Raw genomic sequence first — 288,358 nt, 5'->3', positions numbered from 1 at the left:
ACCTTAACCGTATTTTGTACAGTTTACAGGGAAACAAACAAAAAATTAAAGAGGTGAATGCAAAATAATTTGCAGTACAGGAGAATCTTTTTTGTTAATCTATCTAATTTTCTATTCTAAGCACTTGTCAAAAGCGTGCATGAGGAACAATTTTACAGTGCTGTAGCTCAAAAATAATTCTTTTTTGCATATCCAGAGGACAACGTAAGTCTGCTTCACACAGTTGTACTAATCCCTTTGAAGTGCTGAAAATGAAAGTGTTTGGTTTTGAATCAGAGTGAAAATTGTTATGACAGGTTAAAAGCAAGAGGACATTGAGATGCCCTAAATCAACGAGTTGGCAAGATTATCTGAAGACATTGGCCAGGGTCTTGTGTTTCATGGATCCTGATTCTCCTGTCCTTTCACATGAATTAAAAAGTGTTGATCATAAAGATAGGACTAAAATTCCAAACTATTAGTGCCTCAGAGATCTTAGTAAATGCAGATCATGTCACTGCTATAGATGATGGCATTCTCAAAATAATGACAACTTGTATTTATGTAGCAACTTTGAAATGATTAGATGTCCCAAGGTGCTTCACAGGAGCATTATAAAAACTAAATCATAGAATCCTTACAATGTGGAAACAGGCCCTTTGGCCCAACAAGTCCACACCATCCCTCCAAAACTTACCCCACCCAGACCCATTCCCCTACACTTCCCCCCTGACCTAACCTACACATCCCTGAACACTATGGGCAATTTAGAATGGCCAAATCACCCAACCTGCACATCTTTGGACTGTGGGAGAGTGTGCACGCTCTATACAGACAGTCGCCCGAGGCTGGGAAAGGAACCCGGGTCCCTGGCCCTGTGAGGTAGCAGTGCTAACCATTGAGCCACTGTGCCATTCTAAATATGGCACTGAGCCACAGGAAGAGGTATCTTACCCAAAATTTAGAAAGAAAACTACATTATAAGGATTGTATTAAAGAAGGGAAATATGGAAAATTGGAGTTTACACTCTTATGAGTAAACATTAACAGATTTTATGAACATTACCATTTACGAGCTGTGGTAACAGAGGACTTGTTACTGAAGACATATAGCCCCAGGTTCCTGTTCCATGTGATCTAATATCATTATGACATAGCTGCACATGCTTGTAGATATTCTTATGTATAGATTATAATTAACCCTTTGCTCTTAAATAAAGTTATTTTATGGTAGCAGCATTTAGCCATTATCATTTAACCAATAATATTTAACTCTTCACTCCCACAGATCTCTCCCACTGTCCCACTAAGTCTCTTTATCTTGAAGCATTCATTTACAACAGCATTTTCAGTTCTCTTAGACGACGTGTATAGCTGGACTCAGGTGGATGGGTTTGGGGAGGTGGAGCTGTGGTGAAAGGATAGAATAGGATAGCTGCATGTTTGCACTCAATAATGTTTCTGGGGATCGATCAGAAAGTAGGAATGCACCATCATTTGTGCAGGAATCTATTTCGGGATAAGGATCTATATGAGGTTCCTACATGGAGGAACTAAACTGGATGGGCAAATAAGTTGTAGAGATTAAAATTTGCAAGTAGATATGGATAGGCTAAGTGAATGGGCCAAAATTTAACAGATGGAATTTAATCTAAATATATATGAGGCTACCCATTTTAGTCAGAATAGAAAGGCAACTTATTATTTAAATGGAGAGAGTTCTGGGTCTTCTGAGCATTAATTGCAGAAAATAATATGCAAGTACAGCAGATAATAAGGAAGACAAATGGAATTTTGGCATTTATTGCACAAGGAATAGAGTATAAACATAGAGAAGTGTTGCTGCAATTATATAATGCATTACCTGGAATATTGTGCCCAGTTTTTGTCCCCTTACTAGAGGAGGAATATTAGTTGTATTGGAGCAGTTCAGACTAATTACAGAGATGTAGGGTTTGTTTAATGAGGTCAGATTGAGCAGTTTAAGCCTTTACTCTCTACAATCACAGAGTCAAAGAATCCCTACAGTGTGGAAACAGGCCCTTTGGCCCAACAAGTCCACACCGACCCTCCGAAGAGTAACCCACCCAGACCCATTTCCCTATACTTACCCCTGACTAATACACCTAACCTACATATCCCTGAACACTATGGACAATTTAGCCAATTCACCTAACCTGCACATCTTTGGATTGTGAGAGGAAATCAGAGCACCTGGAGGAAACCCAAGCAGACACAGGGAGAATGTGCAAACTTTACACAGACAGTAGCCTCAGGTTGGAATCAAACCCAGGTCACCGGCGCCGTGAGGCAGCAGTGCTAACCATTGAGCCACCATGCCACCCCAATAGCTTAACCGAATAAGAGAATATCTAATTGAGATATTAAAAATGTTCAATGGGATTGATAAAATAGATATAGAGCAGATGGTTTCCCTTATAGGACAACCAAGGTTGCACTTTTAAGATAAGGGGATGCTGTTTTAAAACACAGTTAAGAAATTACTTCTCTCGGGGGCATCGTAAATCTGTAGAATTCATGACCACAGTGTGTAGTAGATACTAGAACACCGAATAATTTTAAGGAGGAGATTGACAGATATTTAGTTAGTAATGGGTCGAAGGGTTACAGAGAGTGGGCAGGAAAGTGCAGTTGAGGCCAAGATGAGGTTAGCTTTGATTGTATTAAATGGTAAAGCGGGCTTGAGGAACTGAATTTCTGTCTCTTGCTCTTATATTCTTACGTTCTTATGGCACTGTGGTCTGCAGACTGGATGGATACTTGTGTTGCTAATTCATATGTGTTTAGAATATCATCTCCATGAACTTCATCGATAACAAAGGCTTAGATCTCCATGAGAGACCTCTGAAAAACTTAAAACAACGATTTCTGTTATTCTGTTCAAGATTTTCCCTTACCTCCATACAGCCACCATTCATTGATTGCAGCAAAAAGGTTTGCGCAGATAGTACTAAATTCACCTTCAAGTCATTAAAGACAAAATACCGTGGATGCTGGAAATCTGAAACCAAAACTGAGAATACTGGAAAATCAGCAGATCTGGCAGCATCTGTGTTGATAAAAAGAGAATTAACATTCTGAGTCTGGTATGTTTCATTCTCAGTTGAGTCTTCAGAACTGAAGAAGAGTCAGCTGGATTCGGTGCTGCAGGTGGCTCAGTGATTAGCACTGCTGCCTCACAGCGCCAGGGTCCCAGGTTCAATTCCAGCCTCGAGTGACTGTCATCTTGCACATTCTCCCTGTATTTGTGTGGGTTTCCTCCTACAGTCCAAAGATGTGCAGGTCAGGTGAATTGGCCATTTTAAAAATTGCCTGTTGTGTTAGGTGCATTAGTCAGAGGGAAATGGGACTGGGCGGGTTACTCTTCAGAGAGTTGGTATGGATTCGTTGGGCCGAAGGGCCTATTTCCACACTGTAGGAAGTCTAATCTAGTCATACACCTCTATGACTCAGTTGGGCCAAGTGCTGGAAAAGGGGATTAAAATAATTAGGTGCTTCTTTTTGACTGGCACAGGATTGATGGGCCAAAGGGTCTTTTTTTCTGTGCTGTAGACCTCTACGTTCCTGTGCTTTCAAACCTGCTGACTTTCTCCAGCATTCTTTGTGCTTGTTACCTTCAAGTCACTGTAACTTTTAACCTTTTACGTGAGCACCCTTTGCTGAGACATGCTAAGCTGTTCCAAGGCAGATTTTGGCTTTCAAAGCTTTGAATGATCAAGATTAATTTAATCCAGTCTGAAGTTAAGAACCTTCTTGTCCCTGTAGAGCTTTTGGCTAGTTGCTTGTAATGGTTGCATCTCCTCTTCACGGGCAGTTTCCAGCCTTTGGATTATTTTCTCTGAACATGCCCAGTTTCTGTTGATGCATATGATTATAAAGCCATACTGTATAGGCTTGGCTTCTGTGATGTGATCCTATTTAAAAGTTCCATATTCATAAATCTACACTGGAGCTGGGAGATGATAATTTTGGATAATCAGAGATCATTTTGTATTACCATAATAAGAGAGAGCTGTCGACTTTGTTAAAAAAATTTAAACAGCTTTAAAATTTTTAAAAATCAAAAATTATTTGAATCTTCACTTGCTTCGATTGGTGTTTGAACCTAATTTAGGTTTTGTTGCTGTCTCACTGTTGTGGCCTATCTTCTAGAAAAGGAATGAATTTCTTCATCTGACTGTGATTGTTGTTGCGACATCTGTACTTTATTTGATTCTTCTCAAAAGAGACAGCAGGTTGCTATAAATTGCTGCTGGAATGGAAGAGTACACGAAGGTCTGAAGTGACTCTGTCCTGGAAGAGCAAACCAAGTTGCAGAATACCCTTACAGCTGGTCACCTCCTTCTTTAACACCATTTTTTTCTATGATGTTTATAGCTCTTCTTTAGAGAAAAGTAGAAGGTCTGTATTAACAGGAAGCTGGCCTAGGGGACGGCGTAGCAAGGATATTTTAGAGCATATTTTAGGGCATTAAAGCTTGACCTGCAATAGTGGGAACAATTTCAAACAGCAATTCTCAGAATCAGAGGAGGACAGATTTCTGGGTGAGTTATGAGATTGGAGGAGATTAGAGAGAGGTTTAAAAGGAAGGACAATGCATTGTTCAAAGGGGTGATTCCCTGATCTTCGGTTGCACTATGTGTTGGGTCATCCTGTTGCAAGGACATGTTCTCCTCCAGAAGTGGAAAATCACTAAATAGCGTTTTAAATTCCATCCACAGTTGTTGGCCCTTCAACGGTGACCAGGGGCACTTTTATCAGATCATAGAGTCTCTACAGTGTGGAAGCCATTTGGCTCAGCAGGTCCATGACGACCTTTCAAAGAGCATCTCACCCAGACCCACTCCGGTAAATCCTGCATTGCCCATGCCTAATCCGCCTAGCCTGCACACCCCTGAATACTCTGGGCAATTTAGCATGGCCAATCCACCGAACCTGCACATTTTTAGACTGATTTGATTTAGATTGATTTGACTTATTGCTGAAACATGTACCTGAGTACAGTGAAATGTTGTGTTTTGTGAGCATTACAGGCAGATTGTAACATACAAGAACATATAGACCATAGAGTGTTGAGACAAAGAGCGGCATACAAGGTTACAGCTGCACAGGAGGTGAACAAAACAAGGTCAGCATTGGACTTGAAGTTATAGAGGTCCATTCAACAGTCCAATAACAGTGGGGAAGAAATTGTTCTTGAATCTGTTGGAAGAGGGTATTACATGGTAAGTGGGGTCTTTGATGGTGTTAGTAGCCTTTCTATTGCAATAAGAAGTGTAGATGAATTCCATGGATGGGAGGTCAGCTTTTGTGATGATCTGGGCTATGTACACAACTTTCTGTAGTTTCTTACAGTCCTGGGAAAAACAGTTGCTGTACCAGGCTGTTATGATTCCAGATAGAATGCTTTCTATGGTGGATCTGTAAAAGTTGGCAAGTGCCCTTATGGACATGCCAAATCTCCTAAGCCACCTGAGGAAGAAGACACATTATTGTGCCTTTGTATTTACACGGAAGGTCCAGGAGAAATTGTTGCCAACCTAGGAACTGTGGGAAGAAACTGGAGCACCTCAATGAGCCCACATAGAGTATGCAAACTTCACACAGACATTGCCCAAGGGTGGAATTGAACTGTGGTTCCTAATGCTGTAAGGCAGCAGTGTAGATCACTGAGCCACTATACCAGCCATGCTTTCAGATAAAATTAAATAAATATAAGAGAGAGGAAGGGATATAATGATCTGCTGATAGGATGAGAGGAGGTCTTTGTGAAACATAAACATCAGTGAGATATGTTGAGCCAAATGGAATATTTCAATGCTGCAATCCTATTCAACAAGTCTGCTGTCTAGGTGATTTCAGTAACAGGTCTCAAACTCCATTTAAATGTTCATTGACAGTCTTGAGCACCTGGGTACAGTTTTAAAATTGAACACCAAGCAGGAAGATTTTTTTTGCAACCAATTACTCCGCAATAGCAAAAAGAAAAATAATCTGTCCTTTTCATCTCCGTTGGAGCAACTCCAACTTGAAGACAGATTAGCTGAAATTTTAGTTCTTACAAAAACCAGGCAACACAAGAATTCTAACTGCAAATTGCATTATAAATAACGTTTAATATGTAAGAAAAAAAAACTTTCGTTGGAAGATTCATTATCTGCTGAGTACCTCTCATATTATTTGGCATTATTGGATTTCATCTCATTAGCAAATTTGCACAATTGACAAAGTTTAAATATCAACTTGCTCTGGCATAATCTTTGTGAAGTAAAGTCTTAATTTGTGTGAATTATTTGGGATTTTTTTGTGAATTTGGAATATGTTGTTAAGAGTTCTGAAAATACACAACTCTTTCAGTGGTAACTACAATGATGAAGCAAGAAGAAAACTGAAGTTATGTTCAGGAAGATAATTTAAAGACCAGGTTCCCAAGAACTCCTGTTTTGATACACGTTATACCTTAGCAGTTAGAAGGGAAGACAAGTCTGCATAGCTGGTCAGCTAAAAAAAAAAGATCTGTTTATGAAATATTTGAGTACCTCTTGTTAGGGACACAAAGTAAGGTTAAGTTGTTGCTAGGTAAGCATAAATGTCAAGAGATAGGATTAGGAATGCGCACTTGCTAGGGAGTCAGTATTTGTGTTGGACTTTGCCACGTCTTAATCACGGATTGAATGTTGTGGGAAGAATCCAGTCTACAGATCAGTGAATTCAGTATAGACAAGATTACCAGGGCTAAAATGAGTGCCTAGATAGTGCGTTAGTAAGGGAGATTACTGAGCAGCAAGGAATCGCGGTTAGGTAGACGGAAAGGTTGTGGTTTAGATGAACATTCTCAAGAGGTGAGATCTTAAAACTGCAAAGGGATCTGCATGTATGTTCGAATTAAGAGTGGCTAAGTTAAAATCTTATGAGTCAAGAGACCGGCTTTCAATGAAACAAGAGGAGAAGATTCCAGAAATCCAAAGACAACAGGCCAATACATTTGTAAAATTCATTTCTGGAATGCGGCCATTGCTGGCTTGACCAGCATTTACTAGGTAAAAACAATGACTGCAGATGCTGGAAACCAGATTCTGGATTAGTGGTGCTGAAAAAACACAACAGTTCAGGCAGTGTCCGAGGAGCAGCTCCTTGGATACTGCCTGAACTGCTGTGCTTTTCCAGCACGTCTAATCCTGACCAGCATTTACAGACCATTTTGAGGGCAATAAATTCCATGTCAATTACATTTAAGCCAAACCAGATAAAGACAGCAGATTTCTTTCCCCAAAGGACATTAGTGAACCAGGTGGGGCGCTACAATCGACATTCATTGCATGGTTGTCTTTAGACTGGTTCTTAATTCTTGATTTTATTGAACACAAATTTCACCATCTGTCATGGTGGATAGGGAGGAGCCAAATTGATGCTCCTAGAAAATTAGCCTCCGGTTCTGGATTTCCAGTTCAGTACGTCTTTGTTGACTGGTGAATTTATATATTATGCCATGCCCCAACATGTGGGTTGTGAAGCATCAATCTGTCTGGTCCAGTAAGCCTTGTGAGTATGTGTTCTAAAGTAGTGATTGTCCTTTTTGCCAATAAGATTATTCCTCAACAAAAATTTTCTTCCTCTGGAGTTTAGCATAGATTCCAAATACTGACAGCACACAGATTCCAAATATATCCCTATATTAACTTTCAATTTGCCTTTCCTTGAACCCAGGTCAAACCATAAGACTGTAGACAGATTCTGTTTACTGTTACAGTTCAAACAAAAGCAGAAAATGCTGGAAATGATCATAATTTGGAAGAGAAAGATGGCTTAATATTTTGGCTTGGATTGTGCAATCTGTTGAATATAGTTGCATAACTGCTGGAACTATGTCCAGGTACAGTCTACAAGAGAGTCAGGGTAAATCAATGTGGACTGCAACATATACAGATGTTTTCACTTCTGACAGCAGGTTTCCAAATCCTGGAGAATCTGAAACTGGAGGACTTTTCTTAATGAACAGACTTTTGACCCAGATCCTGCAGTGTTCTGTCACTTTTTCTCTTGTTAGAACGAGATCACTTCATAAATCTGTGACTCTGCACTGATGGGCTTTCTCTGTTTATGTCGGGTGTACAATTTTAAAAAGAAATGAATTTTGATTTGTATATTAATTCAGGTGAATCTAGGTCCCATATTTCAATGCATACTTAGTGTTATAAAGACGTGCTCTATTAATTATTAATTTTGAGTTTCATTGTTTAAATTCACATTTTAGACTTTTGCAACAAAAGGATATAACACTCAAACAAAAGTACACTGACTGATATTAAAATGGATGTCAATTAACATAATTCAATGAAAAGCATTAGAGGCAACAAGTTCCTGCAGAGGTGTAAACAGCTTCCTGCCTACTTTATCAAAGGGATAGATCCAAAGTATGGAACAGGACATTGAAATCTAATTACCTGGAGTTGTGAACCTAAATTCAAAATTAAAACTCACACAACACCAGGTTATAGTTCAACAGATTTAATTGGAAGCACTAGCTTTCAAAGCACTGCTCCTTCATCAGGTGGTTGTCACAACCACCTGATGAAGGAGCAATGCTCCGAAAGCTAGTGCTTCCAAATAAACCTGTTGGACTATAACCTGGTGTTGTGTGAGTTTTAGCTTTGTGCACCCCAGTCCAACACCAGCATCTCCAAATTATGTTCAAAATGCTTGTCAACATGACCTAATTCAATTTGAACTGTGTGTGTGTGTGTGTTTGTAAAACCATCAGCCTGGGAGAACGAATAGCTGCTAATAGGTTCTATTAGTGGCTGACAATGGATTGCATGGTGTAGCTGCCCATATGATAAGAAGCTGAAAATGTGTTGCTGGAAAAGCGCAGCAGGTCAGGCAGCTTCCAAGGAACAGGAGAATCGACGTTTCGGGCATAAAGGGCTTATGCCCGAAACGTCGATTCTCCTGTTCCTTGGATGCTGCCTGACCTGCTGCGCTTTTCCAGCAACACATTTTCAGCTCTGATCTCCAGCATCTGCAGTCCTCACTTTCTCCTTCCATATGATGAGAAGGCCTGGTGTGTGGGTGTTGGGATAAGGACAGGGGAGAAGGTGTTCAGGCCCTAAAATTGTTGAACTGGATATTGAGTCCTGAAGGCTGCAGAGCTCCCAAGCACCTCATTTTCTGCAATGTCTGTTTTTGTTTCTGATTTCTAGCATCCACAGATTTTTCTTGAGTATATTTAGACTTAGGCAGGCCCAAAGTACCAAAAGGCGTCAGGAGAAGCTTCTCTCTCTGAGAAAGAGTCACTGGACCTGAAACGTTAACTCTAAGCTCTCTCCACAGATGCTGTCAGATCTGCTGAGACTTTTTCCCAGCCATTTCTGTTTTAGGTTTTTGTTTCTTCTCTCTTTCTTTCTCATTTCTCTCACTGTAACAGCAGAATATTGAGCCGTATCTGCTGAATTGTGAACTGTGTCTACATTCCTGCAAGCAGACAAAGAAATCTGCAGTGAAAAGCCAACAAGTCCTGCAGCAGCATCTCCAGAAGAATAAGGGATGTTCAAGCCCCATCTTGAATGGTCATACTCGCTGTGAACCAAAAGCCAGTAAAATTCTACATTTGAACAGGGTTGGCAGCTATGAACTATGGATTCACCCTTTTATTTTTCATCATTTTGTATTTAGCCAAATCTGTCAATCACTACCTTTAAATCCTTATTCATGTGTATGAGTTTCAAGGCATGTGTTGTATTTTGAGAAGGAAATCAACCATTTTTTTAAAATCCAGCTCAGTTGCAAAGGATTTCACTCACCTCTCACTCCATTTAAACCCTAATCTTTTATCACCAGTCCATACACTGAATTGGCAAGTCCATCTTTCAAATTTTAAACAGACCTGTTGCAATCAAACGACGGGGATACAAACAGGAAATCTCTTCCTTCATTCCTCACCTGCTTGAAAAATTAGAAATCATCCCTTTCCTTTAACATCTGGGAAAACCTTCCTCAATCCAAGATTAGAATGACTGGAAAGAGCCCAGAGAAATTAAAGGTGCTCAAGTGCTTTCTGAATTTGTGTTGCTATGTCTAGGCTTTGCTCAGCTGAACCTGGCCTCACTATAAACCAGCATAACTTCAGCAAGTTAATCATTAAGTAGAAATAAAAGGGTGAACTCTATCTCGGGGTCAGTGTTCAATCATCAGACCTGAAAGTGGATATTGGCATGGTATGGCAACTATATCATTCAAGATCAGAGACAGTTACAGAGAGTGGTGAACTTGGCCCGGACAATCACAAAGGCCAACCTCCCATCTATAGAATCCATCTACCAGGCCCACTGTCAAGGAAAGGCCACCAGTATTCTTAAAGATCCATCCCACCCTGGCAATGTTTTTCTACAACCTCTATCACTGGGGAGAAGATGCAGAAGCCTGAACACACGTACCAGCCGGTTTCGCAACAGTTTCTACCCTATTGTTGTTAGAATGCTGAATGAACTCACAAATTCTTAACATTCACCTGTTCCTGTGTTTTGGTTTTTGCCGCTGTTTACCTATTATTTACAATCTATGCTAGTTAACTCTGTGATCTGCCTAAATTGTTTGCAAGACAAAGCTTTTCACTGTGCCTCAGTAACGTGACAATAAATTCAATTCAATTCAATTCACTTCATTAGGACGCTTGCCTCCATTATGTCTACAGTAAGCTGGCTGCTGTTCCTATTCGAGATGAAGGTCCTGTGCCCAAGAACTGCTGAAGGCTGGCACTGAAGCAACCTGACCAACAGCACTGTGACAGATAGACACTGTTAAGGCTAGTTAGAGACTGAGGAGAAACTGCCAAATGGATGCACCCTCAGACAGGTAACTTCAAGTTTAAAAAAAATTGTTGGTCAAGGATGGTAAGCCTTCTTCCCTGAGTTCCCCTTCAAGGGCTGTGGAGGCTCTCACTGCAATGGTGTCCCAGACAACCAGACAGAGGCCGGTTCTGAAGAGGAGTCATTGGACTCCAATTCTTCACTCTGATTGGAGTTTCACATCCTTGTATGGTATGGACAATAGCAAGGGATGTGGAAGAACATAGGGGAGGCAGCATCATCATGATAATGTCATTGGACTTGTAATCCAGAACCCTGAGCTAATGGCTTGGGTTTGAATCTCACTATGGCAGATGATGAAATTTGAATTCAATAAAAAGTTAGTCCCCATGGCAACCATGGTTGATTGTCAGGAAAACCTATCTGACTCACTAAGGTCCTTTAGGGAAGGAATTCTGCCATCCTTACCTGGCCTGGCCTACATGGTTCTCCAGACCCACAGAAATGTGGCTGATACTTAAGTGAATTCTAGGCTATGATTGCTGGCCTAGCCAGCGATACAAATGAATAAAGAAAAACATGAAAAAAAGTCAGAATCATAATGTCAAGAAAAACACTTGCAATTTTCCTTAATGTTTAGGTGAAAAGTTCAGAACGTTATGAATGAGTGTTAACTGTTTTATTTCCATGTGCTTACATGTTATTAGTTGCCCAATTTACCTCATTCCCACACAGCTTCCCAAAATTAAAAACCTGTGAAACCTGACTGGGCCAGTTCCTGCAATGAAAGTCAGACTGATACCCTGGTCGCAGCAGCTCACCAAGCTGCTTCTTTGAAACGTCATTCAACTCTGTCATCGCCACAACATACCTACACGGTGCACGGACACCGTCCTCCTCCGCCCTTCATCCAGGCAAGTCAGCATCGGCAACCAGCCAGCCTCACCACATCGTCATGCCTACTCTCTGGAAGACTCACACACCATATCAGCCTTTAAAGACTTCACTTTGAAGCTTCGGGAGATTTATGACTTGCATGCATATGCCTCATGGCTTTGTGTGAAGAGACACACACATTCATGTAAAACATACACAAACACACAAACAGACAGAAAAACACACACACACATGGCATTCTACACTTTTCGCCGTACTCGACTAATTGAGTACGCATGACAATAAAATCTAAATCTAATCTAATTCTAAACACACACAAATGCAAACAGAGATATATACAAACGCATGCATACAAAACACAAACACACACAGACATAAAAACGCATGCACACAAGCAACAGTATATACTTTTCACTATACTCCTGTGTGTGTATGTATATATATATATATATATTAAAAAATACGCGCACGCGCACACACACACACACACACACCACACACACACACAACCATTTACCACTCACTCACTTCTTGCTTACCTGGCAGCTGCCAGCCTCTGTATGTTGCAGAGCATTTCAGTGTTGAGGGAGAGGCAGCTTGGAAATATGGGCACTACTGAACAGTTGAAGGGTAGATATGTTACTGTGCAGCACTATGCTACATTGATGTCAGTCTCTGTTCTCCTTGTGTAGGAGCAGTATTTCTATGTCTGGACCAGTTAAGTTTCTGGTTAATGATAATCTCCGATATGTTATTGTGGAGGATTCACTGATGAATCCTCCACAATAACATGATGGTGACTCAGTGGTTAGCACTGCTGCCTCATAGCACCAGGGTCCCAGGTTCAATTCTAGCCTCAGGCAACTGTCTGTGTGGAGCTTGCATGTTCTCCTTGTGTCTGTGTGGGTTTCCTCCCACAGTCCAAAGATGCACAGGTCAGGTGAATTGGCCATGCTAAATTGCCCATAGTTTTAGGTGCATTAGTCAGAAGAAAATAGGTCTGGGTGGGTTACTCTTCGGAGGGTCGCTGTGTACTGGTTGGGCCTGTTTCCACACTGTAGGGAATCTAATCTAATCATGATCATACCGCTGGATGTCCAAGGGAGAAGGTTAGGTTCTTTCTTACTGGAGATGGTCATTGACTGAGCATATGCCAATAACTACATGACAGATTGCATGTGCTTCAAATGGCCATACCTGAAAGTCAAAGGGCATCAGTTCTTACTGGGGTCAAGGAGGACTATTCAGCAAGTGTCACAGACATTTAAGCAACTGTCCAATTACATGATCATGTTCAGTCAGTTGTATGTTCACACCGGGAGTGCAGTGATCCATCTCCTTGCAGTCAGGGTGGTATGGGCCAAATTGCCTGCAATGAGTCAAAGTGAAAAATTGAGTATGTTGGAAATGGATGGAAGAACAACTAATGGTAATGGAGGAGCTGCAGAAGAGATGAGGTATCCCCAGTGAATGAGAAGACAGTTTGGAGAACAGGAAAGTTAAGCAGTTTGGGAATATGAGGTAGGCAGTGAGCCATTGAGTGGGCAATACAGGGAGTTCATAGTCTGTGAGCCTTGGTGAGAAGCATGTGCAGTCAGGATCAGAATTAGTGCTGTCATTGTATGTGAGGTAGAAGAGAGAAGTTTGTGGTAATTAACCCTGCAGAGATTTGAAGATCATTAACCTTCATCCTGCATTGCTGTTCATTTGTTTCACTGGTGTTTTACATTGCTGACCCAGGCTGTTACCTCAGGTCAGGCTGCCTCAGTCTGGTGTCATGGCCTTCTTTGCTGGTCAGCAGGACAAAGCATAGGCCTCTAGTCCACCTTCTTGTCCACCAATACTTCCAGGTCCTGGTTGATGAGCTGAGAGGCTAATTTGCCCTCTTGCAACATGTCTCAGTAATAACAGTGAACAGCACATTGTCAGAGGCAGTTCCAGGTGCTGAGGAGATGGGGGCTTCAAAATGGCACCAGCAGCACGGACATCACAAATTCCCAGCGTTAGTGTGCTTCTCTTACAACACAATTCCATCAGGCAGGCATCATACAGATCAGTTGCATCATAAATGCAATGAAACACAGAAAACTGAGTGCTATAAGTTAGAATGAACCATGACTGACAGAATGTGAATGTCGCTCAAAAAAAACACTTTGCATAAAAATGAGAAAAATCAGTCCTCTGCTTCTATCTCCACAGAGGCTGCTGAGATCGTCCAGCATTTTCCATTTATATTGGAGGGTATAAAAACTTCATTGATAAATGACAAGTAGCATTCATACCACACAAGTGTCAATTCATAACCACTTCCAGTAAGAAAGAATCGAGATTAGATTCCCCACAGCATGAAAACAGGCCCTTTTGCCCAACAAGTCTACACTGACCCTCTGAAGAGTAACCCACCCTGATCCATTCCCCTATCCTATATTTACCCCTGACTAATGCACTTAACACTATAGGCAATTTAACATAGACAATTCACCTGGCCTGCACATCATTGAATTGTGGGAGGAAGCCCACACAAACATGGGGAGAAAGTGCCAATTCCACACAGTCACCCAAGGTAGGAATTGAACCCAGGTCCCTGGCATGATGAGCTACCATGCCACCCACCTTCTTTCTCCCCTTCTCCCCCTGACATTCAGCAGTATCATCATCACTGAATCCTCCACAATAACATACTGGGGATTATCACTGACCAGAAACTTAACTGGACCGACACATAAATACTGTTCTAACGTAAACAGAAAAAGACTGGAAAATTTGCAACAAGTAACTCATCTCCTGTTTACCCGGTGCCCATCTGCCACAAGTAAGGAGGGTGATGCAATGCTCAATTGTTTGGATTGTTACATCGCCACCAGTACTCAAGAAAATCAACACCATCCAGGGTGCAATAACCCACTTTATTGGCATCCCATTGACCTGCTTCAACTTTCACTTCCTCCACTATCAGCGTACAGAGGCAGCAACGTGTACCATTTATAAGATTCACTGCAACAATTCACCAAGGAAAATTTTATAGCATCTTCCAAAACCTCGACCATCTGGAAGGATAAGGGCTGTCAAATCATGGACACAGCACAACCTGCAGGTTTCCCTTAAAGTTAAATATTATCCTCACATGTGACAAGATCATTATTCATAGATTCACAAAGATGTACAGCATGGAAACAGACCCTTCGGTCCAACCCGTCCATGCCGACCAGATATCACAACCCAATCTCATCCCACCTGCCAGCACCCGACCCATATCTCTCCAAACCCTTTCTATTCATATACCCATCCAAATGCCTTTTAAATGTTGCAATTGTACCAGCCTCCACCACTTCCTCTGGCAGCTCATTCCATACCTGTACCACCCTCTGCATGAAAAAGTTCCCCTTTAGATCCCTCTTATATCTTTTCCCTCTCACCTGAAACCTATGCCATCTAGTTCTGGACTCCCCAACTCCAGGGAAAAGACTTTTGTCTATTTATCTTATCCATGCCCCTCATAATTTTGTAAACCTCTATAAGGTCACCACATTCACTGTTATTGGAGCAAAATCCTAGAACTCCCTTCCTAAAAGCCCATTGGGAGTAACTGCACCAAATAGGCAGCAGCAGTTCTACCTGGTGACTCACCACCAATTTCTGAAGGGTAGTTAAGGAGGACATCAAATGCAGATGTTAGTTATGAAATCATCTTTATAATTATTAATGATACTAAATCCAATTGCAAAATATCTCTAATAGGACCACATTCCTCCACCCATTCAAATTGCTCAAATTAGAATCAGATTATGATGCAACACAAAGGGAGCCCATCAAGACTGATGTGCCATTTATAACTTTAAGTGGCCAATTCATTTAGTATCATTCCTTATTCTTTCCTTGTAGCCTTGGACAGTTTTGTTTCTCAGCTATATACCTGCTTTGATTCGCAGAAGTTTGCACCTGGGCTGGGCAGCCACCTGAACTCTTTCACTGGAAATTCACCTTTCCAATAAATCTTTTTAATGGAGCCTATTGGAAAGAGACTGTTCTGAATCAGAGTTTCAATGAATCTTCTGTTTTGCTTGTAAGGTTTCTCACTTTCAGTAATCCTGATGAACTTGCTTTGCCACTGATGGTATTAAGTTACTTACATGAAGAACTATTTTGTTCAGAAATTGGTTAGTTTATACAATAATATTGAAATTCTAAACAGACCAAGTATTGTTCCTTTAATTGCTGTAGATGTAAGATATCTCTACATGGTGTCAGTTCTCATCACACTGTGTTGTGGCAAACATGGCAGCATTTTCATCTACATGTTCTATCGCGCATCTAATGCTCTGGACAAACCACAGAGATTGCTCACAGCAAGAATACTGCATGATTTATAATCACATCACAAACCATGTAGGTCAACTAAATGCTCTGATGTCATTATAAAATAGTCGGGATTGGATTATCGCCAGTTTGATGAAAGACCTTTACAGGAGAATGATTGTTTGATGTCGAGTGCAATTGTAGCTTAATGTAAAAACATTCCTACATTTATTGTTTGTGCATTTTCCTTTAACCTTTTGAAGACTGCATAGTGCACAGCACTGTATCATAGTTATTGTTTTATTGCTATTAACATTGACAAAGCAGGAAAGAAGAACATTACAATTCATATTCTGATACATTTTCAAGACTGAATATTTGAAATTTTGCCTCTTAAGTTTCTGAGCTTTGGAGTATATTCTGAGTTGCTCTGACTAACAGACATGGGGAGATAGTTTTGGTCATAATTGCTTTGGTGAACTCTTAATTTATTGGCAACACCTGTTCATATATTACCAAAGTTGGTGAGAGTTTCAGTCCGTGTAGATATCTATATCACCCAAGCAAGTCTGATTGGTGAACCTGGAGAGAGACAGGAATTTAATAAGAACTCAGAATTTCACCCAAAGTCTCGTTGCAAACAGGAAAAGTTTGAACCAATTATTTCAATTTTGACAATGCATTTGACAAAGACTTTGAAGGGCATCTCCATGGTGACATTCCACTGAGTAATACTTCTCGAACAACATGTCGACACAGAGCATTGGTGAAAAGGAAAATTACTGAGTGAACTTATTTCAGAGTTGGTAGCAGTGAGTCTCTACAAGATAGTACTGATTGACACACCTAGTGTAAAACAAAAGATTTGTTCTCAACAGAAAAAGCACAGGAAATGAAGGTTTTTTTTTGAGTCAAACACCTACCAAGTTCTGTCAGTTTGAGATATTCAATAGAGAAAACTAAACTCTAGAGTTTTTTTTTGTTTTGAACACTGATGTGCCATTCTTATAACAAGCACACAATGGGGAAAAAAAGTTATAAAATAATGAACAGTTTCATGATGTTTCAGACAGCATTGTCAAATTCCCACAAACCAAAGTGAGCTACTTCTTTAAGTACCTAATTCGGGAAAGGTCTTTGTTGAAATCTATCTTCTCATTATGACTAAAGGAATGAAGCAATCCTCTTTGGATTTGGACAGATGCCATTAAGACCTTGAACGGTGCTGCTCCTCAGTAAGCAGTTGGCGTCATTACTGCCAGCAATCCTGAAAAGAAAATGCATTGCACTCTGTTACTCAGTTGGCCTCTGGCCTGAAACTAGTGGCCCACACTTTTCAAAGCAGCTGCTCACAGTTAACCAGAAGCATTACATTCATCACAAGGTTGGGACTAGGTGCCTTGGAGCTTCTTGGCTTTCCTGTTGGACAGGAAAGATATGAAACACTTGCATTATATTTACTGGCAGATAGAGCTGTCCTCAAACGGAATAACAGAGATTAATGTCAATGGTGATATCTGGGCCACAAAAGTCCATCTGAATCTGGTGCTGCTTAGGTAAATGGCATAATTATCTGGTCAAACAGAAATTCAATTCAATAGACTCCATTAGCTTTTTTCGTCGGTTCCTGTGAAATGATTTCCTCATGGTCCAGAGTCACAAGGATCTGTCACAGGTGCAAAGGTCAGTTAAATTGTTAATGGCCATGAGTCTCTTGAGTACTGAAGCCTATGAGCTAGGTCTGGAAGACATGAGAAATTTATCACTTGCCTTTCAAACAAGGAGGATGAAAGGTAATACAGCAGGCATCCAGACTGCCCTTCTTCACAGGAGATCACATTCCTGTTAAGTCTAACATCAAATCTCTGGAGGTGCATCTGTAGTCATAAGCAAAACAAGGATTGGCAGGGTATTTCTTTTCCCCTGGTGTCATTAAACTGAGGAGAATCAACCAGATTTAAAACAGCATTAGGTTGCTGTAAATAAGCCCACTTGTCTCATGCCCAGATACGCACCTCAGCACCTACTCCCACAAGATGACCTGTTTGCGTCCTCCATCCTCACAAGGTATTTTATTCTTCAATGGGTTATGACATTGCCAACTCTTGCTTTCCATCTCTAGTAACTATGAGTAGATGGTAGGTGATTAAATTGAACCGAGATTAGTTAAAGATCACTTGCTTTCAAAGCCATGTCCTTTTCCTCAGTCACTGCCTCTGTCTCTGACTTATCCCATGTGGATTCCAACTAAATTTCCATCCTTTGTGTTTTAAATCCACACAGGATTAAAACTGTCTTCAACATATATTTCTCTGCTCAGACATCAGCTCTCGCCATATCCTAGGATCTACACTCATTGCTATGAACCATCGTATGCACACTGTCAATCTCTGTCTCCATCAGCATCACCTCACGCTATCTCATAACTATCCTGGTCTCCAGTTCCATTTCATTCTTTGTCTCATTCCAATCTTACTAATAAACATTTACACTTCCTTTTGGAATATAAACTCCAACAACTCAGAGATCCTCACACCTGTCTGCATCCTTCCTCCCCTCTCCCTCCTGACAGCATCAGGAACATGCATCATAGACCTTGACAATGCCCCTGGCCTGAGTTCTAAACTCGTGCCTGACCTGAGATTAGCAGAACCTTCCCTGGTCCAATCACAATGGCCTGTCCTCTCACTTCTGATCCAAACACAACTGCACCTTCTACAGCCCTATATCCTGCTTCTTGGTCCCTCACAGTCCTGTGTCCTGTCTCTCACCCCATTCCTTCTTCTCACCCCACCTCTTATCATGTATTCATCTTCTCCTGTGACCTTCTGCTCTCTGATGCTAATTATCTGTGCTCAACAAAGGACTCACTTTTTTTCTTTCTGTACCTCCTCCCCACCACCTCAATGAACTTGAACATTGCATGACATCAAAGCCCTCTTCTGTCACCCAAGCCCCTGTGCCCACTTGTTTAGTCATAGAGTCATACAGCATGGAAATAGACCCTTTGGTCCAACTTGTCCATGCTGACCATGTTTCTAAACTAAACTAGTCCCAATTACCTGCGTTTACCCATCCTACCTCTGCTGCACAGATCTTTTCATGGATCTCCAATACTCTTCCTCCACCTGGACCCCTCCTTTTGGCCTCTCATCTGCTTATCTCATCACTTCATCCAAGAACTGTCAATGTGACATTGGTCAATTTAATTCCTCTGCTCTTTTCATTCACTTTAACCTGCCTTCCTCTAAACCTGTTGCATTCTCTTTTCCCAGATCTAACCCAGACTTTGGGCTGAATCTTGCTGGTTAAGTGTGCGTTGCATTGAGTTTTTTCAGAGAGATTTATGCCACAAGATTTCTCTTACCAACCACCCCTCTATTATCGACCTACTCTGACCTATGGCACCCCTTACATCTGATTCCAGCACCATCTTGTTACATGCTGTTGCCAGAGCAGTTCAGCAGTCAATGACTATCTACCAATGATCCTTGTGTCTGTGTATTCTTTAAATGGCCACTGTTCGCTGGAATGAATACTGGCATTCTGAGGCTGTACTGCTCAATCAAGGGTATTTCCAGGAGACGTCAGAGAATGGGAAGACAGCACAACAATCCCCTGAAAGATCCTGGAAGCCCTGGTTGATGGTGTAGTATAAAGAAGACACATTCTTTTCCTGGAGGATGGCAGAGGAGGCTGCACAACCAGACCTTAACATCCTGCTCTGAGGTCACCACCCAGGTCAGCGATGTCTCCACAGTGCAGAGAAATGGCCAGCAGTACCATGAAAAAGATCAATTACCTTCCAGGGTGACAGCACCTCAGTGACTGGTGAAACAAATGTAGACTAGCTTTCGGAACAACTCCACTCTGTCCATTAAGAATGTTCCTGACCTTCTGTTTACTGGATATTTCAGCATGGAGAAAGTGAGGACTGTAGATGCCGGAGAGCAGAATCGAGATTGTGGTGCTGGAAAGGCACAGCCAATCAGGCAGCATCCGAGGAGTGGCAGAATCGACATTTCAAGCATAAGCCCTTCATCAGTAATGAGTTGCGCCCAAAATATCAACTCTCCTACTCCATGCTGCCTGACTGGATATTTCAGTATGCCATCCTACTCTTATGCTAACATTTCTGTCCTAGCTCAGCTGTACTCCAGTAAAACTCAATACAACCTGGAGGAACAGCTCCCCATTTTCCACTTAGCACTCTATAGCCATCATACTGGGAACAATTGCAGACCATGAATTCTGTCCTCCATGTCGATTGTCACCTCTTCCCCCTGCCCCCCCCCAACCCTCCCGCATTCAGTTTGCATGGATTTGCTCTTAGTAAAAACCAGTCCATGTTGTGCCAATAACACCAAATATCAACAGCTACATGACATCAATGTCACGTCTTTACAATCATCAGCACTCCTCTTGCCTTTTTCTCAGTGACACCTTCACTGTCTGGTCCTCTTCCTCCTTCTTCCCCCTAGAAAAGACCAATACTTTTTCAGCCCTCTTCAGTTTCTCAGGAGAATCATATTTGTAGCTTCCAAAGTACCTATTAATTCTGAGTCTTTTTGCAGCATTAAGTGAAAGCAAGTGGGGTAAGGCTGGCAAGCTACCCTGTTTGTGTAGTCCACGAAAAGGACATTTGGGAACCACAGGGCTAGAATGGGTAAAGTTGGCAGCTTTCTTCCCTGAAAGGATATCAGTTAAGATATTACATTTGTTTTAACAGTTTGACAACTTCACAGTCACTTTTACTGATGCCAGCTCTTTATTTTCAGATCTTGTAAACTGAACTCAAATGCATAAATGGTCACAATGGGCTGTGAACTCTTGAACTTAATAGTTGAACTGAGCATCCTAACCACCGCAGAACCAGAAATATTCAAATTTCTGCACAGTTTGTTGCAGTAGGCCTGCCCAAACCCGTTTCACACAGTGCAGTCTGCTCAAACTTACATCATCTTGTTCAACATGATTTTTAATTACCTGCACCCTGTGTCATAGCACGAAAATGGAAATTTATTGTTCACTTCAAAGGTCTGAATAAATATTCTGGATTCGTATTATAAGCCTGTACTTCTGGCAGGAAACAACACCTGCTGGGAACGTAGATTGGAAATTCAGGTTAATGATTGAAAAATCATGGCAATACATGTCTAATTTCTGCTATGAACTTCCAGCAGGTGAGGCTTCCTGCTGGGAACACTGACTCATAAAATTAACCCTGTGGAATTAATACACAGCTGCACTGGTATTGTTTGTCAACCTGTGAAATGTACAAAAGCTGACCAACAGAATGGTGAGTAAAAACCGAAAGAAACTGCAGATGCTGCAAATCAGAAACAAAAAACAGAAATTGCTGGAAAAACTCAGCAGGTCTGGCAGTTAACGTTTCTAAGGAAGGGTCATTTGACGCGAAACATTAAATCTGATTTCTCTCTGCAGATGCTCCCAGACCTGCTGAGTTTTTCCAGTGACTTCCGGTTTTGTAACTACCACCCTATGTTCCTTTCTTTGTAAATGCCTATGATGCATAGTTGCACTGAAGCTGCAGTGGGATAAGATCTTAAGCTCAAACTCCAAGTAGGCCTGCTTCTGCCTTAAAAATGGATGCATTCTTCTTGTCCCCTTCAAGCCCTGCTTCTCCAGGTTAAACTGTTGACAAACCACAGACTGCAATGCGTGTAATTAATATAGCACAGGAATAAGCAAACTAAGCAAACTTAGAATACTTAGGCTAGAGATTTTGCCATGGCAGAGAACATCTTCAGTTTTGTCAAAATGGTGTCAGAGCCTCAAATTCCAAAGCCTTGTGCCCCAGTCCAGCATGCACTGTTTTCAAAGAGCAGCATTGGGATAGGGTGATGTGAACAAGTCATGAATTGGACATGGACAGACACTTGGACATGCACAATGCATGCAGACAACAGAACTTACAAAACTGAGGTGCTACCTGACTTTTGAAAGGAAAGAGTAGGAAAGTTGGCTTTTGCATTTTCAACTCATTAGGAGAGGAAATAAAAATGGTCGAATTATTTGGATCGGGAGAGCACACTATAAGATAGGTCCAGAGCTATATTTGGAAGAATGATCTTTTGATTGTTAAAAGTAGATATGAATTTGTGTAAACTTGTTGATAAATTCATGAGAGCATTCAAACTGACTGAAGCTGTCAAGTTGTTGGGAGATTTAAATCTCCTGCTCTTTATATTTTTGAAAACACATTTGCTGAGTCAAAAAAATAATCAATGCTTTTTAATTTCACCCCTGAGTTGGAGTGATTTCACAAGTCTTGTTTTACAAGACTGATTTCACATCCTATCATTATAAATATAGGTCCCCTTTCAGTTCACCATCTGATTAATAGTTTCAAATACTCAGAAAGTTTTTGAAGTAGGGATAGAAATGCAGATGCTTTCTTTAATAAGAGATTAACTAGCTGAAGAAAGTAAAGCTTAGTGAGTGTTTTGTTTCCGAATTGGAGAAGTCTTTTTTAAAATGAAGTGACCTCATGAATAGACACCTAAGATCTTTATTTTATTTCACCACTCACCCCATCCGCATGCCTTCTCCTGAATACTGGCCCCACATCCCCACATCCCCACCTCCCATGGGATTTCTTCCCCTCCCACATCACTGGACATTACCCTTATTCTATGTCACTAGACATCATCTCCACAACCCTCACATACACTCCCCTGCAGTGACACCATCTCTGCCATTTGGGAATCGATATCCCTACACTGTGGACCCAACACCAGCCTCCTTCCTGCCCTCTATTGTATTTGACTCTCTATACGCCCTATTACCCACCAGCCTCATGAGCAACATAATCCTCTCTGCTTCCACGCAAACTCGACTAAAGAGATATGTGAGGCATATTTTTCACACAAAGGGTGGCGCTGCCATAGGAGGTGGTGGAAGCAGACACAATAGCAGCATTCAAGAAACGCCTGGACGAACACATGAATAGGAAGGAAATAGAAGGATACGGATTTTGTAAGTGAAGACAGTTTTAATATTGGAAGGCAAAATATGTCAGCACAGGCTCAGAGGGCCGAAGGGCCTATTCCTGTGCTGTATTAAACACTGTGTTAAACACTCCATCACTCACCTAACCCTCCTGTATCATTGACCCCTGCCACTCTACTCACCTGGTACCTGCCCACTTTGAGACTCACTCACCTGGCAACCAACAAACCTAGTACTCTACACACTGGCAGCTTATTTCCTTACCCAACTGGCAACCTGTCCTGGAGCCACCTGACATCTTATCTTCCCAGAACCCTAACCTCACACTTACATTAGGTACAGACCCATTGACAGTAACTGACTGCTGTAAAAAAAGTGGACGTGGTTTGTCCTCCCCTGATTGTTCTATCCTGTGTGGAACCTGTCAGAATGGAAGTATAGCTCGGCATTTCTGAATGTTTCCTGATCGGAATGGCCTGTAGGAAATACGGATTCTTTTGTTTCATCAGTAAAAAGAAATGAAAATGCAAGCTGTGTAAGATTGCCACTTCTTGAAAAATCCAAACCATAGACTTTTACCAAACTTTATAGTTTTGTGGTTGGGCAATCAAATTTCTTGCTTTAGTATGAATTCAGCAAAGCCTGTTCCTGACCCATTGTCATGTTGTCTCAAGACGTCAGAGACCATTAGAGCCAATGAAGTAATGTTCTTTTGAGTCTTATGCTGTAATGCAAGAAACCTGGATGGCAGCCTATTTATGCATAGCAATGTCCTGCAAGCATGCTTAAGATAATGGTTAAAGAGTCTGTTTCTTTGTATGTGAGCAAGGCAGAAGTGGGTACTGCAGATGCTGGAGTTTAGAGTCAAGATTAGAGTGGTGCTGGAAAAGTGCTAATGAAGGGCTTTTGCCCGAAATGTCGATTTTCCTGCTCCTCGAATGACGCCTGACCTGCTCTGCTATTCCAGTACCACTCTAATCTTGACTTTTTTGCATGTGATGTGAGTTGAAGGATAAATAGCAGGCAGGACACCATGGAGAATAATGGGTTGGAACCAGTTACTGAATCTGAGAGTGAAAATAGGATCTAATTTAATGTCTCATCCTAAAGATGGATTGAAAATTGAGTAAAATAACCTGACAGCTTGAATGTAGTTTGTACAAGACTAACTAGTAGTGCAGAAGATGACTGTGAAAAAGAAGGTAAAAGACTGTAGATAATAATTCACCACAGGCATCTCCAGAGATGAAGCTAAAGTATTCCAGAGTAGGTCAATATTCTTAAAGTGCAGCAAGAGAGATTTGCATTTAAATCATGCTTATAATATTGTAAAATATTCCAAGGCCCTTCATGGGATCATAAACAGAAAAACAAATCAACACAGAGTCAAAGACGGAGATAATATGCCAGCACGGTCAAAGGAGAGAGGATTTTCGATTTTATTTATAGTGGCACCAAGGGGTAATCTTAAAATGTGGGAGACAACAACTGATATGACGGTGAATTTAACCTTGGTAAGTCGATGCTGTAATCTTGGACATTGAACATAACTTTGTTGTAATGATACCAAGTGTAACACAGATATGGCTGAGATGTTGCTGTGTAGTACTTGTAAATACAATGCTATAGATTCTGTTCATTGACATTAAGAATCAGCTTACCTTTAGTGGCTACTTCTGCTCCCATTCCTTATATAAGGAGCAACATTAGACCTAATACAAATATTAGTTTTTAACGATAGACAGATTTGAACTATAAGGGAGTCAAGGGAACAGGCAAGAAAGTGGAGTTGAGGCCAAGATAAGATCAACCGTCATCTTAATGAATGGTGTACCAGGCTTGGGGTTGAATCTCCTAATCCGATTTTTTATGCTTTGTTCTAATCATATTATTCCAGATACAGTAAAATAAGCTTCTGCGCATAATGAATTCTTGTGTCTGACTCAGTCTTTGAAAAATCAGGCAGGTAAAAATGATGTCACTCTTTCACATGTCTTTGAAACTTACTGTACTCAACATTCTTCGTACTGGTTTTAAGGATGATAGATGAAAATGAGCTAATTTGCCTGGGTGGAACACAAGAAGGATTATCAGTTACAGAAAATTGCACACCCATATCTGGGTTCCACCCAGTTTTCTCTTCATCTAATTCAGTGGAAGAAATATTATGTGGACCCTGTTGAACAACTGCACCACCCAATTCTCATCCTTTTGTTTTACCCAGCTGGTGATTCATGCCAATGTGCTGCACATGGAATTCTACCTATCAAAAAATAAAACCAATGATTTAAAAGGAAATCACAAGCTGATTTTCTGATATTCATGTATTGATTCAAGAGGAAGATGTTTCCATACCAGGATTTGTTTTGAGATAACACACTGGCTTTTCAGCCTCCCTCTGAAAGCAAGTGAGAGCTAAAGACCTTCTGTTAGCCAGTGTGCCAGCTCCACAGTTCTGTCCCACCTCTGGTTCATTATTGCAGAGGTAAGATTGAGGAGGAGGTGGGGAGCAAACTATAAGCTGTGGGTGGCCAGCACAGCTCAGTAAATGAGCTGTAAAATGTGTTGCTGGAAAAGCGCAGTAGGTCAGGCAGCATCCAAGGAGCAGGAGAATCGATGTTTCGGGCATAAGCCCTTCTGCCTGAAGGAAGAAGGGCTTATGCCCGAAACATCGATTCTCCTGTTCCTTGGATGCTGCCTGACCTACTGCGCTTTTCCAGCAACACATTTTTCAGCTCTGATCTCCAGCATCTGCAGTCCTCACTTTCTCACAGCTCAGTAAATGTCAGATTTAGAACTAAAGGCCTCTTTTAGGCCCACACAGAAAGTGCCTTCATGCACGACTGAGCATTTTTTTCCCCATCACTTAACCTGCATAGCTTTCATGGTGCAGTCCTAATGTCCCTACCTCAGAGCCAGGAGATCTACCTGCTCCAGAGGTTGTGAAGAAGGTAAATTTGCCAAAGTCATACCAGATTATAAAGCTGCTGTCTCATTCGAGAGATGACTGGTGGTGACTTAACCTGTGGATCACCATATCTCAGGCAAGGGGTGAGGTTTAGAAGGAGAGTCCTTCATGGTATGCTCAGCCAATCCAAGCTGTTGACATCATTCTCCATTCTAACTAACCAATATCTAAGACAGGGCTCTGGACTCAAAATGTTTTCTCTTCACAGGTGCTGCCAGACCTGCTGAGTTTCTCAAGCAACTTCTGTGTTTGTATGTCACATGTTGATCAGAAAAGTAAAGAAACAGTGAGCACCACAAGAGTTGATGTTCTGTATATCCCATCAACTCTATTTTAATTTAACACCTCCCTCTTAATACAGATGCATAGATTTTGATGGCAGCAGGACAGGAAGATAAGTTGATTAAGACAGTAACCCCCTCAGAGGGGGTTATTGACAGGACTTACAGAGAGGTAGTCACTCCCCAGATAAAAGAAAAAGACAGATGGGTGAGAGTTAGGGAACAGAAAGGGAACCGGCAGGCAGTGCAGGGATCCCCTGTGGCCATTCCCCTCAACAATAAGTGTACCGTTTTGGATACTGTTGAGGGGGATGACTTACCAGGGGAAAGCAGTAGGGCACCTGCTGCTCAGAAGGGAAGGGAGAAGAGGAGCAGAGTGGTAGTCATTGGGCACTCAATAGTTAGGGAGACAGACAGGAAGTTCTGTGGGGACGAGAGAGACTTATGGTTGGTGTGTTGCCTCCCGCGTGCCAGGGTCCATGATGTCTCCAATCGTGTTTTTGGGATCCTTCGGGGGGAGGGAGAGCAGTCCCAAGTCATGGTCCACATTGGCACCAATGACATAGGTCAGAAGAGAGATGGGGACTTGAGGCAGAAATTCAGGGAGCTAGGATGGAAGCTTAGAGCTAAGACAAACAGAGTTGTTTTGTCTGGTTTGCTGCCCATGCCATGTGCTCGTGAGGTGAGGAATAGGGAAAGAGAGGAGTTGAACACGTGGCTACAGGGATGGTGCAGGAGGGAGGGTTTCGGGGTTTTGGATAATTGGAGGTCTTTCTGGGGTAGGTGGGACCTCTACAAGCAGGTGGTCTTCATCTAAACCAGAGGGGTACCAATATCCTGGGTGGGAAATTTGCTAAAGCGATTTAAACTAATACAGCAGGGGAATGGGAACCAAAATTGTAGGACAGATACAGAAGAGGATGTGAGTAGGGAGTTCCCAAATCAAGTATCTCACACTGGCAAGCGAGAACCTGGTTTGAAGTGTGTGTACTTCAATGCAAGGAGCATCCGAAATAAAGTGGGTGAACTGGCAGCGTGGGTTTGTACCTGGGACTTTGATGTTGTGGCCATTACGGAGACATGGATAGAGCAGGGACAGGAATGGTTGTTGCAGGTTCCGGGATTCAGATGTTTCAGTAAGAATAGAGAAGATGGTAAAAGAGGGAGAGGTGCGGCATTGTTGATCAGGGACAATATTACAGCTGTAGAAAGGATTTTTGGGGACTCGTTAACTGAGGTAGTATGGGCTGAGGTTAGAAACAGGAAAGGAGAAGTCACCCTGTTGGGAGATTTCTATAGGCCTCCGAATAGTCCCAGAGATGTAGAGGAAAGGATAGCAAATATGATTCTTGATAGGAGTGAGAGAGGCAGGGTAGTTGTCATGGGGGACTTCAACTATCCAAATATTGACTGGGATCACTCCAGTACGAGTCCTATAGATGGGTCAGTTTTTGTCAAGTGTGTGCAGGAGGGCTGCCTGACACAGTATGTAGACAGGCCAACAAGGGGCGAAGCCACTTTAGATTTAGTAATGGGTAATGAGCCTGGCCACGTGTTAGATTTGGATGTAGGTGAGCACTTTGGAGACAGCAATCATAATTCTGTCAGGTTTACTTTAGTGAGGGAAAGGGATAGGAGCAAGAGTTACAACTGGGGGAAGGGAAATTACGATGCAATTAGGAAAGATTTAGCAAGCATAGAATGGGGAAGGAAACTGCAGGGGGTGAGCACATTAAAATGTGGAGCTTATTCAAGGGAAAGCTCCTGTGTGTCCTAGATAAGTATGTACCTGCCAGGCAGGGAGGAAAATATAGAACGCGTGAGCCGTGGTTTACTAAGGAAGTGAAATCCCTGGCCAAGAAGAAGAAGAAGGCTTATGTTAGGACAAAATGTGAAAACTCAGGGTGCTTAAGGGTTACAAGGAAGTCAGGAAAGACCTAAAAGGAGAGCTCAGAAGAGCCAGGAGGGGACATGTGAAGTTGTTGGCGGATAGGATCAGGGTTAACCCTAAGGCTTTCCATAGGTATGTCAGGAATAAAAGAATGACGAGAGTTAAATTATGGCCAATCAAGGATAATAGTGGGAAGTTATGTGTGGAGTCAGAGGAGATAGGGGAGGCACCAAATAAATATTTTTCGACAGTGTTCACTATAGAAAATGAAAATGTTGGCGAGGAAGATACAGAGATACTTGCATCTAGACTAGAAGAGATTGAGGTCCACAAGGAAGAGCTATTAGAAATATTGCAGAGTGTAAAAAGAGAAAAGTCCCCTGGGCCAGATGGGATCTATCCTAGGATCCTCTGGGAAGGAAGGGAAGAGATTGCCGAGCCTTTGGCATTGATCTTCAAATCATCATTGTCTACAGGAATAGTGCCTGAGGACTGGAGGATAGCAAATGTGGTTCCCTTGTTCAAAAAGGGTAGTAGAGACAACAGACCAGTAGTAATTACAGACCAGTGAGTTTCACTTCAGTTGTTGGTAAAGTGTTGGAAAAGGTTATAAAAGTTAGGATTTATAACCATCTAGAAAAGAATAATCTGATCAGGGACAGTCAGCATGGTTTTGTGAAGGGTAGGTCATGCCTAACGAATCTTATTGAGTTTTTTGACAAAGTGACCAAACAGGTAGATGAGAGTAAACCAGTTGGTGTGGTGTATGTGGATTTTAGCAAGGCGTTTGATACGGTTCCCCACAGTAGGCTATTATACAAAATGTGGAGGAATGGGATTGTGGGAGACATAGCAGTTTGGATCAGTAATTGGCTTGCTGAAAGAAAACAGAGGGTTGTAGTTGATGGAACATGTTCATCTTGGTGTCCAGTTACTAGCGGCGTACCGCAAGGGTCAGTGTTGGGTCCACTGCTGTTTGTCATTTTTATAAATGACCTTGATGAGGGCTTAGAAGGGTGGGTTAGTAAATTTGCGGACGATACTAAGGTTAGTGGAGTTGTGGATAGTGACAAAGAATGTAGTAGTTTGCAGAGAGACATAGATAGGATGCAGAGCTGGGCTGAGAGATGGCAAATGGAGTTTAATGTGGACAAGTGTGAGGTGATACACTTTGACCGGAGTAATCGGAATGCAAAGTACTGGGCTAATGGTAGGATTCTTAGGAGTGCAGATGAGCAGAGAGATCTCGGTGTCCATGTACATAGATCCCTGAAAGTTTCCACCCAGATTGACAGGGTTGTTAAGAAGGCATACAGTGTTTTGGCCTTTATTAATAGAGGGGTTGAGTTCCGGAACCAGGAGGTTATGCTGCAGCTGTACAAAGCTCTGGTACGGCCACACTTGGAGTATTGTGTACAGTTCTGGGTGTCACCGCATTATAAGAAGGATGTGGAAGCTTTGGAAAGGGTGCAGAGGAGATTTACTAGGATGCTGCCTGGTATGGAAGGAATGTCTTACAAGGAGAGGCTGAGGGTCTTGAGGCTGTTCTCGTTAGAGAGAAGAAGGTTGAGAGGTGACTTAATAGAGACATACAAGATAATCAGAGGGTTAGATATGGTGGATAGGGAGAGCCTTTTTCCAAGTATGGGGATGGCAAACACGAGGGGACACAACTTTAAAGTGAGGGGAGATAGGTATGACAGATGTCAGGGCTAGTTTCTTTACTCAGAGAGTAGTAAGGGTATGGATTGCTTTGCCTGCATCGGTAGTAGATTCGCCAAGTTTAAGTGCATTTAAGTCGTCATTGGACAGGCAAATGGACGTATATGGAATAGTGTAGGTGGGATGGGCTTCAGATTAGTATGACAGGGCAGCGCAACATCGAGGGCCGAAGGGCCTGTACTGCACTGTAATGTTCTATGTTCTATGTATATGGGATATTTGCTGTTATTAGTGAAGGCATTGAATAACAAGCAAGAATATTATGATGGAACTTTTTGAGATCTCAGCTGGAGTACTGTGTGTGGTTCTGGTGCAGAGAAAACCAGGCAGGATCTGATTGATATGTACTACATTTTGAGGGACCTAGACAGGGTACATAAGAAGAAACATTTCCATTTTGTAAAGGAAGTAATAACCAAGAGTGTATATTCAAAGCTGAAGATAGGAGTTTGAAGAGGATTTGAAGTTTTTTTTTCTAAATGCAGAGGGTGGGGTTGGTGGCACAGTGGTTAGCACTGCTGCCTCTCAATATGGGGACCTGGGTTCAATTTCAGCCTCAGGTGACTGTCTGTATTGAGACAGCCCTTGTGTCTTCGTGGGTTTCCTCCTACAGTCCAAACATGTGCAGGTTAGGTGAAATTGCCCTGTAATGTGCAGCTAGTTGGGTTAAGGGGAAGAGTTTAAATGGGATGCATTTTTTGGCACTGGTACGGATTCAGTGGGCCAAATGATCTCCATCTGCACTATGGGGATCTTATGAAAAAGTCGTAGAGGCAGGAACTTTGACAACACAGACTCATATAGATATGTAGCACGCAAGCAGATCCTTTGGTCCAACTCGTCCATGCAGACCAGATATCCTAAATTAATCTAGTACCATTATCAGCTTTTGGCCCATATCCCTCTAATCCCTTCCTATTCATATAACCATCCAAATGCTTTTTACATGTTGTAATTGTACCAGCCTCCACCACTTCCTCTTGCAGCTCAGTCCATACACACACCACCCTTTATGTGAAAAGTTGCCCTTTATGTCCCTTTTAAGTCCTTCCCCTCTCACCCTAAACCTATGCCCTCTAGTATTGGACTCTCCCACTACAGGAAAAAGACCTGGCTATTTATCCTATCCATGTCCCTCATGATTTTATAAACCTCAATAAGGTCACCCCTCAGCCTCAGATGCTCCAGGGAATGTAGCCCTACCCTATTCAGCCTTTTCCTATAGCTCAAACCCTCCAACCGTGGCAACATCTTTGTCATTTTTTCTGAACTCTTTCAAGTTTCACAACATCCTTCCTATAGCAGGGAGACCAACATTTGGATATCTGGAGTACTATGTTCAGTTTTGGTCCCCTTACTTGAGGAAGCATGTGCTTTCATTAGATTAATTCCAGAGTTGAAATACTTACCTTGTGAGGAGAAATAAATAGAGTTTAGAATAGTGAAAAGAAATCTATTGAGTGAAATACGATGTTCAAGAGGATTGACAAAGACAAACAGAGAGTGGATGTTTTCCCCCACTGGGCAGATGAAAGGACATAGTTTTAAGCTGAGGGGTGGCAGATTTAAAACTAAGATGAGGAGGAAGGGTCATGAATCTACAGAAAACCAAACTTCTATAATTTAGGTTTGAACTGTATGTGCATGATGAGCTTTTTTTATTCAAACAGAGGGAAAAGTAGCAGGCCTCACGGCTGCGAAAACACAAAGTGGTTGTTTTGAGGATGGTTCACCGGACCCGAAACATTAATTCTGATTTCTCTCCACAGATGCTTCCAGATCTGATGAGCTTTTCCAGTCATTTCTGTTTTTGTTTTAGAAGTAGATTGCCAACTTGGCCAAACAGCAAGGGATGCTGGATATGGAATACATTGGCCAAGTAAGACTCAGACAATTGTAAACTCAAAAACTGGACAGCACAATATAGCACAGCAGCCAGATGTTAATGACATTAGCATAGTTAAAAGGGTACATATTGTGTCTGTTGTGCTTTGACCATTCTGGTGTTATGGGATACCTGGGTAACTCATTTATGACCAATTGGTCGAAGTGTCTGATGGGTCTTAAAGGGCTCGGACAACACTTCTTTTTTGTGAATCAATACTAGATTTGCGTTGGATTTTCATTATTATAGGGGAAGCAAGCAATTACATTAGAATCTCTCATTCCAAGGGGAGTTTTCCTTTATACGGTTTCATCATGAAACAAAGACTGAGTTTGTCCGACGATTAGCAGAGTTTTGTTACACGAGCTGGGACAGATGCTTGGTTGATATCAATAGGATTTGAAAAGAAAATGTTTCCATGAAGCAGAACATGTTTCAGATCAGTTTGAATTTTTTATGCCACTGACCTAAATTCCCTGCTTTTAATTGATGAATAATCACATCTCTGTATAGATAGAATAAAGGGAGAAGCTGGTTAAAAATATGACAACTTGAAAATATGGCAGATGTGCTCAATTCTCCACAGTTGTCTTCATGATGAAGTGACCCCGGATTCAGATGCCGTCAAATTGCCTCAGGAATTTGTGAACATGTGCCGCAAAGTAATCCATATGTTGTGAAGAAAGTCAAAGCATTAAGGACGCATGTGGCACTTGGTCCAGACGGACAGCGCCTTAAAATCCCCAAGGGAATAAAGCAGTAAGGGTGGCTGATATGGTTTTACCTAATGTACTCAACCGGAACTCTTTGGAGTATAGAAGGAAATCGGATTGGATTTTTGCAAGGCATTTAAAGGAGTTAACATTGGCTAATTTTGTCAAAGATAAAAGCATGCAGAACGACTGATAAACTACTCAGCTGGATTGAAAATTGGCTGCACGGGAGAAAGCAAATGCTGATTATAAATGAACAAGTCTGCATCTGGGGTGCAGCTTGGCAAGAGCTCACTCTGAGTTTGTGGCTGTTTTCACTGGTTGCTTTGATATGCAGGACAGTACCTCTGGTTTTAATATCAAATTTACTGATAACAAAGCAAGAATGTGACCAGTAAGGTGATTTATTACATTTAAAAGGGGCCTGGACAAATTAAGTAGATCTGCTAAAGAATGGGAAATGATGTTTGGTCTGGAAAAAATTATTGTAATACACGTTAATACAGAAAATACATGTAGACCATTAAGCAAAGAAAGACAACAAGAAGTGTTCAGATATGATTAATAATTGCTCTTTCAAACATTCCAGTCAATTTGAGGTTGTTTTTAGCAAAGCTCATCAAATAGATTTATATCACAAGATCATTAGATTATTAATCAAAGTAAGTTACTTTCAGGAAGTGGATTCTGCAGATGCTGGGAATCTGCAATAAAAGCAGATAATGCTGGAAATATTCAGCAGATCTGGCTGCATATGTGCAGGATAAAACAGATAAAGCTTTTGTTAAAACTGTTCAGATGATAGGCCATCATAAAATGTTAAACTCTGATCATCTCTCCAGAGATGCTGCAATGTTGAACATTTTCTACACAAGTTATTTTAAAGACCAGAAAAAACCCAGAAATGATCACAGGATATAATACCCCAAACCAGTAAAAACTCTTTCAAATCTAGGTAGTAAATGTCAAATTTAACTTTATTGACTATCATAAACCAGAAATACTAATTATTTTAATTGTTAATAATTCTTCAGAAAACCCACACTTGATATACTATTTTCACTCCAGGTCTTTTATCTTTGAAAAGACATGATTGCCAGAGAAGCTTTTGAAAGGTATTGCGTGAGGATGACCCAAAACAATAAATGCTGGCCTTCACTTTAGATTAAACAATGAATGGTGACATGATCCAAATCTTGAAAATGCTTATAGTTGTAGAGGTGATGATGGTGCAGTGGTAATTTCAGTGGGTTTAGTAAACTAGAGGCATAAGCTGGTACGTTGGGGACATGGGATCAAATTCCATCCAGCTGATGTTGGCTGAATTTAATTAATTCATATGGAACTGAAAGATATACACAGTCATGGTGATTATAACAATTTGATATCTAGTGTTGTTTTTAAAAAAATCATTGGGTACACTTAAATGCTTTAGGGAAGAAAATTTGCCTGCCTTACCTGGTCTGGCCTGTGTGTGACTCCAAACCCACATCAATGAGATTGCCACTTAATGGGAGATTTGTGGTGCAATGGTAGTGACTCTACTTCTGAGATAGAAGGTTCATGTCCCATTTGCCGTGGAGATGTGTCTGATTAGGTTGATTAAAAAACAATGAATGCTTGCCTTGCCAGTGATCTCCACGTCCTGTGAAAAAAATATTAAAAATAAATCATTATCTTGTATTAAAAGTAAATATAGTTCACGAAGAAAAATATGGCGATGAAAAATGAGGAAACTCTGACTTGAGATTGGAGACTTGTTACAATTCCAGTCAGGTTATCTAAAATCTGTAAGCTCCCACCTGAGGGAGAGTGAACTGATTCTATAAGCTCCTATCTGAAGGGCTGTGACTGGGCCTGTAAGATCCTATCTGAGGGGGTGTGACTGGGTCTGTAAGCTCCTATCTGAAGGGCTGTGACTGGGCCTGTAAGCTCCTATCTGAGGGGGTGTGACTGGGCCTGTAAGCTCCTATCTGAGGAGGTGTGACTGGGTCTGTAAGCTCCTATCTGAGGGGGTGTGACTGGGTCTGTAAGCTCCTATCTGAGGAGGTGTGAACTGGGTCTGTAACCCTAATAGTCAGAGGGAAATTGAGAAACAAACTTGTAAGGAGATCTCAGCTTTCTGTAAAAATAATAGGGTGATTATGGTAAGGGATTTTAACTTTCCAAACATAAACTGAGACTGCCATAGTGTTAAGGGTTTAGATGGAGAGAAAGTGCAAAGCTTAACCTATTCTTGGGAAATAAGGCAGGGCAGGTGACTGAGGTGTCAGTGGGTGAGCAAATTGGGGCCAGCGACCATAATTCTAGTAGATTTAAAATAATGATGGAAAAGGATAGACCAGATCTAAAAGTTGGAGTTCTAAATTGGAGAAAGACCCATTTTGATTGTATTAGGCAATAATTTTCAAAAGCTGATTGGGGGCAGATGTTCACAGGTGAAGGGACGGCTGGAAAATGGGAAGCCTTCAGAAATGAGATAATAAGAATTCAGAGAAAGTATATTCCTGTTAGGGTGAAAGGAAAGGCTGGTAGGTATAGGGAATGCTGGATGACTGAAGAAATTGAGAGTTTGGTTAAGAAAGGAAGGAAGCATATGTAAGGTACAGACAGGATAAATCAAGTGAATCCTTAGAAGAGTATAAAGTAGGAGTATACTTAAGAGGGAAATCAGGAGGGCAAAAAGGAAATATGAGATAGCTTTGGCAAATAGAATTAAGGAGAACCCAAAGAGTTTTTACAAATACATTAAGGACAAAAGGGTAACTAGGGAGAAAAATGGGCCCCTCAAAATCAGCAAGGTGGCCTTTGTGTGGAGTCGCAGAAAATGGGGGAGATACTAAATGATATTTTGCATCAGTATTTACTGTGGAAAGGATATGGAAGGTATAGACTGTAGGGAAATAGATGGTGACATCTTGCAAAATGTCCATATTACAGAGGAGTAAGTGCTGGGTGTCTTGAAACGGGTGAAAATGGATAAATTCCCAGGACCTGATGAGGTGTACCCTAGAACTCTGTGGGAAGCTAGAGAAGTGATTGCTGGGCCTCTTGCTGAGATATTTGTATCATCGATACATCAATAGAGGTTGGCAAACGTGATGCCCCTGTTTAAGAAGGGTTGTAAGGACAAGCCAGGGAACTATAGACCAGTGAGTCTGCCGTTGGTGGTTGGCAAGTTGTTGAAGGGAATCCTGAGGGACAGGATGTACATGTATTTGGAAAGGCAAGGACTGATTAGGGATAGTCAACATGGCTTTGTGCGTGGGAAATCATGTGTCACAAATTTGATTGAGTTTTTTGAGGAAGTAACAAAGAGGATTGATGAGGGCAGAGTGGTAGATGTGATCTATATGGACTTCAGTAAGACGTTCGACAAGGTTAGATCTCACCGAATACAGGGAGAACTCGTCATTTGGATACAGAGCTAGCTCAAACTACCCTCTATCCAAGCCAGTGTCTTGCCACTAACACCATGAGATTTTGTATTATTTAGCAGCCTCCTTTGCAGCACCTTGACAAAGGCCTTTTGGAAATTCAAATGAATCATGTCCACTTTCTCTCCATTGTCTAACTTGCTCGCTACCTCCTCAAAGAATTCTAACATATCTGTTTGTCATTACCTCCCCTTGCTGAGGTCATGCTGACTCTATTCTATTTTATTGTGTACTTCCAAGTACTCTGCAACTCTTTTTTAATAATGGACTCTAAAATCTTCAAGACCCAGTAACACGGTGTGGCATGGTGGCTCAGTGGTTAGCACTGCTGCCTCAAAGCACCAGGGTCCCAGGTTCAATTCCAGCCTCGGGTGACTGTCTGTGTGGAGTTTGCACATTCTCCCTGTGTCTGCATGGGTTTCCTCCCACAGTCCAAAGATGTGCAGGTCAGTTGAATTGGCCATGCTAAATTGCCCATAGTGTTAGGTTCATTAGTCAGAGGGAAATGGGTCTGGGTGGGTTACTCATCAGAGGGTCGGTGTGGTCTGGTTGGGCCGAAGGGCCTGTTTCCATGCTGTAGGGAATCTAATCTAATCTAAAAAACATCACACGTTAGCCTCCATGGGCATCAGCTGTGTGCATCACACATTCACGGTCACTGGCATCCAACATGTGCTAGTCTCTATGTGTCATCATTCCATGTCTTCTTACTGTATGCCTCTGCACTGCCATACTGACCTTCGGAGCGTACTGATCATTGCAATGCTGTTGGAAAAATACATTATGCCCATTGTCAGGGACTTACTTGACTCTAGCTGGATGTTCACCTTGCCTTGCCCTGCCTTATTACAGTATGCTCCCTGAATCAGAGCTACCTGGGTCACGGTCCTGCTGCATTGCCCCATTGTTTAGAGCAGACACAAGGTCAGGAAGCTGCTCATGGATGTCAGCAGTAGTCAGTCAAGCGAGAAAGTATTTCAGCCGAAGCTCCCAGCACAAGTCAAGAGTTTGCTTTTGATAACAGTCCAGGAGCTTGGATATAGTCAGTCAGCTGCTCCCAGTAGTCAGGGTCAGAGCCAAATGCCAATCATCCCTCCACCTGTCTGTCCTCTTTCTGCCCAATTGTGGGCTGGTTTTTTTCCTCCTGAAAAGGAGAAAGGGAGGCTTAATAACAATGTAAAGGGAGTTAACAGATTTCAATGTAACTGGAGGGCTTCTTTGTGCAGTATGAATAATTGCCCATTTCATTGACAGCTTTGTCTAGATTTTTGACATTTAAGCTTTTCAAGACCATTTCCATTCAGTGGCCCCTGAGCTCTGTACATAGTAGAGACTAATTGAGTGACCTCTGAGGAAACATTGAAAGCTTTGAGGGGACATGAGCTTATGAATGGGCTTGGAGAGGTCATGAAGACCTAAGCGGACAAGAGGAAAATGAGGATACATGCAAGTCTCAGGTAGGACAGGTTCATTGAAGGGGCATGGCATATATGAAGGGGCATTGAGACACAATGGTACATGGGACACAGAAAGAGCATAGCATGAAGGATCATTCATGATATGAGGGGACTTGAGAGTGAGTGGAGGTAGTGAGAGGGTGGGAGGTAAAAGTTGAGGCTAACCTTTTAATCAGCCCACCTTTGCATACACATTCCTCTGAGATTGCCTTGAGTCTGCCTAGGAAGTTTTCTGACATAGATCTTGCCTGCTCAAGTCTCCACGGAACATAGATTCAGTCAGTATGGGAAGGGGGTGATGCATTCATGTTGAAGATGTCAGGAATCCCATAGCTTGAGTCTCTTGAATATAAGCTGAAAACTAAGCTTTTAAACTGAATTTCATTTTTTAAGATGCTGTTTTTATTTCACATTTGTAGGAGCTGCAGTCGGCTGTTTTAGCTTCAGTTTTGGTTTAAGGTAGGGAATTAAAAGGTGTTCTTGTATTTGGCTTTCAAATCCATTATGCAAACATTCAGTGAAATTGTTAATTCTTTAAAATTCATTCACAGGATATGGGCATTGCTGGTTAGATCAGCATTTATTTTCCATCCCCAATGGCATAGAGACCAATTAAGTATCAAACAGATTGCTATGGGTTTGGAGTCACATGTAGGCCAGACCAAGTAAAGATGGCAGTTTCCTTCCTTGAAGGACATTAGTGAATCAGATGGGTTTTTCCTGACAATTGATAAATAGTTTCATGGTCATCATTAGACTCTTAATTACAGACCTTATTGAATTCCAATTCAAGTGGCAGTGAATTCTGGGCACATCAATGAATTTGGCATTTATATTTAAATGAAAGAGCTTGTATTGAGTGCAAAGGATAATATAGCAGGAGAGGAAAAATAATTTAAAATGAGATTCGTCAGCTGGATCATGACATGAAACCAGCTGATACTGACATGCTCCACCTTAACAGGCAATGATTTCCAAATAGTGTCAAGATTAGAGTGATGCTGGAAAAGCACAGCAGGTCAGGCAGCATCCAAGGAGCAGGATAATCGATGTTTGGGCAGGAGCCCTTCATCAGGAATGAGGCTGGAAGCCTCAGGGGTGGAGAGATAAATCAATGATTTCCAAATACTCTAATGAGTAGCGTTTTCAACCTGTGTTATTGGAACCTCCCTGAATCTCACAGGAAACCTGAAATAATTGTTCTGTAAAGTAGGAAAATGAATTGAGGGAGTCACAATGCAAGAACGTTGATCCTCATTTTAGTGATGAGGACAGCTTACCGTCAAGGTAATGGAGATTCTCCTTTATTTTCAACTTCCCTGTGAAGGTGGTATGGTGGCTCAGTTGTTAGTACTGCTGCCCACAGTGTCAGGCATCTGAGTTCGATTCTACCCTCAGGTGACTTTGTGGATTTTGCACATTCTCCCTGTGTCTGTGTGGGTTTCCTCTGGGTGCTCTGATTTCCACCAACTGTCTGAAGGTGTATAGTGTAGGTGGATTGGCCATACTAAATTACCCATCATGCTAAGGGATGTACAGGCTAGGTAGATTAGCCATGTGAAATACAGGGTTATAGGATAGGGAGGTGGGTCTGGGTGGGATGCTCTTTGGAAGGTTGCTGTGGACTGAATGGCCCCTTGCACACCATAGGGATTCTGAGCAATTACCAATTATACACTAAAAGTCTTTCTTTTCTCTCTGAGCATGTGCAGCAACAGATTCCTATCATTTGAACGTAATGCTGGGAACAACATGACTGATTTTCCTGTTAGCAAGTGAGGTACCTCACATCACTTTCTTATCCTGAGATGAAAATTGTAAAACCTTTAATTCTCTTGTTGTTCCCTTTGACCAAATGTTTTTATTCATAAAACCAAAATTAAGCTAATTAATTATGGTTCTTTTTTCTTTCAGGGGGAGTCAGTGCCAGAGTGGTAACACCACTGGGTGTGTAATCCAATATTCCTATCTAAAGTACTGGAAAAATAGGTTCAAACTCCACCATGGCAGCTTTTAAATGAATATGAAGCTAATCTCAATAATAATCTCAATAATCTTTTCAGATTGGAGGCCTGTGACCAGTGGAGTGCCACAAGGATTGGTGCTGGGCACACTACTTCTCATCATTTATATAGCTTAAGAGGATGTGAACTTAAGAGGCATAGTTAGTAGGTTTGTAGATGATACCAAAATTGGAGGTATTGTGGACAGCAAAGAAGGTTACCTCATCTTGATCAGATGGGCTAATGGCTGAGGAGGGGCAGATGGAGTTTAATTTAAATAAATGTGAGGTGCTGCATTTTGGGAAAGCAAACCTTAGCAGGACTTATACACTTAATGGTAAGGCCCTAGGGAGTATTGCTGAATAAAGGGACTTTGGAGTGCAAGTTCATGGCTCCTTGAAAGTAAAGTCGCAGGTAGATAAGATAGTGAAGAAGGCGTTTGGTTTGTTTTCCTTTATTGGTCAGAGTATTGAATACAGGAGTTGGGAGGTCATGTTGAGGCTGTGCAGGACATTAGTTGGGCCACTTTTAGAATATTGTGTGCAATTCTGGTCTCCTTCCTATCGGAAGGATGTTGTGAAACTTGAAAGGGTTCATAAAAGATTGACGAGGATGTTGCCAGGGTTGGAGGAGTAGGCTCAGTTTGTTTTCCCTGGAGTGCAGAGGCTGAGGAGTGACCTTATAGGGGTTTATAAAATCATGAGGGGCATGGATAGGATAAATAGATAAGGTCTTTTCCCTGGCGTGGGGGAGTCCAGAACTAGAGGGCATAGGTTGAGGGTGAGAGGGGAAAGATGTAGAAGAGACCTAAGGGGCAACTTTTTCCACGCAGAGGGTGGTGTGTGTATGGAATGAGCTGCCAGAGGAAATGGTGGAGGCTAGTACAACTGCAACATTTAAAAGACATCTGGATATGTATGTGAATAGGAAGAGTTTGGAGGGATATGGGCTGGCTGCTGACAGGTGGGACTAGATTGGGTTGGGATATCTGGTCGGCATGGACGGGTTGGACCAATGGGTCTGTTTCCATGCTGTACATCTCTATGACTCTATATTCGTGATTCTTCCTCAATCTTTGTGAAAAACCCATCTAGTTCATTCATATAATTCAGAGAAGGAAATCTGTCATTCTTTTCTGTTGTGGTCCACAGCAACGTGATTGACTCTTAATTGCCTTCTGAAGTGGCTGAGCAAACCACACAGTTCAAGGGCAATAAGGGACGAATAACAATTATTGGTCTTACCAAAATCATTCACATTCTTTGAAGGAATAATTAGAAGTATTAAAACCTCTTTCAGACTATGTCCAAATTTGAAGGTACCTTGTCCTGCAGGAAGTCCCCTTCATTTAGACAAAAAAATCTTCCAATGGAAGGCTTACTGGAGGTTGCAGGTGGGAATTTTTTTAACATTGTTATTTATTTGCTGATAGTTCTGCATTACCCTGCGAGCTTTTCTTAAAAAATAAGAACTGCACTTACTGTTTCCATTAATCTTGTCAATTCCACTATTTTTCTAATCATCGAAAATCTTCTCATTAAAAATATATTTTCTCAGAAAATATCTTCAAAGCCTTAAAAGAAAGCATGTGTCATAGCTTTGTACACCTGATAACCCTGACAGGACCTCCAGCAGCTTGAATCTTTAAAAGCTATTAAACATGTGTCACCATTGATTTAAACGAGCTCCACTTTCATTGGCATGATTAACGAGAGAAGAGGAGTTGGCAAAAGTATACAACCAAAAATTAAATACCCAACCAAACTGACAGACCATAAATTAAATCACTTCAGAGCGGTAAAAATCTGTCAGTGAAACTCAACTCCATCCGCTGGAGATGTATGTCAGTGGGCTGCGAAAGGATTCTGGATCACAAACCCAGCCTTTCCATTGCCCCTGAGGGGATCTTTTGTTGCATGACATTTAAAAACTCTCAGAACTTAGTCCTTTTTCTAACCTCTTGCCCAGGCCCTATTGATTCACTTTGTGGCAGTTGGCTCCTAATCTCTGCAATTCCCTCTTCAACTATTCATCTCTCTAACCTCATTCAGATGCTCCTTAAAATCTACCTTTCTGGGCAACTTGTCTGAGCAGCTTGTTATGTTCAGTGATTGAAAATGCTCCTGTGAAGACTGTTTGATGAAGGCGTTATATAAATGCAAATTGTTGCTGGATTCAGGGCTCCCTCTTAGTTCAAAAAATACTTCAGTTCTTGGTTTGTTTTGATGGGCACCTGTGCGATCACCGCATTGACTTCAATACTTTTAAGTTAATTAGAAGGCAAGTTACTGACAAGATTCCTGATCAATAATTAATGGCTAATCAAGAAAATGCACACTTGAAAGTAACTTGGAAATATTGCCTCCCAAGGTGGAAGAGTTTACCTACCCTCATATGTAATAGCAGGAAGTTGGGTTGCCAACACTCCAGGATTATTCTGGAACCAAACATTAATCTCAATAGTTAGCACTGCTGCTCACAGCACCAGGGACCCAGGTTTGATTCCCAGCTTGGGCGACCATTTGTGTGGAGTTTGTCCATTCTCCTCTTGTCAATGTGGGTTTTCTCTGGCTGCTCTGGTTTTCTCCCACAATCCAAAGATGTGCAGGTCAGGGTGAATTGGCCATGCTAAATTGCCCATAGTGTTAGGTGCATCAGTCAGGGGTAAATATAGGGTAGGGGAATGGGTCTGAGTAGGTTACTCTTTGGAGGGTCTGTGTGGACTTGTTTGGCCAAATGGCCTGTTCCCATACCGTAGGGAATCTAACCTAATCTAATCAAATACTGGACACATCTGTAGAAGAAAAGGTTCCTGCAAAACACGTACTTTTATCATTGACCACTTGCATTTATCCATTCCAAAAGTATTGGAGAAAGTAAGTAAGTTGTGTTGACTAATCAGAGTGGGGTTGGATGCTGCTGGTCATGTGATGGGAATTCCAGAAATATGGACGGAGTTGATGACCCTGAAGGCTGTACCCTGCGTGAATCACCAGTTTCAAGAAGGAAGACAATAAAAGGGGGGGGGGGGGGGGGGGAGTGGGGGATGCTGCAGGGAAAAATGAAATGGGGGCTTTGTGTTTGTTTTGTTGTTGTCTTGAGCCTCACAGCTCCAGTGCAGGAGCCACAGCAACACCCTAACACAGAATAAAACCTTCATTGCCAGAGCTTGGCTATGTGTTGTACCAGTTATCAAGCTAAGCATGACATTACAAGTAAGTAACATCGCACTGAGATTCTGATCTTTGAAGAAGTGTAAGCATTTCTTATATGTGGAAGGTTCTGCCTCAGTGTGGTGCACAGATTAAAATATTGAATAATTCTGAAATGACTTTCTTTAAGCTGAGTACTTTCAAAGCACAGCAAGTTAAATTGACCGAAAGTGTTTCATTCCTTCGTACATGGGTAGATTTGGAGAAGGGGCCCCAGCTAAATGTTCCTTGTGCTCTGCAGTTCTGACATTCTTGTAAAAATATTCCTTATTGTCCCAGTCTAACAGTGCTGAACCTTCCATTATTTAGCAGAGAGACTTCACAGGTCTTTTGTGCTCCCAGATGTTTTAATTACAGAGGAGAGACATAGAATGATTTTGACCATATGTCTCAATTCTACATAAATAAATACTGTCACCGGCTCGCTGTAATCTGCTGATGCTGTCATAGATCCCAGTGACACTAAAACTGTCAGCCTTAATAACCATCTTCAATCCTTCAATGAGCATGGTAATTCAGGAACTGCCAAGACTGATATTCCGTGAAAATATTCAATCCAGAAACAATTAAGTTCACATTGATATAAAATGGCTCCTGCAGGAATTAGAAACTCAATAGAATTAAGCGATGGCTCCAGATGAATGTAAATAGTTGAAGAGATAGGAATGGTACATTTTCCAACTGTGGCATTGAGCACAGTTACTCAGAGGAGGCTGAGTAATTAGCTTATGAGTTGTTTGTGCATGTTTTCTGATGTGGATAAAAGAGTTTGGACATCCAGTGCATATACTGGGGCCTAAAAGAGAGACTATGCCGAAGCTTGCTCAGAGCAGTCATAATTCACCAAAATGATACTTAATCTGACTTTACACACAAAAGGTCACATATATACATATATACACGCACATATTGTTTGAGGGGAAGATATTGTGTTTCACTCTCCTATTTTTCTTTTGATAGTTCCGTGAGGTTGCTATTATCCACCTGAGAGAGCAAATAAGGCGACAATTTGACATTGCATGTGTAAGAAAGCACCCCGATAGTGCTGCACTCCTTTCGGACTACACAAGATTGTCAGCCTTGAACTTTTGGCCTCAAGCCCTGGAGTGGGATTCGAACATACAATCTTCCGACTCAGGTGAAAGTACCACCAATTGATCCACAGCAGACACACGATGAGAGAAACATGAACTGGTCTCCCCCATTTGACTTACCTTTTCCTACACTGATTCCTAGTTTGCTTGTTTGTTCAGTTTAATCAGAACTGAGGAAAACCCAAGATAGATGTTATACCCTGAATGCAATAACGATAATCTAGCAACACCACATTAAACAAATAGCATTTCCAATAACTCACAGGAGGGGTTTTGTGTACCTGTTTGTAGTGATTGGAACCAGGTGGATCTTATTGACAATGAGATCCTTGAATGGGGTTGTTAGCCTGGGCCAATTAGGGAGCCCTGGCTGACAGATATAAACAGGAGATTCGGAGACTCTCCTTGTTCTAGGGACTGGCTCTGAGCTGGTCAGTCAGAGCCCATGTACTGTGCACATGTAAATAATGGGGTGACTTGGTGATAGGATACCAGCCTCTGTGCAGTTATTGCACTGATCAATAAATTTTTGACATATCTGCATATTCACAATTACTTAGGAATTGACAGGTTTATTTGGAAGCACTAGCTTTTGGAGCACTGCTCCTTCATCAGGTAGTTGTGGGGAACCACCTGAAGAAGGAGCAGCACTCAGAAGGCTAGTGCTTCCATTTTAACCTGTTGGACTATAACCTGGCATTGTGTAATTTTTAACTTTGTACACCCCAGTCCAATACCATCGCCCAAATTAGGAATTCACAGTGAAGAATTTCATCAGCCACCATGACAATTGGGTGCAAGAAACCTGTCTTAGAAACCTAATCCAACTGAATCCAGCAAGAGCAAGCAGATTGCCTCCATCTTTAAACCCATAGTGCCTCCCTAGTATGTCTGTATCTACATATTTCTTCCACATGCATTTTATAATCAAAATTTATAAGTCATAAAATATATATTTAATACATAAGGAGACATTGTCAACAGGGAGCTTTGCCTTCAGGGATGGTGAATGGAAAATTCTGGCACATAATGTAAATGATTTACTGGCTATTAATTGTAAATAGTTGGAAAAGTTTGTGCAGTGCATGTCCAAGTTCCCAGTATGCGATCCCAGAGGGTGAAACTCCCTGCTGTGAATGAGAAGACGAATAATTATGGCTTAAATTCTCAATAATTCATTCTGGAAATAAATGCAACAATTATAATGATGGGCTGCAGCACAGCGTATTGCATCCTGGAAATTGAAGCAAATAACTAAATGATCTAATTTCTGAGCGGATAACTCTTGCTAAATAGTTGAGAATGTGTAAGAGATAATTCTTTGCTCTAGGGATCACTGCAGAGCACCAGCTACATAAAGCTGATTTTTTTTCCGATGTATTTCTGATCTATTCTCTCCATGAGTAAAGCTGTCCACTGAGGATGTGGTGTATTTGGGGAGTTGCCTTTGCTCTGACATTGGCCAGCTGAATGGGCTTGGATACAGGACCCCGCTTTCTGCAGGGAATTCTCTGTGATCCTTACTCCTGCAGGACACTCCTTGTGTAACATTCCCTGCTGGACAGTGGACCCCACCATTCCTTGGATGAATGTCGGCTCTGTTAGGTAAAAAAATGCTGATTGATGGTGGGAACATTAGTGGACATAAGTTAAATAGAGTTTGTGTGCCTGAGGATTGAAAAGTGCTTCACTGGAATCATGGGGGTGATGGTAAGGCTATTGGGTGTAAAATGCATGAGGTAGACTAGTTCCAAACTGTTCATATCAGGGTATGAAGCCTTGTTTAAGTTTTTTGTATGCCTAATATAACGCTTTTCTTTGTATTTAGACTACTTTGTGCCAGTGGAATAAAAAGTCACTGAATTTCAATCTTCATGAATTCTGGTCATATTTACTTGAATTACAATGGGATTGTGGAATTACCTCTGAGTGCCTAATTGACCTTGCAGCTGAGGGCATATGAATGTTTGCGTAGCAAGGGAATGGTAGTATAGAGATAATGTTACTGGGCCAGGAATCCATTGGTAAGAGTAGTGTCCTGACTATGAGTTCAAATCCCACCATGACAGCAGGAAAAATTTACTTTGAAATTCAATTAACTAGTAAATCTTGAATTAAAATTCTAATTGATGGTAATAATGAATAATGATTACCATAGAGTCACTGAATAGTTGTAAAAACTTGGACTCTTGGAGTAAACAATGGGAATCAACCCCCTTGAGGGGAGAATATTTGTCAGGGGAATGCAGTGACTCAGTGGTTAGCTCTGGTGTCTTGTAGCATCAGGGACCTGGGATCAATTTCACCCTCGGGCAACTTTCTGTGTGGAGTTTGCACATTCTCCCCATGTCTGTTTCCTCCGAATGCTCAAGTTTTGTCCCACAGTCCAAAAATGTTTAGGTGAGGTGAATTGGCCATGGTAAATTACCCATAGTATCCAGGGACGTGTAGGTTAGGTGCATTAGTTCGAGGAAATGCAGGGTTAAAGGGATAGACTCGGGGGGGAGGTGGGGGGGGAGGTTGGGGGGGGTGTCTGGTTGGGATGCTCTTCGGAGGGGCAGTAGGAGTACAGTGGACTGATTGGCCTGCTTCCACACTGTAGGGATCCTATGATCTCTACCTGGTCTAGCCAATCAGATCGACAGTAAATGTGGTTGCCTCTTAAGTGCCCTCTGAATGGTCTATGAAACAAACAAAAAAAGCACTGCCACCATATTTACATTACACAGACTGCAGTGAATCAAGAAGGTAGCTCACTACTTATGCAAGGATGGCAGGTGAATTCACTCCTGAAATCCCCAAACCACCTGTAAAAATTCACTAAAATAAAACAAAGAACTGCAGATGCAGAAAACCTGGAATAAAAACCAAAATTACTGGAGAAATTCAGGTCTGGCAGCATCTATGGAGAGAAAGCAGAGTTAACACTTTATCCATGACTCATCATCGAAAAATTCACTCCCTGGGTAAACAATCAGAAAGAAAGACATCCCCATAAGTAGAATAGAAGGAAATATTGAGGAGCCATTTCTCCAATCCTATTGCTCACATAACTTGCACACATATCCATAAACAAATAGCCCTCGTCTCAAAACATAAGAGAGAGAGAGAGCCACCGTGGTCTTGAAAGAGCAACAAGCAGAGGATGTAAGTCATGGAATCCTGAGGGGGGCGCTGGGAGCCGAGAGATGGGAAGATCTGGGACTGAAAACCTAGGGTTAAGAGTGGGTGGTCTTGGGCAAAGGGCAGGGGCCAAAAGCCTGAGCAAAAAGCTAGGCATCACTTTGCTGAGAATATTCTGTCCAGTTCTGGTTGCCCTACTGTAGGAAATTTATAGAGGCTTTGGAGAGGGTGCAAAGAAGGTTTACCAGGATGCTGCCTGGACTAGAGGACTTGCCGTATGAAGAAAGGTTGAAAAAGCTCGGACTTTTCTCTCTGGAGAGAAGGAGGAAGAGAGGAGACCTGATCGAGGTGTACAAGATAATGAGAGGACTAGATAGAGTTAATAGCCAGAGACCTTTCCCCAGGGCAGGATTGATGGGTACCAAGGGTCATAGTTTTAAGATATTAGGTGAAAGGTATAGAGGAGACGTCAGAGGTAGGTTCTCTACACAGAGAGTTGCGAATGCATTGAATGCATTGTCAGCTGTGGTGGTGGAAGCACCACCACAGGACATTTAAGCGACTACTGGACATGCACATGGAGAGCACTGAGTTGAGGGGTGCGTAGGTTAAGTTATTATATTTTACATTAGGATTAAACCTCGGCACAACATTGTGGGCCAAAGGGTCTGTTCTGTGCTGTACCTTTCTATGTTCTATGTTCTGTTGGGAGTGGGTGGGATTGACCTTTCCACTGAGACAGCTGTCTGCCCACCAAGTCCAGGGGCATTGGTGGGTAGAAGAAAGACTGCAAGGTGTTGTGGGGTGTGACAGGGATGGCCATAAGGGGACTGTGAGAGAAAGGAGCCCTGGGGAGAGAGACAGAGGCTGGAAAAGAGTAGGGGTTGCAGGAGGTTGAAAATTGATGAGGAAGACAGAGTGAAGTGTGAAGTGGGAGAGAAAAGGAGATTGCTAAAAGGACAGGACAGTTTCAAAGCTGTCAACACAGGACCATTCAGCTAACCAATAGCAGACAACTAGAATTCCATTTAAACAAATGTGGGATTTATCAAAGCAGATAGTGAAAGCAATGTTCGAACCATCTAAAGAATGAGCCCGTCCTTCAAATTCAAAAGGAGTATGTAAGAGAAGTCATAAAAAATATTAGTTCTCTGCTCACCACTGCCACCAACATGGATTGGTAGAATGGGCAGTAGGTGCTGGATTTGCTGGTAATTCTCACATTCCAAGAAGAAATACTTTTTAAAATGCACTGTACATATAGCAACAGGATGAACTTGACAATATTTCAATTGATGTGGGAGGAAAGGCTGTTCTACGTGCACCTTCACTTGATGTATATATCATTCAGACAACTGCAGAGTATTTACATTGACTGAGCACTTTAGACAGCTATTTAGTATTGTAAGCTGAAAGGTTTACATGGATTTCTTTGTGCAGATGCAGAATCTTAATTCGCAGGTTCACTGTATGTAAATACATCGGACACCCTTCTCCACTCTGGGACCTTGGATGGTATCACTTATATGTTCCTCAGTCTTTGTTGGCTTTCTTTCGTACTGAAAATCCACCAACATTTCGATAGGTTCAGTTCAATTTCCATAGCTGCTTGGAAACTTCCCTCAAACATTTTTGTTATGGGTCAGGTTTCTGTAGGATCTGAATCAATGCCCTTCTGGATAGCAAGGGGCTTCTGCTAATGTCCCTCTTGTGAGGTTGCTGGAGTGTTAGTCACCCAATGCCACTGTGCAATCCTAATGCATATTCTTCCCATTATTGTACTTTTTATCTGAGGAAAGGATGGGATCTTAACCCAGAGCTATTCACAACCAGTGGACACTCACTAACAGAGCTGACTGTCTGGATTTCAGGATCGATGACATTGCTTGAAACTTTTATTCTAAAATCTAGAGATTTTCTTTTCCCAATGCACTTGTAGGACCAGTTAACTTTCTGGTCTGTATGTAGTGCAACCTCAGACAATTCTGTTCAGAATTTAAATGCGCAAACACAGAATACATTTCCTCACCCCCTACAACTGCCTCTAGTTCCATATCCTCAACAAAATGAAAATGGGGGCAGCAGAGAGGATTATCATCATCCCTCCCCTCCTGTCAGCCTTTATCCACAATCCACCACAAAAGTAACTCAGCACCTGCAGGGTTAATCCCTGAGATCTGCTTTATTATTTCAGTGCTACATGAAAACCATAATGAAACAGTTTTTCCAAGATTACTGTGAATTAAGGAAGCCTGTGAAACTCTACCTATTCTTCTGATTCTATCCTGTAGTCTTTAGCCTTTCAGTGAACGAAGCAAAAGCAGTCTTTACTTGAAAGGAAAGTCCAGTAACCACTGGAGGACCGAAGACATCCCTTAGTACTCACTTTACCATACGTCTTGCCAATTTTATTTAATGAACAGAAAGTGGTCACAGGTCCTCTGAATTCTGAAGAAATGCACCTACAACAACCAATTTCCGCCTCTGCTCTTTCTCTGGCAAAAGAGGGAAAGCACTGTGAACTAAATGAGAAGCAGATGTTTCTTCTGATGAAGGGCGTCCAGGTAATCACACGACTACTCTACTACAATGCTGTTAGTCAGAAAACAGCTGGTTACCCGAAGTGACAGATTCACATGTATCTGCTGCACCTCCTGTGGGAGCTGATTTCTGGGATATTTCCTATATTCCATCAAATGTAGCACATTACAGCTGCAACAATTACAGACTTTTACACTCAATTAATTGTGCCCAGTAAGTGTGTACCGGTAGAGACTGCCGCTGGAACCCCATGCACAATGTAATTGTGTGCAATGCTCCCATTAACTCCTGTAATTTGCCTTATTTTGCAGCTATTCCAAGAGTTAGACTGATTATTTGATTACAGTGTTTTTGTTTGATGAACTGTTTCTATGCCTAATTACATAAAACACAATTTAGCCCCATTTCCTGCAGCGTATCTTTAGAATTTCTCTGTTATTGTTTTTTTTTGCTTTTCTCATTTCCATCCTACAGTGATTCTCTGTTAGAGTCACATTTCTCTACATCATTCTTTCTTTGAGAAGGTGGAGACTGAGGGGAATGATCGTGTCTCAGACTCTATACTTTGTAAGGTGTGGTCCACCACTACCTTCTCATGAGTAATTAGGGATGGGCAATAAATGCTGGGCATTTCTAGCAATGCTCAAATATCTATCGCTGAAACCTGAGACTTTGTTGTTGAGGAAAGTTACTTGTTCATTATATATTTTGATGGACCTGTCTACTTAGTCCCATCATCCTGCTCTTTCCCCATTCTCTGCTTATTTTTAACTTTAGTAGTTATCCATTCCATTCAAATACGTTACTTGAACCTGATCCCACCCAGTGTGCTCTCAAGCAGTGTGTTCTGGATCACAACAACCCACTGCCTAAAACAAATGTTTTCACGTATCGCCCTGGTTCATTTTCCGCTACTCTGGTAAGAAGTCACTGATTCCACCTGCAAAATGGCAAGCCACAGAATTACTCCCATTTTTCTTGAAATTGCTGTGTCTGGACCAAAAAAGGTTAACTCTGCTTTTCACTCCCGACCTGCTGAGTTTCTCCAGCTATTTCTGCTTCTGGTTTCCAGCAGTTTTCTGTTGTTTTTCCCACAGAATGTTGCCCGGGCTAGAATGCTGGAGAGATTAGATAGACTTCTTTAGAGCAGAGAAGGCTGACGGGGAAACTGATTGAGGTGTACAAAATTAAGAGAAGCATTGGTGGGGTGGACAGGAAGGGATTTTTCCCCCTAGTAGAGGAATCAGTAATCAGAGAGCATTGATTTAAAGTAAGAGGTTACAAGGGGATTTGAGGAAAATACTTTCACCTAAAGAGTGGAACTTATATCCTGAAAGGGTAATGAAAGTGGGAGCCTTTACAATACTTTGATGCATTTAGATGAACATTTGAATGTCTTTTGTACTATAAAGTAAAGGTCAACACCCTACCCTACCCCCCAATAACTAAAACTAAAACACCTGGAGAGGCTTGCCTCACTTTACAATCTGTTAAAGAAGTGTGAATAATGGGATAACCCACCTCTCACACTCCAGTCTTTTAGAAAGAACATGGTACATAGAACAGTACAGCACACTACAGTCCCTTCGACCTTCGATGTTGTGCCGGCCTTTTATCCTACTCTAAGATTAGACTAACCTACATACCCTTCATTGTACTAACTTCTATCTAAGAGTTGTTTAATTGTCCTTAATATTATCTGACTGTACTACCACAGCTGGGACTGCATTCCACACACCCACCACTCTCTGAGGAAAGAACTGACCTCTAACATCTCTCTTAAACCTTCATCCAATTACTTTTAAATTATGCCCCTCATGATAGACATTTCTGTCATAGGAAAAAGTCTCTGGCTATCTACTCTATCTATGCCTCTCAACAACTTGTACACCTCTATCAAGTCGCCTCTCATCCTTCTTCACTCAGATGAGAAAACCCCTAAGTTCCCTCAACCTTTCTTCATAAGACATGCCCTCCAGTCCAGGCAGCATTTTGGTAAATCTCCTCTGCACCCTCTCTAAAACTTCCACATCTTTCCCATAATAAGGTGACCAGAATGGAACACAATATTCCAAGTGTGGTCGAAGCAGGACTCTATAGGGCTGCAGCATAACCTCATGGCTCTTAAACACAATCCTCCTGCTCATGAAAGTCAACATGCCATATGCCTTCTTAACAACCCTATCAACCTGAGTGGCAACTTTGAGGGATCTATGGACATGGACCCCAAGATCTCTCTGTTCCTCCACACTGCCAAGAATCCTGCCTTTAACCCTGTATTCTGCATTCAAATTTGACTTCCAAGGTGAATCACTTCACACTTTACCGGTTGAACTCCATCTGCCACTTATCAGCCCAGTTCTGCATCCGGTCAGTGTCCCATTGCAACCCACAACGGCCCTCCAAATTTCCATAAGTCCACCAACCTTCATGTCATCAATAAATTTACTAACACACTCTTCTGCTTCCTCATCCAAGTCATTTATAAAAATCACAAAGAACAGAGGTCCCAGAACGGATCACTGCAGAACACCACTGGTCACCGAGCTTCAGGCTGAATACTTTCCATCTACCATTACCCTCTATCTTCTGTGGGTCAGTCAATTCTGTATCCAGACAGACAGGTTGCCTTGTATCCCATGCCTCCTTACTTTCTGAATGAGCCTACCATAAGGAACCTTATCAAGCACCTTGCTAAAATACATGTACACACATCCACTGCTCTATGTGTTTTGTCACATCGTCAAAGAATTCAATAATGTTTGTGAGACATGACCTGCCCCTCACAAAGCCATGCTGATTATCTTTAATCAAACTATGATTTTTCAAGTAATCATAAATCCTGTCTCTCAGAATCCTCTGAGAGTGGTTAACTGAAATAAAAACCTTTCATTCAGTCTATAATCAACAAGTACCACTTTATTTACCGAACTCCAACAGTGAACAAATTAATAGAACCACAAACAAACTAAATAATTCCCCTCTAACGACTATTACTGAAAACACAATGGTACACTGTTACAATAAAACACAAGTATGACAAGACAGTTGAATTTAGCCTCTCAAAATCACAGCTAGGATACATTTTCAAGAATGCTTCTTGCCCTCTCCACTGATTTACTTTCAGGAAAGCCTTTTTCCTTTGAATTCTTGTGTCAGGAATGCCTCATTGCGTTGAATTCTTGTGTCAGTTCTTCTGTCAGGAATGTTCTCTCTCTGAATCCTGCTGTGCTGCTGTACCTTTATTAATTAGATAGTGCTTTCTCTGAGAGCTGAAAGTTTTTATTTCTTCAGATGGCATTTGCTCTCCTCTATTTTCCAAACGCCCTCATCTTTTATACCCTTGATGACCTATTAATTTATTTACAATCGGATTGGTTCTAGGTAGTGTAAATAATCAGATTTAAATTTAATTGTTTTTTGATATCGAAGGGTTTGATTCAAATTGATTGACTAAATTTGAAAAGACGTAATGTCTTGGTCAAAGTGCTGCTTGGCTGTTCGATATAAAATGTGTCAATTTGACCGCTCTCTGTGCACCTGCACTTTAAACTGTTATTCCGGCATCCATTTTAACTCTAAGCGCTGAAAAACAGCATATTTTAAAGGGGCCATGCAATGCTTTCCCCCATTTTACAATTTACAATTTTACACACACCATCTTCACAACAATAACACAATGGAAAATGGCACTAAAGCAGGTTAAGTGCATTGTGACTGGCTCAGGCATGATTGGCTGAAGGACCTCTTTTTCTGTGCTGCAAAACTCACTGACTCTAGATCTCTATGATGCAGGGATCTCTGGAAAAGACCACGGTGGATCATCTACTCGTCACTTCTGGCTGAAGATTATTGCAAATGGCTTCACAGTCACCACTTCAGTTCCAGGTTTTATTGAATGCATTGGGACTGGAACCAAGTCCCTAGAACATTAGCCGAATCTTTAGGTTTATAGTCCAATGACAATACAGCCATGCTAAATTTTATCACTTCACCAAATTTTACTTTCAGAAGAAGAAAGGGATAAAATAAAGAACTAAAAGAAAAGTTTCCATCATTCTTAGTGTTGGCTGAACCAGTCTCTCACACAAATCAGCTCATTAACATTCCTGTGCAACAGTCAATTGCATAGGAATAATTTCCTTCCAGCTTTCTGAATATAAACCAATTTAACAGCTATTAAAAATGATTGTAATGTAATTATTTTCTGTAAATTCATGGTGATGAATACTGTGAAGAAAATGCTCCATAAATGCATGCAACCACAGAACATTTAATTCCCGAATTAGAGGAAAACATGAATTCCTGTCACATATTTTATGCTTTTCAGCTCCTCAAAGGGACTGATCACTAGGTAACAGCTACGGGTGATGAAGCATCAAGCGGGAAAGAGAAAGTGGAAAGTATCAGCGTAATCCTCATTACTGCCATTTTGTTTTAAATTTGTTTCAGCTTGCTCTGGTGTTCCAAAAATAGTGAAAGAGAAAGGTACTGTAACTAAGCTGTGGCTGAGCTTTCTCACCCACACACGTTGCATCAGCCAGGAATGGAAATCTGAGCAGTCCACTGTTACTTTGGCAGGGATGAGCTAACTCATTACTAACCAAGTAAAGAGTAAAGGAAGAGAAGACACATCATCAAGAAGAAACCCATTGCTGTCAAGGAGCACTGTTGCAGCCTCAATCCTTGAGGAAGAATGGCAAAATGGGACACAGTGCACTTAACATTAAACGCACGCAGAAGGGAATTTTAAAACTCCTTCAGTCTCCAACCTTCTAAAGGTTAACCTAATGGAAGGTGCTCAAGTCATAAATAGTTCAGCAGCATTTCTGTTCCCAACTGCTTGATATTACTGCTGCATTTTATTCCTGTTCTTTGCATTTGTTTTTTTTTTCTTGCCGGTAGTGCGTTTTGAAGATAGTCAAAATTAACATATGTAAAGATTAAACTCTCTGCATGGAAATCTCATTGCTGGCTGAGTTTTTATGTGATTTCTCATTTCAGCTTCTGTGGTTTAATTAGAAAGAGATAATGTTTGACAAGATGTCCTGCAGGAGGGGAAATAAGTGATTCCGGAGATGGAGTAGAGCAAGCTTTGAACAATCCTCTTTTAACCTGTTCACACAAGATTGCCCATATACAATGCTGCCAGTCATTTTTTTTCTCTCTCTTCTCTGTTTTATATGGGCAATAAATTCTGGCTTAGCCACATCCCATAAATGAATAACAAAAAAAAATATTTAAAATGAGGATTGTCGTGAAATGAGTGAACAGAAAATGAAACTAAAACTCTGCAATTTGTCATTTAGAATGAATTGCTCATACTTGCATTGAAACCTGGTCTGTCTTTGATACTGAATTCAGGATGTCATACTTCAGTCTGTCTGGCAGCTCTGTCAGCCTATAATTCTCCAAACTGTGGTGGTACCATCATGGATTAAAGGTAGAATGGCCAGCAGCACTGTATCAAGCAGGTCTGTTTGTGTCTAACCTGTCTAATGTTTGCATGCAAGTAGTTGATTTAGACTGTGTCAGCTGTGCTCATCTTGTTCTGCCAAATAAGATGCTTTATGCTCTAACTCAGAACAAAACCTTCCACTGCACCTGGTGATTCTAACATTTGTGCTTCCCCAAAGAATGATAATTTTACCATTCTGGGTGGTTTTGCCAGTAAATATCAATTTGTAAAAGTCTCGTGATATTGGCTCATACTAATTCAGAAATAATTTATGGGAATGGAAACTTGTCTAAGCTAACACAATAGTAAACTACCTGACGCCAATAAGAGAAAATTGCTGCAGGTGCTGGAATCTGTACTGAAAACAACCAATGCTGGAGATCACAGGGTGCTGGAGAGCAAGCTTGCTCTCTCCCCGTGAATGCTGTCTGGCCCACTTTGACATCCAGTCTTGGTTGTTTTCAGGACCAAAACAGAATTTTGTTTTCTCTCAAAATTGTAGATTTAACTACGAAAAACAGAAGCATTTCAATTTCATTACCAAGCATGTTATTGTTGCATTCTATGGGATGTTAGAATGCAGTTGCAAAACAAAATTGTTCAAGGAAGATTTTAACGGCTGCAAAGACTGAAGGTTATCATTGTTTCTTAGTAGTATTGTCACTGACAATTGTTTTGCAATGTTATTGCCATAGTCTTCATCATGCATTTGGGTATTCACTCAATTCCAACAGTACCAGTCACTCCAGAAGAATATTCTATGGCTCCTCTGATCTAGAATACACCTCCATTTGACTCAATATCTCTTTAAGTCAAAGCCAGATCCAGGAATCATAACTAAGAATCTGCATTTGGAGTGCTGACTCCTTAATTATTGTACTTGCCACCACATGATTACTTCTCCTTTTCCACCACTAATATCTCAAAGGAACCTCAGGCTATCAACTTATTTCTTGAATTCAAATACTTAATAAAAATAAATAGAAAAAAGGAGCAGCAGTATGCTATTCAGCCCTTCAAGCCTGTCCCATTATTCAACATGATCGTGGCTGATCATCCAAATCCATAGATGAAAGTGAGGACTGCAGATGCTGGAGATCAGAGTCTAGATTAGAGTGGTGCTGGAAAAGCACAGTAGGTCAGGCAGTATCCGAGGAGCAGGAAAATTGACATTTCAGGGAAAAGCCCTTCATCCAAATCTATACCCTGTTCCCACTCTTACCCAATACCCTTTCATCCCTTTAGACCTAAGCACATCGAAAAACCTTTTGAAAATATTCAGTGTGTTGGCCTCAACCACTTTCTGCGACAGAGAATGTCACAGGTTCACAACTCTCTGGGTGAAGAAAATTCTCCTCATTTCAGTCTCAAATAGCCTACCCCATAGCTTTAGACTGTGACCCCACCCCCCCCCCCCCCCCCCCCCCGGTTCTGGTCTGCCAGAAATCAGGAAGGTCCTTCTCTGTGTTTATTCTGTCTCATTCTGTTTGAATCTTCTGGTTTCTAATGTACCATTTCCATACAGCATGGAAGCCAAACTCGTAGCCTGTGGCCCTCAGTTATATAAAAAAAACAATAACATAATCTACTGGCTGTCTTAAATGGGCTTATCCTTACCAGGTTAAACTTTTGATGGTGGTTCACATTTTAAAAAGATAGGAAATTTCATGATGCTTGACGCACACAGACCTTACTGTGTTTGGCAGAAAGAATTGAAAGGGGAGACTTGGATCTCTGAAGTGACAATTAGATTTACTGAGTTGAGAGCCTATCAATTCAGTGAATGATTCTACGCTTTTGCCTGGCTATGCACCACTCCCCCACAGCATGTGAACTCATTGAAACACAGATTTGGGAGATTACAACAAGGCTTTAGAGAAGGGAGAGTTATGTGTGTGGGCTTGCCTCAGCCATATCTGGTCAATCACATCATTGTATTGAAATTCCACATGTCTGTTTTCAGAGTAGATATTTTTAATCAACTTTTTCAGAAATGTTATTACATACCTCTGTACCTTTGGTACTTGGACTCAAACCTCCGGGCTCAGAGGTAGGGACATTAGCATCCGTATCTATTGTTCAGAATGGATTTTTATTATCGTCACTTGGTTTTGCACTTTCTTACTTAATGTAGCCCCAAATGGAAAGATCAAAAGAGGGAAAGAAAGGATAATACACCAACTGCACAGTTGCCAATGGAGCCATTTGTGACTTAATTTTGTCAGGGCCCTTTTTCTCAGTACCATTGAAACTTAATTAAAGATAATCATACACGGGATTGGCACGTTGTTGGAAATTGTTCAAAGATATACTTGCTGAACATTTCCAGGAACAGAGCACTTTCTCATCACACAGGTAGACACAGGGGCTGACATCTGAGAATATCGAATTGAATTGAATTGAATTGAATTTATTGTCATGTACCAAAGCACAGTGAAAAACTTTGTCTTATGAGCAATACAGACAGATCACAGAGTTAAGTAGCATGATTCATAAATAATAGGTAAACAGCAGCAAAAACAAAAACACAGGTACAGGCAAATCTAAAGAGTTTGTGAGTGCATTCAGTGTTCTAACAACGGTAGGGTAGAAACTGTTTCAAAACTAGTTGGTGCGTGTGTTCAGGCTTCTGTACCTTCTCCCTGATGGTAAATGTTGTAGAAAAATATTGCTAGGGTGGGATAGAACTTTGAGATTGCTGGCGGTCTTTCCTTGACAGCGGGCCTGGTAGATGGATTCTATAGATGGGAGGTTGGCCTTTGTGAATGTCTGGGCTGAGTTGACCACTCTCTGTAACCGTTTCTGAGCTTGCTATACCAGGTAGTGATACATCCAGACAAAATGCTCTTGATGGCACACCTATAAAGGTTGGCAAGGGTATTCGCCGTCATGCCAAATTTCCTCAGCTGCCTGAGGAAGAAGGGATGCTGTTGGGCCTTTGTAACCAGTGCATCCACATGAAGAGTCCAAGAAAGCTTGTTGTGGATGACCACTCCCAGAAGCTTGACACTCTCCCCTAGTTCCACCTCTGTGCTGTTAATGTATAGGGGGGCATGAGTAACATCCCGCCAAAAGTTAATAATGAGTTCCTTGGTTTTGCCGGCATTGAGAGCTAGGTTGTTCTCAACGCACCATTTTTCCACGTCTTCCACTTCCTGTCTGTAGTCTGTTTCATTGCCATCTGAGATTCGACCGACTATGGTGGTGTCATCAGCTAACTTGTAAATGGCATTAGCCTGGTATTTGGTGACGCAGTCATGCGTGTACAATGAGTACAGTAAGGGGCTGAGTACGCATCCCTGGGGGGCTCCAGTGTTAAGTGTTAGTGAGGATGAAATATTGTCCCCAATCTTCACTGGTTGTGGCCTGTGGGTCAGGAAACTGAGGATCCAGTTGCAGAGAGTGGGGTTTAGTCCGAGATCTAAGTTTAATAATCAGTCTCGAGGAGATAATAGTGTTGAAGGCTGAACTGTAGTCAATGAGTAGGATTCTTACATAGCTGTTCTTGGTGTCAAGATGTTCGAGGAAGAAGTGAATGGCAAGTGATATGGCATCTGACGTGAATCGGTTGGTCTGATAGGCAAACTGGAGTGGGTCAAGAGTAGTGGCGAGGCTGGAGTTGATTAAGCCATGATCATCCTTTCAAAGCACTTCATGACCACCAAAGTTAGGGCCACTGGGCAGTAGTCATTGAGACATGCTGCATGAGCCTTAGGCACAGGGATGATGTTGACCCTCTTGAAACAGGCAGGAACAGTGGCCTGCTGCAGGGATATGTTAGAGATGTCTGAGAAGACCTCTGCTAGTTGATCTGCATATGCTCTGAGTGCACGGCCTGGTACTCTGTCTGGTCCCATTGCTTTCTTTGGAGTCACACTAAGGAAAACTGATCTGACTTCTGATGCAGTGACTGTTGGGATAGGTTTGTCAGGACATAATGGAATAGATGTAATCTCTCCGCTGAAATTCTGCTCAAAGCGAGCATAGAAGGCGTTGAGACGATCTGGGAGGGATATGTCATCGTCTGCTATCTCGCCCTGTCTCTTTTTAGCAGAAATAGCAAATTTTCTCGTGATCCTGACAGAAGGGGGATTAACATTTCTGCATCCCATAAGCAAAGGGTAGAGGTTCAAACTAGCTGCCTTTCTCACTGACTCTCCAAATGAACTCATAAATATTATCAGGAAATAAATAGAAAAGTTAATGTGATACTGAAGAAAGGTCTCATATCTTTCCTCAAAGTCTCTTCCCCGAAATGAGTAAAAACATAAATCTGAGATTTGGAAAAGGGAGGATTCCTGATGAAGGGCTTTTGCCCGAAACATCGATTTTCCTGCTCCTTGAATGCGCTTGCTGTGCTTTTCCAGCACCACTCTCATCTAGACTAGGATAATGATGGGGCTTACAAACACAGCAGGAAAATTCTGGTCTTGCAAGACAGTCCATGTTGTACTTTAGACATTTGTTACTCACTGGTCTCAGAACTTGAAACGCTGTTGTTGCTAGTGGGTGCACACCTTTACAGAAATATCACCAGATTGTAATTGTAAAAGACCCCTACACGCCTTACTATGATGAGATTGGTGCCAGAGCAGCGCTGAATACAGAAGGAATGGAGCAAGTGGACAGTCCATCAGCTTTCTGCCTCCAGGTCTGTGGTGGGAAACCCCCATGGATGCCCTTCCTGCCCTGACGCCAACTGCGGCCTTTAGAAGGCAATTAAAGGCATCACCTGTCCACAGTTGGTATCAAACAACAGCAGAAGTGAGAATACGGTGAATGGCCATCCAGACTGAAAGCAGGATAAAATGTTTATCTGTGGGCTCAAGGAAAGGGCCATGTTGTCCAAAGGCGCACAGTGCTTGTTTGACAGACCTGACATGACAAAGTGGGGAAGATCACTGAAACCCACCCTCATGCTCTTGCAGCCAAATCCCCTACCACCACCCCCTGCAACCCTGTTCCGTGACAGTTCTCCTGCCACCATTCATCCACGTCTGCTTCCCACTTGGATCTGAGGCCTCAAGTAACCAGCAGTAGCCACAGCCTCTCTCATGGTGTTGCTGAGTACTGAAAAGCTGCCAGCCTCTGATTGGTTGATAGCTCTCGATGGATTGCCCTCAGGATTCTTGATCCCAGGATCAAGATAGAAGATCAAGGCAGAAGATATGACTGGCCTACACAAAATGAGGTAATAAGGAGGATATCACCAATTGTTTACTGGCAGTCAAGACGCTTATCACCTCCACAAGTTTGTACCAATGTGTCAGCTGTCAGAATTCCTGCCAACTTCTTCAAGACCCATTTTGTCCAAAATAATATGAGAGAATTCGAAAACGGTGCTACAATTAATGTACTGGCAGTTATCACATGTAATGGCCATCAGTAATTGCTGAAAGCTATACCCAATGTGAATTTATATTTTAAAACCTCACAGAAGGGCAATTCATGTTATTCATTCTGTCTTCTTGTAACAAAAGAAACAGCTGCCAGGCTCATAAAATGGCAGAGCAGACATAATGGCCTACTCCTGGTTTTATGATTCTAAGCAAGGCAACTCTGACCGGAATAGTTTGAAACCGCAGTTTGCACTTAAAAAATATAATTATTTGTGGTAAAGATGGTTTCTTTAATAGCAGTGCATCATAAAATAGCATTTAGTTTGACCGCACGTTATTCACACTTGTCTGTGTAAGGAACCCCATTTGTGGTATTTTGTGTTTCTTTTTCATTCCTAGGCCATCCTGTAACCTTTTCCAATGTGTGCACAGCTAGATATGTTCCTGTTCCCAGGTCTCATTATATGCGATCCTGTTAATGTGTGATCTAGACAGATCTAATTTCAAATGCAAAACAGGATGATGCATGGCACTGTGCCACTGACTGAAGCACTTTTCTCAGAGACATTTAAAGCCTTTGGCTGTCACACAGAATGACTTCTGTCAGCTCCTGCAAATGTCTGTCACTTGAATTTGTCATCATCACAGATAAGCTCTTGACCTGACTACAATGTTCAACATTTAACTGCATTGTAGCCTCCAGACATTCAGGGAAGCCATTTACTTAGCTGACACAATGGTAGTTGATCCCCCATAAAGCAAACACTACAAGCTATATCTAATGCCAGCTAAACTTGTGAGCAAAGCATCTTGCAATCTGGACTCTGTCAATTAATGCCACTGCTAATATTGATTGAAAGGCAACTCCCATATTAATGGATACGGTCAATATAGATAAAACTCAGAGCCCACATTACAGTGAGTAACATACACAATAGATTGAGTATTTCAAAGTGCTGCAAGTTGCGTCTATGTGAATACTCATTGACTTTACAAATTCTGGGTATCTGACTTCTATGTCTCAGCAGTCTGAATATTAGAAACCAAATGGGGTTTTCCAACAACTGACAATCTTTGCACGGGCACCACTAGACTCATAATTCCCGATTTTTCTTGAATTCAAACTTTGCCATTTGCCATAGTGAGGTTTAAACTAGAGTCCCCAGAACACGACCTGCATCTCTGAATCAATAGTCTAGCAATAATACGACTAGGCCAACACCGCCATTTCTGAATAGGGGTGTCACATTAGCAGTTCAGCAATTGTGTAGTACTTCTCCAGAATCCAATAATTTTTGGAAAACTACAACTCATGCATCTACTATCACTGAAGCTCTCTCTTTTGGGATCCTGGGATGCACGTCATCAGGGTCAGCAGACTTATCTGCCATTGGCCCCATTGGTTTCCCTAAGACTACTTCTTTCATGATATTGATATAAATTAATTCCTCCCCCATAATGAGATACTTGAAGTATCTTTTGAAATATTAAAGATTGATGCAAAATATCTTTTTAAGACCTCTACCATTTCCTTGTCCTCCAAAACCATCTCCCAGGATTCATTTTCTAACCAGCCAACTTTCACTTTGTCCTCTGTCTTCTTTTTTATATATTTAAAGAAGCTCTTATTGTCTGTTTTTGTATTTCTCACTAGTTTTCCCTCGTAGTTAATTTTCTCTGCTTTATTGTCTTTTTATTCCTGCTTTGCTTGATTCTGACTTTATCAGAGATTTTGGACTGTCACTGACTTTGGCCTCCTTTATACAGTTTCTTTCACTTTAATACTCTCTTTAACATCCTTGGTTCGTTATGGTTGCTTTATCCCTCTATTAGAATCTTTCATCCTAACTGAAAAGTAATTTTGCTGAGAGTCATGAATTACTTGCTCAAATATCTCCCACGGCGTGCTTACTGTCAGTCCTGCTAATCTATCTGCTTCATTTACAACAGCTAGCTATATACTCATTTCATTGTACTTCCCTCTATTTAGGTTAAACACAGGTGTTTCTACCCAAGTTTCTCACTTATAACTGAATGTTAAGTCTATCATATTATGCTCACTACTGCCTCAGGAATATTTTACTCTGAGGTCAATTAATAAACCCGCCTAATTACCAGATCGAAGAGAGTTTGCTCCCTGGTTGGATCACTGAAATATTGCTCTTAGAAACTATCCTGAATGAATTTGTTGTCTTAGTTACTCTTTCCAATTGCTTACCCCAATCAACATGAAAATTAAAGTCACCTATAATTATTACTACATTATTTACTTGCTTATGTTATGTGTTGACTTAAAACCTTTCCCACAGAGTGGCAACAATTTGGGTGGTTGTATAATATTTCTAACAACATCTTCTTTATTTTGCTAGGTTTTTACCTCTGCCCAAATGGGTTCGAGATCATTCAAACCTCAAACATCTTTTGCAACTGCCTTCATTTCATCTCTAATTCACAGTGCATGCCCACCTCCTTTTCCATTACTCCTGTGTCTGTGAAAGTTCACATATCCATCTATGCGAAAGTGAGGACTGCAAATGCTGGAAATCAGAGTCTAGATTACAGTGGTGTTGGAAAAGCACAGCAGGTCAGGCAGCATCCGAGGAGCAGGAAAATCAATGTTTTGGGCAAAAGCCCTTCATCAGGAATGAAACCCTCATTGCTTTTTCAGCACCACTCTAATCTAGATTCACATGTCCATCTATCTCCATTCCTACTCCATCTTGGAAAGCGGCATTGGAAGATGAGCCAGGACCATGTCAGTCAACACAGAGCCAGGATCTGTCAGTCAATGTCCAGCATTGGTGGAAATCCGTGACCCACACATCATGAATGTCTTTTGATCAGAGGCCAAAGCAGAAGCAAAAACACCGGTGGCTATAGAAAAAGCGAGCTTTGTCAGAACCCTTGGGACGATGTCAGACCACAATGAATGGAGGAGCAGAGAGGGTGAAGTCTACAGAGAGGGAAAGATGAACTTGTGAAGCTGAAAAGCTTTCTAGTTGGCTTGCTGGTCATTTCGTTGAAATTACTTCTCATATAAGTCAATATTCAAAATGATTGATTGGTATAAAAAGGTATGAAGAAGGAGCAGGATTAAACCTGTACACCCTTCAACTTGCTCTGCCAATCAACAACATCATGTCTCATCTGATGACCCTTGCTGAGATATTTGTATCATCAATAGACACAGGAGAGGTGCCAGAAGACTAAAGGTTGGCTGACATGATGCCACTTTTTAAGAAAGCTGATAAGGACAAGTAAAGGAACTATAGATCTGTGAGCCTGACGCTGCTAGTTGTTGGAGGGTAGGCAGGTTGTTGGAGGAACTCCTGAGGGACAGGATGTACATGTATTTGGAAAGTCAAGTACTGATTAGGGATAGTCAACAAGGCCTTGTACATGAAAAACATGGCTGAGTTTTTTGAAGAAGTAACAGAGGATTGATGAGGGCAGAGCGTTAGATGTGATCTATATAGACTTCAGTAAGGTGTTTGGCAAGGTTCCCCATGGGAGACTGATTAGCAAGGTTAGATCTCATGGATTACAAGGAGAACTAGCCATTTGGATACAGAACTGGCTCAAAGACAGAGGGTGGTGGAGGAGGGTTGTTTTTCAGACTGGAGGCCTGTGACCAGTGGAGTGTCACAAGGATTGGTGCTGGGTCCACTACTTTTTGTCATTTATATAAATGATTTGGATGTGACCATAAGAGGTATAGTAAGTAAGTTTGTAGACGACACCAAAATTGGAGGTATAGTGGACAGCGAAGAAGGTTACCTCAGATTAAAACAGAATCTTGATCAGATAGGCCAGGGCTGGGAAGTGGCAGATGGAGTTTAATTTAGATAAATGTGAGGTGGTGCATTTTGGGAAAGCAAATCTTAGCAGGACTTATGCACTTAATAGTAAGGTCCTAGGGAGTGTTGCTAAACAAAGAGACCTTTGAGTGCAGCTTCATAGCTCCTTGAAAGTAGATTCGCAGGTAGATAGGATAGTGAAGAAGGTATTTGGTATGTTTTACTTTATTGGTCAGGGAATTGAGAACAGGAGTTGGGAGGTCATGTTGCGGCTGTACAGGACATTGGTTAGGCCACTTTTGGAATATTGTGTGCAATTCTGGTCTCCGATGTTGTGAAACTTGAAAGGGTTCAGAAAAGATTGACAAGAATGTTGCCAGGGTTGGAGGATTTGAACAATAGTGAGAGGTTGAATAGGCAGGGGCTGTTTTCCCTGGAGCATCGGAGGCTGAGGAGTGACCTTAAAGTGGTTTATAAAAACTTGAGGGGCATGGATAGGGTAAATAGACAAGATCTTGTCCCTGAGGTGGGGAGTCCAGAACTAGAAGGCATAGTTTTAGGGTGAGAGGGAAAAGATATAAAAGAGACCTAAGGGGCAACTTTGTCATGCAGAGGTTGGTATGTGTATGGAATGAGCTGCAAGAGGATGTGGTGGAGGCTGGTACAATTGCAACATTTAAGAGGCATTTGGATGGGTATAAGAATAGAAAAGCTTTAGAGGGATATAGGCAGGGTGCTGGCAGGTGGGACTAAATTGGGGTGGGATATTTGTTCGGCATGGATGAGTTGGACCGAACAGTCTGTTTCCGTGCTGTACATCTCTATGACTCTATGACTCTATGACCCTATGACTCCAAATTCCCTCCTATCCCTGATAACTTTTATCTTCTTGCTTATCAAGATTCTACTCTTGGGAAATAAGGCAGGGCGGTGACTGAGGTGTCAGTGGGGGAGCACTTTGGGACCAGCGACCATGATTCTATTAGATTTAAAATAATGATGGAAAAGGATAGACCAGATCTAAAAGTTGAAGTTCTAATTTGGAGAAAGGCCAATTTTGACGGTATCAGGCAAGAATTTTCAAAAGCTGATTGGGGGCAGTTGTTTTCAGGTAAAGGGACGGATGGAAAAGGGGAAGCCTTCAGAAATGAGATAATGAGAATCCAGAGAAAGTATATTCTTGTTAGGGTGAAAGGAAAGGCTAGTAGGTATAGGGAATGCTGGATGATTAAAGAAATTGAGGGTTTGATTAAGAAAAAGAAGGAAGCATATGTCAGGTATAGACAGGATAGATCGAGCAAATCCTTTGAAGAGGATAAAGGAATTAGGAGTTTACTTAAGAGGGAAATCAGGAAGGCAAAAAGGGGACATGAGATAGCTTTGGCAAATAGAATTAAGGAGAATCCAAAGAGTTTATACAAATACATTAAGGACAAAAGGGTAATGAGGGAGAGAATAGGGCCCCTCAAAGATCATCAAGGCAGCCTTTGTGTGGAGCCACAGAAAATGGGGGAGATACTAAATGAATATTTTGCATCAGTATTTACTGTGGAAAAGGATATGGAAAAACAGACTGTAGGGAAATAGATGGTGACATCTTGCAAAATGTCCATATTACAGAGGAGGAAGTGCTGGGTGTCTTGAAATGCATAAAAGTGGATAATTCCCCAGGACTTCATCAGGTGTACCCTAGAACTCTGTGAGAAGCTAGAGAAGTGAATGCTGGGCCTCTTGCTGAGATATTTGTATCATCGATAGTCACAGGTGAGGTGCCAGAAGACTGGAGGTTGGCTAACGTGGTGCCGCTGTTGAAGAAAGGTGGTAAAGACAAGCCAGGGAACTATAGACCATGAGCCTGACCTCGGTGGTGGGCAAGTTGTTGGAGGGAATCCTGAGGGACAGGATGTACATGTATTTGCAAAGGCAAGGACTAATTAGGGATCGTCAACATGGTTTTGTGCGTGGGAAATCATGTCTCACAAACTTGATTGTGTTTTTTGAGGAAGTAACAAAGAGGATTGATGAGAGCAGAGTAGTAGATGTGATCTCTATGGACTTCAGTAAGGTGTTCGACAAGGTTCCCCATGGGAGACTGGTTAGCAAGGTTAGATCTCACGCAATACAGGAGAATCAGTCATTTGGATACAGAACTGGCTCAAAAGTAGAAAACAGAGGGTGGTGGTGGAGGGTTGTTTTTCAGCCTGTGACCAGTGGAGTGCCACAAGGATCGGTCTGGGCCCTCTTCTTTTTGTCATTTACACAAATGATTTGGACGCGAGCATTAGAGGTACAGTTAGTAAGTTTGCAGAAGACACCAAAATTGGAGGTGTAGTGGACAGTGAAGAGGGTTACTTCAGATTACAACAGAATCTTGACCAGATGGGCCAATGGGCTGAGAAGAGGCAGATGGAGTTTAATTCAGATAAATGTGAGGTGCTACATTTTGGGAAAGCAAATCTTAGCAGGACTTATACACCTAATGCTAAGGTCTTAGAGATTGTTGCTGAACAAAGAGACCTTCGTGTGCAGGTTCATAGCTCCTTGAAAGTGGATTTGCAAGTAGATAGGATAGTGAAGAAGGCGTTTGGTATGCTTTCCTTTATTGGTCAGAGTATTGAGTACAGGAGTTGGGAGGTCATATTGCGGCTGTACAGGACATTGGTTAGGCCACTGTTGGAATATTGCGTGCAATTCTGGTCTCCTTCCTATCAGAAAGATATTATGAACTTGAAAGTGTTCAGAAAAGATTTACAAGAATGTTGCCAGGGTTGGAGGATTTGAGCTTTAGTGAGATGCTGAATAGGCTCAGGCTGGTTTCCCTGGAGCATTGGAGGCTGAGAGGTCACCTTATAGAGGTTTACAAAATTTTGAGGTGCATGGATAGGGTAAATAGGCAAAGTCTTTTCCCTGGTTCGGGGAGACCAGAACTAGAGGGCATAGGCTTAGGGTGAGTGGGAAAAAATACAAAAGATACCTAAGGGGCAACTTTTTCACACAGAGGATGGTACATGTATGGATTGAGCTGTCAGAGGAAGTGGTGGAGACTGGTACAATTGCAACATTCAAGAGGCATTTGGATGGGTATATGAATAGGAAGGGTTTGGAGGGATATGGGTCGGGTGCTGGCAGGTGGGACTAGATTAGGTTGAGATATCTGGTCGGCATGGACTGGTTGGGTCTGTTTCCATGCTGTACATCTCCATGACTCTATGACTGTATTTCCATCCACCTTAAAAATGCGCAGACTCTGTTTCCACCAATGCTGGAGGAAGAGAGTTCCAAATATTCAAAACAAGAAAGAAAAATCTTCTCATTTCTGTCTTCATGAGGCAAACCTTTACTTCTAAGCAGACACACTTAGATCAGATTACCTACAGTATGGAAACAGGCCTTTCGCCCCAAGAAGTCCACACCAACCCTCTAAAGAGTAACCCATCCAGATCCATTTCCCCTTGACTAACGCAGATATCACTACCAGCAACTTAACAGACCTACACATCTTTGGACTGTGGGAGGAAACCCACACAGACATGGAGAGAATGTGAAACCTCCACACAGATAGTTGCCCAAGGCTGGAATTGAACTTGGGTTCCTGGCACTATGAGGCAGCAGTGCTAACCACTGAGCCATCCTGCCACCCCAACTTCCCCCTGCTTTCAGACTCTCCCAGAAGTGGAGAAAAAGGGTTTCAAAATAACAAAAAAAGCATGAAACCAGAACGTTACTTGACTTCTGGAGGCTATTGGGGCCAAACAGTCACTGCTGTCATTTGTAAAAAGTTGAGTGAATACAGCTGAAGGTGTGTTGGATCTCCTCAACAATAGTGGCCTGTCTCGGCCAGTGGCTTTCAAAATGTAACAATGACATCATCTTGTCATCAGATTTTTTTTTAGATTAGATTACTTACAGTGTAGAAACAGGCCCTTTGGCCCAACAAGTTCACACTGACCCGCCGAAGCGCAACCCACCCAGACCCATTCCCCTACATTTACCCCTTCACCTAACACTATGGGCAATTTGGCATGGACAATTCACCTAACCAGCATATTTTTGGATTGTGGGAGGAAACCAACGCAGATACAGGGAGAATGTGCAAACTCCACACAGACAGTTGCCTGAGGCGGGAATTGAACCCAGGTCTCTGGTGCTGTGAGGCAACAGTGCTAACCGCTGTGCCACCGTGAAGCTGGTTAGGGTGCTTTAGTTGACTTCATTTTGGACAATGGACTTCCTCAGTTGAAACAAAGTTGAAACAAGGTCAGCTGCAATTTGTGAAGGCACATCGTTTGTCAGAATTTAACAGTGTTATGATCAAATAGACTAATTTCAATGTGCCCAATTTGTTTTACATAGCTATTTCCATGTGTCGCTAAGCTGTCTTCAATAGAAAGTGGAAGTTCTCAACAAATCGGGCAGTGTCCATGGAGGGAACCTGCAATTACGATTCAATGACCTTCATGCTGTGTGCTGAATACTTCCAGCAGTTTCTGTCTCTACCTCAGATTTCCAGCAACCGCTGTAGTTTCATTTGGCTTAAAACAGAATTACTTTCTGTCCTGTGTTGTAACCCTCACACAGTCTTTGTTGGATCTGGAAACCGTATAAAAAAAACCGTAACTGTCTCTGTGTTTTATCTTCCTTTGTTTCATAACTAGAACGAGGTCACACCATCCATCACAATGTGTGTTCCTTGATTGCTGAGGCAACCTAACAAATTACAGTTGACTCAAATGGTCCTCTTATTATGCTGCCTAATACGCAATTTTGAAAAATCTTTGCTAAAGTTCACGAAGGAGCTTAAATCTAGATGAGATCAAGTCGTGATAAGAGCAGCTGCTCCTCCATGAGTTTACGGCAAGGAGGTTGCGCTGTAACTTTTTTTTTTAACATCCTTCCTTCAAATTGTTTCGAGGTTTTAAGTGCCGGGAGGCCTCAGAGGATTATTTACAGCAAATGTCAGAGCAAATGCAACACTGATCTCCTCCTCCATTACACCAGAATAAAAGGTGGAGTATGAATTCAAACAGCAAAACAGTCAGTCACTATTACGGTGACATTCCTGTTTCCTGCCTTTCCTCTGAACAAACTCTGAGCAGATTTCCTGAATTAAGGCTAATCACTGCACAGACGATGGCATTTTCTCTTTGTTGAGAACTTGATCGACTAGCAACAAGATTGAGAGATGACCCCAAAACATTTCCTGCGAGACCCTGGATCCGTTCATTGGCACATAATGGCATTTAGATTTGAAGACAGTATGCTCCAGTGACCTCATTTTCTGTTTCACAGCCAGCTTTATTTTTATATTTGTTTCAGTCAACAGAATATCACACCTGGATGGCAGGTTCAGAATGCATGAAGCAGACACAATTCAATAGGATATCTGACACAAAATAAATAAATCACAGTAATTGACAGGAGCAGGGCAATATTCAAGGAGAACTTAATTATTAGTTGAAAGTCATATTATACTAGCAGAGAGGGACTGGTAGTGGACTGTGCAGAATTATAAATCGTCAGCTAGTCACTGCAGATCCATGGATTGTGTCCAAATTGATTCTGCGGGCTGAATTTTAGCAGAAATCATTTAAGTGCCAATTTCAGGGATTTTCATGGAGGGTTCCTCTCCAAGAGTCTGTGAGTGTTTTCTCACACTATTCTCCACAGGGCACCCTCATTATCTACACGCCATGACTCTATAGCATCTGCTTGTGCCATCGCCTGCTCATCAGCAGCAGAAGTATTCCCAGCGCCATCTTTAAAACACAGCTGTGCACCAGATTGAAGTCTTTGTCAGTCAGAAGCTGCCCTTCACAGTTGCAATGTGGGCCGAAGAACTACCCCAGATGCGGCCAACAGTGGCAGCCTGGCACCCTGTTTCATCAGCAAGGACCTAGAGGTACTGGTGGACATGCAGAAGAGGAACATCCTCCTTGCCCAGGACTGCCCGAAGAAACATGGCACTAGACCTTGCCAACTGGGTTCAAGCCTGCCCCCTGGGTCATTGAATGGCTACAGTTTGGAAGCATGCCATTCAGCCCAATCCTCCGAACAGCTTCCCACCCAGACCAGCCCCTCCTTTATCCCTGGAATCTGTTTTCCCCATGGATAAACCACCTACCCTATCCCTGTAACCGTGCATTTCCGCTGGCTTGTCCACTTAGCTTGTATATCTTTGAACCAGTCCACCCGGAGGAAACCCACTCAGTCACGGGGCGAATGTGCAAACTCCACACAGACAGTCACCAGAAGGTGGAATTGAACCCAGGTCCCTGATGCTGTGAGGCACCAGTGCTAACCCCTGAGCTACAGGCCAAGGTCAGTATGGTGCCCACGGTCTGGAGAATGCTCAGCAATGTAGGTCACAGACCTCTTCACTCCACAAGGTCAAGTGCTGCCATCTCCAGTGTGCCACCTTCCACTCATTCCAAGTCTGCTCCTGCACATATTACCCATCAAAGCTCATAGTCTGATGGTCTCACTATTGAATGCGACATCTTATCTCAATCGCTGTCACCAAACCTCAACCCTTATGTGCTTCCTACTCACTTACTTGAAGCTCCTTGCAACATATCCTGCACCTACACCTACACTAACAGCTGTGCCAGCCATTCTCATCCCAATCAAGGAGCTCAGATGGGCAGTGGGGTGTAGCATCTGTCTTCTCATTCCCTAGAAACGACCCCTATGAGAAGATTTGTAGCTTAGTTTGAGGTTCTGGATGTAAGTTTTCTCGCTGAGCTGGAAGCTTTGTTTTCAGACGTTTTGTCACCATACTAGGTGACATCATCAGTAAGCTTCTGGTGATCCCACTTTCTCATTAGGGTGATGAAACGTCTGAAAACGAACCTTCCAGCTCAGAGAGCAATCTTACATCCAAAGGATCTTTGGCTTAGTGGGAGAGGATGGATGGATAGAGGAGAGGAGGATAGATTGATAGAGGGAAAGAGGATAGATGAATGTTAAAACATTTTTCATCCAGAGAATGGGGGGGGGGGGGGATGTCTGAAATCACTGCCTGTAAGGGAGAGGAGGCAGAAACCCTCATAACATTTCAGAGTTTAGATGGGCACTTACAATGCCAAAGCTATGGGCCAAGAGTTGAAAACTAGGATTAGAATGGTTAGGTTGTTGTTTTTGACTGTCATGATGCAATGGACTGAATGGCCTGTTGTTGTGCTGTACACCTCTATGATGCTGGGAACTCTCATGTGGTGAGGCCAAGATCTTCCAGCAAACAAGTAAAGTTCATTATCTCGCTCTGTCCTACTCTCTCACTACTGTCATTTTGAATGTTTAAACTTCGACCCCTAGTTCCTAACTCATTGTCACTTTTGACTCCTGCAGGCAACAGTGGCATCTGCAAAGTCTCCACCCCGAAGAGACCTCATGCCTTTCATCACTACCTTTGGAATAAGAGGCTGCAGATCTATTGGAGGAAACACCAGCAAGGTGGCTTCCTGCAACCTCCCCCAGCCCACACACGAACATCTTGGTGGGATCGTTATCTGGCTTCAAGTTAGAAGCACCTGCTGTTGAGCACATCAATGCCACATCCCTGCAACTGGCTAAGGAAGAAATGTCAAGTACCCTGGCATTCAGAGGACTGCTAGAGACCCAGGCATCTACTGACCCCTGGGCAGAAAAGAACCTCACAGTGACAGCCATCACAATGTCAGCCAAATGCACAGGTAGACAGAAGAGCTGGAGGCAAACTGACTAGAGGTTGGAATACACCCCCAACAATGTATGTACCATCCTGCCCTGAGTGTGACTGTTTTCTCGGATTGGTTGGTGTCTGTCAAAAAGAGGCAGGTGTATCACTCTGTGTCTGCTGGATATTCACACACACCTGCATTCCCTCATCCTAACCTGTGACAACATGACAATGGGATAAGGGATTTTTACCTCACACCAGGTGCCCTTCTCTCGCAAGGAGGTAGGATGGTACCAGTAGGCACCCAGTACTGCTCGGGACTCTCCAAAGGTGCCTGGTTGCTCCATCCCTGCCCTGTCTGCCAGCCTCAACCCTTTGAAACCTCAAACCAAAATGGGTGAACTTGCATCTGAGCAGGGATTGCCATTTAGGTAGCTAGGGTGAATCTTTCCAGGCCTGAAGACATTGCTTGTGCTGTTAATAGAATTGGTTTGTAATATTGAGTAATGTGGTCAAGTGTACTTGGGGCTAAGGTCTTTCGTCAATACAGAAGGTCAATGCGTAAGAATCACTTACAGAATTTTGTGGTAACAGATATTTTTCACCTGTACTGTGTGGTGTCTGTTTCACGCTATTGTCCTTAGAAGGGACCCTACAATGCCACCGAAGTCAAGCCCTTCCCTCAGAGAATGAAACATTTACTCTGCCCACTCCAGGTGTGATTGGAACCATTTTCATTTCCAGTGCACGTTTGCAATTTGGATGAGAATGGAAGGCAACACAGATGCACTTCATGGAGTGAGTTGTCTCTCAGTCTAAGTGATCTCTTGATTCTTCAAATTTCCTTCTTCCTTGCCCTCTGTGTCACCTCTACTGATCAACCCCACATTTTCACCATTTATTTAACTGCTCACTTTTATCACTGATGACCCAAACATACTACGTAGTCATAACAAACACAGTCATGCGCTGTCCCTCCATTGAAGCTGGAGTGTTGGTCACCATCAATCATTTTCTCCCCGTGCCACCCCATAACCCCTGACCGCAGGATAAGTTGACACGACATTCTATACAAGAATTGGATGCTGCATCTCCAGCAGGAGAACAGAAAGTGATCCAGGTGTCCTCTTATAAAGCATAAAGGAAGATGGCATTCAGATGTAGCAAACAATTCAGAAGGCAAAGGCATTTTGGCTTTTATTGCAAGACAGCATTAACTTAGTTTTGTTCCAGTTGTACATGAATTTGTAGGTCCAGGATTAAGTCTTGTCTGCCCCAGAGGTGTGCAATACCACCTCTGAACAGGTTGATTAAAAATATCTTGTCCAGGGTTTTGCTGTGACTACGAGTAATGTGAGCTCCTGTTTAATGAAGGTTACAGTTACCTTGGATGCAGTGCATCACAGGTTCACAATATTGATTATTTTCTTGAGAGTTCTCTCCAATGAGAATTGGCCTGAACTCACAAGAGTCTTGAAGCCATGGAAGGAAGCACATTGAAATGATTCTGAGTGGGTTTGATAGGGTAGAGGACACAACACTCTTTCTTTGACTGGAGCGCCCAGAGTGAGGAGTCACAACATGAGATCATTTAAGACTTAGAAAAAGTTCTTTAATCAGCAAGTAGTGAATCTTGGGAATTTTCACCCCAGAAGGACTTAGCTGCTCGGTTGCTAATTATATTCAATGCTGAGACAGATAGGATTTTGGACTGGTACAGAATCAAGGGTTATGGGTATAGTGATTGGAACAAGGTCAGCCAGGTGGACCTCATAAAATATGAGTTCCCTGAATGGGCCTGTCCAATCAGGGAGCCCAGGGTGACAGATATGAACAGGAGTGGCAGAGGTTCTGGAGGTTGGGTTGGTCCTCCAGTCCCGGCACCTTCCCCTGCAACCACAAGAAATGTAAAACTTGCGCCCACACCTCCCCCCTCACTTCCCTCCAAAGCCCCAAGGGATCCTTCCATATCTGTCACAAATTCACCTGCATCTCCACACACATAATTTACAGCATCCGTTGCACCTGATGTGGCCTCCACTACATTGGGGAGACAGGCCGTCTACTTGCGGAACGTTTCAGAGAACACCTCTGGGACACCTGTACCAACCAACCCAACCTCCAGAACCCAACCCAACCCAACCCAGCCCCATGGCTGAACACCTTAACTCCCCCTCCCACTCCGCCAGGGACATGCAGGTCCTTGGCCTCCTCCATCGCCAGACCATGGCAACACGACGCCTGGACGAAGAACGCCTCATCTTGCGCCTAGGAACCCTCCAACCACAAGGGATAAATGCAGATTTCTCCAGCTTCCTGATTTCCCCTCCCCCCACCTTATCTCAGTCCCAGCCCTCGGACTCAGCACCGCCTTCTTGAACTGCAATCTTCTTCCCGATCTCTCCGCCCTCACCCCCTCTCCGGCCTATCACCCTCACCTTAACCTCCTTCCACCTATCGCATTCCCAACGCCCCTCCCCCAAGTCCCTCCTCCCTACCTTTTATCTTAGCCTGCTTGGCACACCTTCCTCATTCCTGAAGAAGGGCTTATGCCCGAAACGTAGATTCTCCTGCAAAGAGATGATGGAATTATAACCAGAGCTGGTTTTGTACTGAGATGATAGTACTTGACAAGGTACCGCACAGAAGATTGTTGAGTAAGGTTAAATCTCATGGGATCCAGAGAGAGCTAGCCAATAAGTACAAAATTGGCTTGACGGTAGAAAACAGAGGGTGGTGATAGAGGGTTGTTTTTCAGATTGGCAGCCTGTGACCAACAGTGTGTCACAGGGGCCAATGCTGGGACCACTGTTATTCATCATTTATATAAATGATTTGGATAATAATTTAGGAGATGTGGTTAGTAAGTTTGAGGATGGCACCAAGATTGATGGTATAGGGGACAGCAAAGAAGGTTATCTCAGAATCTTGATCAACTGGGCCAATGGGCTGAGGAATGGCACATGGAGTTTAATTTAGATAAATGCAAGGGGGTGGTATTTTGGTAAGGGCAGGGCTTACACAGTCAATGATAGGCTGTGGGGAATGTTATAGAACAAGGAGATCCTTGTTATAGAACAAGGAGCATTGAGTATAGGTGTTGGGACATTTGGAGAGGTTGGATAAGCTGGGACTTTTTTACCTGGAACATTGGAGACTGAGGAGTGACCTTAGTGAGGTTGAGAGGCAGAGATAAGGTAAGTAGTCAACAGCTTTTCACCATGGTAGGGGGAATCTAAAACCAAAGAGCATGGGTTTAAAGTGAGATTTGAAAGATACAAAAGGGTCCAGAGGGGCAATTTTTCTCACACAGAGGGTGGAGAATGGGCTGCAAGAGGTAGTAGTGGAAGCGAGTACAATTTAGTCATTCAGGAAACACGTAGACAGGTACATGAATGGGATAGGTATGGAGGGATATGGACCAAAAGGGGATTAGTTTTATTGTGAAAACTGGTCAGCATGGACAAATTGGGCCAAAGGGCCTGTTTCCATGCTGTAAATCTCTATGACTCTACTGTAAAAACTGGTTAATGCTATATTTAAAGAGATTGCAGCCCTGTGATAACAAGTTAATGTTATACTGAGAAACATTGAGGTAACATAACCATTGATTAGTGCCGTACTGAGAGACTATAGAGCCAAATCTAATTGCTAGCACTGTGATGAAAGAACCTAGGGTTGCACAATGAGCTGGTGACGTGAATTATTAACCATGGACTGAGTCATGCACTTAATGGAATGCCGCACAACATGCACATTTTTGGGACATTAGCATTCTGTACTGTGCTAGTGTAAGTGAAAAGAGTACTGAGAAATACAGTAAAGATGTTCAAAGTTCAAAGAAATTAAATGGAGAGAAAGTAAAGCAATGGACAAAAAAAAAGCTGACATTGTAAATAATTTACCTTTTGACTTTTTCGTATTTTGATTGTGGACAGAAATGGGAAATGAACTGCTTGACAAACCAAGGATTGTTGAAATATTTCTGTATTTTTAAAAAGAAAGTAAACTTCCGCCCATTGTAAGTGTGGTTTACATTACTGCGTGTTAAAGCAGTGGGAGGGAAAGTTTGCAGATGAGTGGGAGCCAAGGGATATGTACAAATGGAGATTTGGTTGACAACAAGCAGTTGATTGGTCTATGGACTAGTAACCAGTTATCAATGACAAAGTCCTTTGCCTGCTGACAACTCTGTGATTGGCTGCCCAGTCGCTGAACAGCTTGGGGATGTGAATATTTGGGCAGAAACCCATGAATCTCTGGAAGGAAAGAAGCTGCTTATGGTTCTGCAGTTAAATAAAAAACACCTGAAGCATGAAGAAAGGCAGTTTATTTTTTTCCCTCAGCAGTTGTTGTAAGTTGGGACTCTGAAACCAGTAATCCAGAGGATTTAGAGGAGTGAAACACCCACCTTGTGCTTCCTGCCAATAAAGGTGTCCGCAGGAGGACAATCAAGGAACAGTCATGATGTGCCAAAAGGATCATCTTAGAAAACCCTGGGAACAGAGATCATTGAACTGCCTTCTCAGACTTTTCCTCTACCCATAGCACCCACAAGTATGGCAAAATCTGCAAGCATTAATGAGTATCAGAGTGTGAGATGCAGCATTTTCCTTCCCTATCATTGTCCGTCACTATGTTTATAAGAGGGTTAGTGTTTTAACTAATATACAACAGTATATGTCAACAGTTCATAATTGTTTCATAGTAATGAGGAACTTTTATCTATAATAAATATTGAAGTACAGGAGCCTAATCCATGTTTTCTGTCAACCTAGGTCTGAAATTGGGGATTGGGAATTCGTTTTTGAAATCTTTCACTGTTGTGATGACTCCCGGAATGGTGGGACTTAATGTGTTGTGCACCACTCCAGTGAGGCATAACAATGTGAAAACTAACTTTCTTTTAAATGCAGTGAGTGGTTACAATCCAGAATATGTTGCTTGAGAGTATGAGAGAATTGGATTAGCAAGTCAAAAGAAAAAGATTGCTGGGCTATGGGAAAAGGAATAGGAACAAGATTAGCCAAGCTCCTCTTGCAGAGAATTGGTAAGCGCACAACAGGACAAATGGTGGCCTTCTGCGCTGTAATTGTTCTATGTTTCTGGTGTTGCTCTATTTTTCTGACAGAATTACATCGTGATTTTCAGATGTTTTGCATGCAGGTATTTTGGCAAATATGAGGCACATGTACAATTGAACGTTGAGAGTGTTGTGCTGGAAAAGCACAGCAGGGCAGGCAGCATCCGAGGAGCAAGAGAATCAATATTTTGGGCATAAGCCCTTCATCAGGAACGAGCTCATTTCTGATGAAGGGCTCTTGCCCGAAATGTTGATTTTTCTGCTCATCGGATGCTGCCTGACCAGCTGTGCTTCTCCAGCACCCACAGTCTCGACTCTGATCTCTAGCATCTTGCAGTCCTCATTCTGTCCTAGTACAATTAAATGTTCTGAACAGAAGCTTTAGTGATGAAGCAAATACTGTGTTGTTCATAATTAGAATTTTCCGGGTGACTTATTGTTAGAAAACCACCAGGGATTTCACCATTCTGATTTTCGATCTCCTGCTCTCCTGCACAAGTGGCAAGTTCATCAGTTCAAAACCAATAGGGTTCTTCCTTCTATAGGCATGCCAGGTCCCACACAATGTGACAACTATTTTAACAATTGTCCTGAGAGGAAAAGCCATTCCCTGATGGGAAGAGATAAGTAAGATTCACCTAGATAAAAACTTTTTATACCTTTCTTCAGCACTACTTCCCTAATGAAACCCAAGCCTCTCCCATCATAAAAACATTCTCCCCTTTCATGCCCAATTCCCACACATTACACCCCTTCAGGTGAATATCCGATACTAATCCCCCTTCAATCTACTTGGTACACTCCAAACTGCAGAGTTTTCCACTGAGGTTTCTCCATGGCTTCTTGCCTGTTCTGCAAAGTCCAATTACTGGGTTCCAATCACGCCTGATTGCTAAAATTGGTCTGTTGAAGGAAGGTTGTCTCTTGCTCTAATACTCTTAACTGGTAAAATCCAAGGCTAATCGTACAATCTTGAATAATGAAAGAAACCAAATAAATTTACAAAGCTACGAAACTTGGACAGAGCAGATAATATTTAGAAAAATTGTAGAATTCCAACTTTTGATGAGTTCCTTTCTTGTTGAATCTGCAATCCAGTAGCTTGTTGTAGCTTCAATTCAGTAGCCATGGCTATCACACACATGTTTCCATCTAGCTCAGTTCCTCCTGTATGGCATTGAAGTGGGGAAAGCAGGTCAGTTAGTTATTCCATCACAGGGAACTCTATCAGTTGTGTTTAAAATCCTGATATACATTAGGGATAGCAATCAGGAGCAACATTCTGTACACATGGATGAGGTAGTGAGCAGGCAGGACTTCCTCTTCCCCCAGGACCAACAGTGGAGACTGTGATATCAGACCATGCCAACGTTGGTCCAACATTGCCACCCAGATCAGAATGAAGCCAGCCATCTCAATAAATGCCCAGCACTGTAGAAGGAAGATCGATGACCTTCTCCTTTCACCAGTGTAAGTGCCACCATCTTCTCTCCTCACATATAGTCTATCTTTGTACTACATCCACCTTCTATCAATTATTGCACTCTAACAATCAGTAATGTTTGCAGCAGTTTCTATACTCACTATTACCCCCCCCCCCCCAACCTCTGACCCCACTAACCTTGTGTGTCCACTGTGCTGCCTACTCACTCACTAGGGACACCTCCCAACCTGTACCAAGAGTAACAGCTTTTCCACCCATTCTCCTGTCTCTCATTCCCTGAGGAAAGCAGCACACAAGAGGGTGAAAACACTCAAAGTGAGTGCCCGATATTTAGTTCCTGATCCCTTCTGTGGACAGCCTCTTGACATCGACAGTCCCAAGTGCTGACCGACTGTGTCCAAGCCTCCAGACTTGATCAGAGGCTGTCCTTAACTCACTGTACTCAGACCCTCGAGTGAAGGCTGATCACTTGAGATGACTGAGGAATGTTAACAATGAGGACGAGCTTCCTTCCTTTTGTGTCTGTGCTAAATGCATGGCAAGACCAAAGTAATATGGCCTGCATATTTCAGGCTGAAGAGCCGAAGCCCCAAAGATCATGCAAGACTGGAATACCGTGAGCATCCAGATAGGGACAAAGTGAGTGCACTCTATGATAGCAAGTGAAGAGCTCAGAGTTGCGGCCTGAGCCAGTCTGTGATTTGGATGTTCGTCTCTGAATGCACAGTTGTCCTTGCTGTAGCAATAGAATGATAGCTGTTGGTGTAGCCTAAAGTGCAAACTGCTGAAGTGACCTATTCATAGATTGGAGCGGAACATGAGAGGTGCGAGAAGCTGGCACATATTGGATGCCAATGTCTGTGGACAAATGGTCCACATGGCTGGTGCCCATGAAGCGGCATGGTGGCACAGTGGTTAGCACTGTTGCCTCACAGCGCCAGAGATCCGGGTTCAATTCCCGCCTCAGGCGACTAACTGTGTGGAGTTTGCACGTTCTCCCTGTGTCTGCGTGGGTTTCCTCCGGGTGTTCCGGTTTCCTCCCACAGTCCAAAGATGTGCAGGTCAGGTGAATTGGCCATGCTAAATTGCCCGTAGTGTTTGGTAAGGGGTAAATGTATGGGTGGGTTGCGCTTCGGCGGGGCGGTGTGGACTTGTTGGGCTGAAGGGCCTGTTTCCACACTGTAAGTAATCTAATCTAGAAGCATGCTCTGAGATTTTTTTTTAGATTAGATTAGATTACTTACAGTGTGGAAACAGGCCCTTCGGCCCAACAAGTCCACACCGCCCCGCCGAAGCGCAACCCACCCATACCCCTACATTTACCCCTTACCTAACACTATGGGCAATTTTGCATGGCCAATTCACCTGACCTGCACATCTTTGGACTGTGGGAGGAAACCGGAGCACCCGGAGGAAACCCACGCAGACACGGGGAGGACGTGCAAAGGGCTTTTCTGTTGTGAGCCCTGTGAGTTTTTTTTTTCCATAACTTACCAAACGTGCTGCAAGCATTACCCACCATACCTCTATGGCATCTCTCACATCTGATTTCCCCTCCCTCTTAATGTGCGTCATTGTTCAACATGGGGGTTGTTTGGAACAATTGGTGAGCTGATGTCATCAGGTACCCACTCTGATTTTCATGTCAAAATCTTATGGCATCTGGCTCACTTGGCATGTTGAAAGCTGAAGGCAGGTAAGGCAGGTTGGGCCAACAAAAAAACAGTTTGCCCCTGCTTAGCAAGAATCGCACCACGATGCTTGTAAAATGCATAAAAGATGGTGTTAGCTGCTCCCAACAAAGAGATAGGCCTCATGAGTCATGTTACCCAACTGTGTCAGGTAGCCCACTTCACTCAGACCCCAATAAGATTCTGCCTACAATCTCAGAAAATTGTTGAAGGTATTAACTTGTAAATAACTGTGCAGTACACTGTCACTTTATTTCTAAGGTGAAATGAATTTGGGGCCAAGCAAGGATATGTAAGTTACTCTTTGATCTGAATTTGAGGTTAATGGCTTACTGCATTGCCATGGGGTACAGGATAAAGGAATCCACTTCTTGAGATCATTTTTCATGCAGGCCTCCCTACAGTTTGAATACTGTCTCAGACAGACAACATTGTTTTGTGTGGTCAGAAATGGGAGAGACCTTTTTTAAAAAACTGCTACAGTTAGGGAAGCTAATGCATTATGGGAAAAGAAGCATGGAGAGACAGTACAGGCTCAATGGTATATCTTTGAGGGACGTACATATGCAGAGGGACCTTGGGGTTCAAGTGCATAATTATCAGGCAACTTGAAACAGTTGTTAAGAAGATGTTTCGGATCCTTGAGTTTATAAATAAAAGCATAGAGAATAAAAGCAAGGAAGTGATGATACACCTCTACAAATTATTGATCAGAACACATTTGGAACAACTGTGTTCAGTTCTGGGCAAGTTATGTAAGGAGGGATGTTAAAGCCCTGGAGAGAGGAATGATACCAGGAATGAGGGATTTTAGATACAAGGAAAGATGGAGAGATTGGGCTTATTACCTTTGCAGCTGAGAAGATTAAGAGGTGACTTTCTTAAGATATTCAGAATTATGAACTATTTTGACAGGGTAAAGAAGGTTATTCTGTTTCCACATGTTGGTATGTTAGTAACTAGGGATCACAATTTCTAAATTGTCAGCAAGAGAGCTATGAGTATGGATTCCATTGCAGGTTTCAAAAGAGAGCTGGATAACTATTTGAAACTGATTAATTTAAAAGGCCATGGATATAGGGTCTTGCTGGGTAGCTCTTTTGGGAGCCAGCACAGACATGATGGGTGAATGGCTTACTGCCATACTGTAAAGGTCTATGATTCTATAATATAAAGATACAACTGAAGTATGTCACAGGGGATGTTTTCCCATTTTTAAACACTAAAATATCTTTCTATGAGTAAAAGATTCAGGCTATAGGGAGGAGTTAAAAGTGGTAACTCTTTCTTTGTTGTATTCTAAGATTTTAAAGATGAAACCACATCAAGGTTTGCGTTAGAAAAAGGCTGGAGACATAACCAAACAGAATTTGAATAGTACACACAAGCCCAGCATCAATGCTCTGAAACAAGGACCACCCATTCACTGTTGGGTCAGCTGTATTTATCAGCTAAGCACTTTAGGATCCTGCCTTATTACCCACATTATTGGAGACCAAGTGCATTGCTGGATAGGAGTGTAAAAGGAACACCGTTTCCCTTTTGGTGAATATTTGTATTCACGAGATTAGTTTGTGATTATTATCATAAGACCATAGGACATAGGAACAGAAGTGAGGTCATTCAGCTCATCAAATCTACTCTGCCATTTAAATATGGCTGATAGGTTTTTCAACCCCATTTTACCACTTTCTCCCTGTAACCTTTGATACCCTTGGCAATCAAGAACTTATCTATCTCTGTTTTAAATATACTCAATGTACTGGCCTCCACAACCTTCTGTAGCAATGAATCCCACTCTCTGGCTGAAGAAGTATCTCCTTATCTCCATTCTAAAGGGTCCTCCTTTTACTCTAAGTCTGTGCCTGCGGGTCCTCATCTCTCCTGCCAATGGAAACATTTTCTCAATGTCCACTTTGTTCAGTATTCTTAAAGTTTCAATCAGATCCCTCCTCATTTTACTAAACCTCCATCGAGTATAGTCCCAGAGTCCTCAAAGGTTCCAAATATGTTCCATTCAATGTAAATGAAATTTAATAGTGAGTGCTAAACTATTGAAAAGAAAGTCACCAAAATACATGTTCATGGAATCAAGGAATCACAGAGGTGTTACGCCACAGTAAGGAAGCCATTCAGCCTATCATGCCAACACCAAATCTTCAAGTGAGTGTCATTAACAAGTGCCAATTTCCTGCATTTGCCTCAAAACCTTACATGCTGTTTCTAATCAAATAATCATCCAATACTCTCTTGAAGGTCTCAGTTGAACCTGCCTCCACCTCATTTCCAGGTAATGCTATCCATACACTAACTACTTGCTGAGTGAAAATATTTTTCTCACATTATCCTTGCTGCTTTTACACATCACTTTAAATCTATGCCCTTTCATTCTCGTTCCCATTACCAGTGGGAACAGCTTCTCCCTATCCAGTCTTCCCAGTCCTCTAATGATGTTGAAAGCCACTATCAGATTTCCACCCAGCCTTCTTCTCGTCAAGGATAACATTCCCCATTTCTTCAGTCTATCCTCTATCCTCACAACTGAATTTCTCATACCAGGTATTGTTCTTGATATTCTGGAGATGACAATAACTCAAGAACAGGTCTGATGACAACACAAAACATCATGGAGATACCACACGAATGAGTTCAGGCAATATAATTGCTGAACAGCTGTTGAATGGTGGGATAGGGTGAAATGGCTAACTGATCTAATTCTGTTCATGTGTACCTCACGGTATACATTTCTGCTCCAAAGCAGGCATAACACCCATGCTCAGTGGACTCTTAAATTAAAAAAAGGGGGTAAAAAGAGGAACAAAAACAGAAATTGCTGGTGAAACTCAGCAGGTGAGAGAATGATGATTGATTATCATTTGTATTCCACAATGTGCAACACAGTAAAATACTGTGAAAAGCTTCAATCCAATGCCATTTGGATATTTAATGAATAAAAAGATAAAACTGAAAGAGTACAAATTTGTTCCACCACCTCCACCATGATCCCTGAGCCATGTGACCAATGAAACCTATGTCACCATCTCTCCATCACCTGCGCCGGACAGACCAAAGTCAGAGTCACCACCTCTTCAGGGTGCCATCACTTTGTCGCTGGGCCCATGTCACTGATGGGCTGCTGATGTTAGTTCCCATGCTGGACCTACACTCGCCCCATAACCAGGAGTCTTTGGCTCCACTGAAGTCACCCCCGCATCAATACCAGGAGTCCTTACTCTGTTTATATTACAAACAAGAATCCTTGCTCCAGGCTTAATGCAACCAGGAACCCCTGCTCCAGACTTAATACAATCAGGAATCCCTGCTCCAGGCCTAATACAACCAGGAGTCCCTGGCTCCAGGCCTAATACAACCAGGAGTCCCTGGCTCCACTCTGGTCACTCTCGTCCATCATGTTACTTTCTCCACCGCCGCCAACAGCAAGAAGATGAAGAAAACGAAGAAGCCTAAAAGGTTATAGAAAGAAGGGCGCATGAGACTGTCTGGAGGGGATGAGCCCAGAAATCTGAACATTGCCTACTATGCCGGCGATGCTATTTTGAAAAGGTCTGGGCAGCATCTATGGGAAGAAAGCAGAGTTAATGTTTGAATCCGGTGACTCTTCATCAGAAAAGAGAAAATCTGGACAACCTCCAGCCTAATGGTGATCGATATTTCCAATGATCTGCGTTCCTTGGACGTCTCAACCACCAACATATACATCCAGCAGAAGGATAGTAACAGAAAAGATGATCATTTCTGAGACACATCTTTCCATACTTTAGTGCAAGGTGCTTACAAGCACAGATCTTGAACTTCACTTCACTTTGAGGAATGAACGTAATTTTGGCTGCAAGATGAATTGGCAGAGACCTAAAGCAGCACTGCAAAGAATTGTAAGTAGAGATCACATGATGAAACCACCAAAGTGGAACTTGAACTCATAACTTTTGAACACAGAGTCACAAGTGTTACCTTGAGCCAAGGTTGACACCTGCACTGAGGAAGATGCCAAAGCCCTTGAGCAGAATCATTTTTGCAATCATGCCATAGTTTTGGTTTAATTCTTCAGCATCCATACTGCTATTCTAAGTGGGAGGTGCCAGCGTTATCAGATTTTTAAAGAGTTGCCGAGTTTCAGTTAAAAACTTCAAGATGTGTATGTGGCTGATCAAGGTTGAAAATCTGGGATGATCATGGGAAAAGATTTCTGCTTTGGATGCAAAAATTGTGCTCAGAGTTATGTTGACTAAGTCACAGTACAAGTTTCCAATAATTAAAATTTCTATACTCACAAAAGATGCATTATCAGCAGCATGATTGATTCGTTTTAAGAACACATCGCTTTTGAATGATAACTTGGTGCAGTTTTCTTAACACAGCTAAAATTGGTTTATCCTAAAAAATAAACAGTTTTGATGAATGTCCAACCCTTCACCTGTTAAAAGATGCTGAAAAATGACTTTGAAAATCTGCACTATCTTTTGAGTATGATAGTGAGGTTCTTTGGGTAAACAAATTCATTTTTTAAATCTGAAAAACTTGGAAACCATGCCTGCTCAAGCTTCTATGTGCACTAAAGTTACTGTGTACCAAATTAAAGAGATTTTTTTATAAGCTGCACAATCAGAACGATGCAATGTTCATCCTGGTGCATCATCATGCATCCATCTTTGGGAAGGGTGAGGGGTGCTCTGAAATTCAAATAAACCTTGAATCAATATACACAATAATACACAGGTGGATGTGGTTTTGGGTGTAACTCATCTTTAAAATTCCTCGAACCTTTTTGTTCATGTTGTGTCACTGAAGCAAATGAGCAGAAACTCCTTGTCCCCTCAATTCAACGCATCATCAGTTATTGATATTTCACAAATTCTTATGTTTCTTCTGCTAAATCAAAAATTCATAAATTTAAGCTTATATTTGGACAGTCCTGAAGACCCATTTGAAGCATAGTTTAATACAGTTAAGCACTTCATTTCCCCTTCCTTTGATATACAGCATTCTTATTTTTAAAATGCAATAAAAGTAAGTGTCGAATTCAATATAGGCTAAATATTGGCTTTCTGAAATAAACATTCTGGCACACTCCATTTAGATATTAATGAGCTTGCTGATTTATAACTTCATTCAGATACAGCAAAATTAACCTATACTCTTCTTCACATAAAACAGAAGCAATCTATTAAAAGTTATCTGTAAAATGATAAAGCCAGGAAGAACACATCAATCAAAGCAACTGTCTCATAATGCAGTGCAGGGCTGCAGGAAGGAGGGCCTGAAAACATAATTGGGTCACAATGGGTGAACGAGTAGGACAGAAGGGTAAACATTTCATAAAAATCATTTTTGTTTGTTTGCTAATGATTTTCACTTGCCATTTGTTATCCAAATTTCTATTCCACAAGAGGACACAGTCGGAGAGACCTTGTCACTAATCACAGAATGTCAAGTTGCTTCATTGATTCACGAGGTCTTTCCGAGAGCATTAGCTGGCACCTGCTGAGCTTGATAACGCCACTTTGTTTGTGTAAGGCAGAGAGAATTCTTTTCTTCTTCTTGTTGACCACTTCTCAGCTCCTTCCTGTTTCACCATGAACATTCTGCTATCTGTCCAGCAATCGGGGACTAACGGTCCTTATATTGAATAAGAGGAAGGTCAGGTAATTAACTGGATCCTTCAGAAATACGCTTGGGCTAAAAACTGCCAACAGGCAGCCTACAATAGGTCGGCCATTACCCTCTGTTTATTTCCATTTCACTCAATGCATTGAAAACAGCCAAGCATTCCCGTTGTGTCAGTAACAAAAGGCCACAGCATAATTCTTGATTGGTTACACTTTGTAAATGTATCTTAATCCCTCCCGGTAACTGCATGCTATTGAACAACAGTAAACATAGTCCAGCTTTTAAAGAAATGTGTGTTAGAGCTTGTTAATTGATTGCTTTTTGTCATTTCATGTGGATGCAAAGGATTCGTGTCACCATTGAAGACTAGAGGGTTATTCTGAATGTCCTGGCTAAAGTTGTCCCTCCTCAGACATCATTAAGCAGAACAGATTATTTGGTCAGTATCACCCTTTTGTTTTTGGGACTTTGTTTCATGTAAGTTTGTTACAACATTTCCTATCATACAACTGCAAATGAGCCTCAGAAGTATTGAATTGTCTGTAAAGTGTTTTGTTATTTCTAAAGATTATCAAAGGCTCGATAAGAAGTCTTGGTTTATTCCCAGTTTATGGGGTCTTTAATAATGCTTTGTTCCAACCATATGATATGTGATAGTCATCTGGATTCCATGATTTAGTATATACATTATGGCACTGAGAAAATGTGTACCTTTTCTTTAACGTCTGGACTGTATTGTACATAGCATTGCCATTACATCTTTCAAAGTTGTCATGTATTTCAAACATGAATTGAAAATAATGAAAGAAGCAATTTATGAACTTAATAAATTTGATCCAGTCAGGAAGGATATCATGTTTTTTTTTATAGGCCTCAATATCTCTGGGATGATGGGGAGGGAATGGAATTAACTTTACAGCCGGAAAACCTAGAAATGTGGAAAATCTAGAAATGCTGCCAAACATAACTGCAGAATTTCATTTAATTTTTGGGTGATTGAGAATGCTGCATGCAAATGGCTGCTAAAATCTGAGGTAGGGAAGGAAATTTAACAATTTTAGTAACTGTTCCACCTCTCAATAGCATATTGGTCACCCCAGTATATTCCAGTTGGACCAGAAAATGGCATGTTTGCAGTGCAATGGAGGAGTTAGACATGGAATGCACTGCTGAGAAGTGTGAATCATAGAATCCTGACAGTGCCTTACTAGCCTCAGATTTTAGCAGCCATTTGCATGCAGCATTCGCCATCCATGGGTCCAAGGACTCAGGAAACTCAGCAGCCAATGGGAGGTGAAAGTATGGAATGAGCTGCCAGAGGAAGTGGCGGAGGCTAGTACAATTGCAACATTTAAAAGGCATCTGGATCGATACATGAATAGGAAAGGTTTGGAGGAATATGGGCCAGGTGATGGCAGGTGGAACTATATTGGGTTGGGATTTCTGGCCGGCATGGACGAGTTGGACCAAAGGGTCTGTTTCCATTCTGTACATCTCTATGATTCTATAAGTGCTAGATCCAGCAGGTAAATAATTTCCTGATACTGTCTGTGGGATGACAAAAACAGGAATATTGGATCCTCAACCCAACCTGTGACGTCAGTCTACATCCCTGGCTTTCTTCCCCTAACCATCCATAATCCATCCAAAGATTATTGTCCAGTCCATTCACCCCATCCCCAACCCCACCTCAAGTCTGTCCTCCACAATCCAGTGTCTCCAGCTCTAGTCTCAGTGATTGGACAACTTCCCCTATGGATCCAAGACCATTCAGCCCATCGTGTCCACACTGACCCTCTAAAGAGCATCCCACCCAGACCCAGCTCCTGACCCTAATCTTCAATCTGGACTTCCAATGGCTAATCCACCTAACCTCTGAACACTATGGGCAATTTAACATGGCCAATCCACCCAACCCTCACATCTTTAGACTGTGAGAGGAAACCAGAGCACCTGGAGAGAATGTGCAAACTCCACACAGTCACCTGAGGGTGGAATCAAACTGGGTCCCTGGAGCTGTGAATGGGCGGTGCTAACCACTGATCCACTGCACCGCCCACTGTCTGGTAAAGGTGGGTTCAATTGACACCACTTGGGTGACTATTAGGATAGAAATGATGTACAGTGATATTTGAAAAAAGCAGGAGACTGACCCAGGTTATGGAATCATTACATGAACAATGGGTTCAATGGCCTCCTGAACCATTATAATTCTATGATTCACTGTATTTTCAACAATTTAAATAATTTGGTGGATATGAAACGCTTCTGGTTATCGTGAGGATGTGGTAATTCATCATACAAAGGCACTCCATCATGTAAATGGTGCGGTTGATGATTCTGTGGGTGGATACACCCACCCAATTATACCTGTGCTGTCCTGGAATGCTCCAGATGTTTCATGACTCATGACTTAGAGATAACTTGCAGTTGTCCATGAGTCACACTGAGCTTTTTGCTTTGTGGGTCAAATGTTGATCGGTACATGACCTATCTTAGAGAGAAAGTATGTGATACCTGTCTGAGAAGCAAATGTTTAATGCATAGTTTGGCATTAAACATTTGAAATTAGCTGTACAATAATAAAGTGAAACAAGTTGTGCAATAGAGTACATAGAATTGCATAACTCGTCATGATTTGGAGACGCTGGTGTTGGACTAGGGTGTACAAAGTTAAAAATCACACAACACCAGGTTATAATCCAACAGGTTTAATTGGAAGCACTAGCTTTCAAAGCGCTGCTCCTTCATCAGGTGGTTGTGGAGTAATAAGATGGTAAAAGATGTAAATTCTGTGTCTTACAATCTTATTCTCCACAACCACCTGGTGAAGGAGCAGCATTCCGAAAGCTAGTGCTTCCAATTAAACCTTTTGGATTATAACCTGGTGCTGTGGGATTTTTAACTTTGCATACTAGTCACAGCCTCAACAAAGTTGCACTATTGTCAGAAAAATGATTTGTATCCCATCCCATCTATAGGTTTGACATTTTGCTAGTGGTTGTGAGGACCACACCAACTCTATACCTCCTGATGATGCCTTTATTGCAAGAAGATTCTTGCTGCTGGATACAACTCAGTTACATATTTTCTTAGCATCACACAATCTTTAACATAGGACAGCAAGGGCTTCACTATAGATATTTATTGCAATCAACCTGTTCAAAGCTGTTATTACACAACTCTAGACTGAGTGAGACTTCAATCCAGGCCTGCTAGGCCAGATGTAGGGACACTCCCACAGCCACCACAAGGATCTTCCCAAAACAAAATGGAATACTTTACAAACTTATGGGTCACCCTTGTGCTGTGGCTATTCAAATCTCTGTAAAATTCAAATTTTAATAAAAATTGCTGGAAAAACTCAATACGTCTGGCAGGATCTGTGGAGAGGAATCTGAGTTACCATTTGGGTTGAGTGACCCTCCCTCAAAAGTTCTGAGGAAGGGTTACTTGACCTGAAATGGTAACTCTGATTTCTCTCCACAAGTTCTGCCAGAGCTGAGCTTTTCTAGCAATTTTTGTTTTTGTTTCTGATTTACAGCATCTGCAGTTCTTTTGGTTTTTGTTTCAGTTTTAGCATGTCTGCCGCGGAATCTAAAAGCTGACAATTCTAACTTTGCAATAGTGCCGTAAATATCAAGGTGTCAATCTCAGCTGCGTATTGGAGTCCCTGGAGTGCGGCTTGAATCCCCAACATTCTGAAACAGGGAGAGGGTGGTACATCTGATACGTAAAACACAAGGTATTCCTAACCACCACTCACAACCCATCAACCTGGTCCAGACTATCACTGCCAGAGGAGCATAATGAGATGACTTGCAGGGAAGATTGTGGGCAGCATTGTTTCCATCCTGATTTTCAGTTCATTTTGTTAAAATGATGTCTGCAGTGTTGAATGATTAAGACCATTTAAATACCAGTGTACGGAGGGTAAATTGGAATTTCACCGAGGGATTCAATTCAGACGAGTCCAATCTTTGAGGCAGTGTGTGACTCATCATCAGGTGCAGTTTGTTTTCCCAAAAAACTTTGAACCCTTCACCCTTCAGGCAGCTCCTATTTTGTTATTATTCAAGTCAACGACGAACATGTGTTTCTTTGTGCAACATTTAAAGAAGTTATTTTTATGTCCTAACCATGTCTTGGAAAGATGGATATTTTTAAGTTACCAGAAACCACAATGAAGTCAAGAAATGATTAATTGAATGGATTTGTTAGATAAAGTTAAATGTTTCGTAAATGCAGATCGGCAAGGCTAGTCACAGAGTGTTTTTTACTTAAATATGTTTGTTAAGCTTATCTCTGAGTCAGATCCTGATAAGACTTGAAATTTTGTATAAGTGGTTTCCTGATTAAGGACAGTTAACAGACAGAACCCAGTACAGCACAAGGATGAATTAGTGCAGGAAATCTAATGGATAGAACACAGACAGAAAGTGAAACATGAGACAGATTTTTTACAATACAGACATAAGTCCAGTGCATGAGGCAAAGCAAGGCAGAAATCAGATGCTTTCTCAAGTGTCCCCATGAATGGTCTGAGTACTCTCTACCATTGGTAATCTTCAAGGTCCATAAGATTCTTTCAGAGTCGTGTACTCTTTGGGATAACCCGGCCAATTTCTGGACAATGGAGGGACAGCATAAATGTCGCATGAAACAAATTAGAAAGACGATGTGTGCATACAGCCAGAATGCAGGAGGCAGAGTAAAAACAGCACAGAAATAACAAATCAGTAAAACCACACTCAGTGCACAGGAACCAGAATAGAAATGCAGGATAACAAAGTAGATAAACACAGATGCAATGTATAGAATAATGGAGAAAGAAAGCAACAAAAGAGAATAGGTGAAGTCTAAGGGACAGTTGATGCAGATCAGACACAATGTAATAAAGGAGTTACAGCGAGACTGTAAGACTGCACGATGCATCACAGACAGCTGTGCTTATAGAAAACACTATTGTACACAGCAGAGAAGACTATCAGTTCTGAGGAAGAGTCATACCAGATTCAAAACATTAGCACTGCTGCTTTCTCCACACGTGCTGCCAGATCTGCTGAGTTTCTCAGCATGCTCTGTATTTGTTATAGTGCAGTTTGTAATTTTGGTATCACAGATAAGGAAGCAATGACCAAGTAGTATCATTAGATGATTAATTCTGAAACTCATCTAATGTCCTGGAGACTTGGTACGAATCCTGCCAGGCAGAGAGTGGAATTTGAATTCAATTTTAAAAAACCTTGAATTAAGAATCTATTGAATCCGTGAAACCATTAACATAGAACATAGAACATTACAGCGCAGTACAGGTCCTTCGGCCCTTGATGTTGCGCCGACCTGTGAAACCAATCTGAAGCCCGTCTAACCTAAACTATTCTATTCTCGTCCATATGCCTATCCAGTGACAAGTTAAATGCCCGTAGATTTGGCAAGTGTACTACTGTTGCAGGCAGTGCTTTCCATGCCCCTACTACTCTCCGAGTAAAGAAACTACGCCTGATATCTGTCCTATATCTAGATTAGAGTGGTGCTGGAAAAGCACAGCAGGTCACGCAGCATCTGAGGAGCAGGAAAATTGACATTTTGGGCAAAAGCCCTTCATCAGGAATGAAGGCAGGGAGCCTCTGGGGTGGAGAGATAAATGGGAGGGGGTGGGGCTGTGGAGACACTAGCAAAGAGTACAATAGGCAGTTGGGGGTGGAGATGAAGGTGAGAGGTCAGAGAGGAGGGTGGAGTGGATAGGTGAGAAGGAAGATTGGCAGGTAGGACAGGTCATGAGGATGGTGCTGAGTTGGAACTGGGGTAAGGTGGGGGAAGGGGAAATGAGGAAACTGGTGAAGTCCACATTGATGCCCTGGGGTTGAAGTGTTCCAAGGCGGAAGATGAGGCAATCTTCCTCCAGGCGTCTGGTGGTGAGGGAGCGGTGGTGAAGGAGGCCCAGGACCTCCATGTCCTCGGCAAGAGTGGGAGGGGGAATTGAAATGTTGGGCCACAGGGCGGTTGATTGGTGCGGGTGTCCCAGAGATGTTCCCAAAAGCGGTCTGCGAGAAGGCGTCCAGTCTCCCCAGTGTAGAGGAGACCACATCAGGAGCAATGGATACAATAAATGATATTGGTGGATGTGCAGATGAAACTTTGATGGATGTGGAAGGCTCCTTTGGGGCCTTGGATGGAGGTGAGGGAGGAGGTGTGGGCGCAGGTTTTGCAATTCCTGTGGTGGCAAGGGAAGGTGCCAGGAGGGGAGGGTGGGTTGTTGGGGGGGAGCGGGGACCTGACCAGATAGTCATGGAGGGAATGATCTTTGCGGAAAGCGGAAAGGGGTGGGGAGGGAAATATATCCCTGGTGGTGGGGTCCGTTTGGAGGTGGCAGAAATGTCAGCAGATGATGCAGTATTTGCGAAGGTTGGTAGGATGGAAGGTGAGGACCAGGGGTTTCTGTCCTTGTTACGGTTGGAGGGGTGGGGTCTGAGGGCAGAGGTGCGGAATGTGGACGAGATGTGTTGGAAGGCATCTTCAACCACGTGGGAAGGGAAATTACAGTCTTTAAAGAAGGAGGCCATCTGGTGTGTTCTGTGGTGGAACTGGTCCTCCTGAGAGCAGACACAGCGGAGGCGGATGAATTGGGAATACAGGATGGCATTTTTGCAGGAGGTAGGGTGGGAAGACGTGTAATCCAGGTACCTGTGGGAGTCGGTGGGTTTGTAAAAATTGTCAGTGTCAAGTCGGTCGTCATTAATGGAGATGGAGAGGTCTAGAAAGGGGAGGGAGGTGTTAGAGATGATCCAGGTGAATTTAAGGTCAGGGTGGAATGTGTTGGTGAAGTTGATGAACTGCTCAATCTCCTCGTGGGAGCACGAGGTGGTGCCAATGCAGTCATCAATGTAGTGGAGGAAAAGGTCGGGAGTGGTGCCAGTGTAATTATGGAAGATGGACTGTTCTACATAGCTGACAGAGACAGGCATAGCTGGGGCCCATACGGGTGCTCATGGCTACCCCTTTGGTCTGGAGGAAGTGGGAGGATTCGAAGGAGAAATTGTTAAGGGTGAGGACCAGTTCAGCCAAACGAATGAGCGTGTCAGTGGAAGGGTACTGTTGGGGACGTCGGGAGGGTGTCTTATATCGATCACCCCTCAATTTGAAGCTATGCTCCCTCGTGCTAGCCATCACCATCCGGGGAAAAAGGCTCTCCAATCTAACCCTCTGATTATCTTATATGTCTCAACTAAGTCACCTCTCAACCTATGTTTCTCTAATGAAAAAAGCCTCAACTGCCTCAATCTTCCTCGTAAGACCTTCCCTCCATACCAGGCAACATCCAAGTAGATCTTCTCTGAGCCCTTTCCAAAGCTTCCACATCCTTCCTAAATTGAGAACTGCACACAATACTCCAAGCGCAGCCGCACAAGAGTTTCGAACAGCTACAGCATGACCTCATGTTCCCGAAACTTGATCCCTCTACTAATAAAAGCTAACACCCCATAAGCCTTCTTATCAGCCTATCAACCTGGGTAAAAACAATGACTGCAGAGGCTGGAAAGCAAATACTGGATTAGTGGTGCTGGAAGAGCACAGCAGTTCAGGCAGCATCCAACGAGCAGCGAAATCGACGTTTCGGGCAAAAGCCCTTCATCAGGAATAAAGGCAGTGAGCCTGAAGCATGGAGAGATAAGCTAGAGGAGGGTGGGGGTGGGGAGAGAGTAGCATAGAGTACAATGGGTGAGTGGGAAAGGGGATGAAGGTGATAGGTCAAGGAGGAGAGGGTGGAGTGGATAGGTGGAAAAGGAGATAGGCAGGTCGGACAAGTCCGGACAAGTCAAGGAGACAGTGCTGAGCTGGAAGTTTGAAACTAGGATGAGGTGGGGGAAGGAGAAATGAGGAAGCTGTTGAAGTCCACATTGATGCCCTGGGGTTGAAGTGTTCCGAGGCGGAAGATGAGGCATTCTTCCTCCAGGTGTCTGGTGGTGAGGGAGCGGCGGTGAAGGAGGCCTAGGACCTCCATGTCCTTGGTAGAGTGGGAGGGGGAGTTGAAATGTTGGGCCATGGGGCAGTGTGGTTGATTGGTGCAAGTGTCCCGGAGATGTTCCCTAAAGCGCTCTGCTAGGAGGCGGCCAGTCTCCCCAATGTAGAGGAGACCACATCGGGAGCAACGGATACAATAAATGATATTAGTGGATATGCAGGTCAAACTTTGATGGATGTGGAAGGCTCCTTTAGGGCCTTGGATAGAGGTGAGGGAGGAGGTGTGGGCACAGGTTTTACAGTTCCTACGGTGTCAGGGGAAAGTGCCAGGATGGGAGGGTGGGTTGTAGGGGGGTGTGGACCTGACCAGGTAGTCACGGAGGGAACGGTCTTTGCGGAAGGTGGAAAGGGGTGGGGAGGGAAATATATCTCTGGTGGTGGGGTCTTTTTGGAGGTGGCGGAAATGTCGGCAGATGATTTGGTTTGTGTGAAGGTTGGTAGGGTGGAAGGTGAGCACCAGGGGTGTTCTGTCCTTGTTACGGTTGGAGGGGTGGGGTTTGAGGGCAGAGGTGCGGGATGTGGACGAGATGTGTTGGAGGGCATCTTTAACCATGTGGGAAGGGAAATTGCGGTTTCTAAAGAAGGAGGCCATCTGGTGTGTTCTATGGTAGAACTGGTCCTCCTGGGAGCAGATACGGCGGAGGCGGAGAAATTGGGAATACGGGATGGCATTTTTGCTCACCTCTATCATACTCATGGATTCATACCTTACAGACATTGTCTCAGACACCACTACCGCCAACCCTAGATATGACCTCTCCCACCAGCAGGACAGGCCCAGCAGAGGTAGCAGCACAGTAGTATGGGGTCAGGAGAGAGTTGCTCTGGGAGTCCTCAACATTGACTCTGGACCCCATGAAGTCTCATAGCTTCAGGTTAAACATGGGTAAAGAAACTTTCTGCTCATTACCATGTACTGTCCTCACTCAGCTGATGACTCAGTGCTCTTCAATGTTGAACAGCACTTGTAGGAAGCACTGAGAGTAGAAGGGTGCAAAATATACTCTGGGTGGGAGTTTCAATGTTGAACAACCAGGAGTAGCTCAGCAGCAGTACTCCTGATGGAGATGGTTGGTTCTTAAAGGACATAGCTGCTCAACTGAGTCTGCGGCAGGTGGTGAGGGAACCAACAAAAGGGAAAGACATACTTGAAGCTCATCCTTGTCAATCTACCAGCTGCAGATACATCTGTCCATGACCAATCAGTTCAGTATTGATAAGAGCAACCACTGCACAGTCCTTGTGGAGATGAAGTCCCGCCTTCATATTGAAAATACCCTCCATCGCATTGTGTGGCACTATCACTGTGCTAACTGGAACAGACTTCAAACAGATCTAGCAACTCAAGACTGGGCATCCAAGGGGAACTGTGGGCAAAAACAGCAGTAGAATTGTACTCCAGCACAATCTGTGTAACCTCATATTCCCCACTCAACCATTACCATCAAGCTAGTGGATCAACTCTGATTCAATGAGTGCAGGAGGGCACACCAGGGGTAGTACCAGGCATACCTGAAAATGAGGTGTCAACCTGATGAAACTACCAAACAGGTCTATTTGCTTGCCAAACATCATAAACAGCAATGATAGACAGGGCTAAGCAATCCCACAACCAATAGATCAGATCCACGGTCTGCAATCCTGCTACATCCAATCATGAATGGTAGTGAACAATTAAATAACTCACGGGAGTAGGAGGCTCCATAAATATCCCTATCCTCAATGATAGAAGAGCCCAACTCCTCAGTGCAAAAAACTGCAGCAATCTTCAGCCAGAAGTGCCGAGTGGGTGATTTAACTCTGCTTCCTCCAGTGGTTGCTAGCATCACAGATACCAGTCTTCAGTCAATTCAATTCACTCCTCATAAAGTACATCCATAGATTCATGAAATCACACAGCACAGAAACTGATCCTTCAATCCAACTCATTTACACCGGGTCAGCCATTGTATTCTGACCTAGTCCCATTTGCTAGCATTTGGCCCATATCCCTCTAAACCCTTCCTATACATATACCCATCCAGATGCCTTTTAAATGTTGTCATTGTTCCCACCTCCACCACCTGTTCCATACATGCACTAACCTCTGCATGAAAAAGTTATCCCTCTGGTCCTTTTTAAATCTTTCCCCTCTACATTAAGAAACAGTTGAAAGCACAGAAACTACAAAGGTTATGGGCCCTGACATTATTCTGTCAATAGTACTGAAGACTTGTGCTCCTGTACTTGTCAGTCCACTAGCCAAGCACTTCCAGTTGAGTTGCAACAGTGGCATTTACCTGACAATGTGTAAAATTACTTAGTATGTCCTGTACACAAAAATCAGGACAAATCCAACCCACCCAATTACTGGCTCACTCATCTACTCCCGATCATCAGTAAAATGATGTCAAGCAGCACCTGCCCAGCAATAACCTGCTCAGTTTGATTTCTCACTGAGCTTCTGGCCTCATTACAATATTGGTTCAAACATGAACAAAAGAGCTGAATTGCAGAGGTGAGGCGAGAATGACAGCCTTTGACATCAAGGCTGCATTCAACTGAGTGTGGCATCAAGGATCTGTACCAAAACTATACTCAATGGCTATCAGGAGCAATTTCTCAGCTGTTTGAAGTCCTACCTTACACTTAGGAAGATAGCTGTGGTTGTTGGTGGTTAGTCATCTCAGCTCCAGGACATCTCTGCAGGTGTTCCTCAGCATAGTATCCTAGGCCCAACCATCTTCAACTGCTGCATCAATGATATTCTGTCCATTATAAGGTCAGAAGTGGGGTTGTTCACTGATGATTTCACAATATTCAGCACCATTTGTGATTCTTCAGATACTGAAGCAGTTCATGTTCAAATGCAACATGGTCTGGACAATATCCAGGCTTGTGCTGACAAGTAACGTTTGTGCCACACAGATGCCAGGCAATGATCATCTCCAATAATAGACAATCTAACCACTGCGCCCTGTCATTCAATGGTGTTACCATCACGGAATCCCCCACTATCAACATCCTTGGGGTTACCATTGATCAGAAACTCAGCTGGGCTCATCACATAAACACAGTGGTTATAAGAGCAGGTCAGAGGCTTGGAATACAGCAGCAAGTACCTACCTCCTCAGCCCACTATAGCTTGTCCAACATCTACCATGATGGAATACTACCCACTTGCCTGAATGGGTGCAGATCCAGCAACATTCATGAACATCCAGGTCAAAGCAGCCTATTTGATTGGCACCACAACCAACATTCAGTAGTTGTAATGTATACTGCAGAAATTTACCAAGACTCCTTTGACATCACCCTCCAAACCCACAAGCTCTTCCATCTAAAAGGACTAAGACAGCAGATACCTGGGAACATCACCACCTGCAAACCACTCACCCCATCCTGACTTGGAAATATATTGCCGTTCACTTCACTGTTGTGGTGTCAAAATCCTGGAATCCCCTCCCTAACGGCATTGTGGGTCAACCCACAGCAGGTGGACTGCAGCGGTTCAAGAAGGCAGCTCACCCCCACCTTCTCAAAGGCAATTAGGGATGGGCAATAAATTCTAACCAGCCAGTAACGCCCACATCCCATGAGTGAGTAAAACAAAAAAATGAAAATACTGTGTGTAATGGGAGATTTTACGGACAAGCTCAAGGAAAGCTGCCCTTAAACATCTAATGATCTTTGTGACAAGAATGCCATCTTTCCCAGGTCATCAATTTAAATCTAGAGGCAAATCAAGAAAACCTGTACATGTATAGCAGCAGTGACGCCATCAAGCAGAGTAAACAAGTATGGAAGTATTTTCAGATGCAACAACTGGAACATAAATATGTCTCATGTTTCATTTTTAAATAAAATTTAATACAGATTGAAGTAACTCATTGGAAAATGAACATTGGAATATGGTAAAAGCTAGAATGAGGAGTCAAAGCTTTCAGATAAGGTGATGATTTGTAATAGAGATGACGAGAAATAACTTCTCTAACCTGGTTATGAATCTGTAGAATTCACTCCCCCAGAGAATGGAGAATGCTCGTACATCGAGTAACTGTAAGGAGGAGATAGACGTATTTTAAATTAATAATGGTTTGAAAGGTTGCGGAGAGTGGGCAGAAAGTGGATTTGAGATTGAGATGAGATCAGCTGTGATCGTGTCAAGTAGCGGAGCAGATTGAGGGGCGGATTTGCCTACATCTGCTTCTATTCTTTTGTGGATGCTGAAATATTACTGAAATGTCACCAATTTTTAAAAAAAATCATTTTAAAATTTATATTGATTTTTTTCATCATAATGTCAAAAATGGAAGCTCCACTGATATACAATTAGTTTTTCAGGGCCTGTGAGGCTGTTCAGAAGTAATTATAAGTTTCGTACACCAGCAAATTCCCAGCTACACTTCAGTAAAGAATACATCATCTTTTCAAACTGGGCTTTTAAAGTGAGTGTGTATAAGTGTAAAAGTGCAAATTATTGTCAATTCAAGTTTTCCAACTTGATTATTTTCTAGCAGACTTGACAGTGCACGCTCTAGGAAAGTGTAAAATCACTGACAACAATTTCTAGATTTATACATATATCTGCACATATGGAGAATCTAAACATCGCTATCAGTTTCAAAGAGGATTAATAATGACTACTGACTGCAAAAAATGTCATTACTAGCATCATGTTCATGTCAACAAATTAACAGAATAGTTAAACAAAATATTGCCACAGGGGACTAGTTAAATGCAGGTAGATTAGTTTGCTGTGTAAACATCATTGTTTTACTTGTACCAAAATTGAATCCGTACCTTAAATTTTGGGTACGTATTGCGTAATAGAATAATATTGTTTTTCAGTGTGGGAAAGAGATTTTGTATAAGTTTATTTTTAATGTGTCATTTTAATGAGTGCAGAGCACTTTCAAAATAAGGCAGCCATCCATCAAGGACCGAAAGACAAGGAATGTATTTATTCAAAGGATTTAGAACCTTTGGCACTCTCTGTCACTGAGTACATTAAAGTTACAGCTCAGTGGACTTTTGGGACATTAAGGGTGATGGTTCTTTCCTGAAGTAGGGAGAATACTGATGAGCATGACAGAATCAAAGAGGCAGAGAGTCATAGTGGCCTATGGCATAGGAAAAGACTCTGTGACAAACAGCATCTGTGTTTGTCAAAAACAACCATCTAGCTATTTTAGTCCCATTTCCCAACATGTGGCCCAGATCCCCATATGCCCAGGCATTGGACGTGCACATCTAAATACTTCTTCAATGTTATGAGGATATATGCCTCTATGACCCTTATAAGCAGCGAGTCCCAGATTCTTACCACCCTCACCTCTCCTATGAATTAGATTGTAATTTTGCTCACTGAGCTGGTAGGGTTGTTCTCAGACATTTTGTCACCATGCTGGGTAACATCACCAGTGAGCCTCTGTTGTAGCGCTGGTGCTCTGTCCCACTTTCTATTTATGTGTCTTGGTCTGTTATGGTGGGTGATAACATTTCCGGTTATTTTCTCAGAGGTTGGTAAAAGCGTTGAACCAGTCCTTCACCAGAGGCTCACTGATGATGTTACCCAGCATGGTGACGAAACGTCTGAGAACAAACCTATCAGCTCAGCGAGCATACAACCCGAACCTCAACCTGAGCTACAAATCTTCTCAAAAATCGTAATCTCTTTTGAACCCTCTGCCCCTTACCTTAAGTCATTGATCCCAGCCCCTCCCTGGTCATTGATCCCTCCATTATGGGGAAACATTTCTTCCTGTCTAACCTATCCATGCCCTCTCAGTCTCCTCAACTCCATTGAAAATAACTCAAGTCTGTCCAACTTCTCTTCATAATGGAAACTCTCCAGCCCAGGCAACATCCTGGTAAATCTTCTCTGCACTTTCTCCATATAATCACATCCCTCCTGTAATATGGATTCTAGAACTGCACTCAGTACTCTAGCTGTGGCCCAACCAACATTTTATACAGTTCCAGCATAATCTCTGTGCTCATAACCCCTCCTTTGGCTATTAAAAGCAAGTTTACTGTGTGCTTTCTAAGCCACTTTATTCACCTGTCCCAATATCTTAATGAATCCTTGTACATACACACCAAGGGTCCCTCTGATTCTTAGTGCTTCCCATGCCCTACCATTTACCATGTATTCTCAACAGTGATGACTCAGTAATGATAACACAAAAATTGTTTCTCGTCATCAAGAAAACCTGTCACAGTGATGTCCTCCCTCCTAAGATGATGAAATCAAAATCTCAGGACATCAGGTTCAAGAAGCTGAAATATATGCCTTTCCACTGCCATTCACTACCGGACTTGCTGTATTAGCTTCCCCATCCCAAATAATGACAGCAGAAACCAAATGGGTACCCCTCAATCTGGGTCATCAGCCCCTTACCTGGGTGAATACACAGCCAGCTTCCTTCCATTCATTGTAGATACAATCATTGCAAATCATTACCAAACTAAGAACTGGCAAGAGCAACATACCAGTGTCGGAATATCCACTTGGATGTTCACGCTGAGGGCTTAGGCAACAGCTTCTGTCTGAGAGGTAACACACTTCCATGGATATGGGTATCAAACAGCTTGTAGCTGTGAGACAAAGCTCTGGCATGGAAAGAAAGACAGGCAGCTTGAGTCTATAGCAAATAGTAAAGAGCAAACGTGAACGGAGGGGCTGTGAGTGTGGAAGAGTGAGGCACGTGACTGTGTATAGCATGGTGTTGTGTTAACGTTACAGAGGGGCATGTACCAATAGCTTATGTGACAGACACATTACCTGCAATGGAAGAGCATGGAGTTGTGTCAATGGCAAAGGGGAAATATGCTGAGTAGGGTGAAAGTAGACTTCAGCTAAGGACTACTGTCATATTTAGCCTTTTCCAGCCTGGTGAGTGAGATGGCTGGTCTAACACACATCAAAAGATCTGTGCCGTTGTACTTCAGGAGTTGGGCCACCGTCAGCCCTGTCCTTATGAACAGTTAGTCAGTGTGCTACTGCAAAATCAGTCCAGTGTTTGGAGCACAGTCTTTTAGCACTATTCTGCAAAGTCCAGGGAGCTACCAAGACTCCTGGACCACTGACAGGTGCCAACCTCTTTTCAAGGGCTGTAACCCAGATAAGGATGGTAGCTGGTTGACAAGGGGCTCTCCTGGCTGATGACATTGAAAGGAATCCTAGACTGGACTGCAGGTTCATAGTTCCTTAAAAGTGGAGTTGCAGGTGGATAGTGTAGTGAAGAAGGCTTTTGGTATGCTTTCCTTTATTGATCAGAGCATTGAGTACAGGAGTTGAGAGGTCATATTGTGGCTGTTAGGCCACTTTTGGCATATTGCATGCAAATCTGGTCACCTTCCAATTGGAAGGATGTTGTGAAACTTGAAATGGTTCAGAATAGATTGACAAGGATGTTGCCAGGGTTGGACGATTTAAGCTATAGGGAGAGGCTGAACAGGCTGGGGCTGTTTTCCCTGGAGCGTCGGAGGCTGAGGGGTGACCTTATAGAGGTTTATAAAATCATGAAGGGCATGAATAAGATAAATAGACAAAGTTCCTTGGGGTGGGCGGGTCCTGAACTAGACGGCATAGGTTTAGGGTGAGATGGGAAAGATATAAAAGAGACCGGAGGGGCAACTTTTTCATGCAGAGGGTGGTATGTGTATGGAATGAGCTGCCAGAGGAAGTGGTGGAGGCTGGTATAATTGCAACATTTAAAAAGCATCTGGATGGGTATATGAATAGGAAGAGTTTAGAGGGATATGGGCAGGTGTTGGCAGGTGGGACGAGATTGGCTTGGGATATCTGGTCGGCATGGATGACTTGGACCGAAGGGTATGTTTCTGTGCTGTACATCTCTATGAATCTATGGCTATGACTGCCACCAAGGATAGATGTGACACGGTCCACTCTTTAACCAGGGTCTTTGTAAAACAGACCATTGGCCTCGTAATGTTCCCGTGCTTGGATTGGTCAGCCCGTTGACTGCAAAAATGTGCAGGAGTGAGAGAGTCCTGCCCACATGTCAGCTCACCCTCCTCGGAATGAGCTGCTGGAGACATTCACGTCTCAGTCTATGAGGAGCGGAGGGGTAGGCACCTCTATGGTGTCCTGGGAAGAGGCTACCTGGGAGTCTGTTTGTCACTCCTGCCTCTGGTAGCCCGCCAACACCATTTTGTCTCCTTGAGCAGACAGTAGAATTGTGGTAGGATGTAGGCATCTCATTCTTCTGCTGCCTTGCCATTGATCCTGGGCAGCCTTCGCCAGAGAGAGGAGGTGCAGGTCCAAGCCCATATCTGGCTGCAAACTGAGCTGGACCTAGGACAATGCAAATACATCTCAAAAATCTTCATGGGCGATTTTGGACCGCAGCACCCGCAGGAAACCCATGCAGAAACGGGGAGAATGTGCAAACTCCACACAGATAGTCACCTGAAGATGGATTCGAACACGGGTCCTGGTGCTGTGAGGCAGCAGTGCGAAATACTGAGCCATCATGCCACCCTTGTGTGCCTTAGCATCGCAAGTGCACATCTAAATGCTCTCCCTCTATCCACACATACATTGATTCCATTTGTGGTGGAACTTTCACTTTAGAAGTTGAAGTATAGCATCTAACATCTTGGATGGCTTTATAGCTATCAATGCCAGGGTGGGGGCGGGGTGCATTCTCTCCCCTAATCAAATTCGTCTCATCTTATATTGTATGGAAATGAGATATTGCACAAGTTATCAGCAATTTAAGAGGAGAGCAAGCTGGATTTCTTACCACTTTTGGGATCAAAGATTCTGGTGCCATATTTAAAAGGCCAGTTGGGTACCTTTTCAGATGGTGCAAACCAGGACTTCTCCATTAGCATGTGATGTTTGTCTTCTACACTGGACGAAATAACTGGAAAACACGCATCTTTGACTCCCCACTTTACCAACATGCTCTGCAAATGTTGCCGGGTGCGGTCACAGATCATTTAATTCTCATTGAATCCACTCAAAAGACCCTGGCACTACTCCCATCTAGCCTGGGTGCATGTCGTAACACAGAACAATTGGAAAGACATGGGTTTGTGCAAATTTTGTCTCCAATTGCAATATTGTGACAGATTATGTGTATATTTGCACTTTAATATTAGCGCTTTTTGAACCAACCATCCGCTTGACAGACAATGTACAAATTATATGGTCAAAATAAGAATGAGTGCAATTCTGTGGACAGTTCCAAAGATCGCCTGCAGACACAAAGAAACTCCCAAGAAAAATTGCTAAATATTGACATAATCTGAGAAACTCTGACCAATTACTGATACACACCCAGAGATCTCCTACAGAAACTGATACAAATACTACACTCCATGGGAATCCCTTCCAAATATTGACTCATTTTTGGGAAAACCCTCCAAATATTTACATAATATTGCAATATGGGGCTGCGGCACAATAAAGGTATATTTGCACTATATTTTAATGTTAGCGCTTTCTGTCTTCAAGTAGATGGTTGGTACAATGTAAAACCTATCTGGTCAAAATAAGAATGAGGGAGATTCTGAATACAGTTCAAAAGATCTCTTTTGAATACAAACACACACCCGAGAAAAGTTTCCAAATATTGACATAAGCTGAGGAACTCTAACCAATTACTGTCACACGCCCAGAGATCTCCAGCAGAAACTGATACGAACACTGCACTCCATGGGAACCTCTTCCAAATATTGATTCATTTTTGGGAAAACCCTCCAAATGTTGAAACATCACTCAAAGCTTGATTCTACTGTCTGAAAGCATATTAGTCCCCTAAATGAAAGCTACCATCATTGCAGAATTTTGGTTATTATTATAGCTTAATCAAAATACAACACTGGCATATAAATTCAGAACTTTGAACAATCAAAGTCCCTGAGTGTCCTCAAAAACCAGATCAAAGGAGCCAATTTCAAACGCATACAATAAGCGCAAGCAAATTACCTACAGAAGCAGATGTTCTGCCATTCTCACATCTGATCACTTCTAACTACACCCTTTCTCCCTAAGCACTCCACCACCCACCACCATCGCATAAACACTGCCCCCTCTACGCTTCACGTCAGCTCTGATGAAAAGTTATCTAGATTCGAAACGGTGGCATGCTCCCTCTTCATGGATGCTGCCAGACCCATTGTGATTTCCAGCATTTCATAAGCAAGTAATGTTAAATACGTCATAAGTGAAGTATTCCTCTCCTATCTGTTTTACGAATAATCACAGAATTATTACAATGCAGAAGGAGATCATTTGGCCCATCATATTTGTACCAGATCTATTATCTAGTCTGGCTTTTGCCTAATGTCAAACTCTTGCCTTTTCTGCATATTCCTGCATGCCATTTCAATCCAAAAAAAGCATTCAATGCCCTCACGAATGTCCCAATTGAACATATCTTCACTACTATTCCTGGCAGTGCATTTCAGATTCTAACAACTTACTGCGTGAAAACGATTTTCCTCACTTCACCATTGCTTTGTTTGCACATTATTTTAAATCTATGCCTTCTCATTTCTGCTTCTTTCACAAGAGAAAACAGCTTCACCCTATCTGCTCTGTGCAGCCCACTCATGATGTTGAAGCATGTTAGAATATATTGAGCATTTCTCACATCTTGTCAAGCACCTCTCTCAAAAGGCCACCATTTAGGAGGCATACCCACACTGGATTAACTGCATCACATCTCAGCTTTCTCAAGCGAGTGCTCCACAACAAAGTAGTTCACAGTCCTAACAGAGAGAGCAGTTGCCATCATCATTCTCCAGTACTTCAGGGAGACCAAGTCTGTGCATCAACAGCAAATAAAAAGCGTTGGAGACAATACATTTGCTGCAACCCCTCGATTCAATAGACGGTCTGTCAATAAAATTATTGTCCTTCTTGAAGTCATGTCTTCAAGCATTCAGGCAAAATTCCAGCAAAATCAGTTTTGATAAACTGGTCATCCTTTCTGCAAGGTTGAAAAACACTTCCCATCACCTGGTCCTGTTTTCTCAATGCTCAATGGGTCAACACTCTGGGAGAAGACAAAGGAAATGTTCACCCAAACCCCTTGAGACTTTCACTTTTGATCAGGCCCAATAAATAAAAGGAATCTGAATTATGTTGCTCCCTGCTAAGTTCCTGACATTTTTGGGCTGGCTGTTTATGCAGGTCTGGAGCTCTCGGATTGTGGAGAACCCAGAACAAGGGCAAGTGATGATGGGTGGGGACTCACAGATTTTGGGGCAGGGAGAGAGAAAAGCGGGGCTGTTGGAAGCAAGGGAGCAGGGTGAATTCACAATCCATTATCAATGGAGGTCTTTAAATGTGCAGTTAAGGATATCCCCAGCGGGCACACCCTTGCATTTGAATAGGAGGTACATTCTCAACCACCCAGTGCTGACAAGGTGTCCATAAGGGGCAGCACATAAGGGACTGTTAACTAAGGTAGAAGCCCAAGGAATTGAGGATGAATTACTGACATGACTGGGAAATTGGTTCAGTGACAGGTGACAGAAAGTAGGGATAATGGTTAGGTGATCAAATTGATAGGTTACGACCAGTGCTGTCCTACAGGATCAGTGTTAGAGCCTCAATTATTCACTTTATCTATTAAAAAAAACCTGGATAATGGTATAGAAATGTGCTAATGACACAAAGTTAGGTGGTATTGTAGACAGTGTAGTTGATAGCATAAAATCAGGTGAATGGGCAAAACTGTGGCAGATGGCATTCAATGTAAGCAAGTGTGAGATTATCCATTTTGGACTGGAAAAGGAATCCATCAGGGTCCTTTCTCGGTGGTATGAAGTTAAATACAATGGATGTCCACAGAGATGTGAGGGTTCAATTGCATCTTTAAAATGTCATGAACAGCTAGAGAAAACTAATGGAATGCTGGTCTTTATATCTAGAGAACTGATGCAAAAAGATGTAGAAGTTATACTGTATCTATATTAAACCTTGGTTAGACCCCACTTGGAGTACTGTGAGCAGATCTGGGCTCCTCATCTTTGGAAGGATGTATTTGCCTTGGAGAGAGTACAACATTGGTTTACAAGATGATACCCGAACTTCAGGGGTTAAGTTATGAAGAGAGATTATACAATTTAGGTCTGTTTCCTCAAAAATTTAGAAGTTTGACAGGTGATCTGATCAAATTCATCAAGATATCAACAGAACCAGACAGAGTCGGTAAAGACAAACTATTTCCACGAGCTAGAGGTTCTTGAACTAGGGGCAAAGTTGAAACATTAGGGCCAGATAGTTCAGGAGAAATACGAGGGAGCACTTTGATACACAAAAGATGTTAGAGGGTCGGATTTTCTTCCACAAAGGATGTTGATGCTAGTCCAGTTGTTAATGTAAATCTGGGGTTGATAAATTTTTGTTAAGCAAAAATATTAAGGAATATGGCCCAATGGCAAGTATATGGAATTAGGCCTCAGATCAACCATGATCTCACTGAAGAGCAGAACAGGCTTGAGGGGCTGAATGGCCTACCACTTCTCCTATGTTCCTATGTTTCTATTGTGGTAGGAATGCACCTTGATGGCTGCAAAGTGACAGGCACATCTAGGTTAATCCCAGCAGCAGTGAGCTAGGGCAAGTGATCCTTAATTGGTCACTCAAGGCACATGAGAGGTCACAGGTGGGAAAGTCAACCATGGACCTGTTATGGGGAAAATCACCAGTCTTGGAGTCAGAACTGAGATCCATTGACAGAGTTTATTGTACAAAGAAACTGGAGCTCTGGGGCGAGACAGAGAGAGAGAGATGTCCGGCAGCACGGCTGACAGCTGCGATCCTTCTCACACCCTCTGAGCACATGTTATGATATTTTATACATTTCACGGTATAATGGTCCAAATATTGAGTCTTTGTTTGTGCAGCATGGCTTGTTTATAGAAAACATTACAGAGTCATTGTCAGTTTCAGCAGCCAGGCAAAAGTCCATTGCTGCAGTAATTGGTCATGATCGTTCTTCCTGAGAAGGAAGATCATTTTCCATTACTGCAAATCTAAAGCATTAACACTTGTATACAAGCAGTCTCAGGTAGTTAACGTTTTTGGGTGGCATGGTGGCTCAGTGGTGAGCACTGCCACCTCACAAGACCAGGGTCCCAGGTTCAACTCCTGCCTCAGGCGACTGTCCATGTGGTGGTTGCACATTCTCCTTGTGTCTGCGTGGGTTCCCGCTGGGTGCTCTGGTTTTCTCCCACTGTCCAAAGATGTGCAGATTAGGTGAATTGGCTATGCTAAATTGCCCATAGTGTTAGGTGCACTAGTCAAGGGTAAATATAGGGTAGGCGAATGGGTCTGAGTGGGTTATTCTTCAGAGGGTCAGTATGAACTTGTTGGGCTGAAGGACCTGTATCCATTCTATAGGGAATCTAATCTATTGAAGTTGGTGGCTAGACTCAGACACTTTGGCGGGCAGTAGATGTTACTGATGTGTATTCTCTCCCCCACCTGCCTTAAATTAATTACCTATGTCTGTGTCTATTGTGCTGATATCCTGTTGGCCTCAGGCAGTGTCTGTGTACGCTTTGCTGCACTTTTCTATGTAATGGCTCAGAGACCATCTTGTGTCTGTGTGCCCCATGTCAGCGTGCCCCCGTGTCACCTCCCACTACAGACCATCCTGTGCAGAGCTTAATCCTGGCAGAAGTTTAGGCACAACCAGAGCAACCAAACACCTTTCCAGCTTCCATGCCCATCACCTTTTGGAGAAGTATTTATCCACTTTGTATGTTTCTGCAGATGCTGTCAGGCCCACTGAGTATTTTCAGAACTTTTGCTTTTCATTTCCAGCTTCCAATCTTCACTCCTGATGCTTGTTCCTGTGTACAGTCTGCAGACAAGGGCCTAATACTTAAAGCAACCTCTCCTTGTCGATAAAAATAGATGGGTTTCATGAGGCCATTAGATGCGCACTGTCACTAGCTGTGGCATATAATTTTTTAAAATATTAATAATTATTATTTTATCAAAATGTCAGAACATGAATTTGCCATTGGTTAATAATACACTTGTTAACTTGTGGCCCATTAACGATATTCCATTGCAAGCAACTATGAAAATTCTTAGACACATGGAATTCTAACCAGAACATCACCAATATACCCATCTACCTTCCCTTGAGAAAATGAATCGGAAATGACATCACCCAACTTAAGAAACCAAGACCTGTAAATAGAGAGGCTGAGCATACCACCAGCACTTCACCAGAGACTCTCATTGATGATATTACCTAGTCAGGGTGACAAAACGGCTGAAAACAAACTGTCCAGCTCAGCAAGCTAACTTACATACTTATGGTGACAAAACGTTTTGCTATGCTAACATAACATCACCCTGCATTGTGCACAGTCTAGTACAACGAAACCAAAATGACACTATCCAGTATATGACTGAAATTAGTATCAGGAGAAAGTGAGGACTGCAGATGCTGGAGATCAGAGCTGAAAATGTGTTGCTGGAAAAGCGCAGCAGGTCAGGCAGCATCCGAGGAGCAGGAGAATCAACGTATCGGACATGAGCTCTTCTTCAGGAGAAGATGAGATCTGAGAAACGAAATACAGGCAGATTTGCTTTGTTCACTACTTTCAGCATAAACTGAAATAGTTTATGATCATGTTTATAAGTAATGAACAGCTTTTGTTTTAGTATTTTTTAGTATTCTTTAGTATTTTTAACCAAATTCAGGGTTCCTGAAGAAGGGCTCATGTCCGAAACGTCGATTCTTCTGATCCTTGGATGCTGCCTGACTTGCTGCGCTTTTCCAGCAACACATTTTCAGCTAAAACTAGTATCACACAGTTGAAAAGCCTTATTAAATTGCATGGATACTCACTCTAGGAACAGAAGTAGGTCACTCAGTCCATCAAGTCAGCTCCGACATTCAATGAAATCATGGCTCATCTGATAATGGTCAACTCTACTTTCCTGCCTTTTCCCCATGGCCTCTGATTCCCTGAGACACTGTCTCAGCTTTGAAGATACTTAATGGCAATATTTTAAAAACAGAATTCAGATTTTCAAGCTGCCATATTGGGATTTGAACTTGCACTCTCTGGAGTTTACTGCAGGCTCCTGTATTACTCATCCAGTAATGTAATCATTACATTGGGTCATTGCCAAGAAACAACAACCCTGAATTTGGTTAAAAATACTGAAGAATACTAAAAAATACTAAAGCAAAAGCTGTTCATTACTTATAAACATGATCATAAATCTATTTCAATTTATGCTGAAAGTAGCGAACAAAGCAAATCTGCCTGTATTTCGTTTCTTAGATCACATCACTTAATGAGAAAACAATTGAAGTGACAGCAACGTCCGAATTATTAAACCCTCTGAAATGTATGAAGGAAAATCTCCATGGAATAAATTATTATAACTTCATTTTATGTTCAGCATCTTCAACATGTCAGTGGCATCAAAGGATTGATTAGATATAATCAACACTCAAAAATACTTTGTGTCAACTCTTTTTTTGAAATAAAAATTGCAGAAGAACTTGAATTGAATATTATCTACGTTGGAGTGAGGTGCTTTTGCACATTATCCAACTGTTCTTTCATAATGATAAACCCAGGCCTGTATCTAGTTTTGAAAACAATGCTAGATTTTTTTTTGTTAAGAAATGCAACCTTTCACCAGTGTAACTTTTGATTTATTTGTGGAAGGATGATCTAAATGATTCTGTTCATCTGTTCTGATCTTTGTGATTTTGTGTTTTGAATGTAATAGGATCCAAGGGAGGGACAAGAATGTGCAAAGATCTCCTTAAGGATTTTCTGTAGCTGTTTTGCATTCATACTATAAGATGTGTGCAGCTTTCCAGATGTAAAGAACTCTTATTTAATAAAAAGTCTTGTTTCTCAAGTGATGTGAACTTTGATAATGGACAATAATAAGAAAGAAATTTGGCATTTGGGGATAAGAGAGTGAAAAGATGTTCTCAAAATAAGATAAGAGTCTAAATCAGTCACGACCAATTTAAACGAGCAATTCTGATCAAAAAATAATTTGACATTATTATTTTTATTTCACATATGGTTGAATAACTATCGTGACATTTGAGTTTCCAGTCTGTTAGTTGGCTTACCTCTGTTCAGTGAAGTTCATGCATTGGACTGTTCAACAAAACATTGCATGTGAGTTAAGAAGTTTGTCATGTGTGACAGAAGAATGAAAATAGCATTGAGATCAATCCAATTGATAGAAACATTGATAAAAGTGGAAAAAAGCGATGAATATAAAAGATGAAACTGTATTTATACAGTTTTTGGATTAGTAGTGCTGGAAGAGCACAGCAGTTCAGGCAGCATCCAAGGAGCTTCTCCTCCCCGACCTATCACCTTCATCCCCTCCCCCACTCACCCATTGTACTCTATGCTACTCTCTCCCCACCCCCACCCTCCTCTAGCTTATCTCTCCACGCTTCAGGCTCACTGCCTTTATTCCTGATGAAGGGCTTTTGCCCGAAATGTCGATTTCGAAGCTCCTTGGATGCTGCCTGAACTGCTGTGCTCTTCCAGCACCACTAATCCAGAATCTGGTTTCCAGCATCTGCAGTCATTGTTTTTACCTCGTTGATTTTAACCCTACTGCGAATCCTCTTGCAAGGATGCCTGCCTTGAAGGAGTTTTCCTCCTCTCTCTACAAGAATCTCAGGGAGTCCCTCTCCCACTGCAACTCCCAGGTCATTTCCTCTGGCCTGAAGCTCTTCAACCATGTCGTGAAACAAACCCGCTACCACAACCAGCTCAGCACTGTCCCCATGACTTGTCCGGACTTGTCCTACCTGCCTATCTCCTTTTCCACCTATCCACTCCACCCTCTCCTCCCTGACCTATCACCTTCATCCCCTCCCCCATTCACCCATTGTACTCTATGCTACTTTCTCCCCACCCCCGCTCTCCTCTAGCTTATCTCTCCACGCTTCAGGCTCACTGCCTTTATTCCTGATGAAGGGCTTTTGCCTGAAACGTCGATTTCAAAGCTCCTTGAATGCTGCCTGAACTACTGTGCTCTTCCAGCACCACTAATCCAGAATCTGGTTTCCAGCATCTGCAGTCATTGTTTTTACCTTGTATTAATACAGTGTCTGTCTGACCCAGAGTACCTCAAATCATATCTCAACCAATTAACCGTCATTAAGGTCCTATCACTGCTGCAACAGCAAAGGCAACATGCACATAGCAAGGTCTTACAGATAATAATGAAACAAATGGCCAGGTAATCTTTTTGATGTTATTCTTTTGAGCTGGCCATGGCTTGTTCTTCTTCAACTCGTGTTATGGGATCTTCTGTGGCTTCGTGAAAGGAATGGCAGGGACTTGATTTTAATCAGAAATAGTCTAACTCCAACAATGCAGCACTCCCTCGGTGCTGCATCAGAGAGTAGGTGTTCACATAAATGCATTGGTGCTTGAGTAACACAGTCTTGTGAGTCTGAAGGAAGAGAACTACCCACTGAGCCAGGGCTAACTAAAAAATGATGATAGATGGTTTGCCATTACATAAATACCAACCTCGTTATAACCATGACTACAAAGCAGTGTTGAAAATACTTCATGTGAAATCTGTAACATAGCCAAAGGAAAGTTGATAAAAAATTATGAAGGGCATAGATAAGGTGTATGACAAGGGTGGTGGAATTCAAAACTAGTGGGCATATTTTTAAAGTGAGGGGAGAAAGATTTAAAAAGGACATGAGGGTTGGCTTTTTTACACAGAAGGTGATTCATGTGTGGAATGAATTGCCAGGAAAAGTGATGGATGCAGGTACAGTTACAATATTTGAAAGACATTTGGGTGAGTTCATGAACAGGAAGGTTTAGGGGGATATAGGTAAAGTGTAGGCAGGTGGGACTGGATTAGTTTAGGAATATAGTCAGCGTGGAACAGTTGGACCAAAGGGTGTGCTTTCATGCTGTATAACTGTATGATGAAGAGTGTCATGATGACAGATCAGAACCTTACGTTACATACAGACATCTTGAGCTTTTGGACAAACCATGTTTTTAATGAAACAAAGCCTGTAAGTCAAGCCTGTCTTAAATGTAACTTCTCAAAATGGAAAGCACTGATAGCCAAAAGGTTCCCTGTGTAGTATCCCGAAATGTCTTATCTTTTGGTTTGCTAAGAAAGTTTCAAGGAGAGAAGTTCTTCAAAATGTAGAGATTCAAGACAATCAAATTGCCTCCTATCAGAAAGAAAACAAAAATTCTCTGGGTTGTATTCCAGGATGAGGACATGACCCTTCAGGAATATCTTTAAAAAAAACAACTCCAGTGCTTGGCCTGTGTGTATTAATGGGCTGATGTGCCAATGTAGACTCATGTACTGTGAAGGTCACAGCTTGAGGACAGCCATTATACACTCCTGCACTGTAAGTAAAACAAATAGAGATTCTGTTAGTCTGAATGTTGGGAGCCAGCTAGCAAGCCAATCACTGTCGAAAAAGAAACAGGGCAAAAGAACTTCAGCTGTCTTACAAGGCAAAGAATCTCAAAATGGGCTGTTGAACTATCAATGTCAAGACTACTGATACCAGCCTACAGTATTCCACATCGACTATTCACAAATGATCCAGAGACTGATCCAATCATCTTTTTAACCATTGTATTTGTCGTACTCACTTTTCTTTTTTGAACTGTGTGTATACGTGCTGCACTATTAATTCTACTCTTGTGATACCTAATAAATGCATTATTTCATTAACTTAAGAAACTCTGGTTAAAATGGCTTTTCTTTTGAAACATAAATTCACTTGTTCTGGGAGAAAGGGGATCCTGCCTAATTAACCTTTTTCTAACCAACGGATAGGGGGAAGGTAAATATATAGAAGCAGAGCTAGTTCATCCCTTGACAATCTGCGGTATTCTATCTAGAACCATAACCAAGGGCAACTCCATCTGGGGATGGGTTATAATGACATCTGACAAAAGACAATGATTTATCCTTTTCAATAAGCTATCTGACACAGAATGGCCGAGACGGTACTGGGTGAACGTAATTGAATAATTTATGGTCAGTGCAACAATAAAGGGAAAATTAATGCTTCCACCTGCAAAAGTGTCAGACGAACCAGACAAATAAATAATTATTTTAAATTTCAATTGTGAAATGTAAGTGTTGTTGGCTGGTCAGCATGTATTACCCACTCACAGTTGCGCTTGAGAAAGTGGTGTTGGGCTCCTTTTTTGAACCACTACAGTCTGTATGGAGTATGTAAAACCCACAACACCCTTGGGAAGGGAATTCAAGGATTTTGACACAGCAACAATGAGTTAACGGCAATACATTTCCACGTCAGGATGGAATGTGTGTTAAAGGGAAACTTGCAAGTTAGTGGTATTCCCATGCATCTTTTGCCTTGTCCTTCTAGATGGAAGTGATCATCAGTTTGGGAGGTGCTGTCTAAGGATCTTGGGTGAAATTCTGCAGTGCATCTTGTAGATGTTTTCACACTGCTTCTACTGAGCATCAGTTGTGGAGAGAGTGGTTGGTTGTAGAACTAAATCTATCATCAAATGCTCTGAAATGAGATAACTATTCTTGGTTGATAGAAACACACCATAAATGCAAAAGATAATTGGAATGGTACTAAATCTTAGATTCTTAGTTATGTGCATAGACTTTTTGATTAAGGATGTTGATACTTTGGAGAAATGTAGCCTTTGATTTAATCTAATACAAAAGAACTGAATATCTTCCTCATTTTCAGCACATTACCACCACTAAAAAGACATGGAAAATGCTTTCCGAGCAGGAAACTTGAGCAGAAACTGTTCTGTCTTTAAAGCGCTTAGGGCATTTAGGCTTTTTTGAATCTTCTTGTAATCCACTTGTGACTTTCAAAAGATCTCATTTGAACATATCAAGTTGAGGGTGTAACAATTCCTAGTTTCCTGGCTTCACACTCTTAGACTGAGATTTATAATGTACAGCAGCTGTCAGAATTAGTTGATATAGGCGGAACGTGAGAGATTTCTGACATAGTGAAGGATCTAGCAGTTAGAAATGTGATTTCTGCAGCTGGGAAACGCATTCTACAATGTGCTCTTTCTTGCTCGTGCCATTTTGCCAATTTGTTGTTGTTTTTGTCAAATTCTTTCAATATCACATCACTGGAAGATATTATGATGCATCCAAGACCCAACCCAACCTTTATGGTGAATCCATTCGTTATGAGCACACAAAGCCTGTTCCATCAGTGGAAAGCACATCAATGTATGGAAGAAAAGATGTTGAAGTTTTCTGTTTGTGGCCACAGAGTTACCTCTTATTCCTTCGCTTTCAATTAAAGTTGCATGGCGTGACATTAGTATTTCTGGCTAGATGCACCCTTATCCTGGGGTATGTGTGCTGTAAGTACTTGGGACTGCTACTTATATTTGCAATTTGTTCATAACTACCTTGTACACATTACAGATTGTGGGAAAAATTACCACTCTGTTGTTATCAGGAAACTTTCACAGAGACATATTTTAAGTAGACTCTGTTGACTGTTATAGAGTGCTACATTATTAAACTCTACCAACTGGAGTTTGCTTGCAGAGTAAAAGCTTTGTTTACTGTCAAATAAACTGTTTGCCTTGAGTCCTGGCATAAAGTCCTACATCATCTCCAACTCGTTAGTTGTTAATCAAAGTTCTGATCAAATGTCAGGGCGCTCCCTGAATTCTCTACAATATGACAACAAATCAGCATTTTTCCCCATTAGGGCCTTGCAATTGATTCATTATGGTTTTGGATTCATCATCATCATAGCTCATCAAAAACAAATCTCTCTCCTACTCTTCTCTTTGACCAGGTCCATTTAAAGACAGAGTTGACTCACATAATGCAACACATAGAATATGAAGAGGAACTCAAAAACGCACTGTAAAGCAGAGAGCTGCAAACTAGAAGTAGCCTGTAATATATGAAATGTGAAGCAAGTTAAGCATATTTAAAACAGGATATTCTAAGCAAAGGCCAATTTACAGAGTAGCATGAGAGTCATATTTATGTGAAGGTAAAAAGCAGGAATTCTGGGTGTTTAAAGAAGGAACATAAAATGTTGGAAACACGGAGAGGACTATGAGCATGTGGGATGTGAAATTGCAGATTAATCTTTCCGATAAGGTGCCTTATCAGAACAGAATTATCTCAGTCTAAGTGTTCATTGGTCTTTTTCTGACACTGATGTTGTCACAAACAGAATCTGGGTGAGATTTCCCAGCTTTCCCAGAATACCTTAAATTGTCAAGCTCTGGGTAAGGTTGGATAAATTGGCTCCCCTTCTTTATTCACGTACACCCTCGGTTGGTTGCAAAAACTTTATAAAAGTTCACCACCAACTCTCAGATAAATCTTTGGAAAAGCCAGCTTAACCAGGCTTACTTGAGTTAACAAGGTTAAAAATCACAATACCAGGTTATAATCCAACAGGTTTAATTGGAAGCACACTAGCTTTCGGAGCGTAGCTCCTTCATCAGGTGGTAGTGGAGGGCTCAATCCTAACACACAGAATTTATAGCTTGAATTTATAGCAGAATTTATAGCTGGATCAGTCTCTGGGTGAAGAAGAAGGATTCTAGAAAGGTAATAAAATAACCATGGTGAACCAGGGAATTTATCGACAGTATTAAATTGATAGAAAAAAAAGCACAATGCGGAAAAGATTAGTTATAAATTGGAAGATTGGAAAGTTACAAAAGGCAAAAAAAAACAAAAACAAAATAAAGAGGGTGAAAGGTAACTATGAGGGCAAGCGAGCAAGTAACCTAAAAATAAGCAGTAAGAGGTTAACAAATATATAAAAAGGAAGGGTGAGGCAATATTGAATAAGGGGCCCTTAGAGAACAAGGCTGGAGAAATTATAGGGAGCTAGAAAATTGCAAATGTGTTAAGCAAATACATTTCATCAGTCTTCACAGTAGAGGACATCAATAATATTCCAAACATACTAAATAATGAATGGGCTGAATACGGGTGAAAATAAATATGATAATTATCACCAGAGAAAATGTACTCAGGAAACTAATGGGGTCAAAGGTCAGTAAGTCACCTGGACATAATGGGTGGTATCCTAGGATTTTAAAAGAAGTAACTATAGAGATAGTGGATGAACTAGCAGTAATCTTCCAATGATTAGATTCTGGAAAAGTCTCAGAGGATTGGAAAACCACCAATGTAACAATGTTATTCAAAAAGGGAGGAACATTTCTTTTAAAAGACAACTTTTGGCAGTTAGCTTAACATCTGTTGTTAGGGAAAAGTTAGAGTAACTGCACATAGGGTTACTTAATAAGATAGGAACCCATGATGTTGGGATGATATATTGGCTTGGATAGAGGACTGATTAACTCATTGAAGACTGACATTTGGGATAAAGGAAACATTTTTAGGATGGCAACCTATAATTGGTGGTGTCACAGGAATCAAATGTGGACCCACAATTATTTATAATATGTATGGTGACTTAGATGGTGGAAGTGAATGCACAATTGCCAACTTTGCAGATGGCCCAAAAATAGATGGGAAGGCAAGTGGTGAGGATGACACAAGGAGTCGACAGAAGAATATGAACAGCTTGAGTGAATTAGCAATATTTTGGCAGGTGGAACATAATATAGGAAAATGTGAGATTACGCATTTTGGCAGGAAGAACAGAAGAGCTGAATATTATTTAAATTAGGAAAGACTGCAGAAAGCTGAAGCACAGAGGGATTTAGGGGTCCCAGTACATGAATCACAAAAAAAAAACTAGCATCCAAGTTCAATGGGTAGTAGGGAAAGTAAATGGAATGTTAATCTTTATGTCAAAGAAAAAGCAGTATTAAAAAATAAGGAGATCTTGCTAAAACTATATAAGGCACTGGTCAGACCACAGCTTGAGTATTGTGAAGAGTTTTTCTCCCCTCATGGAACAAAATGTATACTGACACTGGGGACAGTCCAGATGAGGTTCATTAGATTGATCTTGGGTCTGGAGGGATTTTCATGTGAGAAGAGGTTGAATAGGTTGGACCTGTAGTTCTGAGAGACCTTATAGAAACATAGGATTCTTAAAGGACTTGACAGTGTGGGTGTGGAGAAGTTGATTCCCCATGTAGGAGCATCTAGGTCCATAATCTCAGAGGAAGGAGTCGCCCAGTTAAAACAGAGATGAAGAGAATTATTTTTTCTTTCAGAAGAGGGGCCATTACTTATGTTAAAGCAGAGGTATATAAATATTTAATCAGTGAGGGGAATCAAGGCTAATGGGAAAAGGCAAGAAAATGGAATTGGGGCTTATCAGATCAGCCCTGATCTCATTGAATTGGACTCAATGGGCTGAATGGTCTATTTCTGCTTCTATGTCTTATGGTCTCATGGGCTAACCTAGTTCCTATCAACTTAGTAGTCTACCCACCTGGCACTGTACCCCCACACTCATGACACTTTAACCTCATACTTACCATTGAACAATGAACTCACCATTTGACAGCAGCTGTCAAAGTGTCTCTCAGTGATCCTGGACCTTACGTTTCAGAAACCAGCAGCTGACTGCTGTGAAAGTGAAGCTTGCCTTGCATTCCCCTGCACTATGAAAGAACCGTCAAATTGGAAGTTCTCTCTGCAGTTCTGAAAGAGCCCTTATCGAAATCACTGGCAGAAATATGGAGTTCTTGCCTGTCATAACAAAGAAGTGGCTGTGTGGCAATCAGTGGGAGATTGTCAGTCATTGTAAAATCCAGCCCTTATGTGGTAGTGAGCTCCACATTCTAACCACTTTGTGCATGAATAAATTCTGATTTCCCATTGATTTCATAGTAACTATCTTGGATTTATGGCCTTTAGCTTTGGGTTGTCTCACAAGCGCAAACAATCTTCCACCCCCAACGCATCTAAAAGCATTTTTCCTTTAAGATTCCTTTCTGAAGAAAAATGGCTCAATCTGTTCTCTCTATTTTCCATGTTCTCAAAATGAAGCTGATACCAGCATTGCCACAAATACCCTATTCCCTTTGAGAAAGTGATTGGCACTGGTAGACTGTTTCCTTGAATGTTGCTCATACTTTGCAGGTATCTCTCAGAAGACATTACTTGTCAAGTCACACTATAGAGTAGAGGCAAAGGGCATGACAGTTTCTCTTCCTGAAGGACTGTAGTGATCCACAAGGGCTCTTCTGAAAATATAATAACATTTCTTGATTATTTTTATGATGTTGGTAAGATTTGAACTCAGGTTAGCTCAATTGCTAATCCAGTATGATAACGACACAATCATAAACCTATCAGTCAGTTTGTGCCAAACTCTGGCTCAGCTGTTTCTAATATTAGAGGATACTGAGTCTCCACTAACGTTAAAACCAGAGGACTAAAGTTCCAAATTTGCAGAACTGAATTGACATGTTTAAAGTACCTTTCTTCTCTCTTCCCTCATTTTTTAAAAGGATGTAGCTTATAAATTCTCAAGTGTAGGTTTAACCCAAATCAATCGAAAGGAGTTAAAAACCAATTCAGATCAATTTCAATTGATTTAAAAATTCCAGGCAAGAGAAAGCCTGTATCTAATCTAAACCTTGTGAAATTACCTCATGAATATTAATGCTATCTAATCAATAGCCAGCCAATTTGAGGCAACCTTTGTATGTCACACAGCGTCTTTCAAAACTCCGATATTTGTACCGTCAAGAAAATATTATTGCATTGGTAGTGCCTCTGATTAATGCCCATGTAATTGACCATTCTGCACAATGAGGCTTTAAGATCAATATTGAACTCTGACTAAGTTCCAATAATGCCAACTTTTTCATGCATACACGTCATGTGTGATTTTAAGCTAAAAAAACTATTCATGAATTCCCACATTTCTTTGAATCAGAGTTGAAATCAATATGGTTTTGAGCTGCACATGTTGATAAGTCAAAAGAATTGTCACTCTTTTAAATATGGTACAAATCCATGCCTGCAGTTTATTTGAACAGTTATAAAGTCATAGAGATAAACAGCATGGAAACACACACTTTGGTCCAACTAGTCCATGCCAACCAGAGATTTGCCAGCACTTGGCCCATATCTCTCTAATCCCTTTGTATTCATATACCCATCCAGATGCCTTTTAAGTGTTGGAATTGTACCAGCCTCCACCACTTCCTCTGGCAGTTCATTCCATGCACACACCTCCACCCGCTGCGTGAAACAGTTGCTCCTTAGGTCCCTTTTATATCTTTCCCCTCTAACCCTAAACCTATGCCCTCTAGTTCTGGACTCCCCACCATGGGGAAAGATCATGGCTATTCACTCGGTGCATGCCCCTCATGATCCTCTGTAAAGTCACCCCTCAGCCTCTAATGCGGCAGGGAAAACAACCCCAGCCTATTCAGCCTCTCCCTGTAGCTCAACTCTGGCAACATCCTTGTAAATCTTTTCTGAACCTTTTCAAGTTTAGCAAGGTCTTTCATATCGCAGGGAGACCAGAATTGAACACAGTTTTCCAAGCAAAAACAGATGCTGCTGGAAAAGCTCAGCAGGTCTGGCAGCATCCGTGAAGTGAAATCACAGTTAATGTTTCAGGTCTGATGACCCTTCCCAGAACTGATGGTAGCCAGGAAAATGTCGGTCTATATGCAGAAGATAGGGTGGGGGAGGGACCAAAGAGTAAACAATAGGTTACCCCTTCCCCCACCCTATCTTCTGCATAAACTGACACTTTCCTAGCTACCATCCATTCTAGAAAGGGTCACCAAACTCAAAACGTTAACTCTTATTTCGCTTCACGGATGTGGCCAGACCTGCTGAGCTTTTCCAGCAACTTCTGATTTTGTTTCTGATTTACAGCATTGTCAATTCTTTGGTTTTTACTTGTGCAGTATTCCATAGGCAGCCTATGAACTGAATGCTGCAAAATTGAGAAATTATTTTGCAGCACTGAGGAATCACGAAAGATATGAGATGACAAATTGGTTAATCTGTGACTCTGAAATGTTTTTCTCAAGTTTCAGTTTGACTACAATTATTTGCTTTTCTTGTTACACAGGCCTGGATTTTCAGAATCAGAGTGACTCAGAAATCCTTTCAAACTGATGATTTTTGACCCCATTCTCACAATTTCCCATTTTTCATGAAAATTGGGTTGCTCTTCGGAGGGTCATGTGGACTTGTTGGGCTGAAGGGCCTGTTTCCACACTGTAAGTAATCTAATCTAATCTTTCAAGAATACAGCCTTGGTCAGGTCATGAGCCTGCACTCAGTGCTCCTGACCTGGCTGGCTGAGTTGAAAGGATTGACATGTCCTTTTCCTGTCAAATTTCCATGCAGTTGGAGCAACATTTTGAAGAGTCATGGCCCACAATGAGGTGCCATGAACTGTAGACTACATTAGAGAACATTTTGAAAGTTAATTTCAAATACATGTTCTCCATGCTAGCCGATGGTCCTTCATCCACTTCTCATGGTCCATCGTACCCCCCATGTCAGGCTTTACCCCCAACCCTCCAACAACATTTATGTTTGTTTATGCCTCGCCGCCATTCTGGGCTATAGCATTCCCATTCTATTCATCCACTATACATTGTTTAGAAGCAATGACAGTAGATGGACAAAATGTTTGTTTTGTAACATTTGACTTTCTTTAAAAAAACTGTCCAATGGAAGTGTCAATTATCCAGACCCATTAAAGTATTAATAACCAAAAGACCAAAGATGATTGTATCCCACATAGGATTTGTATCCCATGTATGCACGCTGCATACATTTCACATGCAGGTTACTATGATTACAAATGTCTTCATCCTGTACCATGAGAGGGTGTGATTAGTAGAATTATTCCTTGCAGAGCTTATATCACTCATACATAGAGTTTATGTATTCTGATAGAAAAAAAAACTTATCCTTCCCACTCGGACATGGTTGTTGCTATTTTCCATTTCTAATCTACATTCGTGATTCATATCAGAATGAAGGCAGCACAGGTTTTACCTCATAGAATGACTAATACGTTCAGACTGGTATTCTTGGTAACTTCACCCTCCTCCCCCGAACCTTCACCTTCCTTTCTTCTTTTTGCATCCTGTTGACTCTATCAGGTTTAAGCTTTCACATGTTCCCACCTAACTCCCTCATTTCTGTCTACATCCCTGGTCACCACACTACAGGGAGGAAGTGAAGACTTTGAAGAGCATGCAAAAGAGGTTTACCAGGATGTTTCCTGGATTGGAGAGTATTAGCTACAGGGAGATGTTGGACAAATTTGGATTGTTTTCGATAGAGTGTTGGAGACTGAGGGGTGAATTTATAGAAGTATACAAAATTTATAAGGGGCACGGATAAAGTGGATAGTCGGTATTTTTTTTCCCAGAGTGGTGATGTCAAATATCAGGGATATAGGTTTAAGATGAAAGGGGGGAATGTTTAAAGGAGATGTCTGAGACAAGGTGTTTACACAGAAGGCTGAGGGTGCCTGGACTGTGCTGTCAGGGGAAGTTGTAGTAGCAGATACAATAGTTGAACAGGCACATGAATATGCAGGGAATAGAGGAATATGTGCAGGCCAATGGAGATAGTGTAGAATGGCCTCAGGTTGCTACTGACACGATGGGCCAAAGGGCCTGTTCCTTTGTTATCTCTCAAATAACCCCCAAGCCTCAGCCCTACAGCTCAACCATAACAACCATCATGATGCACTGTTTTCCCAACCCAGTGGAAGGCAGGGTGGCGCTGACTGTCAGGGACTGTAATGTCCCCCACCCCCTTGCACAGCAACCCATGTATATGTTGAGCTGTTTCCTTTAGTTTTTTTGTTCAAGCAGTTGCAGGAGACTTGGCCTGACAGACATTTCCCTAATCAGCCTGTCTGGAGTTGTTAATACACACTTCTGAACCAGGCAGGACTTGAATCCAGGCACTTTACTACTGCACCACAAGGGCCCCTCAAATATTTGTTAACAATGTGCTCAAACATGTTATTACATCCTTCTTGCAGCAGAAGAACTGAACCCAGACCTACTAGCCTAGTGGTAGGGACATTACCAGTACACCAAAAGTGCTCTGCTAAAAGTGTAGCAAGTATGGAGGAGAGCTGTTAGCACATGCTGTAGGTGTAACATTGACATGGTACAGTGCCAGACAAGAACATCGTTGCCCTCTATGACTGAACATTGCTGAAAACCATGGCATACTGCCTGGCATTGTGTCTGCACTATATGGAAAAGCAACATTGAACAGCAGTGAACTATTAGGTCCTGAAAGAGGCAGCAAAATACAAAAAGACAAAGCATCACAGAGATTCTGTGAGTATCCAAGTAGGAATGAACAGAGTGAGCCCAAAGAGAGCAGGCAAAGGGCACCTAATGCATGGCATGGGAGCTGGTTCCAATGCGCAAAGTGACCTGGCACTCCAAAGTACAGCACTGAAGTGAAGAACTGTCTGCCAAGTGGGTTCAAAACTTGCCAAGAAGATGTGACGGTTCTGGTTTTCGTCTGATGCCAACAGCTATAGATCAGGAGGGCATGATGGTGTAGGTAATCACTGCCCATGGAGCGTGACTTGTGGTGCTGGAGATTGCTGAATGGAGGCTTGGAGAAGCAATTGGGGAGCTGGAGTGGCCAGATTCTTACTTCTATGTCAAAAATTATCATCGTCAAATTCCTGTTAGCCATGTGAGAGAATCACAAATTGCATATAAATAAGGTGCGGTTCGGAGTTGTAACTGAATGCAAACAGGTCTCCTGCTACTCAATATTGAAATTCTCATCGTACCATTCAAATTTTGAATAGAAAATCAGATTTTCTTTTCTCAACATCAAGAATCTCACTTTTCTAATCTCGCCATATTTTCCTAACTGGCTTGCCATTGGCCACGCCATCCAAAATTTGGGGAAAAAAAAGACCCCTGAGTATTTGAGCATGACTTTGTTGAAAAGCAGAAATATAAAGATACATTGCCTGAAATTACGAAAATACTTGAGACTGAATAGATGGCCTGCCATGTTACAAGAAAATAATTAATTGCACTGGAATCATAATGTATTCTTTCTCTATTGTCCCCTGAGGCTCATACTCCTAGAAGCACCAGCTATGGTGTTGGGACATTTGAAAATCCAACTGATAAAAGACGTAACTTATCTAAAAGATCTCTCTAAATCAGTAGAGGATATTATTGAAATGTCTGAATAATCAGCAGCTTTCAGACAATTTAATGGTTATATCATCATATGGCACATAAGGAGGCATGCAATCATACCAATACATTAAGTTTTGACTCCAAAGCTAGTCATAGCTTTGAAGCCAGAAATGTATGATTTGACTCTCAGGCCAGTTTCAGCTTGTCTTCAAATATACCAAATTAAAATCTTTTGCATTGCATGTTTTGGGAAGGCAATGATTGCCTGGCATCCATTGTAACCTGGTGCTATATGCATCCACGTGTTAAGTATGTCTGACGTGCTGCCCAAAGTGATCCAATAGGCTATAATCTTCCTGCCTGGAATGGATTACTGTAAACATGTACTATGATGAACATTGGTTTCAAATTCAGGTAATCCCACATCTTTGTGAAAAGCTAGCTTCCCTTAATTTTGCTTCTAAAAAGAAAATGCAAAAGGGAAATATGACCATCCAATGCATCAAGAAGAGTAAGAGTAAACGGCAAACAAACATTATTCAGAAATAATTCAAAAATAATCAAGCACTTGAATAATCATGGAATCCCTGCAGTGCAGAAAAAGGCCATTTGGCCCATCAGAACTTACCAACCTCTGAAGAGTGTCCCATCCAGACCTACCCCAACACCATAACTCCACATGGGGTTGAGTCCTATGGCTAACCCACCTAATCAGCACATCCTTGGACACTATGGGCAAATTTTAGCATGGCCAAGCCACCTGGCGTGTGCCTCTTCAGATTGTGGGAGGAAATCAGAACAACTGGAGGAAACCCATGTAGACACTGGGAGGATGTGCAAACTCCACAGAGACAGCCTGCCAAGGATGGAATCAAATCAAGGTCCCTAGTGTTGTGGGGCAGCTGTGCTAATCACTGAGCCACTGTAGCATCCCTATATGTTAGCATATAACCATGTGTTAATTAGGTTTTTGCACTGATATTGGTATCCACTAATCAATAAATGATAATTAAGCATATTTACATTATTTTAAACAAAATGGAAGCAGGTGAGCAAGGGAGCAAGGTCTGACAATGATTATGTTTGCCTTTATTTGGAGTTTTGTGTTTTTGAACAGTTAGTAACCCGGTACATGGCCTATTCTGTAAAGCAAGGTAATCACCTCCTTCCCTTGTGTTTTAAATAAACTGATTTTGCTTCTATTCAAATTTGTATTGCCCTCCATCTGAACTTGTTCGGATATGGGTTCTGGTGATCAGAAACACAGTGTATGACAGAGATATGCTTTGTAGGTACCAGACAGGCAATCAATTATGGTTTCTTTCAACAGATATTTTTTTAAAAATGTGAAAAGATGTAAATACTTTGAAATCTTTACTGAAAACAAATAACTGTCAGCTAATACTTCAGCTGAGTACATCTGTAACTGATTGGGAAGAAATCTAAATAGATTGTCTGCAATTAAAGATTAGTGTGATTGGGCAAGAAAGCCCAATGGCCACATTTCACTGTTGTTAACCCATCAGGAGAGAACTTATTCAACTGAGCATCCTGTTTTATAGATAATAGACAATAGACAATAGATGCAGGAGTAGGCCATTTTGCCCTTCGAGCCTGCACCACCATTCATTATGATCATGGCTGATCATCCTTAATCAGTATCCTGTTCCTGCCTTATCTCCATAACCCTTGATTCCACTATCCTTGAGAGGTCTATCCAACTCTTTCTTAAATGAATCCAGAGACTGGGCCTCCACTGCCCTATGGGGCAGAGCATTCCACACAGCCACCACTCTCTGGGTGAAGATGTTTCTCCTCATCTCTGTCCTAAATGGTCTACCCCGTATTTTTAAGCTGTGTCCTGTGGTTCAGCACTCACCCATCAGCGGAAACATGTTTCCTGCCGCCAGAGTGTCCAATCCTTTAATAATCTTATACACCTCAATCAGATCCCCTCTCAGTCTTCCAAACTCAAGGGTATACAAGCCCAGTCGCTCCAGTCTTTCAGTGTAAGGTAATCCTGCCTTTCCAGGAATTGACCTCGTGAACCTATGCTGCTCTCCCTCAATAGCCAGAATGTCTTTCCTCAAATTTGGAGACCAGAACTGCACACAGTACTCCAGGTGTGGTCTCACCAGGGCCCTGTACAGCATGCAGAAGAACCTCTTTGCTTCTATACTCAATCCCTCTTGTTATGAAGGCCAGCATGCTATTAGCCCTCTTCACTACCTGCTGTACCTGCATGCTTATCTTCATTGACTGGTGTACAAGAACACCCAGATCCCTCTGTACTGCCCCTTTACCTAAATTGATTCCATTGAGGTAGTAATCTGCCTTCCTGTTCTTGCCACCAAAGTGGATAACCATACATTTATCCACATTAAACTGCATCTGCCATGCATCTGACCACTCACCTAACTTGTCCAGGTCACCCTGTAATCTCCTAACATCCTCCTCACATTTCACCCTGCCACCCAGCTTAGTATCATCAGCAAACTTGCTAATGTTATTGCTAATACCATCTTCTATATCATTAACATATGTTGTAAAAAGCTGCGGTCCCAGTACTGATCCCTGCGGTACCCCACTGGTCACTGCCTGCCATTCTGAAAGGGAGCCGTTTATCACTACTCTTTGTTTCCTATCAGCCAACCAACTTTCAATCCAAGTTAGTACTTTGCCCCCAGTACCATGCGCCTAATTTTGCTCACTAACCTCCTATGTGGGACTTTATCAAAAGCTTTCTGAAAGTCCAGGTTTGACTGCATCTACTGGATCTCCCTCGTCCATCTTCAGAGTTACATCCTCAAAAAATTCCAGAAGATTAGTCAAGCATGATTTCCCCTTCATAAATCCATGCTGACTCTGACCTATCCTGTTACTGCTATCCAGATGTTTCGTAATTTCATCCTTTATAATAGACTCCAGCATCTTTCCCCCCACTGAGGTCAGACTAACTGGTCTATAATTTCCTGTTTTCTCTCTCCCACCTTTCTTAAAAAGTGGTACAACATTAGCCATCCTCCAATCCACAGGAACTGATCCCGAATCTATCGAACTCTGGAAAATAATCACCAACGCATCCACGATTTCTCGAGCCACCTCCTTCAGTACCCTGGGATGTAGACCATCAGGCCCTGGGGACTTATCAACCTTCAGACCTAACAGTCTCTCCAACACCAATTCCTGGCAAATATAAATTCCCTGAAGTTCAGGTCCTTCAGCCACTGTTACCTCAGGGAGATTGCTTGTGTCTTCCATAGTGAACACAGATCTGAAGTACAAATTCAACTCTTCTGCAATTTCTTTGTTCCCTGTAATGTATTCCCCTGTTTCTGTCTTCAGGGCCCAATTTTAGTCTTAACCATTCTTTCCCTTTCACATACCTAAAAAAGCTTTTACTTTCCTCCTTTTATATTATTGGCCAGTTTACCTTCATACCTCATTTTTTCTCTGCGTATTTCCTTCTTAGTAATCCTCTGTTGTTTTTTAAAAGCTTTCTAGTCCTTCGTTTTCCCACTTATCATTGCTATGTTATACCTTTTCCTCTTTTAACTTTATATGTTTATTAACTTCCCTCATCAGCCACTGCCACCCACGCCTCCTCCTAGGATCTTTCTTCCTTTTTGGAATGAACTGCTCCTGCAACTTCTGCATTATACACAGAAATAAAATATAAAAATTGTATAAACTCAGACATTATTGCTAGTACCATGAGGAAAAGTGTCTTTACCTCTTGGTGGAGTCCACTATCCATTCCTAATTGAAATCTGTTTAATTTTTATAGGACCAAAGAAACAGGAGGCCATTTGGCCCATCAAGAATGCTCCACCATGCAATCAGATCATGGCTGACCATCTTCCTCAATGCCACTGTCCCATGTTATTTCTTGACGTCACTAGGACCTAGAAAATTTCTGCCTTGAATTTGCTATAATTGAGTTTTCACAACCCTCTTGGTGACAGAAAACATTCACCACCCAATTCCTTCCACAGATTAAAGGAGAGGACACTCAGGCAGATTCTTTGAAAGGTTAACAAGCTACATTGCTGAATTACCACTGGATGAAAATGTATCTCATTACTACAGAAAGTTGTACTCATGTGGAGATACATTCAGTCACTGAACAAGATAAGTAAATAAAAAAGTCAAATACAGTTGACATTGAGCAATGTAAAGAGTAAGAGAAGACACGATGTGGCAGATATTAATTTACACAATCTGCAGATAATTCAGTCAAGCGATTGACTGCTCATAACAGAACTCCTTGACCCAGCTTTTCACATTTTTCAAATCATTGGGTTCAATGAAAGTGGTCTGCTTCACCAGAATATCATTCAAATAATATGTGACTGTTCCAGCCATCACATTTTACCACACTGAAAACTGGCGAGGATACTTTGCATGTCATGAAACTCACACCTAGTTTGAATGTCTGCTCATGGTGGCCAAGTTTCATCACTTAAATGGGGACAACACAAGAGGGGATCATTTTAAGGGCACAGATGAGGTCAATTGAGTGCCTTGTGTTGCTTCTGATGTGTATAGGACTAAGTGGCGAATTCTAAAATTTATGGTAGAGTGCTTCCAAGTAAAATTAGAAAATTGATGCTGGATCAATTGTTAAGTTAAATCTGAGATAGATAGACAATTGTTACACATGGCATAATAACCATACAAGGTACAACACTGTAGGAAGGATGTGATTATACTGGAGGGGGTGCAGAGGAGGTTCACCAGATGTTGCTTGGGATGGAGCACTTCAGCTATGAAGAAAGGCAGGGCTGGCTGGGATTGTTTTCTTTCAAAAAGAATAGACTGAGGGGGACCTGACTGAGGTGTATAAATGGATAGGCTAGATAGAGAACTGCTGTTTCTCTTGTTGAAAGATTAAAAACGAAGGAGCAGACTTTTAGGTGAAAGGCAGGGGGTTTTAAAGGAAAGTTGAGGAAAACTCTTCGCACCTAGAGGATGGTGGGGGTCTGGAATGCACTGCCTGGAAGGTAGTTGAGGCGGGTAAACTGATAACCTTTAAAAGTACTTTGATGAACTCTCAAAATGTCATAACATTCATGGCTCTGGGCCTACTGCCGGCAAGTGGGACTAGTGTGGGTAGTAATGGATTTTTTGATGGTACAGATATGATTCTGAGGTATTGGGAAATGGGGCAAAGGAAGAAACATATTGTTAGGTCACAGATCTGTCATGAACTCAATGAATGGTTAAATGGTCTACTTCAGTACTTGCATTTATATTCTTAAGACAACATCTCACTGGTTTTTCGTAGACACCCTCCATTTTCTTTTCATGAAAAGTGCCTATAGACTTTAGTTTAATGTTCCTTTCCTCTTATGCATTTGCCTTTTATTCACCTAAACATTTTGGAGCCAAATGAGTTGTAAGATTTGTCTGGGAGCTTGCTGGAAAATGTGTGAGGCTCTGTATTATGCGCACAGTTGAACTATTGAAGGAAATTGTCCAGAGCAGAACTCGGCTGATGAGATATTTTGAGAAGAAAATAAACTGCCTTCCACAAATTGCATTTCCTACTTAGTTATTCAAATGAGTAAAAGTCATTTCTTCAGCATAGATCTTTTAACAGAAGAGACCATTAATATGTATATCACTCTCAGAGATATCATGTCAAAAGAGCCTAAAGGATTAGAACATACTGCTAGCACTCTGTTGTATCAACTTGCTTCTTTATCTTGAATGGAAATAGACTGTTTCTAATATTAGGTTAAGATTAACTCAAAAACCAAGAGGACAAAGTTTGAAGTGCAATATATATTTCTATAATACTTTACATGAATGAAAAAATATAATTTCAATTGTTTTAAAATGGTAGAGGTATAATGTAACTTTGGAAAATATTAATGTGAGATCCTCATGCTAATTTGACCCTTTGCACAAACTTAAATTGTCAATTAATCACAAACCATCAATTATGTAATGAATACCAGGTATTTCTGATTGAAAAAGTGAAAGATATTACTATATGACAATGTGGAAATTATTTCCTGTTGATAAAATGCCCTGCACGTGATACCCTAAGGGGCTTTGTTCAATATAGGCAATGTTACACAACTTCAGAGGAATAGCCTTGCTCTCATGCATCTATCTCCTTTAAAGGTAACAAATTTCCTTATACTTATTTTAGCAAGCTGTAATATGAAATGTATTAACAGGAGGTAATTTCTTTCACATGTATACACTATTTTGTAGTTCACCTGTTAAATTAATTTAGCTTGCCAACCTTGACTGCTCATGTTTTAAGTTAAAAATCATTGGGGTCAATTATCTTGACATTTGCCCTGGGTTAAAGCCTATTCTCAAGTCACACAAGTTAGGTATAAGTAATTGCAAATCTATTTTGCCTGGCCTTTTTTTTTGCTTTTAGATTGTCCTATGATTTCCTTGGGGGAGGTCAGAAGAGGATCTACATTTTCTATAGCAAATACCTAGATAAATACAGTAGAAAAGTGGATTTTCCAAAGCAACTTTTCAGCTTGAAGCCTCAGGGATACACAAAAATGGGAACCTTTGGGTCTTGTGCAGACTCCTCTTTGGATGAGAGGATTTTGAGCCAATTAGGTTTTCATTTCTAATTTGCAGCTCATTTTATTTTTCTGGACTGGTAGACTCATAACTAATGTTCTGCAAGAAAAACCACAAAAGCTCCAAAGCCAGTGAGGTGACCCCATCCTGTTTCTCAGTGCAAGGTCCTGTCAGCATTAAATAGGCACTGAACATGCTAGTGATGTGGGCTAGTAGGATCAGGTACAGCTCCATCTGTACCAGCACATAGCAGTTTGAACAAGCATTCACTCATTGTATGGTGAGAGGGGTATAAGGTAAACCAAGAAAATCAGCTTAATTTATTTCCAACTTATATATTAGGCTATAAGGTTAATGTGCAAGCCAATTAAGCATTTGTCAGCCAATAGTTTTCACATTTTATTAAGTGACACTGCCTGCAAATATTGGTATACTCTCTGCCATTATTTGTACTGATTTTTGTTGGCACCATGTACAAGAAAGAGAAACAATCAAAACCAATACTGCTCATAATATATTTTTATTTCCAAAACAGAACAAAAATGGTTGGTCAGCAAGAACAGAAACTATATTAATAGGGTTTCATGAATTTGCAAATGAGCACTGAGGTTTTTTTGGGATGTATCCATGTCCTCAACAGCCAAAAGTTAGGTTTGCTGTACAAAGTCTGTATGTTGAATTGCTGCAATGCTCAGGCCCTCATTTAAGTTGGATCAATAAAGACTGTATATTAAAACCTCTGCAGGCTGGCCTGAGCTTTGCTGAACCAGTCCATTGTACTCAAACATGGTAGCAGCGCTGATACACATCTTCCATGAATGGTCTTTTCTGAAGTTTACTCAGAAGAAGCAAGAGAAAAATGATTTTTTACAAAGTGAGGCATACCCTAAAGAGACAGCAAAGTAGTTTTGACCTGTTTTACAGCCCTTTGCCGCTATTGAAGGACTGGTTCAGCCACAGCTGGGAATGTTGGAAAGCCTTCAGAGCTTTCAGAGCTTTCAAAGCCTTCAGAGCTGTCTTCATACATCTGGTGGTCTCCAGAATCACTGAGGTTTATTAGAAAGATCATGCAGTTGGGAGGAAATTATACTGGCGCTGAAATCTGTACTGAAATTAAAAATTTGCTGGAGATCACAACATGTCAGGCAGCATTCATGGAGAGAGAGCAAGCTGACATTTCATCTAAACTCAAAACATTAGCTTGCTTTCTCTTCATGGATGCTGCTTGACCTGTTGTGAACTTCCACAACTTTTGTTTTTGTCTAGTTGGGATTTCAGCTGACTTTCACATAGTCTTTGCAGTGCTCAATGCCAATCTTAATTCTAAACTGAACATTCTTGTCAATGCCACCCAATTGAACAACTGCCTTTTAAACCTGGGCTCTTTATTGATATGGTTTCAGAGTCAATTCCATTTAACAAAGCCTTTATGTCAGAGCAAGTAGTCCAATATATGATACAGGCCAAGTGAAAAACACAAGAAAGGGGTCATTGGTCAAAACACTCAGTGACCCAAACACCATTGCCTCAAGCTGGCGATGTTTGTTATGTCTGCCAAAAGGCTCATTGGAACTAGCAAACAAATGAGAACTGTTACCTTGAAATGCTGACAGGGTGCACCATAGCAAAAACACAAAGACATTGCCCAGGATGGGTGGCACCATAATTTCACACTGCCAGAATTGGTTATTTTTAATTCAACTGCAGATTTAAGTGATCTTTCAAATGGAAGCTGATTGAAATTGTCCCTGACTGGGCCAGAGTTTAGAAAATTGACTACGCACTGGAAATTGGAATGTTACAATGGTGCAAGACAACACAATTGTATCCACAGGTGATATGTATAATTGAAATCAGGAATTCTGGGCCATTGTTTGGAACATTAGAAGCTGCGTTACTTGATTTAAGCTAGATATAGGGGTATCCATGACTGTTTGAACAGACGATATGGACTGGTTTCAGTTCGTGCAACTTCAGGTGTCTAAAGTTAAGAGACTGAAGCTCATAAGATATAGGAGCAGAATTAGGCCATTCAATCCATTGTGCCTGCTCCACCATTCGATCATGGCTGGTATGTTTCTCAACCACATTCTCCTGCCTTCTCCCTGTAACCTTTGATGCCCTTACTAGTCAAGAGCCAATTTATCTCTGTCTTAAATACACCCAATGTCTTGGGGTCCACTGCCCTCTACAGCAATGAGTTTCACAGATTCTCCACCCTCTGGCTGAAGAAGTTTCTCCTCATCTCAGTTCTAAAGAGTCAACCCTTCACTCTGAGGCAGTAACCTTGGGTCCTGGTCTCTCCTACTAGTGGAAACATTTTCTTCATGTCCTCTCTATCCAGGCCTCTCATTATTCTATACATTTCAATCAGATCTCCCCTCATCTGTCTAAACTCCATCGAGTACAGATTCAGAGTCCTCTACTGCTCATCTTATAAGATGGCCTTCATCCCTGGAATCAGTCTTATAAACCTCCTTTGGACCCCCTCCAATGCCAGCAAGTCCTTCCCTTGTAAGGGGCTCCAAACTGCTCACAATATTGCAAATACTAACTAACCAGACCCTTATACGGCATCAGCAGTACATTTCTGCTTTTGTATTCTAGTCCTGTTGAAATGAATGCTGACATTGCATTGGCCTTCCTAATGGCCAACTGAATCTGTATGTTAATCTTAAGAGAATCCTGAACCAGGATTCCCTAGTCCCCTTGTCCCATGACTTGGTGTCCCAGCCAACATTTCAAAGGACAATTCAAAATTGTTCCCACCTATAATAGTCAGCAGGTTACAGAAACCCTTTATGTGGTCAGTAATAAAAGAGTTGGCAAATGGGTGTTTAATGAAATCTAGTACAGCGTATGCAGTTGATTTCTGAAGACCATAATGGAGTTGCCTTTTGTCAGGAATTCCAGTCACTATACCAGGGGCTGGTAAGTTTCAAACCAAGTACTGTATGATTGTGTTCCAGGAAGAAAATGATTCTGCTTGTTTACATTGGAATTAGGAGAAGGCAATCTATTCTTTTTGATCCCTTGAGTCTGTCCCACCATTTATTACAAACATGGCTGATCCCATTATAACATCAACACTACATTCCATTTGCTCCAAAAACCTTTTCATCAAGAATCGATTCACCTCTGCCTTAAAAATTCACAAAGATTCAGCTTGCACCGCCATTTGAGAAAAAACGTTCCAAAGACCTATGACCCTTTGACAGAAAAGGAATTCATCTCATCACTTACTATTGAAGAGTAAGCCCCAGGTTTGAACAGCGTGAGATATTATGCTGCGAAAAGGAGTCATTTCCCCTGTTATGAAACCTATTCAGTGGTCACCATTCCAAGATATGAATAGTGCTGATTTAATGTAATTTAATAAAGTGATCCAAAAGAATCTCTCCTCCATCAGTGACAGTCTGGCAAAACTCGCCAGTTGTATGCTTTTTAGTAATATTGATGCCAGTAATGGTTTCTGGAAAATTCCACTGGATTGGGAATCCAGGCCACTGACCACATTCATCGCCCATTCTGTTGCTATTGCTTCAACCCAATCTCATTTGGTATATCATCAGTCCAGGAGATATTTCAACATATTACGTCCCAATTTTTCAGAGAAACAGGGAACAATTCTTTTGAAATCATTAGCAGGATATAGGCGTTACTCACTAGGTTAGCATTCATTGAACATCCCTAATTGCCCAGAGATAAGTTGAGAGTCAACCACGTCACTGTGGGTCCAAAGTCATATGTAGGCCAACCAAGTAAGGATGGTAGATTTCCTTTCCTAAAGGACATTAGCGAATTAGATGGGATTTTTTTTCCCCTGATAATCAACAATGGTTTTGTGGTTATTAGACCTTTAATTCTGGACTTTTACTAAATTGAAATCCCACTATCTTCCAGGGCGGGATTCAAATGCAGGTTCCCAGAGCATTACCTGCGTTTTCCAATTTCTAGTCTGGCAATAATACCATGAGGCCATCACATCCCCCTGTGGCCATTTGCCACATGGACAATGGCTTAATCCATGGGACTATAAAATAGGAACGTGGTAACCCAGCAATGCAGTTTTGAGGTCTTTGCAGCAGCCAGATCTCAAATGAAATGACAAATATGAATTCAGACACATTTCTATCATGTTCTTAGGCCATATCATTGCCAGAAATGGATTACACAGCGATCTCCAGAAAATGAAGGTTATCACTTAGTTTTTGCAACCTCAGAACATTTTGGACTTTTAGCACATTGTAGACATTGGCATCCAAGTGGCTAAATTTATCTCCAAATTTGCTACCAACGTGGAACTTAAAGGGAGCTCGTACATGACAGCCAACAATGATATTGTAGTGTCGAGAATGACACTGGGAATTTAGACTAGGTGCAGATGCTGGAGATAAGAGTCAAGAGTGTGGGGCTGGAAAAGCATACAGCAGGTCAGGCAGTATGCGAGGGGCAGGAAAATCGACGTTTCGGGCAAAAGCCCTTCATCAAGCACACTGACCTCTACACCACTGAAGCCAGGCGCCAACTCGAAGACACCTCCTCCTACCGCCCCTTGACCATGACCTCACCTCCCATCACCAAACCATCATCTCCCAGACCGTACAACAGCATCATCACCTGAAGGGATCTCCCACACACAGCTTCCAATCTCATTGTTCGGGAACCTCACACCTCCCGATTCTATCTCCTACCCAAGATCCACAAGCCTGACCATCCTAGCCGATGCATTGTCTCAGCCTGCTCCTGCCCCACCAACTCATCTCCACCTACCTCGTTACTGTCCTATCCCCCCTACTCCAGGAACCCCCCACATATTTTCGGGACACCACCCACACCCTCCACCTCCTCAAAGACTTCCATTTCCCTGACCCACAATGCTTCATCTTCACCATGGGCCATCTTCACCATCCAGTCCCTTTACACCTCCATTCGCCATGACCAGGGCCTCCAAGTCTTCCGTGTCTTCCTCTCCCAACGTCCCCACCAATACCCTTCCACTGTCACTCTAATTCATTTGGTTGAACTGGTCCTCACCCTCAATAATTTCTCCTTCAAATCCTCTCTCTTCTTCCAGATGAAAGGGAGCCATGGGTACTCGCATTGTCCCCAGCTATGCCTGTCTCTTTTTTGGTTACATGGAACAGTCCATCTTCCGTAGTTACACTGGCACCATTCCCGACCTCTTCCTCTGCTTTTTGATGACTGCATCGATGCCATCTTGTGCTCCCACGAGGAGGTTGAACAGTTCATCAACTTCACCAACACAATCCACCCCGACCTTAAATTCACTTGGACCATTGCAGACACCTCCCTTCCCCTCCTGGACCTCTCCATCTCCATCAATGATGACCCGACTCAACACTGACATTTTTGACAAACCCACCGACTCGTACAGTTACATGGATGACACCTCCTCCCACCCTGCCTCCTGTATAAATGTTATCCCTTATTTCCAATTGCTCCGCCTCCGCCACATCTGCTCTCAGGAGAACCAGTTCCACCACAGAACACACCAGATGGCTTCCTTCTTTAAAGACTGCAATTTCCCCTCCCACATGGTTGACGAAGCCTTCCAGCACATCTCATCTACTCCCCGCATCTCCGCCCTCAAAACCCACCTCTCCAACCGCAACAAGGACAGAACCCTCTGGTCCTCACCTTCCACCCCACCAACCTCTGTATACATTGCATCATCCTCTGACATTTCTGCCACCTTTAAACGGACCCCACCACCAGAGATATATTTCCCTCCCTGCCCTTATCCACTTTCAATAAAGACTGTTCCCTCCGCGACGACCTGGTCAGGTCCACACCCACCAACAACCCACCCTCCCCTGCTAGCACCTTCCCCTGCCACCACCACAGGAATCGCAAAACCTGAGCCCAGATCTCCCCCCTCACCTTCATCCAAGGCCCCAAAGGAACCTTCCACATCCATCAAAGTTTCACCTGCACATCCACCAATGTCATTTAACGCATCCATTGTTCCCAATGCAGTCTCCTCTACATTGGGGAGATAGGCCGCCTACTCGCAGAATGCTTCAGAGAACATCTCCGGGACACCTGCACCAATCAACCCCACCGCCCCATGGCCAAACATTTCAATTCCCCCTCCCACTCTGCCGAGAACATGCAGGTCTTGGGCCTCCTCCATTGCCACTCCCTTACCACCCGATGCCTGGAAGAAGAACGGCTCATGTTCAATCTTGGGACTCGCCAACCCCATGGCATCAATGTGGACTTCACCACTTTTCTCAATTCCCTTCCCCCCACTTTACCCCAGTTTCAACCTTCCAGCTCAGCACAACCCTCATGACCTGTCCTATCTGTCCATCTTCCTTCCCACCTATTCACTCCACCCTCCTCTCTGATCTATCACCTTTACCCCCACCTCCATCCACCTATTGCAGTCTCAGCTACCTTCCCCCCAGCCCCACCTTCCCATTTATCTCTCCACCCCGAAGCTCCCAGCCTCATTTCTGATGAAGGGCTTTTGCCTGAAATGTCGATTCTCCTGCTCCTCAGATGCTGCCTGACCTGCTGTGCTTTTCCAGCATCACACTCTCAACTGGGAAATTAAACATCAATTCACCTCACCATAGTTTCTGGACTATTATGAGCCAAAGTTGCACACTGCAGCTGTTTCTAAATCCTTGGGACTGTTCTTATTCAACTCCAATGTGACGGCACTAGAAGCAGTTTACTTTGCGTCTTGCTTCCTAATAGAAATGAAGCAAAGGGAAGAGAAGATTGAAGTAGAGGCCTTATTAGTCACATAGGCCTGTGACACATTTTCTGGTGATTTGATGGGGCTATATTTTCAAATAGAATCTGATCATAAAGCCTTGGAAACCTTTTGAACACCAATGAGATTGACAAGATGCTCATCTGAGTCTAAACATTCAGGGTTGGTTTGATACACTACAACTATGTAACTGCACATGTCCCAGTGAAAAATAAACCACTTTATCCACAGCCACATTTCACTTATCTCCAAGTTGGAAGCTTTATTCACAATCTTCTGGTCCTCTGTCAGCATTTGCAAAATATGCTTAGCTCAATGAGCACATGCTGAAAAGTGTACAGGCTCATATATTTGCCTAGAAGAAGAACCAGACTACATTTCAACTGACAAAGTCATGCTCTGATAATATGCACAGAGACAACTCCTAACTTTCGTTCACAGTGTATTGCACTTCATTGGTCACCTCGCAGTACAGAGTGCCATGTGAAATAAAGCTTTTCAATTACATCATGGAGGCCATCTTGACTTCACCAAGTGCAGAACTTGGGTACAAAAGGTCATTGCTCAGTCAATGGAAGACTTCATCACTTCCTGACACACTTATGATCTCCATGGCCAGACACCAACAGATCTCTCAACCACCTGTCTAGGTCGTCCATGCGACATGTTGGGGATTAACTTTCTTGGCTTTAAAAGAAAGGATTATTCTGTTGTTGTTGATGGTTATCCACATGGACTGAGGTCAGCAACCTAAATACCATGAGTTTTGAGGTGGGCAAAGAATATATTTGACTACTTATGGAATCTCACACAAGGTTGACTTGGATAATGGATCTCAGTTTATGAATTAATCAACAGGGAGTTTGGTTTCACCATGTCCCAAGCTATCCACTACATTTTCAAGCCAATGGATAAGCTGAACAGGTGGTCCAGATGAGTCAAGATGTGACTGAGCCTTCCTTTACTCACTAAACTCGTGCCATCAGAGCTGCTGAAGGGCTCGTGCTTGAAGACCCAGCTTCTGGCCTGGAAACTCTGTATCAGACTGCGATATCATGACAAGGTGTGAACAATTAACAATATCAGCAAACTAAGGAGACACCATGTTTCAATTCCCAACACCAAGCTAAGTCACTATCTCCCTTGGCACCAGGAATTTGGGTGTAGTTTTTGTCAGATAATCTAAGCATAGGAAATAGGAACAGGATTAGGCCATTCAGCCCATCAAGCCTGACCCAGCATTCAATAAGAGCATGGCTGACAAATCTACCAAAATCTATCAAGCTAACAGAATAGTCCATCTAATTGTGGATTCAGTCTCATTAGAAAGACTGCACACAATAATTGACTTATTTTTATAGTACGCAACCTAGATTTTAAGAATGAAAAAATAACATAGTAGAATAAAAGTAAAATTAAGCTAATAAAATGCAAAGAGAGAAGAGGGTGTGAATATTTTAATCATCAAAGAAATGGCGCCAGTGAAAGCTGGAACTATACACTAGCTAGGTCCCTGGGCGTCATATTGCTGGATGAGACATTAACAAGTGGTTTCTTGAACCACGGCCCAGAGCTGGTGGCCCAGTCAATGGATCAGCAGCTTGGCAGCCTTTGATAGTGCCATCATCACTGGAGGTGGTCATCACTGAGGATGCACAGCCAGGAAGATGGCACCATTATGTCAAGGCACCCCAGAAAATGAGAAAACTGTCTTTCATTAAGTGGGGCCTAGGCAGGCTGGCACTGTAGATTAACTCCTGTGTCAAGTTCTAACACTGGTGTCTTGTTCACGGAGACAATTTGGAGCCTCTTTGTGAGCCCATGGGGCAGTCTTTAAGGAGGTCTCTCCCACACCAAACCCTTCGCACCCCCTTCCACCACTTCCCCCCATTCAGTGCCCCCATCAAGATTTACCTGGTGAATAGGCTGAATAGGCTGGGGCTATTTTCCTTGGAGCATGGGAGACTGAGAGATCACCAGATAGAGGTTTATAAAATCATGAGGGGCATATTTAGAGTGAATAGTCAAGGTCTTTTCCACACGGTAGGGGAATCCAAAACTAGAGGACATTGGTTTAAGATGAGATGGGAAAGATTTATAAGGGAACTAAGGAGTAACTTTTTTATACAGAGGATGGTGAATGTTTGGAATGAGTTGCCAGAGGAGGTGGTGCAGGCTGGTATAATTTGAATATTTGAAAGGCCTCTGGATGGGTATATGAATATGAAGGGTTTAAAGGGATATGGGTCAAATTCTGGCAAATGTGACTAGATTAATTTAAAATATCTGGTCGGCATGGACGAGTTGGACTGAAGGGTCTGTTTACGTGCTGTACAGATGTATGAGTCTATGACTCTATGACTATGCAAGCATTTTCCTAGATACTATGCCAATGCAAGTGGCTTCACATTTACCTCAATGTGTCTATGTTTCTCAAATTTCTGGATATTTGAAATGTTTGATTTGAGGTGAATATTTGTTTGCGTGCTTTCAGAATTATAAAGTTAAGGTTTACTTCACAGGAAAGAGGTGCATATAAATTGTGTTGATCCAGTAAAGGAGCTTTTTTCTTAAACCTCTGAGTACTCTATAACTTACATTCCACAACTGCAATTGATTGGAATGCTAACTGTACATGGTCCCACCGTTTGCCACACTACCATATTCCTGTCTCAATATTGAAGACCAATAAAGTGCTTAAATCAAATTAAGACTTAACTGAACACATGCAAAATCTTTAGACCTCCAGATACATGGACAGTGGAGAGGAGGAGCAGACATTGAGCACATATCCCTTGTTCCAGTAGGCTAAAAGAAAATAAAAGTTTTAATGTTTCTGACATTATACAGACAATTTATTTCTGATGATTTTTAAAACATTAAAGATCATTAGTGATGGTAAATTGTCTGTTCACATGATTCATTTCGTTATGGTTTCTTTCTCAGTTAATTTAATTCCCATTTTAATTTTTTCTAATTAATTAACATGCCGTTAAAAATAAGCTTATGATCTATATTTGAGAGTATGGCATACTTTGATCCTGTGGAGTTCCTTTGACCACTATTACGCTAATAAATTAACTTGCCATTTCTTGCTGTTTGACCATTTCCTGCTGCATTTGCCTGCACGTTGACAGCAACAAATAAAATGCAACTCATCATAATTAAATGTATCAAAGTAGTAGCAAACATAGTTCCACTCTCGTTTGTAAAATGTAAACTTGTGGATAGTAGTGCAAACAGTGGATTGGAAACACAACGTGTCCTCTGTCCAAATCTCTTTTCCATTCGCTTCAACACTTAATCTAGATGAAGTTATGTCCCAATTTCACCATGGAGTTAAATGGAATCATGAGTAATCTTCATGTACTACAAAATATGACATGGAAGCTTAGGTCCAGGATGGTCAGTCATTTATCTGTGAATGACAGCGGAGGGAAAGTTTGCAGAGCTGCAACCTCTCTCTCTCTCTCACGCACACACACTCTTTCTCTCTCATCGTCTCTTATCTCTCCCCACTTGTCTTCTTGTCTTTAACTTGTCTATTTATGGAAAAATGCAAGTAAGGGAAACCTTTCAGAGTATGACACTGGAAGAGGAAATTCGCTTCCTAAGATTTACAGGTCAGTGAAAAATAATCCCGAGAGTAATATTTTGTCAAGTCGGTGGTAAAAACCACTGATAATTTTGTCCTTTCAGCTAAGGCTAATAGTTGCAATTCCCATTGCAGATTGGGTTAGAAAATGCACACAAAGGAAATGGAGGTTGATATTAAAGATGTTTGAAAAGTTGCCTGCAGACAGACTACTCCATTTGTAAACTTGAAAAGGACAAATTTGAAGACATGGAAGTTTACCCTGAAGGATACAGAAGGAAATAACTTGCCTGAACTGGAATGAATAGCAAAGAGCTAATGAACTTTCAATATAATCTGTAATGTTTAAATTACTGAAAATGGCAAATGGAACATATATACTGGAACAAAGGGAAACTTTTAGTGCCTGCTAAATCTTTATGGTTGTCCAAGAGTGCATGGTTTCCATTGCATTATGTGCACATATCTGCAAGCACCTTCGCATTACAGCTATTACAAGCAGAATAGTGACAAGCAAATAACACAAATTGCTAAGAAGAGGACATTTGTTAGTCTGGCTCTTTTAGGGAGCTATGATGGATGACTGAGTGACAGATGGCTTAGGAAATCTCTCCCAGGCAGGTCGCCTCCAGACTGAAAATGTAACATCTCTATTTTCTATTCATTTGTCGGATGTGGGCATCACTGGCTGGCCAGTATTTATTACCCATCTCCAGTTGCCCTTGAGAAGGTGGTGCTCAGTTGCCTTCTTGAACTGCTGGAGTCCACCTGCTGAGGGTTGACCCACAATGTAATTCAATGGGCAAAAAGTATGGCAACTTCTGATTCTCACACTTAAAGTTCTTAATTATTCTTATTTTAAAACTACCTTATTCATGTTCAGACACTAATTCTCCTCTGCTCCACCGACAAACTAAATGGTGGGAATTTCCAATGTGTAAGTCAGTGACTACCTGGTGGTTGCAGCTCACTCAACATTTGCCTCATTTATCATGCAACTGCTTATTCACAATACAATGTCCCTGTGTGCTCCATAGCCACTATTCTCCTCAATCTTTGGTACACGCAAGTTGGCACTGACAAACCACAAGTCTCACCACATCATGCCTGTTCTCAAACTTACTCTCACACAGCTTCATCGCATTAATAGTTTAATTTGGAGCTCAGGACCCCTACAACTTGCACACATGTACGAGGTCACTTTCTGCACAAGGACACATATGCTCATTCACCTTGCACTTGCTTGATGGCTGCCAGCCTCTGTACATTTTACATTGCTTTCTTAGCCCACACTCACTGATTTCAGGACTGACTTACAGCATCCATGTGGTTCACATTGCTTTCTGAGCATATAGGGTCTTCAGGGCTCAGTTACAGGATGCCAGTCTCTGCCGTTTGTGTTATTTTTATCGCCTAGACAGAGGGGTGGGGTTGGTGGGGGAGGGGGGGGGGGCAGTGGGGGGGGGGCAGATGGAATGACATGGTGCCATGCATGAAATAGTCAAGTGGATGAATGTATCACTGAACAATACTGTGCTATCATCATGCATCAGCAGTTTGTGCAGCGAACACACTCTAGTAACTGACTATGCATAAAACTCAATGGGGGACCAGTCCTTAGGGGGCTGAAAAAAGACTATGATCAGTCAGGGATGTACCACCACAGTTGGTCAAGGCTCATCCAATTCCTGTCCAGGGGAGTGGCCATGGCTACTTGTTCCTGCCAAAGTCTGGAGATCTGTGTCTGTAAATTGGGGATTGGAACCAGGAAGGTCAGTCAAGTTGTTATAAAGGTAGCAGTCTCAGGTGGGTCAGTTTTTTTCCTGCAAGGGGAGGGATTGAGCATGAAAGAGGCAGATGGAAGAGTGATTGGTGGCAAAGTACGAGCAAGAGACATGGTGAGGTTCCCAGCTGAGTGAATAGGAAGCAAAAAGGACAGCAAAGGGAGGTCATTGCTGAGTGATACTGTGAACAATCCAGAAACTCAGCTAATCCTCTGGGGACACGGGTTCAAATCCTGCCTTGGCAAATGGTGGAAAGTGAAGAGATAAAATATATGGAATTAAGAAACCATGAAACTGTCGCCGATTGTTGGAAAAAAATATCCGGTTCACTAATGCGCTTCATGTGAGCACCCAACACAGACTGATGTGATTGTCCTCTGAAGTGGAGAGCAAGACACTCAGTTTTATCCATCGCTATGCAGTCTTAACAAAACAATGAAATTGGAAGGATCACCTGGCATCGACCTAGACATCAGAAACAACAGTGGCAGAAACAGCCCTGCTGACCCTGCAAAGATATCCCTGCTAACATCTGGGGGGCTAGTGCCAAAATTGGGAGAGCTCTCTCACAAACTAGTCAAGCAACAGCTTGACATTGTTTTATGGAATCATACTTTACAAACAATGTCTCAAACATCACCATCACCATCTCTGGATATGTCCTGTCCCACCAGCAGGTCACACCCAGCAGACATGGCAGCACAATAGTATGCAGTTAGGAGGGTGTTGCCCTGGGAATCCTCAATGTTGTCTCGGGACCCCATGAAGTCTCATGGCATCAGATTAAACAATGGCAAGGAAGCCTCCTGTTGTTTACCACTTACTGCCTTCCCTCTGCTGATGAAACAGTACTCCCCCATGTTGAACAATACTTGGACAAAGCAGTGAGTGTGGCAAGGATGCAAAACGTACTCTGGCTGGAGGATTTCAATGTCCACCATCAGGAGTGGCTCAGCAGCAGCACCACTGATCGAACTGGTCGGGTCTTAAAGGACATAGCTGCTAGCCCGGGTCTGTGGCAGGTAGAAGGAAAAATATACTTGAACCTCACCCTTACCAGTCTTTTTAATGCTGACTCATCTGTCCAAAAACTGCCTTGCTATGCACCACCCCATTAACCAAAACCATCAGCTTCCTGTCCACAAAGCACAGTGTCAAGGATTATTCTGGGCTTGTGGCATTTGAAGCTTTGCTTGAAATAAAGGCCTGAAAGCTGGAGGTCCCAACAGTGAGGAGTGTTTTCACATCTTCTCAAGAAAGGCCCTCCATCACTCGGTTACCTGATCAATATGGTGAAGAGCAAATGGGAAATTCTGTACCCAAAGCCAGTAATGCAATGTTGAGTCGTGCCCGAAATTATGATTAAGCCATTGGAATGACAAAGGTTTTGAACTGATATTTCAGTCTGATCTCAGAATTTCCATAATTTTAGAGAAAAGCTGCGTGCCAGGTTTGATGTAGGCGCACAATGTTTATATGGGAGATACATAGGAGTCAAATGTCTGTCTGAAATTCCAGAAGAATACTTATTCAAATTTCCATCACCTACATAGCTTATTTTGTGTTGAAGCCAGCAATGTTTACTTGATCTGGCAGAAGGAGACTGTGATGTACAACTACCATCATTTTTAGCATGATATTTGAACAAGTCACATGGTAGAAACTTATCCAAATTTTATTTGTTCCAGAGAGCATGATTGATAATGGACTGTGTATTGTGTAAGGCAGACTTCTAAAACACTCTATGGGGGGAAAAAATCCCATTATAATGCCTCAAATTTACATTTACTGCTTTCAAGAAAAGTGTGACAGCAGACTGCCTTGAAGAGAAACATTGCTTCTCTGTTGCTGCACATTATCTAATTTGAAAATGACTTGATAAATCTGATTTGTGTATGATTCGTCATGCTCCTTTGAAAGGACTTCAAAACATGCACAGGCACATTTACAATGTTCTGATACATTACAGATACAATGTCAATCGAGTGCTAAAACCTATTCAAGGAGAAATTAATAAGGAAGAATTATTCTAAACATTGTTTTTCCATTACAGTATAATGTTCCACAATTGTTATTTGTTATCATGTTAACATATCATTATACAATTTACTACATTGCAATTACAATGTCCTTAAATACTTCCTCATGTTGTCACACAATCATTTTAGCAATGTATCATATTTCAATATCCTGACACCATAACACTCATGTACCTAATTATTAGACGGCCTAAATGTAATTACGTACTTTCAATTCAGAACAAAAATGGACCACAATATTCAAACAGATTTAAAACAATGACATGGAGCATCTTTGCTCTACAGGAGCTGTTCTCTTTACACAATGTGTTATTTGTAGATAATCAGCTCTGTTGCTGCCCAGCAATATTTCTGTTTATACTGTCAGAGTTTCACAAACTAAACGAAGTTTAACCTCCTTAATTTTCAATCTATTGTCAATGACAAACTTTTGGTTAAGAGGCTTCAGGCAAATTTCTTGCAAGGGAACACTCTCTGGATATTAAGCCTATTCACTGTCATGTAGTCATGTTATTTAATGTGCAGGGCAGGACTGACTGGGGACAGCTGGATTCACTTATTTTCTACTAAATCTGTGGTCACATATGGAGTGTAATAACATTTTTTTTTAAAATGTAAGCTTGGAAGAAAAAAAATAGTATTCTTGGCCCATCAAATAAATCCCTGCCAGGCTCTGTACAATATGCCTTACAATGAACTTAACCCAACCCATTCGATCTCCTGAGGAGACAATATGCTACGTGCAAAACCGCCACAGCCCAGATTTTCTGATGGTCAGATAATCATTTCTGAAGTGTAGATGGGAGTTGCTTGTGGGGGACCTGTGGAATTCTCCATCTCAGCAGACTCCAAAGAAATTGCTCAGAAAATTGAAGATTCCTCTACACCTGGAACCCTCCAAAATTATCCATTTAAATCAGAGAATGTGGAAGATTCTGCTGCAGTTATGTAAATAGTTACTCAGGCAAGGTCAGACTATTAAATACTAAATCTAACTCCTCAGTAACTTTTCATCTAACTGCCAATTTACCTCACACATGTAGTTAACTACATATACCAGACAGTAAGATGGACATCCCAAACTCTGATGTGACACCCTTCCCCTGTGACCCAGCACCATCCTGTCAACAGGACCAGACAAATCTTCTTCCCTTTCAAACCAGATGTTAAATTCAATGGATTGTGATGCTGCTAACTAGGATGCCTTGGGTCATTAATGATTCCTCTCATTTTACACAATACCATGTCTAATATAATCAGCTGTCTCATTGTTTCCAAAACATACTGCTCGAAGAAATAACCTCAAGGCCTCCCATGAAGTCCTCGTCCAACTGATTGCTGCTAACCTAATGTTTTCCACTCTTTCAGTAGATTAAAGTCACCCATTCTCATACACTGTCTCCTATATTGTGGTTACTGATACTGACGAAACCCACTAGTGACTACTTCCCCTTACTCATTTCCACCCTAATTGATTCTACGTCCTAATCTCCTGAACCAAGTTCATTTCGAACTAAAAGACTGTAAAATATAGGAGCACAACCAGATCATTTGGCCCATCAAATCTGCTTCACGATTTGATCAGGGCTGATTTGTTTCTCAACACCACTCTCTTGCTTTCTCCCTATAATGTTTGATCCTCTTACTATTCAAGAAACTATTTAACTCTGTCTTAAAGACAATCAGTGACAGCCTCCACAGCCCACTGCAGCAATGAGTTCCAAGATTGACCAACCTCTGGCTGAAGAAATTCCTCCTCATCTCAGATCAAAAGGTTAGTCCCTTTACTTTGAGGCTGTACCCTCGGGTCCTAGTCTCTTCTATGAGTGGAAACATCTTCTCCACATTCACTCTCTCCAGGCCTGTGAGTATTCTGTAAGCCTCAATGAGATCTGCCCTTGTCCTTCTAAATTCTAGCGAGTACAGACCAAGAGTCCTCAACCGCCCCTCATATGATAAGCACTTCATCTCTGGGACCATTCTTGTAAACCTCCTCTGGAGTACCTGTCCCTCCACCTACCTTTGTCCAAAGTTAGCAACAATGCCCTTAGTTTATTCACCCAGATTGATGATGTATAAAGTGAAAAGTTATGGTCCCAACACAGAACCCTGTGGAACTCTCTATGACTCTAGTTGAATCAGCTTGATTTTATCAACAGGAGGTTACATCTGACAAATCTGTTAGAATTCTTTGAGGAGGTAATGAAGAAGTTAGACAAAAGAGTGCCAGTGGACATAATCTGTTTGGATTTCCAGAAGGCTTTAATATGGTGCCCCATAGGAGACTCCTAAGTAACCCAGGAGCTCACGGGGTTAGGAGAAAGGTCTGGCAAGGATAGAAGTTTGGCTGACTGGGTGCTGGGGATTTCCACCGTGAAGACTGGTGCAAAGTACCAATTCAATTCCTGGCTATTTTTGTTCCCCATTACTACTTCTCCAGCCTTGTCTTCCAGTCATCCAATGTCCATTCTTAACTCTCTCTTAAACTTATAGATATCTAAAAAAATTCTTAAAATTAGATTAGATTACTTACAGTGTGGAAACAGGCCCTTCGGCCCAACAGGTCCACACCGCCCTGATGAAGCGTAACCCACCCATACCCCTACATCTACATCCACCCCTTACCTAACACTACGGGCAATTTAGCATGGCCAATTCACCTGACCTGCACATCTTTGGACTGTGGGAGGAAACCGGAGCACCCGGAGGAAACCCACGCAGACACGGGGAGAATGTGCAAACTCCACACAGTCAGTCGCCTGAGGTGGGAATTGAACCCGGGTCTCTGGCGCCGTGAGGCAGCAGTGCTAACCACTGTGCTACCGTGCCGCCCTTGAAATCTTCTTTTATATTACTAGCCATCTTACCCCTAAAATTCATCTCCTCTCTCTTTATTGCTTTTTTTAGTTGTCCTCTGCTGGTTTTTAAAGGCTACCCAATCTTTTGGTTTCCTACTAATCTTCATATTATACATTTTTTCTTTTATTTTCATACTAGTCCTGACCTCCTTTGACAACCATGGTTGCCTCGCCCTCCCCTGAGTGTGTTTATTCTTCCTTGGCCTGAATTTCTGCTCTGCCTCCCAAATTACTCCATGAAGCTCCTGCCAACGTTGCTTCACTGTCTGTCCTGCTGGGCTCCCTTTCCAATCAACTGTGGCCAGCTCCTCCCTCATGTCTTTAGCTATCCGTACTCAATTGAATGACCATTATATTTGATTCCAGCTTCTCCTTCTCAAACCGAAGGATGAATTTTATCATTTATGGTCACTGCTCCCCAATCCCCACATCCCGGGTTCCTTTATCTGAAACTCCTTAATCAAGTCTGCCTCATCCAAATTCAGATTTGCTCATTCCCTTGCAGGCTTTACCTCAAGTTGTTCAATGAAAAAATCATCTCATAGACATTCCACAAATTCATTTCCCTGAGATCTGCTACCAGTCTGATTTTTCCAGTCCACCTGCGTATTGGAGCCACCCATGATTATTGTAATAAGACCTCCCTTATATGCCATTCTAGCCTCTGATGTATTTCTGCCCCACATCCAGACTACAACTAGGAGGCCTGTACACAACTCCCATCATGTTTTCCTTTGCAGTTCCTCAATTCTATTCACACAAATTCCATACTTTCCAACCGTACGCCACTTCTTGCTATTGATTTAACTTTGTTTCTCACAAATAAGGCAACCCCACTCCCCCCTTCTGACCATTTGCCGTGCTTTTTAATAGGACACGCTACCTTGGATATTTAGTTCCCAGCCTTGATCCCCTTGCAGCTACATCTCTGTGATACCCACAACATCCTAAAGTGTGGTGTTGATGAAGAGTTTATGCATGAAACATCGACTCTCCTACTCCTCGGCTGCTGCCTGACCAGCTGTGCTTTTCCAGCACACACCTTTTGACTCTGATCACCAGCATCCGAGGTCCCCACTTTCACCCACAACATCATACCTGCCAGTTTCAATCTGCACTACAGACACATTTACCTTGTTTCATATACTGTGAGCATTTACGTTTAATGCCCTCAGCCTTGTGTTGACTACCTCCCTTCCCATTGTTGTCCCACTATCTCCTGTGCCTGAAGTTAGATTGCTGACCCTGCCCATACTCTCTTTCAATTTCTTGTTCTGGAAACTTTAATAACCTCTCCTGAGTTCTGCCAGCACCCCAAACCCTTAACTACATTAAAAAACTTGTCCCCAACTTACTTAGCCTTTCCACTAGGATCCTGATCCCCTACCGTTTCAGATGGAGTCCATCCTCATGGTACAGATCCCTCTTGGTCTAATGCCTGATGCCAGTGGAACCCTTATTTCCTGCAGTTAGCTATGTGTTTTCTAAACCAAAAATGCCATCCTTCATTAACAATGCTACCCCTCCACCCTTATCTAGCTTCCTAGCTTTCTTGATGATATAGACCTTTTCATATTCAGGACCCTAATCCTTGTCCTCTAATCGCCCTGTCTCTGTGATGGCTGTCAGGTTATATTCATTTATTTAAATGTGTGCTATCAATTCATATACTTTGTAATGAATGCTATGCACGTTCAGATACAGAGTCCATAGTTCTGTCTCTTTGTTGTCTTTGCAACTTTTAATCTTGATTGTTAACATATTCTTAGATGTTTTCTGTTTGTTTTTCCTGTTGTTTTCAGGCCCTCATTTTCCATATTAATATTCTCCTCTCTTACTTGGCTCTTCTCTTTGACACCTCTTTCTGCATTTGATCCCATGTCCCCATTATTTTGTTGACGAACTCTCTCTACCTCTTTCAATATGGGATTTGTGGGTACACTGGCCTTAGTATCGTTCAGGTGTAGGTTGGCTCAATGCCACAGCCCCCATTTCCCTTAGTTCTGGTGCTAGTCACCCACCAACTGGAACCTATTTTCCCATGCCAGTCTTTGAGTCACATGTTTATCTCAAACTTTATGCACTCTTTGGCAATATGGACGTGGTTTAGGGAGTAATCCTAAGATTATAATCTTTGATCTTCTGCATTTCTATTTTGTGCCTGGCTCCTCAACCTCTTTGCAGAGTCTTTTTCCTAGTTCTACTTAGGTTAGTGGTATCTACATGCAACAGAACTACTGGATCTTTCCCCTCCCAACACAATTTTCTTTTCCAGCCCTGAGCAGATTTTCACAGCGCCAGAGATCCTGGTTCAATTCCTGACTCAGGCAACTGACTGTGTGGAGTTTGTACGTTCTCCCCGTGTCTGCGTGGGTTTCCTCCATGTGCTCCGGTTTCCTCCCACAGTCACAAAGATGTGCAGGCCAGGTGAATTGGCCATGCTAAATTGCCCATTGTGTTAGGTAAAGGGGTAAATGTAGGGGAATGGGTGGGTTACGCTTCGGCAGGTCGGTGTGGACTTGTTGGGCCAAAGGGCCTGTTTCCACACTGTAAGTAATCTAATCAAATCTAATCTAATTAGATGTCCTGAACCTTGGTAATGAACAGAAAATACAATTGCAAACCAATGTTCCAGCTTGGTGAACATACCCACAACAACTGCAGCCAGCACCCAAGCTACAAATCTTCACACAAACCTTGAACTGTCTATAATTGTGTTCTTTGCAACAGAGTTTGGTGTCAATCACCCTGACTATATTATCACTATTACTATTATTTCCTTGTTGGTTCCCCTCCCCCCAACAACTTGAATGGATGTCAAGACTGCAGTGCATTCGTCAGTTTGCTCATCCAAACTTTCATTGCCTGCTCTTATCCAAACAGGGTGAGGGAATCTTAGACCTGTTGGACTATTGCAAAGGCTGATGTTCCTGCACTCTTGGTTCCCCTACCTCCTTCATTCTCAGTCACACCTCCTCCCGCTTACTGCTGACCAAATCAAAAGACACGATCCTAAGAGGTGTGACTATCTCTGGTACAAAGAATCTCGGCAATCTTCCCTCTCTTCGATCTATCACAGTATATGTAGTCAGCTTCCAGCTCATAATCTCTGAGTCAGAGCTACTTAAGCTTCAGACATTTACTACAGAGGTTTGCCCTGGATCATGATGGTATTCAGGAGCTCCCATATGCTGCAGCCTTGACACATCACCTGAAATACTATCCTTCATGAGTATTAATTAGAAATTATGTTATTCATTTAATTATACTATTATTCATATATTTTATGAGGTTTACTACCATCAAAACATATTAAAATATAATAGAAATGTTCCTAAACATTTACCAGACATTCAACAAACACCTCGCACCTTCTCTGTAGTACAGCAAGAACCAATTATAGGAGCAATGTACAAACACAACCTTAACCCTAACCCTAACCCTAACCCTAAGGAAGTTTGTAAAAAGAAAGGTTTAAGCTGGTGTTTCGATGCTGTGTGAAGGCTTCCAAACAGCAGCCTGTGCACTTCACTCAAATGGTCATAAAGTGGAGTTAAAGCAGGACAGAGACTGAAGAACTCAGGCAGACAAACTGATTGATTTTGAGGTTTAGCTGTCTTAACTCTGCTTACAATTCCACATATTCCCAGTGTGACTTCGACCCTGAGAGCAGTTACCTCCTCAGAACAGGATGTGCTGCTCAGAACTCTGTAATATCGGATAAGACAGGGAGTATCTGGCACCCTCTAGATTACTTCATTTCCCAGCCTCCTTTATTTTTTACAGCCATTCTTGACAGCTTTCTCCAAATAGTTTGGGAGCTGTGAGAACTCTGTCCGATGCAGGCTGCGTTATTAGATTCGTAGCTCTTTGAAGCTGATTAAACCCATGGAGTAAAGCATTACTTCTTGCAATGGAGATCGTTTTGACTTATTATTTAATTACTTTTGATGGAAACTGATAATACTTTCCACTGACAAGAAGGAAGACAATATTGATACCACAAGTTTATCTCCAAATGCATTACACTGAAGAAGTTGTAGGCATTTTCTAATCAACCTGTTCAGAGATTTTATTGCTCACCTCTTGAGCGCAAGGAACTTGAAATCAGGCATCCCAGCTCAGAGGTAGGGACATTACCATTGCATCACAAGAGCTCCCTCTGAGTAAGCTGTAAGGTTTCAAAACTTCCCATTTAATGTTTAAAGGGGAGAACAATTGCACAGTGCTTCAGGTATTAGATTGTAAGGAAAAAAGACATGTATTTACACAATGCTGTTCACAAACATCAGCTTTCTCAAAGCATTGACGCTTTACCCCTATTGAAATGTAGGAAACACAGCAGCCAAGTGTACGCTGAGCAAACTCCTACCATCAGCAATTTGATAGCAACCAAACTATGTGGCCTTGACATTTGTGTCCAGGCTGACTATGCAGAGATAGAAGAGCTGAGACTGGTCAATTCCCAAGGAATGTAATAAGTTGAAAGGTAAAGATGAAAAAGCAGAAAACTGCACTGACCCCCCTTACTATCTTCATTTTCTATTTCTCATTCATAACAATGTATGTCACTTAATCACCTGCATTCACCCCCCATCATGGGACCTCATGCTCACTGTGCCAATCTATGCCCATGTATCTAACCCCAGGCCCTTATGCCTCCCAATCCCACCTATGAGCACTCACTTATTCCATACAGATCTTTTATTTCCACTCGAGGGATTATATGGGCCTTACTTTAATGACTCATCTAAAAAATAGCATCGCCAACAGCAGTTCGTAATTCACTGAATACTAGCCTTGATGCTCAGTTCCTAAAGAGGGACTCAAAGCAGGAATCTTCGAAGAGATGAGAGTGTTACCAACTGAGGCAGAACTAATGTACATGCAATCAAACATTTAGCTTATTTCTTTGCTTCTGTTGTTTATTCATACCTTTGTTCCTCCTAACTGATACGCCAGAGACGATTCAAAACAATCTGTACATGTGTACACTGTCTAGTCCCATTTATAATCTGAATACAACAATCAAGAATCTCAAGTCTAAAGTTTTCTGAAGCTTTCAGCTACCTTTTTTGGAGTTAGGATTAGGTTTTATTGTCACTGAAATACAGGCATACAGTGAAAAGTTTACAATGTCACCCCTAATGATATCATCTTAGGTACAAAGTATTTGCGTAGAAATCTTCGATACAAGAAGAGAAATGAAGAAGAAAGGAAGTTGCATTACCTTATTGTGATTCATAGTATAAGTTAGAAATAAGACGCAGTTAAAAGGACAAATATTACAGTCAGATAAACAGATTACAGATAAACATTACATTGCAGTAGATAAACACAGGGGCTTCCCTGTGTGGTCTGACCAACCTCGCAAGCTGCTGACCATCCACACTAGATCCCAGTCAGTCCAGTTCAACAAACATCTCTGGTCCACTCCACATCTCCAATCAAATATGCTCTGGTTCTCAGCTGCTCCACGCCACTCCAGGCCTTCAGCTCGCTCCACTCCAGCTCCCAGCTGCTCCACCCTGCTCCAGACCTCCAGCTCACTCCACTCCAGCTGCTCCACGCCACTCCAGACCTCCAGCTCACTCCACTCCAGTTCCCAGCAGCTCCACCCTGCTCCAGACCTCCAGCCCACTCCACTCCAGTTCCCAGCAGCTCCACCCTGCTCCAGACCTCCAGCTCACTCCACTCCAGCTCCCAGCAGCTCCACCCTGCTCCAGACCTCCAGCTCACTCCACTCCAGTTCCCAGCAGCTCCATGCTGCTCCAGGCCTCCAGCTCGCTCCACTCCAGCTCCCAGCTGCTCCAGGCCTCCAGCCTGCCCGCTCTACTCCTGCTCTCAGCTACTCCGTACCGCTCCGAGCCTCCAGTCTGCTTTGCTCCAACACTCAGCTGTTGGAGCTATTCTGATAGTTAAGCGTTTAAATGAGTCATTGACTTGGTGGTTCTCTTTGGAAAGCTTTCTTTGATCTCTATGATCACCAGCTGAGATCACAGATCAAAACATTGTAATCTGCTTAGGGCCTGCATATACTCAAGGACTCATATTGTCTTTTCTTTAGCATTGGGGCAGCTGAACTACATGTTTTCATGCCGACCAATGGGTTTCATGGTAGTTCAGGATAACATCAGAATTAGCCGAAAGGATTTTCTTTCTAATTATCTCTGGCAGGAGTCTAGTTTTCAATGGTAGTGAAGATGAGTTCATAGAGAACCACATCTCACTTCAAAGAGTTAAATCAAATAAGGGAGTCACAGTCTTCAGTAAAGGACACAGAAATAATTTTGGAAGCATGACTGAAGTTTATTTTGCCCAAAAGTATTTGCAAGATCTATAGGAGGCCCTAGGGTTATCAGGTTCAAGGCTTAAAGATCGTTTCCTCATGGAGTTAGGAGAGGATCTCTTTGACACAATCTAGTTGAAGTCTCAAATCGGATGATACTTATTTGAAGTTTAAGGCTTTAATCTATCAAGGATTGACATGGAACAAGGTTTATGCAGCTGATAATTAAAGAAGTCTCAAGATCCTGACAGTATCTATTTAAAAAGAGTCAGCTGAGGAATTTGTATCATCTTTCACCAATAATTTTAAAAAAACCTTCTTGGAATCTGATAATATCCCAATAGAACAGTGTTATGCATCTTTATTTTAAAACCAGTCAGAGATTTATCATTTTTTGTCAACCTATGATTCATATCTAATATAGGGTAGACAAATAAGGGAATGTTTGGAAGAACAGGTTAGAATTAAAGAGATCTAGCATGGATTTGGAAGGCTGGCTTGTACCTCAATCAAGTAATGTGCAATATACTCGAGATTTAGATTCTCAAAGATGCTGTCAATAACATGTTGTTAGCTCCTTATTTACCTAGCCCTGGTCTACTGCTTTCTCCATCAAGCCTTTACCTCAGGCGGAACCTGATTCAAAATGAAGGTGCAAGCTGAGGCAATAAAATTCTACTGAGTGCAGGACCTGAGCAAAATGCCTTCTTCCAACTTGCTCACAAAAGTGACTCGAGTCAAGAACGGTCATATTGGACTGGACACCTTAACTCTGTTTTTCTCTCCACAGATGCAGCCAGACCTGCCGAATTCTCCAGCATGTCTGTTTTTCATTCCACCCTTGTCAAGGGCTACGCTAATATTTCTGCAGACTGATTTTGAATCTAACTCCTTTCAAGTTCAGCTGATATCCTTTACAGTCATAGAGATGTACAGCATGGAAACAGACCCCTCAGTCTAACCTGTCCATGCCGACCATTTATCCCAACCCAATCTAGACCCACCTGCCAGCACCTGGCCCATATCCCTCCAAACCCTTCCTGTTCATATACCCATCCAAATGCCTCATAAATGTTGCAATTGTACCAGGCTCCACCACATCCATTGGCAGCTCATTCCATACACGTACCACCCTCTGCGTGAAAAGGTTGCCCCTTAGGTCTCTTTTATATCTTTCCCCTCTCACCCTAAACCTATGCCCTCTAGTTCGGGACTCCCCGACCCCAGGGAAAAGACTTTGTTGATTTATCCTATCCATGCCCCTCATAATTTTGTAAACCTCTATAAAGTCACCCCTTAGCCTCCGATGCTCCAGGGAAAACAGCCCCAGCCTGTTCAGCCCCTCACTGTAGCTCAGATCCTCCAACCCTGGCAACATCTTTGTAAATCTTTTCTGAACCCTTTCAAGTTTCACAATATCTTTCCAATAGGAAGGAGACCAGAATTGGATGAAATATTCCAGCAGTGGCCTAACCAATGTCCTGTACAGCCGCAACATGACCTCCCAACTCCTGTACTCAATACTCTGACCAATAAAGGAAAGCATACCAAACACCTTCTTCACTATCCTATCTACCTGCGACTCCACTTTCAAGGAGCTATGAACCTGCACTCCAAGGTCTCTTTGTTCAGCAACAGTCCCTAGGACCTTACCATTAAGTGTATAAGTTCTAAGATTTGCTTTCCTAAAATGCAGCACCTCGCACTTATCTGAATTAAATTTATCTGCGACTTACTTTTCTGGATGATGTCTTGGTCCACATAATCTAATCCCTTCAGAACCCTAAAAACTAAAATTATGTCAGTAGTTTAAAGAAGCCTGAGAAATGCTTTATTTTTTCACTGCAGGAAGGTAAAGAAATGTTCTTGTATAGGTTTCAGGTTTATGAAGGTGAATAGTGATACATTGTGGATTTCCTCCGGGTGCTCTGGTTTCCTCCCACAGTCCAAAGATATTTTTGTGGTTCTGTTCACCGAGCTGGGAATTTGTCTTGCAAACGTTTCGTCCCCTGTCTAGGTGACATCCTCAATGCTTGGGAGCCTCCTGTGAAGCGCTTCTGTGCTGTTTCCTCTGGCATTTATAGTGGCCTGTCTCTGCCGCTTCCAGTTGTCAGCAGAGACAGGCCACTATAAATGCCAGAGGAAACAGCACAGAAGCGCTTCACAGGAGGCTCCCAAGCATTGAGGATGTCACCTAGACAGGGGACGAAACGTTTGCAAGACAAATTCCCAGCTCGGCGAACAGAACCACAACAACGAGCACCCGAGCTACAAATCTTCTACCAAACTTTGTCCAAAGATGTGCAGGTTAAGTGGATTGGCCATGAAAAGTGCAGGGTTATAGGGATAGGGTAGGGGGGTGTGGGTCTGGGTGGGAAGATCTTCGGAAGGTCGGTGTGAACTCGATAGGTCTAATGACCTGCTTCCACATTGTAGGGGATTCTATGAATTGTTCCAACGCTTTTTGAGATGATAACAAGAGTACTCAAATTTAAATGATCATCAAAAGAGTTAAAGGGCTGGTCAAAAAAGAAAGGATTTACATCTGATTGGAATATGAATTTCTTTGACACAAATTGATGAAACAATAATTTGGGCAGTTTTAAAACAGACCTGTTACTACACACCTCTGGAAACAGGTGGGACATGAATTCATGTCATGTGGTCCAGAGGTAGGGACACTATAACTGTCCTACAAGAGGCCCTCTCACGAGCAGATTTACCGTGGTTGTCTAATGTCTGAGCAGCTTAAATATCCAGTTATTTAACCACTTTGGAGTTGTTCAGGTCCCATTGTCAACATTTTTAACCTGTTCTTCAGAGTGGTCATAAAGGAACCAGACTAAAGCCAACAAAGGATCCTGTGTGACCGAAGCATGTCCAGTCCTGGTTGAAACACTGGGCCCAATTGCAATTTGAGCAACAATTTTTAATCAAGTCAGAAAGTTAACAGGATCAGCCCCAGAAAAAGCTTTAAAATGTAAGTTTGAACCAGGAAAAGCATGAGTAACCTTTTGATTCAGAGATGAAATGTGATCAACTGAACTAACCATAACAACAGCTACGATAATTATTGTATACTTGAATACTTATTATTGTCTTCAGAATTTCAGGAATTGCATTAGAACTTCTAATCATAAATTAGAGAAGAGGTGACACGGTGGCTCAGTGGTTAGCACTGCTGCCTCACAGCGCCAGGGACCTGGTTCGATTCCAGCCTTGGGTGACTGTGTATGTGGAGTTTGCATATTCTCCCCATGGGTTTCCTCCGGGTGCCCTGGTTTCCTCCCACAGTCTAAAGCTGTGCAGGTCAGGAGAATTGGTCATGCTAAATTGTCCAGCGTGTTCAGGGAAGTGTAGGTTAGGTGCATTAGTCAGGGGAAATATAGAGTGGTAGGGGTAGGGGAATGGATCTGGGTGGGTTAGTCTTCAAAGAGTCAGTGTGGGCTTGTTGGGCCAAATGGCCTGTTCCCACATTGTAGTGATTCTATTCTATTCATGTATGTTACCTCTGCCCTCTCTCAAACATGTTCACATCTTTCCTATAATGTGGCACTGCAGCTGAAGGCTGGCAAGGGTCTTGTACAAGTTCACCATCAGTTCCTTGCTCTGTACATACTATGTCCCTACTAATAAAACCCAGGCTATCGTGTGCTGTTATTATCTGCTCCCTTCACCTGCCCTATCTTAACATCACATCATTTTTTTGGGAGTTCCAATTCATCCATTGAAATGCAGTGATATGGAATGCCTATCTCCTGGTCCAAGGCTAATCTAGTTTCCGATCCCAAGTATGAGATTATTTACACTTGTAGGCTGAGTGGCTAATACCTAGAAGGAGAATCCTCAGATTAGAAAGCCAGGGTATTGCAATGGCATTCTGATGAAGGAAAGGAAGCCTGGAAAAGGCACATAAGAGTCCAATCTGGTCATTTCTGATCTTCTCAAATGACAGCACATGCCAAGCTATGTCAAACAAAGTAGCCAACCGCATTTAGGATTGATTACTTGTTCCCTCTGGCATTCTGGGTCCTCTATTAGATCCAGACAACTGTGATCAATGCGCCTAGCTTTGATTAGTCTCATTAAACCAGGGAAGTTTGAAAACTGCTCCAATAGATTGCCGAATGGTTTGGATTGGGACAGGAAATCTACTCTTATCACAATTAAACATGGCTGCGTAGGAAACACTGGTCAAAATCCAGGCATACCTTTCTTTTTCCCTGTATCTGGTCCTGCTGAAGAAATCTACTTCAAACTCATTTAAGATCCAATCAGAATTTCAAGTCCATTACCTTAACGCCAAAGATTTTGTGCCAATTAACAGGATGTATAAACTTCCATCTACTGATGTTTTATTTGCAAGTGATATCCATGGATGTTGTGGAAAAGAAATGGCATTATTCCGTGATTGGAATAAATCCCAGGTGTGCCATTTGTATCATCCCAATGTAAGTGCTGCTGAAGTCAATGAATTCTGCATTTTGGCTTGACAGAATTAATCCATTGATTTCAGCAACATGTTCCCTTGAAGTAAAGATGAATAAAATATGCATCTTTAGACATCAAAAAGAATGCCTCTTTAAGTTGGCAGTCTACTGTTGACAGCAAAGCTGTGAAAAGTGGATCTAAGAAAATGTTGAATGCTGAAAATATCCAACAATTAATGGTGGGCAGAAATATTGAAAGATCTGAAATTTAAGGTTGGTCAGGAACCTAAAATGGATTGACATTTCGGTTAATATTATAGGTGTGGCAACACAACATAATACTTTGAATCAGAATTTATTAATATATATACCTAACGGGGCTTGCTGTAATTATTTTTATTCTAAATTGCTTTTTGCTTGAAATAATTCAAATTAACCAGTATCCTGGATTAAACAGCTTTAATGTTTAGCTATTTTTCATGATCTCAACGCAAATTACTAGATAATTTGATCAAAGAGGAATGGGCTGTACAGCACATATTTTGCAGTAACAATAATATACATTAAATAGTAACCTAGTGATATATATTGTGCAGCAGTATATGCTAAAATGCACAATCATGTAATTAATTTGTAATACATATTTCATAGTGACCAGTTCTGTGACGTATGCTGCATATTAGCTAATATTGTGATTATCTATATCTCGTTGCAATAAGTCTTATGCATGTAGAGCATAAGAATTTCTAATCTGAGCAAAAATGGGTTTATGTTGACTCAAGTCTTGGGTGCACTCATGATGTTAGAGAGAAGACATCATTCTTTCTGATACAAGCTCCAACCTCTATGTTTTATATGCTTTTTGCAGCATAGAAACAGATTGTTTGACCAAACTGGTCTGTATGGACACACAAACATACATTCAGTCCCTTGAGTCTGCTCTGCCATTCACTAAGATTATAACAGCAAATCTGCATTTGTACCTACTCTGATCACCTTTCAGCCTCATGCTTACCTCTACCTTTAAAAATATTCAGTGGCTCTGTTTCCACCACCTTGACAGAGGCTCATGATGTGCTGAGAGAGAAAAAAAATTATTTAATCTCTGAGTTAAATAGGTTGCCCCTTTGGGTTTTAAACAGTGACCCCTAGTTCTAGATTATTCCAAAACAAGAAACATCATCTTCACGTCTATCCCATCAAAAACTGTCAGGTTCTTACATGTTTCAACAAAGTTGCCTTTTTCTCTTCAAAACTCTAGCAGATACAAGTCCAGCTTGTTCAATCTTTCCTTCAGCAAATCAGACAAAGGGGAACAGGACAACAGAATTTCAGCTAGTCTGCAAAATCAACTTAAAATCAACTATTCAATAATTAACATTATACGATCTACTTTTCACAAATGACCCAGGTATCTTGCTTAACCTTTTTTTGACTCAATTCTTATTTTTATCAGTGTGTATGAGTTTTGGGTTATTATTTCTTCTTGCGTTCAGTAACAAGTTAAATCACTGTTTCATTAACACAGGAGAGTCTGGCTAAATTGTTACCTTTTAAACCATAAATTTATTTGGTCTGTTGGGGAAGATATCCATAAGGGATGAGATCCCTTTTAATTACTTGTGTTGTGGTCAACCGAGGAGTCAGGTGAATAAAGCAGGGGAGCTGGTTCATCCCTCCTCACCCAGGGGCTTAAACAGAAAGAAAAAAGAAATTGCTGGAAAAGCTCAGCAGGTCTGGAAGCATCTGTGGAGAGAAATAAGAGTTCATGCTTTGTGTTGAGTGACCCTTCCTCAGAACCCCAGATCTGAGGAAGGGTCAATCGACCCAAAATGTTAACTCTGATTTCTCTCCACAGATGCTAACAGACCTGCTGAGTTTTTCCAGCAATTTTTATTTTTGTTTCTGATTTACAACATCCACAGTTCTTTCTGTTTTTATTCAGGAACTTAATCAGTCAGGGCATCCTGTCTGGAAATGTAATAAAATGGGAAACCTCATCCTGGGACTGGACATAACATCAGTGTAGAATATATGGTTAACCTCTGGCATTCACATCGAAACCGATTAGTAAGCATCATGAAAGCTGTTACTTACACTCTATAAAATTCAACAGTTCATATCTGACCTTTGTAAGTGGAAAGATATTTGAGTATGTGGTAGATTTGTGGTGTTCAGTGAAAGGAGGCTCGAATCACAGCTGCCTATCACTTGACATCTCTTCAACTTGCTTTTGTAACAATTATAAACATATCCCACCTCAGAGACTAATTTTGGGCAATGACTTTTTCAAAACTTCACTGTGAACAATTATTAGTCTCCCCTACTGTCAGATATTTCCATAAGCCACAGTCCCTGTTTAGATATGTCAGACATTCGGTTGTTTACATATTAACATTACTTTCTGATATTTAAACCTTTGCATTGCTCTGATCTTGCTGCTTAAATATTATTCACACAGCTACCATTGCTGTGGTGTTTAAGTCAGAAAATACCTAGATTTCCAATGGTGGTTTGAAGAAATACAAAAGGCAGTGCAACACTTGAAATTTCAATAAGACTTACAGTAGGTCCCCTGAGGCATGGTGACCCTCAGGGTAAACCACCATCGGTTGTTGCTCTCTCTCTCTCTCTCTCTGGTCTGGTAAGACTATGGTGACTGCACTTTCACATTAGGATCAAGAACATGCCAAACTGAGGTCGAGTGGAGGTGAAATTGGCTCTTTCAGGTCACCCGGGCTCTGACTAATCATTGCTTTCTTAGCGATCTGATGACAATTTTAAAAATGTCATTGAATTTAATATTATTATTGGGCATCTCAGACCTATTGCTAACATCCTGTAACATCACAAGAGCCTGTGTTCTCATTCGGTTTCTTAACGAGCCCCTTATGCTTCTTATTAGTTAAGATACATTTGAAGCTGATTTTGGTTTAAATTTATTTGAGTGGGACACTGGGCACGTTCCAGCTCTAACAGCTAACAGCAATCAGCATTGTCTTGCTTTTGCATTGTACAATAGTCTACGTCCTGTTGCCCTGTGAGTATCCTGTATTAAGCAATGTGTCTGTGTTGGGGAAGGCCGAATCAATGCCTGAAGATCGCAATGATGATATGCTTTCATCTCTAATAGGGTCAAAAAAGTTCACATTTGTTTACAGAAGTTCAGACAAAGACAAATTGAACATGAAAGACTCATAATCTTTGAGCACCGAATGAGCCCCATTGCTGATGGCCAGGAATCAGCCAACATAATGGTTTATTTATGGAGAAGGTAAATTCTCTTTATGTGAAAATTTTTCTCAAATGAGGAAAATCCTGCAGAGCTTTGAAAATCAGAAATGGGAAAATTGGGAATTGGGTGGGAGGGTTTCTCATGGATTAGAAAGCACGAGGGAGGACAAAAGAGATTAAACAAAAATGATGTTGGATAGGAATGACAATGTGATACAAACAAGCATTCAAATCTACCAACAAGGAGGGAAGCAGGCCATTCAGCCCTTAAGTCTGCTCTGTTATTCAATAATATCATGGTTGATCTGATTATAACCTCAAGTCCTACTTGTACCTGTTAATCTTTGACACTCTTCTGTAACGTGAATATATCTATGCCTGCCTTAAAAATATTTGAGGGGTTGAAATTTACCAGAAATTGCCTATATGTAAAAACTAATGAGTTTCATGGAGAGTTTCTCTCCGTGGTTCCGAGTGAGACTGTTTTTTGGAACTCGCTTCTGCTGTTACATGCCACACCTCTATAGTGTCATGCCCATTACTCCCACCCTTCCTACCACAGGGTGGAGGTACATGCCACTGATGGGGCCTCCCAGGATTCCCTGTGTCTGTGTGATAACTTTATATTCCAACTATGCACCAGGTCAAGATCTGCTAGCCCAGGGTTCCGCTCACCAAACACATAGTGGGAGGGCAAACTAAAAACAAATGCTTCACAACAAATAGACAGCACAGCTGACACTTCATTGAAAATACAAGTGCATATTTATAAATTGACTGCCATTTCAGTACTTATCTGCACAAGTTACCCATTCTTAGCTTCACTCCATTTTTGAATCCTACAAAAGTGCTGCTCTTCCCCCAGTGCCCAGTGTACCCTACAGCTTAGCCAGGCCAACTATCATTTTGCACTGGGAGAAAGTGAGGACTGCAGATGCTAGAGATCAGAGTCAAGAGTGTGGTGCTAGAAAAGCACAGCAGGTCAGGCAGCATTCAAGGAGTAGGAGGATCGACATTTTGGGCATAAGCCCTTCATCAAGAATGAGGCTTGTGGGCCGGGGGGCTGGGAGATAAATAGGAAGGGGGTGGGGGTAAGGGAGCTGGGAATGCGATAGGTAGATGAAGGTGAGGGAGAAGGTGATAGACCAGAGAGGGGGGTGGAACAGACAGATGGGAAGTGTGACTTACAGGCAAAAGTGAGTACTGCAGACGCTGGAGATTAGAGTCAAGATAGTGATGCTGGAAAAGCACAGCAGGTCAGGCAGCATCCGAAGAACAGGAAAATCAACATTTCAGACAAAAGCCCTTCATCTGGAATGATGCTGGGAGCCTCAGGGGTGGAGAGATAAATGGGAGGGGTGTTAGGGCTGGGGGGTAGGTAGCTGAGAGTGCAATAGGTGGATGGAGGTTGGGGTAAAGGTGATAGGTCAGAGGGGAGTGTGGAGCGGAGAGGTGGGAAGGAAGATTGACAGGTGGGACAGCTCATGAGGACGGTGCTGAGCTGGAAGGTTGGAACTGGGGTAAGGTGGGGGGGGGGGGAGAGCAAATGCAGAAACTGGTGAAATCCACATTAATGCCATGGGGTCCTGAGGCTGAAGGTGAGGCGTTCTTCCTCTAGGCATCGGGTGGTAAGGGAGTGGTGATGAAGGAGACCAGCAGAGTGGGGGGGGGGGGGGGGGGTGGCGGAGGGGGGAGCAGTGTTAAGCGTTCGGCCATGGGGCAGTGGGGTGGATTGGTGTGGGTGTCCTGGAGATGTTCTCTGAAGCATCTGCATGTAGGCATCATGTCTCCCTAATACTGAGGAGACTGCATTGCGAGCAACGGATGCAGTAAATGGCATGTGTGGAAGTGCAGGTGAGACTTTGATGGATGTGGAAGGCTCCTTTGGGGCCTTGGACAGAGGTGAGGGTGCAGGTTTTGCGATCCCTGCAGTGGGAGGGGAGGGTGGGTTGTTAGGAGGCGTGCACCTGATTAGGTAGTCACAGAGGGAATGGTCTTTACAGAAAGCGGATAAGGGTGGGGAGGGAAATACATCTCTAATGGTGGGGCAGGTCAGAAGGGTGGTACTGAGTTGAAGGCTTGGGACTGAGATAATGTGGAGGGAGGGGAAATGAGGAAACTGTTGAAATCCACATTAATCCTGTCTGGTGACAGGGTCCCAAGGTGGAATGTGAGGTGTTCTTCCTCCAGGCCTCAGGTGGTAATGGTTTGGCAATTGAGGAGACCCAGGACCTGCATGTCCTTGACGGAGTGGGAGGGGAAGTTGAAGTGTTCAGTCACGGGGTGGTGGGGTTGGTTGTTGTGGGTGGCCCAGAAGCTTTATTTGAAATGATCCGCAAGTAGGCGTCCTGTTGCACTGCCTTCCTGCCCCCAACGCAAAGAACTGTCAGTGACACCCCCAAACCCCATTATGGTGTTTTAGTGGTACATGGTGGTCTCTGCACTGACTTCTGGTTCATAGAATCCCTACAGTGTGAAAACAGGCCCTTCAAGTCCACACCAAACCTCCAAAGAATAACCTACCCAGACTCATTCCCCTAAACTATTACACTACATTTACCTCTGACTTGTGCATCTAACCTACGCATCCTGAACACTATGCCTAATTTAGCCTGGCCAATTTACATAGTCTGTATGTCTTTGGATTGTGGGAGGAAACCAGAGAACCCAGAGGAAACCCGGGCAGAAATGGGGAGAACGTGCAAACTCCACACGGACAGTCGCCTGAGGTGGGAATTGAACTCGGGTCCCTGGTACCGTGAGGCAGCAGTGCTAATCACTGAGCTACCATGGTGCTCAAGGTCTTGAGGTGATACCTCAAAGTGCAGTCCCACCATGGCTAAACATTGAAAAAAGACTGTAATGTTGGAACTTTTAGCTTTATCTCTTTATTTTCTACGTAAAACTAAGGTCTGCAATGTGTAACTTTTAACCTTACTTTGTATGTTTTACGCTATACTATAATTTACTTTTAACTTTGTTCTTTCTTTCTACCTTGATCTTAAGATCTGTACTTAAAATGGCGCCTTGTGTGTTGACATTGTACACTTTTCACTGTACACCTGTACTTCTGCACTTGAGTACACGTGACAATAAAGTCAAAAATCAAATCAAAATCAACATCAGTGCAGCCCATGTCCTTCAGTGTACTATTACCTTCCTTGCTTACACACTGAGTTGCCTCCCCAGTCACAATTATTGTACCCCCTGTACCCCAGCATGCTCCCTTCAATCCATACAATTGACTCCCCCAACTACCTGAGCACAGCAGTGGCCTTTGATATTCCTTGTTGATTTGCGTTGAGTTGTCAGAGGTTGAGGGGTGACCTTATAGAGGTTTGCAAAATCATGAGGGGCATGGATAGGATAAATAGACAAAGTCTGGGGTCGGGAAGTCCAGAACTAGAGGGCATAGGTTTAAGGTGAGAGGGGAAAGATATAAAAGAGACCTAAGGGGTAACTTTTTCACACAGAGTGTGGTACATGGATGGAATGAGCTGCCAGAGTAAGTGGTGGACGCTGGTATAATCGCAACATTTAAAAGACATCTGGTTGGAAATATGAATAGGAAGGGTTTGGAGGAATATAGGCCGGGTGCTGGCAGGTGAGACTAGATTTGGTTGGATATCAGGTCGGCATGGACAGGTTGGACCAAAGGGTCTGTTTCCATGCTGTACATCTCTATGACTCTTTAAATGACTGTGGTCAGACCCTCCAATACTGACTTGGATGGACAGCCTGATTGATAACTGATCAGACCCCTGATTGATCTGTGTGCAGTTCCTTGACTGACTTGCCAAGACTCCATGGACTGTTTACACTGGACCTACAGGACTGACAATAACCATTCTCCAGACTGAAGTGATATAGAAACTCTGACTTCAGTCATCCAAGTGGCCAACAGACCTCTGATGTACTATACTGATTGAAGACCAACTCTTTTGGCCTGACTGAGGACTACTGGCTGTAAATTTTGAACTTTTTTATAGTGTGGTTGCCATGTAAACTGGTGGCACTAGGGCAGGTGTGAAACTAACATAGCAAGGTGCTGCACAGCAACAAATCCCACACTTGTCTCTGATCACAATCATGGCCAGCTCTCTAACTCTGTGTCTGCACAAAAAGACAAGTAATGACAGAAGAACTGTGATTCTTTAAGCCTTGATTAACGGAGTTGGGGGTGTGTGGGGGGAAGGTGGCAAAATGCGAAAAAGGCAAACCAAGGCCTGGCAGACATACAGTGAGCATCCAACTCGGAACAAAGTGAATAAATCCTGAGATTGTTAATGGCGACTGAGTTCATTCAAATCCATGCTGTTTCTCTGTGATCAGCTCATCATTGTGCAAGTGGTTAGTTGTTCCGTCCCTAACAGCATTTTCCAGTAACATTCCCCACAGTGCATCCTCGATTTATATTTTCTTCGTTCATCTCTCCTATCCTTTTTGAGTAAAGAGGCAATATTGACAATATTACAATACAAGGAGACAATTTCTGAATCGAGACATTTGAGAGTTATTTCCTGAACCTGTTGACTCCCCCTCTTCATGCCTCAGCTGGAAAATCCATAACTTGCAGGATTCTTTCATCATCCTGATGTGGCCCCAGCATGTAAAACAATGACAGAGCTCTCTGTCAGCCTTATGCTGCCTTAAGCCCAACTATCCATATATCTGAACATTTCATGCCCTATCCAGCTTTTGCTATTCAGAATCCTGGGCATGCTGTGAGATCTTGGATGATATTGAATTGTCAGGCCTTTTTACGTTCTGTCCAGCTATCATTTCTATTGAAGTCAATAGGAAGGCCATCAATGGAAATGCAAATTGAGTCACTGGTTATCATGTCTCACATTTCACTGCTCCTAAGACAAATTCATACTCAAACCTTTAATCCAAATATTAACTTTCTGTCACTTCATCCTGTCCAGAACCCTGAACATAGAGTGCTTATCCTGATTCAGCTTCCGAATTCTTACCAACATATCTCTCTCTTCCAAGAACCTGGATACAATTCTCTACATTTGGATCCAACTACCCAATCCTAGCTCACAGCTTCCTATTCAGAAACCTGTGCACCTGAGTTAACCGCAGTCCAATCTCTCCCTATCCCATCAAAAACCTGCACACTGTGCCAGTAATTCTGACCTCCTCTTATACAAAAGCACATAGTTACCTGAGGTTTCTTTGTTTATAAACTCTCGGAATACCCTTGCAAGTGGCTATCGACAATAGCATATTCCTCCCCTCCTTACCTCTCAACAAATTTCTTGACTGGGTTGATCCTATTCAACCAGCCTCGAAATGACAGAAAGCTGATTGCTCTGAACTAAGATTTCAACCTTAACCTTCAGCTGTGAGCAAATCATTCCGCCAACTGTGCAATCTCAGCCATTATTACTGATGTTGTTCCTGTACAATGCATGCATCACATCACGATCCTGGCATTGTCCCAGTGTTGTGCAATATTTTTCCCTTTGTTATACATAGATTTTAAAACTCATTCTTCGAAAACGAGAACAGTTTTAAGAAACACAGTCAGGGGAAATGTAAACTGTGATTTTATTTTGCTAACTGTTATTTATCTGACATGCTAGAGCAGCCCCTATAAAGAATGATGTGGTTGAAGTCTTTATTTAGTAGAGAACCATTTCTTATTTAAACAAATAGGATAGTTAAAGAGATTAAACTCTGATATTTATATCAGCTCCTGTCTCGCATATAAATAAACAATTTGCAAATTAGCGTTTATAACCATGAGATAGCGGGGGAGGTTAGGGCCAAATAAAAGCACAGTTAAAATAAATTACCCTTATTAAATTTTCTTGCTGTAAGCAGAAAGACTTATTTGTGATCTGTCCAAGGGCACATTTACCTATAGACAAACTTAATGTTTTCCTATTTGTTGGTTATCTTTTTCTGCCGGGTCCAGTTGCTGAATGATAGCTGCCAGTGCTGTGGATCCAGTGACATTGCCAAATATTCTTTCCAAGCACAACAGAAACAATTTTTAAAAATATAAGCCCATGCAGAAAACACTCAACAACTTAATGATTTGGAGGACTGGTGATGGTGATGGACTGGGGTAAACAAAGTTAAAAAATCACACAACACCAGGTTATCGTCCAACAGATTTATTTGGAGACACTAGCTTTCGGAGTGCTGTTTCTTCATCAGGTGGTATAAATTCTGTTTCTAATGATTCTGCTTCACAACCACCTGATGAAGAAGCAATACTCTGAAAAGCTAGTGTCTCCAAGTAAACCTGTTGGACTAGAGCCTGTGTGATTTTTAACAACTCAATGGTCAGAAAAATGTGCAAGTGAGTACATTCATAGAGGGAAAGAGGCCAACTCATCGGTATAACTATAACTTCGACAGAGAGTGGTGAACACGGGCCAGACAATCAGAAAGGCCAACCTCCCATCTATAGAATCCATCCACCAGGCCTGCTGTCAAGGAAAGGCCGCCAGCATTCTCAAAGATCCATCCCACCCTGGCTATGTTTTTCTCCAACCTCTACCATCAGGGAGAAGGTACAGAAGCTTGAACACACTCACCAGCTGGTTTTGCAACAGTTTCTACCCGACTGTTGTTAGAATACTGAATGGACTCACGATCTCTTAACATTCACCTGTACTCGTATCTTTGTTTTTGCCGCTGTTTACCTATTATTTACTTATCTAAGCTACTCAACTCCGTGATCTGCCTGTATTGCTCGCAAGACAAAGTTTTTCACTGTGACTCGGTACACGTGACAATAAATTCAATTCAATTCAATTCTTCATTTAAAAGTTCCAAGTTGGTGGAATGGATCATTGGATCTATTATTGACCAAAAAACACTTTTCAGTCCATTTGCTTGCAGAAAGAAATCTAAACGTTTGACAAATGTTCGAGGGGAATGATGAGAGCGTGAGGCCTAGGTGGTTGAGGGAATGACTGTCACTGGTCAACAAAGAGCGAAGAGCATCACAAAAGGCTAGAATTAGAGCAAGGAGGAGAGAGTGAGGACTGCAGATGCTGGAGAGTCAGAATCAAATTAGGGAGAGTCTGATGTGGAGGAGGGATTAGAAATAGAAAAAGGGAAGGCACAAAGGAAAAGATTTAAACACACCAAGACATACAGGGCTATGGGCCAAGTGTTTGGAAATGGAATTAGAATAGTTAGGTGGATGTTTTTGACTGCACAGATTTGATAGGACAAAGGGCCTCTTTCTGTGCTGTAGGCCTCAATAACATAAGGATAAGAAATTGCAAGTTCAGTAATTATGAGCTTAGTAACCAATATAAGTAAGTGAGAAAAGAGTTGGGGTTTATTGTCAGGCAAGATAGGGATGACAATAGTTTCTAAGAACTTTATTGCATTTTACAGGGAATGAGGAATCGGAAGCTGTCTAGGACACCACTGGAATTTTCTAATCTTGGAATGACAAGGTCAGGAAGGTGGATTTTTGCAGTGAATTAGTTGAAATAAGGGTGAGGTGGATGATGCGATGTGAACGATATCAAGAGGCCAACTCATTGGTATAACTATAACTTCTTTATAGAGTGGTGAACACAGCCCAGATAATCACAAAGGCCATCCTCCCATCTGTAGAATCCATCCACCAGGCCCGCTGACAAGGAAAGGCCACCAGCATTCTCAAAGATCTGTCCCACGCTGGCAATGTATGGGGTCGTGGTGTTAGAGAAGGACATAGGACTGAAAGATAAGATTGGGTTTGAATGGGACTTTGTGTTTGTGAAAATTCATTCTCAGACCAAAATTGGGCAGCAATGGAGATGACATGTGGTGTAAACATGTGGTGGGGACTGAGACCAAAGCCTTTGTCTTACTTATTTGGAGGAAGATTTTGGCTCATCTGAAACTAGATACTGGGTAAATAGTTGAGAAGCAGTGGAGGGGCAAAGTGAAGGTATCATCTGCTTAGATATAGAAATTGACCCCACTTCTTCAGGGAGCACCACCATTTGCAGTTCCCCTCCAAAAGTCACAATTCTGACTTGGAAATATATCATTACTCCTTCACTGTTAAAGGCTCAGACTCTTGCCATTCCCTTCCTAATGACACCGTGGCTCTACCTTAGGCAGAAGTTCAAGAAGACAGTTGACCATCACCTTCAGTGATGAACAATGATTTTCCAGCAATGCTCACATCCCACTAGTGAATGAAAACAGAAGGTCAACAATAAGCAGCATGCAAATAAGAAAGACATGGGAGCTGAAAATGTGTTGCTGGAAAAGCGCAGTAGGTCAGGCAGCATCCAAGAAGCAGGAGAATCGACGTTTCGGACATGAGCCCTTCTTCAGGAATGAGGAGAGTGTGCCAAGCAGGCTAAGATAAAAGGTAGAGAGGGGGGCGTTGGAAATGCAATAGGTGGAAGGAGGTTAAGGTAAGGGTGATAGGCCGGAGTGGGGGTGGGGGTGGGGCAGAGAGGTCAGGAAGATGATTGCAGGTTAGGAAGGCGGTGCTGAGTTCGAGGGTTGGGACTGAGACATGGTGGGGGGAGGGGAAACGAGGAAACTGGAGAAATCTGAGTTCATCCCTTGTGGTTGGAGGGTTCCGAGGCGGAAGATGAGGCGCTCTTCCTCCAGCCGTTATGTTGCTATGGTCTGGCGATGGAGGAGTCCAAGGACATGCATGTCCTTGGTGGAGTGGGAGTGGGAGTTGAAGTGTTGAGCCACGGGGTGGTTGGGTTGGCTGGTGGGGGTGTCCCAGAGGTGTTCTCTGAAACGTTCTGCAACTCCCCCACCCCATTCCACCAAGGACATGCAGGTCCTTGGACTCCTCCATCGCCAGACCATAGCAACACGATGGCTGGAGGAAGAGCGCCTCATCTTCCGCCTAGGAACCCTCCAACCACAAGGGGTGAACTCAGATTTCTCCAGTTTCCTCACTTCCTCTCCCCCCACCTTGTCTCAGTCCCAACCCTCGAACTCAGCAGCACCTTCCTCACCTGCAATCTTCTTCCTGACCTCTCCGCCCCCACCCCCACTCCGGCCTATCACCCTCACCTTAACCTCCTTCCACCTACGCATTTCCAATGCCCCTCCCCCAAGTCCCTCCTCCCTACCTTTTATCTTAGCCTGCTTGGCGCACTCTCCTCATTCCTGAAGAAAGGCTCATGCCCGAAACGTCGATTCTCCTGCTCCTTGGATGCTGCCTGACCTACTGCGCTTTTCCAGCAATGCATTTTCAGCTCTGATCTCCAGCATCTACAGTCCTCACTTTCTCCTAGAAAGATATGGGAGTCAATATAGAACCTGCTGCGATTCACAGTGATAGCTGTGATTGGGAAAACATAGCTTGGAATGAACAAGTGAAAGTGGAACCAATCACGGGCCATTCCAATGAAAGCACATCAGTAAAGCATTGGAGGAAACTGATACATAAGATCATAAGACCATAAGACATCAGAGTAGAAGTTAGATCATTCAGCCCATTGAGCCTGCTCTGACATTCCATCATGGCTGATAAGTTTCTCATCCCCATTCTCCCGTCTTCTCCTCGTAACCCTTGATCTCCTTCACAATCACGAACCTATTCCATCGCAGTCATCCAATGACCTGGCCTCCATAGCCTTCTATGGCAATGAATTCCATAGATTCCCCACTCTCTGGCTGAAGAAGTTTCTCCTTATCTCCATTCTAAAAGGTCTTCCGTTTACTCTAAGGCTATGCCCTCGGGCCCTATTCTCTCCTACCAATGGAAACATCCACTCTGTCCAGGCCATTCAGTTTCCTGTCATTTTCAGTTAAATCCTCCCTCATCCTTCTCAACTCCAGGTTGCAGACAGATTGAGGAAAGCTGTGGAAGAATAACACAGCTTGTCAAAACCAATTAAAGGGGTGAATTATGATCGATATACTAAGTTAAACATTTTAGGTAGGAATGCAACAATTTAATTGTCCACACTAGCATTTCTGTAAGTTTCCATTGTGATCTGTCAAGAACTTTATTTATGGAATCAATATAACAACAAGTGGAATCCATGAGTTTGGCATTTCAGTGGGGGGAGGGCAAAATAGATGTGAAAATGTTACACTGAAGCTGTGAAGCAATGTATCTTCAATACTACAATCCAATTTGATGCTAATTAGCTGTCTTTCAGTTATAATGTACAACAGTTTTGCTCCGCATGCAACAAAAACAAGAGGCATATACTTAGTGCCAATTGTTGGCAGATGTCCTTTATTCCCAGATAATGCGTGAAATGCATTTACAGAAATTAACTTCTGTCTTTAACATAACACAAATGGTGCAGAAAGAAATTTGAACTCCCTCATGATTGCAGTGGTATACTTGTACCCTAGTCAAAATTGTATCAGGATTTGCAGACCTATTTCATGAACTATGGTAATTTTTTTTCCTGTACTTCTCTTCCCCACTTTTATTCCATGCATCTGCATACATCATGAATTATCGCTTCTTTATTTCAGTCGATAAAGTGTTGAAGTTGGTGTGGATTCTGAGTGCTGAAAGTATCTCCCAACCCTTCAGAGGGCGCAGAGCATATTAAAAACCCTGGCATGTGGATCTGATTTTGATAATTTTACATAAAGTGTCTGTGAGCCAGTAAAACAGACAATGCATCAACAGTTTATACAAAATAGTCGTAAAACTGTCACTCTTGCCAAAAGCAGCATGAAAGCAGCCTTGGCAGCCAGACCCATAAACACTGATCATATTTCATTTTTAATCGCATGTGTTGTACTGGAGTGAATGTTCTGTTATACATAGACATGCAGATAAAAAAAAAGTGTGTATAATTATTGAGATCGTGTTGATAAAGAGATGCAGCTTTTTAGACTCCTGGAGGGGTGGCAATCTATACATACTGATTGCATTGTGATATAACAGATGCTTATACTTAAGATGATTGACGTCAAGAGATCTTATTTTTCACTGAAGTAATTGAATGTTACCAACTATCATGAAAATAAGAATGTTACTCCTACTGTAGATACCTCATCATCAACAGGCCAAACAGGAGAAACTCTCACCCTCTTGGTACCTCTTCCTTCCATAAGCTCAACCTTAAGTTTAATGTCATCTCTCGCCTCATTTAATCTTGTCTCTGGCTCCTTTCACATTCAGGGATATGGGCAATATTGGGAAGGGCTGCATTTATTGACAATACCTTACACTTGTCCTTCAGAACATTTCCGATGGTAGTTAATGGTCAACCACAATTCTGCGCATGGAGTCATACAAAAGCCAGACCAGGCAGATTGCTGATTGCTTTCCGCTAAAGGATGGTCATGAACTAGATCGATTTTTACAATAAGCCAGGAGTTTAATGGTCACCAACACTAACATTAGGTTTTTATACTATATTTATATAAAGTTGTCTCTGTTGCAAATGTGGCAGCTGTTGTTCATGGGTCTGAAAGCATATGAGAGCATTCATCCTGAGGAGACCCATAAATACTACCCATTACAATGACGACATGTTGGCATGTGGGCAGAACAGTGAAGGATTGAGGGTCAAAATCTATTTACCACTGAGAGGATCAGGTGAGGTGAGGATTCTGAGACAGGTAGTCAGCATCACCGAAAGGAACAGGCAAGGTGAGGACTCCGAGACAGGTAATCAGCATCACTGAGAGGAACAGGCGAGGTGAGGACTCCCAGACAGGTAATCAGCATCACCGGGAGGAACAGGCGAGATGAGGACACTGAGACAGGTAATCAGGGTCACCGAGAGGAACAGGCAAGGTGAGGACTCCCAGACAGGTAATCAGCATCACCGAGAGGAACAGGCAAGGTGAGGACTCTGAGACAGGTAATCAGCATCACCTCAGCTCAGACAATGCATTAAACGTGTAAGATTATGAATTGAAACTTGCAACTCATTCTAAAAGATGAAAGACTTAACAGCAATCTAGGTGTGCGCAATATATTATTTCAGTTGTATGACACTATGATCTTTTGCTATAAACTGTGTCTTATGATCCTGTCCCACTAGCTACCTGATAAAAGCTAGTGCTTCCAAATAAACCTGTTGGATTATAACCTGGCGTTGTGCGATTATTAGCATTGTTCACCCCAGTCTAACACTGGCACGTCCACATTGAATCAGTCCGAAGCAATCAAAACTGAGACGTGGCAGTTACAATGCAGAAGTGTCCCCAAAAACAAAAGGGTTGGAGCCACCAAATATGCATGCCCCTGGATATCCAGACACATGCTGGGTAAGATAAAGCAGACACATAGAGCTTCCAACAATCTCAAAAAAATTGCAGTGTTTGCGGAAAGTCCAGGTGAGGCACGAAAGTAAATTAGGAAAGTGTAGAGTCATAGAGATGTACAACACGGAAACAGACCCTTCAGTCCAACCCGTCCATGCTGACCAGATATCCTAACCCAATCTAGTCCCACCTGCTGGCACCCGGCGCAATCCCTCCAAACCCTTCCGATTCATAAACCCTTCCAAATGCATTTTAAATGTTGCAATTTTACTTGTGTCCACCATTCTTCTGGCAGCTCATTCCATACATATACCACCTTCTGTGTGAAAAAGAGTTGCTCCTTAGGTTTCTTTTATACCTTTCCCCTTTCACCCTAAACCTATGTCCTTTAGTTCTGGACTCCCCGATCCCAGGGAAAAGACTTTGTCTATTTACCCTATCCATGCCCCTCATAATTTTGTAAACCTCTATAAGGTCACCCCTTAGCCTCCGATGCTCCTGTTAAGATTTGCTTTCTCAAAATGCAGCACCTCGCATTTATCTGAATTAAACTCCATCTGCCACTTCTCAACCCATTGGCCCACCTGATCAAGATCCCGTTGTAATCTGAGGTAACCTACTTCGCTGTCCACTACACCTGCAATTTTGATGTCATTTGCAAACTTACTAACAGTACCTCTTATGTTCACATCCAAATCATTTATGTAAATGATGAAAAGTAGTGGACTCAGCACCGATCCTTGTGGCACTCCACTGGTCACAGGCCTCCAGTCTGAAAAACAACCCTCCACCACCACCCTCTGGCTTCTACGTTTGAACCAGTTCTGTATCCAAATGGCTAGTTCTCCCTGTATTCCGTGAGACCTAACCTTGCTAATCAGTCTCCCATGGGGAACCTTGTTGAACGCCTTACTGAAGTCCATATAGATCAAATCTACCGCTCTGCCCTCATCAATCCTCTTTGTTACTTCTTCAAAATACTCAATTAAGTTTGTGAGACATGAGTTCCCACGCACACAGCCATGTTGACTCTCCCTAATCAGTCCTTGCTTTTCCAAATACGTGTACATCCTGTCACTCAGGATTCCCTCCAACAACTTGCCCATCACCGAGGTCAGGCTCACTAGTGTATAGTTCCCTGGCTTGTCCTTACCACCCTTCTTAAACTGTGGCACCATGTCAGCCAACCTCCAGTCTTCCAGCACCTCACCTGTGACTATCGATGACACAAAAATTTCAGCAAGACACTGACCAGTGTTTTGTTCAGTTCCAGTAGAAAACCCTATTCTTGTATTCAATACTTCACCCAATGAAGAAATATGCCTTCTCTACCTCCTTACTTAGCTGGTTTCCCACCATGAAGGACAATGACCATGCAGCCCAAGGTCTCTCATTCCCTCTACCCCCCTCAGTGGTCTCCTGTTCCCTTGCTTTGTTTGCCCTACCCACGTACATAGGTTTGCACCTTCCAGCCATTCCATTAAACCATTGACATCTTCATGCAGTCAACAGCTGTCCTCTTCAATATCAACCACTGAGCCAATTTTTGTGTTATCGGCTAATTTTCCAATTGTGCCTCCCATATTTAAATCTAATTCATTAATATATGCCACAAACAGCAAGGTACCCAACACTGAGCCCTGTGGAACATTCCCAGAAAGCACTTTTCATTCAGAAAAACATCCATTGACCCATTGCTTCCTTCCACTGAGCCAATTTTAGATCCAACTGGCCATATTCCAGTGTATCCCATGAACCTTCATTTTTCTTAGCAGCCTGACATGTGGCACCTTGTCAAGTGCCTTGCTAAATTCCAAATAAATAACATCTAATTCACTGCCCTCACCAATCCTCCTTGTTAGTTCAGTTTCCCTAAATTACAATTAATCTGGTCTTTGTGGTTTATTCACATTCAAAGAGGTCAGTCCCTCCAATAGTCCCCTTCTCATTATGTTTACTGTATCTAATATGTTGTATTCCTCGTCTTCAACTAGAAATTCGACATGATCTCTCTTCTTCGCAGAACATGGAAACAACGTGCTTATTTAGTTCTTTGCCCACATCTTCTGCCTCCACATAGAGGTTGCCATGTCCATGTCTGATAGGTCCAACATTTTCCCCAGTCATTCTCTTGCTGTAATATACTGATCAATATCTTTCAATTTTCCTGAATTTTAGTGGCCAATGTTTTTTTGTAACCTGTTTAGACTTTGCTCATAAGACAATCCCTCCATACCAGGGTTCATTCCACTAAACCTTCTCTGAACTGCCTCCAGTGAAACAATATCATTCATAAAATAAGGGGACCAAAGCTGCTCACAGTACTCCAGATGCAGTCTCACCAGCACCTTGTACAGTAGCAGATATACAAAGTAAATACGGGTTTGACAGAAGTGTAGTCAGTTATCTGTGGGCACAGATTTAAGGTGATTGATAGAAAGATGAGTGAGGACATGAGGATTAATGTTTTCAGAGGATGGTGGGTAGCTGGAATGTACTCTCTGGTTTGAAATACTCAACAATTTAAAAGGAACCTAAATCTGTACGTGACACACTGGAATCTGCAACATTCTGAACCACATGCTGCTGAGTGAGATTAGAAAGGATGGGTGGAGGACTAGTTTAGATTAGATTAAATTCCCTACAGTGTGGAAACAGGCCCAACCAGTCCACACTGACCCTCCAAAGAGTAACGCATCCAGACCCAATTCCCTCTGACTAAATCACCTAACACCACAGGCAATTTAGCATGGCTAATTCACCTGACCTGCACATCGTTGGACTGTGGGAGGAAACCAGAGCACCTGTAGTAAACCCACACAGACACTGGGAGAATGCGCAAACTGCACGCAGACAATTGCCCGAGGCTGGGATTGAACCTGGGACCCTGGCGCTGTGAGGCAGCAGTGCTAACCACTGAACCACCATGCCACCCCTAATCAGGTAGCGCAGACACAATGGACTAAATGGCATCCTTCTGTGCTGTAACATTCCTATAGTACTATCTGGTTTTCCTCCCTTATAGCCTAAGGTTTGTGGTCAAGTCTGTAAAGTGGACCTGAACTTCCCCAACCTTCTGATTTCAGGTGAAATACCCAGAAAATGGCGCATGGTGTCAGGGCACTGTTCAGAGATCTTGCACAGAATAGTGCATTCTCACACAGCAAGAAAATGCACTGTATAACTACAGGCAGAGATTCCAAGACTTTTCAATGGAACGTGAGTTTCCTCCTCGGTTCTGAAAACTAGGCCAATCTATTATTTACTTTTTAAAAACAGATGACCTGTGCCAGATCGACAAGGGAGATGTTATTACAAGTGGTGAAGTATGGGCCGGTCAATGTGACACCAAAATACAAACAGGAGCTGGATATGCTTGCGATATTAAGTTCATGAGCATTTAGCAAATTTGTGTCATGTCTATGTTGTTTATGGATTGATGACAAAGCATCTGCATTGGAAATCTGCTTGAACAGAGATTAACTCTTGACTGCAAGAAATGGATAAAAACAAACAATAACAGCAGTACTGCAAACATATAATTGGATCTTAACAGAGACCTTTTTGGGTGGATGAGTTCTCATTCAAATGTTTGAGCTTACCACTCCATCACTGCTAAAAGAAGACAGTCTTTCAGGTGAGACTTGAAACTCATCGTCCCAGAACAATGAAGATTTGGTTAAATTAGTATTTAATGCTGCTGAAAGCAAACACTGGTTTTTAGAACACAGCAACTCGAATTGGCAAAAGATTGCCTGCAGATGGCAAAGTTGTCCCGAGCAGTCTTAAGGGAACGAATAAAGTCCAGGTTGACTGACTTGGTGTGTAAACTGGAGGTTATATTGTCTGGCAGAGCTGGAAGGCAGAGACAATCGAAGCACTGAAACAGCACTTGGCTTTAGAAAAAAAATACAAGAGAAACCAAGTCCTCATGTAGTTAAACCTCAGGATCAGGGGATATCCGATTATGGTTAAAGTAACTTCAGCATGAAAATACTGGAGATGGAATTCCACAGGTGAAAACAAACAACAGAGAAAGGTAAATCAAGGGAGATGGAAATGAAAAGAATGGAAATGGAAAAAGCTGGAATTTGAATTGCACAGGGAAAAAACGGAAAAGGAATATGAATAACAGCTTTAAAGGACAGAGTTGAAATAGGAGATGTCAGATTTGGACTTGGTGGGGAGAATATTGATCATAATTTGAAGTCCCATATTTAAGTTTGCATAAGTCCTACCACAACTTGTATAAAAGGATGTAGTCATTCTTCATGTCATTTGAGCAAATACTTTTATCACTGAAGTGGATAAAACAGGACTGGACATTGTTCATGCAGAGTAAGATGACAGGTAAAGCACAGGAAATTTATGCTTCACTGTCAAAGAGGTTTCTAAGGTGTATGAAGTGACTAAGGAACGCAATATAACAACTATATAGGCAGCATATAAATTAGTGCCTTTGGCATATACAGAGGAACCTCGATTATCCAGCACTCGATTATCTGAATGTCAGATTATCCAGCAAGATCGCAGAAGCTTGGCTCAACTATATTGTCCAGCGTTCGATTATCTGGAATTCGATTAACCAAACAAAATACTCCCTATCTGTGTCCTTTGGATAATTGAGGTTTTTTTTTATAGACAAATGTTCCAGAGATTAAGGAAACGGCTGGGACAAAATTGTATTGAATTTGAAAGGTATAAGCAAAGTAGTTTTGACAGAAAATTCACTGGAAGTTAAAGTATTGCTAAGTGGGATTGGAAGAGATTACACTCCAGTTCCATAATACAACATTCGGTTGGAGTGTGACTGATTGTCTGGACTAGTGGTAGACAGGGTAGTTAAGAAATTAGCAATACTTAGTGTGAAGTTACACCTGGAAATGACTTCACAGGAATGAAAGTCATAGCTTCACCTATAATCCCAGAAAATCCAGTTGAGGTGAAAGTGATTGAACAGACGACCCTGAATTAAGGTGGTTGGCAAAAGAACCAATGGTAGGGTGAAGGAGAGTGTTTTTATGGAATGGTTGGTTAGAATCAGGAATGCACTGCATGAAAACGTGTTGGAGGCAAATTCAATTGTGGCATTTGAAATAGAACACAATAATTTTCCCAAGGGACAAAGTTTGAAGAGATACAGGGAAAAGGCAGGAGGGTTAGAGTAGATGAGCCATTGTTGCACAGAGCTGGTAGAAACACACAGGGCTGAATGGTCTTTGTCCATGGTGTAAGTTTTCTATGTTTCTATGGGCTGGATTTGATGGCGGACCATGTTTTTGGCTGGGGTGGGAGTTGGGTGCTATGTGAAGTATGGGCTAGTCAATATCTGACCCAGTCCCCATAAAACAGCATAGGATGCTATCCATCAAGTTTGGTAGCCCACCCACAATTTATAAATCAGTAATTTATGAGCAAATGAGTTGCCAATTTAATTGATTTGAATATTACACTGCTCATGCGAAAATATGGTGTAGGGTGCCAGGAGGTAATCAAAAGGCTATTTTTAGTGTAACTTAATCAAAAAGTTACAAGGATGGGACATACTCAGTGGGTATGTTATGTGCAATGGAGCATCCTGTCCCAAGATGCTAGCCCCCTCCTCTTCTCCTCTCCAAATGACATCCAAAAACCTGGGGTACATGTTTCTCACACTCTCCCTGGGCTCCCGAAACCTTCTCCATCCACCTCCTCAGACATATCTAGATCTGGGCTCCATAGCAGTCTTCATGTCAGAGCCTACTTGCATTATTAGCAGTGGTCAGAGCTCAATTCCAATTCTGTTGGGACTGCTAGAATTAACCGACAGCTCTTCCTCAGGGGCTAATTTCCTACTCTAGACTTGTTACCACAGTGGGGGGTGGGGGGGGGAGCCATTTCTTAAGTGGACGGACTGTTGCCCTACTTTCAGTGGGAGAAGGAGCAAACAAATTACTTTTCACCCGTCCCTCTCCAAGAATTTCAGCTTTGATTCGAGACCTGGCTGTGCACCATTGTAAGGTAATAATAAAGTCATTATTCTCCCAGAGGACCATAGGGCTGCTCTCTCATTAGAGGGGGATGACTGGTGGTGAATTAACTTGAGGTTCACCATGCCCCAGACAAAGGGAGAGGTTGAGAAAGTTGGGCTTTCACAGTTATCTCACCCAGAAGGGGAATTGAATCCATTGCCGTCATTCTGCATCACAAACCAGCCAACTGAGCCTCATTGCACCGTAGCATTTAAAATGTGCTTATCCACTGCATTCTCCAGAAGTGACCAAGTTTATTGCCTTGCATTAAAAGTGCATTATCAGAATTTACTGGATTGTTTCAATTATCCAGGAAATTTCTGTTCAAATTCCAAAATGGCACATGTTTTGAACACAGTTCAAAAATAAATCTGGAAATAAGCTGTTGATTGGCTATGAAGCTGTTGGATTGGCTTAAAAGCCAAATGGTTCATAAATGTTATGTGGACAAGGAAAAGTAGTATCCTTGTCTGGTCTACTTTTGATTCTAGTCCCAACATCAACCTGCTTAACTCTGAAATGGTCTATAAACCATTCAATTATACCATAATCCCCAGCAGAGAAGCCCATGAGCATACCAATGGAAGGGCTGGAAAATAAATGCTGACCTTGATGAAGATGTCCACATCTCTAGAACAGTTTTTCTAAAATTCATAAAGATAAGCACCACATAGTTAAAAACTTGCAACTATGATGGGTTTTTAAACTTTTTTTCCCTTAACATAACAGAGTCCTTTATTATAATCTGCATTTAAAGATACAGAAAATATAGATCAACTTTCAACAAGGAGATCTTTAAGATTCCCTCCAGGACTTCAGAAATAGTAATTTTGCATCCTGCTATGGCTAAAATGTTGGGCATTTAAAGTTCATGTCTGTTTTAAAACTGGTGTAAATGCAGAGAGACTCTATGGTTTCAGCCTTGTGAACCGAATGGGCTTTTATTGGCCAACTAGAGAAGCTCAAACTATTGAGGAAACTCTCATGTAACAATGTTTCACTGTAAAATTGGTATACCTCATTTACATGTGAGTTGCCTCAGAAAGAAAAAATGTGACATGACTGCATGACTGCAATGCAGTTATACTATAACTTCTCAGGAAATTCTGGGGCATTAGTAAATCTAGATTGGTTTAAAGAACGGGGATATTCAGAACCTGTCTGCATTATTGAGCATTGTTTTTGTTTCAAAGAAACAGAGAGTCAGCTAGAGACAGACAAGTGAGCCAAACATTCAGCACCACTGCCTTCTGTCTTTCTGAGCCCTTGGCCTCAATGTAATGCTGGCACTCCCTTCTGCTGTTGATCCCGACTTAAACCACAGAGACACGGCAGAGGGCCTCCAGTTTGTATAAGTCACACATGCTCTGAAAATGGAGGAGCCTTTAAAAATAACCTCAGGTTTTGGCAGCCATCTTCTCCCTAGGGTGTAATTTGAAGCAATTTTTTAAGGATATCATTCTTGCTCATATTATATAGAAAACATGTCTTTTGTGTTACATGAGGCAAAACAAATGTGATGTTCCAAGCACTGCTGCTGTGGATCCAGTGCCATTAGCAATTTTAATGAATTACTGCTAAAAGCTAAAATGTAATAATAATCAATTAGTCTAATGTCTAATCTTACCAGTGATTTTGCAGGCTGTGTTATGAAGCACATTGTAAGAAAGCATGGAGCTGTTACTGAATGCAAATCTGTTGTATCGTTACAAAGGCAATTTTAACCCTACATTACCACATTTAAGAAAGACTTTGCATTTCTCAGCAACCTTTTAAAGTATTTCATACAGTCAAGTGCTTTCAAATGTGTTGCTGGATTGAGAAATGCAATAGACATTTTGTCAACAACATAATCATGCGCAATAATGGGATAAATGACCAGTTTCATCCATTTTGGATACGAAAAAAAAAGTGCAGGCCAGAATACTGAGAACAAAAGCCTGTTCTTACTATCCTGACATCCTAAACATCCACTGGATCATATGGATGGGGCCTCAGTTTAACCTCTCACTTGAGACATTTTTGACAATGCATTCACCTCAATACTGCAATGCAACATTAGGCAAGATTATACCTTCCATAATCCTCAATTGGAGCATGCAATCACAATCATTTGACCTTGAGGCAAGATTCCCACCAACTGAGCTAAATCACTAACATTGCAAATGCTGAATTCAGTTGTCAAAACAAATTCAATTATGATTTCATGTTAACTTTACATTCCCAAGACATGCTTCACCTCAAAAATATTCTGTTTCTGGAATCCTCATGGGTTCTCCTGTTCTCTCACAATGACTCCATTTACACCATATCCCACCAGGATAATCCTGACAGAAGTGAAAAGTCATGAACCTGCAGAATTTTGGGGCAAATACATTTGAGGCGACTAAAATGGAAACATATTTAAAACCACTTTCAGTGAAAATGGGTGACAAAGATTGTGAGTTTTTAAACTGATTTGGAAAGGGGATAGGGCACAGAGTAGATATAAAGTCGGACTAAAGGTCCAATCAGATATAGAAGGAATGTTAGGACAGTCCGCGACATGGAAATGACAGGAACATGTGAGTTATATCTACCTTAATACAAGGAGCTTGACTGGTAAGGCAGATAAACTTAGAGCTTTAATCAGCACGTATGAATATGATCTTGTTGCAATCACTGAAGGATAAGACTGGCAGCTCAACATTCCAGGCTATAGAAGTTTCAGGCCCAATGATTAGGTTACATTAGATTCCCTACAGTGTGGAAACAGGCTCTTCGGCCCAACAAGTTGTCATCGATCCTCTGAAGAGCAACCCACCCAAACCCATTCCCCTACATTTACCTCTGACAAATATACCTAACACTACGGGCAAGTTAGCATGGCCAATTCACCTGACTTGCACATCTTTGGACTGTGGGAGGAAACCGGAGCACCCGGAGGAAACCCACGCAGACACAGGGAAAATGTGCAAACTCCACACAAACAGTTGCCTGAAGTGGGAATTGAACGCGGGTCCCTGGCATTGTGAGGCAGCAGTGCTAACCACTGAGCCACCATGCCGCCCCAATGAGTGGGTGAAGTGTGAGAGATGGAGGCATCACATTGTTGATAATGGAAACCATCTCTGCAGTGAAGAAGGAGGAAGTCCTAGAAGAGTTTTCAAATGAAGCCATCTGGGTAGAGTTTAGGATCAAAAAAATAGGATGGCTACCATGCTGACCTCCCCCAGCAGTCAGAGGAAGGTAGAGAAGCAGATATGTGGGAAAATCACAGAAAGGAGTGAGAAACAGGGTTATAGGTATAGGGAACTTCAATTTAGCTAAAATTAACTGGTATAATCTTAGTGTGAATGGATAAGACAGGGTGGAATTTTTAAAGTGCTTTCAGGAGGGCTTTTTGTGCCAGTATGCAGATAGTTCAACTACAGATAGGTCAGAGCAAGACTTTATCCTAGGGAATGAAACTGGTGAGTGATTGAAGTTATAGAGGGTGAGCATTTTGGAGATAGTGACCATAACTCTATAATTTCAAAGTCGTTATGGAAAGGGATGAGTATAATGCAGACGTTAAGTGGCTAAACTGGGAGAAGCCAATTTCAATACCATTAGATAGGATCTGGCAAACACAGACTGGGTGCAGCTGCTTGCAAGGAAATCAACTTTTGGATTATGAGAGTCTTTTAAAAGTTGTGTGGTGAGAATTCAGGGCCAGCATGTTCTTGTAAGAGTGAAGGGAAAGGGCAGTAAGTCCAATGAACCCTGGGTGTCAAGGGATATTGAACGTTTGATAAAGAAAAAGAAGAAAGCATATGTCACATACAGCATTTTTTTAAAAACGGTGGTCTTTTATACATATAGGAAGCTAATCTACCTTACCAATTAAAGTAGATATAATTTAGGAGATTTCTTAAAAAGGAAACTAAGAGGGCAAACAGAGAACAAGAAATATCTTTGGCAGATGGGATGAGGGAAAACCCCAGGTTTTCATATTAAGAGAAAGGATTACCCGGGACAGAGAGGGACCTATGAGAGCCCGAAGGGGCAATCTGTGCTTGGAGCAGGTGAACGTGGATGAGGTCTAAAATGAATATGCTCATCTGTATTCACAACTGAGATGGTGAGGTTCTCCAGATTAAGACTAAGAAGGAGGAGATATTCGATGCTTTAACAGGCATTGAAATGCATAAATCCCCAGGGCCTCATGTGATGTATCCCAGCCTGCTTTGGGAGGTAAGGGATGAGATTGCAGGGGCCCTGAAAGAGACATTTACTGCTTTGCAGGCCACAGGTGAAGTACCAGGTGACTAGATGCTAGCTAATGTGGTTCCTTTGTTCAAAAAACGCAGCAGGTATAGGCCAGGTAATTACAGAGTTAGTCTACCGTCAGTGGCAGGGAAATTATTGGAAAGAAATTCTAAAGGACAGGATTGATCAATACTTAGAAAGGCAGGACAATCAGGGATTGTCAGCACAGATTTGTTAGAGGGGGTTCCTGTCTCACTAATTTGAGTTTTTTGATAGGTGGGTAAATTGATGAGGGTAGTACAGCTGATGTGGTTTACATGAAGACCTGTCTCAAATGGAAAGGCTAATCCAGAAGGTAAAAGCCCATAGGATCCAATGCAAGGTGGTAAACTGGATCTGAACAGGCTTACAAATAGGAAGCGAAGGATGTTGATGGAGGGTTATTTTTGTAATTGGAAGCCTGTGACTGGAAATGTACCACATAGATCAGTGTTGGGAACATTGCTGTTGTTATGTACATTAACCACCTGGACGTGAATGTAGAAAGTATAATTACTAAGTTTGTGGGTAATATGAAAATTGGGGGTGCTATCGACAGCGAGGAGAATGGTCACAGGCTACAGTCTGATGTTGATCAGCTGGCACATTGGGCAGTGCAACGGTAGATAGAATTTAATCCCAATAAGTGTGTGGTGATGTATTTTGGTTTGTCTAATAAAAGAAGAATGTACATAATAAATGGTAGGTCCCTAGGGAGTACTGAGGAACAACAGGACTTCGGTGTACAAATCCATAGACTCCTCAAGGTATCAGCACAGGTAGACAGGGTGGTGAAGGCAGCATATGGGATGCTTGTTTTCATTAGCCTGAATTTAGAGTATAGGAGCACAGAAGTCTTGTTATAACTTTATAAAATATTGGTTAGGTCACAGATGGAACACTGTGTGCAGTTCTGGTGACCACATCATCAGAAATATGTGACTGTTCTGGGGAGAGTACAGAGGGGATGTTATTTGGGATTTAAAGTCTCAGCTATGAAGAGAGCTGAATTTGTTTTTTCAGAGCAGAGGTGGCTGGGGCGGGGTGTCTGTCTAAGGTATATAAAATTATGAGAGGCATCAACAAAGTAGATTGTGAGAATCTCTTCCCCATGGCAGGCATGTCTAAGACTAAAGGGCGTAAGTTTAAGGTGAGGAGCAGGTGGTTTAAAAGAGATTTGAGGAAAATGTTTTCACTCAGAGAGTGGTAGATATATGAAACATGCTGCCTGACAGGGTGGTGGAGGGAGACACTCTTGCAACATTTAAGAAGCATCGGGGCAATGTACGCAATGGACCAAGTGTAGATAAATGGGATTAGTGTGGTTTGGTGTTTATTGGTCAGCTTGGACATGGTGGGCCAAATAACTTGTTTCTATACTGTATGACTTTGTGACTCTCTTTTTACTTGATGAGGAATAATTCTGTACCAATTGAAACCCTGTCAGAAATCACAAAATTCCTATTGTGAAAGTCAAAATGGAATACGTCATGATCCTTGAACTTAGGGCTTAAATGTTTGAATCTTCAAAATCCTGTGGGATTTCATCACAGTTCCAGCATTTTTATGTGTGGCTGGCTTAAGAGTTTACCAATTATATTGTTCATCAGTATGCTCACACTGAAACAGGGGAAGGAAATGAGCCTGAAGTCTGAAGTAGACATTTCATAAATTAGAAACCAAAGCAGAAATTGTAGGCAAAACTCAGCAGGTCTGGCAGCATCGGTGGAGAGAAAGCAGAGTTACCATTTGGAACACAGTCCTAAAGAGTCACTGGACCTGACAATGTTAACTCTGCATTCTCTCCAAGATGTTGCCAGACCTGTTGAGTTTTCCCAACAATATCTGTTTTTGATTTCCAACATCAGCAACTTTTTTTTATAGAGTCATAGAGTCATAGAGATGTACAGCATGGAAACAGACCCTTCGGTCCAAAGTGTTCATGCCAACCAGATATCCCAATCCTAGCTAGTTCCATCTGCCAGCACCTGGCCCATATCCCTCCAAACCCTTCCTATTCATACACCCAGTCAGATGCCCTTTAAATGTCGTAATTGTACCAGCCTCCACCACTTCCTCTGGCAGCCCATTCCGTACATGTACAATTCTCTGTGTGAAAAAAAGTTGCCCCTTAGGTCTCTTTTATATCTTTCCCCTCTCACCCGAAACCTACGCCCTCTAGTTCTGGACTCCCCCACCCCAGGGAAAAAACTATGTCTACTTACCCTATCCATGCCGCTCATGGTTTTATAAACCTCTATAAGGTCACCCCTCAGGCTCCGACGCTCCAGGGAAAACAGCCCCAGCTTATTCAACCTCTCTCTGTAGCTCAAACTCTGGCAACATCCTTGTAAATCTTTTCTGAACCTTTCAAGTTTCACAACATCTTTTTAATAGGAGGAAGACCAGAATTGCATGTAATGTTCCAACAGTGGCCTCACCAATGTACTGTACAGCTGCAACATGACCTCCCAACTCCTGTGCTCAATACCAATAAAGGAAGTTAGATCAGCTTTGATTGTAAAACAAATTGGCAACAGCTCCTGAGTTCAGGGGTTAAATTGGATTGTCCTGGAATCAGTGCAGGAAATGCAAAGTGTAATTTTGCTGTGGCTGTTCAGTGTATTGCAAACTTTATGTTGTCTACTAATTACAATAATTGTGATCTGCAACCTAACGTTCAACACGCTGTTGAGTGAATGCAGCAGGGTGAGTCAAGTTAATGTGAGGCCAGCACCACTTCAACTTAGAATAAACTAGGTAAAGGCAGACTGCATTTCTTAAAGATGGGATGCATTCTGGCTTTAGCAGAGTTGGTGTTGTTTGAAGAAGATGAAGAAGAGCAGAAGGAAATTAGAGCAATAGCCAAACAAGCCATGAGGTTCACTGATGCATTTGCAGGAGGTGAACAGGAGGAGAGGGGCCTTTTTCTTTTCGGGGAAAGGGGAAGAATACCATTCAGGCAGCATGAACAAGTGGCAATAGTGGTAGTTCCAGTAGTCTGTGACGGAGTCTTGGTTGAAGTTTCAGACTTTAGTTAGGCCCCAGCTGGAATACACTGAGCAGTTCTGGTAACCATATTTTCGGAAGGATGTGATTACGCTGGCAAGGATGTGGATGAGACTGTTAGCTACTTCGGACCAATTCCACTATAAATAGAGACTAGATAGACCGGGGTTATTTTTCTTAGAGTAGAGATGGCTGAGGGGCACTTGTTTTAGTAATTCAAAATCATGAGAGGCATACGATAGGAGAGGATGAATAGGAAGAAAGCTTTTCTTTCAATGAAGTCATCAATAACCAGAGGTCTTTGATCTAAATTAAAGGGCTGCAGGTTTAAAGGGAATTGAAGGAAGAATTACATTCATTCAGATGGTGTTAAATATCTGGAACTTGCTGCCTGAAGAGATGGGAATAATCACAATATTTATTCAGTGATCCCCTGAGCACAATAACGTTCTGAGCTGGAAAATAAGACTAGAGTAGAGAGATGGTTGATAACTGGCATGCACACAAAGGGCCAAAGGATCTCTTTCCATTCTGTAGAACTCTCTGACTCTAACCCTGAGGACTGAATACTGTTATTGACCTCATACAAATGGTGTGAACTCTGCAAGATGTAAACCAACCCTGCATTCGGTTACTAAGAGATTCTTTTGACTACGACTTGAACCTTGCCCTTTTACTTGACAATGAAGACTGCCATAAGCCACATATGTACATCTCAAAATTTTAATGCATTGCCAGCTACTCAACTCTGGAAGGCACCTCACAAAAGCATATTACACTACACACCACTTCTTTCTTATAAGGGCAAGGCAGTCTGTAATAGGCAGCAGCAGCAGGAGCAAATTGCTAAGGTGGGAGAGGCTCCATGTGTCCATCCCCTTGAAGAGAATTTTTTTGGAAATAATTGGAGTGATGGTCACTGAGGCCATGGCTGATGATGAGTGAAACTATGGAGGAAGGTAGTGCACCTGTCAAATCTCATTTCACTCTTAACTTGTGAGCTTTGTGAAGTACAGTCTGTTGATGGTGTAATCATGCACCTCGTACTTCCCCCTGTCTCTCTGCTTTTGTTTTCAGATACTCATGAATGGCCAACTGGTCAGCTAGTGATGTATGAGGCTGGTGTAATAGAGAGAAAATGCAGAAGTCTGATACACAGGGGAATCCTAGTGCAAGAATCACAAAAGGTTAGCATGCAGATACAGCAAATAATTAGATTAGATTAGATTACTTACAGTGTGGAAACAGGCCCTTCGGCCCAACAAGTCCACACCACCCCGCCGAAGCGTAACCCACCCATACCCCTACATCTACATTTACCCCTTACCTAACACTATGGGCAATTTAGCATGGCCAATTCACCTGGCCTGCACATCTTTGGACTGTGGGAGGAAACCGGAGCACCTGGAGGAAACCCACGCAGACACGGGGAGAACATGCAAACTCCACACAGTCAGTCGCCTAATTAGGAAGGCAAGCAATTTTTTTTATTGCAAGGGAAGTGCAATATAAAAATAGAGATGTTTTGTTACAGCTTTATAAGGCATTGGAGCAGAGTGCAGTCACAATTTCTTTATTTGAGAAAGGATATAAATGAATCAGAAGCAGTTCAGAGAACGTTCATTTTACTGATATCTGGGATGGCGAGTGTTTACCTTCCGAGAAAAGATTGGACAGGCTGAGCCTGTATCCATTAAGACTAAGAGGTCTGTTGGGATGTATAAGATCCTGAGGAGATTTGAGAGGGTGTATAGTGAAAGGATGTTTCTCCTTCTGGGAGTGACTTGAACTAGGGGTCACAGTTTAGAATAATAAGGGCTCTCCAATTAAAGAGAAAATACAAGGAAATATATTCTCTCAAAGGGTAGTGACCTATTTTCCTGAGAGGAGGGTAATTGAATATCCTTAAAATATGGATGGGTAAATTCATGACTCACAGTCAGAATGAGGAGTTCAGGTCACAGGCCAAATATGATCTGACTAAATGGTGAAAGAGATTCGAGCGGCCAAATGGCTTCCTCCTATTCCCAATTCATGTGTTTGTATTTTGTCTGTAACAGGTTTGATGGCCAATGTCTCCTTTTCCAATAAAGATCAAACAATATGGACACAATGTCTGAGGCTGAGCTTGTGAAATCTCAGCTCACATTCCTCCAGGGCCAAAATGCTGCCATCTTATCTGCAGATAGCAGAGCTCAAAGAGGGTTTCCAGATAGTGCAGCAATTGGTCCAATGAAAGATTCCTACAATTCCAGAGGTGTTGCACAAAGGGAATGCCAGTTTTACTCTGGACCATTTTGCCTGCTGTTTCTTCTCGGCCTACAGCATTCTTGCTCCTTGGATGCTGCCTGACCTTCTGTGCTTTTCCAGTGCCACACTTTCTGACTCTTGCTCCCATCACTGATCTGATAGTGCCATTTACCAGCGTTCTGTAGTCTGCCAGCCCTGGCTGCTGCCATGCATTTCAAGGTAGTGCAGTCAAATGGGGGTTGGCCTTGCAAGGCTGTTGGCAATTTCCGTCACTGGAAGTCAGCCAACCATCCGATACTCGCACGGTAGCAATATATAATTTTGCAACCATGTGAGGAACGCTCCCCACTTTTTGACCCCAGCTCAATCAATTGCAACAAATATTTTTATTTTTTTTTAGCTTGCTGCTCTCACACTTTGGTCAAAATGTAATTCACTAGAAAACATGCGAGGGAAGGGATCATTATCATAGTGAAAAGAAGATAAATTTCATTATATCCAAGAAAGCACAATTTAAAAATGAGACATTAAGTACACACACAAGCACAACAAGTAACTGTTCTTTTCATTGTGGTACAGACTGAGAGAAATAAGGCAGTGCACATCTAAAATCCTTAGAGTAGGGTTAGATTTTAAACCTGAGACCACAACTGATAGCTTGTTGACTTGTATCACAGCAATACCAGAATCTGAAGACATCTTTGACTTCTGAATAATTGTTTTCACAGTTTTCTTTGTCACCTGATGCTATCTTCTGAAACAAGGAGAGAGAGAAAACAAACCAGAGGTCATCAAAGTAAAAACAGAGTTGAGGAGTAACTACTTCTTCCAAAGGGTTGTGAATCTGTGGAATTTGCTACCCCAAAGTGCGGTGGATGCTGGGCCAAAGAGTAAATTTAAGGAAGAGTTAGACAGGGTTGAAGGGATATGGAGGGAAGACAGCAAAATGCGAGTGAGGATCAGATCAGCCATGATCGAATAGCAGACCAGACTTGATGGTCAGAATGTCCTAATTCTGCTCCTCTATCTTATGAACTTACAGGCCTCCCAAATTCTGCTGTTATGAATCCATGTTCTCCTTTTGCTGCTGTGCAAAACCTGGTGAAATGCAGTTCAGTGTATGTTCTGGAGTCCAAATCCATTGTCATTCCAAGGCTATTAACTGGCAGATGAAACTTGCCTCTGCCATCATGTGAAATTATTGTACAAATGGAAATTAAAACAGAAGATTTTTGACTCTAACCCTGTTGCCTGGTTTCAATGTCTTTTGATAAAAATGATAATTTCAGAACAGAGAGCTTTGTTCATTCCACGTAGGAACACGCCTCAATCAACTGCCTCTATCAATCTGCAGCCGTGTTAGGCCCATGTTGCTTACTTTTTCAATATCATTTTAGCCCATGAAAGAACTCAGGTATCAGAGTCAGCCGACAGAAGTTAAAATTCAATTGTTCGTGTTTCCCATTATTCTAATAATTGGAGCATGAGGGCAGACAAGACATTTACTAAGGAATTGTACAAGGGTGATTAGTTGAGTCTTCTATGTTTAGATGGGTAAGGTTGATGTGAATTTGTTACTTTGTGGAAGCGTTTATTTCAAGGTTGTGATCAAGAGGATGCAGTGATGCTCCATAAAGATAGGACCATAAGATGTTGAACTGTTCAGTGATAATGGCCTGGACCTTTATATAAAGGAACCAGAACTGAACTATGTGCCTGTAGAAAGGCTGCCATGTAGTTATTCAGTTGCCTCATCCCTTCTTCTTTCTCTCCTCTTGCTAAAGGACTTGTTTAATTCATGAGTGGGCTGGATACAGTAGACAGGGTGAAACTGCTCCCTCTCATAAAAGAAACAAGTATGAGAGGGCATGGATTTGATCAGCAAAAGAAGCAACCTGATGTGAGAAAACATGATTTCACACAGTGAACATTTAGGATAAGGAATGCACTGTCTGGAAATGTAGTGAATCTAGGTTCAATTCAAGAGGGCATCAATTGATTGTTTGGATAGAAAATGTGAGCAAGGTTGTGGAAAAAAATCGAGAGCTTAGCACTGGATAATGATGCACACTTGATGAGCCACACAGACACAATGAGTTGAATAGTCACCTCCTGCACCATAATAATTCTGTGATCCATGGTGGAAAAGGCTATGCTGTCATGAGTTTACCTTGTGAAGGGTACAGCAAGCTATCCCAACGCTGGTGAGTATTGGAGAGCTGTTGAAGGGTTAACAGAGCCACCATTGCTTCAACACCTCAATTTCAAACATGTTCAACTTCCCCTTCTGGCAGCATGGCTCTCATTATAAGCATGCTGGACATGTTATGGTTGAGTTGTAGATGGGAGTCATCAGCCAGCTGTTGGGGTGAATAGTCTTTGTTATTGGTCAGTCTCTGGATCTGGCTGGAAGATTGATGGAGCAATCAGTTGGGACTGGATGAACACAACAACAGCTAACACCTTCCTCGGCAATTTTTTCCAAACACCCACAAAAATCACAGGTGGGAACAGAAATCAATAAGCAACTTGTGGTACAGATAGACAATTTTTTATCTGAAGTTCCAAAATTCAAAAAACTCCAAAATCTGAAGTTTTTTTCGCGGAGTGTGGAGCATCAATCTGCATAACATAACAAGATTTGTTTGGTGGGTAAAGGCCACACCCACGCGACCCACGTGGCAGCGTGGCCCAGCACTGGCAGGTGTCATTTGTGTTTAATTGTTTAATTTCACTGTGAAAATGCCAAAAGGAGCTGCAGGTATAGGCTGTGCCTAACAATAATAAAAAGAAAAGGAAACATCTGACATTATCAATAATGCAGAAAGGTGTTATTGCAGAAGCTTGATCATGGTGTGTCTGTGCGGCATCTTACTGAGGAATATGGTGTCGGAACTACCACTGTACATGATTTAAAGAAACAGAAAGACAAGTTACTGAAGTTTTATAGTAACAGTGATGACCATAAACAATTGAAAAATAGGAAAGCAATGCACACGGCAAAAATGAAGATCTTAACTGTGTGTTGATGGAGTGGATTTGACAACGAAGAAGTGAACGCGTGCCATTGACTGGTTTGTTGGTCATGAAACAAGCTAGAAAATATTATAAGAACTGAACATTAAAGACAAATGTCAATATTCAGAAGGTTGGCTGCAGAAATTTAAGAAGCACAATGGTATAGAATATCTGAAAATCTGTGGTGAAAAGGCTTCTGCTGACCATGAAGCAGCTGAAAATTCTATTGATGCATTTGCCAAGATGATATCTGAACAAAGCCTTAGTCCTGAACAAATTTACAATGCTGATGAAACAGCTCTCGACTGGCGCAATGTCCCGAGAAAAACATTAACAACGGCTGATGAGGGAGCACCAATAGGTTTTGAGGATACTAAGGACAGGTTAACTCTTCTTGGGTGTGCCAATGCTGCAAGCACACACAAGGTGAAATTGGCAGTGATTGGGAAAAGCAAACATCTGAGATGTCTGAAAGGTGAACACCATTTACCTGTGCAGTATTATGCAAACAAAAAAGCATGGGTAACCCAAGAAATCTTTTTCGACTGGTTCAGTAACGACTTCATATCAGCGGCACAAGCTCATTGCAGGCAAGCTGGACTGGAAGAAAACTGTAAAATGTTATTGTTCCTGGGCAACTGCTCCCCACACCCCTCTGCTGAACTTCTTGTGAAAAGTAATGTTTTTGGCATTTACTTGCCCCCTAATGGGACATCTGTATTACAGCCTTGCGACCAAGGAATTTTGCACTCCATGAAGAGCAAGTATACAGACTATTTTTTAAACTGTATGCTTGCTGCAGTCAACAGAGAGGTAGGAATCTAAGACTAACTGTAAGAGTTTAATGTTAAGGTTGCCATTTACGCAGTTGCTAATGCTTGGAATGATGTTGATAAATCAACATTAACAAAAGCTTGGCACAGACTCTGGCCTATGACGATGTTTCATGTAAATTAATCTATACATGAAGACTTTGAAGGATTTTGTGTCACTGCAGAGAAAAAGATGACAGCAAACCTTGTAAGTTACGCACAAATTTTATTGGACGAGAGTGTTAATAAATTACAGGAAGCTGACATTGAAGAAATGTTGAACATTGACAACAATGGGAAAATTGCTGAAATGGTTTTAAATGCAGATAAGTGTGAGGATAGTAGTGATGATGATTATGATAATGACTTCGTGAACACAGTTGAAAAAGTCCCCAATATGGTGAAAATGCATGATCAGTTAATTGCTGGACTTGAACAATGTTCATTTATCAGTGAGCAAGAGATTACGGCAATTTGCTCAATTAAAGAGATATTGCTTAGACAGAACCTATGTTAATGAGACAGATGACACTTGAAGAAGTCTTTAGGAACGCTGTCTGCCATAGTGCTGGAGCTGAGTATGTTTAGGTTTTACCGAATATTTTGCTTGGAATGTTTTTTTCTAAAAACACATTGTCCTCGAGTATTTATGGTCTATGTATTACATTTAGCAGTACATTATTCCGTAAAAAAACTGTGGTAGTATTTCTAGTCTTTATTTATCCTACTTAGTGTGAACATTCATACGTTTTTGCTGCAATATTGATATTGATTACGGGGTGCTGCCCTGGACCCTACAGGAGGCGCTACATTTGTTCCGAAATCTGAAAAATTCCAAATTCCGAAAATCAGCCGGCCCTGACGATTTCGGATAAAGGATTGTCTACCCGTATTATGCAACAATGCACACCACTCATACCATAAGGTATTCTGCCATGATGCCTGTGTACCAGCCTCTCGTGGCTTGTGGTTAGGTTTGAATACTGCCACCAGTCTTCCTTCCAATGCTGAGTCTAAGGGGCTGCATCATAGTCTGTGGTGCAGGAAGGGCAAATTATTTCAGCAGGATAGTCTCTTGCCTTAGATAGCAAGATGTAGTAAATTATACTCCAGTAACTACATACAGGTTACATTATCTCTTAGGCATAATCACAATTACCAGTGTAAGATAGAGAAAACACGTGTCTCCATCAGGTGATTGGACCAGACGCCAACTGATTGTCCATTCAGAGGCATTGTGAAATCATAACTTTAGGCAGAGCTCAGTATAGCTCAAACTGCTATATGTTTTACATTTGGAACGATTTGAAGAACATCAGAACAAGGAGCAGGGGTAGACAATTCAGCTCCTTAAATCTGCTCCATTATTGAATACGATCATGGCTGATCTCATCTCAGCCTCAACTCGAATTCCTAGCCAACTCTCCACAACTCTTCAACCCATTACTAATCAAAAATCTGTATATCTCCTCCTTAAATTTACTCAATGACCCAGAATCCACTGCATTCTGGGGCAATGAATTCCTGACCCATTGAGAGAAGTAATTTCTCCACATCTCTGTTTTAAAACTGCTACCCCTTATCCTAAAACAATGACCTCTTGTTCGAGATTGCCCCACATGAGGTGTGCATGACACGAGTATCTATCTTTGTAGCAGGTTTTGTTCATTGTTCTTTGAAATGTCTGCTCTATGATCCTAGCTACAACTTCCATGTCTATTTACACCTTGGTTATTTTCCTCTGAGTCTACACCAAGGTTTAACCAATCAAGCATCAATACCGTGCATCAATACTAAACAGATTCACAATATCAAACACAGCACACATGAAACCATTGAACATTACAACAGTCAAATTTGATTTTGGCTCCATCTCCTGAATTGAAAGAATTTGCTTGGATTCATGGTTCCGAGGTTAGATTTGGGATTTTTTCTGACAATGTCACTTGTCAAATTCTGGACTGGCAGTCTAGAATTCCAGTGCTATGTGTGAAAAATACCATGAGATAAACTGGTCACCAAAATCTATTTTTCAAAGAAAAAGCCCTTTTTTTTCTGTGCACTCCATTCTTCATGATATCAACTACGTAAGGTTTTTAAGGATTTTTTCATCAGTATGAAAAGGAAATGAAGTTATGGTATCACTTCCATCCTTCACACCTACTAATTCTTAAGTCTAGTTAAATGTGACAATGGTATTTGTTGAAATCTCAGGAACTACTTCTCTCTTTTCTTTTTTATTTATAAAGAAAATGTGATTACAGCATAAAACAGACTAGAAGAATGAGAGTGGTCCAGTTCTTAATGTGTTATATACAATGGAAGCAGCGCAGTACAATAATATATACAATTAGAATAGTGTCACCAGCAGCAGATGATGTTTTCTAGAATGACTACTAATCATATGGAACTAATAAAAGGTTCAAAAAACCCAGTGTCTGGGTGGGTGTGCGGTGGAGTCTGGACTTCTTTGAGTTCATTATTGAACTTAAGCTCCAATCTTACACTGACTCATTTAGCTTTGCATTACAGTCTAACGTAAATCGAGAGGCTACACTCTCTTACTGCAGTGTGTGCTGGAAACTTCCCATTTTCTTGTAATAGCATGTCTGGGTAGCATTAAGTGTGTGAAGATAATCTCAGCCTCTTAATTAGATGGCCAATTTTCAAATAACAAAAGCTTTTTGCCCCAGGCCAAGAATGATAAATTGCCACTCAGGCACAAGTCCCACTGGGTATGTTTACTTCATAGAATCCCTACAGCATGGATGCAGCCCATTCAGCCCATCAAGTCCATGCCAACCTACTGAAAAGCATCCCAGCCCATCCCTGTAATCCTGCATTTCCCATGGTTAATGCACTTAGCCTGCACATCCATGGGCAATCTTGCACATCTTTGGACTTTGGGAGGAAACCCGCACAGACATGCAGAGAATATCCAAACTCCACACAGTCGCCTGAGGGTGGTATTGAACCCAGCTCCCTGGCACTGTGTGGCAACAGAGCTAACCAATGAGCCAACACTGTGCCACCATTGCTGTTGATGTAACTCAGTTAATATCTATAGTGGGTCAGTGCCATTTGTTAAAACTCCTGGTGAAACAAGTCACTGAGGTAAAACAGTGTAACAAGCATTGGTGCAATAGTTGCGATCTTGCCCATTGCACCAAATACATTTCTTAATGCAAGAGGAAGTGTTGTTATAGTTTATTTAGCTGCAAAATTGATGCAATGAACACAGCATAGCCTAGGCTGCAGCTTTTGTAGTGGTTGGATCTTTGGAGACTCGAGAACTAAGCTGGTTTAAAATTTGCCATTTGTAGCAGCAAATGCATTTTCAATTATTTTTAAAATATTTAATCCTTTTATGAAACTGCGGTGTCACTCTATATGTGTTTTTTTTCCGTGGAATACCACAGCTGTAATATGATTGAACACACATTGCAACCCTTAAATGTGGGTTAATACCATCCTACAGGCATTTTGTTCAAAGCTTCATTGATGGTCATGCCTGTCAAAAGAGCTAACAGGAGCTTGATAAGTTGCACATCTAAATGAAGAATAGGTTAAAAGTCTTAACAACTCCTCTCTATTCAAGGAAGCAAGACAGATTCTCTCAACATGCCTGTCATCCATTTAAGATCAAGAGCAAGAGGAAGTGGGAAATTATTTTGTGTTTTATTTTCCAAATAAACACAAAAATAAAAGAAAGAGTGACTAATTCTGATGAACAATATTTCAGCAAAGGCAAAATCCTGTTTTTGCACTCAGTGTTAAAGTGTGTTAAGCTTCCACTTAACAACTATCAACAATTTCAATATCCTCAGATTTTTTTTTTTGGAACCAAAGACTTCATCTTTTGCACAAATTTTCATGTGGCTTTTAGAATTTATTATTCAAGGATAAAGTCAGCCACACCAGAGGCTGGTGGCGTGCACCTTTCTTCTCTCTTCGAGGTTTACAGTTACAAAAATAATAGCAGCTGTGCCGCAGCACAGTAGGGTGCGTGTTTTTATTACTTTATCATTCCCTACATGGTGAGCTCCCAAATTTAATTGAGGCATCTGGGAGATTACACTGAACTGAGTCTGTGACTTCCCGGTGCAGTTTTGAAAGTGGAGGTTTGGAGGGGGTGGGAGGGTTGTGGTGGTTAAGCAAAAGAATTGTCCCCTGCTTGATCACTTGGAAACCAGCAGTGTATCCGGTAAATATCCTGGCTCATTTGTACTCGAGGTTAACCTTCGTGGTGTTCCAGGATTCACCCAACTAAGCTTGCACATATGTCGTGTCATTGTTTCCACTTGTGATTTGTGGCTTTATTACGGGTTACTGTTCCTGATGACGGGACAGTGATTGGAAAGGATGGGAATCAACAGACCTACTGTGGGAGAGTCAGACAGTTCTGCCTATGAACAGCCCCAGTGAAAAGGCAGCTCTGTCTGCTGATTATTAAGGATGTATTGCTGCCTGTGCTGGCTTCTTTAATGTGTCATGCTTCCAAGTTGGTCTGCCAGCGGCAGGAACAAAGGAACATAGGACTTAAGGGCAGGAGTAGTCCATTCGGCCCTTTGATCGTGCTCTCTCATTCAATAAGCTCATGGCTGATGTGGCTGTGGTAACGGGAATTAGTCCTCAAATGGAATCTTCTTAAAATGACAAATGGGCATTCCTGGCACAGCCGAGCACACCACAATTAGCTCATAAATAAAGCGTATGGAAAAGAAAATCACACACAAAAGTCAACAACAAACATTTATATTTATGTAGTGCCTTTTAATTTAATGAAATGCCCCAAGCTGCCTCATAGGGGCATTATAAGCAAAATATGACATTGAATCATGAGGAAATATTTGTTCAGATGAGCAAACAGTTGGTCAAAAAAGAAAGGTTTTAAGGAGTGTCAGTTAAAGGAGGAAAGTGAGGTGTAGAGTTGCAAGGATGGAGTTTCAGAGCTTGAGCAGATGCAACAAATGATATGGTCACTAATACTCAAGTGATTAAAATTAAAGTAACATAGATATCTTGGAGGGCTGTGGCATTGAAGACATGACAGCAACATGGATGGTCAAGGCCATGGAGGGATTTGAAAACAAAGATGAGAACTTTATAATCAAGATGTGGCTGAACAGGATGTGGTGTATGCCAGTGAACCCAGGCATGACAGAAGACTTGGTGTGAGTTAAGGTACAAGCAACAGAGTTTTGAATTACCTCAAGTTTACAGAGGGTAAAATGAGGGAGAGTGGTCAGGAGTGCAGATGAATAGTCAAGGTTAACAGTAATGAATGTATAGAAGAGTTTTCCATCAGCAAATAAGCTGAGACAGAACCGAACTTGGGCAATGTTCCTATAATGCATGATGTCTCTTGCATATCCTTCCCCTCCCCCTTTCCCTTTCTATTATGCAGCTCAGCTATCTAGAACCCTTGCTCTTGAATTCTCTGACTAGACCTCAGAAACTTTCCATTTATATTTCCTCCTTACAATACTAATGGTCACTCTCCAATTGACAACTTTGTTAACCCTCTACATTAGTCTAATTTTATGCCTTAATAACGGCTCTGTGGAAATCCTGGAACATGTTGTTTCAGCAAAGGTACAATTTGGATTCAAGCTAAAGTGGCTTTTATTGTTGTTGAGGTTCAACCAGTAGCACAAGGCGATGGTGTACCCTGTCATAAATAAGATTTGTAACGTGAATTCTTGGATAAATAGATGATACAGATCCATTGACAAAAATTCTTTAAAGTAGAGGCATTGTTGTTGTGTTATGTCTCTCAGCGGATGTACGATATAACTTAGAAAATCTGCTCATGATGTCATCACCATATCAAGAAAATTATTTATTATAAAGCTTACATTCTCAATCTTATTGTTCAAAGACATTAGTGAGACCACTCTTAGAATACCGTGTACAATTCTGCTTGCCCAGCTATAGGAAGGATATTGTTAAATTAGAAAGAACACAGAAAAGATTTACAAGTATGTCGCCAGGATTGGAGGGTTTGAATTATAAAATCACAGGAGGCATAGATAAAGTGAATAGCCAAGGTCTTTTTCCAAGGGAAAAGGAGTCCAAAACTGGAGGACATTGGTTTAAGCTGAGAGGGGAAAAATTTAAAAGGAGCTGACAGGCAACTTTTTCAAACAGAGAATGTGTATGTATGGAATGAGCTGCCAAAGGAAGTGATAGAGGTGAGTACAATTACAACACTTAGAAGATATTTGGACAGGTACATGAATAAGAAGGTTTAGAGGGATGTGGGCCAAATGCAGGCAAGTGGGATTAGTTCAGTTTAGAAAAACCTGGTCAGCATGGACGAGTTGGACCAAAGGGCCAGTTTCCATGCTGTACAGCTCTATGACTCATGATTCTATAATTCTGTCCTCTTGAGGCATGAGATGTTGAGGGTAATGTGCAAAGTACGTCTGAATTGTTTAGATTGAGCCCAGGTGCACAAATGTGCTGTTAATCAAAGTTTATTGATTTTCTTTTTCAATACTAGGGACCTACATCTTGTCCTATTGCATGGGAACTGACATAAGTATCCACATGTGATAGTTGCACAGCACCAGTATACCTCATCACCTCATGTTATGGTGGCCTATCACAATAATTGTAATCTAATAAACTCAATTGCTTTGTCTTCACAACATAGCTTTTCTAAATATAAACCTGTGAGTGAATCCTAGAAGTTATTCAAAGGAATACCAAGGAGTTACAAGCTCATCAGATTTCTGTGCTTTTCAAAACTAGTTGACACACTAGCTTTTTATTTCTAGATGCTCAATAAAATGTGTTCTAGCAGTCTTCACAGCCCTGTAGCTCACCTAGTCTTTCAGAGCAGAGGAGGTCTACAATCTGCCTGCATTTTCTACAGGACCCCTACCAGTATGTCCCTATGTCCAGGGCATTCCCTATATAGAAGTATATCATTCACATTGAGAACATACAATCAAGGATAGAAGTTCATTTTGGCCAGGGGAATAAAGCTTGCAGTCTCACAGAGATACAGTGCCCGATATGTAATTCATGGAATGCAAAACAGCTGATTATCAGAAAGTGGTAGCTGTTCAGATAGCACCCATTTTTGTTTCATTCTCTGAGATGAATTTCTATCCTTGGATTTTAAATGGCATAATACTAACTGCCTAGTATTTAGATTTAAACCAGAAAGTACGATAAAGCTAAGACAAATGTAATAAGATCTAACTTTCTGTAGTCACCTCTTTCATCAGCAGCAAGAGATCCAAAAACTTATATATTCCAGCTCTTCATCTCACTGTCTTTAGCAAAACTAGAAGAAATGTTCATCTTGCAATAGGCAGAGAATTACTTTCCTTGTTCATATTAATATGGGATAGTGCAATTGTGATAGCAATATTTGGCCTATTTATTAATCATCCACTTTGATCAATAATTCAGCAATTATTGTCTCACCACATGTGAAATTAGAAAACAAATGAGTCTATAATGATGGGAAAAGAAAGCCTTGCATTTATATTGCACCTTTCATGACCACTAGATATCCACAAGCACACAACAGCCAGGTAAATAGTTTAATACTTGGTCACTTGATAGTACAGAGCCTGAGTCTGCTGAAAAAGGATGTGTATTTTCAAAGATTTTATATTTGTACTCATCAGAATATTTCCTAAGAATACCAAGTATTTGTTTGTAACAAATTTGAACTGAATCTGAATGATCAACATAGTTCTCCCCCAGCTCTCCACACTGCCCCTCTCTCCCCACTATAGCATAAATGCTGTCCCCTCCACACTTCACTTCTGCTTTGATGAAAATTCGTTGACTGGAAATGTTAGCTTGATTTCTCTCCATGGATGCTGTGTGACCCATTGTGATCGCCAGCATTTTTTTGTTTTCACTTCAGATTTCAGAATCTGCAGTAATTTGCTCCTACTGATCATACCCAACCAGCCCATGCTTGCAAAAGTCAGAATGCAGTGTCCGGGTGCTGTACATCTCTATGACTCTATGACTATGACCCTATAAATGTGATTTTACAATCAGACAACATTTGCTGGATAATCCTGAGCGTGCAAGTCATTTCAATGACTACCTTTTTCAGAAAGAAAAGTATTTGTATTCCTTCTGTTTTAAAGGAATGAGCATTAGATTATTCATATCTCAGGGCAGTGCCCTGATTAATTGGAGACAACCTACTTGGTTTAAAATTTAAACAAACTCTGGCAGTTAACTGTCAATCAATTTTACTGGGTGCATTCTCTGGTACTGCCTATGCCAATTAGAGTCCACTTGCCAAGCAATCAGCACTCCTCTCAAGCATTAAAAATGTTTGTCTCCTCTTAAATTGGTTTTATTGCTAAATGTCCAGATGAGTGCAAAGGCTTTGACAAATGTTTTTTTCCTGCAATACTCAAGTCTGATCATTAATAGGACTGCAGATTTCTGAGTTGCATTTCCCAGATAAATAATTTGTACAAGCACAGCAACCATCAACAAGAAGATAGGAAACAATACAAATGAAATAGCAACCACAACTGGAAATGAAACACTGAAATGATCACATTCTTTCTTCCAAAGAACAAGATACACAATTTTCCATCACCTATGTTGAAAGTTGTGAATTAAGTTCAAATATTACTATTTTTTTCCCCTTTGTTAACAGTAACCCTAAAAATTATAACTCTTGTGTGACTGGTGCCATTAGTTTCTAATTAAACAAATATTAGTCAGTTTCTACAGCAATTTAGCTGAATTCTCCGATCTATTCATTAAAAAATCCTAATTCAAAGAGATACTGAAAATGGACAATATTGGACAGAATGATATTAGTTGTCAAAAAACAGAAATAGTTACTCCCAGATGAATACTGCTTCCATACAAAAAGAAAGTTCTATGTCCAAATAATTTTCTTAAAATTGTCTTCTGTGAGTTCACTAAACAGCTCTTTCCCTTGTCCTGATTTCCTCATTGGTATCAAATGATCCTTGCCATTCAGTGTGGAGCCTCTAATAGAGATATTAGAGCTGGCAATCTGTAGCAAAATGTGGTCAGTCATGGGACACTTCAATCACATGGCATTTCTAACTGTATTAAGACTCCCTGCAACAGCGATCATTGGGTACGGGAAGATCGTGATTCATTTTAAATGATCTGAGTTAGTGACAAGCTAGTAAGCCATTCCGACCAAGTAATTTATTCCCAGCCAGTTTGAATAATTGCAAACATATGGATTAGGGGAGGACAGTGAAATTTTCCAGTTTTGAGAAGATCACGATAATTGTTTAGTCCTGGTTACATTGTACAGAGAGCTGGAAGGTTGGAAATCACAGCACAGAGAAAGGACATTTATGCTATTGCAATTATACTAGTATTAGCTCACTTTATTGTAATTTCACTGGGCAATTCCAGCCCTGCCACTAAAAATGTTGTGGGGGGCGGTTTAGGAGGGAAATGCAGGAGCATTGCAGCCATTTAGTGCTCCTTGGAAACAGCGGTTGGTTAAATCTGTTTGGCCAATTGCTCTGTAGTCATAGTGGTGTCATAGGGAATAGTGATCACTGGTGAACTACAAGGAGTCGCACCAGTCTTGATGTTGGACTCACCAGGATCAAGTATGCCTGAGGTCCCATGGTGAGGAAAGGATGGAGTGGAAAACAGGTAGGAGTGGACTGATGGGAAGGTCACTGGAGAGAAGCACTTAGGGGGAAGGGAGAAGGCAGACTTTGAGGCAGTACCCTGCCTACTGGTCCCAGTGAGGATACTTTCTCAATCCTCTTCCCATGGCCTGAGCACAATAACTTACCAGTCACTCCTCTCTGTCCCTGAAGGCCCAATGGCTTCTATAATTGGTCAATCCAGGGCTTTAGCTGACATGAAGACTGGTGGACTGCCTTCACTGTCCCTTGGTAAAACTGTGGCTGGTTAGAGGCAGCAGTAAGGCCCCACTTGCAGGGCCCACAAACGTTTGCTGATAGAATCAGATAACAGCATAACACAGGAGCCACTGGGAATAGTGATCACTGGTGAACTACACATTTAGTTCATCAAGTGTGTGGTGGCTTTTCCAATGAACATACAGTTAGGCTCACTCCCCATTCTTTCCTTATTTCCCTTCAATTTTTCCCCAAGTATTTATCATAGAGTCATAGAGATGTATAGCATGGAAACAAACCCTTTCGTCCAACTTGTCCATACCGATCAGATTTCCTACATTAATCTAGTCCCATTTCCCAGCACTTGGTCCATTTCCCTCCAAACCCTTCTTATTCATATACCCATCCAGACGTCTGTTAAATGTTGCAATTGTACCAGCCTCCACCACTTTCTCTGGCAGCTCATTCCATACATACACCACCCTCTGTGTGAAAAGGTTGCCTCTTCGGTCCCTTTTAAATCTCTCCCCTCTCACCTTAAACCAATGCCCACTAGTTCTGCGTTCCCCCACCCCAGGGAAAAGACCTTGTCTATGTACCCTATTCATGTTCTTCATGATTTTATAAACCTCTATAAGGTCATCACTCAGCTTCCAGCACTCCAGGGAAAACAGCCCCAGCTTATTCAGCCTCTCCCTATAGCTCAAACCCTCCAACCTTGGCAACATCCTTGTAAATCTTATCCTTTTGAAGACTTCAATTGAATCTATAGCCATCTCTCTGTTGGACCATACATTCTAACTGTAAATCAATCATTGTATAAAGATTTTTTTTCCTTATGTTGCTTTTAGTTATTTTTCCAACCATCTCAAATCTGTGGCCTTTGATCAGCAACCTTTCAAATAATGGGAATAACTTTTCCTTATTGATCCTGTCTAAAACCTTCATGATATTAAAAACATTTATGAAATCTCCATTGAGCCTTCTCCTGCTACTGTCCCTCTTCCCATTTTAGTAAATCTTTTCTGGACCCTTTCAAAAGCTTCAGAAGTTCTTCCTGAAGTATGGCACCCAGACCTAGATACAATATACCAGCTGGGATTGGGCTAGTGTTTTGTATCGATCAGATTCCCTACAGTATGGAAACAGGCCCTTCGGCCCAACAAGTCCACACCGACCTTCTGAAGAGTAGCCCACCCAGACCCATTCCCTTACCTTATACTTACCTGATTTGGCAATTTAGCATGGCCAATTCACCTAACCTGCACACCTTTTGGATTGTGGGAGGAAACTGGAGCACCCGGAGGAAACTCACGCAGACACGGGAAGAACGCGCAAATTCCACACAGATAATCCCCCGAGGTGGGAATCGAACAGGTCCCTGGTGCTGTGAGGCAGCAGTGCTAACCATTGAGCCACCATGCCACCCAGTATACCCGGCTTAGTATAACTTCTATACGTTTACAATCTATTCCTCCATTTATAAAACTCAGGATCCCCAAATGTTTTATTCTTCCCTTTGAAAGGTTTATTCTTTTAAATTATTATGTTGTCTCTGCTTCACATTAAGTTATGGTGAAGCTTCCTTGAGACTTTGCTACTTCAATTCTCTCTATCCCATAATTCCAATCACCGATTTTGTTCAATCGAACTGTTTAGATTTCTAGATCGCTCGTGGTGGCTTATGGTTGTACATGATCCTATAAGTGCTGTAACTTCCCTGCAATTTCCATTGGGATGTGGAAGAAAACAATCATGTGATATCACCATGAGACCTGTGTGTTAAAATGGTCTAGGCTGTTGGGTCAAGTCTACTGTTCGCCTCACTAGCCCTCATTCACCTCTCATCAATCGAACTTGTATTTTGTGATGGTAGATGTTCAACATAGAAACTATAATACATTTTGAGGTTTAGTTGATATTTTCATTGCAAAAGATGAAATGTAGTAACAACCTATAGTTGTTATTGTCATTCAGCTAGTATTTTTCCTAAGTGTATCCTGCTTTAAATTAGTGCTTTTTCTCCTTGGGTTAAACATTGCTGTTTTGGGTAAGGGTTGACGGCATGTTTCTCACCAAGTGTCCAATCCATGCCTGTATAAAAAGAACATGCCTTTAGATTGAATTGACCTAAGATATGGGGTTAGAGATCTCAACCTGGTCCAGATTCTCAGTTGTGATTCTTGCAATGCAATTTATTCCTGGAGATTGTTTTCATGCAATTTCCACTCCTGAAGAAGCAACACTCAGCCTAGCACAACAAAATTGAAAGACTCCATTTTCAAAATTTTTTGAAGAAAATGCAGTCTCTACATTGACCACATGAGTAAATGAATGGAGCAATTGGCCTCTTCATTAAATAATGCTTTTGTATCTTCATAGTAGACTACACATGGTGAGAAATTATAAAGAGCTTAATTCGACTAGCCCAATCTAGGCAGCATAAATCTAAATAAACAATTTGATACCATGGATATTCATAACCAGACCTTTCAAGCTATGGTCATAAATAAGACAGGCCTATTAAACTGTGAGGACGCAGTCCTTTGGGAATTGGAATTCTCACCAATTGGATTCTTCATCATCAAACACTCTGCAATCTTCAGCAATGCGATGCTCTCAATCACACTCATATCAACTAAAATCAAACATCTCCAAAGACTGTTGTGATTTAATAATGTATCGATAGGGCTGGTCGTGTGATTAGCAAGAAAGAGCAGGGGATGAGGAACTGTGTCTCAACAAGGAAGTGAACTAGCTCAGGTCAAAGTAGGCTGTTCAACAGCTTGATGACTGGAAGGAGATAGCCAGTCAGTGCCTCCATCCTGACCGTCAGACAAGTCCAGGGCATGTGACTACAAGTCTTATCAAGTATAGGGTTTTATTTTTGAGTGTCGGATTAAGGCATTACAAACAAAAAGTACTTTGGCAGTCTTTAGTTGTTGATGCCCAGATAAAACATCTGAACCATAAAGGGAATAGTAACTTACAATATGTGTTATTTTAATAGACTACATGGGAGAGTATGTTACACATTCAATGGGGTCTCCTATTAAGATCTTTTTGGAACATTTTTGAATGTTTTAATTTTTTTTCAAGGTACCCATTAGTTTCTGTCCAAAAATATAGTATTCAATACTAGACAGTACTTGCAGACATTGGTGTGTTTGCTTGCTGCAAAGCAAAAAGAACATTTCATGTCAAACCAATAATTCTGGTTTCATGTATGTTTTGCGATAAACCTAATCCTTTCCCAAACTTTCCCTTTCAGGAATTCAGTGAATTTATAAAATTAAGATTCAAGTTATATGAATGTCAGGCGAATACTACAGTTCTGGTCACATTGAATCTAACTTTATTTACAAAATTGTGCTATTTACTCCATTTTGACAGCAGCATTTGTTTCTGTTTGGGGTTAATGGATATGTACTCCTGAGGACTGCACACACTTAGTACTGATCTGCCCTAGCTGTAACCTTTACCCGTGGGTTCAGGCATATGTGTTATAATATTGGCACAAAAGAGCCGTGAGGTTTGTCAGACTCTGCGTGGTTCTGTCAACCGCACCAAGTACAACAAACAGCCTCCGGGAGTGAAATGCAAAATGTATTCTTAACAAAAGACTGTGAATTGTTTCAGCTTGCATCCGTTAGCACTTGTTTGCTTTAGAGGTTTTGTGGGTAAAAGCCCCCAAGACACATTGCAGATTGCATTCATTTATCACTTCTAAAGTGCTTCCACATGCTTTGGGACCTTGCTATGTCCCTGACCAAGCTGGGGACCTTGCCATTCTTGACCCAGCCCATCCATCCCTTTGAACATGTATTGGCTGAAAGGAGCATTTGGACGTAACTCTAACAGGTTTCCATTTAGGTCTGGCAGTGGAGATGTGGACTGTTTCAGGAAATGAGATCCTCAGTCACTACATAAAACAATCAAATCCATCAAAGCTTTTGGCATGTCCTCAATGTCTCAAGTGGTGTCATAATTTTATTTGAAAGCTGCTGTATAAAAGGTGAAAAAAAAATGAACGTATTCTGTTCAATGCATGCTGCTGGCTTCATTAATAACAGTAGCATGCCAAGTCACATAATATTTGTTATAAGAAATATGGCTTCGAGCTACAAATTCTTCATCGTATTCCAACTCCGTAATAATATATTAAGAAAAATAGGAACCAGGATTGCAAGCTCAGTAAAGCTATTTCTGATTTTCTTTTGTATAGGGAAGTTTATTTTTATTTGCCTTCCCAGCTCTTGGTAATGGCTGACCTTGACCCTCTTTTGACAGCAGCCTCAAGGGAATTGAGTGCACAGTGGTTGGAGTTCTTCACTGATTCAGCCTTCAATGCTATTCCAGAGGTGGAGGAGCAGAAGTCTAGCATTCCTGCTTACAGGATAGCAGAATGTCAAAGTTTTTCCCAACAATGCGATGAGCACGTTTGTAACTGTCTCACCAGTAAGTCACAATGCCAAGCACTCAATCACCTATTTGCTGTGGTACTGTTTTCAGTTTGGAGTCTGCTACATTCCTGGTCAAAATAAAAATTCATGAAATGCACAACTTTTTGGTCAGGAAATAGGAGCTGTGTTTTCACTGAAGGTTTATTCTGCTGCATTGATCATATATTGTTGCAGTAGAAATCCTTGTGCTTACAAGACTATTTTCACCAGGATTTCATTTCATTAAAACATATATAGTGGACATCCAAAATTTTCTCGACACTCGACACAATGGAACATTTTTATAGTTAGCTCTTGTCAAGAGATTGTGGAGTGTTATTGTACTTTTTTGTTACAGTTCACTGATGAATCTTTCAAAAAAAAAATTTCAGGATAAGTAAAAATGCTATACTTCATTTCGTCCATGTCAAAATGATACAGGAGACAATATACCTTTTCCACTGCTTTACATTCAGCTTGAGGCTACCTCCATAATGAAGTCCCTTGTTTACATAGTGAGGACACTCACTTGAGTCACAATTCATCAGCAGAAGAATCACCCAGAGACAGTGAGGCTTTCAGAATTAAACACAAGAATCTCACTGGACATCAGTATACAAGGACCAAACCTTTCATTCCCACTCACTCAGAATGTCAGAGGTGGTGTTCCAACCTTTAACCTTCTGCTTCAAAGCCGGGAATTGCTTAGATTTACTTCAACAATAATTCTGCCGTCCTTCCCCAGTCTAACCTACATGCAACTCCAGACCCACAACAATGTGTTTGACTCTGAAATAGATGAGCAAGCCACTAAATTCAAACACAATTAGAATTGGGCAACAAATGTTTGCTTTGCCAGAGACATCCCTATCCCATGAAAAGATAATGAATAAGGTAAAATAAGATAAAAATAATGGATAATAAAAAGTAACAAATTCTTGAAATCTTCAAGAGTTCTTATATTAAATCCATCTGTGGCTTCACCACCCATGATTTCAGAAATGTCCTTTTACTAAATTCTATATCCCTTGGATTTCAATCTTACTTGTCACGCTCTCCTTACGTTCACTGAACCAGTGGTAGTCATGCTTTGAGCTAGTTGATTCCGCATTCTGATACTCTGTCCTGAAATTCCTCTTGCTCTTTTTCCTGCTTTAGATTCTTCTCAAAACTCATGTGTTGTTTCAAACCTTTGGTCGCTCACCATAATCAACTTCTTTGTTCGACATTCAATTTTCTCTTACCTCTGAAGCAGCACATTAATCTGCAGTAATGCTTACATATTACATCGATACTTGGGTGGAAAGCAATGTTTGCATATTGTCACTTCAAGGTGGTGCAATGCAGTTTACATAGATTTCCTGGGGTGTACAATTCACTGGTCTTACTTATATTACTTGTAAAGCTTTCATCAATGAAAATGCTTGTAATCTGTATAAAGGGGAGTTGCTGGTAACAGCCAGAGGTGCTGTCTGTAGCCAGGAATCCATATAGTCTATGTAAGGCCACCATGAACTGATAAATAATGTCTTTGCTCAGGTATCTGTAATACTGAGCTTTTGACATATCGAAGCAATTCTAACTAACGCACAAACCAACTCTTCCGCCATTATACTTAGGGCGAAGACACTGGTCATTCGGTCCAATTCATCCTTGCTTGAATTAATGCTCACAAAAACCACCTCTCACTCTTCTCCATCTAATGCCATTACCATATCCTTCTATTTATTTCTCCGTTAAGTAAAGGCAAGTTATGTCAGGAAATAAAACACTCTTTGTCAAGAATCAAAACTAGCCACAGATAAAGAAAAGAACCAAGGATAAGGAATTGGTTCATATATCAAGGTAAGCACATCGCAAATCAAACCCATTCTTTTCCCAACTACCAATTCTAAAACAAAAAAACCTATAGCTATTACATCCAAAAGCTGAAGTACAGCTTGCTGTAAGTGAGAGCAGTTAATTGTTAGGAAAATGATATACCAGAGCAACCATATTACAGCTTTGAGTTATTTTCTATGTAAGCAACTACATACTGCATCCATACTATACACCACAGAATTTAACAGTACAGTATAACACTAAATTTGAAAATTGCTGGGCAGAAGATGTAGAATGTAAGTGCACAATATAAATGCATGGTTGTGAAAGAAATTGTGGGCAGAATTTTCCCCCTTCCTGGTATGGTGTGAGCAATAATAAGAAAGGTGGGAAAAAAACCATCATGAAAAGTCTTACCAATTCCCCTCAAGCCTTAAATTGTGAATTCAGAATCTCACCTCAGTTGGCATTTCTTTTTCAATTCATTTAGAGGATATGGGCATCAGACTAGGCCAGAATTTACTGGTCATCTGTAATTGCCTAAAGGGCAGTTAAGAGTCAACCAAATTGCTCTGGGTCTGGATCCACGAGTAGGCCAGACCAGGTGAGGATGGCAGATTTCCTTCCCTGAAGGACATTAGTGAACTAAATAGATGTTTCCTGATAATCAGCAATGGTTTCAGGGTCATCATTCGACTTTTAATTCCAAATTTTTATTGAATTCAAATTTCATCTGCCATGGCATGATTCAAACCCACGTTCTCAGAAAATTACCTAGGTTTCCAGAATAATAGAGCAATGATAATATCACTAGTCTACTTTATTTCCACACATTTAAATCTTATAAAGACCCAGCTGATCTTACTTACATACAGTTCCAATTTTCTTGCCTTCCTCAGGAGGGAGACACAACAATTTTTTCTCATATAAGGCAAAGTGGATTCCTAGTCCTTGCATTTGCCAAGAGTTTGCTGTCCCATCATCATTTAATTGATTCTGCACAACAATATGCCCCATGGCCACTATCCTTCCATCCACATAAACCAACATAGCAAATGACCAGTCTCACTACATCATCATGCCTTCTCTCAGACCAACTCAGATGCCACCTTCACACTTCAGCATTTCACTTTGGAGTGCCTCTAACAAAACGCCGAGATCCCCATACACAAAGTGGGGAGCAAGCTTTCATCTCCACAGGACCAGGTCCTGAATGTAGAGGCTCAAACATCACAATGTCAGGGGTCATTCCTGGCTTGCAGCTGAGCTTTAAATCTGGCAGCAGAGGCACGTGATTGAGAAGGTCTTGGCAGGGGTGAGCGATTCCACTTCTCTTTTAGATTAGATTAGATTACTTAGATTAGATTAGATTACTTACAGTGTGGAAACAGGCCCTTCAGCCCAACAAGTCCACACCACCCCGCCGAAGCGTAACCCACCCATACCCCTACATCTACATCTACCCCTTACCTAACACTATGGGCAATTTAGCATGGCCAATTCACCTGACCTGCACATCTTTTGGATTGTGGGAGGAAACCGGAGCACCCGGAGGAAACCCACGCAGACACGGGGAGAATGTGCAAACTCCACACAGTCAGTCGCCTGAGGCGGGAATTGAACCCGGGTCTCTGGCGCTGTGAGGCAGCAGTGCTAACCACTGTGCCACCATCTTCTTGCATGATTCTCCAGGAAATACGCCCTGGAGCCTGGTTGCATAATTAATAAGGTGAAACGTAGAAGATTGCATGAGGAAAATCACTCAGAACAATGGCAAACTGATCACAATGAATATCATTCAATAAAACACTTTCACTGATATTGGGAAAGTGCTGTCCTATATCAACATGAAACTAGAACAATCTTGGACCCTTTTCCATAGCAATGCACGGAAAACATATGATCAAAGTTGACAAGAGATCATGCCCAAGAGTTCAATACAACTGCACTTACTTATTCTCAAATATGAAGTACTGTTTGAGATTAACACCGGCAATTTGTTGGTGTCTGTTCAATGAATTTAACTGCAGCAAACTATTGAGTGGCCTGTGCTGCCTTTCAAAAGGGCAAGAAAATAATCTGAAAAGGTTCAGACCGCTTGGCTGTGGTCAATTGATGTGATTTTTCCCAGAAGGTGAATGTTTGATCTCAGCCAGCACTGTCAGAGGGAGCAGAGAAGACGTAATCCCACAGAGGAAGGGTGGGATAAACAGAAAGATAAATCAATTCTCTGGGTCAATGTTTATGCTTTTTGGAACAAGTTGTAAAGCAATATTGGCAGACACCTAGGCAGAGCTTGGGCTGGGGGTGTGTGATGTGCTTGCGGGCATAGGGTGGAGTAAGAAATGGGTGAGAGGAAAGTAAGTTACAGCAAATGTGGTTTCGCATTAATAAAATATAACATCACAAATGTCTTTGCTAAGTACCAAAGCCAATTTTCAATTATAAAGCTATGGGTAAACTGAAGAAGCTTCTATACATCTTACTAATATAATTACAGTCTTTGATACTGAATCTGCAGGTGTGTCTCTATTGCTAACCTGCATATGCTTTCCATTAAAAAGCAGCTGTTTGCCAGCTTTACTGTCACAAGTCATATCCCATCTCATTAGAGAATTAACCCTCTGAAGACTAGGTCACCATAGGGCTTCCAAATGTGAAATAGATGATTGTTATGATGACAGGGTTGAAGAGAAAGAAAACATAAATGAAAAATTGTGAAAAGCTCTTGCGTCAGTCCCAAATGATTGGGAGGCAGCATTTTTTGTTTAATATTTGAGCAAATGTTGCGAAATTCTCAGGACACATTTGAGTGGGGTATCCTGTTCCTAAAAACATTTGCTGTCATCCCATTCACAATCTCACACACTTTCACCGAACCTTTCAAATTTGGTCAGTTCTCAACACCTTCCCACCTCCCCAAGCACCCTCCCCCACTCAAACCCCCTTGCCCTCACAATTCTCTGTTGCTACTTGGAAATACAGGCAGCCAGCAGTTGACAATCAGCAAAGTGGGGGTGGAGGGCAATTCAACTGTCCAAGGTTTACCTGATTGAACTGGCAGTTCCCCAGCAACCCCCTTAACCACCTGCACCCCTCACACTGCCAGCGATCCCAGTACTCCACAACCCACAAACCGCAGTACAACAATGTCATTTAAATAAGGCTTGTTGTGGAGAAATTTTATCTGTTTTGCAATTATCAGCACAATCCATAAGAAATAACAATTTAAGGAGGGGGGGAAGAAATAATTATATAGAATTACAGGACAGTGCTGATTCCTTGGCAAATAGACTTTGATCAATAATGGTGTTATCTTGGAAAATGCAGCAGTTAGATAATAACTGACACTGATGCCAGCCCTCACTGACATTTTAAAGCAGGCAAGGTAGTTCTGGTCAAAATAACCAGAGAATGGCTCATTTGTTGAGTTAAAAATCACACAACACCAGGTTACAGTCCAACAGGTATAATTGGAAGCACACTTTTGCTATAAATTCTATGCCTTACAATTGTGTCCTCCACAACCACTTGATGAAGGAGCAGTGCTCCGAAAGCTAGTACTTCCAATTAAACCTGTTGGACTATAACCTGGTGTTGTGGGATTTTTAACTTTGTACACCCTAGTCCAACACCGGCATCTCCAAAAATTTTGTTGAGCAATGGCTCAATATTTTGTTGAGTTGAAAGAAGCACAGTGTGTGGACATACACCCTTTGTCTGTAAAATATCAGTATCTTACTTATTGTAAACAGCCAAAGGTACATGATGTTTAATATGATCTGCCAATTTTGGGGATATACAGCCTACATACCTGTCATCACACTGACACTGAAATTCATATGCCGTACTATTCATTTGTGCAATAGTCAGAACATCTTTTTGGTTCGATGGCAGTGTCCGGTTCATAGCAAATACCACTCTTGCAATAAGGGTAGGGAGTTTGCAAAGCTTTGGGCTGAGACTAGGGACAAACAGAAATGGGGATCTGTAAAGGCTGAACAATCATTGGTCACACAGGGACAGGAACACAAAAGAAAATAAGGATGGGAGAGGAAAAGTGATTGTTTTTCTCAGGCAGAATCTGCAGGCCACTCATGAGGATGCGAAATTAAAAACTTGCCATTAGCCAGGTTTGAGAAGAATTTTAGCTCAGGTTGAGGTTTTGGATATAGGTTTGCTTGCTGAGCTGAAAGGTTCATTTCCAGACGTTTTGTTACCTTACTGGGTAACATATTCAGTGGACCTCATGCGAAGCAATGCTGAAAATTCCTGCTTTCTGTTTGTATATTTGGGTTTCTTTGGGTTGGTGATGTCGATTCCTGTGATGATGTTATTTCCTATGGTGAACAGAAAGCAGGAATTTTCAGCATTGCTTCGCATGAGGTCCATTGAAGATGTTACCCAGTAAGGTAATGAAACGTTTGGAAATGAACCTTTCAGCTCAGCGAGCAAACCTACATCCATAATCTGCCATTGGCACATCAACTTTTGATCAAGATGGTGGCAGAGTAGCAACGCAACATGCGGGCTCCTGATTCTGACTGTTTTCAACTTTTTTTCTTTTTCTTCGTGCTCGGCTTGTTTTTTAACTTTTGATCTTACTTACCTTCTGTGGAGAGCTCGGATGGCATCGAGGCATCGGAGGCAAGGATTGTTCCCACAGTGGCGGAGGGGTTTGAGTTTGTGCTCTGGGCTGTGGCAGCGGCAGGAGGCGAGATTGGGTTCAGTGCCCAATGTGGAATCTGGTGGCTTCAGAGCAGCTGCATTGCCGAGATTGGCCCAGCATGGACTCAGTGTCAGTAGAGACAAGATGGCACCAAAGAATGGCAACACGGGTCTGCAGCAATGGCCTGAAGACAGGCTGAGTGCTTTGTGCTGGTGTTGCTCTCAGTGTCGGGGTGGAAGAGCATGGATCCATGGCCAAGCTCTTAAGAAGCTGTGTTGAATTTACTTAACATTTTTTTCTTTATTTTTCTATTTTATATCTAATATATCTTAGGTAAATTTGTACCTAAGATGGTGATGGAAAATAGAGACTTTGTACACTTTTTACTGCACTCCTGTATCCCTACAATTAAGTACATGAGATTAGATTAGTTTAGATTCCCTACAGTGTGGAAACAGGCCCTTCAGCCCAACCAGTCCACATCGACCCTCCGAAGAGTAACCCACCCAGACCCATTTCCCTCTGACTAATGCACCAAGCAGTATGGGCAATTTAGCACAGCCAATTCACCTGGCCTGCACATCTTTAGAGGGTGCAAGGAAACCCACACAGACACAAGGAGAATGTTCAAACTCCACACAGACAATCATCCAAGGCTAGAATTGAACCTGGGCTTTGGTGCTGTGAGACAGCAGTGCTAACCACTGAGCCACCGTGCCACCCTCCGGACACATAACAATAAAATCTAATTCTGATTCTAAACAGTACGATAATGAGGCAAAGTGTTGCCAACACATCCAGAGTTGTCAGAATATGTTATTGGTTTTCTCTTTGTGGGCAGACTACAATTCTTTGAATTCTGAGGAACAACGTCATTAATCATGATTCCTCAGTGCCCCCCATCTGGAGATGTGAAAGTGTCAGAGTCCTGGCTGTGTCATGCACTTGCACCGCTCCTGCTGAATGATATCAGGGGCCAGACACCGAATTGGCATCATTAATGACCTGAACACCTAAAAATACCCTTTGCCAAAAAAATTGGGAAATTTCAGCTGTCAGTTTTGCGTAAAGTCTCAAGCTCTTCTGGGTTTTAACAGGATCTCCATTACGACTGCCCAAAGTTTTTTAAAACAAAGTCCCCTTCATTCATCTTGGAAACATATTTGATTGGATTTCAAGCAGCAAGGCACCTGCTGGTGCAATCTGGGTTTTTAACAATCTGCAAGCTTTCCTTCTTCAAACAGGAGATCTGCCCACATCGGCACACTGCTCCGAAAACATTTTCTTGTCCCTTCTTGTCCCTTCTTGCTGTGGACCTTTGGACACAAGATTACCTGGCAGATTGCCTCTGATAGTCTGTGAGTCTGTATGCAAAAAGATAAGTCCCTCCTCTTTTGTGGCCATGGACTAAATTTTCAACTTACTTTCACCGAGTTTTAACATGGGCCTCTGTTTCCATGGTGACTCAATCAAATGAGCTTGTTGCTGGTCAGATTTCATTGGAGGAAACACCGTCTATTGCACACTATTTGATCTTGAATTAAAGGAGGCGTGCCTATCTTGTAATATCTAGCAATGATAACATTGTTTCATGTCTTTCAAATTTAGATACTAAATCAAAACTGCATCCACCTCCATTATGTTGACATAGAAGATTCCATAAACTATCCAAGTTAGTTCTCATAGTGTGAGCTAACACTTATCTATCAACCAACACCATAAATAAATGGATTCACTGCACACTTATATATTTTGTTGTCTATAGGATCTTACTGTAGAGTTTAACTGTAATTCTTTGTCATAAAGCAACTTCATCTTCATTCACTAGTGACCGTGAAACAATTTGGCACATCCTGAGGATGTGAAAGGCACTATATAAAGACAAGTTGTTCTTATTCCCAGTTAAAAAGGTCCACAAGAGGAATGTTATAAGCACAAATAAGAGAGTCATTAACTAATGTTGTCACCAGTTTTCTCCCCATTGTGCCTTGCTTCTATACTTTGGAAAGCAGTTCATTCAACTGCTCACAGCCCTTGATATTATATTCTAAGATTTTCCAAAACTAGTCTTTCCACAACAATAATCCCAGGTTTGGAATTTTGGCAGAATTTTATCAAGTCATTATTTTTAACAGCATAGTAGAACTTTTTACAAACTTGTGCATTGAAATAAAAGGTCACCTTCTGTTCCCTTCTCCAACATCAAAAATAAACCCACTAAATCCTTTCCAGAATTCTATGAAAATGTTGAAATTGGGCCCCAGGTCTGGTTCTTAAATTCTGTCTCTAATTAAGTGTCATGTGAGTTTGTAATCTTTCAGAACTGTCCTTTTGTCTGCGGAGGGACAGCTGATCAAAGTCCTCCATCTTCTTTTAAACTATCTTTACATCTGACCTTGACTCCACAGTCAATATCATAAGTTTTGAAAACTCTTTGTAATTTAATAGTTCAGAAACAACGGTAATTGGTTTTCCAGAAGCTTGAACAGTTTGGTGCCAGACATTCAAAAAGGAATTTGTGAGCTATTGTCCAAACATTGTCTCAGACTTAGATTTGCTTGAGTTGCTTGATCTGGGCTACCAGTCACCGACAACAGTCGAGTTTAACTAGATGTTATCCTTGACTGAAACGCACTTCTCTCATTTGAATCTCATGCAAAGGATTCAAACCTAACATGTTCCAATGGTCCTTTTTTTGGATAACCTCCCTCTCATTTTATTGCAGTTACTTTTTTCTCATTTGGGTTCACATTTGGTGATTAGTGACAAGATTTGGCAGGTTCCTGTAAATCAAGTGCCACATGGGAGTGAAGTGTTCCATCTTGGAGAAATGTAGTAAGAGAAAATGTAGGAGGAAAAAGGGGAATCTTTTTTTCTGGAAGAGAATCTAGTGGACATACAAGATTGTTCTGTTGAAATTAGATATGTGGTGATGTCTATAATATAGCTGCTTACAAATTTTACCTTATCATGCTGTCCAGAACCGTAGAAAATGCCATGTTTGCAGCATTTCATGATTCTTTCCTTATAGTTTCAGAATTAGATGTTGTTAAAGAACTGTTTTCATTGTCTGAAACAGTTAGCTTGACAGGGAGCCCTGTTCAGTTTCCCAAACTAATTGTCATGTTTTTGGCAATATGTTTCAAGTGTCACATTCATGTTTGAGAGGAAGGAAGTCGTCAATATGGATCTGTGACTCGGACAACCATAGCCAGAGCTAGCTGTACCTGAATCAACAAGAGGAAACTGGCAAGAGTCAAAATATTATTTACATTAAAAGAAAAGAAACAGTATTCCATTCATTTGATGCATATGGATTACCCTACCAAACTTTAAAAATACATATTTATATTACACTTCCATGACAGAAGCCATATACAGTCCCAACATCCCTTTCCCCACCTTCCTCTCTCATAACCCTTTTGGTAATTTCATGCAACACATTCCAAACTAATGGTTCCCTGGTTAATTGAGAAGCAAATCAATTTGTGAATAAATCACTGTTAACATTCAAATGACTTTCCAAGAGCAAACTGAATGAGGACAAGCCAGATGTTGAACTCTGTGGGGAGGGGGGTGTAGTCTGAATGAGTTTTTATGCTCATGTGGTACTTGACAGCCTCACCCTTCACTTTAGTATTTGCTTTTTTTTTTGCTTTTGCTTATCCAGGTGAGAGCGTTAAATGTTCAGGCATGGAAAATGTTTAATTTTAGGCATCAAGTGTCAACATCTAGCACTTGCTGGCCAGGTATATGTCAGCTGGTTCCAGAGTTAAGTTCCACCTTCCCAACAAGATCCCTCAGCCATAACTTCACAAGACCATCTGCTAATGTGCAATGTGACAAAGTTTCCAGTTCACACAGCAAGCCCTGTCTGAAGGGCATTGCCAGCTAATGTAAATGAGAAGATTGTGTCATTGGCTCATGCTCATTTGGATTGAGACAATCCAACCTCAGTTCACAAACAAGCCTTACTGCCAGCCGAGATGCAAAGCTCATCTTTAAGCACTGTTATGCTTTGGGACCTTACTTCTTGGTTCACTTGTAGCATTCTCTACTCTGAGTCAGAAAACCATGGTCTTAAGCCCATTCCAGATCAGGAGCATGTCACCCAAGCTGGCACCCGAATACTGAAAGGTTACAGTAAGGTTTGAAAAATCGCCTCTGCGTGTAGTATTTAACCTGTTGGTCGACATAATAGATTACATAGACCTATTTAAAGAAGAAACAACAACCTTACCTGAGCTCCTTTCAGCCAACCACTTTAAAGATTAGATTATCAGGTCATTTACCTCACTGCTGTTTGTGCCACCTTGGTGTACACAAAGTGCCAGCCACACTTTTCCACATGGTCACAGAGACTCCAATTCAAAACCAACTCCTTGTCTTTCAACCCTGAGGTGACACCCCAAGGTTGATGAAGTGTGCTACATATAAGCCAAATAATCTAAATAGTTGAAAGCACTGGTTGCAAGTATTCACCCACTAGGAAGTTGTGTAATGACCCACTTGCAAGGTTACGCTAATTCTCAAGCCTACTACCCCCAGGGGTCACCACAAATGTTATTGATTTAGTAAAAGTACAGAAAGTTCCCAATTTACCTGTCTGAAAACACTGACCAGGTGCTCATACTTAAATGGAAATTCTTGTGATTATAGATAAATTAGTTCTAATCATGGCAAACAAAATTATGACCTATCAATAAATAGATTTACCAATTAAGTTTCCAGATCCTTACATACAGCCAAAACAAATGGGTATTACGGAATGAGATAAAGTGCTGAGCAATCACAAATCAGTAGCACCAGCCCACAGGCTTGAATGAGGTGCCTGTATTTTCCTCCTATGACTTTCTGGTCTCCAATCTTTTGCTATCAGATTCTTTCCCTTCTTTGCAATAGGTGCAGGGTGATTAGTACACAAACTGAAAAGTCTCTTAGTTATTAGTTAAAAGTAACAGCTCGCAGCAACTAGTGAGAGAAAATATTAGCTTTCTTCTGGCTTCAATTACTTTTACTGTAACAGGATAACAGGAGAGATAGAAGCAGAGCCACCTTGTTCCAGACTGAAGACGTTCTGTCTCTGTATCATTCACACACACCATCTAGTTAACTGCCCAGGAACCAATCAGAGAGTTGTTGCCAGGCTGATAACTTCTGGCATCCACAACTGGATACAATTGCAGAAACCAATCAACATTCTGTTAGCCAAATTCCAGTACACATAGCCTACTGCTGAGGAGTCTTATCTCACCTCACCCACTGCTGGCAAAGCAACACTACAAACACAACGCACAATGAGTCTCAGTCACTTGTTTTCAAAAGTGCAGCAACTCATTCCATAAGCAATGTTTTTAAAACAATCCTTTTTTCATTCTAATACACAATAAAAGATGAAGAAGAATAAAATGATGCAGTCTTTGCATGGGATATAGGGAGATGAATCTTATGGTTTACAGCAAAAATCTCTCTTGCTTCAGAATGTTAGATGAGAACCAAACATTTCACTGACATGCTGCCTTATGTTATTTTCCCTGGGAACTAGATTGAGCTGTTTTTTCAGACTGTTCCTAGTTGTAGATTAAGAAGAACGAAGCAATGACCACTGTGATATATTTAAAAAAGACATGTTCCCATTGTGACCTCCTTTACACTATAGATTGGAGTTTCAACTTAACTGCTTGAAAAGTTAAGCAGGCTGTTTCTCTGAACTGCATTTCTACACAATTAGAGTTATAGAGTTATAGAGATATACAGCACGAAACAGACCCTTCGGTCCAACTAGTCCATGCCAACCAGACATCCCAATATAGTCCCACTTGCCAGCACCGGGCCCATATCCCTCCAAACCCTTTCTATTCATATACCCATCCAGATGCTTTTTAAATGTTGAAATTGTTCCAGCTTCCGCCACTTCCATTGGCAGCTCATTCCATACACGTACCCCCCTCTGTGTGAAAACGTTGCCCCGTAGGTCTCTTTTATATCTTTCCCCTCTCACCCTATACCTATGCCCTCTAGTTCTGGACTCTACCACCCCAGGGAAAAGACTCTGTCTATTTATCCTATCCATGCCCCTCAGGATTTTATAAACCTCTACAAGGTCACCCCTCAGCCTCCGATGCTCCAGGGAAAACAGCCCCAGCCTGTTCAACCTCTCCCTGTAGCCCTGGCAAATCCTCCAACCCTGGCAACATCCTTGTAAATCTTTTCTGAACCCTTTCAAGTTTCACAACATCTTTCAGATAGGAAGGAGACCAGAATTGCACGCAATATGCCAACAGCTGCATCAGCTTATTTTTCAAACCATGTTGTCTTTCAGGACACCTTAAAATATGCGTTTGTAGATTAATTTTCTCTTTACCTGTTGATGAATTTACTTTTATCATCAAAAATCTATGTGCTACGACGAACATGACTGACCAAACCTACGATTACTGGATATTTTACATGGGATTGTATGATCACAACGCAAGATCACAGCTTGGAGTTGTATAATCACAGCAATTCGTATTTTGCTCATTGAGCTTATGGATAGGAACAGGGAGGAGAGAGAGAGAGAGAGAGAGAGAGAGCACTGACAGATCAGTCAGCATTCATCTTGATATGGTAAAAACAATGAGTGCAGATGCTGGAAACCAGATTTTGGATTAGTGGTGCTGGAAGAGCACAGCAGTTCAGGCAGCATCCAGGTAGCTTCGAAATCTTGATATGTTTTGTCAAAACTTATTACCTTGAGGAGATGATCCATTTTTGATCTATATTCATTTACCATATCCAACAACTTGTAACAAAACATTTAAATATCCCACTGAATATTCTAAAACCTCAGAAAGAAAAACAGTGTAACATTTTTCATGCTATCTCAAACATCAAGATAGCAGCTTTGAAGTAGGATCACTGTGACAATGTGGCAGTCAACTTATGCACAGCAAGATCCCAAAAACCACTACAAAATATACAAACCGTTTAAAGATGTTGTATCATCCATACATTGGTGAGGGCACTAGGCAGTTCAGGTTTGCTTTTTCACGATCAGCTGAGATGACACGCAAGAGCGTGGTGAAGATCTCATTTGCTGGAGCAGCAGTGTAGTGAGAGTTCAGCTGAGATGATGTGATCAAGTCTCTGGTGTAGAACCTGTGCGTTCCTATCTTAGAGACAGGCATGTGACCACTGAGTTAATGCTGGCTCCTAATTAATTTGTTGATAATGAAATGTTAGTAATAGAACAGAGAACATTAAAGTGCAGTACAGGCCCTTCGGCCCTCAATGTTGCACCGACCTATGAAACCAATCTGAAGCCCGTCCAACACTATTCTATTTTCATCCACATGTTTATCCAATGACCATTTAAATGTCCTTAAAGTTGGCGAGTCTATTACAGCTGCAGGCAGTTTCATGCCCCTACTACTCTCTGAGTAAAGAAACCACCTCTGACATCTGTCCTGTGTCTATCACCCCTCAATTTAAAGCTATGTCCCATCTGAGGAAAAAGGCTCTCACTGTCCACCCTATCTAATCCTCTGATTATCTTGTATGTCTCTTTCAAGTCACCTCTCAACCTTCTTCTCTTTAATGAAAACAGCCTCAAGTTGCTCAGCCTTTCCTCATAAGACCTTCCCTCCATACCAGGCAATACCCTAGTAAATCTTCTCTGAACCCTTTCCAAAGCTTCCACATCCTTCCTATAATGCAGTGACAAGAATTGCATGCAATACTCCAAGTGCGGCCGCACCAGAATTTTATACAGCTGCAGCATGGCCTCATGGCTCCGAAACTCAATACCTTTACTATTAAAAGCTAACACACCGTATGCCTTCTCAACAACCTTATCACCTGGGTGTCAACTTTCAAGGATCTATATACATGGACACAGAGGTCTCTCAGTTCATCTACCCTATCATGAATCTTACCATGAGCCCAGTATTTTTATTCCTGTTGCTCCTTCCAAAGTGAATCACCTCACACTTTTCCACATTAATCTCCATTTGCCACCTCTCAGCCCAGCTCTACAGCTTATCTATGTCCCTCTGTAATCTGCAACATCCTTCAGCACTATTCACAACTCTACTGACCTTAGTGTCATCCGCAAATTTACTAACTCATTCTTCTATGCCCTCACCTAGGTCATTTATAAAAATGACAAACAGCAGTGGACCCAAAACAGATCCTGCAGTACACCACTAGTAACTGAACTTCAGGATGAACATTTCCAATCAACCACCACCCTCTGTCTTCTTTCAGTGAGCCAACTTCTGATTCAAACCGCTAAATCACCCTCAATCCCACGCCTCCATATTTTGTGCAGTAGCCTACCGTAGGGAACCTTACCAAATGCCTTACTGAAATCCATATCCACCACATCAACCACTTTACCCTCATCCACCTGTTTGGTCACCATCTCGAAGAACTCAATAAGGTTTTGAGGCACGACCTACCCTTCACAAAATCATGATGACAATCCCTAATCAACTTATTCCTCTCTGGATGATTATAAATCCTATCTCTTATAACCTTTTCCAACATTTTACCTACTTGTCTATAATTAACAGGGCTGTCTCTATTTCTCTTCTCGAACAAGGGGACAACATTTGCGATCCTCCAGTCTTCTGATACTATTCCTGCAGACAATGCTGACATACAGATCAAAGTCAAAGGCTCTACAATCTCCTCCCTGGCTTCTGGGATAAATTCCATCCAGCCCAGGGGACTTATCATTTTCACACTTTCTACAATTGCCAACACCTCCTCTTTGCGAACGTCAGTCCCATATCGTCTACTCGCCTGACTCTCAGTATTCTACTTGACAACAGTGTTTCCTTTATAAAAAAAACTCTAAAGTAAGTTAGTAAACAAGATTCTTGTCTTGAAATCAGGTCTTACAGTTTCTGTTTCCTGACAAATATATATTTTCCAAACACTGGTTAACCAAACTATGTGCAATTAGAAATTACATACACGACAGATATTAACTACAAAGGGACAGAAGTGAAGGTTTTGCATGAATCAGTAGTAAGACTGAATGTTACTCAGATTGGCAAATTGCAATTTTATTTACCTCATAGAATCAAATGATACATTGTCTGATCAAATGAAATTTTAGACAAAAGAAGTGAATGAAACTGACTTAATGTTTCGAAATACCATACTATTGAATTGAAAGAGAAGCAGTTTGTAAGGGCATTTTATACACAGACTGGATATGAACTGGTTCGCTATATTGGAGGTCTGTACTTGGTTTGAATGCTAATGATTTGGTCCAGTGGATTGGAAATAATGGAAAATGATTTCATTGACTAGAATTCTTTAGAGTAGTCGTGTAAAAGAAATGACTTAGAGCATTGGAGCACTGAAGAAGCACATTGAAATCTGATGTAATCATAGTACTCAATCTGGCCACAAATGGGCTTATTATTATCCATAGCTTTTGCATTTTGGGTGCCGTCCCTATAGTATGTACCTTCAGCATGATCAGTGTGTAAATGCACTTGCCAGGAGTGTGTACTGGAAGCAAGGGTGGCATGGTGGCTCAGTGATTAGCACTGCTGTCTCACAGCACCAGGGACCTGGGGATCAATTTCATCCTTGGGCAACTGTCTGTGTGAAGTTGTCCCCATGTTTGCATAGGTTTCCACTGGGTGATCTGGTTTCCTCCCACAGTCCAAAGATGTGCCATTTAGGAGGACTGGCCTTGTTAAATTGCCCATAGTGTGCAGACTAGGTGGATCAGCCATGGGAATTAGAGGGATGGGGTGGGTCAGTCTGGATGGCCTGCTTTCAAGCTGTATGGATTCTATGACTTTTTTCTGTGGAGAGCAGGCATGTTCATTTAGAGTTCAGAAGAAGAGTCATATAGGATTTGAAGTGTTAACTCTGTTTCTCTCTCCACAGTTGCTGCCAAACATGCTAAGTTTCTCCAGCACTCTCGACATTAATAACTTACTGTAACCATATAATATCCCTCACGTCTGATTTCTACTCCATCTTACCCCGAGCTGTTTCTACAACCAATCACCACTCAAGGTTAGCCCGGAATTCACCAGCATTCACTGTGCCTGTACCATCTTTAAAAGCACCTGGTGCACCCTGACTAGCACTGTCAGTCCAGAGCTGCCCTTCATGGTTCCTGATGTTTGCTTGGACAAGGCAGACAAGGAGAAACCAGCATCCTAGAATGTGGGCAGGTTCCTGCAGGTGCTGCTGGAAGGGATGGTTCCAACATAGGACTCCCATCTCTCCCAGCCACGACACCAGACCATGCCAGTCTGGTCCAAGTTTTCGACCCGTGTTAAAGAACACTGGAGGAATGCACAGCAATGTAAGAAAACAGTCAATGACCTTCTTCACCCTGCCACCATTTAGTCTCAAATATCTCACACTCACTCTCTCTCTGCTACTGCACCCGATTGCTAACAAGGCCCATACTCTACCATTCTCACTATTGTCTGCGACATCTTCCACTCCACTTTTAGCCACCTTAACTCCCAACATTGCTCCTGCAAAATAATGCACTGACTACAAGCCATTTCTTTGTAAATGGCTACTATTGTTAACCCACACCATTTCTACCCTCACAACAGATGCAGTGATTTTTTTTTACCATCAGCAGAGTATTTGTACCTGATCAGGTAACACTTACATTAGCTCCTGATACATAAGATGATGATGTGGATAACACACAATTGGAGGATTCAAAAGACTTTTATTGCAATGCCTAATTTTCACAAATAGTACAAGCACAGACACTTGTGTGTCTGGGTTGAAGCTAAGCAAATTGGAGGTTAACTGTAGCACTATTCCTTCAGCTGGTCATGCTGTAAGAGGACTCAATAAGATGGGAACTGAGACCATACCATCAGGTCACATGTCATGAGAAGGTGTTGTGGTTCTGTTCACCGAGCTGGGAATTTGTGTTGCAAACGTTTCGTCCCCTGTCTAGGTGACATCCTCAGTGCTTGGGAGTCTCCTGTGAAGCGCTTCTGTGATGTTTCCTCCGGCATTTATAGTGGCTGTCTCTGCCGCTTCCGGTTGTCAGTTCCAGGTGTCCGCTGCAGTGTATTGGGTCCAGGGCACCCAAGCTACAAATCTTCTCCCAAACTTTGTCATGAGAAGGTGATGACATCCGAGCAGATCCCTTAAAGGAATACTGTGTTCTAACTGCAAGACAAAATGCAATAGTTGGGGTGGGGGGAGGGTGTAAGTTAACTTCTGCCACATCCAGTACCAATGATAGTGAGATAATAAGAGCTTCCTTCATCATCACCAAGATGTGGTGGCGCTGGTGTTGGACTAGATTGGACAATGTTAAAAATCACACAACACCAGGTTATAATCCAACAGATTTATTTGGAAGTACAAACTTTCAGAATGCTGCTCCTTCATCAGGTAGGTAGTGGGGCAGGATTATAGGACACAGAATTTATCGCAAAAGATCAAAATGTCATACAACTGATGTGATGTATTGAACAAACCCAGATTGCTGTTAAGTCTTTAACTACTTAAGGGTTGCGAGTTTTGATACATTAATACATAAATCCCAGAATTTCTTTCAAGTCACGTTCCCAAGATATATGAAAAAAAAAGGTGATATCTCAGTCCAGACTTGTTGGACTATAACCTGGTGTTGTGTGATTTTTAACATCACCACCAAGCTGCAATGACATTGAACTATGTTGCTGCTCTCTGTGTTGCTTAAAAATTCTCTTCCTACTTTAGGTGTGCGGTCCTGCCTGACTTTCTCAAACTCAAATGATTTTGTGGTAGTATTTGTTGCCAAGTATTGCCCCTTGTGGAAACAAGCACTACATAGGGATCAGGGTTACACTAAAACATGCCGAGTTCTATTTTTGTTCATCGAGTGCAACACAAACGATTTTGTTTAGATTTTTTTTCAGCCTTTATTGCTGCACTTCAAAATTTTACTGCCACTCAGACATAGAAGGCATTCAGTTGTTGCGCTGTTAAATCAATTGATCAAAGATAGCATCAGTTATCTGAGTAGGTCAAGAGAAAAGGAGATGCCTTCATGATTTAAAAGAATGTCAGAGGTTCACAATTCAACACTTGATAGTTATGTTTGCTGCTGTAGATTTTCACTGACCTTTGTAAATTGTCACATTTTCAATGGGTCTGGTAATCCAAGCTGGAGGTACAATTTGGGGACTATTTCTTCAAAGCTAATAATTAATTGTCTCTCTCTCTCTCTCTCTCTCTCCAATGTTTATTCTGAGTAAAGGATATATTTATTATCTTGTACTTTGTTGATTTAGCAAAGTTTATTGCTTAAACAATTTGAAAAATACAGCTGCCACATCTGCAAGCTTCTTGTTAATAGTTTCAGGCATAAACTCCTTCATAAAGTATCAAGGCTTGTTCTTAAAATTGAGGCTTATGCAATAAGAGGGTCAATAGCAGCTTGCAAAAAAATTTGCTTGAGGACAGAAAACAGCAAGTCATGAATGCGTAGACAGTAGAGTTCCTCAAAAGGTCAACGCTGGGATCGCTACTTTTAATGACACAAAAATAGCGTTAACCATCACCCTTTGACATTTAACCATCACCCCTTGACATTTAACTATCACCGAATCCCCCACTATTAGCACCTGAGGGTTACCATTGATCAGAAACTTGACTGGACTAACCATATAACTACTGTGGCTACAGAACAGGTCAGAGGTTAAGAATTTTACAGTGAGTAACTCACCTCCTGACTCCCCAAATCCTGTTCACCAATTAGAAGACACGAGTGTATGAAAAATCCCCACCTGTCTGGATGAGTGCAGCTCCAACAACACTCTAGAAGTTTGATACCATCCAGGACAAAGCATTTTGCATGATTATCACTACATCCAAAAACACTCAGACCCCGCATCTCCCACTTGAAACCTTTTACCACCCTGATTTGGAAATCTATCATCATTCTCTCACCATCCCGCTGATTCAAAATCTTGGAACTAATTCTCTAATGACACTATAGACATACCAATACCAAATAGACTGCAGTAGTACAAAAATGCAGCTCACAACCACCTTCTTAAGGGAGATTAGAGATGGAGACCAAATCCCATATATCCTGAATGAAGAAAAAAAAATGCTTGGTACTTGGAATGCAGAGTGAAAATTCAAAGTTTGCCAGGGATAAAAATCTTGGAGTTTGAAATGGCAGTGAGAATGATACTAACCAACTGAAGAAGAATCTAACCAGGCTTGCAGAATGTGCAGATTGGTGGCAGATGGAATTTAATAGGTGAATGTTAGATGGTACATTTTGACAGAGAAGTCAATATTGATTTTATGGCACATTTTATCAGAGTGTGCAGGTCAGAGGAACTTGAATCTAATTGTCCATAGATCTTTGAAGATAAAAAGTCACCATACTCTCTCATTAGAGAGGGATGACTGATCCTGAGGGTCACCACATCTCAGGTGATGGGAGAGGCTGAAAAGGAGAATCCTCATGGTAATCTCAGGTGATGCAGGAATTGAACCCATGCTGTTGCTTTGTAAACCTGCTGTCCAGCCAAACAAGCTAAACCAAGCCCCTTTGAAGGCAGCCAGGCATAATGCATGAGTAGTTAGCTAATAATATTGGAATTTAGGCTCCACAAATTCAGTACAAAAGCAGATTAGATATGACAGAAATTTATAAAGCTCTGGTTCGGCCACAGCCACGTGCTGTGTTGCCACATGTGGGGAAGACAAAGATAATTGAGAACTTGCAGAGGAGAATTATCAGTTCTTGGGATGGATAGAATTTAGTCACAAGATTAATTGGAGCTCTTACCCTTGGAGCAAAGAAAGTTATGGGGAAGTATTGAAGCTGTGCAAAATCATGATAAAGTAGGAAAAGAAAGAATGTTTCTTTAGGTGATGGTACAAGGTTTGTTGAACTATAGAAGCACAGAACAGTTATGGCATAGAGAAAAGTCATTCAGCTTATTGTATCTGCGCTGACTAGGGGAGACACAATGAAGGTTTTGGGCAAAAGACAAGAGCGTTAGAGGTTAACATTGATTTTAAAAGAATATTGGATAGTCACTTGAGGAAAATAAGTTAAGGTGATGGAGATGGATCAGGGAAAGGGGAATGACAAGGACTACTCTGGAGAAAATCAGCATGAATTTAATGCGCTGAAAGATCTCCTTCTTTCCTGTAATAATTCATGTATGTGTGACTTATGGAGATAGTTGTCTTGAATTCTGCTACTGCAACTCCTCTTAGCCACAGAAACAAGGACTTCAAATCTCCTTCTGAAACAAATTCTTCCTCATCCCTGTTACACATGAATCATTGCAAAGATGACAGTTACAATTCTTTTCAACTAATTTTGGCACAGCAAAGCAGCAACTAAATCAGTGCGATCCTACCAGACATTCGATTGGCTAATAACATTAAAAATAATCTCGGTTTGATCAGTGTCTTCCATGACCATGAATGCCCTGAAGCGTTTCAGGGTGAAAGAATCAGTTTGTCTTCTGAACCACGCCAGCCAATTTTCACACAGGAAGCTCCCACGAGCAACATGGAGTCAATTTTTCCATATTGTCTGAGGGATGAATATTGACCAAGACACACTGTGATGACTCATATGTGCTTCTTCAAGATGGTTCCTTCGGGTGTTCTATGTCCACTTGAGGCAGCATCTAGGGCCTCAGCTTGATCGCTCATCTGAACAATCGCAGCCCTGACGGTACAGCACTCTTTCACTACTGCAAGAAGATGGCAGAGTCAGGAGCTGTTTGATTTGTGTGCTCTGAAATGGGACTTGAATCTACACTTTTCTGACTCTGAGGTGAGCAGGTTACCAAGTGAGTGATCCACTGATGCTTGAGCAGATATTGAGCTAGGTAGCAGCATATTGTGGGCTGTGCCAAATGGCTGGAAATGACTGTAACACAATTGTTTGGTGAAGGTCTGCAATTTAATAATAGGTTTAAGATTACAGCTACAGTGTGCTATGAAAATTACTCTTCAAGAAGTAATTGATTCCCATTGGACTTATAGGTTAAGGCCATGGGATGATCTATACCAAGCTGCCAGCAGTTATGTTGAAACTGGCCAGTAATATTTTGATTTTGTAGGAGGAATATCAACAAACACTCTTGAGTACAGAGACAACACAATATTTATAATCAGAGGCAGCAGGTGCTACTTCTGGTCTGCTAGCCTAAGACTGAATTTTCCCCTGTACATTTTTGCTCTTGAACTTAGCTGTGGGTATCCCATTGAATCCACATGTGCACAATTTTTTAACAGAGTTTCTCCCCCATTTTCTTCCAACAAGTGTTAAAGGATCAGCCAGATAACTCCAATGTGATTCCTTTCAACTTGTGTGCTAACACAAAACACAGAACAGTGCCAACCTTTCCCTGCCTCAGCAAGCAGGGGGAAGCAACACCAGCAGGCAGAAAAAGGAGTCACATCTCCCTAAATGAATTTGATGTGGTTGTAATCCATGCCAATTGATTTACTTAGATACATTGGAAATGTATTCAATAGTAATTTTTCAGTTGGTGGTTTAACGTTTCAACGGGCAAAACAGTCAGAGCTTTGCATAACAGGGAATTTAAAGTACACCATTCTTCAAAATTAACACCCAAGTACCTGCTTAGGTTCGCCTTTGAATTCAACACTGCTTCAGTTCATTGATAATAGACAGGCAGGAGGCTGGAAGAACACAGCAAGCCAGGCAGCATCAGGTGGTGGAAAAGTTAATATTTTTGGGTGTAACCCTTCTTTAGTTAATAGATAATCAGTGCTGGGTAAAAGACAATTGGTGCACTGTAATAAAACTTGCACAGGCACAGTGGTCTGAGTGGCTCTTTTTCTGCACGTCATCAATTCTGTGAGTCTGTGGTGCATAAAAATCTCTTGATATTTTAACATAGTTCAACTCCATTGATTTGAAACAGGTTAATTTCTTGGTTAGAAAATCATTCTTTTTAAGATCAGACATGCGTATTTTACACAATCCGTTGTAAGGTCTGAGACAATGAGTGGAACATTGTGGAGGCAATGGGGAATTCATCTTCTGGGAGATGGCGAGATATTCATAGCTCCTCTTTCTGGGAAGGTTTGCTGTGTTGTACCAGTGCAGGCATTTAACAGACCAGCCTTTCCCAGATTCAAGGACCCTTGGGGGGAGTAGTCACCCTTCTGAAGAATTGCCCACCAGTCAGAGGCCAGCAGCTTTTCTACACTCAGCATTGAAACTGGGAAGGCAATGGCTGCTCGCTGTCTAAGTGTGTCACAGACCACACACTGAGGCACAGATAAATGATGGCATGAAGGGTAGGATGGGGTGGGGGGCCTGAGGGGGATCATCCCAAGTAAAGGCAGGGGAATGCCAGGTCAGGCACTGAGTTCACTCAAATGAGGGACCGCCACCCCCCAATTCCACGCTGAACCCCCCCCACCCCCCCCCCCCACTTTCCCATGAAGGCCTGAAACCACACAAGCCAGGATTTGCTTATTGGTTCCTTACCTCTAAATCTTAGCAGGACTTATACACTTAATGGTAAAGTCCTAGGGAGTGTGGCTGAAAAAAAGAGTCCTTGGAGTACATGTTCATAGCTCCTTGAAAGTAGAATCACAGGTAGATAGAATAGTGAAGAAGGTGCTTGGTATGCTTTCTTTTATTGGTCGGAGTATTAAGTACAGGTGTTGGGAGGTCATGTTGCATCTGTACAGGACATTGGATAGGCCACTGTTGGAATATTGCGTGCAATTCTGGTCTCCTTCCTATTGGAAAGATGTTGTGAAACTTGAAAGAGTTCAGAAGACATTTACAAGGATGTTGCCAGGGTTGGTGGATTTGAGCTACAGGGAGAGGCTGAACAGGCTGGGGCTGTTTTCCCTGGAGTGTTAGAGGCTGAGGAGTGACCTTATAGAGGTTTACAAAATCATGAAGGGCATGGATAGGGTAAATAGGCAAAGTCTTTTCCCTGGGTTCGGGGAGTCCAGAACTAGAGGGCATAGGTTTAGGGTGAGAGGGGAAAGATATAAGAGAGACCTAAGGGGCAACCTTTTCACACAGAGGGTGGTACGTGTATGGAATGAGCTGCCAGAGAAAGTGGTGGAGGCTGGAACAATTGCAACATTTAAAAGGCATTTGGATGGGTATATGAATAGGAAGGGTTTGGAGGGATATGGGCCAGGTGCTGGCAGGTGGGACTAGATTGGGTTGGGATATCTAGTCAGCGTAGACAGGTTGGACCGAAGGGTCTGTTTCCATGCTGTACATCTCTATGACTCTATAATGCCTGTGAAGCAGGATATGGCCCATAAGTGGCATTGATTGTCCACTTCTGAGGTCTCAGTTGGCAACAGGGTGAGAAAGAGATGAAAAGTGTGGCGCTGGAAAAGCACAGTGGATCAGGCAGCATCCGAGCAGCAGGAAAGTCGATCTTTTGGGCATAATCCCTTCTTCGGGAATGTGGAAGGGGTAGGGGGCTGAGAGATAAATAGGAGGTTAGGGGTGGGGCTGGGCAGAAGGCGATAGACAGGGAGGACAGTGGATGCAGATGGGAGGCACGTGTGACACGTTGGTGGGAGGAGGGGGTGGAGCAGATAGGCGGGAAGGAAGATGGACAGGGAGGAGAGAACAAGACAGCGATGCTGAGTTGGAGGGTTGGATCTGGGATGAGGTGGGGAGGGTAGGGAGATTTGGGAACTGGTGAAGTCGAAGTTGATGCCGTGTGGTTGAAGCGTCCTGAGGTGGAAGATGAGGCAATCTTCCTCCAATTGGAGGGTGGCTTTAGTTTGATGTTAGAGGCAGCCTAGGACTTGCATGTCCTTAGGGGAGTGGGAGGGTGGGTTGAAGTGGTTGGCCACAGGGTGAGAAAGCTGTCTGCAAGAAGTTCATGTTGTTTTCTGTCATGACATATCATAAATGAGATTTAGCTGATCCTATGAAGCTCTACACAAGAACACCAAGTGGTTAGACATTTATGCTAGTTTAACTCAACAAAAGGAGTGGCAGATTTGTGTGAAGATTTACATATTGCAATAGTTTCAAGTTTTGTTGAGATGTGGAACAGTGTGGGTAATTACAGTTTTGTTACAAATCAATGCCTCCATTAAATTGCAGGTACTTTGAGAATCCTACAAATACTGAGTTTTGCTACCAGCTCTGAATCCCTCTCTAGCCAGGCATTCCAAATGCTATTTAAATTTCAGTCTGAGCAAAGAGGTCTTTATTAATAGTTAACAATTTGAAAGGTATGGCAAGTCTGGTTGCCTGCTGTGACTGTTTTAAAAGTTTGCTTCGTCCTGTTGGCAATTAAGGTGAATTATTTGTTGACACTTGAGCAAATTAATGTGTCTGAAGCAATCGACAATAACCTGAAATCCCGGTGACATTTTATCCTCTTTTCTTTGTACTCTGCCATCTGGGCTTGTTGGCCCAAGTTTATGCTCAGTTCCATAACTGCTAACAGTTTAAGTAGCAGTGAAGGTGAAGAAAGGGTTAGTCAGTTTCCAGCAGTGTAAAGGCAAGACTGTTCTGCTGCAATGTGGTTTCCCTGTCAAACTCTCACAGAACCTGTTGATTTGATACAGTGCGGGACAGGGGAAGAGGGGGCATCGAATTTTCATCTTCAACTGACCACAGACTAAAGTTGCAATGTTGAATTTTGTTTTGACTTAATAGAGGTTTTCTGAAAGAGAGTTGATTTTAATCAGAAGACATTACAATGAACAGGAATAGTTTTTTTTTAACATGAGAAATGTTTGACGTTTAACTGGCTTTCATTTCAAGATGAAACTTGTGGCCTCAGTTTGTTTCGGTTAGAAGACCGTTTTATTGGAGAAGCGTTTTTCTCTTCAGGTAAACCTTTTACGGCAGTAGGAAATAATTAAGAAAATGCTAAGAAGTTATAAATATATAGAGACTTAAAAGATGGCCAGTGACAGAACCATTATTCTCCAGCAATAATTTAGATTCGAATCCTCCAACCGTGCTCCAGGGAGACAGGGCACTGCTCATATCTCTGAGGTTTCAATTGGCTTATGTTTGTTCCCTTGAGAGTGCTCCAGCAATTGGGGTAAAATTGCTAGCAAACTATTTTTCCTAGTCAGTAAGCACGAATAAAAGGGGATTTCATTATAGTAACTCTCAACTGGCTTTATTTTATCCAATTTGCTTTGAGAATTTTCTGCCCAGTGACAGGATTTCCATCTTCTTAGCAAACCCCTTGCTACTTTCTGGCTGTTTGTATTGTAACACAAAGCCCCTTATAGATTTCTGTCTTCAAACTTCTCAATAAGTCGTTGCCTTGGGTATGATATATACTGACTGTGGTATTATCAGTTACTAGCTGTGGTTATCCTTCAATTAAATTTACAATGATCATATCACAATAGTTAATCCTTCAATGCAAACAGAACTGTTTAGTAATAGAGCATTGAGGTAATTGATGCTCTGTATTTGTGGGGGGAATCAATGCTGCGACTTTGCTTTGACTTGATCTAAAGGAGTATTTGGTTTATAGCGGTGGAGGAACTAGTTTCTTTCTGTGCTGTAACCATTCCATGACACCTTGATTTATGATTCACCTATTCTTTATTTTAAACATCTCTTCATCCTCAGGAGGCTAAGGAAATTCAGCATGTCCAGAAGAGCCCTTACCAACTTTTACAGATCCACCATAGAAAGCATTCAATCCAGGTGCATCATGGCCTGCTCTGCCCAGGACCAATAACTACAGAAAGTTATGAACTCAACCCAGGCCATCACAACCTTCCATTCGTTGACTCTACCTACACTTCTGTTGCTATGGAAAGGCAGCCAACATCGACTCAGGTGACTGTGTGGAGTTTGCACATTCGCCCCATGTCTGCATGGGTTTCCTCCGGGTGCTCTGGTTTCCTCCCACAATCCAAAAATATGCAGGTTAGGTGAATTGGCCATGCTAAATTGCACGTAGTGTTAGGTGAAGGGGTAAATGTAGGGAAATGGGTCTGGGTGGGTTGCGCTTCGGCGGGTCGGTGTTGGCTTTGTTGGGCCGAAGGGCCTGTTTCCACACTGTAAGTAATCTAAGTAATCATCAAAGACCCCTCCCACCCTGGTTATAATCTCTTCCAACCTCTTCCATCAGGCAGAAGATACAAAAGCTTAAGCACACATACCAACAGGTTCAAAAACAACTTCTTCCCCACTGTTATTAGATTTCTGAATGGATCTCTCAAATTTCAAATCTAATGTTGATCTTACTTTATATTCACCTTATTTGCATCTGTAGCATTGTATTTATTGCTATGTTCTATCACCTTATGATCTTTGTGTCTTTCTATGGTGTGATCTGCTGTACTGCACACAAAACAAAATGTTTTACTGTACTCAGGTACATGTCTCAATAATAAACCTAATCAAATCAAATCAGGTCCTTAAAACTGTGCAACTCCATAGCTGATAACATTTCTTCTTTCATCCCAATGTTGGATGCTACTTAATCACAACTGATTGTATCATCTCTTTTAATTCTTTGAATCTTGTTGCTGCCAAAGCTTTGCAAATTGAATCAAAATTTTACCTCAACAGGAAGATTTCCATCCCAATCAGCATCATTTGAGTGCAAGAATTCAGCTGATTCTTCAGTGCAGTACTGCAATCTTAGCATCTTCAATGAGATGGTAGATGGAGGTCTCATCAATCATCTGTTCAATATAAAAGATCCCAGACACTATTCAAAAAAGAATCGCCAATTATCCCTTAACCGATATAGTTAAGCAGATTATCTGGCCATTAACTTGCTCTCTGTGAACTGGCTGGCCTGAAGATCATGGAAGCGACAGAGTCTCAGCTAATGGCTGGAGCACCGAGAGATTCATGTGCCACTTCTTCTTTCTTGATCACTCATGTAACGTGATCATTGTTGACAGGGCCAGCATTTATGGATGTGGAGATGCTGATGTTGGAGTGGGGTGCACAAAGTTAAAAATCACACAACACCAGGTTATAGTCCAACAGGTTTAATTAGAAGCACTAGCTTAGAAGCAACCATCTGAGGAAGGAGCAGCGCTCTGAAAGCTAGTGCTTCCAATTAAACCTATTGGACTATAACCTGGTGTTGTGTGGTTTTTAGCTTCCAGCATTTATTGCTTGTTTCTAGTTGCACTTGAGAAGTGATGAGCCATCTTCTTGAATTGCTGCAGTCCATGTTCTGTAGATAGACCTACAATGCTATTGGGGAGGGAATTTCAGGATTTTAACCTAGTGACACTGAAGGAACTGCGATGTATTTCCAAATCAGGATGGTGAGTGGCTTGGAGAGGAAATTTGCAGGTGGTAGTGATTCCCGATATCTAATGTGCTTGTCCTTCTAGATAGTAGAGTTCATGAGATTAGAAGGTGGTATCTAAGAATCCTTGGTGAATTTCTGCTGTGCATTTTGTAGACGGTCCACACTGTTACTATTGAGCATCAGTGGTGGAGGGAGTGAATGTTTGTCAATGTCATGCCAATCAAGAAGGCTACTATGTTCAGATGGTGTCAAGCTTCTTGAGTGGTTTTTGGAATTGCACCCATCCAGGCAAGTGGAGAGTATTGCATCACATTACTAGTTTGTGCCTTGTAGATGGTGGTCAGGCTTCAGGGAATCAGGAGGTAAGTCACTCACTGCAATATTTCTATCCTCTGATCTGCTCTTGTAGCCACTGTATTTAGATAGCTAGTTCAGTTCAGTTTCTGGTCAACGATAATCGCCAGGGTATTGATAGTGAGAGATTCATTGAAAGTTAAGGTCAGTGCTGTGAAGGTCAGTGAAGGCCATTGAGTGTCAAGGTGCAATGGTTAGATTGCCTTTATTTTGATGCAGTCATTACCAGGTAGTTGTGGACTGCAAATATTAGTGAACCACATTTCATCGCAAGCCTGGATATTATTCAAGTCTTGCTGCATATGTACGTGGACTGCATTAGTATCTGAGCAGTCATGAATGGTGCTGAACATAGTACAAGTGTTGGGAAACATTCCATTTCCGACCTTATGATGGAGGGAAGACCATTGATGAAGCAGGCGAAGATGGTTGGGCCTAGGGCACTACCCCGAGGAACTCCTACAGGGTTGTCTGGGAGCTGAGATGGTTGACCTCCAACAACCACAACCATCTCCCTATGTGACAGGTATGACTCCAACCAGTGCAGAGATTACCACCAGTTGCTATTGACTCCAGTTGGTTAAATGTAACCCTGATGTCATGGACATCTTCTAGGGAAGGCCGCCCATGCCACTGATAGGTCTTTCCGAGGGATTGAATATCCCAGGGGCAGAGATTCTGCCTGCTGAGACTCACCTGTCAATCAAATGCCATTCAATGGCAGCTCTTTTATACTCAAGAGATATGGTTGCTGCTGCCAAAATGACATCCATCCATAGCCTAGGATCGAGGGCAAACTCAGGCAGAGGTGAGTGATAGTGGGACGGATGTTACGGGTTTTGGATTGTTACAGTAGGGATTGAGGGGGGAGACCTTGAAGATATTAAAGGCATTGGCTTCCAGAAGGTCCCCTTTTCCTGATGCCAGATTCCTTAGCTGGGCACTTTTGAATGAAGCATTCCCTTGAGTACCCACACACAAACATGCCATGGCTTACCTGTCATGCTCCTTTCATAATATGCCTCTCGCCTGCTGCTTGGTCCATGCCACTACTGCAGAATGAGACTCTTAAGTGGGTATAATGGCAGGGTCATCTGCTGCCACCTTCCCAGGAGAACACTTGCCGTGCGGGAGGGCACAGGTGTCCAATGCAATGATGACACCTCAAAAGCAGTTAATCGGCCAAAAACATTGGAGGTGGCCTGAGGATGTGGGAGGCATTATATAAATGTAAGTCTTTAGTATCAGTTCAGTTCCAGATATGATTGTGCTTTCTTGCCTTGAAACTGGACAATTTAAACTTGTCCTAGGTATTACACTGAACGTTTGAACCTTGTGAAAGAAGCTACTACTTTCGTGAAATCTACCTCAAAATGATAATTTATACTTTTTCCCCACATTCGCCATCTGGCCAACTGAGCACAGCATTTCTGACTTCCTTTGTCCCATATTTTCAGCCATTACAGTATTTTGCTTTTTCTTTCAAAAAAAAAATCCTCCTTTGAGCCACATGCAATAACTGCTGAGGCAGATTAATGGCTAAAGATATCTGAGATTCAATAAGAGTAAACTCCTTCCGTCTAACTGAATGTTCTTTCTGAGTTAATTGACTGACATGTCCCAGCAGCCAATTCTGTAAACTTCTTATAAAACAATTCCAAACGTTTAAACCAGTATCCACTCCAGTAAAGCTCCTTGCTGCCCTATTCTAACTCAAAACATTGACTGCAGAGGTGGCTTAAATATGAATTTATATATGTTGGGTAGGGTTTGTTTTGCAGATAATTGAAACTTGCCCAAATTTTTTAGAGTTGCAGTTCTGAAATACTCACAGAGTCACTGAGCTGCCTGTGATTTACTGTCCCCCGTTTTTTCACCTCTGACCTGCGCCTGGAGGTTGTACATAACGTTCTGTTACTATAACAACAAAGGATCTGAGTGGCGTCAATAACCAGAGGGAAATATTGGCCTTTCTCCAGACTCTCCACAGTTTTATTTTTGTGTGTGATAAATATGTTAAGCAGAGACAGCATAACCTGCCAAGGGAGTCCGAGTGATTTTCAAGACCTGTGGACTCCATGGACACTGGGCTGAGAGTGTATTTTTGCATAATCAGCTTGCTGACAAGATTCAGTAGTAACAGGGCCTACTGAATACGTAACAGGTTCAATGCCAGCACTTCAGATAAAGGGAGCAAAGGGTAGAAGACAAATCCAAATCCCAGTCCCCGACTTCCAAATCCGTTACTCGTTTGTCTTCCAAAGCTATTTAAAGTCATGTGCTGACTTCCACAGTCCTTGATAACTTGCAGGAGTGCACTGCAGTGATTAGCCAGTGACTGAAATTGTCAGAAAAGAGAGTTTTCCTTCTTTTCTGTCTCGGTGGGTCAGATTCTGTTTGGGCCCATAGGTGTTATTGTTTGACGTTTGGAGGGCCAGTGAGGGGATCCCCTGTCGGTGCTGTGAGGGAAAGCAACCCAACCTACAAGACACAGAGCTGACCAGGGTCAGGGCCCTTTCTGCAATTGTGCCCCCAGTGGAAGACCTAAGCTCTGAGGAAGTACATGAATAGGAAAGGTTTGGTGGGATGTTGGCCAGGAGCAGGCAGGACTGGTTATGTTTGGGATTATAGGCAAAAGTGAGGACTGCAGATGCTGATGAAGGGCTTTTGCCCGAAATGAAGATTTTCCTGCTCCTCGGATGCTGCCTGACCTGCTGTGCTTTTCCAGCACCACTCCGATCTAACCCCTAAGTTTGGGATTATGTTCGGAATGGGTTGGTTGGACCGAAGGGTTTGTTTCTATGCTTTATGAGTCTATGACCAAGACTGTCAGCGAGTCAGAAGGCTGCAGTTACTCGTCACCAACAGTAGTGGCCACTGGTGGTATTGTACCCGAGCAGAGGGCCAGGAATGGCATGGCCCCTACCTCACCCTTAGCAAAGGTGAGTGATGGAAGGATGGGGGGGGGGGCCTGAGGATTCTTCTGGTGCAGTGGCAGTGTGAGCCAGGAGACCTGGGTTCAAGTCCCACCTGCTCTTGAGCTATAGAACAGTAACTCTGAACAGATTGATTAGAAAACATCTGGGAGCCATGAAGTGGGGACCACAGGAATGGATATCTGAGAGTTTGAGGTGAGGTCTTTCTCTTCTCAATCCCAGATCCATTGATCAGGCACAGAGTACGCAATACAGCAAAGAGTGGCAGGAGCTGGGCAGAAGTAAGGTCAGAGCAGGGAGACTGTTGGGAAGGCAAGTGATTGCTATTTAAGTAGGTGTAGAGAAGTATTAGAAATTATTTAATACATAAATTGGAAAAGTTAATTAGATAAGTAGTTGTGGCTGGTGAGGTGATGTGCTGTCACTGTATGGTGTGGGAGCTGGCTGATTCCAAAGTGAACAGCAGTGACCACATCTGCAGCAAGTGTTGGTTGCTGGAAGAACTCCGGATCAGAATTGATGATCTGGAATCTGAGCTTCAAACACTGCGGCACATCCGGGAGGGAGAGAGTTACCTGGACATTGTTTCAGGAGGCAGTCATACCTGGCAGATTATATAATTCAAGTTCAGTTAGTGATCAAAGACAACAGGGTGTGGCCAGTAAGTGAGACAGGTGGGACGATTCTGAGTTCAGAAGTGGAGGAGCCTCAGCCCTTGACCTTGTCCAATAGGTATGAGATTCTTGCTCCTTGTATACACAAGGGAAAGGGCTGTGGACAGGATAAGCCAGCCGACCACGACACCATGGCGCAGAAGGCCATTCAAGAGGGGGGATAAAAAAGACAAGTAGTTGTTACAGGGGATTTTATAATTAGGGGACAGAGAGTATCTTTTGCAAATCAGATTGGGAGCCTCACATGGTGTGTTGCCTGCCCGGTGCCAGGGTGCAGGATGTCTCCAACTGGCTTGAAAGGATATTGGAGCAGGACAGGGAGGATCCAGTTGTTGTGGTCCGCATTGGGATGAACAACATAGGCAAAGCTAGGGTGGAGGACCTGTTTAGGGATTATCAAACACGAGGAAGGAAATTGAAGTACAGGTCCTCAGTATCTCTGGATTACTGCCCGAGCCACGTGCCAATTGGCATAGGGATAAGAAAGTTAGGGAAGTAAACACGTGGCTAAGGGATTGGTGTGGAAAAGAGGGATTCCATTTCATGGGGCATTGGCATCAGATTTGGAACCGGGGGATCTGTACCATTGGGACAGTCTCCAACTGAACCAATCTGGAACCAGTGTTCGAGCGAAAAGGATAAATGGTCAGTAGGACTTTAACCTTCTGAGTCTGGGGGGAGGGAAAGTGAAAGTGACAGGGAGTATGGAATTAAACAGAAAGATAAGCAGCAGGATAGCATGTGTGCAGGTGGGTTTAAACTCGAGGCAGACTAGGAATGTAGCAACAAGGAAGGAGAACTTAGGACATCTTATGATTTCCAATGTCTCTAATAATCATAAGAAAGTTAACATTAAGGCACTTTATCTGAATGCTCGTAATATTTGTAACAAAGTAGATGCATTAACAGCACAAATCATCATGAATAATTATGAAGTGGTAGGCATCACAGATATGTGGTTGCAGGGGGTTCAGGACTGGCAGTTAAACATCCAAGGATTTACAACTTATCGAAAAGACAGGGAGTTGGGCAGAGGGGACGGGTTTGCCTTGTTAGTTAAAAATGAAATTAAATCTATGGCACTGAATATCATCATGTCAGATGATGTGGAGTCTGCGTGGGTGGAGTTGAGGAACCACAAAGGCAAAAAAAACATAGTGGGAGTTATGTGCAAACCTCCTAACAGTGGTCAGGACCAGGGGTGCAAGATGTACTGGGAAATAGATAGGGCATATCAGAAATGCAAGGTCCCATGATCATGGGGGATTTCAATATGTAAATGCAATATGGTCTGGGTAAATAATGTTACCAGTGAATCTAAAGAAAGGGAATTCATGGAATGCTTACAGGATAGCTTTTTGGAACAATTTGTGATGGAGCCCACAAGGGAGCAAGCTATTCTGGCCTTAGTGCTATGCAACGAGCCTGACTTTATAAAAGATCTTAAAGTAAGGGAACACTTAGGAGGCATGATTTGGAGGTGACCAACATTGCACGATACACACACACACACACACACAGATACTCCTACACACACACACACACTCTCATACACACAGGCGCTCCTATACACACAGACACTCACACACACACTTACAGACACACACACTCCCACACTCACACATGCACCCCCTCACAGACTTAAGACACTCGACGCTCACTGCATATACACACATACACCTTCTCACACTCACAACCCCCAACCCAGAGAGAGAGAGAGAGAGACACACACACACAGACAGACAAAAACCCACATGCACACATATATTTTGTGGGGTCAATTTGTACTTGCAGGGTTACATTGTACTTTGCTCAAAAACTGCATGCATTCATGTAGAACTCTGAGCTCAAAAACTGCATGAATTCATGTAAAACTCTGTTATCTCACTTTTTAGATTAGAATCAACCTAAACATCATGGCATAGACAGAGAACACAGGGGGCCAACACCTTCATCATATTGTCTAGCTATCACCATTGTTAATAGCTAACCTGAGAATGCAACTTTTTAAAAAACGGTTTTGTGATTTACACATGAAAGAAGTGAAACTATCATGGTACTCAAACAGATGGAAGACTTAACAATGTATAATTTTAGTTACACTGTAAATTTTTGCTATAAATTCTGTGTGTTAGGATTGAGCCCTCCACTATCACCTGATGAAGGAGTGATGCTCCGAAAGCTAGTGTGCTTCCAATTAAACCTGTTTGACTATAACCTGGTGTTGTGTGATTTTTAACTTAGGAGGCAGCAATCATAATATGGTAGAGTTCAGTCTGCAGTTTGAAAGAGGGAAGGCAAAATCGGATGTAATGGTGTTACAGTTAAATAAAATTAATTGCAGGGGCATGAGATAGGAACTGTCGAAAATCGACTGGAAGCAGAGCCTAGTGGAGAAGACAGTACAGCAACAATGGCATGAGTTTCTAGGTGTAATTGAGGACACAGTTCAGAGGTTCATCCCCAAGGAAAGAAAGTTTATCCAAGGGTGGATTAGACAGCCATGGCTAACAAAGGAAATCAGGGAATGTATCAAAGAAAATGAGAGAGCCGATAAAGTGGCCAATAGCACTGGGAAATCAGAAGATTGGGAAGGCTACAAAAGCAAACAGAGGATAACAAAGAAAGAAATAAGGAAGGAGAGGATCAAATATCAAGGTAGGCTAGCCAGTAATATTAGAAATGATGGTAAAAGTCTCTTCCAATACATAAGAAACAAACGAGAGGCAAAAGTAGAGATTGGGCCATTTCAAATTGATGCTGGAAGGCTAGTGATGGGAGATAAGGAAATAGCTGAAGAACTTAATCAATGCTTTGTGTCAATCTTCACAGTGGAAGACATGAGTAAGATCCCAACAATTAAGGAGGTTAAGGGGTAGAGTTGAATATGGTGGCCATTACAAAGGAGAAAGCTAAAAGGTCTAAAAACTGATAAATCTCCTGGCCCAGATGGGCTACATACTAGAGTTCTGAGGGAGGTGGCTGAAGAAATAGCGGAGGCGTTGTTTGTGATTTTTCAAAAGTCATTGGAGTCAGAGAAAGTCACAGATGATTGGAAAATCGTTGTTCTAATCCCCTTGTTCAAGAAAGGATCAAGACAAAAGATAGAAAATTATAGGCCAATTAGCTGAACCTCAGTTGTTCGTAAAATTCTAGAATCCATCGTTAAGGATGAGATTTCTAAATTCTAGGAAGTGCAGGGTCAGATTAGAACAAGTTAGCATGGATTTGGTATGGGGAGGTCATGCCTGACAAACCTGTTAGAATTCTTTGAAGACGTAACAAGTAGGTTAGACCAGGGAAACCCAGTGGATGTTATCTATCTAGGCTTCCAAAAGGCCTTTGATAAGGTACCTCACGGGAGGCTGCTGAGTAAAGTGAGGGCCCATGGTGTTCGAGGTGAGCTACTGGCATGTATTGAGGATTGGCTGTCTGACAGAAGCTAGAAAGTTGGGATAAAGGTTCTTTTTCAGAATGGCAGCTGGTGACAAGTGGTGTCCCACAGGGTTCAGTGTTGGGGCCACAGCTGTTCCCTTTACGTATTAATGATCTGGATGAAGAGACTGGGGACATTCTGGTGAAATTTGCCAATGATAGGTGGACAGGCAGGTGAAATGGAGGAGGTGGGGAGGCTACAGAAAGGTCACTCTCCTACAGTTTAGGAGAGTGATCTAGGAAATGGCTGATGAAATTCAACGTGAGCAAATGTTAGGTCTTGTACTTTGGGAAAAAGAATACAGGCATAGGCTATTTTCTAAACAGTGAGAAAATTCATAGAACCAAAGTACAAAAGGATCTGGGAGTGCCAGTCCAGGATTCTCTAAAGGTTAACTTGCAGGTTGGGTCCGTGATTAAGAAAGTGAATGTAATGTTGTTATTTATCTCAAGAGAGTTGGAATATAAAAGCAGCAATGAGTTTTTTAGACTTTATAAAGCTCTGGTTAGGCCCCATTTAGAGTTCTGTGTCCAATTTTGAGCCAGACTCCTCAGGAAGCACATACTGGCACTGGAGCATGTCCAGCAGAGATTCACATGAATGATCCCTGGAATGGTAGGCCTAACTTGTGATGATTGGCTGAGGATCCTGGGATTGTATTCATTTGAGTTTAGAAGGTTGAGGGAAGATCTAATAGAAACTTACAAAATAATGTAAGATAATAATAAGAAAATACAAGATAAAACCCGTGTACAAGAAGGGTAGTAGGGATATTCTGGGCAACTACAGACCAGTAAGTCTGACATCAGTGGTGGGAAAGTTGCTGGAGAGGTACTGAGGGATAGGATCTATTTATATTTAGAAAAGAATGAACTTATCAGTGATAGGCAACATGGTTTTGTGCTGGGGAGATCGTGCCTTACCAACTTAATAGAGATCCTCGAGGAAGTGACCAATTTGTTAGATGAAGGAAGGACTGTTGATGTCATATACATGGACTTTAGTAAGGCGTTTGATAAGGTTCCCCACTGTAGACTAATGGAGAAAGTGAAGTCATATGGTGTGCAGGGTGTTCTAGCTAGGTGGATAAAGAACTGGTTGAGCAACAGGAGACAGAGAGTGGTAGTTGAAGGGAGTTTCTCAAAATGGAGAAAGGTGACCAGTGGTGTTCCACAGGGGTCAGTGTTGGGGCCACTGTTGTTTGTAATATACATAAATGATCTGGAAGAGGGCACTGTTGGTATGATCAGCAAGTTTGCAGATGACATAAAGATTGGTGGAGTAGAAGAAAGCATAAGGGACTGTCAAAGAATACAGGAGGATATAGATAAACTGGAGAGTTGGGCGGAAAAGTGGCAGATGGATTTCAATCCAGACAAATGTGAGGTGATGCATTTAGGCAAAACTAATTCTAGAGCGAATTATACAATGAAAGGAAGAGCCTTGGGAAAAGTTGATGAGCAGAGAGATCTCGGAGTGTAGGTCCATTGTACCCTGAAGGTTGCTGCACAGGTGGATAGAGTGGTCAAGAAGGCATATACTACGCTTGCCTTCTTTGGACGGGGTGTGGAATATAAGAGCTGGCAAGTCATGTTAAAATTGTACAGGACATTGGTTCAGCCGCATTTGGAATACCGTGTACAGTTCTGGTCGCCACATTACCAAAAGGATGTGGATGCTTTGGAGAGGGTGCAGAGCAGGTTTATGAGGATGTTGTCTACTATGGAAGGTGCTAGCTATGAAGAGAGGTTGAGTAGGTTAGGTATATTTTCATTAGAAAAAAGGCGATTGAGGAGATACCTGATTGAGGTTTACAAAATAATGAAGGGTAGAGATAGGGTGGACAGTTATAAGCTTTTTCCCAGGGTGAAGGATTCCATAACGAGAGGTCACACTTTCAAGATGAGAGGTGGAAAGTTTAAGGGGGATACATGCGGCAAGTACTTCACACAGAGGGTAGTGGGCATCTGGAACGCGTTGGCAGCAGAGGTGGTAGAGGCAGGCATGGTAGATTCATTTAAGATGCGTCTGGACAGATGCATGAGAATTAGGGAGCAGAGGGATACAAATGCTTAGGAATTGACTGACAGGTTTAGACAGTAGATTTGGATTCAGCTCAGGCTTGGAGGGCTGAAGGACCTGTTCCTGGGCTGTAAATTTTCTTTGTTCTTTGTATAATGCATGGCTTAGAAAAGGTGGAGGCTGGGAAGTTGTTTCTGTAGGTGGGGAGACTAGGACCCATGGACACACAACCTTAGCATTAGAGGGGGTCAATTTAGAATGGAAATGAGGAGACATTTCTTCAGCCAGAGAGGGGTGGGCGTGTGGAAATCATTGCCATGGAGCGCAGTGGAGGCTGGGACATTAAATGTCTTCAAGGCAGAGATTGATAAATTCTTGATCTCGCAAGGAATTAAGGGCAATGGGGAGAGTGCAGATAAGTGGGCGGCACAGTGGTTAGCACTGCTGCCTCATAGCACCAGAGACCCGAGTTCAATTTCCACCTCAGGTGACTCTCTGTGTGGAGTTTGCACATTCTCCCCGTGTCTGCGTGGGTTTCCTCCGGGTGCTCCAGTTTCCTCCCACAATCCAAAAATGTGCAGGTTAGGTGAATTGGCCATGCTAAATTGCCTGTAGTGTTAGGTGAAGGGGTAAATGTAGGAGAATGGGTCTGAGTGGGTTACACTTCAGCGGGTCGGTGTGGACTTGTTGGGCTGAAGGGCCTGTTTCCACACTGTAAATAATCTAAAACAAAAGTGGAGTTGAAATGCCCATCAGCTGTGATCAAATAGCAGTATGGACCTGATGGGCCGAATGGCCTTACTTCCACTCCTATGTATTATGGTGTTGTGGATAACAAAAGGTTTCCGTGGCCTCTACAAGTTTTTCTGGTGGTGGGGGATGGGGAGGGGGTGTTTGCAAGAGAGTCGTATGATTCCTATTAACTAACCTGAGGCACCACTAAGTTTAGATCTGTTCAGGCATAATGGATGGCACTTTTTAACCTGTCGCTCAGATTTTTTAATATATTCATTGATAGCTGCATTTATTGCCCATCTCCAATAGGCCAGAGGGCAGTTAAGAGTCAACCACATTACTAGGGGTCTGGAGTTACATGGAGGCCAGACCAGGTAAGGATGGCAGTTTCCTTCTCTAGAAGGGGAGAGTGAACCAGATGGGTTTTTCCCAATTATCAGCAATGAATTCATGGCCATCAGTAGACTCCTATTTATTGAATGGCAGGATTCAAACCCAGGTCCTCAGAAACATTACCCAGATCTCTAAATTAACAGTCCAGCAATAAGACTACAAAGCTGTCCCCTCCCCTTTCAATTTAGTCAGCCTCTTCCATCTTCCAACCTATTGAGGGGAGCTTCTCCCCCTGCTGAGAGATGACATACGCTGCTCCTATGATGAAGTGGTCCTGGCCACTTTGGTTGTAGAAAATCCAATGTAAACTTTCAGTGTTCAGGGAGAAAAGAGGTGAGAAGAGAATACAGATGAATACACACATACCTGGCGGTTCCTGAATGACTGAAATCTTCGCAAAAACACAGAGTTCATTTATGTCTGTCTTGGATTTCTAAATAAATGTGAAGTTCCTTTTTTTTTGCCTCAAACACTTCAAAGGAATGAATATAAGAAATAACCTGTGTTTTAATCTTTGTGCACTAATCCTTCTCTGCTTAATAAATTGTAAGGGTGACCATTCCAATTCTCCTGAGCTGTAGTGGATCTGGGAACGGCAGAGGTGGAACATCTTCTTGGCACCTTCCTGCTGGTTTCAGTCACTTCTGGGATTTCCCATCTGAGGCAACAGCAGACAACAAGATCATCCACCCAAAAATGGGCAAGCCTATCTAAAATAAACAGGAATGATATAAACATATTTCCCATCATTATCACTACTGTGTTGGGGAGTCATGATTTTGAGGTTCCGGTGTTGAACTGGGGTGGACAAAATTAAAAATCACACAACACCAGGCTACAGTCCAACAGGTTTATTTGGAAGGGAAGCTAGTGTGCTTCCAAATAAACCTGTTGGACTATAACCTGGTGTTGTCTGACTTTTAACTGTGTTTGGGAACAGATGAGATACCTAGTTGTTACTTGTGGCCAATACTGCTCTGATAGGTGAAAAGAGATTTTTTTTTAAAACATAGAAATCCCACTCAAGAGGCAGTAATCAATCCTCTCCTGATTGCACTTCCAAACTTTGCCACATTTTAAAACCCAAGTTCAAACTTCAGTCCCCTTCATCTACCTCAGGGATAGCCATGTCTGTAAGGTAGGAGGATCAGAAATTTTCCTTCTTGACCATGATGTGTGATTCCCCAGAGGATGCCAAAGTTTCATCATCTGCCAAAGTTAGATTAAACTTGGGAACTGTCTGTTGATCAGTACTGGAGCCAATGGATGAGCAGAAGTGTTGTTTGTAGATACAGCTGATTCACGCCAAGTTGGAACATCTTGGCTAATGCCTACGAAAAACATCATGACTTTTGTAAACGGAATCTTGTTGCAATAAATTGATATTGCAAAACTGCCATGTTGACAAATTTCCTTAAAGGAATTGAAAATCAAAACAATCTGTACAAATAATTACTTGCCATCTTCCTTATTTAAAATGCACCATACATGACCTACAGTTATCAATTAGCTATTTTAAATGGTTGAGTGTGTCTGACTGCACTTTCAGCAGGGAGTTGCTTGAGCAGTGATTAGGACAGTGTGAATTAGGGCTCTCAACTTGCAGCCTGAAATCTAACTCATTTTCTTTTCCCCTGCATGGTTTCCTTACTGTTAGCTTTGCCTCAAAATCACAGATTCTGTCTCAGTAAGATGGATGATTACTATCAGCATTCTTGATAACTTCCTTTGTTGGAGGGAGTGTTCGCTATATACTGATGTTGCTTTCTACAAATCCATCTCTATTCAGGACCCATATGGTCACTTCAGAGATTCTGGCAAAAGGGCCTGCATGCAGAGCAAATCCAGCTGAATAATGAGCTGGCATTGCCAAATTTAACTTGCATTAATGAATCTCATTACCATGCATTACCTGCTTGTTTGGCCATGGCCCCTTCAAATGACAGGACGCGGTACCCTTAGTACTGACATGTCAGCTGCTGGAGGAGGTTTTGTGCCATGAGGATCAATTAGTAATTGTACCTCTTCATTTGTTTAAATGGAATCTGCAAATTCCCCTTATCAATCCCAAAAAGTCAACAAACTGATGAATTAGTCAATTGCACAATTGCCTTCCTTATTTATGAGCATTGTTTCAATATTGAATTCATCATCACTGACTATTGATCCATTGCTTTCGTATTTCATTCAGTCCTTCACACTGTGTTAATGATTTTTGACATTTTTCTGTTTTATTTGAAAACCAGAAGCTCAATTTTCACGTCTACCTATGCCCCTCGTCATGTCATCATCATCATTCTGGGCTACATAGAACCAGATAATTGGGAATGGATCTGCAATGACCTTTGACATTAGGAAGGTGGGCAGGTCATCAGCTATCATCCATGAGGGTCCATAGTCATCTTGCTAAGAAAGAGAGAGAGAGAGAGAGAATTGGTTTCATAACTTGATGGCTGCTACTTGGCATAAAGCATGGGACAGACAAGGAGACAGGTCCCAAGTTGACCTCAGCTGGAACAGGAGTTTAACCTACTCTGTTAATCCACCTCCTTTTATACTAGGCATTAGATTTTCATCCAGGGACCGATAATAGGTAATGGGTGTTTATTCCAACTCTGGCCACATATATTGTATAAGGTAATGGCTCTGAAAGAGTTAATGTTGAGGTTGATTTAGCTCCACACCACCTGATGATGCTGCACAGTCATCGGATAGTGAAATGGTTAGTTTTGCATGAGCTGTTGATGGAGAAAGACATAACACGCCTGGCTCCTGATTGCTATAATAATAACTAATGTGTTCATGTCAATTGTACCAATTGTTATCATGCAACAGACTATGCCTTGTGGGGCAATTGGAACAAGGTTGATTTAGGGGGATCTTGTTGAATATGAGTTCCCTGACTGGGGCTGTTAATCTGGGCCAATCTGGGAGCTCTGGCTGATAAATATAAACTGGAGCCTCAGAGAGTATCTTCACTCTATGGACTGGCTCTGAGCTAGGTGGTCAGGGTTCATGTACAACCTATTCAAGGTATGTGTAATAACATCTCTGAACAGATGTGTTTGGGAATGGATGAGATACCCAAATGTTATGGCAGCCAATACTACTCTGTTAGGTGAAAATACATTTTTTTAAGAAAGGAAAAGAAGTGATATGTCAGCTGCCTCAATTGATTATCCTCTTACCTTGAAGTGAGAAATATTAGATTAGATTAGATTAGATTAGATTACTTACAGTGTGGAAACAGGCCCTTCGGCCCAACAAGTCCACACCGCCCCGCCGAAGCGCAACCCACCCATACCCCTACATTTACCCCTTACCAAATACTACGGGCAATTTAGCATGGCCAATTCACCTGACCTGCACATCTTTGGACTGTGGGAGGAAACCGGAGCACCCGGAGGAAACCCACGCAGACACGGGGAGAATGTGCAAACTCCACACAGACAGTTGCCTGAGGTCAATTGTTAGGTCAATTCCTAGTCTAGACAGCTGGCTTTGTCTTTTATCTCCTGTCTTCATTTCTAGATTTGGATTAATAAGTTTCTGTTCAGTTTTCTAAGTTTCTCATAACCAGTGGTTGTGCTTTTGTTACAACTGTCTAACATGATTAAAGTTTTGTTTTGAGAGTAGCAAGCAGAGCTGAGGACTTTTGTGATGCAGTGGTAGTGTCCTTACCTTTGAGGCAGTAGGCCTGGGTTCAAGTCTCACCTGGTCCACAGGTGAGTTCTAATATCTCAGAGCAGTTTCATGAGAAACCATTTGGAAAGCAAAGCCCCAATTTAGCTTTTTAAAGAAGCTGTTTTTAAGTTGCTAGGTCCTCTTTCAGCCCCACACCCCTAATCTCTGGGTACCCTGTGCAGAGAGAGAAAAAGGAGGCAGATTTGAGGGCCTCCTCCTGGTCCTGTTCCTAGGCTGGGTCAAAGTTGTCATTAAAGTTTCAGGGATGTGTCATTGTGTCTGACAGTCTGCCCCTGTTTCAAGGTAATGTCCTCACTCAGGTACCTGTTGAGAATAAGTATGGTAGACCCTTTAGAGACTGGGGGCTACCATAGACTCTGGAGTGTGTAATTACACCAGACAACATTATTTACATTTGATTTTCTAAGTGGCTGCTTTAGTTCTGTAAGTTCCTGTTGAGCATTACATTTTGCTTCTGGTATACAGGTTGTTCAGCTATAACCTGACAGTTACATTTTTCTGCAACCTCGCGCTATAGAAAATTGTGCTATGTGAAACTGTTGTAGCAAGGTCACATTATCCAAACAGTGTCCACAACTCGTCAATCACGTGATAACCAATTCGCATTGACAAAACGCGCATTATACCAGAATGACCTGTGGTGCCCCACAAGGCCCTATTAAACTTGATTGATGTTTTCATTTAAGTGAAAAATTACAGCCACTGTTTGTTTTTTTTAATCAAAGGGCTATGTTTTTGTTTGCTCTTTGACCCCCCCCCCCCATGCCTGATCCATGGGTTCGGGTTTGTGGAGGGTGGTATTGCAGATCAGAGGATCTTCCTATTGCCTTGCTGCTGAAATTTTCCAAAGTAGCCAACAATAGGTTCAAGCTGCAGGTCATCACACCACCCAAATGTCTGCCCTCTTCTAGCTGGCACTGGTTGCGCATGGCAAGGAAGCACATGGAATCCACTGGCACAGAGACTTTTTTTAAGGACTGGTGGGGACTGCAGGGTTTGGGATACGTCATCACCCCTGGTAATAATATTTTAATTTTAATTTTGATAAGTTTCCATTTGATTTTTTTGTTAGATGTTGAACAGGTTTAACACTATTTAAAAAGTAGGAAGAAGAACCACAACCAGATAAACATCACAACTGCCAGCTCCTTCTAGTTGGTTTTCAGGGTCCAATATGGCAATGTATGGCATGGTTTAAGAACATTCGTGGGCCCAGGAAGTTGACTTACCAACCTGACAGTGAAGAGCCAATGGGAGAGCCTACAGCATTCAGCAATCAATCTATTGTTGTCATCAGGGAGAGATTCAAGGTGACATCTTACTTAAGGTAAATATTTGAGAAGACTCTTGGCTCTTTCTTAAACGTGTGTTTATTTACACCATCTAACTACATTTACATTCAACACACAAGCTTCAAACCAGTGCTCCTTCTCTAGAGTGTGCCCTTTATCCTGTCTCTCGTCACAGGTGGTTATGACACCATTAGTGACATAGTAGCCTATACAGAGGAACCTTGACTATCCGGCATCTGATGATCCGAATATAGGATTATCTGATAAGACCATAACGTCCCGATGTTCGGCTGAACTATGTTATTCGGCATTTGATTATCTGGAATTCAAAATACTCTGAGCCTGTGTCCTTCAAGATAATTGAGGTTCCTCTGAATATGTTCCCAGGACTTAACCTTTTACTCCACAGTTTGTAGCTCCCCCAACACAAGATAGGGGCGGTTGAATTGAAAGAGGTTGTGAGGATGAATCATAGGTCAATTCATTTCAATGCTTTACAAAGCCATAGTTATCTGGTGATGATTAGGGTATTTCCTGCAGGGCTCAACCAATAATTGTTATTATGGGTCCTTTGAGGGATGGTGAAGGTGTGTGACCCTCATGATTCATTAGCACACAACCCACTTGTTCTGACCTCATCACATTGGATCGGTCAATGTGCTGACATTCCTGTGCCCATTGTTCCCAGCAAGCAGATGACCTGATTTCAATCAATTCTCTTTCAAAATGATATCTGCTTTGGATTGTGATGAGGATCCAATGCAAATTGTAATCCTGTCCAACTTTGAAGCCAATTCCGGATTGGTCAAAAATCCAGCTGTCGATATGGATTCTCAGGAGGAGGGAAAGAGCTTGCCTGAATCTTCCAGGAGTCTGGTGGAGAACAGAGTTTAAGCATTGCTAAAAAGTAGCTTCATGCAGAAACTTTTTATCTTCCATTGAACCAATCAGTGTCATCTTCTGGTGTTGTATAAATTGTTGCTTCCTTTCTAAAGTTAATTTTCTTGTTTCCGTCTAATATGCTGGTTTTAGTAACGCTTAAGCCTCCTTTAAATATTAAAATATAAGTGATAACACTCTGCAAGGAATTTCCCAAGGAAGTTGGCTTCATCTTAAACAGGCATACAGGATATTTTGGAATTGGGAAGAGGTATAAAAAGAAATTGCTGCATTTCAGCAACACCTTCTCATTACTCCAAGATGTTTAAAGGCAGTAATATACATAGATGCTGCAACGTAGAAGATGCTGCAACCATTTTGACAAACAATGAGCTCCCACAAACAACAATGAAATAAATGCTCAGACAACTTTTAATCACTATTGGTTGAAGAATAAAGGTTCACCAGGGTCTCAAAAGAACTTGCCTGCCTTTCGCTGATTGAGTAAATGTTTCTTTTTCCCAGTTGAAAAGACTAGATGGAGCCAGAAAGTGTATTTTGAGCATGCAGTAATGTTGTGAAGTGTTTTCAGGATGTTTTGTCATTATTATTTTATTTTCAGTTCTCATAAAGCTTTGTGATCAAAAGAAATAGGAGTAATGTCCTATCAAGCCTGCATTACCATTCAATAAGACTATAGCTTATTTGGCAGGGGCCTGAACTCTACTTTCCTGGCTGGCCCATGTAAGCCTTGAATCCTTTTTTGATCACAAATCTGTCCAACTCAATCTTGAATATATTTAATTAGCCAGCCAGCTGTTGTTGGAACAGAATTCCAAAGACTAACAATGCTCTGCAAAAAAATTCTCCTCATTCCATCTTGAATGGGAGGATTCTCATTTTTAAACTCTACTCCCCAGTTCTGGACTCGTGAGCTTTTATCTTCTGCAGGTTCCATCACATCAAAATTATGTATGGATATTGTGGTGCTCAAAGGTTCAGTCAACACTTTTTTACAGCTTCTTGTGCATCCATATACCACAGTCACAAGTCCTTCAGTGTCTGGGCTAACTTTATGTTAGTCACAATCTGTAGCATCCTTTCAGCATATCGTGCTTCAAGTGGTCCCAGTTAAGGTGGAGCCTGAGATCTTTATACTCACAGGTTGCACAATATCTTTCAATGATATGTCTGTTATATTGCAAACTAGCAGTGCAACATGACACAATCTGGATGGCCTGGCAATGTAGCAGGACTAGACTTGGAAGCATATGCTGGAGAGCACACCAAGAGTTCAGAGGCCACTGATGCTGAAATTGTAAGTGAAGAACCCAGACTTGGATGTTGCAGCTCTCATTCATCCAGAAAAGACCAAACCATACTGGTATATCTTACTTCTTGTTCAACATGATCATCACTTATGTTGCCCTGCTACAAGGACCCGAGAATGAGAATTAACGATTACTACTGGGCTGTTAAATAAGCAGCAATTCTTTTGTGGCCACATGCATGCACTTTGTAATGTACTGAGTCTGCACTGTCAAACAGCAAGATTTGTGACTGAGTCTCTCTTCACCCCCACCCCCCCCACCAACTACTGATATCAGTGAGCTTCTGATAGACAATAGTGTTTATTGCTTTGTGCTATTAAGATATTTTTCAGCGGGGATGTGGGGGCAGTGGGAGTGGGGAAGTGGTGTGTGGAGGGGAAAATTGAAGTTCCATGTTAGTTAAATAAATACTTGACCTCATGTTGCACAACACGCTAACCAGATACAAGTAGGTCACAAGACCCATTATTGTTTATTAGCTTGCATCTATTATCCTGTTTTACTGACCATCTTGTTTCAGTGAAGTTGAACTCCCCAAAGTTCCTGCAGGGCTTTACTGAATGCATATCCAGACATTAATAGTGAGTCTGGAATGTTTGTGGTCTCCGAGGACTGTTTATCACTGCCGTCTACACACACTCATTCTCCCCAGAAAAGAATACAAGACTACTTCATTAGAGTCATTGGCCTTCTAATACAGGATGCTTCAGGAATATTTGGCCTTGGAAAGGCGACGGTAACAAAACAATTATGTTTGCAAAGATTTGTAAACAGTCCTTGGGCTTTTTTTTAAACAAGTCACTTTACGTACTGCATTAGTTGTACAAAAAAATCGCACTGACACTAACAAAGCAATTAAAAAGATTCTGAAAGCAATTATTGCACTGCGAAAGAAAAAAAGAATGCTGAATTTATGAGATACATTTAAAAATTAGGCAAAAAAAAGAATTGGATTAAATTCCAAGGAGTGAGCTTTGTTTTCTTGTTGCAATGACTTTAAGTTTTAATTAATTTCTGGAAGTTCTGTCAGAATTCTGAACAGTATGCATGTTTTAAGGTTGCTGCTCTTTAGTGTTCATCAGAAAATGGCCCACGTTTGAGATGTCCCGCACAAAGCTGTTATGACAACTTTCATTCAACAAGCTATCATGTTAATTGGACTCTATTTTAGTTCCTTGCTGTTCAACCACTATTTTCTGCAATAATGTAATCCAAACTTTGCCAGCTTCGTGTTTTGATGGAGTTGCTATTTTTGTGTTCCTGCAAAGTGTGACAGGACCACAATCAAAATGCAAATTAAAATGACCCATACCTGCATACGGAGTGCATCCTGTGCCAAATGTGGAAAGGTTGCAAAATGGTCTAGTGATAGCGAAGTTTGTATTTCTTGACAGCAACTCTTAGACCCTTTCAATTGCCTAAATGGAGGAATGGGTTGGTTGATGAAGGGGTGGGAGGGGGAGAGGTGGGGAGTGAGATGTAAAGATAAAAATCAATGTATAGCTTTCATGTTATCAATGTTTAATGGACTGAAAATGTGAACTATATTAGAAAATGTAGCCTGTGACCCCTTCTGTCTCCATACTTGGAATGAGTCAGCCAGAGTCATGTGATCTGTGGGGTCAAGTCTTTAAAGGAGAATATTTGGAAAAGAGGCTCCAAGTTAAAGAGATATACCTACTGAAAGGTATGTGGTTTCTTGGAAGAGCAAACATATAAATAGCCTTCTTAAACTGGAAAATCAAGGATTTAAGACATTTCAAAGATTTTGTCAAGTGACAAAATAACAAAACTAAATAATGTAGAGGCCTACAATGGAGTCATTTGGCACATAGTGGAATAGTGCAGATTCTAGACCCATGTTGAATCGCTGGTGGACTCTCAGAAAGTAGATGAAGTAAACTTTGACCTGACTGATGCCACACAAAGTAACATCATACAGTTTCTGGCAGGAAAATAAGACAAACAAAACCTAAAGTAGGCACAGCACAAAGGTTTTTTGGATTTCTATGCAAAGTCTGATCTTGGTGTCCTTGATCTCCTGATGTGACATGCTTATGCCATCCCCTATAATGTACGAAGTTGGAGGGAGATATTGGAGTACTGAAGAATCCACAGGTATTTATTACAGCCAACTATTACGTACAATCATTACACTCCTCAGCTACATTAAACCATTATATTATAACAAAGGAACTTGCGTCTAGTAGTGTGTTATGCTTCAAGTGATCTGAATAAGAGCCCTGAATGATGGAATGGAGATAGAGGACACCAAGGTCAGAGTTTGCACAGAAATCCAAAAAATCTTTATGCTGTGCCTACTTTAGGTCTTTTTTTTTGTCTTATTTTCCTGCCAGGAACCGTATGATGTTACTTGGTGTGGCATCATTCAGGTCAAAGACAACCACCTGATGAAGGAGCGGCACTCTAAAAGCTAGTGTGCTTCCAATTAAACCTGTTGGACTATAACCTGGTGTTGTGTGGTTTTTAACTTTGTACACCCCAGTCCAACACCGACATCTCCAAATCATGAATAAGAGCCCACAGCATTGGAGATAGATTAGTGGCATGGATAGAGATGGGTAGGAAACAACAAGTGGAGATAAAGGTTTTTTTTCAGTTGGCGATCAGTGATGTTCTATTGGAATCAGTGCTGGGACCACAACCATTTACAATATATATTAAGAGGAACATTATAAAGAGGAAGAAAGTGAGTGTATTGTAGCCAAAGTTGCAAATGACACAAAAATAGTTAGAAAGGTAGGTTGTGAGATGAATGTAAACAGTTTACTGGGAGAGATCGATAGGTTAAGCAAGTGGGCAAGAAATTGACAAATGAAGCGTAATGTAAGAAAATGGAATGTTGTTCACTTCAGAAGCGAGAACTAAAGAACAGGACATTATTTAAATGGAGAAAACTACAGAAAGCTGTAACTGGGAGGGACTTGGGGCATTTGTTCATGAAACACAGAAAGCTAGCACAGAAGTGCAGTAAATAATCAGGTAATGGAATGTTGACTCTGATTTAAAAGGGGTTGGAGTAAAAGAGTAGAGAAGTCTTACTGCAATGGTACAGGGTGCTGGTGAAACCACATCTGGAATACTGTGATAGTTTTGGTCCACTTATTTAAGAAAATATATTATTTCAAAGGAGGCAGTTCAGAGAAGGTTAACCAGGATAATCCTTGCTATTGAGAGATTATCTTCTGAGCAAAGATTAAACAGGTTGGGACTTTATTCAGTGGAGTTTAGAAGAATGAGACATGGTCTCATTGAAGCATTTGGATTCTTAAGGGGCTTGACCGGGTCAATGCTGAAAGGATGTTTCTCCTTACAGCAGAGTCTATGACCAGAGGGCATTGTCTCCGAATAAAGAGTAGCCAATTTAATATTGAGATGAGGAGGATGTTTTTTCTCTCAGAGATTTATGAGTACAGGGGAACCTTGATTATCTGAAGGACACGGGCGGGGAGATATTCATTCAGTTAATCAAATTCTGGAACATAGTTTAGCTGAGCATTGGGACCTTGCGATCTTGCCAGATAATCCAAAATTTGGATAACCGAGGTTCCTCTGTATTTGGAACGCATTACCACATAGAGCTATGGGGCAGAATTCTTGTATATATTTGAGGCTGAGATAGATAGATTTTTGATCAGTAGGGGAATCAAGAATAAACGGCAGCAAGGTGGATATGAGGAGTGTTAGATCAGCTGTGATCTCATTTAATGGGGGAGCAAACCCTGAGGACTTCCTCCTGTTCCTGTTTCTTATGATGTAAGATAGAGTTTAAGATTTTATACCTCCAGCTGACATGCTATAATGCAGTGATGATATCATGAGCAATTCATTTAAAGGTATACTGGTATATTAACAGTGAGACAGCACAGTAGTTTGCACGGATCTGCTGATATGGTTAGAGGAAAGAGGGTGGGACGTGGTACTTGTGGAGCATAATATTCACAGTGGGCTCAATGGGCCAAATGACCTGTTTCTGAATCAATGTAAGAATACATCATTGTAGTGTGGTCTCATAAAAGGCTGTTTGTAGTAAAATGGCAGACCAGGGTTCCCTTTGATCATTTACAGAGGACTATATGTTCTACTGCATGAGGAGAGCATGAGAAGGCAGAGCCCATTTGGTATTTACGAAGTTGGCAGAAGATAGTGGTAAAGCTTAACACTGTTGTGGGAATCCAGTAATGTAATACCCAACAACAATATCATGGCCAAACAACACATTAATTACTGCTCTTCAAATATCAGTCCTCAGCAATTTTGCCATGATAACTCCATTTGCAGGTGAACCGATAACCCAGGTGCAATCCACAAATGTAAGCTAAGTCCAATTACATTAACTAAGGGCTTCAGTTTGGACACACAACAATCACTCAAATCTCTCAACGTGTCGACATTGCACTTGTCTCAAGTTGTTCACTGAGAAATAAATGAGCAGCACGGTGGCACAGTGGTTAGCACTGCTGCCTCACAGCGCTAGAGACCTGGGTTCAATTCCCACCTCAGGCGACTGACTGTGTGGAGTTTGCACATTCTCCCTGTGTCTGTGCGGGTTTGCTCCGGTTTCCTCCCACAGTCCAAAGATGTGCAGGCCAGGTGAATTGGCCATGCTAAATTGCCCGTAGTGTTAGGTAAGGGGTAAATGTAGGGGTATGGGTGGGTTGCGCTTCAGCGGGGTGGTGTGGACTTGTTGGTCCGAAGGGCCTGTTTCCACACTGTAAGTAATCTAATCTAAATATTAAAAGCATTGGCTGTTATGGGGTATTTTAAAAGTAATTGCGCATAAAATTTCGGCATAATGAGACTTGTGCAGAAAATTGGATCGAGCACTTCAGCTCAATAAAAATAGAAGAACATGAATTTCAAGCCAAAAATACATTGGCAGTCTGTCTAGTCTCCAAATTTACACAACTTTCTGTGCCAGATTTACACCTGCTGTTCCTTCACCTTGGTCTATATGATGTGGCCATTGGACTAAATATTGAAATAATCTCACGTTAAATAGCATGACATCACATTTCTTAACAAGCAGCTTATATCTCAGCAGGTCACCAGCAGTCAAGGCTTGGAAGTTCATCCAAAAAAAGTGATCCTGCCAATCTTAAGAGTCATTTTTCCAAGTCTCTTTATGTCAGGGTTAGTTCAGCAGGCAGGTAAACTAGGTAGTCACCTGGAGTGCCAGGACTGAAGGTTTGCCCAATTTGCCATTCCCAATGCCAAGTAAATAAAGATACAATTTCATTGAGACTTAGTGTTTTCTCTAAATTGGATGGGACCACCAAAGTCATAGTTCACCTGGGAAATCAAAATCCCTGAGCTGGATCAGCTTTATGTCCTTAAGACTGCACTCCATTTACTTGTCACTATTTTTCTGCCAGTGTCAGTATAGTGTTGCTTTGTGTGGATAGTGCCCAGGAGCAACATTCAGGTCAAGGTTAACTTTATTTACCTCCAGTGTGCCCACCAGCCATCTAACACAGGTCTAGAACCTGTACTATTCCACCATGCACCAACAAACTTCATTTTCAGCCTTCATATTGTTGATTTTTCCCGTCCACTGACTTCTATTTCTTCACCTGACACAGCCTGTGAAGTGTCTTAAAGTCATTTTCCACAGTCTTTATGAAGTCTCCATATAATTCCACTCCTCCATGAAACCACGTATCTTTAAGTGGATAAACCCCTTTAATTTGGAGCCTATATTCCAAATATTCCCATCATTTAAAGACTTGATCCCATGCAATCCCATAGCTGTGGCTGACTCATTCCAAACACAGGAGACAAAAGTGATCAACAAGCTACATGACTCAGTATCTCACCCACCTTTGTACTCAATGATTTCAGCCTCCTTCAGAAAACTGTCCACCTCAATTATGAAGATCTGGTGCAGATAATGAACACCATGCATACATTTGTGACTATTATTTTTGGATTAAAAAGTTTCTATTGTGTTTCTGATCATAGAGTAGTTAATGACTTTTGAGATCATTTTCTAAGAGTTGTAACTCCAATAAGTAATTAGTTGATTAGAATTGCTATTGATAGCTCTTTCAAAGTGATAGAACTAGCACAATGGGCCAAATAGCCTCTTGCTCTGTTGTATGACTTTATGATCTGAAAAAACACAGACAATGGCCACTTTGGTCTTTACAAGCCTTGCTAAAAGGGGTGGCCATCCCATTGGAAAACACCAGATTTCTATCATTGTCACACAAAACTATTTAACTTTGTTAGTTGTCATCTTTGAAGCTTGTATTTTGTGCTCCCAGCAGAATAGTCCTGTCACAGTTGACCTGGACATCTTGGCAAGGTGAGCAGGTCAGGCTCGGTCACATCTCACGGTTACATGTGTTGACACCTCCCGTGCCTGCTGCCAGTCTGTGTCAGTGTGTTTCTGGCCAGCCTGGCTACATGCCCAGGGGCTCTCTGACTGGTGTTTCCTGATGACACTCACTGCTGCTTTCATTCAGTAATGACAGCAGCTCTCAATTCTCTCCATTTGGAGGTCAGAGTGTTCAGTCAGTGTCAGCTGGCATTTCTCAAAGCACTGTCCTGTTATGAGTTTATTTATCATCGAAGCAGAGAGAGGAAAAGGAATCAGTTTGTTTCATCAAGGCCATAGCTAAGACAGAGATCAAGTGCACGTCCAGGGAGACATACCCTTTCTGTCAAATATAACTTCAAATGTTAAATCTTCTGCTCAGAACGAATGGCAACGCAAATTTTTCATGTATTGTTTCTGGTGCATGGTAAGCAGAAAGGATTTGTTACCATCTGACTGTTACGTAGAATTCATGCTGAGCTGCGATGAGAGATGTTGTTCAACTTTCTGGTTTCCTTCTCCTTTTGCCCACATTGCAGTTCATGATCATAGTCTGATACAACACAGAAGGAAACTATTTCGCTGGAGACTAGATCAGAGATAAGGATTGTGGGCAGACACATGGCAGATGGATTTAACAAGAGGAATATTATGTAGTATATTATTATGGTATAAAATGAGGAGAGGTATTATGCATGGTATTAAAAGCATATAGGAACAGAGACCAAGAGTATATGTACACAATATTTTGAAAGTAGCAGGACAAGTTGAAAAGGATGCTTAAAATAAAGTGCGTGCAGCCTTGATTTTTAAAAAAATAAAGACTAGAGTATGAAAACAGAGAAATTATTTTAAACTTCCAAAAAAACACTAGTTTGGCCCTGGCTTAAATATTACAGACATTGCACTTCAGGTAAAACTTCAAGATGTTTGAGAGGGATATTCGTAAAAACCAATCATAATATGATTTAATTTTACATTGTTTGATGGAGAGAAAAGTGAATTCAAGACCAGTGTTTTAAACTTAAAGAAGACCAACTATATTATATCCAGTCAAGTAATGCAAAGATCGGTGGAGGGACAGGTAATGTTGAGGAAGTGGGGAGGCTGCAGCAGGTTTTGAACATGCCATGAGAGTGGGCAATGAAATGGCAGATGCAATTCCATGTGGGAAAGTGTGAAGTTAAGCACTTTGCTGGGAAGAATAGAGGCATAGACTATTTTCTAAAGGGGAAAGGCTTCAGAAATATCTCTCCAAACCCTTTCTATTCACATACTCATTATCTTTTAAATATTGCAACTGTACCAGCCTCCACCATTTCCTCTGGCTGCTCATTCCAAACATGCACCACCCTCTGTGTGGAAAAGTTGCCCCTTAGGTCCTTTTTAAATCTTTCCCCTCTTATCTTAAACCTTTGCCATAGACATTTGTACTCCCCTATCCTCGGGAAAATTTGTACTCCCCTATCCTCGGCCCCTCATGATTTTATAAACTTCTATAATGACATCCCTTAGCATCCGATGCTCCGGGGAAAATATCCTCAGCATATGCAGCTTCTCCCTATATCTCAAACCCACCAACCCTGCCAACATCCTTGTAAATCTTTTCTGAAACCTTTCAAGTTTCACAACATCCTTCCCAAAGCGGGAGACCAGAACTGAATGCAGTATTCTGAAAGTGTCCTAACCAATGTCCTGTACAGCCGCAACATGACTTCCCAACTCCTATACTTAATGCACTGACCAATAAAGGCAAGCTTACCAGATACTTCCTTCACTATCCTTTTTACTGTGACTCCACTTTCAAGGAGCTATGAACTTGCACTCCAAGGTCTCTTTGTTCAGCAACATTCCACAGGACCTTCCCAGTAAATGTATAAGTACTGCCCTGATTTACCTTTCCAAAATATAGCACCTCACATTTATCTAAATTAAACTCCATCTGCGACTCATTGGCCCATCAGTCCATCTGATCAAAGTCCCATGGTAACTTCCTTCACTCTCTCCCACCAATTTTAAAATATAAAGAACAGCAAAAAAAGTCACTGAACGATTGATTGCCATTTGCTTGTACAGAACTTGAGTATTGCTTAAAGCAGTATTCATAGAACTTATGAACTCGGCAACTTGCATGAATTCAGTTTCATTGCCACCATGCACATCCAATTAGAGATTGTTGCCATGGAATCCTCACCAGGTCCAGGTCTGGGAAATATGTTTCTTGGTTTTCATATGAAATGTATCTTTGATGATGCAACAGAGTGGATGTGGAACTGGAGGTTCTATCTTGTGGTAGAATCATGAGGAGATTTACTTTTCACACAGAGGGGCATGAGTCTTCACAGCTTTCTTCATCAAAAGGCAATGGAAACAGATTCTGAACATCTTTCAGGGAGAGGTGGATAGATCTGTAACAAAAAAAGGTTAGTGAAAAATATCAGGGTAAGGCAGGGACGTGAGGTCATTAGATCATCCACAATCTTATTGAATGTCGAAGCAGACTTGATGGAAGAGGCAGTCTATTCTTGCCTCAAATTTGTAAATTTGTATGATTGCATGAGATTAATTAAAATTGTGCCAGGATGAAGGAACTGAATTGTACGGATGCATTGGGAAAGCTGGTTGTTCTCCTTCAAGCATAAAAGCTTCCAACTTTGATTGCAGTGTTCTCAATCATGAATGTCTTTAAAAGAATGAATAAAGAGCAACTGTCCCCAAAGGCAAAGTGATCGGTAACCAGACGATGCAAATTTAACAGGATTGAGAAAAGAGCCAAATGTGAGTTGTTGTGATCTCGAGTGCACAACAATAAAAGCAAATTCAATACTAAAATTCAAAGTGAACTGGATTAATGTTTGAAGGGAAAAAAAGTTACAGGGCTATGGGGAAAGATGCGCAAAGCATGATTAATTAGATATTCCTTTGAAAGAGAAGAAATCTAACATTTTTCCCATGTCTGTATTGACTTCTTAAATGAGCAGCCAAATTGTCCTAATACGTTACAATTTCATTGTAACTCTGACAGATTTTCTTCTTCAAATGAATGAGGAAATTAAAAAAAGCTCATAGTCATAAATACATAACTTTAAAACAAAGGTGACCTATGATGTCATAAAATGAAGCTTGGTGGACAAATAGAAAACAGGAGCCTGAACATAAACATGTTGGACAATACTTCTAAAGGTGATGTACGCCAAGAGTTTTTCATTGCTGTTCATTGATATTCTAACTATTGTAACACTTCCCAACAAAACAGCTTTACAAAGACCACTAACTTAAAAAGCAATGTTTGCTTGTAAGCCTTGGTGATGTTACTAATAAAGAACTGTGCACATTCTTATCAAATTTACATACCAACTTAAAAAAGAATGGCATGTGAAACAAGTCTGGGGAAGGTGTTCCACCATCAGCTCCCGCACATCGAGAATTCTAGTTTCTTATATTCCTCCTCCTTTAAGAGCCTCTTGAAACCAACCTCATTGAAAAAGCTGTTGATCATTTGTGTTCATATTTTTAAACGGATAGTGTTGCTTTAAAATTGGTCTCAAAACATTGCCTTGGGAAATGTTACTACCTTAAGGACACTATACCTCTGCAAGACATACGCCACACTAATTATTGCTGCAGAGTCAAAGTGAAAAGTGGCTACTCTGTTCTGGTTTATACATTGTATTTGCGACTGAAATGAAGGGAAAATCAAATAATCACAAAAGGTAAAGGCAGAGGCCAAAAGCAGTTGATCCAGTCTGCTGGCAAAAAAAACAGAGAGAAGAATATAAGAATTAAAGGACCATTTGACCCTTCAAGCTTGCTCTGCCGGTAAGGTTTATGCCTGACTTTCTACCTCAATGTTGTGTCCCAGGATTATCCAGATGGCCCTTAGCATTCAAAGATCTGTGACCTCTGTCTTGAATAGAACATTGAGGCATTGCCACAGCCTACAATGAAGGAGAAGTGAAGAAAAAGAAAATAAAAATTGTTGATTAAACTTGTTCATAGATAGACTGTTAAACTTTGAAACACTTGGCAAGCAAGTTGTGTTGCAGACATTCCTGATGCAGTTATAAATGCAGAAGCTCCAAGATTTATTGTCCAAGACAGGAAGCTCTGACAATATCTGGCCTTAGATTACGTTGGATGTCGACCTGATGCGCTTTGGAATTGTTAGTACAGCACAAGCAGCATTTACTGCACATTCTGAGAGTCCGTTGGTATTACATAATAGTTAAAGAAAATTAAACTGCACCCCCAAATATATCGCTGAGACCATTTGTGATTATGCTTTTGACACAACAGAACAAGTGAACATAAGGCATAGTTTAACTGAAGTCAAGGCAGTATTTCGAAGGGGTCCATTCCTGCACTCTGACCTTGAATTCACTGTTAATGTATAACAATGTGCCTCAAACCTCTCCCCCCACATCTGGATGGCACTCATTTAAATATCCCATTGTGATTCAGCAGACTCTTCCACACCCACAAATCCTTCCACTTTTTCACACTATCTTCTGACAGAATAATGCGAATGAAACTAAATCATTGGTTACAACAGGGATGTAAACATTCACACCTGATTCTGCATATGTGCCTAGAATTGCTGCAGCATTTCGGTAAAATTGGAATATTCTGCTTGTCATTGTGCACAAGATTGGACTTAGTTAGTGAACTACCTAGTCTTATGCTCTTAGTTTCTGTCAATATAACGAAAGATGCACATGCATTAATATGATCATCACAATCTCATGAGGTACTTTATAGCCAGTGAATTATTTTGTGAATACAGTCACTGTTTTGATGTAGGAATCCCATCTGTGAATTTACACACACCAAGCTCCTGCAAACAGCAAAGTGATGAGATGATCTGTCACTCTTCAGGTTGGTTGAGGGGTATTGGACAATCCAGTGAACGTACAGCTATACTTCTGCAAAATCACCCCATAGGAATTTTGTTTACCATCCACTTGAGAGAATAGGCAGGCTGCCATCAGATAATTCATACCTGAAAGGGTTAACTGACATCATCAAATAAGCTCCGTTCACCATTTTTTAAAGGACTGTTCCTGGGATGAACTAACCAGTTCTGTAGTTGTTACTGAAGCTGTGTAACAGCGTTTAGTCATATTCATGTGTATTTACTCCTGAAGTGAACCTGGTGTCACCAGGAAACAATCATATATCTTAGACATAATGTAACCAGCTATTATATAATAAACTTATTGTTCATCAAGAGTAACCACATTGCTGTGGTCTAGAGTCACATCCACAGGGAGTTATTAACACAGCCCAGTCCATCGCTCAAGCTAACCTTCCATCCACTGAATTCATTTACACTTCTCGCTGCCTCAGAAAGGCAGCCAACATTATCAAAGACCCCCTGCTACCCCTGTTATAATCTCTTCCAACCTGTTATGCCAGGCAGGAGATACAAAAAGTTTAAACATCTAAGCAGATTCAAGAACAGCTTCTTCCCCAATGTTATTGGATTTCTGAGTTGACCTCTCAAATTTTAGATTTAATGTCAATCTCGCTCCTTGTGCACCTTCCATACAGCCATAACATTGTATTCCTCACTCAGTTCTATGATCCTAATGCACTTTGTATGGTATGATCTGCCTGTATTGCACGCAAAACAAAACCTTTCACTGTACCTAGGTACATGTGACAATAATAAATCAAATCAAAAATTTAGACCAAACCAAGTAAGGATGACAAATTCTATCCCCAAAAGGCATTAGTGAACTAGATGTGATTTTCCAACCATTGGTAATGATTTCATGATAATTATTAGACTATTAATTCTAAGTTCTTTGTTGAAGTCAAATTATGTTTGAACCCAGGTCCTGGAACTTCATTTGAGTTTCTGAATTTATAGTCTAGCGATAATGCTACTCGGCATTTCCTTCCTATTGTATGGTGTATATGCTTGGCTGACGAGCCAAGCTACCACTTGTGGCATTATGACTGAATACCTCTAAGTCAGAGGCCCACAGAAATATAATGATGCCTCGTAATCCTTCTGACCTTTTGGGTTTGAAGCACGAGGGGTCAGAAAAGTAACCACAGGGATTACGGCATCCAAGCATTCATCACAACGTTGCTTTTCGATCCTTCAATATCAGCCCTTCCTGTCATGGTGAAGTAGGATTCGCCGAGTTTGGATTGTACACCCAGCCCATAAGAGGAAACATCTTCACAGCTACCCCTATCAAGACCCCTGAGGATTTCATATGTTTCAATCAATTCACTTCTTAGTTTTCTGAAGTTCAGTGAATATAATCCTCGCCTATCCATCCTTTCCTCATAGGTCAACCAGCTCATTCAAGGTCTGTGTTGTATAAACAAAACAGTCTTTTATGTCTCATTTTCAACAATTTGATATCTAGCAAAGTGAAATGTTAAAACAAATTTTTAAAAATGTCAAACTTATCTCCTAATCCAATGTTATTTTCTTCAGGATCACACACAACAGTTCCCTGAAGATTGATCTTCAATTCCAGGAAACTCTAGGCCAATCCAAAGGATTGACATACCCAAGCCAAGGCTGCAATTGAAGATGATTTTTTTATTTAAAAAAGCATTTCCTCCAGTTGATAGCAGAATTTTATCATCAGCCTAACAAATTGCAAATATGTTCTCCAGTAATACCATGTGAATAATTGTGATTCCTTTCCCTTTCTGGCTGTTGGCTGTAAATTCAATTTTAAAGTAACACCACAGGAAACAAGTTATATTAATGATACTGACAAAGCCCAGTAAAACTCAATTTAAAAAATCAAATAGAAGGTTTGAGCATTAGTAAGGTCTTTTTTTAAATGGCATGGAATATTCCAAAGAAAATGCTTCATTGTTGATTTATTTCATCATTTTTGTTAATTGCTTAGGATTAGCCTTTGTGCTAACATGATGGTGCTTATGAATTCTCAAAATAAAGCAATTTGCTCAAACTGTTTATCCAACTCACAATGTCATTCTATTCATTAAGATTGTACAATTGTCCTGTGGGGTGATTGTATTGAGGTCATCCAGGTAGATCTCATAGAATATGAGTTCCCTGACTGGGGCTGTTAATCTGGTCCAATCAGGGAGCCCTTGTCTGCAGATCCAAATGGGAGTGTCAGGGGTTCTGTTCACTCTATGAACCAGCTCTGAGCTAGCTGGGTCAGTGTCATGTACAATGCATGTGTAAATTAAGAGGTACCAGCCTTTATGGATTTATTTCAACCTACTGGCTTGTGGAAAGAACTTAATGCTATGGCTCCCACAACCTCAGGATGTCCCAAGCATCTTATGTGAAATACATTCAGCCACAGCCCATAACAGCAGGTACTAAGGACCTGATAACCAGGAGCAGGCTCCCAGTGGTCTCCTATACTTGAGTCCAGTGTCAGGAGCTCCAGGTTAGGAGCAGCTCTAGGGTCAATGATTTCTGTCCTGCCTCTGCTAACATAAAGATCATTCGATCAAATCATCCATACAGTAAGAGGTAAATGTTGGCTTGCACGCTCAGGGAGAACCCCCTGACACTTTGCAGATGTGTTGTGGGGCAGATGGAAGCCATTCAGTCTAATGTGCCTGCAGCCAGTCTATTACCAATTGCTAAACTCCTATCTCTGCCCTATATCCCTGCACACCATTTCTATTCAAAATAGTGCCATGGCATCACATAGATTAGGCTGACAGGAACTTAGTTGAAAGTTACATTTGATAAACAACATCTCTAACACGAGAACAGTTCCTTCACAAATATCAGCCTGAGACACGGAAAAGCAATTGGTCTGCAATGTGTTGCTTAGGTGTATCCACTGTTGGGCAATGAAAGTGGGCATCCACATCAGGGCATAGGACGGTTTTCTTGTTCCCAAACTGGGTCCTAAGATGGCTGTAGGATCCTTATTGTCACGTTAGGGTGCTGTGAACACTCTGCCCAGTTTTACTGACCGTATATTGTTTGCGGTTTTGCGGAGCTTCACAAAGAAGACAGTATAATTCATAAGCTCTGGAATCTCTACTTCTTACCCTTACATTTTACCTAACTACCAAGTGAACAGTCACCATCGTCTTGTATTTCCTTCTTGCAGAATGCTGCATCTGTTTGATGCCTGAAGGCCTAAGTGACTATCTTGCCACTTCCCTCACAGGCAAATGTGTTAATCCCAGGGCAACCCAGTGGCAAAGCAAAGTAGGACCTACACAGAAGCCCAAATGCAGTTGAACTATTTTACTATGCTCCCCCTGTGAGGCAAGGAGGAGCGGTCATGTTTTTCTAGGCCTCACAGGAAACACTGAAGCCTTTTCTGGCATGTGTCCTCACCAGTACCTCCCACCACCTCATCTATCACCTTCCTGAACATGAGAGTTACTGAAGGTACTTTAATTCTACTGTTGCTGAAGAACATAGGAGCTCAACAGAGATTTAACTGGATATTTAACTGGGGCTGGGGAAATCCAAAGTACTCCCCATAACTTTACCCAGGGTTAAGATTGGGATCAGTTTTATTGAAGCTGTTGGAAACTTCATAAAACTGAACGACGCCCAGTAGAATAATAGCAGAAGTATGTTTAGGAGCAGGAAAGATAGTTCTATTCATGAGTACACACCTGTATCAAGCAGACTGATTACAGAGGTTAAAAAAAGTGGGTTCTCACCATCTTCAAAGGGAGTTAAGGATGGCATTATATAGAGTCATAGAAAATGATACAGTCCAGAAGGGGGGCATTCAGCTTAACTTGCCCATGCCTACCCAAAAATACCCAGATACCCTGTTTAATCCCATCTTCCTGTAGCACCATGGAAATGATACAGTACAGAAGGAGGGCATTCAGCCCATCTTGTCCAGGCCAACCGAAAGATATCCGGCTGCCTTTTCTACTCCACATTGGCTTTGACTTCAGCATCCACAATCTATGAAGGTGTAAAGGAAGGTCTATGACTAGCAAACCCATGGACCCACAACCCTAACTCTTCAATTAAATATCCGCAGCAAACCCGGAAATGCAGGTCCCACTCAAACCTATGTCTGCACATTGCAATTAAACCAGCCAGCTCAGATCCCTAGAAATGAGAGGTTGTCTCTCAAACCAACCCAGCACTCGTCAAAAACATGCCCAAGAATTCAGAGCCCCAGTAAAATTAATACCCAGCATGTGTCCTTCATATTCTACTGTTCCCAAGTGTGTACATTCTGTAAGAAAGCAGGATTTTTTTTTGCCTGGATGTTTCTTGGACGGTGTCTGGAATGAACGGTTCAAGGTCTTGTACTGTCAGAGGTTTTGATTTGAAGCAGGAAAATCCTGCTGACAGCAGCGCAGCATGTCAGGCCTTGGCTGCTGAAGGAACAACTTGCTTTGTGGTGACAGACAGAGCAAACCTTCAATGCACTTACACAAAATAACCATTTGATTATTTTCCGTGGCAAGTTCTACATAGTAGCAAGTTTCAGGTTTTAAAGTGATGTTTGTCGTAAAATCACGAGCAGCTCGATCGGCATGCTGCCATCTATGTGACTGCTAAACATGATGCAAAGTATCCAATCTCTTTATGGACAGCAGCATTCAGCAGTAAATGAAATTTCTGGTCTGCAAGTAAGAAAACAGATGCCATCTAACATTTAATCAATCCGACCAAAGCACGTGATTTTTTTGGTTACAGTCTTACTTTGGTGTGTTCACCAAATGTTCAAATGCATTCAAGCTCATTCACTGCACAAACTGTTAAAATATCAAGTTTCACCCATAGCAATTAACAACACAAACAATCACAGATAAACATAAGCACTATGATGTGAGAAGTGTTGAGGTCTGATGACTGGAAATACTTCAGAAATCCATGAGATCTTTAATCTCCAGAAGTGACAAAACAAATCCAATCATGGTTAAAACAGTGTGTGTGTGTGTGTGTGTGTGTGTGGGGGGGGGGGGGGGGGGGGGGGTGTTCTTGTGGTATAGTGGTAGTGTCCCTACCTCTAGGCTACCTGCCCTACTTCATAATATGCTTGAACAAGATTAGTTGAACGAGAGGGTACAATGTGCATCCACAAAACTCTTAACCATCTACAATAAGTGAATAGAATTGACTTGCTAGACTAATGATTCCAATTCAGTTATCAACAATCTCCCTGTTTATTACAAAAGAATTCCTGTACTTAAAAACACAGCAGGTAATGGAGATCTGAAACAGTGACAGAAAATGCTGGAGAAACTCAGTATGTCTCACAACATTTGACTTTCAATGATTTTCAAGCTGAACACGTTATTGAGCTCTTCTTTGACCACCCTGTCCTCCTCACTACCACTTCGGCCAGAAGTCTTATTTCCACAGTGCGGACCTACCTTCAGAATTCACCTTCCCTTTTGACATCTCACTCTGGCCTCCCAACCTATCTTGACTTTTCAGTTAGAAACTGGTCATCTATATTCTGGTTCCCTCACTCACTGTAACCTACTTTTCTCTGTTCTCTTAGGTGCAAAACCGATGTTTTCATTCAATCTGCTGACAAGGGGAGTTGTGTTGTTTGGTCAATAGACCTTGTGGACGTTGAACAATTTTCCGATACCTCCTTCTATCTCCCCATGGTTCCATAACTGAATACTAACTAAGATTTCACAGGCTGTCAGTAACCTCATCTCCTCTCCCATTTAACTGCCAACATCAGTCACAAATTCCTGCAGTCTGCAGTGACCACCTTTCCAAACTCTACAACTGTTGGACCCAATGTTTCAGCTGGTTCTTCTTAGCTTTACTCTATGTTTGCTCTCCTTATCCACTCTATTTGCTCTATCTTTTTTAGAACTTAACCCACTTTCACCACGTCTATCTAATTTTCTAACTCCTACCTGCCCCACCTTGATGGTATTTGGGCCTTTCAGTTCTTAGTTTGGCTGGATGCATAATCAATCCCCATTCCCAACCAGACTTTTCCAGAATGAAGTTATTCTTACAATGATTTTTCGTATTACTCCAGTAGCGTCTTACATTAATGGCATCACTATGGTTAATAATTTTGCTTGCCTTCTTAAGGGATATATTGAACATTCTTTGTTCCAGCCTTAGTCAGGTTCACTCCTTTATCTCTCTTTCTAGTACATTGATAACTGTTAGCTCATATCCCCTCTTTCTTCTGACCTGGAAAATTTCCATAAATTTACTTCCCATTTCCACCTTTCCCCATTGCCACACAGTTCATCACTGACACTTCCCTTTCTTTTCCTCACTTCCATATTCCCGTATTACTGACTCTGCATTGGCAACCAGATTTTTTCGATCTAACTGTCCATAAATACTCAATTCCATTCTCCCGGTTTTTCCTTCTCCATTGCCTTCATTCTGATTATTCCACCTTCTATGTTCAATACCAAAGTTTCCCCATTATGTCTTCCCCTTTTCCTCAGCTGGAAACTCTCCTCCACTTCACTGACAGAGTCTTGTCCACATCGCTTCTTGGCCCTTTTCTCCCAACACTTGCCCCGCATCCCAGAATCACAATACGGATCACTGTTGTCCTCACATTACTTTCTGTCAGCCTCTATAATCAATGAACCATCATCCATTATTTCCACCACCTCCAGGGTCAAGCCACCACCAAATACATTTTCCTTTCCCTCCCCATTCGAGATCCACCATTCCTTCAGTTCTTCAAATTCTTTGATCATGTAAGTTAAAGCTTCTCATTGAATGGCAACACTGGACTTCTTCTGCATTCTGAAGATTATGTGAAATAATATAACAGGCCAAAATGATGGGAAGCCTCATTTTTGCCAGTTTCCTCATTTAAATCCTCTATCTGACAGGGTGAGTGCCAGCATCTGGTTAAAATACATTGATCACAGAAGTGGGAAAATCTCCCATTGGCCTGCATTCATACCTAAAATAACTCCAAATCTGCTTCATGGCAGAGGCAGGTCTACTCAGAGAGTAGTAGAGGCGTAGAACACACTGCCTGCAACAGTAGTAGACTCGCCAACTTTAAGGGCGTTTAAATAGTCATTGGATAGGCATATGAATGAGAATGGAATAGTGTAAGTTAGATGGGCTTCAGATTGTTGCACTGAACTGTGGAACCATCGAGGGCTGAAGCCCTGTACTGCGCTGTAATGTTCTATATTCTAAATGCTGTCCCAGGCTCTAGTTTAAAATAACACACATAGAGTCATAGAGTCATAGAGATGTACAACATGGAAACAGACCCTTCAGTCCAACCCACCCATGTCGACTAGATATCCCAACCCAATCTAGTCCCACCTGCCAGCACCCAGCCCATATCCCTCCAAACCCTTCTTATTCATATACCCAACCAAATGCCTCTTAAATGTTGCAATTGTACCAGCCTCCACCACTTCCTCTGGAAGCTCATTCCATACATGTACCACCCTCTGCATAAAAAAGTTGCCCCTTAGGTCTCTTTTATACCTTTCCCCTCTCACCCTAAACTTATGCCCTCTAGTTCTGGACTCCCCGACTCCAGGGAAAAGACTTTGCCTATTCACCCTATGCATGCCCCTCATAATTTTGTAAACCTCTATAATGTCACCCCTCAGTCTCTGACGCTCCAGGGCAAGCAGCCCCAGACTGTTCAGCCTCTCCCTATAGCTCAAATCCTCCAACCCTGGCAACATCCTTGTAAATCTTTTCTGAACCCTTTCAAGTTTCACATCTTTCCGATTGGAAGGAGACCAGAATTGCACGCAATGTTCCAACAGTGCCAAACAACAATAATTAATACGTTCATGCTGAAAGGGGAAATACCAGCTATTCCAATTTGTTACTACCCTGAATAAGGGATATATCTTATTGCTGAATCCTATCACTTCTGATTAATGAAAATCACAAAGATTTTGTATTAAAGTAGATTTTAGCTTTGTGTGGTTGTGGAAATGGGATGTTAATTCACTTTCACTCTTTTTTACACTATCTCAAATGCAAGGTTGGTCCCATTTTTTGTTTGCAACTTCCTATTTCACATGTTATGGACCAGACCAAACCCCCTCAAAATATATTAAGAATATCCCACCTTTTTCTTATTCTATAGGTAAGAGTGTTCCGGATGCAATTCGGTTGGTCAAACCACCAGGCTTGAAACAAAACACACTTTATTCATGCACTATACTTAAAATACAGACAAATAGAATGAAAAGGATGGCGTTAACTGTAATTCTATCAAAATATTAACAAAATAGTATCAAGTACAATTACTAATTAACTGTTCCCATACAGTAACATCCCAAAACACACCCTTGGCAAAGGCAAATTCAGTAAAATAGATTGTCTCACCTGCAATTTGAGCAGCAGGAAGAACTCTAGCAGTAACAGAGAGAGGAATGAATGCTTCCACATCCAGCTTCAAGACTCCAGCAACTGCTACTGAAGGCTAAAACTAAAATAAATCCTGATTCTTTGGGAGTTTGACTCCACCATTCAGGCTGCTACTATTGTTCCAACTTGAAAAAAAAGGCCTCACAATTTGTTAACATTATGGGCTTTGGAGCAGTGATCTCATCATCACTGTCTTAACCTTTCTTCATAAAAAAAAATCAGGTCAAAATACACCTCTTAAAACCATAGTATCATCATACACATCATAAAATTTCTCTGCAAGTTGCTCGCTTGCTGGTTGCAACATCCATGACACATGAAATATTTGCAACAAATGTGACTGAGAGATGCTCGTGGAGTTGCATATATAAATATTCTATTGCTGTCATGATTAAGGTTATGAATTTGGATCAGGAAGATTAAAGTTATGGGCCAGGGCACAAAAACTCCATCAATATTGGTAACACCACTCTGGAGGTGTGGGCAGCTTCACATTACATAGATCCACAATTTCCAGCAACCTGCCCCTTGATGTTGAAATCAGTACCAGGTTCGCCATGTCAAAGTTGAGAAGTCAAATGTGGACCAAGTGTGGACTAACTGAAAATACAAACATTTGTACTAAGCTTATGTTGTCATGTCCTCTTTAAAATAGGGAAGGATGGACAACTTATCCAAGTCAAGAGGCTGAACAGCTTCCACCCCCATTATCTCAGATGAATTTGGGTGGAGTGCTGACCAAGGAGGAACATGAGTGTGCAAATATCTCCATGTTTTCCCTCTTCATGGACTGACAACTCCATTTACAGGAGTACATTCCAGGAGTTAGAAACTTCAGATATGAGGGTAGGTTGAAGGAGTTGGCATGTTCACCTTGAGAGAAAAAGGATGAGAGGTGATTGGGTAGAAGTTTTCAAACTCATGCACAGTCCGGATAGAGTAGACAGGGAGAGGCCATTCACCCTCATAAACATAGAAAGGACAAGAGGACATAGATTTCAAGTAATGTGCAAATGAAGCAAGGATAATGTGAGAAAAAAGCGTATAGTTAGAGTATGGAATGTACTCTTGGAACTGTGGTACAGGCAGGAACAATTGAGGCAATCAAGAGAGCTTTTGGTGACTATTAATAAATGATGTGCAGGGATTTGGGATAAAGGCAAGATATTGGCCCTAGGTTATAGAACCAGTGTGAGCACAATGGGCTGAATGGCCTCCACCCGCACTGTAACAATTCTGAGATTCTGTTGGCTGGGTCATGTGAACTGAATGGACGACAGCTACATCCCTGAAGACATGCTTCATGACAAACTTGCTATCGGCACAAGACCAGCAAGTCAATCATGTCTGCAATACAAGGATATCTGCAAGTGAGCCCTCAGGTTGATCAGGATCAAAGTTGGTGTCGGGGTAATCCTCAATGTTGACCAGTGATTGGATCAAACAGTCAGGAAGGCCATTGGGGAAAAGCAGGGGTCAAAAGAAATGACCAAATGTTAGAAAGCCTGCCAGGAGGATTAAAAAAAATCAGTCAATGCTGTCAGTATCAACTGTGGAATCAGTGCCAACTGTGGAAGGGTCTCCAACATGCAAACATCCCTCCACAGCTACAACAGGCAACATGCAATCCAGAAGTTACCCACACTCGGGGCATGGTCCATTATCTCCTAGGACAGTCAACTGCCATCCTCCAATCCTGAGGGTAAGAGACCATTCAGCAGAATATACCCTTCTTTCAATTGAAATGTGGATAACTATGACAGAAACTCAGTGATGCTAAAAAAGAACTTGCCAGAGAAGTTAACAAGGGGACAAGGTTTCCTTTTATTGTGCTTGATCCATTCCTATCCTGCTGCAAGTGAACTCCAGTCCAGGAGATGTGAATAGCCGAGTTGTTTCCTGAACTCTTTTGAAGCTGTTTAAGCCACGGCAGTGAGCGTGATCTGTTCCAGTTACCGACTGACATATTACTGTATTTAAAAGTTTGAGATACGGTGCAGGGTCGATGTTATTTGAATGGCACTGCTCATTGACCATATCTTTTATTGAAACTTTCTCATAAATGACAATGAAATATACACAAGGAAGTCTGTTACAGCATTCTGAATTGTTCTGTAATATTTTATTACTCTCAGAATTGGAAAGGATGCCAGAGGGAGTATTTGTTGATGTATTATTTTGGCACAGATTGAGTCAGAGAGTTAACCCTTTTGGTCCTATGCGCTGTACTTCTAACATTGGTTAGTGGATAGGTTAGAGTCTGCAAGTATTTTTGTTTGCCTCATAAACCACTGTGTACTTCTGAATAACGATTGACTAACCCTTACTTATAGCTATCTGTTGGGGTTTGAAATTCTGGCCCTGGGGACACAAGATGCTGACAGGCATGGTGAAATGCCAATGTGATGCTGGTGATGGGAATGTGTATTTGGGGAGAAGTCAGAACTGTCATGTTGGTTTCTCCTGCATAGATAACTCACCTCTTCACACTCGATCCTGTTGTATCCAGAACCAGCACAGGGGCATTGTTTGTTGAGTTCCCTAGCCTCTCCCAGAAATTTCATCTTTGTACCATCTGCAAACTCAGTAACAAAACCCTTAGTTCCTTCGTCCAGAACGTTAATGTATAACATGAATAGTTGTTGTCCCTTCACTGACCCCTGCGGAAATCAGCAGCTAATTACCGACTGCCATTACAGATAACAACTCCCATTATGGATAACTGACGGACTGACCGAAGATGACGCAATCATTTAATCTGCTCCTTTAACTAGAAAGAAAGATTAGCATTTTTTTATAGTCATCTTTTATGACCATAGGACATTCCAAAGTTTCTTACAGCTAAGGAAGTACTTTTAAAGTGTAGGCACTTTTGTGGTGTTGGAAACACAGCAGCCAGATTGTACACAGCAAGCTCTAACAAACAGTAACTTAGTAGAACAATAGAACCGTAGAATCCCTACATTGTGGAAACAGGCCCTTCTTGACATATTTGACATATGATATGTTTGAGTGTTGATGTAAGGAGAAATATTGGCCAGGGATTGTCTATGGCTCAGTTGATAGCCCACTTGCCTCAATACCAGGTTCAGGCCACCACTGGAGTGAAGGCAGATGTACGACCAAGTGAATCACAGATTAATTAAAGACTCTGGATCCTGCAGTCACAGCAATTGTTTTTTTTCACATCTTAAATAAGTGTTCTTTGCTTTCCTGGTAAATGCATGCATCACTGTTGAAGAGCAGCGTGTGATTCTAGGTTCAATTCCGACACTGAGTTACATTGGTTATTTCAATCGCATTGGGCTAGATAGAGGATCAAAATCAAGCAGGGTTCCTGCTTTTGATCAGCATGCAGGGACCCCTGTTACAAAGTTCATCTGTGTGGATTTTGGACAAGAAGTGGACCAGACTCATTGCTCATGACCGCGGCAGTGGAACAGACTGCCAAATTTTCTTGCGTAGGCTTGTACATTAAAAAAAAATGGCTAATTGAGCAAGAGATCCAAAAAAGCCGACAGCACCTGCGAAACTGCTCTGGCATCAGCTAATATTTTTAGCAGTGACAGAGAGTATATTCTGTTGCTGGTGGGGGTGGTGGTTAAGAACAAGTTATTCCTGGCATGACTTTCAGTGCCGAGAATCAATGTCAGGTTGGCACGCTCACCAGATTTTGGAAGCTTCACTGACAACAGGAAGCCTGGCTGGAGTTGAGAGGGGACTGTGAAATGGAGCATGGGATTTTTCTGAAAATTCATTCTTGTGCTTGTTGGCAACACAGGAAAGTGCTGCCTCTCATAAGCAACTTTGAGGATGTTAAAAATTCACCACTTCATGGGGGTCAGGAGCTAGAGAAGTGCTAGTCTAGACTGGGATTCTGAGCTCCCTTCCCATAATGAACTTTCGTGAGCAATTTGAGTTTTAAATGGCAATCTGCCAACTTCTATAGACATCATTTTGGATGCCAATCAAATTATTGTCACACTGCCCGACTTACAATCAGGATTTTGACCTATTAGTTCAGCACTAAAACAACTTGCAAGTGACCACTTCACATCGTTATATATTTATTGATGAAGAAAAATGCCAGTTTTGGATTTTATAGGATGCGACATTCTTCACTCCCCCTTATGAAAGTGTATTGTCGGCTCTCTCACCCAAAGCCCAGCCGTCCCGTGGTGGTATGTCTTATGAGAAAAGGCTAGACAGACCAGGCCTGGATCCTCTAGAGTTTCAAAGAGTCATAGAAGATCCTGAGGGGCTTGCCCAGGTGGAAGACAAATGGATGTGTCATTTTGATGGGTGAACCTAGATCTAGGGGGCTCATACTTTAACAATAAGGGGTCGCTCTTTTAAAACAGAGCTGAGGAAATGTAATGTATTTTTCTCTCAGGACATGGAGATTCTTTGGAATTCCCTTCCTCAAAGGGCAGTGGATAGAGAATCTTTAAATATTTTAGATTGAGGTAGGTAGATTCTCGAGTACTATGGAGATAAAACATACTGGGAAAATGTAGGGGAATGCAGAAATGTAGTATTGAGGTTAAAATTATGTCAGCCATGATCTAATTGGATGGTGGAGCAGGTTGGAAGGGCCAAATGGCCTACTCCTGCTCCCATGTTTGCATGATATTACATTGGGCTGCAGCTTTGATTGTTTTAGAGTGGGACTTTCACTCCTCGCTCCCAATCTGGGAGGAAATCCCACAATGCAGATTGGTCAGCAATTCTGTAAGATCAGCAGGTGGAAGGATTGAATGAAGGCCATTGATGGAACTACAGGCCATCCCTGAGAGGAACGAGGACTGGAACTCAGCACGAAAACCAGTTTCGGATTTTGGACAGGGCTTGGTTAGCAGCTGGGTCAAAATCCTGGAACTTTCTCCCTAATAGCGGAGTCTACCTAAATTAAAAGGACTGCAGGGGTTCAAGAAGGCAGCTTTGCACCACCCTCTCAAGAACAACTGGGGTTAGGTAATAAATCATCACCCAGCCAGCGACACTCACATTCCATGATGAGATTGTACAGAATGTGGGGGAGGCCTCGTCTGGAGTACTGTGTGCAGTTCTGGTCACTCTGCTTTCGAAAAGGCATTATTAAATTGGAGAGGATTCAGAAAAGATTTACCAGGATGTTGCCTGGAATGGAGGCTTTGAGTTATAAAGATAGGCTGGGTAGGCTTGAACTTTTTGCACTGGAGCATAGGAGGATGAGGGGTGACCTTATAAAAAGGTTTTTTAAAAGTCAGCAGGGATATAAATAAGTTCTTTTTGAGGGTGAGGGAGTTCAAAACTAGGGGGCACACTTTTAAGGGGACAGGAGAAAGCTTTAAAAAGGATATGAAGGGACAACTTTGTTTATATGGGTTCATGTGTGGAATGAATTGCCAGAGGAAGTGGTGGACATGGATACAGTCACAATATTTAAAAGACATTAGGATAAGTACATGGAGAGAAAAGGTTTGGAGGGACATAGACCAAGTGCAGGGAGGTGAGACTTGTTTATTTTTGGGATTACAGTCAGCATAGACTGGTTGGACTGAAGGGTTTGTTTCTGTGCAGTATGACTCTGTGCCTAATACCTGGAATGAGCAGATTGTCTTTATCAGGAAAGGCTCTACAGGTCAGGTCTATACCTTCTGGAGTTTAGAAGAGTCTTGTCTGAAACATATAGGATCTTGAGGGGACTTGAATGGGTAGATGTTGAAAGAATGTTTCCTCTTGTGGGTTTGTGTGTGGAATAAATTGCCAGAGAAAGTGGTGGATGCGTGTATTGTTAGAATATTCAAAGGATATTTGGGTAAGTGCATGAATGGGAATGGTTTGAAGGGATACAGACCAAATGCAGGGAAGTGGGACTAGTTTAGTTTGGGAACATGGTCAATGTGGACTAGTTGGACTGAAGGGTCTGTTTCCATGCTCTGTGACTCTCTGACTCAATGAATAAAATTTAAAAAATAAGAGCGAAGGATGACGGCAATGGTGGGGAGTTCAGAAGCTGACAGCAGGGGAGGTTTTAAAAGGAAGATAAGGACATACCTTTTTTTAAAAGGTATGTCCGATGGTTACAGGTGACTTCCACAAAGGAAGTATAGTCCAGTAGCTGCCCATACCATGAACGTTGCTGGGCTGCCATTCTTGCTTGTCTTTCGCAACTTCATATAAAATAGCAGCAGAGGTGGCAAGAGGTTCTTCGATGGCCATTAGTTTTCCACATAAGGGCTTCAATATGTCTCAGGGCAGATGGATAGCCTACATGGTGACTTTCCTGCTCACTATACCATGGGAAACAAGTTGGGGATAGGTTGCCAACCTTCTAGAATGACCTGGACACTCCAGCAATTGAAGATCAATCACCAGGATATTGCTGTGTGCAACCCTGGAGAAAAACCATCAGGACATTAAACAAGATTGATTTTCTTCATTTTCTTTGAACATTTCTTTTTTTTAACCAAATGTAAAAATATTGAAAATCGAAAAGAAAGGCTGTTTGGCTGACAGTCAAAGATTATCTGCAGAATCACAAAAGCACTGTAGTGCAGGAGAAGCTATTCAGACTATTGTGGTTGCACCAGTAATGCAGATGGCAATCATGACTAAGTGTCTTTTTCCTGCCTTTTCCCCATGTCCTTAACATTGTCTCCATTTAATATAATCGGCTGATGCCCTCTCGAACCTCCCCTACCACATTTCCTTTTTCACATCACATTTACTGCCCATTTCTAAATACCCAGAAGGCAGTTAACGGTCAACCACATTCTGTCGACCTGCCATCACACAAAGGCCAGTTGAGGTAATGATAACAGTTTCCTTGCCTAAAGGACATTAGTGAATCAGATGGATTTTTCCTCCGACAATTGATTCATGGTCACCACCAGACCCTTAGTTCCAGATTTTAATTGAATTCAAATTCCAGTATCAGTCCTGGTGGGATTTGACCTGGGTCCCCAGATCATTAACTGGGGGTCTCTGGATTAACAGTCCAGTGATAATACCACGAGGTCATCGCCCAGACTGCATACTGATTTAAGACCCTCCTTAGTACCTACCTCTTTAACCAAACTTATTGCAATATTTCAACAAATATTATCTCATCTTTGGACATTTGCCTCTATTGAAGATGCTAAAAAAAAAGTTTACATTGTTGGTTGGCCTGATTTGCAGGATGAGCTTTGACTGTGGATTAAGTGAAAGTAATAGGGTGGTTGTTATGGGGGACTTTAACTTCCCAGATATTGACTGGGAAAGCTACAGCTCAAGTTCGTTAGATGGGTCGGTGTTTGTCCAATGTGTGTAGGAGGGTTTCCTGACACAATATTAGACAGGCCAACAAGAGGTGAGGCCATACTGGATTTGGTTCTAGGTAATGAACCAGGCCAGGTGTTAGACTTGGAGGTAGGTGAGCACTTTGGGGACAGTGACCACAACTCGGTGACTTTTACTCTAGTGATAGAGAGGGATAGGTGTGCACTGCAGGGCAGGAGTTATAGCTGGGGGCAGGGAAATTATGATGCGGTGAGGCATGACTTAGGATGTGTGGATTGGAAAAATAGGCTTCAAGGGAAGGACACAAATGATATGTGGATCTTGTTCAAGGAGCAGCAATTGGGTGTCCTTGATAAGTATGTACCAGTCAGGCAGGGAGGAAAGGGTCTTGTGAGGGAGCCGTGGTTTAATAAGGAATTGGAATCCCTTGTAAAAGGGAAGAGGGCGGACTATGTAAAGATGAAGCGTGAAGGTTCAGTTGGGGCGATTGAGGGTTATAAGGTAGCCAGGAAGGATCTGAAGAGAGAGCTAAGAGCAGCGAGAAGGGGACATGAAAAGTCCTTGGTTGGTAGGATTAGGGAAAACCCTAAGGCTTTCTATAGGTATGTCAGGAATAAAAGGATGACTAGGGTAGGTATCGGTCCAGTCAAGGATAGTAGTGGGAAGTTGTGCTTGGAGGCAAAGGAGATTGGAGAGACACTAAATCAATACTTTTCGTCAGTATTCACTCAGGAACAGGACGTTGTTGCTGATGTGAATATTGAGTCACAGGTGATTAGAATGGATGGCTTTGAGGTATGTAGGGAAGAGGTCCGGGGAATACTGGAAAGGGTGAAAATAGATAAGTCCCCTGGGCCTGATGGCATTTATCCTAGGATCCTCTGGGAAGCTAGGGAGGAGATAGCGGAGCCATTGGCCTTGATTTTTATGTCGTCGTTGTCTACAGGAATAGTGCCAGAGGACTGGAGGATAGTGAATGTGGTCCCCTTGTTCAAGAAGGGGAGTAGGGACAGCCCTAGTAACTATAGGCCAGTGAGTCTCACTTCTGCTGTGGGCAACGTCTTAGAGAGAATTGTAAGGGATAGGATTTATGAACATCTGGATAGGAATAATGTGATCAAGGATAGTCAGCATGGTTTTGTGAAGGGTAGGTCGTGCCTCACAAACCTTATTGAGTTCTTTGAGAAGGTGACTAAGGAAGTGGACGAGGGTAAAGCAGTAGATGTGGTGTATATGGATTTTAGCAAGGCGTTCGATAAGGTACCCCATGGTAGGCTACTGCAAAAATTACGGAGGTATGGCATTGAGGGTGCATTAGAGGCTTGGATTAGGAATTGGCTGGCTGGAAGGAGACAGAGGGTAGTAGTTGATGGTAAAGGTTCATCTTGGAGTGCAGTTACTAGCGGTGTTCCACAAGGATCTGTTTTGGGACCATTGCTGTTTGTCATTTTTATAAATGACCTGGAGGAGGGGCTTGAAGGCTGGGTGAGCAAGTTTGCGGATGATATGAAAGTCGGGGGAGTGGTGGACAGCGAAGAAGGATGTGGCAGGTTACAGCGGGATATAGATAAGTTGCAGAGCCGGCCAGAAAGGTGGCAAATGGAGTTCAATGTAGCTAAGTGTGAAGTCATTCACTTTGGTAGGAGTAACAAGAAGATGGATTACTGGGCTAATGGTAGGCTACTTGGTAGTGTGGATGAGCAGAGGGATCATGGTGTCCATGTACACAGATCTCTGAAAGTTGCCACCCAGGTAAATAGTGCTGTGAAGAAGGCATATGGCGTACTGGGCTTTATTGGTCGAGGAATTGAGTTCCAGAGTCCTGAGGTCATGTTGCAGTTGTATAAGATTCTGGTGCGGCCTCATCTGGAGTATTGTGTACAGTTTTGGTCGCCATACTATAGGAAGGATGTGGAGGCACTGGAACGGGTGCAGAGGAGGTTTACCAGGATGTTGCCTGGCATGGTAGGAAGATCGTATGAGGAGAGGCTGAGGCACTTGGGGCTGTTCTCATTGGAGAAAGAAGGTTTAGGGGCGATTTGATATAGGTGTACAAGATGATTAGGGGTTTAGATAGGGTTGATAGTGAGAACCTTTTTCCACGTATGAAGTCAGCTGTTACTAGGGGACACAGCTTTAAATTAAGGGGAGGTTGGTATAGGACAGATGTTAGGGGTGGATTCTTTACTCAGCGGGTTGTGAGTTCATGGAATGCCCTGCCAGTATCAGTGGTGGACTCTCCCTCTTTATGGTCATTCAAGCGGGCATTGGATAAGCATATGGAGGTTATTGGGCTAGTGTAGGTTAGGTAGGCTTCGGTCGGCGCAACATTGAGGGCCGAAGGGCCTGTACTGCGCTGTATTGTTCTATGTTCTATGTTCTATGTTCTGTTGGAAACTTGAATTTTGTCTTAAACTTATTTAACTACTTTTTTTTATTCACTCATGGGATATGGGAGTTGATAGCAGGGCCAGCATTTATTGCCCATTCATAGTTGCCCAAGAAAAGGTGGTGGTGAGCTGACCTCTTGAATCACTGCAACCAATTTGTTGTAGGTGGACTCATAAAGTCATTAGGAAGAGAATTCCAGGATTTTGATCTTGCAATACTGAAGGAATGGCGATACATTTCCAAGTCAAGATGGTGAGAGTGTCTTGGAGGGGGATCTTGCAGGGGCATTCCCATGTACCTGCTGCCCTTGTCCTTCTAGATGGAAGTGGTCATAAGTTTGGAAGGTGCTGTCTAAGGAGTTTTACCGAATCTCTGTAGTGCATCCTGTAGACTCTGCACACTGCTGCGACTGAGTGTCTGTGGTAGAGGGAATGGATGCTTGTGGGTGTGGTGCCAATCAAGTGGCTGTTTTGTCCTGGTATCAAGTTTCATGAATGCACTCATCCAGGCAACTGGGGAGTTTTCCATTACCTTCCTGACTTGTTCCTTAATGATGGTGAACAGACTTTGGGGAGTCAGGAAGTGAGTTACTCACTGCAGTATTCCTAGCCTCTGACCTGCTTTTGGAGCCTGTGTATACTTATGGCTCATCCAATACATTTTCTAGTTAATAATGAACCTTGGGATGTTGATAATGGGGATTCAGTAATGGCAATGCCATTGGATGCCAAGGGGCAAGTGATTGTCTCTTACTGGAGATGGCCATTGCCTAGCAGTTTTGTGACATAATTATAACTTGCCACTCATCAGCCAAGTCTGGATATTGTTGAGGTCTTGATGCATTTGGACTGCTTAATTACTTTGGGAGTCCTGCACAGTGCTGAACCTTCTGCAATCATTGGTGAACATCCCCAGTTCTGACCTAATCATGGAGGGAAGGTCATTGAAGAAGCAACTGAAGCTGATTGGGCCTGGGACACTACCCTGAGGAACTCCTGCCGAGATGTCCTGGAGGTGAGATGACAGACCTATAAGAAAACTATCTTCCTTTGTGTCAGGTATGACTCCAACCTGTGGATTTACACTGATTCCTTTTGACTCCAGGTTTGCTAAGCTTCCTTACAGCACAAGATACAGGTGCAGAATTAGGCCATTTGGCCCATCAAATCTGTTCAGTAATCACCACATCCACACACTTGCTCTTAAACCAACTCTTGCACTGTTTTGCCCTTCAACATTTACGTTGGAGCTCATGGACATCTATGGTTCCTATGTTTCTGTTAGGTTGCACTACACATAGAGACATACATACGTGTCATCTACTCAGGATGCATCTTATGGCTCTTAGCTACCTTTCTCAATGTTCCCTCACTTTGTACTTAATTGGAGGCTGCCAGCAGTTACAACAGGGAAACAGAATAATTAAAGGAATAGATGTGTCACTTCATGGAACCAAGCTTCATCAATATCACACCTATAGCACATGCCAGGACCTTACATTTGAATGTCCATCATCTTAATAGCCTCATCTAAAAGTCGAAGGGGAACAGTCCTTAGTGAGATCAAGGGAGACAATTGTCATTTTGGTTATCCTCATTTTAAGGATTTGTTCAATCATAGAACTAGCTATAGACAGTCCAGTGCTTGGACATCAAATCATTGAATCGCTACAGCATGTCGAAGGCCGTTCATCCCAACACGTCCATAACGAACCTTCAAAGAGCATCCCACCCAGACCCTCTCCCTACTAACCCTATAACACTGCACATTTCTGGTCACTATGGGCAATTTAGAGGGATATGATTAGATTAGATTACTTACAGTGTGGAAACAGGCCCTTCAGCCCAACACGTCCACACCGACCCTCCGAAGAGCAACCCACCCAGATCCATTCCCCTACATTTACCCCTTCACCTCACACTATGGGCAATTTAGCATGGCCAATTCACCTGACCTGCACATCTTTAGACTGTGAGCAGAAACCGGAGCACCCTAAAGAAACCCACGCAGACACGGGGAGAATGTGCAAACTCCACACAGACAGTTGCCCGAGGCAGGAATTGAACCCGGGTCTCTGGCGCTGTGAGGCAGCAGTGCTAACCACTGTGCCACCATCCCGCCCGATAGCGTGGTCGATCCACCTAACCTATCCACATCTTTGGATTATGAGAGAAAATCGAAGCACCCAGAGCAAACCCACGCAGACACAGGGAGAATGTGCAAACTCCACACAGACAGTTGCCTGAGGCTGGAACCAAATCCAGGTCCTTGGTGCTGTGAAACAGCAGTGCTAACCACTGAGACACAGTGCCATTCCTTTCTCTTTCTTTTTATTTCATTTAAAAATTCACATGGCTTGTTTCTGCATTGTGTTATCCATATGTTTCAGTATAATTCCTGAACAATTTATTTCACAGGCCAATAAGTACTGTTTGAGAAGGTCTAAAATGAAGACTCACAGCAACAATGTAAGGAAATGTAATATTTAATATAAACTATTTATAACTGAACAGGTGAAATTGCTTTGTTCAGAGTGTTTCAGGGCTGTGAGCCATCCAAAGATAGTGATTGAAATGGCAGCCACATGAACTTTTAAAATTCATTACCTATATGGTTTAAAGGGAGGGTGAATGAAGAAACAGTGAAACATGGACAAGTTCATGGCATTAAAACATCTACTTATTAGGATGGCAATTGCCAGCAAGAAATGGATTCATCAAGCTACCTGCTTCCTGTTATAATTTCTGCATAAACATCTACATGAGCCCCTCTAGTTTGAAGTAAAGGGATTGGAGATCCTCCAGGATGAAAAGGCAACAGCAAAAGAATTATGATCCCTGGTTCCAGTCAGAAATCATCCTTACATCTGAGGAAAGTCCCAAAGGATCTTTAAGATGTAATTAGGTAAATCAACATTGGGAGAGAAAGGGATGCATAGATCACAAAAAGTAGAGATTTAAAAATGTTTTACAGGGCATTTCTCTTGTACCCCCATTCCCATTGACAAATTACGGCTGGTTTAGCAACTGCAAAGTTGGTATGTAGGAGGGATAAGGAGCATGGTGTAATAAGTCATTTAATGTGGGGAATGAGAGAACTTTTTATTTACAATGCATTTCTCCTGTTTTCACAATTCAATATGCAATATGATTCTGCAGTGGGATTGGATGGGAGTTGGAATGTAAATGAGCAGATAATGTCTTTTCAATATACTTTAGACAGCTGTTTTACTTCTATCCAAGTTGAGAGATGAGGTTGGGATGTGTTCCCAAACTGGATAAAAGTTGAATAGAAGCCTGGAGAAATTTACCAAGATTTGTTGGTTGGATTGAGAGTGGTCACAACACCATTTATAAAAACAAATTAAGTTTGTTTGGAGGAATGTAGAATTTACCATCTCAAATCAATTCAGAAATCCTGTCTAATTCTAATTCACTGGAATCAGATCATTCTCTAACAAATGAAGCTTCCTTTGCGTCGAACTTGTGATGTCTATCCCAATTTGTCCCTGAGTCATTTAGGCCAAGGAGGTCTCACATTGAACATGTGATCTGTAATGCTGGTTGAATTCAGCTAGGTGGCAGTAGGGCTATTGAAAATTGACTTCAGCACCCATACATTGTTGCAATGGTCTCAGCACCCATGGGTGAGAGGAGAGAAAATAATTAGTCACTGTTCCTTGTTTTACCGTGATACCTGATAAGAAATGAAAGCATTCATACATTCTGACCAGCTGTGACAACCCGTTTCCACCTCTATTTCTAGCCTTAAAAGACTTGAGAGGTATAAAGGGCAAAGATATTTTTAGTAAATTATACCCCAGTTCTGCTCAATTCTTGAGGGCAGGGGATGGAAAGAAATTGGACAGAGCAAAGAATGGATTCTACAAGGGACAGTTTCAAATCAGAACTTCATCTGCACAGCCTATCCCTATGTAAAGGGTTAAGTCATTTTTGATATTTAAGGCTTGTTGGATCCATTTGTACCACACGGCCAAATGTTTGCAAATCAAAAATTTACTTTTCTATTGATAAAAGAAAAACTTTGGACTGCTATCAGCATTAGTAAATGTTGGAATGTACTGAAATCACACAATTGTTTTGCAAAAAAAAATCAGAGTACTAAACTTTGCACAAAATGTTTTTCAGGGTCTTGTCCCAGCACATGTGCATGCCAGAATTAAATCTGTAGTTTTTCAAACTGAGGTGAAAAGTACTGCAAACTCACTATAGCTTGCTGAGCTCCAGACCCTGCAATGGCTTCCATGCCTTAATGGGTTTACTGTGCTCCCACAAAGCAAGGCTGTTTCGAGCTTCTGTTTTGCCAATTGTCTGTGTGTATATAAATACTATACAGATAAATTATCAAGAACATTTTGGCTCATTAAATTTTCAAAAGTGGTGGTTAACCCTTGAGCGGCTGCACAAAAATGTAGTTCACTTTTCCTTCTGTTCTAAGATTGCAGGGACATTTTGAGCATTTGCATTTCTCTAACACTTCACAATTCGAAAAAACCTAAAAAGTAAACTTTTCATAGCTTTTAAATGGTTTCTTCTAATTCCTGAGATGTTGTCCGAAGAAATGTCACAGAAACATATATTTATATATAATGACACCCGTTAAATTCATAGAACCAAAACCTGATGTCTGATCTCTAGAACCCTACTACCCATTTTCTCCTGGTTCTTCACCTTTATATTGGTAAAATGTTTAAACTTCATAACAGCTGAGTGCACCAAGTCAGTAGCAATTTGTTAATGTGGTCTACGTACTTTTAAAATATAAAAAGCCTACTTGAGTTCCAGTTTTATTTTTGAGGAGGAGCAGGATTGAGTTATTCAGAATGATTTATTTTCCTTAGGGTTTGCCGATACTATTGCCCTACAGTTTAACTCTTCCTGGCTCTGGTCCCATGCACCTTTAGTCCAGATGTTACCATGGCAAAACTCTTGGGCAGTTTCTAGGCAACAGTGGGGGTGGGGGGGGGGAGGTGTGTATTGGCTGGAGGCCCAAGCTTCCTAGGGAAAAAGTAAGAGGATGTCTTTTGTGTTCTCCTAGTTTTGCCGTGTAATTTCTGAGAAAATTTTATTAGTTTTGTAACTAAATAGCACTGGTTTTCATGGGAGTTGTTTGCATTCGTATCTTGTATTGTTCTTGCAGATATTGGCTTAAGCATATAAAATAGGAGTAAAACTATTACTCTGCCTTATTTTAATTAAACGGATTGATTCTAATAACACACACTGATAAGGCAATATTTGTACGAACAGCCATGCAACCCATATTAACTGCTTCGAGGCTGTTTGTGAACTAAATATAAACTGTAGTCATGAAATAAGCTTCTTATCCACAGAGAGATTGTACTTTTAAAATGTTTTCTGTGGAAAATGCGACACCAATGATTTGAAAATCTTTAAGCTATGAGCACATTTTGTAAGAATGTTTTTTCTCTACTCAGCACCTTTGGGAAATGTCACCAATGTCCCTTTACACCTTACTTACGTTGAGCAGAAATGAACCTGCACGCAAACTGCTATAGATATACTTGGTAACTGTCAGGAAGTTAATAGCTCAGAGTAGACTTTGACACAAGCTTTTAATAGCATTAGATCAACTCTGCCTCTGCCTGAGCTCATCTGCGCTGAAACCCTTATCCATGCCTTTGAAGCCTATAGACTTGGGGATTCCAACACGCTCCTGGTCAAATTCCGCTGTGTCAAATTGTACTTGCTAACCCTCCTCTGAAGTGCATTGATTTTTTTCTTCTACAGAAACAATGCGACACAAATGCAGGCTATTGTTGTTAACTAAGCATATAGTAGACTTGACTAGTGGATCTCCGTGCTTTGTACATTAATGCGTACAATGTTTCTTTCACCAAAACAAAAGCAACAAGAAAGCCATTGCTGCAATGATCATTATGTCCATTACCCAGAACCTAAGGTTAAATTCTGAAATAAAAATTAGAATTTCTTGTCACGTGTTAGCAAATGACACAAGTCATTTAAGCTGTTAGATATCGCAGATTTTAAATTTCAGCAGACACAGAACTTAAACCATAATGAATTGTTGGCCCATTATAATCCCAGTTGATTTTTTTTTTCCATTGACTTCAATACCAAGAACAATTAGGCATAAGATATTGCATTCTATAGAAAGTATGCCAAGAGGAGCAAAGGGCCATAGGTTCACATTACTGTACAGTGCAGGTTTCATTACCAACCATACTGTGTGAAGAGGAAAGACTGAAGGTCAGCTCTTCTCCTAAGTAGGAAAAAGAAAATGTTGAGGGCAAATCATATATGGGCGTAATAATTTGTTTGCAGATGGTACAGGTCTACAGTTCTCAATTAAGGATTCCCCATGGTATTCCCAGTGAAGGGATGTCCTATTCATAACTTAAAACATGGACTCAGTTACTGTGGAAACTTTAGGAACTATCTTTCCCCAAACCAGAATTAGGTTTTGAAATAAATGCATAAGGTAGATGAGATGGCTCCCATGAGTCAGGTGACCTTTGACTATCTAACATAGACTATTAAGAAAACTGAAAGGTCCGTAGATGCTATAAATCTGAAACAAAAACAGAAGTTGCTGGAAAAGCTCAGTGACCCATTCTGAGGAAAGGTTACAGGACCCAAAATGTTAACTTTGATTTCTCTGCACAGATGCTGCCAGACCCGCTGAGCTTTTCCAGCAACTTCTGTTTCTATTATAGACAATTAAGACTTTCAGAGAGTTCCTGTTGAAGCAGCATGGGTGGAAGTCTTGAACAGACACAAATGCTGTCTGAGAAATTTCCACCTGTCATTGATGAAATTTATTCTGAACACCGAATCAATATATCTTTATAATTCATGTTTCCAAGATCAATGTTCAACAAAATAATTATGAAAGACCTACATCTGTCCCCTATTATGTATCAATGGACTTTTTGCTTTAAACTATCCTGGTGTACAATGGCTTTTACCATGTGATTGAAACTAGCCTCTAATACTGATTTCCTTTATTAACCCATAAGCCGAGTAAAGACTTGGGCAGTCAACAAAAGACACTGAATAGAAAAGGCTGTTCCATCGTTGGCTTTTGAGAAATAGGAGGCTCTAGCATCTTTAATAGCCTCCCAACTCATTCCAAAACTTCACGTCTACCTGTAAAGAAGTTCGACCATTAAGTGTGAAAGCGCAGAGGTATCGAGGTTTTGAGCATTCATTGCTTTGTGGAAATCCTGCAACAATACCAATATCTGACTTCAGCTGTTTGCACCCATCTGAGGTACAGTCCAAGAGTGAAAAAGCATTCCTTTCCCTACTTGACTGGTTTCCTACAAAAAGCAAAACACAGGAACTGTTAACTAATCTTTTGATTTAACACTTGTCAAAGTGCACTATCTCTCCTGTTTTTGAGATACTGCAATGTGTTGAATTAATTTAATACTTTTCATCATAGAGTTATAGAGGTCTATGGCATGGAATCAGGCCCTTCAGCCCAACTTGCCCATGCCGCCCAGCTTTCATAATTTAAATTAGTCCTATCTGCTGTATTTGGTTCATATTCCTCCATACCTATCCCAACCATGTACCTGTCTAAATGTTTCTTAAATGACAAAATTGTATTTGTTTCCATCACCACCTCTGGCAGCTTGTTCTAGA

The 288,358-nt window shown here is 41.8% G+C and overlaps 1 long non-coding RNA gene and 1 other non-coding gene across 3 annotated transcripts; one reads left to right on the top strand and one right to left on the bottom strand.

The window, feature by feature from the left end:
- The first annotated feature begins 85,262 nt into the window (after positions 1-85,262).
- Positions 85,263-264,524, top strand: LOC140463219 (uncharacterized). 2 transcript variants are annotated; one of them, XR_011954634.1, is made up of 3 exons: positions 85,263-85,296; positions 85,740-85,833; positions 264,195-264,524. It is a non-coding gene; the product is annotated as an uncharacterized lncRNA (long non-coding RNA). The 2 variants fall into 2 exon arrangements; XR_011954635.1 differs by lacking the exon at positions 85,263-85,296 and adding an exon at positions 85,334-85,429.
- On the bottom strand, positions 88,660-88,763 carry LOC140463241 (U6 spliceosomal RNA). Its single transcript, XR_011954647.1, has one exon. It is a non-coding gene; the product is annotated as a U6 spliceosomal RNA (small nuclear RNA).
- Positions 264,525-288,358: the final 23,834 nt, after the last annotated feature.

This window comes from Chiloscyllium punctatum, chromosome 37 (assembly GCF_047496795.1).
Source record: "Chiloscyllium punctatum isolate Juve2018m chromosome 37, sChiPun1.3, whole genome shotgun sequence".
In the NCBI taxonomy this organism is placed as follows: Eukaryota; Metazoa; Chordata; class Chondrichthyes; order Orectolobiformes; family Hemiscylliidae; genus Chiloscyllium; species Chiloscyllium punctatum.
The sequence above is the reverse complement of the archived record's forward strand: the minus strand, read 5'-3'. Positions and strand labels throughout refer to the sequence as shown.